The sequence below is a fragment of the Hippoglossus hippoglossus genome, chromosome 20, assembly GCF_009819705.1.
Source record: "Hippoglossus hippoglossus isolate fHipHip1 chromosome 20, fHipHip1.pri, whole genome shotgun sequence".
Classification (NCBI taxonomy): domain Eukaryota; kingdom Metazoa; phylum Chordata; class Actinopteri; order Pleuronectiformes; family Pleuronectidae; genus Hippoglossus; species Hippoglossus hippoglossus.
This window is the reverse complement of record NC_047170.1, coordinates 16,789,427-17,057,644: the sequence shown is the minus strand read 5'-3', so window position 1 is coordinate 17,057,644 and position 268,218 is coordinate 16,789,427. Positions and strand designations below refer to the sequence as shown.

At 43.7% G+C, this 268,218-nt stretch overlaps 14 protein-coding genes and 2 long non-coding RNA genes across 31 annotated transcripts in view; 9 read left to right on the top strand and 7 right to left on the bottom strand.

Moving 5' to 3' along the window:
• Nucleotides 1-7,496, top strand: part of tfr1b (transferrin receptor 1b) — an 11,148-nt gene extending 3,652 nt beyond the window's left edge. The window contains exons 4-19 of the mRNA XM_034572963.1: nt 391-580; nt 1,119-1,256; nt 2,364-2,448; nt 2,812-2,934; nt 3,058-3,153; nt 3,254-3,393; nt 3,760-3,929; nt 4,021-4,140; nt 4,274-4,359; nt 4,436-4,499; nt 4,582-4,649; nt 4,737-4,804; nt 4,985-5,075; nt 5,192-5,419; nt 5,533-5,682; nt 5,867-7,496. Coding sequence (XP_034428854.1) covers nt 391-580; nt 1,119-1,256; nt 2,364-2,448; nt 2,812-2,934; nt 3,058-3,153; nt 3,254-3,393; nt 3,760-3,929; nt 4,021-4,140; nt 4,274-4,359; nt 4,436-4,499; nt 4,582-4,649; nt 4,737-4,804; nt 4,985-5,075; nt 5,192-5,419; nt 5,533-5,682; nt 5,867-6,079 — 2,030 coding nt within the window. The 3' untranslated portion in view covers nt 6,080-7,496. The remainder of the gene's footprint in view (nt 1-390; nt 581-1,118; nt 1,257-2,363; nt 2,449-2,811; nt 2,935-3,057; nt 3,154-3,253; nt 3,394-3,759; nt 3,930-4,020; nt 4,141-4,273; nt 4,360-4,435; nt 4,500-4,581; nt 4,650-4,736; nt 4,805-4,984; nt 5,076-5,191; nt 5,420-5,532; nt 5,683-5,866) is intronic.
• Nucleotides 7,497-9,440: 1,944 nt separating this feature from the next.
• On the top strand, nt 9,441-23,293 carry tnk2a (tyrosine kinase, non-receptor, 2a). 3 transcript variants are annotated; one of them, XM_034572937.1, is made up of 21 exons: nt 9,441-9,640; nt 11,307-11,403; nt 13,551-13,713; nt 14,015-14,085; nt 14,349-14,555; nt 14,704-14,853; nt 14,970-15,065; nt 15,423-15,604; nt 15,704-15,830; nt 15,945-16,091; nt 16,509-16,603; nt 16,995-17,189; nt 17,892-17,983; nt 18,095-18,139; nt 18,256-18,491; nt 19,262-19,459; nt 19,547-20,202; nt 20,600-20,747; nt 21,455-21,550; nt 21,663-21,790; nt 22,147-23,293. In XM_034572937.1, the coding sequence occupies exons 3-21, from the start codon at nt 13,551-13,553 to the stop codon at nt 22,151-22,153; spliced, it is 3,039 nt and encodes a 1,012-aa protein (XP_034428828.1). In that variant the 5' UTR covers nt 9,441-9,640; nt 11,307-11,403; the 3' UTR covers nt 22,154-23,293. The 3 variants fall into 3 exon arrangements, with proteins under 3 accessions (XP_034428828.1, XP_034428827.1, XP_034428829.1); XM_034572936.1 differs by lacking the exons at nt 9,441-9,640; nt 11,307-11,403 and adding an exon at nt 11,984-12,779; XM_034572938.1 differs by lacking the exons at nt 9,441-9,640; nt 11,307-11,403 and adding an exon at nt 12,667-12,787.
• A 14,366-nt stretch (nt 23,294-37,659) lies between these two features.
• tmtopsb (teleost multiple tissue opsin b) lies at nt 37,660-53,119 on the top strand. The gene is made up of 4 exons (XM_034572999.1): nt 37,660-38,051; nt 42,828-43,156; nt 48,659-48,886; nt 52,427-53,119. Exons 1-4 carry the CDS (start codon nt 37,670-37,672, stop codon nt 52,709-52,711), a joined length of 1,224 nt encoding a protein of 407 aa, XP_034428890.1. The 5' UTR covers nt 37,660-37,669; the 3' UTR covers nt 52,712-53,119.
• A 227-nt stretch (nt 53,120-53,346) lies between these two features.
• and1 (actinodin1) lies at nt 53,347-73,851 on the bottom strand. 4 transcript variants are annotated; one of them, XM_034572974.1, is made up of 9 exons: nt 73,081-73,851; nt 72,564-72,659; nt 70,988-71,032; nt 70,457-70,602; nt 69,662-70,060; nt 69,185-69,439; nt 68,196-69,107; nt 67,640-68,165; nt 53,347-53,360 (listed from the first exon to the last, which is right to left on the bottom strand). In XM_034572974.1, exons 2-8 carry the CDS (start codon nt 72,634-72,636, stop codon nt 68,013-68,015), a joined length of 1,983 nt encoding a protein of 660 aa, XP_034428865.1. In that variant the 5' UTR covers nt 72,637-72,659; nt 73,081-73,851; the 3' UTR covers nt 53,347-53,360; nt 67,640-68,012. The 4 variants fall into 4 exon arrangements, with proteins under 4 accessions (XP_034428865.1, XP_034428862.1, XP_034428864.1 ...); XM_034572971.1 differs by having other exon boundaries at nt 67,640-69,107; XM_034572973.1 differs by having other exon boundaries at nt 67,640-69,107; nt 72,564-73,851.
• A 682-nt stretch (nt 73,852-74,533) lies between these two features.
• cops9 (COP9 signalosome subunit 9) lies at nt 74,534-77,725 on the bottom strand. Its single transcript, XM_034573017.1, has 3 exons — nt 77,526-77,725; nt 76,925-76,997; nt 74,534-75,013 (listed from the first exon to the last, which is right to left on the bottom strand). The coding sequence occupies exons 1-3, from the start codon at nt 77,586-77,588 to the stop codon at nt 74,976-74,978; spliced, it is 174 nt and encodes a 57-aa protein (XP_034428908.1). The 5' UTR covers nt 77,589-77,725; the 3' UTR covers nt 74,534-74,975.
• Nucleotides 77,726-78,098: 373 nt separating this feature from the next.
• On the bottom strand, nt 78,099-80,821 carry otos (otospiralin). The gene is made up of 4 exons (XM_034573016.1): nt 80,576-80,821; nt 80,357-80,419; nt 79,921-79,944; nt 78,099-78,553 (listed from the first exon to the last, which is right to left on the bottom strand). Exons 2-4 carry the CDS (start codon nt 80,409-80,411, stop codon nt 78,366-78,368), a joined length of 267 nt encoding a protein of 88 aa, XP_034428907.1. The 5' UTR covers nt 80,412-80,419; nt 80,576-80,821; the 3' UTR covers nt 78,099-78,365.
• Nucleotides 80,822-81,207: 386 nt separating this feature from the next.
• On the bottom strand, nt 81,208-84,309 carry apodb (apolipoprotein Db). Of its 3 annotated transcripts, none has more exons than XM_034573007.1 (6): nt 84,152-84,305; nt 82,723-82,838; nt 82,493-82,614; nt 82,238-82,323; nt 81,517-81,753; nt 81,208-81,434 (listed from the first exon to the last, which is right to left on the bottom strand). In XM_034573007.1, the coding sequence occupies exons 2-5, from the start codon at nt 82,831-82,833 to the stop codon at nt 81,521-81,523; spliced, it is 552 nt and encodes a 183-aa protein (XP_034428898.1). In that variant the 5' UTR covers nt 82,834-82,838; nt 84,152-84,305; the 3' UTR covers nt 81,208-81,434; nt 81,517-81,520. The 3 variants fall into 3 exon arrangements, with proteins under 3 accessions (XP_034428898.1, XP_034428899.1, XP_034428900.1); XM_034573008.1 differs by having other exon boundaries at nt 81,208-81,437; nt 81,520-81,753; XM_034573009.1 differs by lacking the exons at nt 81,208-81,434; nt 81,517-81,753 and adding an exon at nt 81,929-82,038 and having other exon boundaries at nt 82,160-82,323; nt 84,152-84,309.
• Nucleotides 84,310-84,964: 655 nt separating this feature from the next.
• On the bottom strand, nt 84,965-154,783 carry LOC117754168 (rho GTPase-activating protein 21-like). 7 transcript variants are annotated; one of them, XM_034572916.1, is made up of 26 exons: nt 154,367-154,783; nt 152,922-153,148; nt 117,983-118,171; nt 114,886-114,907; nt 105,438-105,530; nt 104,250-104,328; nt 103,653-103,707; nt 102,017-102,040; nt 98,583-100,539; nt 96,203-96,352; nt 95,992-96,094; nt 95,870-95,906; nt 95,416-95,535; nt 94,888-95,187; nt 93,777-93,841; nt 93,521-93,669; nt 93,170-93,312; nt 92,908-93,066; nt 92,306-92,384; nt 92,110-92,183; nt 91,940-92,029; nt 91,721-91,846; nt 91,593-91,634; nt 91,332-91,437; nt 88,604-88,635; nt 86,095-87,771 (listed from the first exon to the last, which is right to left on the bottom strand). In XM_034572916.1, the coding sequence occupies exons 2-26, from the start codon at nt 153,000-153,002 to the stop codon at nt 86,095-86,097; spliced, it is 5,952 nt and encodes a 1,983-aa protein (XP_034428807.1). In that variant the 5' UTR covers nt 153,003-153,148; nt 154,367-154,783. The 7 variants fall into 7 exon arrangements, with proteins under 7 accessions (XP_034428805.1, XP_034428803.1, XP_034428807.1 ...); XM_034572914.1 differs by lacking the exons at nt 152,922-153,148; nt 154,367-154,783 and adding an exon at nt 121,853-122,448 and having other exon boundaries at nt 84,965-87,771; nt 95,992-96,064; XM_034572912.1 differs by lacking the exons at nt 152,922-153,148; nt 154,367-154,783 and adding an exon at nt 121,853-122,155 and having other exon boundaries at nt 84,965-87,771.
• A 4,700-nt stretch (nt 154,784-159,483) lies between these two features.
• On the bottom strand, nt 159,484-167,738 carry prtfdc1a (phosphoribosyl transferase domain containing 1a). Its single transcript, XM_034573004.1, has 10 exons — nt 167,617-167,738; nt 167,297-167,443; nt 166,694-166,800; nt 166,438-166,618; nt 164,816-164,881; nt 162,488-162,505; nt 161,785-161,867; nt 161,350-161,396; nt 160,787-160,863; nt 159,484-159,589 (listed from the first exon to the last, which is right to left on the bottom strand). The coding sequence occupies exons 2-10, from the start codon at nt 167,312-167,314 to the stop codon at nt 159,542-159,544; spliced, it is 645 nt and encodes a 214-aa protein (XP_034428895.1). The 5' UTR covers nt 167,315-167,443; nt 167,617-167,738; the 3' UTR covers nt 159,484-159,541.
• A 1,934-nt stretch (nt 167,739-169,672) lies between these two features.
• Nucleotides 169,673-171,207, top strand: LOC117754265 (enkurin-like). The gene is made up of 5 exons (XM_034573092.1): nt 169,673-169,834; nt 170,143-170,285; nt 170,374-170,579; nt 170,753-170,899; nt 171,025-171,207. The coding sequence occupies exons 1-5, from the start codon at nt 169,707-169,709 to the stop codon at nt 171,205-171,207; spliced, it is 807 nt and encodes a 268-aa protein (XP_034428983.1). The 5' UTR covers nt 169,673-169,706.
• A 388-nt stretch (nt 171,208-171,595) lies between these two features.
• LOC117754183 (threonine synthase-like 1) lies at nt 171,596-175,658 on the top strand. Of its 2 annotated transcripts, XM_034572957.1 has the most exons (3): nt 171,596-173,489; nt 173,839-174,679; nt 174,753-174,773. In XM_034572957.1, exons 1-2 carry the CDS (start codon nt 171,894-171,896, stop codon nt 174,640-174,642), a joined length of 2,400 nt encoding a protein of 799 aa, XP_034428848.1. In that variant the 5' UTR covers nt 171,596-171,893; the 3' UTR covers nt 174,643-174,679; nt 174,753-174,773. The 2 variants fall into 2 exon arrangements, with proteins under 2 accessions (XP_034428848.1, XP_034428847.1); XM_034572956.1 differs by having other exon boundaries at nt 171,597-173,489; nt 173,839-175,658.
• Nucleotides 175,654-191,209, bottom strand: LOC117754217. Its single transcript, XR_004612364.1, has 3 exons — nt 191,198-191,209; nt 184,165-184,168; nt 175,654-176,044 (listed from the first exon to the last, which is right to left on the bottom strand). It is a non-coding gene; the product is annotated as an uncharacterized LOC117754217 (long non-coding RNA).
• gpr158a (G protein-coupled receptor 158a) lies at nt 183,044-231,814 on the top strand. Its single transcript, XM_034572928.1, is given in 14 exon segments — nt 183,044-183,838; nt 183,841-183,900; nt 183,902-183,930; nt 191,856-191,961; nt 206,192-206,294; nt 209,010-209,236; nt 210,081-210,149; nt 222,247-222,356; nt 223,346-223,584; nt 224,720-224,858; nt 227,400-227,505; nt 227,814-227,960; nt 228,068-228,151; nt 228,607-231,814. Coding segments are annotated over 14 exon segments (4,083 nt in total). The 3' UTR covers nt 230,476-231,814.
• A 719-nt stretch (nt 231,815-232,533) lies between these two features.
• LOC117754216 lies at nt 232,534-236,725 on the top strand. Its single transcript, XR_004612363.1, has 3 exons — nt 232,534-234,336; nt 234,532-234,535; nt 236,714-236,725. It is a non-coding gene; the product is annotated as an uncharacterized LOC117754216 (long non-coding RNA).
• Nucleotides 236,726-245,898: 9,173 nt separating this feature from the next.
• On the top strand, nt 245,899-252,190 carry anxa13 (annexin A13). 2 transcript variants are annotated; one of them, XM_034573003.1, is made up of 11 exons: nt 245,899-246,058; nt 247,389-247,464; nt 247,552-247,646; nt 247,789-247,956; nt 248,074-248,107; nt 249,217-249,296; nt 249,497-249,565; nt 249,649-249,750; nt 249,994-250,069; nt 250,233-250,345; nt 250,474-252,190. In XM_034573003.1, exons 1-11 carry the CDS (start codon nt 246,044-246,046, stop codon nt 250,591-250,593), a joined length of 948 nt encoding a protein of 315 aa, XP_034428894.1. In that variant the 5' UTR covers nt 245,899-246,043; the 3' UTR covers nt 250,594-252,190. The 2 variants fall into 2 exon arrangements, with proteins under 2 accessions (XP_034428894.1, XP_034428893.1); XM_034573002.1 differs by having other exon boundaries at nt 245,901-246,058; nt 247,786-247,956.
• A 1,228-nt stretch (nt 252,191-253,418) lies between these two features.
• On the top strand, nt 253,419-257,784 carry LOC117754202 (coiled-coil domain-containing protein 106-like). The gene is made up of 5 exons (XM_034573000.1): nt 253,419-253,560; nt 255,807-256,024; nt 256,136-256,348; nt 256,435-256,641; nt 256,800-257,784. Exons 2-5 carry the CDS (start codon nt 255,817-255,819, stop codon nt 257,177-257,179), a joined length of 1,008 nt encoding a protein of 335 aa, XP_034428891.1. The 5' UTR covers nt 253,419-253,560; nt 255,807-255,816; the 3' UTR covers nt 257,180-257,784.
• Nucleotides 257,785-268,218: the final 10,434 nt, after the last annotated feature.

The window sequence follows — 268,218 nt, the reverse complement described above, 5'->3', positions numbered from 1 at the left end:
AAGGCAATGAGCAAATTAAATGATGATAAATGATTTACAACGTAATAAAGTGGGATCGTTAAAGTAGCTGTGCAGAGTTCAACTTTTTCTATATACGTTTTATGGCTTTTAATCCTTTTATTTGGATTTGTTATCTTTTTCTTCTCATAATTTGTTCCTATTCTTTTTGATTGTATTTACAGATTTAATTTCTTGCATATTTTAAATGTTGTTTTTCTATAGTGTGAATGATTTTTTGAGATTGACCCAAAGTGTCTGCTTCAACTGTCATATGGAGTTAAGTTAATAAACAGCAGCGACGTAATCATTTTATCTGTAATGAGTTCAAACCAGCCGATGTGTTGATCGGGTCCCATTTTAAATCAGTTTCTGTCACTGGTCCTCTTTCAGGTTACTTGATTGGTTACATCAGCCACCGTAAAGCGGAGCCCCTGAACACGGAGCCGGAGACCGCAGGGGGTCCAGTACCACCGACACCGCCCCGTTTTGTACCAGCTCCTGATTTGCCGCTGCAGTGGACGGACATCAACCGACTTCTGACGCAGAAACTCACCAGCCAGGCCTTTGACAAGACTCTGAGGTAGAGAATACATGTGTTTGCTCTCAAACCACGTGTCATGATGAAGGTGAAGCCAGAAACGAGGAAACCTCACCATGCACACAGTCAACCATCAAACAAATCAATTTACAAGAAATTTACAAAAACAGGAAATTATCCCAAGTTACAAAAACCAAAGACTTCTGTTCTTCTGAGGCTTGGCCATTAAAAAACATCTTTATAAACTCACAAGATTGTGTTAAAATCTGCTTTGACACCAGAATGTCTGCAACTCGGACGTCTTCCGTCTTCCGACAACAATCTGGTCATCAGAGTTGAATAGCACCATTGTTTCCTAAAGCCTTGTAATCAGCTTGGCCTCTTCACTTTCATTCCAAAACCACCTCCTTTTCATTTTGAAACATTTTCCATTATTTACTGGAAACAAAGCACGTTATGTCTACCAAGAACTCACCAGTCATCGGCCTTTTCTCAGAAGAGATTAAACTGTACCCGAGACATTTCAGAAAACTGAAGTGAGACGAAGTTGAGGAGGAAATGTGATTATGTCCTTTCACAGGGACTTTGATTTGCCCAGTCGTTCGGCAGGAAGTGTGGAGGATGCAAATCTGGCAATCCGCATCTTTGATGAATTCAAGCAGCTGAAAATGGACCCGTGGACGGACACCCACTACGTCCAGCTGCAGACACCAGACAGGTTGGTACCACACGGATCCGATGAATGAGTTGATTCGGATTATTTTATTAAAGAACATTTCTTTATACGGTCTCGGTTTTGCCTCAGGGTGGTGGCAAAACTCAAGTCGAGAGTTTTGACAGCCGCATTCTTATTGGCCTGTTGGGGGCGCTGTAATTCAAGATCAAGAGGGCTGCTTTATGGAACCTAATTGAGTTTCTTTATTTCTGGAAGTTAGTCATCTTTTTTTCTCAGAGTCTCTGACCTCATCGCTGACTTATCTAATATCAAGATTTAATTTGATTTAATATGAGACCTAACCCTATTTTACTGTCCTGTCATTCCTTCATAATTTACTTATAATCAGCTTAAATAATTTAGGATATGTATTATATTACATAAATAATAATATTAATATATTATAGATATAAAAATGTTGAAATAAACAGGTTGGGTTTAGTAGTGAGTCAAGTCCAGAGGAATGGCAGAGGTTGGGGGTGGATCATCTTGTCCACATTTGTCCAAGTTTAGCTCTGGCTTCTCGTCCACAGTGAGCTCAGGCTGGGGAGCTGAGACTGATGCTGCACCCTCGGTCTCAGGAACTCTGCCACAAGTCAGTCTCAGACATGTTCTCCTTTTGGGGTTTGTTGTCCTCTTCAACATCTTCTCATCCTATGCAATAACATGCATTTGTTCATAGTATGAGTTCATGACCCGCTTGGCAGAGACCATCTCCAGATTCGTGCCGATAATCTGAAGGAGCTCTCACAGGCACTCAAGAGACTGCATCTTGGTTCTTTAGGAGACTCCTGATGCAGCTGTGCATAACAGCCTTGCTAAGCATGTGAGCGAGAAAGAGCTCCCCGATAAACTTGATGGTACCAATGGAGCGTCATCCAGCTCTTTCTTCATTTGCTCGATGAATCTTTTGTCCCCGACCGTCTCCAATCTTCTCTCGCTCTTCTCAACAGTGTTATCTCTGCCACTGTAGATATTAAAACCAAGTCTAGGGACCAGTCCCAATTCCTCTCCCTTGCCCCTCCCCCTACATATGAAGTGCCCTTCGCTGGTGTGTCCCGTCCACACGGAGAATGATGTAGTAACAAGCTGTTATCTTCTTATCGACAGCACACGTCCAAACCGTGTCCTTTTTGGGTCGGATGTCTTTGAACCTGCGGGGTATCTGGCCTACAGCAAGACTGGGAAAGTTCAGGTGGGTCAATCAGACAGTGTAAAATTTGTGTAAAATATATATTTTTTTATTTGGATTAGAGTTCAAATTACACACCATCCTTGTGTCACCTGATTTAAAGCCTCTCCAATCACTGGTTCTGTTTTAATTAGATATACAGGTCCTTTTGTGCGGGAGATTTTAACGTAGTATCCTGAACTTAAATACTTGTCATAAACAATCTTGTCCTTGCCCCTCTTTAGTCTTGCCTTTTAAATTACTTTTTAAAATGTCATTAATGCGTTAGCTTTTGTACCTATAAAATGTAAATTATTAACTGTAAGTTTGTATAAAAATACAATTGGATGCTGAATGTAATGGTCTGTTTGACTTGTTTGTACAAAGGGTAAACTGGTTTATGGAAACTACGGTCGTCAGGAAGACCTGGATGTTCTGCAGAAGAAGAGCATTGAGCTGAAAGACAGCGTTCTGCTGCTCCGCAGAGGAAAGATCACGTTTGCAGAGCAGGTACGTGATTATTTCAGGTTCTCGTGTGTCTCATATCAGTTGCACTGACTTCCAGGTTTCTGGGAAACTTGAGCTTGGCTTGTTTTTTTAATGTTTCTATTGTTTTTGATTATGTTCCATCAGGTGGATAATGCTGCAAGAAAAGGAGCCTCTGCTGTTCTAATCTACCCCGACACTCAAGGTTACAATTATCAAGGGGACACGGATCTATATGGACACGTACGTTTGTACACACACATTTAATTAAATTTTACACACCATTCAAGCCTAATTATCAAACTACTTTGTGTCTTGATTTTTGTTTTCGTGTCCCCTTCAGGTCCATCTAGGTTCAGGCGACCCGTACACGCCGGGATTCCCCTCCTTCAACCACACCCAGTTCTCCCCGACTCAGTCGTCTGGCCTCCCCAAGATCCCAGCCCAGACCATCACCGCCAAAATGTCCACTACGCTTCTACAGTAAGGACACACAGACTCCAATGAATTTAGTTTGGTGAACAGTTAAGAAACCCTGTATCAGTGTTAGGCTCAAATTTGCTCTTGACAAAAATATTCATCTCTACTTTAGTAGTTTAGTATTTCTTAATGTATTTATTAGTATAAACAAAGACTGTAAATTAAAACACCTGCTAAACCCTGTGTTGTTTATACATGATCTATCTTAAGTAGTTAAATAGTTTCTGAAAGACTTGACAAATTCCTCAAATACTGAAAATTAGCTGAACTGGCTGAGTGCATATGGAAACTGTAAACGTGGCTACAGCTGTGGACCCTCTGGCACATTTCACCGGTCCCTCACTCGCCTGTCTTTGTCCTCCTCTCTAGGAATATCGGCGGCCCTGAGTCGGATGCGAGCAGCGGTTTTAAAGGCGCCTTCGACTCTGTGTCTTACAGACTGGGAGGCGTCGAGAACGTCACTGTAGAAGTGAACAACGTGCTGGTCAACACGAAGATCCGCAACGTGTTCGGAGTCATCAAAGGATTCATCGATCCTGGTAGAGTAGAACGAAACATGTTCCACTCCGATCATCTGCCGTAGGGATTAGATTTTTTTTTTCAATGCGTGTGTTGTTTTGCTGTCGACAGATCGCTACGTGGTCCTGGGAGCTCAGAGAGACGCCTGGGGTAAAGGCTACGCCAGAGCCGCTGTCGGCACGTCTGTACTGATGGAGCTGGCCAAGGCTGTGAAAGATATGGTGGAAAACGGTAACAAATATAACTCTCTCCATAGTAATGTGATAAAGAGTTTCTCCTGACAGCCCGCTGGTGATGAGATCTTGGTGATATGGGCCGACGATTATCACTCTGCATGATATTAACGTTATAATTCATTCTCTAGAAAGATTCAGGCCGAGGAGAAGCATCGTGTTTGCAAGTTGGAGCGCTGGAGAGTATGGAAATGTTGGTGCCACCGAGTGGTTGGAGGTAAGAACTAAGTCTTTTAAAGAAAATATCTACTGTTTAAAAAAAATTGTTTACACATCTTTGTTTTGTTTTTTAGGGTTATATGTCCTCGATTGACAAAAGTGTTTTCACCTACATTAGCCTGGATGGAATAGTTATGGGTATGTCCACCACACACTGTAATGTGATGACTTTATATCTCAGTATGATATGAGTGAACAGCGTATTTTTCCTTTCCACAAGGTCGAGGCAGCTTCACGGCCTCAGCTAGTCCGCTGCTCCACACCCTCATTGAGAACACGATGAAAAGGGTAACGACACGTCACAGCAGGGTCATTCAGCTCCTTCATTAAAACAGGTGGAGTTTATACTGAGTGTAATGTGCCTCGTTCACACAGGTGAAGAGTCCAATCAGCTCTGGAACCGTGTACGACATGATGGGACAAAGCAACTGGGAGAAAAATACGTAAGGAGGAAACCAGTTTTGGAATTTTTTTAGCTTGACAAAAGTTACTTGATGTTTGTGCTTCCATTTCCTTTTTGTGAAGTTAGTTTTTATTGGTTTTTAGTCTCAAAGGAATATTAAAGCCATGTTGAAAAGAAAAGTTATTGTTTGGACGATAACTTCACATCCTCATGTGAACAGACTAAAGCCGCTGTCAGTGGACGACCCCGCCTATACCTTCGTGGCTTTCTCTGGAATTCCTGCCGTGTCTTTCCACTTCATCTCTCCCAATGTGAGTCTTGAAGTTAATACAACTGCACATCCACTGAAAATGGATGAAAATTTTCTCACATCGAGTTGGTTCCTCTAGTTACTTGTGTGTGTCTCTGTCTATGTTTGTGTCCAAAGACTGAGTCCTACTCTTACTACGGCACCAACCTGGACAACATGGATCACCTCAACTACCAAACCAACCACCACACCAGTGAGATGACAGCGGCGGCGGCCCAGTTCGCCGGCCTCATGGCCTTGCGACTGGTCCATGACCACCTGCTCAGTCTGGACGTGACCCGATACACCAACGTGGTCAATACGGCTTCGATTCGGGTCTACAAACGCATCAACCAGCTCCTACAGGTCCGTGTAGGATTTATACGAAGCACGTGTTTATCTGCGAGGGGCTTATTCAGTGTCTCGGTGATCTGACTCATAAAAGTGTGTGTTGTTGATTTGCATTTTTTTCTTTGTAGTCCGGTCAGCTGAAGGGCGTGAGCCCCGCCTGGCTGAGCGGCGCACGAGGCTCCTTTAACAGGGCCACAGAGAGCATCGGCAGGACCATTGTCAACAGTGACCTAGAAAACCAGAAGAGCTGTCGGACCATCAACGACAGGATCATGAGGGTCAGACGTCTCCGCTGTGTTTTCACCTGCATGTTTACAAGTTACAAGCTAATCAAACATAATTCTTAAAAGCAAATGTCGTTACCAACACTACACAAAGCTTCTCAGTGTCTGGGGACGTAATCCTGTCGTTGTATTTCACAGCATCTCACTCGTGCATTCTGATCTTTTTGTGTCATTCTAGGTTGAGCGAAACCTCCTCTCTCCGTACGTGTCGCCTACTGAGACTCCCTTCCGTCACCTCCTGCTGGGCCGCGGCCCCCACACGCTGGCGTCCATCAGTGAGACCACGGACATGGAGCAGCTCCGCATCCAGCTGGCCCTCGCCACCTGGAACCTGCAGGGGTGTGCTCACGCCATGGTGAATGACATCTGGAGCATCCATGACGAGATCTGAAGAGGAGGGTGCGGAGATGCAAGTGTGGGTGCGTGTGTGTGTGTGATTGAAATTAACTTTCAGGTAGAGCGGAGGAAGGAGCTCCAGTATCAGCACATCGAGCACAGGCTGTCAATCAGAGGTCCTGCTCTTTAAATACATGCTTATATTTAACGAGGGAACAGATTATCTGTCCCATGAAGATCCAGGAGGAGACAGAAGTTTTTAAAAGTATTTTAAAAAAACAGTGGTGAACCAAATACCTTTAGAAATCAAAAGCTTCTGATAAGCCTCCCCCCCTCCCAATCACATCGCACTTGTACAAGCATTTTGCTGTGACCTGAAAACACTGAGAAACCTTATTTATACTTAAGTTTTATTTATCAGTGGCAGTGCCCACTATAAAGTTATCGTTTGTCTTTTTATACGACGTTATCGGAAGCAGTGCCTTCCATAATTATGACGGTTATACTGTCGGATTCTACGGCAGCATCTGCTACACCAACGACTCCTCAGCTGTTGCTGACAAAGTGGAGCCCCGGGTAAAGTTTGGCTTTTCTTTTTTGGCCTTTGTTTCTTTTGTCCAAGAGAGTATGCACCATTAATATAGTAGTTTTATAAAATTACATCTATGGCACTTTGCTCTGTCATCAAAAGAACTTTACAAAGAGAGAAATTAAGGCCAGAAAAGAAACTATCTCGATATAAGGACATATTTATTTATATGCCACAAGCCCGTAGACGATATACGCTTTTCTCTTGAGTCTCGTTTAACTGAACTTTTTGCGAGAGAGCCATTTATGTTGCACAGTCGACTTTAGAGCACTTAATGATATCGTGACGTTATCGGGAGCAGTGCCTTCCATAATTTATTCCCATTATCGGAAGCAGGGTCTTCCATAATGACAAGCAGTGATGGTAGTTTTTGTCTACCAGTGTGTGTGTGTGTGTGTGTGTTTAACAGTACATGTGTATTTATCGGGAGCAGCGTCTCTCATATTTCACTTCAAGGGTGGAACAACTTGTCGGGGACAGTGTTTCCCAGAGTTTAATTTTTTACATATTTATTTGTTTTTATTTGGGGATTTTGTGTGTGTGTGTGTGTGTGTACGTGCGAAGACGCAGTCCCCCTGACCTCCAGAGTGCACATGCTTCTGATTTCTTTATTTGCTTGTGCTTTCATTTCTGATGCATACTATGATCTTAACACAACAGAACCTGATGTGCCCCATTCTGACAGGATTCAAATTACAGAGGGAGCTGGAATTATTTACTGCTCTGTAAAGTAACTGATTGAAATGACACATATATATGCTAGTCAGGACAAAGCCACAAGCCTCCACATGGGGGTGCTGACGAGCTGAGACAGGAGGAAAAGATACTTGGGTATGAATTTAAGTGAAACATTTAACTTCTCTTAGCCATAACTCAATCCAGTCTTCACACACTGACATGAAACACATATGAATGTCAGTCAATGTGACCTACACCTCAGGAGGTTATCTTTTCTCCAATATCCATTGTGAATAAATGTCAAAAAATCCACTTGGAAATCTTTGAAGACTGAGAACTTGCCTCAAAATAATCCAGTGAGTAGACATGTGCATATTTATCAGTACATTTCCAACAGGAACTGCTAAATGTTAATTTGGCTTACTTCAAATGGCACCAGACATGAAATAAAACAAATAAAAGCTCAAGTTAAGGCCCAGAAGAGAAGAATACCAGTGTCTTGCTCCACTGATAGAAGGAGGAAGCATCACACCACCTCCCTGTTAAAGAAATGAATGCACCATGAATGGGGCTTCAGACTTTTGTTAAGTTTTGCAATCAAGCAGCTCAGTACACACACAGTAGAATATTATAGCGTATAATATAATATATCATGGTACTATAGCACAGTATAGTCTGCAACATACCTGCTCTGTCAGTCTAGTTCTCTCGCTTTGTGTTTGTGACTTTAAAATCACCACAGATAAACCATAACTGTCTCTGCATGTGTTTTTAAATCCATGCTTCCACTTAACCTGCATGTTACTGTGTTTCTTTACTGAGGTGAAGCTCAACAGACCTGAACCAAATTACAAACCTGACAAAACCTTCCTTCAGATTACGGTTCGACCAACTCGTTCTGTTTCTACTGATACACACAGAGCGTGGCTGTTGTTACTCTATTTAACACTTTATCCCTATAAAGGTTGGACACTCAGTGTTTTCCCTAGAATGAAAAGAAATACAACATATTCTATAACTGATATTAAAAAAAGTTAAATGTTACGTATTAGCTTCAAAATGAAAACCTGCGAAAGTGGATGGAGCTTTTAGAAGTAAAGAAGTGTATAACCCCCTAATATGAACTACATTTAAAATCTGCTTTATTTAGTTACACTTACCCAACAACATCTCGTGCTTCATTATTCAGATTATTTGAGCAGACTGTTGTTTTCTCACGTCAGTTCTGTTCAGCTTGTCACTGTTTTCCTTTGTGACTTTGGTTACAAGAATCAGAAAGAAAACTGGATTTCACTGTGTCGCTAAAAGTTGAACTGTATCTGAACGTGTTCAGTTCCTGCACTTGAATTATTTTTGCAATGATGTTTCTGTGATTCCCACGTTCTGCAGAGAATAGAAATAAATCCTCTTGCTTAGCATCATGTGTTTGTGTCTCAGTTCAGTGTTCTGCTTCCTGTGGCCTGCCTTTCAGATTAAATGCACCATTTTCACGGAGTTGTGCCATTTTACATTCACAGTCAATGATACAACAGAAATGTGTGGTACTAAGTCTCATGCTGAATGAATGCTAATATCAGACATGTATGTATACTTAAAACTGATACACATATTACTACGTATGCTTATACAAAATACAAAAAATGAATATATTTCTCACAATCAGATATTTCTAATATGTACATACATATTACAATATCATATTTCTCAATATGATTCATAAAAATATATAATATATACTGATATATATTGGAAACCTATGTATTAAACTTATGTATACTTTTCCCTACCTGCTTCTTAAATACATATAAAATATGAAAGGAATATTTAAGAAAATATATAACCACCATAAAATGTATCTGTACTTCAAAATAAAAGCGTCGGTTTGAGGTGTTTAAAGTCTTACCAGAATAGAATTACATTGTTATGAATCCTTTTATATATTTTAACAGATTGATTTGATTAAAGACGTTATAATAATGTCATTTTAAAATAATAATGATAATTTTGTGTTGGTTCGACTTTAAACGGCTTAAATCAGTGCTTTTATTTTCGAAGTCAGCTCCTCCTGAAACCGGAAGTGGCTTTATTTTGGTAATTCCGGTGCACGGTGAACGGGGGCGCTGTTTGTTATTCACGTACGGAGGTTACGCACCGTTACGCTCATTAATCTGCGGCAGCCTCACGAATTAACGGAAGAGACGGAGATAACGGATCCGGTGGAATTCATCGTTTCCACCGATAAACAGCGGGACCGTCCTCCGGGCTGCAGCTGCTGAGAACCGGGACACGGAGCGAGGAGCGACCGGAGGAAAGGACCGAGTCCTCCCGCTGCAGAGCCCGGCTTCAGAGGTCTGTATCCCGGGTTCGTTCTCTCCGGAGCCTCGAGTCGACAAAAAAAAAAAAGATAAAATGAATAGATATAAATAAAATAACGTTTTAAACTGTTTGAATATTAAAAATCAGATTTAAGATGTTCACAGTGACGCGTGTCGACCTGAAGATTAGAAGCTTTGCACTGAAGCAGCAGCTCCATCAATTAAAGTCTCTTCTCATTCATCACATCTCTGTTTCTCTCTGTCTGGACAACTTCCTCTTCTTTTTATCTCTCCCTCTGTTTTTGTCTTTATTCAAAAACATGCAAGATGTTCAAACATGTGAAAAACCCCTGCAGATGCACACGTGCACCGATATTTAGTATTTAGCTCATTGGTATAGACATATAGTCGTAAGTTTTACTATTTTAAACAACAAAAACAAATATATGAGTATTTTAGTTTCTCTGAATTTCATTTAACAATATTAAAACTCATGTCAAAGATTCTAACATTGCCAGGATAATAACTCTAAATATTTCCTTGTGTTTGCTCGCAAAAAAACAGGATGTAAAGTAATATCTTCTCTGATGTTAAATGTGCTTATATTTGTTCTTTTAAAGCATTTTTTCTTACGTGTACTTTGACTTTTTAGTTTGGTCCACAGCTGTGTCTCCATTAAGCGGCTGCATCCTTTGGAGGACGCAGTCGACATGGACTACAGAGACCTCCTCCTTCATGGGCTGCGTCGACGAGCAAAGGCCGAACTTAAATGAGACGGGGTCTGGTCTTCAGAGGATTTCTGGATTACATCCCCCCTCCTTGTTGCAGTCGCCAGTTAAGCCTGTCGCTGCCACTTTGTGAGACAGTTTGTCACTTTAGCACAATGAATCCTGGGATAGGTCGGACCAGGAAGGATCCACCCGCTGGAGCCTTCGTTTCTCAGGGATGGAAGGATGCATTTGTTGGCCTCATCTGGAGGAGCTTTCGAAAATGGGACAGTCTAGTCGCGTTGCTGTGACACAATTGGTCTTTAAATGCAGACTCCGAAGGATGCAGCCCCTTAATTGAGATACAGCTCCTGTCCCAACCGATAACATGGAGGAGGCAGGGTTTATGACCTATATTGCAGCAGCCACCAGGGGGCAATTAAGGCGATTTGGCTTCACTTTTAGGAGCTGTCGTGTCGTCCATCTTTATTTACAGCCTATCATAGACGCTCACTTCAAATACCTTTATTAGGTCGGAAGCCTTGATCTCATGAAAATTTGATCTCAGCTCAAACATGAAGACAACATAAAGAGAATAAAATCTATTTCTAAATTCAATATTCAGACTTGCACTAACTTGGATTCACCCTGAAAGGCTTGAGAATTTCAGTCTGAGCCTCCTCACAGTGAAAAGAGGGACATATGGACGCTTGTCTTGCTGGGTTGCCAGGTCTGCTCCTGTCTGTCTCTGTGACTCTGTGTTCTGTGTCACTGTTTTCTCAGTGTGTTTGTGTTGTTCTCTCGGTCCGTCTCGGCTGTGACTTATCCTGCTGCTCTCTTTATAGTAACACATGAACTCCAGTTTTCCTTGTGGCTTTCTTCTCAAGAGTAAATTTAGCTTCCTCAGCCTCCCTGTCATTTCCTGCCTCTCATACATGTTGTGTGTGTTTCTGGAATCAAATGCTGACTCTCTTTGTCACTGTGTGTGTTTAGATGTGGGTTCCCTCGGTCCATGGCCGTGTCCAGGTGACCTCCAGTGACCTCAGTCACTCCTGATGCAGCTTTAATCCCTGATCCTCCAGACGTCAGGGTGAGAGGTCCGAGCTCTACTGTTCATTCCTTCTAATTCGCTAAACGATCCTGGCTTCATCGCACAGAGGAATCATCAGTGTGTCTGTTAATTGAGTCTCAGGCATCTGGTGCAGAGAAGAGAAGTGAAGCAGCTCCTCTCCTCTCACCACCTCACTTCTCCTGCCAGCGAGCGAACGTGAGCTAAATTCACTTTTTCTATTTTTGGCGCATTGGCCTGGATTCAACACGCAGAGATGAAAACTCACATTTTGTGCTCATTTAGGCCACACATGCACACACACATGCACACACACGTACCGCACACACACACACACACACCGACACAGCCGCTGCAGTTCATGCACCAGTTAGCTTAGTCTTGGTTTGCGAATGTTGCCAACGATGGAAGCTCAGTATTTCTCCCTTGTCCTTATTTCTATAGTATCTATACGTATCTATATGACTAATTGACAAATTTTTCTTATTGACCCTGGTTTTCTCAATCATCTCTGCTTCGTTCCTCAATATATATTATATAACGATATTATTTAATGCACCTACTCATTTAAAAGTGATCCTGACGTCAGGGGAAATCAGCCTCCAGAGCTGATTTTACATTTTTCAATTCACCAAACCATCATCATCCTTCCTTCACAAATGTTAAGCTTGATGTCAAGCTCAACGACCATCTGCATCTATCAAATGCATGCTGGGAATTTATTATTTCTGGCTTAACCATCCATTCATTTCTTCATCCATCTGGCCACGCACTGTATCTCCATCTACATGTTCTCCCTCCTCCCTCCCTCCCTCCTCCGACGTCTCCCCCTCTCTCCCTCTCATCCTCTTGTTTAGCGCCGCTGAATTATTTAACGTCAGACACTGGGCTCGGCTGCAGAGCCGGAGGGAGATGGAGATCGAGAGGAAAAGATGGACAGAAGAGGGGATGTACGGAGGTGTCTGACGCTGCAGGTCGTGAGTCAGCAGGGAGGGAAAGGGGAAACGGTGGGAGGGAAGACGGGCTTTAGATGGTTTTAGGTGATACGACCAGAGAGAGAGAGCGGCGTCAGATGCCTCCCGGGCGTGTTGGTGTGTGTGCATGCGCGTATTGATTGAGCAGAGAAGGTCATGGAGCTGAGAGGAGATTAGCTAAACCAGACTCGGTGGTGTTGAGCGCGGTGCTACAGCTAACGCCTCCTCTGAATAGCAGCTAGACGGAAAAGAGGAGAGCCAGAAAAAAGAGAAAGAGAATAAGGAGACAAGGACGAGAGGAGCTGTTACAGTATGGGGGAGAGCTACGTGTACCAGCGACTCCCCTTCGCCAGAGGAGAGGAGGAGGGGGAGGATGAGGACGAAGAGGAGAGGAGGATCCGGGAAAGTGTCGGGGGGCAAATGGTAAAGTGGTGGGTGGATGTGCAGTGATTTTTCTTTTTTATTGTCCCATTGTGATCACAGTACTTGTGTTTGTGTGTGTGTGTGTGTGTGTGTAGATGCTGAGATTGTGTGTTTGTGTGCAGGAGGGTGTCTCGGGGCTTCATGTTTCTGGTGATATCATAGATGGGGTGTGTGTTTACGTGTGTGTGTGTGGGGGGGCGGGAAGAACACATTCAATTTTGGTGAGGATCAGATCAAGGGGGCGGCTCCATTCATTTCTTTTTCCGCTTTCTTTAACATTCATAATAATCGATTTTAAATATAAGGCATATTTAGGGAACTGATATCTATGAGTGTGTGCAATTTGGTTGAGCTTGATTTGATTGAAGGGGCCTGTTGGGCCTTGGTGGACGTATGAACTCTACTCAGTGACTGTATAGTTCCTCATTTGGAATTTAAATGGTTTTATAGATGAAGGGATTGAGCAGTTAATCAAGAAAATAATTAATAGATTAATTGATAATGAAATTAATCCGTAGGTGAAATGATGCACAGATGTGTCAATCAGGCAGTTTTATATCTAAAAGCTGAAAAACTTGTGAGCAAAGATGTTTTTCCAGTGATTTTATTATTGTCCTGATGATCTTTGCCTGATTGAAGCTGAGAGCAGCTCCTCCTTTTCCCCTGCACATTACAGTGTGTCCATTAACATGACTTACTACGGGCTGAACGCCGTCCTGACGTGCACGATAACACAGGTGTGTGTGTGTGTGTGTGTGTGTGTGTGTGCAGATGCAGAGCGACGAGGGAACCGAGTGGCTGCTGGAGCTGCTGACAGACGTGCAGCTGCAGCAGTACTTCCTGCGGATCCGCGATGAGCTCAACGTCACTCGACTTTCCCACTTCGACTACGTCAAGAGCGAAGACTTGGAGAAGATCGGCATGGGGCGCCCCGGTGGGTTATTGATATTTCACAGTTTAACCATGAACCTTATTATAAAAATACTATGAATACAAAAGAAAACCCAAATATAACCAAATATGTAGAACTTAAATTAGGATAAAACAGAATAAACTACTATTTATTATAGACGCAGATACTGAGATGTCTGAAAGGCTCATATCGGCCAATTTTTATGATGTTATATATAGTAGAAAATGAAGTGTCGCAGTATTAAGTAAGTAGACAAGTAAGTCTGCTGTGTAAAAAGCTAAAGTATGAATCTAAACTGTTGTCTGTGTTTGTGTTGGCTCAGGTCAGAGGAGGCTGTGGGAGGCCGTCAAGAGGAGGCGAGCTCTTTATAAACGAAAGTCCTGGATGAGCAAGGTGCACAAACAACACACACATATTTAGTTCTACAGTGGAACAGGCAGTTTTTCCACCAGAGCTGATTCTGAGGTCTGAGGGAAAATATCCTCATGAGATATCTCCTCCTTTCATATTTCTGCTATTAGATATAATAGAAACACATTGGTGCTTTTTCAGCTACTGATGTTCTCCAGTCCAAATTCACATAAACATAATATTGTATATATAGAGTAATGTGGCAGGGCATTAATGAAATCCTGTTGCTCTTCCTGCATCATCAGGTATTTCCAGTGAAACGCTCTGACGCCGACCCCCAGCAGCCCGTCCCCCAGGGGGCGTCGTCCAGCCAGGCGCCTGCCGCCAGCGAGCCGACCGCCTCCCTCACCTGCCTGATCAGGGAGACGGAGCTGCAGCTGTTCGAGAGGCTCGGAGACGGCACGTTCGGAGTGGTGCGGAGAGGAGAGTGGACCGGTCCCAACGGCAGAGTGGTGAGAGGAGGGAGGAGTCTGGAAAACAAACATCTGCTTAAAATCTCAGGGATTCAACCCATCACTGTGCATCACCACCCAAAGGCTGTTGGTTCATTATTAGTTGTTTGTTGCTGATGTTGCTGCGTCTCTCCCTCCTCGTCTCCAGTTGTCGGTGGCGGTGAAGTGTCTGAAAGCAGGCGTGTTAGACTCAGACGGGCTGGACGACTTCATCAGGGAGGTGAACGCCATGCACTCACTGAGCCACCAGAACCTCATCCGGCTGTACGGCATCGTCCTCACACAGCCCATGAAGATGGTAAACACACACAGACTGGCTTCAGTACTGTACCTTCTGTCCTTGACCCACAAACGTGTACAGGTGTTGTTGCTGATCTGAGCTTTGTGTGTATGTTGGTGTGTGTCTGTGTGTAGGTGGCTGAGCTGGCTCCTCTGGGCTCCCTGTTGGATCGTCTCAGGAAGCGTCAGGGTCACATCCTCATCTTGTCCCTCTGTAACTACGCTGTACAGGTCCGTGCACAAACCTGAAGAGAAACCTCCTTCTTTCATTTCATCACATCTGTGGTGCAGTGTCCAGATGTTTGTGGAGCAGTTTGAGTCAAATTCCACTTGAGCTTGTTTTCATTGTATGTTGATGACAATAATATTATTAATTCAACCCACCTAATAGAACAATGACTGTAAAACTGTCTGTAACTCTGGATTTTAATGTGTAAACTATTTCTGCTCGTTTGTTTGACGATCCTTTTGTCCGTGTGTGTGTGTGTGTGTGTGTGTGTGTGTGTGTGTGTGTGTGTGTGTGTGTGTGTGTGTGTGTGTGTGTGTGTGTGTGTGTGTGTGTGTGTGTGTGTGTGTGTGTGTGTGTAGGTGGCGTGTGGCATGGCCTACCTGGAGCAGAGGCGTTTCCTCCACAGGGACCTCGCCGCCCGCAACGTTCTGCTCTCCACCAACGACACGGTGAAGATCGGAGACTTTGGCCTGATGAGGGCGCTGCCGACACACACCGACCATTATATCATGGAGGAGGGTCACAAAGTCCCCTTCCCTTGGTGAGGAGAGCGTTCAGCCTGGTTCTGGTTCAACTAAATCTGTCTGTTACTTTCTGTCTTTTTCACTGCATGTCCATCTTTGTCCTTGGTTCTCCTCAGGTGCGCTCCGGAATCTCTGAAGTCTCGTTCTTTCTCTCATGCGTCTGACACTTGGATGTTTGCAGTCACTCTGTGGGAGATGTTCACCCACGGACAGGAGCCGTGGGTGGGCCTTAACGGGAGTCAGGTACATGCACACATCAGCACTTCAACACTAATTAAACTTCAGCCTCTCTTGTTTTTAAACCAGTTAATAATGGCTTTTCAGAGAGTTACAATTTCTGCATGTGTGTGTTTGCAGATCCTGCACAAGGTGGACGTGGAGGCCGAGAGGTTAAATAAACCAGAGGACTGTCCTCTGGACGTTTACAACGTCATGCTGCAGTGCTGGAGCCCCAAACCTGAGGACAGACCAACCTTCATCGCCCTCAGAGACTTTCTGCTCGAGGTAGCTTGGCAGGTTCAGACTAAACTCAAACAGCAAATGTGTCCATGAGAAATATGAATCAGACTTTTGTTACTTCAGATACAGTACATTTCATGGAGGACGGCACAAATGTTGAGTGTGGAAATTCATTTTTTACTTAAAAATAGTTTGATAGAAAACTTTCTCATTTTCCCCCTAAAGGAACCAAATTTGCACATTTTATAAGAATAGTTTTTATGACCATTTTTTTGCCTTTATTAGTGACGTGACAGTTGAAAAATGTCAGGAAAGGAAGATTTGTTTACTTATAATCAAATCAAACACTCAGAAAGTAAACAGTGATGCACCAGGCAGATAAAGGACAATACAGGGAAAGAAACTAGAACAGTTTGTGCCAGTTGTGTGAGACACCTCTGTAAGACTGCATGTGCTCTGCAGACGATGCCCACGGACATGAGAGCCCTGCAGGACTTTGAGGACGAAGACAAGCTCCAGATCCAGATGAACGACGTGATCACCATCATAGAGGGAAGGTCAGTGTGTGACGCAGGCAGAACCTCACTGTGTTGGATCAGCAGGATCGCTGCTTCTATACAAAATCACTGCTTTACAAGACAACACATGGGTCTATTGTTGACGCAGGATTCTTTGCATTGTGGAGAATTACTGTAATTACTGTCTCGTTACCGACTCGTGACAGAGATATTGTGGCTCCTGCTGAGGGAGCTCGAATTTAAAACCACAACTTAATAAGATAGCACTTCATTTCCTCTGTCATTTATGTAAGTCTCATCATGTGTCCTCAGGAAAACCTCCATTATCTCCTCTGTTATCTGCCATGTTAGAGGAATCACGGCAGTAAAGCAGCAGTAGAAAGATGTTAAATTAGTATTTGTGTGTTTCCATGTGTGTGTGTGTTTTCAGGGCGGAGCATTACTGGTGGCGAGGTCAGAATAGGCGGACGCTGCGTTTCGGTCAGTTCCCTCGCCACGTGGTGACGGCGGTCGCCGGTCTGTCGGCCCACGACATCAGCCGACCGCTCAAACACTCCTTCATCCACACGGGGCACGGAGACACGGACCCCCACAGGAGCTGGGGACATGCAGACCGCATAGACAGGTTAATAATGCACAGTTATCAACATCACATGAACTGCAGGTCAGTTAAAGAAGTATCTCCAGTAATCAGCACGAAACTTTAAAGAGAGGACAGAACAGAGTTTGGTGGATTTGTTACAGCAGCAGCTCTTCTTGGGATCATGAGAAATATAGTTTTCTCTCTACATAGAAACCACTAAATTGCTCGGACAGAATGAGTCACCACGTGTGGCTGCAGGGGGCGCTGTTGCTCAGTAACAGTTTCAGTATTACTGAAGTGTTGCTTTAAATCGTCCTGTGAACCTGTCACATTTATCACAAACCAGTGATTAACCATTGAACTGATTTAAATCTACATTTCCATTGGATAAAATGGCACCTTATCATTTAAATGCTTCATCATAAGCAACAAACTCTAACATATCATCACATGCTGTGTAGTTAAGCCTGAACCGTGAGTGTGTGTTGAATTGCTTGTGTTCAAACTCTCCACTGGAGAGCAGCAGTGCACCACCTGACGTACTGATGTGTAGTTCACACTCACATCCACAACTTCCTGCTTCCTGCAAAACAAGCATCAAATCCCAGAGCAACAATCCAACAAGCTTCTGTTACAGGAGCAAAGTGTTAATGAACAAATAATATTTATTGGCTGGTTGAGAAATGAAGTCACTGCAACATGAATCCATTAAATCTGCTTTATAACGGTTCTTCTTTCTCCCAGTCTGTATTTGGGGAACCCCATGGACCCCCCTGATGTCCTGGGAATGGAGGCCGGCATCGCCAGACCGACCAAACTCCCCAACCGGGCCAAGAGTACGTTCATCCAAACACTCAACTGCACATAATCAGCACAAACAATGTTTAGTTTAGATTTTAACAATATCGAAAACAGATCATTTTCAGTAATTAAATTCTCTCTTCCAGAGCAACCTCCCCCTCGTCCACCTCAGCCTGCTGTTCTGCTGAAGAGTACGTTTTCACTCTTTGTGGCCGAATATCTGAGCTTTAAAAACCTGCTGTTGTTATTATCTGACTTTGTGTGTTCGTGTGTCTGTGTGTGCGTGTGTGTCTGTGCGTGCGTGTAGAGCCGTTCTACGACTCGGTCATGGACGATTACGACGATGACGACGACACCAGCACCTCGTCGGGCCTGAAGAGGCTCGGAGTGTCTCTGGGTCTGAAGCTGCGCCCGTGGGAGGGGTCCCTGGTGCGCTCGGCCAAGAGCGAGGTGTCGCTCATCGACTTCGACGACGACAGCTTCAGCTCGACCACGCCGTCGCCGCTCACCGAGACACAGCAGCCGGACGAGGACACACTGAAGGTAAATATTGTGCTATTAAAGTAGATTTTATTTATTGTCCCTAAATAATATTACTTAAGTACGATTTTCAACTCAGGACTGTTTCCTGTTTCCTACGATATTATTACTTTTACTTAAGTTAATGATCTGAGTTCTTCCTCCTGAATTTAAAACTATAATTCAAATGTACTCATTGGATTTAATAAATTAGAAATTAAGAGTCACAGCAATGATATGATTTTGACGAGTTAGGGATCGTCGTGTTCTGAATCTCTTTGACCATTTATTTACGTAATGTTAAGAAGGATAATTTCTCTCTTGCAGACCATAATATATTAAATGTTTCCCTGTTCATTAATTTCCTCCTGTCTGACTGTGAGGCTTTTTACCTCCAACATCTTCCAAACAAACCGACTGTGCAGCATTTTAAACGTCCTCTGACTCTTCGATCAACTTTCTTTCTTTTAAAGTCAACAGTAGAAAGTGTGAAATGTGTGACACCACTCAGCAATGATAGGTTCACAGTTTTCTAGCCTTTGGCCCAGAAATGTCATAAATAATCAATTTCTTCTTGGATGCATTCAAGATTGATCCTGGTTCAGTGGTTTCACAGTGATTCCACCTCATAGCTTCAGCCTCATTTCCATCTTCTCCACGGAGCTGTGGCTGAACGCTACTTGGTGGAGTTGTTTCTACGTATTTACGACAGCAGCAGAGTTCTTTTGTTTCCGTTCAACCTGAGGACGGCACTTTCTCCTCCTCCTCAGATAACTCGTCATTGTCGTCCTCAGGACACTCCCTCCATCCTGGACTGGCCTCTCCCTCAGCCGGCTTACGACGAGGTCTCCACGGAGCTGGAGGACCAATCGGAGGACCAGGAGGTGAAGTCTATCAACAAGGGGCTGGGTGAGGAGGCCACGGCCGGCCTCACCGTAGTGGGCCGGAGCGAGTCGCAGTCAGCTGACCTCTTCCAGGAACTACAGAGAGAGGTAGAGGAAGTAAAGACGTAGTTTCACACACAGACTCAGGTTATCAAACATTTAATTCTAAACTAACGTTTGTCTCTGATGATGCAGGTGATGGTGAAACTGCAGGTTCCCATGGCAACAGGCCGCTCCCTCCCCTCCTCCCCTCTCCCGATGCCCCTGGCTCCGTTGGGCCCCCACCGACAGATCCTCCTCCCTCCTCCCTCCCCCTCCACCTTTGCCTCCTGCTTCGAGGACCGGCCGGTGCTCCCTCCTCGCAGCCCCGTCCCCCCGCTGCGTCCCTCCAAACACAACCTCTCCGCCCGCCCCACCCAGCCGCAGGTCCGCTCCAGCTCCATATCTCTGGGGGACGAGGAGGACACGCCGCCCCAGATCCCACCAAGAGACCACGCCTTTTCTCAGCCGGGCTCCCGCTCCTCCTCTCCCCTCCCACCAGCACCGCCGCCCTCCGCCTCGCCCATGGCTCTTCCCCCTCCCCCCCTCTTCGTCTCTCCACGCCGGACATCAGGACTCCTGGGTCCCCTTCTGTCCTCAAATTCCTCATCCTCCTCCTCCTCCTCTGCACCGTCTCAAGCCACATCCCATCCCTCACGCCTCGCAGCTCCCAGCGCCTCCTCCTCTTACTCCTCCAGTCCTCTGCTGGATCCTCTCTCCTTCCGTGAGGGACGCGGCCTGTCCTCGTTGATTGACAGCTCCCCGAGCTCTGCTCCCGCCCCGCTGCCGGAGAGACCAGCTTTTCTGGAAAGGTGTGTTTGTGATATAAAACCTCGATTAGTCTCCACGTCAGGATAGAGACAGTTTCTGAAGCAAGTTTAAAATGAAAATGAGCAGTTGTTCCCAACACAACATCCCAACACAACCTATCACATAACAACACAATCTTTAGAGGAAAAACAAACCACAACTAGTCAACCAGTCTTATGATGACTCGAGCTGTGACCAAAGATGAGTTTATTTCTCCAATTGAATTTTTAAATTTGAATATATCAGTTCATCTGAGTCTTATCTTGACTTTAATCTTGATTAGGTTATTGTCTTTGCCAGTTAATAAATATATAAATATAGATTCTTCAATTTAAAAAATAACAATTAAAATAAAAAATCATCCGTCATCATTTCTGATCTGTGACTTTCTCTGATCAGATACGGAGCAGCCAACATGGTGGCAGTCAAACCCATGATGCAGAAGCAGCAGCAGCAGCCGGGCGGAGCCAAACCTAATTCCTCTTATAACAACAACAACGGGCGGACCGCAGCTCCCAGCATGCAACAGGAGCAGAGCATCACACAGGTAAGGTGGAATCAGAGGAAATCCGCAGGGCATTCCTCCTCTTTTTCTACTTCTTTTATTATCATCACATTGTTTTCCTTCACTTTTTCGTTGACTATAACACATGTTAAATACAAACAGGAGGAATAGACACAACAAACAGACCTGAAATGCGACAAGCAGAAAAATCTGATTTAAAAAAAAAGTGAATCTCCTGTGTCCTGAGGGATATTTACTGAAGATTAAAGATAAAGCAAACTTTAAATTAACTTAAAAACTCCTGTCATCACAGTGTGAATATAACTGTCGGGGCAAAAACTTCAAAGTCGACTCCTCTTGTGGTTAAAAAGAAACCAATTTCTATTTAGACGAAGATTATTTGTAATAGGGTGAAATTTATTTTAATTTGAGCAAATGATGATTTACATATATGTTTGAAATATGATACTCTGATGACATGGAGTCTGTCTGTGCAGAATACTGATGTGTCAAAGATCAAAAGCAGATGTTGGCTGCACACCCACAGGCTTGCATCGCTCTAATCCCTTCTATTAAGAAATAACTTTACATTTGATCTTATCTGCAGTCATGAGTCCTGCTGTCATCAGCTCCCATGGAACATCTTGAGCCCCACAGTATTGTTTGTTAGTTATTTATTTGTTTAAATAAAATCCACTCATTTCTCTGTAGATTCTTCATTCGTTATAAATACACGGTGTGATTGACAGGTGCAGGCAGCGGTGCATGGTGTCACACTGGAGGAGTGTCAGTCCGCTCTGCAGGCTCACAACTGGAGGATCCCCCAGGCCATCAGCCACTTGAAGGTAAACCGACAAAACAAACAATCCACTTGTGATCTGCTGTCAGCGGCCTGATGTTAAAGTACAATAATATTGGTTTAAACGAGGAATGCTCCTGTCACCGTGTGAACTGTAGGTGGAGCAGTTGTTTCGCTTGGGGCTGCGGTCGAGAGCCGAGTGCGAGGAGCTTCTGCAGCTCCGCCAGTGGAACCTGGAACAGGCCAGCACGGTGTTGTTAGAGACATTCGGACCCCATCTAAACAGGTAGAACTAAGTAAAAATATATAATATAATAAACAAAATTTCTCATTTTTCAATCTTAATCAAATACGATGTACCTCAGGGTTCAATTTTCGGACCTTTTTGGTTTGTTAGTTTCTCATAGTCAGATTTTACTTGAAATTGATGAAAACCGAATCACAAGAAAAAGCTAAGACCTTTAAAAAGGCTATGTTTCTATTCCCTCTATTTTATAAGTACAACTTTAAAAGTTTCCTCTTTGCACGATCCTAAATTTGCAGGGGAAAAAAATGATTTCTCACTTTTCCTTAAACATCTCACCCGAGGATTTGCTAATAACCACACACATGTGACACCACCTCTCTCTGTCGTCGTCTCAGGAAGTGACAGCGGACCCACCGAGGTGCACACCGATGACCGACGAGCCCCTCGACATCACTTGGATCATTGGATGACTCATCGCTCCGAGGACTCGACACGTAGCAATGCTTCTTAACGAGCGGAGGAATATAGGGAAGTATTACGTGCCTCACTCTATGTACTGTGAATACCTGCTACTACCTGCGTCATACACATGCATGCTCATTATTAGCTAACGGAGCAGCTTGTTGAATGAGTCACAGACGACGTACTTGAAATGTTGCTATTTATGTTTTTGCTACATGCGTAATGAGAGTTTTTCTTTCCCGCTGAGCGCTACTGCAAACTTTTGTGCGGGTGTGAGATTTGCGTGCATGTGTGTTTGCGTGTGTGCAAGTGTGAGCTTACACTGAGGTAACAACACTGTACACGTCCATGCCTTTTTCGCTGTTCATGAAATCAGGGAAGTGTGAGCTAACGGCAGAGTTGTACTCGTATGTTTCTGTGAAAATGTACCGATAAGATGCTGTATTGTATTTAGCACTTTACCCGGTGTGGATATTTTTGCGGACATGTTAACTGCTGGTCAGGAGAAGATAAACAATTTGTCTCGTTATCGCAACCAACACGGTTACTGATATTAGCATACGGAGCTTTGTAGGCTTCGTACGGACGTGACTCGTGAGCGATCGGTCAAATGAAAGATGTTATCGTAGGCAGTTAGATGCAAAAATGTCAAAGTGATGACGTCTACCATCTGCTCATGAATACAGGGTCGTAGTCGCTGAGTTAAACCTCCACAAATTATACATTTAACGTGATTTTAAAAGTGATGTTTAGCTTTTCCTCCTGTGAGAACTACTGCTGTGTGATAATCATCAACACATCCTGAATGAGTAGTGTGTGTGTGAGTGGGTGCACGTGTGCTTAGCGCTGTGGATATAGTACTTCCACACAGATCCTGAGTGTGATCACACCTGGATTCATCAGCAGCTAAACAGAAAAGGAAACGATGAGAGAATCGTACGTTGTTGCAGCTACTCTGGTTTTTATCAGGCCATCGATCACTCAAACTGTTTTATTAGAGCAGCTTATAAATGTAATATATGCAATTATGTCCTTGTGGTTTATAATAAACTGAAATTTGAGTCTCTCTTTTCAGTACTGCAGGTGTTTGTGGTTATTTGTGTCGTAAGTGTCTCGAAGAAAGAACATTAAAGTCGTCTCTGGTGCTCATTTGATCTGTTTCACTATTTCAATATGTTTTGAATCCAGGGAGAGTTGATTGGCCAACGAGTCTCAGCCACTCCCCTCCCCTGGTTCGTGTGGAGCTGCTCTCTGAGCCTCCTCCACAAACACGTAGAGCTTCGACTTTAAATAAGAGTAATGTTGGAATATGAAAATACTTTATCAGGTTGTGATTCAAAGTAAACACAAGTAAGTACATTTAGCTCCCACCATTGAAAAACAAGATGCCGCACCAATTCAACAATGAAGTCAAAAAACATGTTCAATTTAAAATAAAAAAAATAAATCTTAATAAATAGACAGAAAAACATGTAAATGAAATTAAACTTACATATAAAAATGTGATTTACTTTTCAGATTTAATAAAAAATAAGTTTTTTATACTAATTCATTTCATATAACTAAATACATTTCATGTATTTGTACTTGATTTTCAAATTAGATTTGCAGTCGTCATTAGATCATTTTGTCACGTTCGGTCTTCCATACCTCCAACCTGTAAAATAACACTAACATGAAACAAACATTAAACCCAGATATTCAGTTTTTTTGCTTTGATGAGTTTGACAAATATAAAGCTTCACTTTCCTTTGAATATCAGTGTAAAAGAAAGAAAACGTGTGATGCCAGCTGCCGGCACATCCTCACAGGGATTCACTATTTTCCAGTAAACTGACCCGAGCATGTTTGACTCAAACTTGCTGTTAGTCACTAAAGATCCTCCGAGCAGAGCCTCTGCAGGAGCTCTGTCTCTAATGGAAGTCTTGTCTCTGCTTCCTCTGGGATCAAACCTTTCCATTATGGGACCATCGGGCCACCGCTCCTGCCCCCAACCCCCCCGAACTATCACCCCTTGTCTTCCTCACTCACTCGCCCAGTCACTCACTTCTACATTGATCGCAGCTGCAGTGCATTGTGGTGCGATTGCTCGGTGAGATCCCTGGACAGTGGGTGGTTCAGCAGCCGGGGGGACGCTCGCTCTGCACTTCACTGCTACAGCAGTAAGCACTCTGTCACTTTCACTGGGGATGCATGGGACACACACACAAACACACACAGACACACACAGAAAACACACACCAAACAAATGCACCATTTTCTGTCCCACACGCACAAATTGGTACTTGGGCTCTGGAAACCACGAGGTGTCACCATGCTCCTGTTTGATATTGTGTTTGCACACGTGTTTATGCACCGTTTGTTTTAGTAATATGGACACGAGCGAGGATTTTCATGGATGTGAAGGTGCCATTAGTCGTACGTTGTTGGGAATTCGTCTTGATGCTGCTGTGTTTGTTCATTATGCAACTTATCTTTCTTTTTTAGACTCTTTGACTCAGAATAAAAATTTGAACCTTTAATTGGCGATAAATGACTTTTACTGGAAGTTTCTTTGATTGTCGCAGTTGCCCCATAAGACTACATTGTAGCCACTTTCACTGTGTCTCAATTTGGAGGCTGCATCCTTGGGGGGGGGCGGCTGCATTTTTTAAACATAAGTACTCAATAGAAAAACATGTTATAAAAACATCTTTTCAAACGTTCCACTTCCTGTTTTCTTTCATTTTTCCACAGCCTCATGTGCAGGATTGTTCAGCCTTGACACAGAGGCTCTCCACTGAGAGTCGGTCTTTTCATTATTGTTCTGTGCTTTTCATGTAGTGTAGCATTGTCGTGTTCCTGCCGCCGACTCTTTGACCCTCAGTGGATGTGCTCCTGACCTCCTGCTCGCTCAGAGTGAACGTGCTGATGTACGGTGGCGTTATAAGAATGCAGAGGAGGAGGTTTCTTATCCATTTTCTTGCTCCTCTGGCTTTGAAATGCAGAACAAACAACACCATTGACCACTCTTGTCTTTTTCACATCCATTTCATCATCACTCTTCTTAGTGATGGTGCTCGCAGACGTGAACCCACTGGAATACAAAGCACATCGCGCTGGAAACAGAGAATCCAAGGGGAACAAATGAGGACAACTTTAGCTCCTATGATTCACACTTTGTTCCATGTTTTGATTGTTTCCGTCTCTTCTCGACTTATTTGCTTCACAGCAAGTTGAGCTTTTGGATTTTTTCCCCCGAATACACACACGATACTCTTTCCGTTGCCCTTGACCTTCACTTAAGGAGAAGTCAAAAGACGAGGGCAGATTCTCGCAGGGGGATCAGTAAAGTTTAACTTAACTCGGTTGACATTTTGAGTGAAAGCCTCTTTATTCCTGCTCATCTGTTCCCTTGTGAAAGTCTGAGCTGACATCCTCCTCCCTCTGGCGTGTGTTATCTGCTCTTGGGTCCAATCCAGTCAATCGTACAAAGGTAAGAGTCTGGGAGACAAACAAACCGAGGCCCAGAGCTCATTATGCCGGAATTACGAGCTTCGGTGACGCAGACCAGGACCTGAAACCTTGTAATTATGTTTTTTTGGATGATGTTTGTTGTTGTTGCTGTTGTTGTTGGTGAACTGTGACTTAGAGGCCAGACAACTTGGAGACAAACAAGGCAGCCGCTCTTTTTGTGCTCCTGCCAAAGCTGACCGAACAGCCAGGCAGCCATGCCTGACTAATGAGTGTACTTGAAAGGGTCGACATCTTAGAAAGAACGAGCGAGGCAGACGCAAAAAACCACACACACACAAGTTCAATTAGAAACCGAACACGTTTTTTAGGATGAAAAGACTCGTGCTCCAGAAAGTGATGGAATCACTGAGGATGAGACGACCTCTGTAAACCTGAACGTTTGCTTGTTTCTTTCTTTGTTCTTCCACGAGGAGGAAAACAAATCTCTCAAACAAATGAACGTAGAGTATTTCCATATATTCATCTGATATACTGCTTCTTTCTTAGAGGAGAGAATGATAGTTTTGCATTGACAATCTTCGTTAAAAGAAAACATAATTTGTATTCAAAATCTGTTTCACATAAAACAACCACGTTGATGTATGTGAATGACACTTGAGATCCAGTCTTTGGTCCTCGAGCGTCTGAAACCAGAGGACGTTTGTAATGTCCTTTCCTAACCACCGTTCCTTTGGGGTCAAGGAAACATGTGAAGGAGAAGCTGTAAGGAGTTAGGAAAGGAGATCCAGGGTGTAGAAGATGTGGAAATGTCATAACGTTGAATTAATATAATAATAACGTGAGCGACATACGAAGAGAAAACCTTATATAAGTGGAGAAAAAATAATTGTGATGATGTTGTTAACACTAAAATTCATTGTGCTTGTTCACTGGACAGATGTGACAGGAGAAGGATTCAGTTCTGCATCATGAGAATAAAACAGCTGTTCAGCTTTTTTATTACGTGGGTGCGTCCAGGTGCAACTACGAGGTGGCGTCGCTTAAAATGTGAATCTGCACGTTGCATTGTTTCACACGCAGCAGGTCCATGCACTGGTTTGCAGGCGCACGTGTTTGTGGCGCCTGCCGTGAGAAGCGTCCATCGGGCCTTTGACCAGCACGGCGTCTTACGAATGTTTGTAACACGCCCAGCAGGGATTCATGGTTTGAGAAGAACGTGAATTCAAACTTCAAACAACTTCAAACAACTGATTATAACTGATACTTGCTGAAACCTCTTTGACTCCTAACAGTCAAATTTCGATTTTCGGGCTGTAAATAAAACAGACTTAACAAACACAGCGAAAGATTTCAAAACAGAAGCTGCAGCTACGTTAGACGGATCAAAACATGCGGAGAAGAAGAGCTTGTAAATGAGATGTGATGAGTTCATGTCAGATTCTGCCTCCTGCTTCGTTTCCGTCGATCTTACGAGCGACAGAACGTCAACAGCTTCTAACCCTCTTCTTTTAATTTGCCTCCTGTTGGTGTTTCCTTTGCTCCAGTGCCAACACTAACTGTGCCAGTGCGCCGAGATTTGATATAACTCGATGTGACTGGATTCATTAAAGAAGCGCAAGTACAATGGATGGATAATTATACGAATATTTAAAGAGAGGGAGAAGGGAGGGGAAAGAGAGAGAAAAGGAGAAGAGAGAGAGAGAGTGAAAATGACTCATCCTTGAACTGGGCTGAAATCGATTGTGTCAAACCGAGAGGAAAATGTGTTCTCCCTGCGGAGAGGTAAATGGAGTAAAGGACAGGCAGGAGGCCCGAGGTGCCAGAAGAAGAAAGTAAAAGGATCTTCTGTTAAAAGAAAATCACTCAAGCTTGTGTTTGTGCTTTGGACCTCGTCTTCTTCGAGATTTCCTCTCACTCCGTGATTTCTGAGAAGTATTTGAATTTTTCTCTAAAGGTTGAGGCGCAGACTCGACCTGCAGCAAACCAGCTCATCCAAAAGTCAATCCCCACACATACAGCTGTACGCTGACATGCAATCCCAGTAGGAGCGCCGCGTCGCTGTGAAACCACCAAGTGCTTGAGTGCTCTGGGACAGGTTTTGTTTTCCTGATCCCTCACCACAGCGTTTCCGTTGGATTACAGTTACCAGAGTTTGTCTGAGGGAAGATAAGAAAGCCTGAAATCAGGTTTACACGCACAGCAGCGAGCGCAGTGAGCCAAGTGTCTGATCCTCTGCAACAACCGTCACTTGTTCTCATCTGATTTTGTCAAACAACCTTCCAGGTAACACAGTATGTTTTATTTAGGAAGTGAACATTAAAAGTTCAGTTTTATTCATCTCTTCATGAATCATGAGACAAACACCGAACTCTGAAACGTCAAAAAAACCAGAAAATATTCTTGTATATCATGATGGGAGCAGGAGAACAGGAACGTATGATGTCCTGGTTTCACCTACACTTTGTTTTTCCATTTCACGGAGGCGCAGTCTTTGTTTTACTTTAACTCTCTTCTGTTTCCCTCCTTTGTTTCTGGACTTGCAGATGGAGGTAACCTCAGATACAAGGACAGATAAACCCTCGGAAGTCAAACCTTTTCATTTATGGACACTTGTCTCCCAGCTCCCTGCTGCATTAACCTCCGAGTTTCAAAGAGAAACAACTTAGAGACCTGCTCTTATTGATTGTCCGAGCGAGCGTCTGGCTGATGCTGTTTGCCAGGTGCTGATCTGTTCTGTGCAGGTGGAAGCAGGGAGGGAACTCGTCTTCCTCCTCTTCGTCCTCCAGGAGTTCTCTGAGCTTTATTTATCTCCTGTCGTTTATCTGATGCTCACGTGTCTTTGTCTTTCACAGGAAGAAGTTCATGAGCAGAGGAGCTGATGTTATCGACCCACGGCTCAGAGACAGGAGGCACGGCCTTAATGAACCTCTGATAGTAATATGGAAGTCAGGTCAGGTGGGAAATCTCAGTTAATCTGAAGCCTCTTCTTTAATGTCACTGCTGTGTGCCTCATATATTGACTGAAAATGATTTGACTAGTTTATAAGGCACCAAACTACTCATCAGAAAAGCTTGAACCAAAACATTTGGTGATGCTGCTGGTGTTGATATAAGCGCACATTAAAAAACCCACCTACCAAGTCTGACTTTGACGTAGCGTCTTATAATTTTATCTTTTTATCTTTCATTTCTTAATCATAAATTATCTAATTCAATTTGTTTACTAAAATGTTTGTGTTTCTTTTTAATGGTGTCTTCTCATTGGTTGCTTTGGGCTGCACTAGTTTCTAAATCTGAACTGTCATTTTTATCATTTACGTTTTGTTGATCAAATTAAGTTAGATTGATTGAAAACAATACGAATTAATAGATTATGACTATGACAATAATCTGGATATCATGTAAATACAACTAGTTACAGTAGGTAAGTTTAAAACATCGTCTTCGCTTTGACTCTCAAATGTCTTTTTATAAATTAATAGAACATGAAGAAAAGGAAGCGGCTGAAGATGACGGAGGTGTTTGACAGTAACGTCCAGACATAACTGCTTCACATTTTCTGTTAATGTGGCTCACGTCGTACCGACATTTGATTTTTTGATCAAACATACTTTCATTTCTCTCTCCCAGGATGAAGAAGAGTCATGAACTCCCCCTCGGATCAGGTTTGATGTTCAGCGGGAATCCCATTCATGCGTGAATATGTGACAAGTCCTCAAAATCAAAAAAAGAAGAAGACTGGTCTCTAAAGTATTATCAGAGCTTATTATTAATTTCAGGGTGTGAGCCTTAGTTTTTTTTTTTGTCGGCCCGGGGCCCTTATTAATTTCTGACCCTTATATTAACCCCTACTAATATTTTATTGGCTGTGAGACGAAGAGCCGACAGATTCTGTTCGGAAAAGTTGAAGTGCTTTAAATTTTTTAGCGTCTCCACATCTCAACTTCAGCAAAAACGTAAAAATTGTGGACACCTGCAGTTTAAAGTGTTTCGGACTTCGCTTGTCGGCGCCATTATCTCTTTGAAAAGTGTCTCGTCTCAGAAGCACAATGGATCCTGGGAGAGGTCGGCTGAGATCTGCTTGGGGATGGAGCTGTGACTCTGAAGGATGCAGCCGCTGAGCTGAGACTCAGCTTGTGTTGCAATTGCTTTTAAATGATCTTTTAGGGAAATAACTCCGGCTGTGGATTTATTATACAGTTTCAAGGTTACAGTGAAATATCCATAACTGTTTGTCTTTTTCTAAAAGCTACGGGCTATAATACAACCTCCAGCAACAACAGGTTTGAGAGTGTGTGTCGTCTGTAATCACAGTGTCAGAGGTCAGAGGGTCTGCAGATTGGAGACTGACTCGTTTGTGTGTGTCTGTGTGTGTGTCTGTGTGTCTGTGTGTGTGTGGGTAATGGTGTGGATAAATGGATACTGATGCTTTCCCCAACTCAGCCGATCACTCACGGCACAAACGAGTCCCCTGGCAGAGTGAGGGAAACAACCTGAGAAGGACAAAAAGAAAGAGCAGCAATAAACTCGAGCCGCTTCATCTCCCTCTGTCAATTCCCACCCATCTTCTTCAATAAGAATCAATCAAAAAAACTTTGATTGGATGATATTTATCTCCCCCCCTCCCCCCCTCTGCTACCTTTCCTTTGCTCTGCTGTTCAATCATCAGTTTACTGGTCTGACGGCGAGAGAATCATCCACATGGAAAAACCACCAACAGCCTTTCTGTTTGATCTCTCTGATGAAAAATGTCTTTGGTCTTTGTTGAATTTTATGCTGCGCTGGTTTGATCAAGGGTGATGTACGGGATCCATACCCCGAGGACGCGCCTTGCACAAATATTTTGATTGTGATTCCATCTGTGTGAAGTAAATAGATCTTTTAAAACACACAAAATAACTCCCTGCTCCTCTGGAAGCCTGAGATTTAAAGGATTTGTTGTTTTTTTTTCACAAAGCATTTGCAGCCAAATAAACATTATATGATTGTCAGCTGTTGCAAAGTCTCATTTGAGTTGGTGCAGCAGATGTGTTCACATGCACGACAATAACCCGATTCCTCTAAAAACATCTATTCACACGCAGGTGGTCTGTAATCGGATTTATCCTTTATGTGAGGCTCAGTGAATGGTGACTGCAGGAAGCTGAGAATAAACAATGCATATGAGAGCATGTAAATGCATCGTGGTATTGATCTGACCCCGCACATCTGGCGTGGGGCATCGGGAAACCAGTAGAGCGGGGTTGAATTCACAGAGCTGACTGACAGGCGGAGGCTGATGGATTTTACAGGTTGAAACACACGTAATTTATTTTTACCAATTCTAATTTAATTGTTGATTTGAGCTCAACATGTTATGTTTGTGTCTGTAAAAGAAAAACATCAATGTGCAATAAGATTACATCCTCATGTCAATATAATAATAATTTCTTGTAAAGTATTTATTGACCTTTGTTTCGTTCTGTCTTGTGAATATTGTAATTAACTTTTAACTGCAAATTAAAAGAATGTTACTGTAAAACAACACATATACAAATAAAGGGGTTTGTGGCTCACACGTGTCAGCTTGAAAACATCTGCTTTGTAACAACAGGATAGTCAATCAGAGTAAAGATTTAAACATCAAGTGATGATTGAATTCTTTCTGACAACAACTTACTGGAACGACAACAACCTTATTCAGAATTATAATGATTGTGAGTCAGGTGATATTTGACTGAAATCTCCTTTAGGTGCAAAAAAAGAGACAAGAAAAGAGGAACTATAGGACAGAGTCAACTGTATTTTCCATCCTCGTCCTCTAATTGATCAAAGCAGCCTTTTCTCCTTGAGGCAGGACGTATCGTTAATCCCGCCTTCCTGCCCCGACACTTGTTACACGTCTTGATATGCTGAAGATGACATGTTGCCTGAGGTTATCCGCAGCCGCGAATGCTCTGCAGGCGGCGGCAGAATCAGGGGGAGCAGATGGTAACGAAATTACAACTTCTGCAGTGCAACGTTGAACACTGATTTTTAATTGGGTGTTTTTTACACATTTAGTTTGCAGCTTGCTGTTCCACCTGCTGTCGGGCGTTAAATTCCACTACACACTCTCCTCTGTGAACACATATACACCACTGTGAGGCAGGTATCTTAGAAATGTGGATTTATATGTCCACATGCAGTCTGATTCTTACTTATATATTATTAAAGAGGGAAAAAGCTGCATATTATCCCTTTGACATAGGAATAATGAATGCTCCATTACATCTATATAATTATTTTCTCACTCTGGCTCTTTTGGAGAGCTGCTGCTTCATTCTGCACCTGAACTATATTCCAGGGGTTCAACGATGAAAACAAAGCCCAGCTCCTGCTCTTCTGTCTGTCTCCTCTGTTCTGAAAACACAACAGCTCCCTCCTCCTGTAGCTGTCGACACTGACGAGCCACAAACAGCTTTAAATAGCCAGATTACTGTCATTACTGTGACTTGAACCTCAGATAGTCTTTTCTCACAAATTCTATAATCTCAGAGAACATAGAAGAGTTTTGTTGCAAATTGTGTTTCTCTCCTAAATGTCGTCCTTTAATCTCACCAGGACTCTTCCCAATAAGAAATAATTTGGTGGATAAATAGATGCAATGCTCATTATTATTGATTTTCTATGGGAGACATTTGCAAATATCAAATATAAAAACATCCAAGTACATTTTTAAACAGTGTTTTTGACTGTAACCACGATGCAGAAGGTTCCGGTTGGACGACTTCTTGTTTTTTCTTGTCACTCTCAGTTTGTGTCTCCTTCAGCTTCGGTCAATAAACCTTAATTAAACTGTTAATGAACGTTATTGGCAAAATGTCCATTAAAAGACCGGATAAATATATATATCAATAAATAGCCAAACAAAAACTTTACACTCTCCTTCCCATTGTTCCCACTTATGAACCGCCTATGATACAGTATTTACAGTACGATGCTCGGAGCTGCTGGGATCCGAGCAAACAAAGAACAGCACATTTGTCAGAAAGTTTTTCAAAATTCATCTCATGACCTTCAGCGATCAAACCCCCTTTGATGTGCTGCTCTCCGTGTCGAGGTAATGTTTGATAAGTGATGCAGGAGATCAGGATTAATGAATCCACGCCACTTCATACCCCCCACTCGACCTAGAAATGCCAGGAGTGTGCCTCCTGTTGGCTGCCGGCGTGTTTTACCCTCCATTTCCATCTGCTTGACTCGCCTGCATATTTGCTTTAATGCACTTTCTGAGAGCTTCATGATTCATGATCACAGTGTAAATGTGACCAGACCCATTTTGTGGCTTTAACCATCCACTTCTAATGTAAAGTGAATTGATTTCTGTTTTGCAATGCCTGTGCTTTGGCACAGTGGTGGAGCACAAGATCCTTTATTTAATATTCTTTCAGGAGAGAAAATGTAATGTGACACAGACCCTACAATAGAAGACGAAATAATAAAATACATGTCTATGTAGTGTCGTGAAACATCTGCCTAATGAGGTGGAAAAGAGGAACGAATATCATGTGATGGTGACGCTTTGATGCACATCAGCAAACATATTAATCATGATTAATTGCACGTGTTGATGTGATTTACGAGCCATTCAATCTGTCAATTTATCAGTCGGTGAACGTCTCAGTCAACAAATGACTCAGTCAACTAGTACGAGAGTAAATTAATCAGCCAGTCAAGTCAGAAAACCACTGAATCCATCAATTGATCACACATTTATTCAGTCAACCAACGTCTCAGTCCAACCGGTCAGTGGATAATAAATCAACAGTTTAATCAGTCGACAAGTCAGATAGTTAATGAATTAATCAGTCAACCAATATATCTATCAGTCAGTGACTCAACCATTTATTCAGTTAGAGAGTCAGACGAGTAATCGATCAACCAAGCAGTTGATCGACTAAGAACTGAGTTAATCAATAAACCAGTGAACCCGTCAGTCAATTAGTGACCTAACCAACCAACCAGTCAGTAACCTTGTCGTTCAGTCAGTCACTATGAGTCAGTAAATCAGGTAGTTAGTCAGACAACGACTGAGTCAATCGATAAGTTCGTCATTTAATCAGACGATCAATCAAGAACAGGTCGAGTCTGTCAATCAGTCGATCACTGAGTGAACCAATTACATTTTAGTCACACAGTCAATCAGCCTCAATACGTGGGCGAACCAATCAACTAACCCTTCAGTCACCTCTCCTCCCAGACAATTTATCACCAAGTGGAACAGAGTGTGTGTGTGTGTGTGTGTGTGTGTGTGTGTGTGTGTGTGTGTGTGTGTGTGTGTGTGTGTGTGTGTGTGTGTGTGTGTGTGTGTGTCCATAAATTCACATTCCAGATTGAAATGGAAGAGCGAGAGCGATTCAATTTATTTGTGAATGGCTGCGTTTAGCTCGGTGAAAGCAGCTGAAGAGTCGGGCTGCCAGGAGGTGAAATGAGGTCGAAGGTCACCGTGGTTCCTCTGACGTACAACATGAAGCTTTAATGGATTTTTCTTTGAATATCAAAAAATATCACTTTGTTTTGTAAAGTCTCTACTTTGACTTTGTCAAGTGCCTTGAGACAATGTATGTTGTGGTTTGAATCTAACTTTATTTCTGTGGTGCTTAAAAACAATGTCTCCTGTGATGACTTCACCAACAGCCTGTCGTTTATAGTGGAATCATTTTAACAAAGATTTTAGTTTTTTGAGTTTTATGCCTCAAGTTGTGAAAATAAAACACCTTTTTTGTGGAAGAACATGGAACGTTTGCCGAGTTACTGGTGACATTTGAGGGCTGATAAAGGTCTGAAACTCCAGAGTGTGAGATATCTCAGATGTTTATGCTCTTTTATCAATGTTTTTGTCCCATTCATTCGACCCCACAGCTTTTTGCAGACATAAAGAAAATGTCATATTCTCCACGACCGGGTGTTTCCATCCCTCAAGAGACAAAAGTGCAGCGAACGTTGTCCTGCGCTTAAGTTTTTATGAACACTGCTCCATTTTTCATGAGGCAAAATTTCATTAAAATAACAAATTTTGTTTAATCAATTATTCATTTCTCACTGGAGGTGCAGGAGCACACGGTTATGTTTGAAATGAAAGGAAGAGCAAAGGAAACACAGACACGAGAGAGAGAGAGAGAGAGAGAGAGAGAGAGAGAGAGAGAGAGAGAGAGAGAGAGAGAGACACGTGTGCGTTTACCTGCCGAATAACAATCAAAGCAAAGCTGCTCGTTTCATCTGACTGCTCCCGTCAGTAAAAGTGACATAATTGCCGTATCGTTTAAAAAGCCTTAAAAAAACCCACCTGTATGTTAATGCAGCAAATAGCCGCTATAATCCGTGATGGGCGATTTCACACATCGTGCTCGGCGCCAAGCCAGGGCCTGGTGTGCCTTCATGTAGCGAGGCGGAGAGACGAGCCTGGCAGACGCTTTGCAATCGTATCAATCATGTGTGAGTAAACTGGCCCTGCTCGTTTTAATGAGACTGTGCCAGCCACATAATCAATGCAGCTTAGTTGACGGGAAAATTATCATTAGCTACAACCACATAGTCAACTTTTATTGTTTAGCTACAAGCTCATCTAAGTTACAAACTGCCCCGTAGACAAACAAAAACTTTAAATGCAGTTTACATTGTGCCCCTGAGCTCTAACTAACAGGTCAGATGCGTTTCCCTCCTCGGAGGCAGCCTTTGGAAAACCGGCTCATAGATCAAAAGTCCGACCTTGGGATTGAATTGAGGGCCGTTCGGCCTCGGGGACCAGAACTCACTGTTCCCACTGAGCCCAGCTGACGTGCCGTGTCACTCCCAGGACAGAATTCACATTTTCAAACGCTGAAAACCACAATTTAGAAATGCTTACATTTTGTTTTTTTATCACAGGGAACTTTTCCTGCTGCAAATTCACTCATGTATAGAGAAGTGTTGATTTACAAGAGTTGACAGAGAGACGGTTTACCCATTCAACCCTATTTCCTGAAGATTATTAGTATTTAGCAGATCATTTGCAAGTTTAGGGTGTAAGCATGAAGCGTTCTGGATTAGGTTCACTAAGACCTGGAAACAGTATCGTTGTTTGTGGCAGTCGGACTGGAAACAGTGTACGACAGAGGAAGAAGTCTTGGCGCAGGTATCCACCCCAAATATCTATAGTTGCCCTCAGGTGAATTGGTTTTTCTGGGCTTTGAGATTGGGCCTAAACTTAATAAACCTTAACAACAACAAAAAGCTAGTTAATACCTCCACCAGGGAGTCGTTTTATTTGTGTTCTCATCAGGATTACGCAAAATCTACTTCAACGAAACTCGGTGGAAGGATGTGACATGGGTGAAGAAAGACCCCATTCAACTCTGATACGGATCCCATCAAAGGATTCGATCCAGGATTTAGTTTTATCACTTGAGAGATATCGGGTGTGTTTAGTTTTCTTGACATTTTCACATATTTCACAGGGAATAATTCATGGGTCTTGGTGTAAAGGGAACTTTAAAGGTCGAGGCAGATGGAGGTTTCTTCTCTTTTCTCTCCACGGTCACCAAAGTGCTGCTCATTGTGGGAACTGTTGGGTTTCTCTAAAATGTTTATGGTCTTGACCTTTTATGTAGAGCGCCTTAAGACAATTTATATTATAACTTGGCGCAATTCAAATAAAATGTAATTGAATTGATATCTTCGAGTGTGTGCAATTTGGTGCAGCCTGATTGAATTTAAGGCAACTGTTGGGCCTTGGGGAGGTGTGTGTGTATAATGGAAGGCAAATGACCTCTATTCACGTTTCTGTCATTTGTGCAACAGGCAGGAGGAAGCAGCAGGAGCAACACGAGAACTCGCACGGGGACAAAACACCATTGATTCCTGTGCTTGCGACAGTTAATTGCACTTCCTCCCCCCTGACATCAAGCTGTGACCCGATCCGCCAAGAGATCACAGAGGAACTGGCAAACAAGCCACTGTACATATCTGTCTTTTTACCTGAAATAATGATTGGCCGAGACAGAGTGAGCTCAGGAGAAATCGCTCGCGTCCTTCAGGCTGTAAACTACTGATCTCTTGTCAGGCAGCATGGATTCGCTCTCCTCCAGCTGCTGACATGAGCAATCGCTTATTTCTTTTAATTAAATGTGTGAACGGTGGTCAAGCGGCGGTGAGATCGATGGTTAGGGGGTTTCACAGAATACTGGGAAGCGAGTGGAGTCTCGCTCCGTGTCCGTCACACAGATCTCAAATCTGTCTCTGTTCATCTGCTGCCTGTTGTATCCAGACAATGATGTTATGTAATGCTTTCAGTCACAGTGTGGTGGTGGCTTGGGAGAGTGCATGCTCACACACACACACACACACACACACACACACACACACACACACACACACACACACCCATAGACTGTATATATATAGATACCCTAAAACTTAAATGATGTATGTTATGGTGACTTTCTTTTTGTCCCCATATTGTCACTGTAAACAGATTTAGGTCCCCACAACATGAGTAATACCGGGTCCACACGCACACACACACACACACACACACACACACACACACACACACACACACACACACACACACACACACACACACACAGAGTTGTGTCTCCATAACTTCAGCAGACATTACATTGACTTACTTGGATTTCCTGGAGACTTATTCGAACCTTAACTCTAGTTACTACTTGTCTCACCCTAACCCTTATCTTAACCTAACCCTACCTAAACTTAACTTTAAACATGTATTACCCTTAAAATCTAATGATTCACAGAGGTGATTACCCATAGACTGTGTATATATATATATATAGATACCCTCTTAAATGACGTATGTTATGGTGACTTTCTTTTTGTCCCCATATTGTGACTGTAAACAGATTTAGGTCACCACGACATGACATACCGGGTCCCCACACACACGCGCGCAAAGGCGCAGGAGGTGATAAGAGCTCGGGCGCATTGGAGAGGGAGCGCACCTTTTGGAGTGAGGAGCGCACGGCGGAGAGGAGTATGTTCGTTTCCAACCTGAGCCTGAGCTGTGAGCACTGTCCCGGGGGAGGAGCCGGCGGCACAGCAGCGGCGGACGCGTACGGAGAGGTGCCCGGCACCCTCCCTCCTCCGTCCCTGAGCCCGACGGGGCACCTGGTGGTGGCCGTGTGCCTCGGCTTCATCGGCAGCGTGGGCTTCCTCAGTAACTTCCTGGTGCTCACGCTGTTCTGCCGCTACCGGGCGCTGCGCACCCCCATGAACCTGCTGCTGGTGAGCATCTCCACCAGCGACCTGCTGGTCTGCGTGCTGGGAACCCCCTTCAGCTTCGCGGCCAGCACCCAGGGGCGCTGGCTGATCGGACGCACGGGCTGCGTCTGGTACGGGTTCATCAACGCATTTTTGGGTGAGCAGGTGTTTTTTTTCCCCTTTGTCTTGATCTCCGGAGACCGAAGCAGCAGCAGGACAGTTAATCTGGAATAAAATCTGCTGAATCTTATCTGTCTCTGCCTTGTTGGGACTTATCTGCTTCTAACAAGAGAGAAAGAGATGAAATATCGATTTGTGTCCTCACGTATATTCACCGCCCATCAGATAAGATAGTGTCTGTGAGGAATGATGTCGCTGTGCCTGGATTCTTTAATGACTTCTGACGTTTTACTCTTTGCACTTAAGGGGTTCTGTGATTGAGAGCAATTGTATGTGATTAATCAGTGTGTTAAGGAGCTTTGCCCTCCCTGAAGAGGTGACTCTTAAAGATATTAGTTTTCTCTTTGGAGTCTCGCCCTGTAGCAAGGTTTAGGAAGGTGTTATCGTTGGCGCTCTTAAATAAGTTGTTCCCCCCCATGTGGAATCTGCAGCTGGAGTAAAAGTGAACTATGTAGATGCAGTCAGGTGCTGTTGCTCTTTTCTCACCTGTTGCAGTGAAGCTCTGGAAGATGTTGCTGCTCTTACATCTTTCGTTTTCTCAATGGAATTTGCACTTTAAGTGAAGCACACTTATTTGTTGTTGTTGCTCTGAAACCAGTGGTTTTCTCTATGGAATCTGGACCTGGAGTAAAGTGCACCAAGATGCTGCTGCTTGATTTGCTGTCGGATGCAATAAAGTGATGTTTCTCTTAAAGCTATTGATTTCTCTTCTAAGTCTGGAGTAACAGTCAGCGAGGGGGAAAGTGTTGTTGCTATTAAATCAGCTGTTTTCTCTGTGGAATCTGGACTTGGAGTAAAGCGCAGTGAGATGTAAATCTACTTAGTTGTTTTCTCAATGATGTTTGTTGCTGCAGTACGACACTGTAAGAAGTTGTTGCTCTTAAATCACTTTCTCTTTCGGGACTGGACTTCCTGGCAGATTTAAGGTACAAGAAAATGTTGTTTCCCCTAAAGCTATTGGTCTTCTATTTGGAGTCTGATCTTGCATTAAGGTGTTATTGTTTCTTTTGAATACCTTCTGTAAGAGTTTAGATTTGCAAGTTTCTATTAAACCAGCTCTTTCTTCTTGGGAGACCAGTATAAGGTGAATTAAGCTGTTTTTGCACCTCCATTTTTCAATCTCATCCATTTTTCAAACTGAAGGTTTCTCACTAAACTTCCCGCACAACTCCGCTTGTCATCCTCTCTGTAAATGAAACATGCAGCATTCATATCTAATCTGCAGTTCATGCATGGCCCGAGAACCCGTACGATTAATTTTGCACACTGTTCCTGGGCGTTGGATGTCCGCGGGCACCTGCAGAATAAGTAAGTAACAACCAATAGCATCAAAATTGTACGTGACAAGATCAAAAGGCTTCTCTCAGCGCTGCCGAGACGCTTTACAGATTCAGGTCGGAGCTGGGCTGGTCATCGTCTCCGTCAGGCCTCTGGAGCGGAGAGATGAGCTCATCAAAGATTTATGTGAGTGTGGAGTGATTGATGACTGTTTGGTGAGAATTGATCCAATAGTGGGGGAAAGAAAACACGAAGAAGTGCAGCGCTGTTTGAAAATGGCCAAAGATAACCTGCAGGGTCCAGTTGTTTCACATTATACTCCGGCTGATGGAAAAGACCTTGTTGGTGGAAGTCGTAGTTCCATAAATAAAAGTACCCGTCAGTTTGTTTCTTTATCAGGCATATTTAAGGGAGTGACATCTATGAGTGAGCGGAATTTGGAGCAGATCCAAGTAAAGATATGGATCTAGTAGATTTAACTGGGATTTCATACGATGGTTGGCTTTTTTTCAGCTGCTGTGTTGTAACAAACATGACCGGAGGACGATATTAAGCCTGAATGCATCTACTCTTTAAAACGTGCTTTTTCGTGTGATAGCTGAGCAATTTGGAGCAATTTTATTTCTGTGTGCAAGTGGCCTCCCCATGTGTCACTTTGTTGATATGCAAATGCACAATGTAAAACCAGAATTGCTCTGTTCAGCGAATGGTGCTCAAATTGGCTCAAATTATAAAATCTAGACAAAGGCAGAGACCACTTCTGTCCAGATTTACTCGTGCAAAAGCTGCAATCGGAACTACACCCTCCAAAACTACAAGTGCACAAACACACGTTACTGTTAGTCAGTCTAATGAAACCCGTTGGATGAACTTCACACCCACAGAAAAACAACAGAAAAAGGGTTCAAGACATCTTGTTTCACCCCCTGGCTGTAGGAGCTGAGGTGGAACCCGTGTGTTGAGTGACTAACAAGATGTTTTCTGTTCTGCTGCAATTACCCAGAAAACATCGGAGCTGGTGCACCGCGTGGTCAGTGACTGTAATCGAGCCACATCGGGTCACTCTCGCTGGAATAAGATCTCATTTGTGAAGTCAGGGGTCTTTTTTTCCTCCTCCTCCCTTCCTCTCTCTCTTCTTTGGTTTCACTGCAGGTCTTTCTCTCTGTGTGTTCTCTCCGTCAAGATTTATAAATCAGATGCCAACAGGTGCAAGATTTGGGAAACTGTTGCAAACAGGTGGTGACATTTTATGCATCAACAATTAACGGAGTAATCATAAAAAATAATTGTTACCTGCAGCAGTATTGTCTTTTATCACCTCCCCTCCATCGATACTTTCCCTGCATGAAGTTTTCATCATGCACTCAGTGTAAAAACACAACCAGGAGCCTGGTTATGCTTAGACACGGTCAAGATATAATCTTTCCTCTGAAGAAATCAAGATACAGAAAATCAGGTTTCACTAATCCCCATAAACTGATTAGGAAAACCAGATTTCATTCATCTGACTTTGAAGAAATCAGGTTACTCCAGAAAGCCACCAGTAACAGGATTATGCAGAGTAAATGCATGTAAACACAGTGGAAGTTGTGCTGAGTGGTCCGATTTGGCACAAGTGCTTTTGCTTTGCCAACAATTGGATCTGAAACCAGAAAGAAAGAAAGAGCAGAGTAAGAAAGACAAAGAGAAAGAGGAGACAAAGAAAAAGACGAGATGAAGCGAGGGGGGGGAGAAAGATGATTAGCTCCCGTGCTGACTCAGGCCCAGGACACTGGGTCATTCTTTCTAAAATCTATTCCTCACCTCTGGGTGAAGAAGAATCAGGCCTCAGGTGAATAAAACCCATTTAAATGCACAGTGGAGAATGTGATGGGCCCCGTTTGAATCAAAGTCACAGGTTGGGAAATGATTTGCGCCCTGAAACCCCGCGAGGCTCCGAGCAGAGACTGCACAATCGAGACGTGCAGTTAGCAGACAATTCAAACTCAAAGAATAGACTGCATTAGACAGGTGAGGGCTTGTTCACCCGTGATCACTTTATAATTATGAAATAATCCAAAACACAAATGTAGTTTTCTCAGTAGAGTGCATCTCGCCCCACAGTCCCCTTATGAAACCACATTTAAATCAGCTGAACGTGGATTTGCAGCATATGTCTCACACTCGTAGATATCAGTCCGATAAAAAGGACACGTGACAGCAGGTCAACGATACCGTCGCCCCATCGGTGCTGGTTGAATAAAACTGTTTACCAGCTCAATCCATCTCATAATATGTCAAATGTTGGATATTGTGCTTGTTCCCATGACAACAAGTAGCCAGAGAAGTTGAGAGAAGGGTTAGCAAAGCAGTGACGTTCCCTTCGTAGAGTAACATCATTTTACAGGCACATGTAGAGTTCAGTGCAGATATTACAGTTTCATAATAATATGAATACATTTTATTACTTTATATATTTATATAGAACCTTTCATACATGAAATGCAGCTTCAAAAGGCTTCACAACAATGAGTTAACATAAAAGACATGAAGACACAGTGAACTGAACAGAGTCTGGAGAACATGTTCTTTTTTCTAAATCCCCTCGAGTGTCAGTTTGAAGTATTAACAGACCTCATCATATATTGTTATCTTTTGTTATTTCAACACAATGCGTTAATTATGTTTGACCCATGAGCGTAGACCTGTGGCGTCCACGTGCTTTATGTAACCAGAGGGCATCAGTAATGGACAGAGGGAGCCCTCTCTACACACACACACACACACACACACACACACACACACACACACACACACACACACACACACACACACACACACACACACACACACACACACACACACACACACACACAGTAATTTCCATTAATCTCAAGACCTGCTCTTTGCCGTTGCTCTCAACACACTGTGCGCCCACGACCTCGCCACGCAGTCCAAACCAAACACGAAGCCTTCAGTGCTGTGATTGTCCGTAATCAAAGTCTCAGTCCCCGGCAGACTCAGTGTAATGAAGGCAAAGTGCCCCTGGACCGCCGCTTAAGCTTGTATGTGCTGATTAGCTCTGATTTAAGAATTTCCTCCAGTTGCATATGTTCATCAATTAGCAATTAACATGCACGAGGAGATGGTGCACAGCTGTGCGGCTGTCGGCCTCTGCTTTGATGCAGAGGAGAGCGCGTGTGTGTGTGTGTGTGTGTGTTGCGTGTGAGAAGCAGGTGTGAGCAGCGTCATGATGATTTACGTGACCACTCGGGATAATGATTAGCTCATGATTTAGGTTGAGTCACAACACGGAGCTCATGTTTCGTTCCAGGGTTACGATGCAAAGTTTGACTGTAAGTAAACTAGAAGTCCTTATTTATTGCTCTGTATTAAAAATCAAGTTTCCACATAACAGCCAAATCAGAAGAATCATAATTGTTGATATTTGTGACTCTCACAGCCCTTGACCACCACCTCTCTGCACCCCGCTCAGGCATCGTCTCCCTCATATCCCTCGCCGTTCTGTCCTACGAGCGCTACTGCACCATGATGGAGCCCACCATGGCTGACGCCAGAGACTACCACGCCGTGCTGGGAGGGATCGCCTTCTCCTGGCTCTACTCGGTGGCCTGGACCGTCCCCCCGCTGCTGGGCTGGAGCAGATACGGGCCTGAGGGGCCCGGCACCACCTGCTCGGTTGACTGGCAGACCCAGACGCCGAACAATATCTCCTACATCATCTGCCTGTTCATCTTCTGCCTGGTGGTGCCGTTCATCGTCATGCTGTACTCCTACAGCAAGCTGCTGCTCGCCATCAGACAGGTGGGATTGCAATTTGTGAGATACTTTTTCTTTGAGTTGCAAATCACAAAGCATGTTCTTGTTGTGCAGTGGTTAGCACTGTCGCCTCACAGCGTTTAGATCTCGGTTTAGCGGGGGTCTTTCGGTGTGGAGTTTGCATGTTCTCTCCATGCAGATTGGAGTTAGGTTGTCTGTAGGTTTGAATGTGAGTGTGACGGGTTGTTTGTCTCCTTGTACATTGGTTCTGCGATGGACTGGCAACCTCTGGAAGTAAATCTCTCATTAATTTTCTCCATTGACATTTCAGAGAGTCATTTTATTAAGAGTTTAAAGCCTGGAACCAGGCCGACCAGCGACCAGATGAATTGTGACCATGAAACATTTGATTTGGAACAAAAAACAATATTGGAAAACAGAAAGAAAGAGAAGCTGCTGACTGTGTATGTAATTATTTCAAGAGTGGAGGAACTACACATCCCATAAATCCTGGCAAATGTTCCCTTTCCAATGACTTCCAGCGCCTCGTATCTAAACAACTGCAGCATGTTAGGGCTCCTCCAATCAGACACATCTCTATTACACCTGAGGACTGTGGGTAGTAGTAGTACGTCTCTTTGACATTGTGAATAAATCAACTTGTTGATATCATTTGGACTTGTGGCTTCTACAGGACCATATAACATTGTTTCACAATCTTAAAGTGTGTGGAAAGTCTACCTCGGATGGTTAAAATATTATGGCTGATAATCAAAATCACTCTTGAGAAAATGAATTACTTCAGGACGCTGTGGAGCTCCTTAGATCATGGATGGACGTGTTGTATTAGAAACCATGCAGCTGTCTGGATATGACAGCGGAGCACTCGACTGCAGATCTGAGACATGACACCACAAACAAAGAGTGTTCTTAAGTGATTCTTGATTGTGATGGACACCCAGTGAACCGCTCTAATTTGTGATCTCGACTGATCCTCGACGGTATCGAACGCCTCGGGGCCGTCTGAGTGTTCGGTCTGAGGCTGACGAGAGGAAGGACGGAATGTGAGTTCATACATTTCAAAGAGTCGAGCATGAAAGTGGAGAATCGAAGCCGAGTGTCGGCGGATCTCAGCGGCCTTCTATCAGGTCGGACATCTCCACAACGTCTTCTATTAAAGCTGCCGACACCAATTCACTTTGCTTCTGCTTTGTTCTGTCGCCGGCTGCTGAGGCCAAACAGACACAGTGGGATTGTCTATGTGTCGACATAATTTACAGCGTGATGCAGGATCAGGAGGTTCTGACGAGATAATTTGATTCCATTTATTGCTGCTGGGAAGGTAAAGCATTGTGTTTGCCCCTGAGGCATTTTCCTAAAAGTACAAATCAAAGTTTTGAGAGCGATCTAAAGGCGTTGTTGAAACTTTGACAGAGGCATCAGGACGATACAAACGAGGAGGAGGAAAGTTTGAGGCTTGGAGGATGTTGCATCACATTAAGATGCAGTTTGTAATGTATGATGGCTCAGGTGTGATATTTCTATTGTCCAGCTCATAAGTGAAGTAAGTGCTTCTTTTATAAGTTAGCTAAGAAAAGAATCAGAGAAATAAACATAACAAAACTGGATGGATATAAAATCCAGCTACTATTTTTTGCTCAGTGGATTTAAAGACCAGATTATGTTAGTAGTTACTCCCATGTCAATATGTCTAATAACCGAGTGGATTCCCATCAATCTGTCCTCATCATAATCGAATTGTGAGAAGATTTATCAGAACATCAGTCGCCTTTATGAAAAGAAGATGCTATTAAGTAATAATAAAATAAAATTACAATTTTCCACATCAAAAGAGGTGAAAACTGTCTTTGCAGCATGTAAACCTTAAAATTAAATTTGTTATTATTATATTGCTGCTGTTTTCTATTTTCTACTGTGTTTGGATCTGTTCTTGTGGTTCAGGTTGAGCTGGTCTAATCTGTTCTGCTCTTTATTTGCTCTAAATGATGACGTCTTTTAATTAAATATTGTTTAAGGGTTAAACCCCTGACCCTATAACCCTAAGAGTAGGTTAGAAAATATTTTTTTTTAAAAGAGCGAGAGAGAAGGGCAGAGGTCATGTCTGCAGGCCGGTGTTAATGAAAGGTCCATAGACGAGTCTGCTGAAGCGCTTCATTAAACCTGAAGGCTACAGACCTTCGCACCCACGGTCAGATAATCACAGGAGACAAAAACTCTGTATTTTGTGTGTGTGAAAAAAACACTAATACACACTAATACACACACACACACACACACGTGGTAGAGCTGCAGATTTTCATGAGATCCAGGCTGCGTATCTTTGTGTTTAGTGTGTATGTGTGTGACCTGTTGTGATTTAACGTGACTGCATTTGCATCATTCTGTTGATATATCACCTCTGTTCGGCAGCTAAATGCATCCGTTGAGCGTATCTGAGAACTCGGCTTGCCTCACTCTTGGGTTGTGCGTCACACGTCTTCCTTTAACTTCGCAGATCACGGTTAAATGTGTTTGCTCGCGGCCGTGAACCGCACTCTGGTGTTGATGCGTCGATGCTGTTTGCACAAGAATTTAATTTGCCACGTCATTTGCTGGTTCATGTTCCATGGCTCTGCGGGGGCAAGCTCTCTGAACGTTTTTTCTTTTTCTTTTTGCTGAATGTTTGTAGTGTATCTTTTATGAAATTATAAAAACAGAAAGTTGGTAAAATTGGTTCAAATGTCCTTAATATTGCGCCCAAACCAATTTAGCTTCCTGGAAGCCCGATAGCCTTAAAGAGCTTTGATTGGTTCTGCAGTGCCGCCATTAGGTTAACAGCTGTCATCTGTAGTGTGACGTCTCAACAGCTGTCGGATGTTAGGTCGGTGCAGAAATCCACTTTATCTCATGTCATCCCATGTTTGCACTCAACTCATTTATTCAGCTAATTCCTCCATTAAGAAAAAGCCTGTCAGAGCTGCTAGCGTCTGTGTAGACTTGTCTAATTGTATAAACTCTTCCTGTAAAGTCTGTTTTACCTCATCAGTCATTTCGTAGCTGGATAATCTAATTTCTGCAGAGTTTAGGTCCAGAAGCTGATTAATTTTCATCTTTGTTTTGCGTTCATGGTGCTTGAAGCTGTGAATCATCACAGGATTCGTAGCTGCTGGTGATTCAAATCAGGTTAATGAACTATATCATCCTAATTTATCAAACTGGTAAGTGACTGAGCTCATTAAACCCAGTGTGTTGACAGAATCTGAAAACACAAATCGCAGATAAACGTCTCCGGTAATGAACTGGCAGTCGTCCTTATCGTCCTCACTGTTGTGATGATGTTAATCTATAATCTAATAGTGTGTGTGTGAATATCTTTGGATAATTTGTTGATGAACCACAAAAGAAACACAATGTTATGTTGAGACAGAGGAGAGCAAATGCTCAAAGTGTTTGAGATCTGCATCAGACAGAGAGAGAGTTAAATCTTTCTCTGCTGTCTGCCTAATGTAGATCTCACTTGCAGGGCAACACACACACACACACACAGATATCTAGACACACACACATTCCCACAGTTGAGTATGATTAAATCTTTGGCTCCTTCTACTGTGTGTTGAAATATAAACGCTGCACAAGACAAAAGAAACTGAGGGTGAAAGGCAAAGTTTTCTTCCCTCTGTATTTGAGCTGTATATGTTTAAATGTAGTATTTATAATATCACAGCACTTCACTTTAAGTATTTTTAGCAGAACTTTACTTCATAATGTATTTGTGCATCTTCATATGTCTCTGCAGCTTTTCTATAGTGTTTGATTTAAAGAGTAAATAAACCACAGTATATATGAATGTTATAAGTGGAAGAAACCCCCTTATCTGTTTAATATGGTTTAGTGATACAGTGATAACTGACAGATTTACCAGTTAAAACTTCTAAAACATTTAGTCTTTTACTTAACTACATTTCAGAGGGATTCAGATTTACTTCACTACATTTTCTGTGCTGCTGTGAACGTGTCTGAGCGCAGAATCTCCCGCTGAGTCGTGCATGTGTGAAAGGAAACCACCTCTGGACATTCTCTGCAACAGAATGTTCTGTCCGAAAACGGAAAAAAAGTTTAGTGATAAAAAAAACTTGAGCCAGGATACATACAAGAACGTAAGGAAATTGCAGGTTGTAATAAAAAAACCTTATCATCCTTTTATCTTTTATTATTCACCGTGTTCTCGGAGCCCTGTTGGTCTCGTGTGTGCGGCGGCGTTGACGTCTGAGAGAACAGGAGGATGATGGAGCTCGTCCTTGATGGTGTGACAGCGTCTGGTCCACCGCTGACGTGATTGTCACATGTCGTAACGTATTATAGTTTTGGCCTCTCGCCCTGTTCTCTGGCAGCGAGAATGACCCCAGACTGTGGGTGATGAAGTATTCTTAAAACATCCTCCACGCGTTCCTCCTCCACGTCCAGCTGACGCAGCAGCTGTCGCCAGCGCCGCGGGGCCGCAGTTTGCTCAGAGTCACACGGACAGGATGATTTAACTCTGGAAGTCAAAGGCTGGCAGCTCCAATATTAAGACCTTATGGAAAAGATGACGGCTCCTCTGCACCGTCAGGACCCGTTTCTGGCCAAGCATTTTCATGAATTAGTGTTTTTTTTAAAATCAAAGTTAATCTATTTCCTTCTAAATAAAGAATTAAACCACCTCGGTGCAGGTTTAAGCTGCACAAATAAGGCTGAACATTTTCCAAAGCCTCCTATAATTGGGCTGATTTCCAGGCGTCTTTTGGCTTAAATTCATTTCAGGGTGACGTGAGGCGCGGAACTTTATTCAGACAGATAATCCATCACAACAAAGATTTCAGTCGCTGTTTTGTGTTAGTAAAGTTGATATCAGGTTCTCTTTGGAAAACGTTTTATTGAAAGGATGCTCTGAGACTCTGCTGCCAACGACGAACCTCAAATGACCTTTTTATATTCATGTTTTGTTGCATTGAATCAATATCACGGAAGTTTTAATATAAGAATATAAATGGTAATATAAAATATTATAGTAAAACAATTATAAAATACACTAATTAAAAGTTTATTTCATTATTATAAAAAAACAAATCTCAATTATGATTCAAATTCAATCTAATTCTCTCTTGTTGTGGAGATTAATGGTCAATGATTTTTTACTCAAAGACCTTAAAGCCTTCAATGAATAATTATGTATATTATTGATTAATCTACATTTGCTCTGTTAAACAACTGATCTATAAAATGACCGAATAGTGTAAAAGGCTCGTTATAATCTACATTAACTGCCTCAGGAGACGTATTCAGAAGTCGATCAAAATTCAAAAACCCAAAAAGCATTAAATGAGTTTTCTGTCGATCGACTAATTGATTCAATTGATTGCTCTTTGCAGTTCTGCTCTGATGTGTGTAGCTGCACAGTATTGAATATAAACTGGCCCTGGATATGAAACTAAAGTGACAGTTCGGGTTTTATTAATCATTATGCATCTGTTGTTTATTTACCGATGTATCAACGGACTTTTCCCTCAGGTCCGGAGTTCGGTGGTGGCTAGTCGCCGAGAGCAGCGCGTGCTGGTGATGGTCATCACCATGGTGGTGGGCTACCTGGTCTGCTGGCTGCCGTACGGGGTGGCGGCTCTGACCGCGACCTTCGGGTCCCGTGACCTTTTGACCCCAGAGGCGACCATAATGCCGTCGTTGCTGGCCAAGTTCTCCACCGTCATCAACCCCTTCATCTACATCTTTATGAACAAACAGGTGAGACGTCCACTGTCCCCGGGGGTTCTTCCCTGACCATAACACATCCTTTTACCAAGTTCCATGGAAATCCATTAAGTATTTCTTGGGTAAACTTGTTCACAATACTGTACATGTTATATTAAGCACTTAAAATATCATATATTATGCCTTTAACTACATCATAATGTGTTTTAAACCCTTAATTTAATGTTTAGTGTTGCTAAATAGGAAGTGTTAAAACAATGAAAACACTAAACTTACCTGAACTGACGTGGTGTAGATGGAGTCAGCTGCTCTGTGTCTTATAATAGATCAGTCTCATTATATTCTCCCCCTTATTAAGTCACATAATCACAACCAGGGACAGTCATTGAAGTTATATAAGATTCAGACTCAGGGGGAGTCTGTGTAGGGACAAGCTGACCCCCCCACTCCTCCATCTGCTGGCTCCTCATTTACACCTTCAGACATCCTGCTGCATACACACACACACACACACACACACACACACACACACACACACACACACACACACACACACACACACACACACACACACACACACACACACACACAGGAGACAGACACACAACATTATTATCGTGGTGTCGCAGCCAACGCACAACAGAAAGAACAGACGATATAAGGTGAGAGAGGCAGGAAGGAAGACAGGAGGAGGTAAAAGGTGAAGTGGAAGAAAGTTAAAAGAAACAGATTCTTAGAGAGTTTGCATGAGGAGGAAACGTTTAAGGAAAGAAAAGCAGAGAAGAACGTTTTAATCAATTTAATCAGCAAGAGAAACCTCAGAACAGGAGAAGAAAGTTATTTAACTGAGAAGAATCGTGAAAAACTATCAGATATGAAAGATTTAAAATCACAGACGGGGAACGTACGACTGATTAAAGCTCATTTTACTTTTAAAAAGTACCTGAAACCTGAACCTTCTGCCAACATTAGACTGATGTAGTTAGTGGATCAGTGCAGTGACTTTGGAAGGAAAAAGAGAAACCTGCTCAAAGTGGTGATGAATGAAAAAAGGATGATGAAGGACACAGCAGACGAAAGACAGGAAGGGAAACAGAAAGTTGTTTTTTAATCTCCTAAATGAAACGTAGCTTTGATTTTTGATTATGTCCCTATCAGGGAACGACACGGTGCCGCTGACCTTTCCTTCCTCCCTCTCTCACTCCGCCACTCTTTTATCTGCCTCCCTCCCTTTTTATCTGCTGCCACCTCACTCCATCTCTCTGCTTTCCCGCCTGCTTGGGAGACATTTAAGTCTCTTTGATGACTGACTTGTGTTACCGCCGCGCTCTGTGTGTGGAAGTCTTTTCGGGCTCGTGTGATGATGATGAAGCTGATGATGAGCTTTCAGGGCCGTGGATAAACGCTCTGCCGAGGCCACGCTGTGTGGCGCTTTCAGTCTTCAGTTCCTCCCAGCCCATAACTATGGCAGCCGTGTGTTGAGGCGAGTTGAAGACTTCAAGCGCTGCGCAGATTCATGCCCTGGACCAGCACTTGAACAAACAACCGTGTGATAAGAACTACCTTAAATGACAGAAACCATCTATAGGAGAAAAAAAAAGCTTGTTAACATGGAGGAGACAAGGTTTATGAACTGTACTGCAGCCATCCACCTATATCTAAAAGCACGTCTGTCTCTCGATTAGAATAAATCAGTTTCCAAACTTCTTTGGCTTGTGACAGCTTCAAAAAAACTGTTCGACCATTCAGCTCCTAATGTTCTTCCTTGACTTCATCTCTAGAGGCCCCCCCCGAGAGGTAAAATTGTCCAATTATTTGACAAAATCTAAAAAAAGGAACAACATTCCCTCTCTCTCTGATTCCTCTCTTGTAAATCATTTCACGATGATTGGGAACCACTGACCCGAAAGCTGTTTTCTAAGAGGATAATTTAAATCCTGGTCGGGGGGGAAATCATTTATTTATTTACTTGAAGTGAGAGTTTTTTTTCTTGTTTTTCTTCTTCCTTTGGGCTTGATGACGCTCTCTGTGGTGTTTTTATCAGCCACTCTGCTGAGAGAGAAGGTGTGAAAATGCCTTTTCTCGACTTGAACGGGGGAAACGTCGCACCCCCCCGGTACCTCCGCTTCTTTTATCCTTTATTATTGTTTTGTGCTTCTCGGTGGAGTCGAGTCATGAAACACTGAGATGCTGCATGAAATGAAAACTGCATCTTCTGTAGTAAAGATATGTTTCCTGCAGCCTTCGTTATATATCTCCTCTTTTCTAACGTGCAAACTTTTCTCCTTGAAGCCTTTTTTTGCACAAAAGAGAATTTCTAATGTTATATTGAAAAATGCATTATATATGCACATATTATTGTCAGAGTTCTATCACACATCTGTTTGCCTTATACACACACACACACATTGGGAGTTGCACGTGAGGATTTTGTCTCCCCTCAGTCTTAAGATCCAATCTGTACCTGACTTTAGATCTAATCCTTCATGACGTCAGGTCCTCTATGTTCTTTATCCCGCCCTCCGTTCACCTCAGACATCCCTTTTCTCCTTCACACCTCCGTCCCCCACTTTGCACATCCAGCCGTTTCCTCTCCCCCTGGGGTTTTTGCTTTTTCTTTAAAACCAACAGCTTTGTTTTCCCCCAGCGCGGCTCTCCAGTAGATTAACACACTGGGATTTGAGACAGTGGAAGAAGATTTGAAAACGGGGGGAAGCTCATTTTTAAAAGCCGCCCAATTTCCTCGGGGGAGCAGAAATTAATTGGCTCATATATGTTGAATTGTCAGTCGGCTGCTTGTAAGTATCTCAAAAAGCAGCTCCCAGAAACATGCTTTGAGGAAAGAACTCGCTATGGTGATGTCATGAAACGTACCGAGGGGATCATGCTTCACGCAGCACGCCTCGTTTGATCTGCGGCGCCCTGGGGAAATGTAGTAGACTTTAAGTATACGTGTGGAACCGGAGAGTATACTAAGTACACTACGTTTATCCAGGGGAGCGCGCTGCCTGCTGGACGAGGGGAAGACCTGCACGCATGAACTGGATCAACGTGATAATGTGTTGTCGTTGCACTATTGACTGTATTTGTGTCGTTTCTCAAAGATTCTTTGTTCATTTTTCCTCTAAACTGAACCCAGGGAACTACGGACAATGCAAAAGAGCGAAGGGAACTGAATTTGAATAATCTCCTGATTTTACTCTGTGAACTGTGTCATCCTGGGCAAGAGAGGCCTACAAATAGGACAAAAGAATAAAACTACAAAACAAAATAGATCTTAATAGTAAAGAGATCTATCATAAAAAGCATGTAAACTAATAAGCTTGACTTTGCCTTTCATTCACGAACCCCTACTTCAGTTTATAGTGATTTCTATCAAGAGGAATTCATAGTGAGCTGATCAGAAAAATAAAAGCCATGGTCTTTTGTTATTGTTTTGATTCATAGACCCCTAGTGGCCAAAGTTGTATGATGTACCTTTAATTTACTACATTCATGTTCACTTATTGTGTCTGAAGTCATGACAAGCTTGTATGTGTGTGTGTGTGTGTGTGTGTGTGTGTGTGAGTGCAGTTCTACAGGTGTTTCAAGGCATTCCTCAACTGCTCTGTCCCCGAGCGAGGCTCCAGCCTAAAGACATTTTCCCGGGCGACCAAGACGCTCCGCACTGGCCGCCAGGACAAGGAGCACCACATGTCCGCTAAGGGCCCCTCCGCCACCGCGCCCAACTCCATCCCCGGGTTGTCGCAGGGGGCCAATCACTCGGCTCCATCGAATCGAGACTCGGCTGTTTCCCGCCCCCCTGCTGCTGACAACCCCAAACCCAAACTTATCCTGGTGGCTCACTACAGGGAATAAGAGCAGGACAAAACAACAGCGACGGGGGCCCAACGTTTAGAGGCGGGAGCGGCGAGCGGGGGCACAGGTCTCCAATTAGGAAACAAATCCTCTTAATAGTAGAAAAGAGCGAGCTCAAAGTGAGCTCAGTGGGAGGCGTGAAATACAAGCCGGGGAGTTTTGATCCCAGAACAGGTTGTTGTTGTTGCAGTCGACAAACAGGGACACACATCTCATCCTGCTTCCCCAGCGGCAGAGAGATATGAAGACGAGGGCTCAACACGCTGTAATGCTGCATTTCGACTCCTGCCGATAGAAAGTACTCGCTGTTTTCACATCCATCGTCCACTGACGCTGCATTAAAGCTCACTTAACCTCTGCCTAACGTTTTGCAAAGAAAAAGGGGGGCCTCCGTGGATCCGAGATTAAAATTCAGATGCTCAAACAGGGAGAGCGTGAGTTCGAGGACCCGCTAGCATGTTAGCGATGGACACACGGAAATAAGCACGATTGCACTTTATTGATTCAGAAGGAGCAGACGGAGGGGAAGATGTGAAATTGCATTCGCTCTGCCCCAGTAATTCAATTCAATATCAAAGTGGGTCAAGCTGTTTAGTTTATTTTTTATTATATTCATGAGGTGTCTTTTGTTAGACGACAAAATAATGTGCTACCTTAATCGCAGAAATTATTCAGGAACGTTTTGGAGTCTTCGGAGGAGCTTTTTCTGTTCGGGTTTTTTTTTTTCTTCTTCTTCTTGTAAACAGGGCAATGAGATATTTTGTCGGCTCATGTGTGCAGCTACTATAAGACGGATTATTCTCTCTATTTTCCAGCGATAATTCGGTAGAGGAAGTGGGAATAAGCACGTTTTGCTGACCCTGTTTCCATGCCTGATATCTGAGGATTTGAGGAGAAGAGCGTTAAAAGATTTGTTGAACAATTTTATGCAATTAAGAATTAAGGAGGATTTTTATTATATGCCTTTATTTACACTTTGCCATTAAAGGGATGTTTCACCGTGTCGTGAGGGTCGCGTTGAGATATTTCACTGTTTTGATTTGTCGTTAAAATGTTTCTGTAGCTTTGTTCAATAGAAAGGTGACGTTCTGTTGTCTCCTACTGTGTTTTTTTCCTTCGCTTATGTAACATAAATTAAATCATGTCTCAAACAGATCTGGATGTCTCTGTATTTTTCTATTCACTTCACCCAGAGTGTGTGTGTGTGTGTGTTTGTGTGTGTGTGTGTGTGTGTGTGTGTGTTCAGAAACTGGAGCTTGGTGTCTCTCTCTCTCTCTCTCTCTCTCTCTCTCTCTCTCTCTCTCTCTCTCTCTCTCTCTCTCGGTCTCTTCCCTCCCAATCAAATTCACATGTGTTGATTAATCCATGAATTATTGACAGCGGCGTTATTTACAGGGAGGGAAGCCGATTAACAGTCCAAATTACAGCGTTCGTCTCGGTGCGAAAAAAAGACGCCATTTGGAGTATTAGGAGCGACAGAATGAATAACGAGGTGATGTCTGCAAACACACGCACATGTTTGGATGCACATCTGGGCTGCGGCTCAGAGTAAACTTTGGGAGTTAGCGCGCAGCATTATCTTTTGGGTATTAACGTCCTGCAGGATTGGACGCAAACGTCTTTCAAAGCTGTTTGTGCAGCAAAATAAAGTTGAGAAAGAACTCCTGCTGAGTAATGCTTTCCTCGGCCCGTCTTTATGCTCCTTGGCATTTGAAATATAAATAGTTTTCTCCTCCAACATCATGAAAGTTTCTCTCGAACTCGCAAACATGTTCAGCTTCATTGAAATTTCTCTTTGATTCATGTCCGGCGATGATGAGTAACTCTTCGGTCATTCCGAGGGCGTTTTTTGGCAGATTTTTTTACTGATTTTTAGATTTTGTTCTCCGCCACAGCAGAATATCCTGTTCCCATTATGCTCTATTCTTCCAGGACTTTGTGCCTACATGCATGTGATTGTCCAATATGGTCAGTTCCCTTGACGCAGCACGAATTAACAGGAGAAGTTGAGGCGTCGCCAATGTGCCTAATGCTTAATTGTCATGAATGAAGATGCAGTGTTGGTTCAGATAAGAACAAATCCAACGCTGAAAAGATTTTACTCAGTGTATCTGAGTATCCAACCTATCAGGACTCCATAGACCTCCACTGTCTAATAAACACATGATCACACTGGATGACACAACACTTCATTACTACGAACACACAGTCTCCTCCAAAAATCCATATTTCCTCCTGTTTGAGTCATGTTTGCTCAAAACAACAGAGCCCAGATGTTTTAATTCAATATTCACTTCAACACCTTTGTTATTGCACAGTGTAAAAAGATTTGAAGTGTCCAGAGAGAAACAGACAGACGAGTAGACACGTTACACTCTGATGAATAAATATAAAAGCACAAGCAGTGAGTAGTGCAAACCTCCGCCAGCTCCATTTAGACGTTCTAGTCTTCAACCAAACCATCAACTCTGCTTTGTGCACATGTGTGTGTATCTTTTTGTGTGTGTGTGTGTGTGTCTGTGTGTGTGTATTAACACCACACCCGTATCACTTGCAGAGAAACAGATAACAGATCAAACTGGTTGAATATCAGGTCCAGACATCTGAGACTAACTGCACTGGCCTTTATTTCATATTGTATAATAAATCTTTACTGTTGTGATGGAGCGTCAGGACGCAGCGTTCACATTTTAATTGAATTATCCTGAGCGGTTGCAGACAGTTAAAGTAATAAACTGGAGGAGCAGGTATAACACGGCTCAACTGGTTATGTAATGTTTTGTATTTCAAGTGTGTGATTAACTTGTGCTTTTTGCAGTGAAATATAGCAGCACTGGAAGTTAAGAGATTCTTACGTTACATTACATTAATTAGCCTTTATCATAAATCTGATCTAACAACATGACACAAAGTTAATTCCTGTAATGAGGTTGCTGAGCGTCATGTACAGAGTTGGCTGGTTGTGTTCATATTTCAGGGTTAATGTGTGTTTGTTCCTTTAATGTGTATTTGTGCCTTTTGTTTCAAATATGTTTTATTGAGCCAAGGACAAATATTTATATAATATACTGCAGTGTAATTGCTCATTTGCATTATATAAAAAAATTAAATTAACGATTTATAATACATACAATATAGATAAGATAGTCCCTTATCTAATCTTTCTTGTAGGTATTATAGTTAATGTCAGTTTTCTATCCATGTGTGTTTGTGTGTTTTTATTTCAAATACACGTGTCAATGCAAAAGAACCACAATTTAAATCAAGGAATAATGTACAAACAGGGATATAAAGCAGCTGATGTGTGTTTACCTGAAAAGTTTGTACTTATACATCAAAAATAAACACATTGAAGAGAAAAATAACACAAAACAGAAAATAAACTAAATAATGTTCATTATGAGGGAAACAAGCATACAAAGAGAGAAAAGAGTTAATTTTAGAGAAGATTTATCCTTAACCCATCCTCGGGCCCTTTATCTCCAGAGATGAAGTAACACAGGAAGTTTAATGCAGCGTAATTATCAACATGACAGTGGATGTTTTCAGGATGGCCTCTGTTTCCACTTTGCTAAAGAAAAGATTCACAGCGGGAGGCTTTTATTCTGATAATAATAATATCAGGCTGTGATATTTAATGCGAGCATGTCCTCGTTTCACCTCAGCCTGCGTTCCTCCGGCAAAACAAGCAGGATCTGCATCTTTGTCAAAGCCGTCACCACCGTTACAGGAGACGCCGCTGGCTTCTCGTAGGTGAATCACAAACCTGCGTTGTTTGATATGTTGCCAAGACAATGAAATAGAATCCAAGGAGTCCGGTTTAATCAGGCGTGCGTGTACGGTGAGTCGAGACGTTCACTCTGCACCCAGGGACAGGGCAGTTGGGGTTTTTGGTAATATGAGGAATCGCACATTTTCTTGGGGAAATTCACAACATTTTTTAACCTTTATGGAGACGGTGGCAACCAGCAAATCTTCATTCCACTTTATAATAATGAAGTGACACCAGTTTCCCAAATGTCACCACCATTTATCCATTTTCACAGATCTTATCTCGGTTTTATTGATAATTAAGTGTTGGAGGTAGTTTATTCCTACAGACAGGAAACATAATGAGCAGTCTGAGGCACTAACTTTATGAAGAAGCACAGATAAATCTGATTTAATCGTTCTCCATAAACGATTTGAAGTAAGATGGATTGCTCTTTAACTCTTAAAACAATCTGGACTTTTAATTTCACCACAGAGATTCCAACAAGTAGATAAACACTGGTCTGCACAGACACTGGAGATGAGTCCGGAGAGATAAACGATTCACCTCGCAAAGCAGAAAGTAAAGTAAAACACCTCCATTACTTTCAATTAATTGTTTGACATGTCCTTAGCGTGTCCCTCCTCTGGCTCCGTCCTAATTGGATTGAGTGGAAACGTCCTCTCGTCACGTTGCTATCTCAGTAACTGGTTCAAATCCAATCCCGACCGGAGTCGTATTGGAAAAGTGAGCGTGTATCTCGGCTGAATCGCTTCATGCATCCTCATTAGCAGCTTGATAAAGAGAGGGGAGGGTGGGGGGGTCACATTGGTTTTATAATCACTACAGTTTCAGGATAAATGTCCACGAATGTCCACGAAAATGTCCTCGTTTATATCAACAAATTAGTGTTTTGTAACCAGAAGACAGAAGAGAGAGAGAAACAACATTTACTTTGATTTTTCTCGTGTTGAGACTTGTTTTCTCGTCGCTCCTGATGCTTTTGGGATATTTCCTGTTGGCTCCTCAGATGTCAGACGTGTCGGTGAATTCACTCATCGCTGGTTGTTTCCCAGCTGCTGCTCATCGGAGAGAGTGGAGTCTGATAAGTGGGTTGGATTGTGAGGGGAGTCTGATGAGCTCGCCGTCGTCTTTTGAGTTTTCAATCACCTCCAAATGAAGATACATCAGATCAATTCTCACAATATATTTAGGGAGAAATGATCTTTGGGTGTGACTGGCATATACATTTAAAATCAGTTGTTTATTGAGCGAATCGTCCCCTAACACTTTGAGTTTAGTGTGTAGTGTGTAGTGTGTAGTGTGTTGTGTGTTGTGTGTTGTGTGTTGTGTTGTATTGTATGAAACCACTGTTGCAGGTACAGACATGAATTTCAGTACAATCTGAAAGTAGTGTGATGTTGCTGCATCTGTTGGGCCTGTGCATTAATAACTGAAGTCCAGATGGGGGCTTTGTGAATAGAGTTGGGTATTGTTTTGTTTTTTTATGATATGGGTGCTAAATCTAAACTTTTAAAACTGTACAGGTGCCAGAACCGATCGATTAAAGAAACGGCCTGTGTTTCGATTTGGTCCTGAATACTCTGGCCGTGTCAGAACCGGTGAATCATTGGAAATGGATTTTGTTACGCAACCCTGTTTATGAATGACTGATATTGAGGATTTAACCTTTTTAAAACTGTGAATCCATTCGCCTGCCACCTCTTACACGAGGATGGAGACCTTACAATGACCCTCACAGCTCTGTAGTGCCCCGGTGTTCAAGTGTTTTTCCCCTGGTGTCGAGTACCTTCACACGTACTTAGAATTTTCCAGACCTTGCAAACCACACGAGCGCATTTGAGGGTAAATAAAGCAACATGAAGCTGCATTCTGCGTATAGCTGATAGCCAGTGAAATCAATGAGGTGTTTTAGTTAATTTTGTGTGATAATTGTGTTGTGTAAATAAACACAACTCTACCAGAATACTGATCGAATATTCTGTCAATAGCTGCTGATGAGGAATCCGTCACAAAGCCACTGCTCGCTCAGGGAGACATGCAGTTATAATGTGTTTTTAAATTGTCAGGGTAGAAGTTTGATTTCTCTACCGGGGGTTTGCCCTGATAGGAGGTAGGTGCTGAAGATGTGTGATAAATAGGAGTATTAATGGTAAACAAATCATTTTAAAAATACAACAAATTACGAAATTAATAAATCTCAAGTGGTGCTTGCAGTTTTTCAAAAGCAAACTTGACCATACAAGATGGATTTATCAGCATCAAATTGTCTTGTTGAGTTTAAAGAAAAATACATTTTTGTATGTAATTAACAAGGGCCCAGTATTGAGCCTTGGGGGACACCTTTTATTAAACGTTTGCCACAAAAGCTTGAACTATGAAGCAAATATGACAAACTGCCCATCTCCATCTGTGTGGTATTATTTAAAAATAATTTGATCAGCTTGTCCGTGTCACAATGTCAATGTTTGCTTATGACGTCAATGGTGTCTTCTTTCATCCCTCGTCTCCTTGTTGTGCTTCTCGTCTGTAGCCACAGCTGTGAGCTCGTACAGTTTTTCTGTAAACGCACACATGCTCATACATATTCATGCTCATACGTTCACTTTGTGTTGTCTCTCCCTCTTTGGATCTCTGCATCGAGCTCCCAAAGGAAAATGTCAATGTGCACGTTGAATAATGCGAATATTCAGCTTATTTAGATTACTCTCGAACATCTGCACAACACAAGCTCTGATCTACACATGCAACATGAGTACAGAGCCGTGTGACACTCGTTTATTGTCCTGCCAATCACTTCCATCCATCATCTGTCACCTTTGGTCCTTCTCTCCATCCCACGACCGATCACAACAATCAAGACGGATGCTGCCGCCGCTCGTTCTCACTTTTTCATAAAAACATATTGATCCTTGGCCTCTCAGGGTCCGGCCTGAACGCAGTCATTCCCTCCGTCTTTGTCCTTCTCCTCCCTCCCTCCCTCCCTCTCTCTCTTTTGTTTCACGTGTGTTAACCTTGTGTGAGAGTCGAAACACACTGAGTGGTCTTGATTCACAGAAATAATTAGGTGACAAATGAGGCGATGCAGCTCGAGAGCCAAGATAAAGAGGGAATAACGAGTGAGGATTAAAGCAATAACGGAAGGTTGGGTGCAGCTGAAGAGGTGAATCATGAATCATGACCAGTGTCTTCTTCCTTTGTGCCTCCACATGTTTCTCAGGTGACGGTGGTATTCACGGTCGTTTCTCCTCTAAATGGTGAACACTTGAGAATGAGTTGGCCGCTGGTTAGATTCTCACCATCTGTGTACATCTTGGCAAACACAATCAATGAACAAGATGAGGGAGGCCAGGCTCCGCTGGACTAATGGTTCGTGAGGGGGAAATTGTCAGAGACTAATTGTGCCTCCTCTCGAGGAGGTTGTCGAAGATCATTTCTCTCTTCCCAAGGTGGGATGTGATCTTCAGGCTGCTGAGCAACGTTCTCTGCTCTAAATCAGCTGGTGTTTTGTTTCTTGCATGGAATATATGGATGTAATATAATGTATTACGATCACGTGTTCTTGGTTTCTACAGATTTGAACATGGCGATGTGGAGACTGCGCCAAATCCGACTCCCTGAGTTAGACTGAAACTCACGTACTTAAATCTGAGGAGCGTGTGGAATGGAGGCGAGCGTGCATGACCAAACGTCCTCATATATTCAGGCTGATGTTCCCCCTGGTTTTGGTCTCGTGCTTCAGGTCGTTCTCATGCTGTGATGTAAATCTTAGCACCTCTGAAGAGCAGCAGAATGATCTGTGGGATCAGGTCACAGCTGTCGATATAGTCGTCCCGCTTGTGCCTGTCCATTAATGTGGTCGTGACTCAGGCTGAGCACAGCGGTGGAATTGATGCAGAAAGTGAGTCTGAATGGGGGTTAACTGAATTTAAGACTGCAGAAACGGCCGCGGACAGAAGTGACGGCTCTTGAGATTATCCTGGATAATCTTTGTAGTAACGTTTGACGATGTTGTTGCTTTTCTGCATCAGGGACTGAGAAGGAAACTCACTGCAGCGTTTCGGAGGAGTCTTTTAGATTTGAATTTCAAAATGAACGACTCGAAGCACAGAGACCAAAACCAGGTGCAGCTCCCCCTGAATATATGAGCTCCATTTGTCAAGCACTCTCCCCGCCATGCAACACACTCCTCAGATTTAAGTGTGTGTGTTTCAATCAAACTCAGGTCAAACAAAGTCATGCTGTAAAATTAGATTGTGTTGGTTATATGTGAAAGGAACAGGTGAACTTTAAAAACACACAACAAATTGGATATATATTTTTTTTAACACCAAGAACCTAACGAAGTTACAATTGAGTAATAGAAACTTTGCAATATTTCAGTTTGTTTTATTTGGTGCATTCTATTTTATGCATGATTTGAAAATGCACGTGACACATTAAGAGGAAACTCTCCATTTCACTTTGCACTTTTCACTTTTACTTCATCTTTCCTTTCGAAACCTCTAAAACTTTTCCAGGGAAACGAATTGGGTGCAAACTGTAAAATATTAATATATTTTTCTACAATAATCAGAGAGAATCTTATTATCAGTGCATCAAACCAAACTGAAATCTGAAGGCCTCCCTTCATTTGATTTGAAAAGGGATTCTCTTACTTGACCTCACTAACAAGCGTTTTATTAAACTGACGGTGTTTTCTGCTTCTCCACGTTCTCCATCCAGGGTTAAATATAAAGGACCGGAGGAGGAGGAGGAGGAGGAGGAGGAGGAGGAGGAGGAGGAGGAACCATCTGTTGCTGTTTTAAACAGCTGCTCTTCTCTGCTCTGCTCCCTGTTTACACACGCACACACACGCACACACGCACACAAACCCCAGGCACAGTGGCTCCAGATGGCAAAGCTTCATGACCAAACATGGAAAGTTTGGCAAACGTACACAGAGAAAGACACAGCGACATATTTCAGCGACATACTCGGCTTTCAGAACACATTCACTCAAGTTTTATTAGAATGGACTTTGTCACATGGAGCAAACGGCTGCTCCACTTTTCACGGCCCTTCAGATGTAATTTGCATCGCGCTGCGTTACTTGGCTGTAATTAAATGTGGAAGCAGAGCAAACTTCACCCCGGCTCTGTCAGACGGACGTTTTTAGAAGAGTCATTATCACCACACTGGCCCGCGAAGGTGGCAAAAAACAAACACACGTGTTCCCTCGTACATGAACACACACCTGAAGTGTGTTAGAAAGTGATTAATATTTAATCAGACGCGCTGTTAGGGAGGGATGTGCCTACTTTGAGCGGCAGCGTGATGAATGAGTGCTCACGGCGAAGGATAGCAAGATAAACACCTGAGCATCGCCAAGACGACAGCGAGCGGCGCGGGACATCTATCACACCAAGGTTGCCACGACAACCTGTCGCCGGTTTGTCGCCAGGCGACCGCGCCGCTCGCCTCCAAGAGCCGACACACGGCGCAGGATCCCAATAATCACCAAGTTATACAACGACAGGAGAATGAAGCAAAAGGGAGGGGGGGCTTGTAGTGAAATTGTGGAATAAGTAGAACACACACAGAAGAGGTGTGTGTGTGTGTGTGTGTGTGTGTGTGTGTGTCACATATGGCCCTGGAAAAACTCACACAAACTTTCTTTTCTTTCACAGGTTTGTTTTGTCAAGCTCCCAACAAGCGTATGAATGAAGCATGTGCGCCTCACACGGGGCACAGACACAAAATTGCAATCACATAATAATGTGTGCATGTGGATTGTATAATTGTCTCCAACACGGCTAATGTCTCTGAGTAATTAATCGTAATTTTCATGTAAATTTGGTATGAAATTGGTCCATGGCTTTTTGTCTGTGAGCGACCCTGCTGAAGAACGATAAGACCACATCCCACCTCTCGTTTTGTATCTCTCTTCGTGTCTGTCTCTCCCCCCCCCACCCCCCCGGTTCTCTCTGCGTCGTCCTTGTTAGAACAGTTTCTCTTTCCTTGGGGAACAAGAGGAACCTTTTCATTGCGACTGAACTAGAAAGAGAAAAGAAAAGCTCACATTGCAGAAGACAAATCCTCTTCTATACATGTAGTGAACTTAAAGAATTACATTTGTTTTTGGTCAAACGTTTATTTTTGTATTTTTCCAAATGACCCAATAAGTGTTTTCAACCTCAGCCTCTATATCTGCTTTCTGATGGATGCCCTCAAACAGAAGTCAGTAAAACGGCTGATAAATAGAAAATCACATTTAGGATTTAAGACCTGAAGGATTTACTTTGGGTGTAAACCAGAAGCTCACACACTTCTCAGGGTCAACATCAAACGAGAGTTTGAAAAAAAATGCACATGTCAAAGGTTGAGCGTTAAGAAGAATTATGCATCCTCATTGATTCTGAAAGTCTGAGACGACTTTGAGCAAAGAAAAAGTTGAGCTGCTACGAATAAGAAATGGAATAAAAATAGAGAATTAAATAGACTTTAAAAATGTAAAATAGAGCCTTCGTAAATCTGCCTCTGGAAATCGCTGACTCTGTTTTCCTCTGACCTCGTCAGAGAGAATATCAATGTGCGAACAGTGGAGTAAACCACAGGCTCACACTCTGATCCACCGCCTACATATATTCATTCTTTGTTGAACAAGGCGTAATTATTATAATTTGTGTTAATACTTTTTCAGAAAGCTCAACCTACTCAGTGCTTCTTGTCCAAATAAGAAAATGAGTGAACCGAATTTAAGGTTAGATTTAAGGACTTTAAGTTTGAGAGTGTTTACAAAATATATACATGTAATTATACATTTTTAAAAACCTTTACGACACTTTGGCTTCACTTTTGGGGCGCCATCTTTATTTACAGTCTATGAATTTATTACTATGAAAAAAGACTTTTCTTATAGCGCCATCAGCAGGTCAACATTTCCACTTTCACACTGGCACAAAGTTTGGTACAGAAATCACTGGTTCAAACACTGAGACTAACTTTCTCTTTCTGTCGCTTGTTTATTGCAGCTGCAACTTAAAGAAATCATTTTAATGAACATTTTACAACTGAAAACTCGAGGAAGGTTAAACCGATGAAGTTTTACAGGACTAATGAGGAACTTTAAATCTAATCAGGCTTTTAATGAGACACTTTTTTTTTTTTAAAGGTTGTTTGGGACCTTTTCTTTTTTTTTAACGACATCCACAAAAACACTTTCACTTCACGGCACAGCCTTATTTATTTATTTTATTTTATTTCCTTGGATCTTTGTATCACCTTTAAACTGATTTGACAGACAAAGCGACACCGGAGACTCGAGGAATTCACACTAATAAAACCATTAAGAAATGAGGGCGATAAGAGCAGTAAAATAGGAGAAATAAAGGAGAAAGATGTTATTATGCATATGACGTAAAAGGAAATAAAATCGGTAAAACATAAACCGAGTCTAAGAAACACAGATTATACAGCACAGTGTGTTTTTGATGAATTGGTACATTATATCAATGCCAAATGGAAAATGTCAGCAGAGACATTGAGTTTCAGGCGGTTTGTCGTCACTTCGCTTTTCATTTCTCTCCTTCCACTTTCATTTCTCACCCCCAGTGTCTCCTCTGCCCTTCCCCTGTTTCCTCCACCTGTTTTCTTTGGACTCCTTCACTTCCTGAGGATCAGTAATTGGAAATGAGAGCAGAGGTCGACCCCCCGCCGAGTCATTTCACTCGGTATTAGTTCTCAGCTTTGAAGAGAAGGTGGCAGAAGAACCTGCTCTTCTTTTATTTGAAGAAACTCCACCTGTGAGTCATCTCTACGTGAGTCCATCAATCCGAGGTGTTGACCCACAAAGAATACTTGTCTTTGCTTCTGGGGATTTGCAGTGATGCATAAAATCTCCTTAGCCACAATCCTTGTTCTATTAAAAATCAAAAGCTTCCACCTCTTTTATACACATTTTGATTTAAATAGTTTAAACTCACCTGACGGAGTTTGCGATCCAAGTGTTTTGGCTAAACTTCAGGGAAGTGTCATGTCCTACATCTGTATAATCTGTGGTTCAGTTTCATCCGTGTATCAGTCAAACTAAATTCTCCCCTCGTCAGCCTCTGGATTTGACTTTTGTCTGCTGCCTGTGGAAAGTTAGAGGAACTCACCACTGCAGGTTGATCACACGGCTTTGTGCCTAGTTCTGTAAATCACTGTCGTGCATTTTGATTTGTTTTGATTTCTCCATCCTGCAGCTCTGGTTGATGTGGACGTCGCCTCTGTCACAATCTAATATTAAGACCTTTAAATTCACATCGAGCTCATTATCGAAAACTGCTCCCATCCAAGTGATTTACACACAGAAAACAGAGGAACAATTTCTAAATCCATTAAAAAGAGGAATATAAAGCTGCAGGCAATAGTTTTCTCATTAGTTTCAGTTGACTGTTAAATGCTCAGAAAATACATTAAAGAAAATTACTATTGCCAATTATCTTTCTGTTACCTGATCTCACAGAAACAGAATAAACGAGGGTGGTTCAAATGAAAATGTTAAAGATATTTAACTGTCAAAACAGCGACAACTTTCTTCTCAATTTCCCTCCAGGCAGCGTGATATTAATAAAAGTGAAGTTGTGATTGGTTGGTTGATAATTAACGTCCCAGTAGCTGATGACAGGTCGGAGGTGTAAATATTTACAGTGGAATTCATGTGACAGTTTGATCTATTGTTGGTCTCGGTGAAATAAATCAGCTCTGACTCCTGTTGACAGCATCAAACCTCCACCTCGTCCTCCCCTGCTCATCAGCGACCACAAGAGGGAGTCCCAGCTGTGTGTGTGTGTGTGGGGGGGGGGGGGTGGGGATAGGACTATCAGCAGCTGGAGGCAGATATAATTGGTAGTGAGCATCTCTTATCTTTCTGTCTCACACACACACGCTCTCGTTTGTGTTTATCTTTCGACCTGATCTCTCGTTCTCTCTCTGTCATCACGGCACCAAGGTTTATTTCATCTTCTGCCTCCGAAAGGAAACAAAACCACAGTCACAGAATTTATCATTACATCCCATTTCATTTTAATCAGAGCGGCCTGGTCTAATTGCTGAAACATTCATTAGGTTCTCAGGGATTTTCTCCAGATAAATGTAGTCTCAGAAAGTTTAGGGTCATTTGAACCAAACCAATCATCTTTGCTATTTTTGATTTTCAATATTGTCTGTTGATTTTTCTTGTTTTTAATTGTGTATTAAAAGTTTGTTTGAATCTGTGTTGAATTTGTTGTTTTGCAGAAGCCACATTGCCTAAATATCTTTGTCTTTGGAAGCTTGGAAGTTCCTGAACATTTTAATCGCAAGTACAAATAAATAGATTAACTTTTCAACTTGAGGAAAAGTAAGAACTTGGTTTGTGAGTATATTCAATATACTTAAAGTATTAAGAGTGTAGCATTCGTGTAAATGTAGTGGAGAAAAGTACTTGACAATAAATCTACTTAGTTGAAGTACAGATAAATGGAAAATGTACTTTAAAAGTTCAGTAGCAAAGTAAATGTACATCCCACCACCGAACATAACATCAAGACTTCAGTATTAATATTTAGTATTCAGTATTAATGTGAATTCAAGAAATGTAATATTCACTTTCTTACAAAGGTTTAGAGACATAACTCAACGTCTGCAGTTGAGAAAGTAATAAAACTCCCTGAACTCTTTTTTTTTTTCTGTGTCGTCACTTTTACATTTTCAAGATAAACTGCATTTCCAGATATTATCAGGAAGCTAATTTCATAGAGACACAATATCCTGCAGGGACGAAAAAACATCAGATAATAGAAAAGTAAGAACACGGACAATAAACAGTCGTGTGAACAGAAAGGAGACAAATCGATAACCTGCAGCCACAATGAAATCTTTTGTCAGAACAACTTTTACGGTGTTTTCTGGAAGTGGAGACTCGTCGTCCATTTTTATTTTCAGTCTATTTGTCTCAGTGTTTGACAGCTGTTCTATGATTAAGTGAATCCAGTTTCCTTTTTTATTCATGTTAACAACTCTGCTCGTTTAATGGAGTCTCGTCCTTTTTCTCATTTCTCCCTGTGCATGAATTTACTGCCCACTTTTATTTTTCATAGTTTCTCATTTGCCTCCAGTGAAAACTTCAAAGTTCGACTCCTCGTCGTCAGCTGTTTTACAGAGAAACATGTGGAGCTCGCTGTGCAACGACACATCGAGAGAAGAAGAGCGATGAAGACGTCTGTAGAAGACAGAACTTTTACTCTGACATGTGCTCAGTCAATCTCCATAAATCTTTGTTCCTCTTAGGTGAAATAAACACTGTTATTACTGAAGCTTCCACAGTAATTATTCTTCAGTCGTCTCCTCAAATAGGTTTGTGAACATTTGTTGTTGTGTTAATCATGTCGATCCATCTCCATGGAGATATGCAATCCTGTCTCTTCACGCTGTTACGACAAACACCTCAATATCAGCCAATACTGGATCAACTGTGAGCTGTGGCTCAGGAGGTAGAGAGTGTTGTCCATGAACCAGAAGGCCGGTGGTTTGATGCCCAGCTGTGTCCTTGGGCAAGATACTGAAGTGCTATAATAATAATAATTTATTTCATGGCACCTTTTTAGAAACTCAGGGACGTATGACAACAAATGAATAATTATAGTGAAACATTCAAATCAGATTAGGAGACACCCACAAAATAAATAAATACAGTCCTTTTTATTTAAAAAACCCTCCAGCTGGTTCGTCATCAGCTGTTCGAGAACCACGACGTCTCCTCACATCAGAACAAGTCGTCTTGAAGAACTCAAACTTTATTCTAATCTTTACTCATTTAAAAGGTCGTTTGCTGTCAGATTTGACTCTTTTGAAAGTCTGTATCTCAGCCAGTCTCCCTCCGTCAGATAATTCAGCTCCGATGAAATTAGATTTGAGCTTTGGGAATTTAAATAAAAAAAATAAAAATGAGGCCTTATAAAAATATGAACTACTTTTCGGACGTTTCATTCAAGAAAGTGATTAAACACCAAAAATGAGACAAAATGTCAGTGCTGTTGAGTCAAATGTCAAGATTCAATAAATCAAATGCAAAAAAACAGCATTCTAGAGCTTTTTATTTTTTATTAGAACATTCAAAATGAAAAAAAAACTTTACATAATCCATCACTGACAAAAACACAATTTTAAAAAAGTGAGATGCATAGAAAGAGAAGCGAAGCTGAGAGTTATCACACATTCGAGTGAACTGAGGAGGTTTGAGGTGGAAGCTGGAAAAAAAGCAAAGCAACAGATGTGAAGCAGCTACAGAGATGAAAACTTTGCTGGAACTCCCTCAGCTTTCTGAGCGCGCTCCCAACAGCTGGAAGCTTTGTGTGGATGCACGTGCATGTGCTTGCTCACTGGGTCCATAGACTTCTCATGTGTCCCTTATCTGGTCCAGTCTGGACTGGCTGTGCACTGTGTGAGGCGGTCATGGGCTAAGCTACAAGAACGCACGGGACTGTGTATTCATGTCCATCTGCATGCATGACTGTGTTTGTGTGTTTATTTCTTGCGGTAGTCGCCTGCGTAAGCTCTGCGATCATCCTGCTCGGGGCTCTGGTCTCCGTAGAGCCTCAGGATGTCCTGCAGGCTCGGGATACCCTTTGACATCTGAGGGTTTGACATCTGAGGGTAGGACATCTGAGGGTAGGACATCTGAGGGTAGGACATCGGAGAGTAGGACATGTGAGGCTCCTCCTGGCCACTCTGGTAGGGCTCCGCCTCGTACTGCTCCTGCTCCGGCTGCTCTGGCTGATACTCCCTCTCTGCTGCCCCCTGGCTGTGGTCCTCCTCGGCGTGATGCTCGGGCTGGGCCTCGACATGGGGCTGCTCGGGCTCGTAGCGACGCAGGCGGCAGTCCCTGTCGTACTCGGGGTCACAGTCGGGGTTGGACGGCTCCATGACGCCGTTTCGTGTGCCATCGGCATTCAGGTGGGGCTCGTAGGCCTCGGCAGGGTAGGGCATGTGGCGGTGAACTCCAGAGCGAGGCTCGGTGGGCTTCACGGGGAAGCAATCCTGGTCGTAGCCGATGAAGCATTCATAGCCCTCCTTGGTCTTACCTGGGGGGCCCAGAGGGTGGCGCTCCTCGTGGGCAGGCTCCTCATAACTGGGGTTGGAGAACGGGATCTGCTGCCTGGGGTTGGAAGGACCACGGCGATGCATGGCAGCCGCCGCCTCACGGATTGCAGAGAAAGGATCGTTGGGGTTGGACTCTGGAGCCGCCTCCATGCGTGGAGAATGGGGGTCATTTTGTTGAGCTTGGGCCATGTAGCGGCGCAGAAGAGCATATGGGTCGTTAGCCTGAGGAGAAGCTGCAGGAGAAGCTGGAGGAGCAGCTGGAGCCTGGTGGTACATCGCATAAGGATCAGAACCTCTGTTAGCCTGAGCATAAGCATCCCTGAACATGGCATAGGGGTCGTTCTGCTCAGCTACTGGAGGGGCGGCACGGATGGCGGCGGCTTCATCTGCCTCGTCGTTTTTGTACGAGTGTGGGGGGTTGGCGAATCTGGTGGCGCTAAGGGGGTTGCAGCCCTCTTCGTAAAGAGGGTTGCAGGATCCAGGGCCGGCAGGGGTAGGTTGTTTAGGAGCACGGGGGGCCTGGAGGAGAGAGAGAGACCCACTTACATCATGATAGTCACAGCTTAGATGTAAATAAAAAACAAAAGCAAACATACCACGAGGGAGGCTGCGTAGGCACAGGCGGGATCCCTGACGGGGTCACAGTTGGGGTACTGCAGGTAGACGCCAGAGGGGGCTTTCTGCACCAGCTTGGGTTTGCAGGAGGGGTCTTTCTTGGGATCACAGCCGAGGTGGGCGTAGGATGGCAGGGGCCCGGCGGAGGGTGCGTACCCGTAGGCAGCTCTCAGGTGGTACTGCAGACACTCCACGTCTTCAGATGCGCAGATCCGCAGCAGCTCAGCCTTCTGCTCCTGAAGCATGAAAAACAGACCGATGTGGTCCCATGGTTTCGTTAAAGGCTGGAGGCAGAAGCTTTTTATATCTTTCAAATAATTCTGATGGAATATGTAGGAATTTATAGGATAACTAAGACAATCTAGGTGAATATCTGTGCAGCAGATCTTCTATTTTTAATTCACTAAAATCAGTAGTTTGCAGTAATGCATAATGAAAAAAAACATCTAATATCTTACCTTGGAGAGGAAAGGTGTTGAGGATGGAGCGTAGTACTGATACCCAGACTGTGGGTCCTTTGCCGGAGCAGAGCGGACGTACATAGGCGCTGGGGCCTTGGCAGGTGCTGCAGCTGGGAGCACCAGGGGCTGGTAGGGGCTCTTGCCCTGGATCAGAGCAGCATACAGGCAGTAGGTATCCTTGGTGGGGTCACAGGTTTTTACCGGTGCAGGCTTGGGGGCCTCTGGTTTTGGCTTGGGCCTGCTGGTGTAGGCGGACACGCAGTTGGGGTCGTCGGAATCTGCGCAGGACTTGTAGATATCCCCCAGGTGGTGCAGGTAGGCCTTGTAGGAGCGACGGCCCTCGGCGCGGTTCTTGTTCTGGAGGTAGGCCAGGTAGATGCGGTCCATCTCGTGAACCTGAGAGCAGGAAGCGGAGGGGGGGGGGGAGGGTTTTACTGCGGAGCTGACACATTGTGGGCAATAACAACAGAGCACAAGCTGTGAAGTGATGCTCCACCCTGATTCATTTTAGCACCAACTTACTTTTATAGGCTTAAAATCCGACTTTTAAATGTCTCTGGCATCATGGGGATTTTGTTGTTTACCACTGACACTAATTGTAAAAGGTTTTCATGGTGGAAAGGTTTGAAAACATCAGTGTAAACGTGTCAAAACACTCAAAACACTGACGGGATACAACACATCTCTTGCACAAGGCATGAACGTTATTACCTTTACCACCTTTTTTTTAAATGAGTTGTTAATGTCCAGATAACAAACAGGGGTTCTTTGTGTATGAGTGTGTTTACTCACTGCCTCCTGGTTGCCGTTGTCAGTGAAGAACTTGTACCAGTTCCAGAAGTCGGAGTGCTGTTTGTACCAGCTGATGTTCCTGCGGTTGCGGACCAGACTCCGCTGTGACGCTGCAGCAGTCGCCCTCTCCTGGATACTTTCCCCCGCTGAGGTCAGGAGAGAATTAAAAAACAAAAATGAAGGCACTGCTGAGCCCAGAGATTCCAAACTCACTCGGTCATCAAATTCAAGGACTTGTTCCTGTGACTTCTAAAGTTTATAACAAGATATTCAAGGGCTCAAACTTGTTATATATCATTAAGACTCTTTATGTGATATGACATATCAATCATGAGGTGAAGAGTTGATGCTACAGCAAAGTGAGGTGATGGATCTGATCTGGGAACATTTTATAACAACTTTTATGTCTTTCACCTCTGGCAGACTGACACTGTGCACTTTTAGAAACAAGCACCACTGTGTACGTTCATCCCTCCATCCTCTATGATGCTTTTCCATGTTTGTGCTTCGGTAAAAAAAATACATATCTACCATCTCCTTTGGCCTTTAGCCCGATTGGTCCAGCAGACAGGAACGCTACAGAGAAAAACAAAAACAGAAGTTGCTGAAGCTGAAATTGAGACGTGCTTACTCCTCATTGTGCGACTTTTGAAACGTGTCTCGAATACATAAGTGATAATATGACATTAAACCTGGAGCCCTCACAGATTCATTAAATAGGGCAGAGGTAATTGGCTCTGCCTGCGGCGCTGGCGACAGCAGCTCTTTGTAGATTTTATAGGTGAGCCTGTAACATCAAACCCCCTGCTGGGCTCTCAAAGAGCTGTGTGTGCACTCTGTGTGTACGTATGTGTTTGCTGCCGTTTGACCACATGCTGCTGTGGGGAGCAGCGGAGCGAGCTCTTTTCATCTCCGCAGGGAGAAGGTGTTAATGCCTTACAGAGGAAGAGGAGGAGAGGGAGGAAGAAGGAAAGGGGGGGGGGGGGGAACAGATGACCGGAGATCCATGGAGGGATAATTCAGGGTTACGGGGAAAAACATCATAAAGGGTTTTGATGATCTCTGATGGAGGAGTCAGGGAGATGTGATGTGCACAGGGGCAAAAGTAGGAATCTGCAAAGAATGAATGTGAAGGTGACCCGGGGGGTGCAGGAGGGGGGGGGGGGGGGGGGGGGCTGCTAAATGATGCTGCCTCAGTGTATCCGCTGTATTGTTTTTTACGAGCCTGTAAAAGAGAGGCTGGCACATCTGGAAACAGCAGCGCTTTAAGAGGGCAGAGGAGGAGGTGATGCTGACAGGTAATAATTTTTTTACGGGAGCAGGAACGATGAAAGGAGAAAGAAGTCCCCCCCCCCCTGACTACCGCTAATGTTTTCCCCAGTTCACTATCGGACAGTGCAATTTTAAAAACGATTTTAAAAGGGGAGATGAGATGTGAATACGTTGAGTCATGTCATGAGAGGAAGGTGGAAACAGGTGTTGGAGGATTAACCTGTCATGTCGTGATAGATGAACATCACAGTGATGATACACGTGAAGCTGAGTTGAGTTACAACCACTTTTAACATAGAGTGAGTCCATGGCCATGAACTGGTGAAGGGCAGAACACCTTTAACGCTCCAGTTAACCCTGAGCTCAGAGAAACGAGACCTTGAGATGAACATGACGCTGGTGAGGAGCTGGAAGGAACAGGCAGGAAACAGAGGAGATGAATACAGACCATAATACTAAAATAAACAGGGAGTAAAGAGAGATTCTGAGGATGAGAAGAAAAGAGAAGCAAAGGAGGACGAAGGTACTTTTTAATCCTCTCGTTTTATTTGAGAGCTCAAGGTTTTACATTTAAAAGAATAGGATCCACTTGCTTTATTTGGCCCAGCTGCTACAAATGCTGCACCAGCTCTGACTTTCACCCATATCTTTCTAGTTTTATTGAAATAAGATTTTGGTGGTTTTTCCTGAATTCTTCTTTCACTTCTGATTACGTAATCAAACCAGCCATTTACATACAGGACGTAATGTATAACGTGATGGTATCCGTCCATAGTGACAGACGTGTGGCATTCTGACCTGACTGTTTATTTAATGATGTGTGTCGTGAACTCACCGGGCAGCAGCACCACAGCCAGCGCAGCGGTGATGAACACGCCCAAGAAACTGGATCTCCTCCGTCCAGCCATGACTTCTCACACCTCCTCCTCTCCTGCAAACACCACAGTCACAAAAGGATGATTTCACCTCCAAAAACAATCCACTCAGTTGCTCTTGAGCCTAAAAATCTTGATTACAAAGGGAAATCGTGGATTATTGATCTAAAAACATCCTGCATGAATACAGAGAAGGCTACAAAACTGCTGAATCCCTGTTGGAAGGTGTTAAATGTCCTCTGCTGAGACCTCAGACCTGAGCTAGTTTTCCCCTGCAGAGCCGATGAAGTGACCCCTGCAGCTCTGAGCTGAACTCTGTAACTGTGGAGGCTTTAAACAAACATGCTGCCTCACGGCCCCTGGCTGCTGTGTCATTGTAAAACCTGAACCAGGTGTTTTCCTGCAGCCAAACTTCAACCTGAACTTGAATCAGGTAAATAAACACAGAGGTAGCAGAGGTTAGTTTAGTGTTCTTACCTGTGGTTATCTTCTCAGCGTGGATGTCTGCAGATCCAGATGTGGACTCCAGAGAGACAACAGGTCCACCTGGGCTCAAACACTAAGTGTGTGTGTGTGTGTTGTAGAGGTTCCTGGTGCACCCCGTCCCTGTGGCCCTTCTGTCAGACTGCCCTGACAACGGGATCCCGGATGGTTTTAAACCGAGCCCGTCATCCCCTGACGTACACACACACACACATTCATTAACACTCGGGCAGGAAAACACACACACACACACATGCACCACCTGAGGGGGTCAAGGGCCACCTCAACATGGCACCTGATTGGCTGCAACTTTCTGTGATTGTGGACCAATCGCAGGCACCGTAATTAAGCACAGGAAAAGAGAGGGGGTGGGGGGGGCTTGAAGTAGAGATGGAGACGTGGAGAAATGGTAGAAGAAGTTGTCTTAAGTGATGTTTCATTAATTTATTATTTAATTTGACAAACATGGTTTTAAACATGAGTCTCATTGGAAGTTAGAAGTTGGTTTGAGGAAGCATCAGAGACTCGAGAGGCAGAAAAACATCGAGAGACAGAAGAGACGGGAGAAAGAAAACATGAGGAACTAATGAAGGGGCGCGGCGGTGCCACATACGCACTTTTCAGAGACGTGAGAGAGGCCAAACCACAGCTTCTGTCCAAACCTGAACACACACACACAGGGACAGCTGGTCTACACATGAGGAATTTGATAATCTACAGTTTCCTCCTCACTTTTAACTGTGTTGGGACATGCCAGCCTTGTAACACACACATGTACGCAGGGATTCGGTCACTATTTTATTATTGTGCACCGTTGGGACCTTTCAGCGTTTTGTTTGTGATCAGTTCTAATCCTTAAAGCTCCTGAAAACTCGACAATTAAACGTTCATGACACAATAAGTTTCAATACATTTACTTAATTTCATATATTTTTTTATTTGTCAATAATTTAAAATATAATTATTTGCCAGTTAAAGAAAAAAACACCAGAGACTTACAGACGTTTTTCAAAAACCTGATTAGTCGAAAGCTAACGAGCCACCAACCATTTCCCACATGAAAGAGGTACCAGTGTCCAGGCCCCCCCCCCCCCCCATCTTTGGAGCAGATCTCTCTTAATGTTTTAACACGAAGTCGCCTGCATAAAGAAATGTGTTTTCACAGTTTGAGTGTGTGACCTGCACAGAGCTCTGACCTCGTCCTCGTCCAGCACCTCTGGGACGAACAGGGACACTGATGCTCCTGCAGCTGTTTGCAGCAGATCCCTGGAACCAGCAGGAGCTGATTCTAGCAGCACGGTCGAGTCCGTGTGGAATACGATCAATCAAAAAACGATTTGGGTGTCATTTCCACATTGGACTCACTTTTTAAACTAAGTCAAATCTGAGCATTTCCATTTCCCCCTATTAATGATATCTGACTTCAATAGGGCTCCTTCATTTCCTCTCTTCTTTTGAAGCATTTCCACATTTTTTCGCAGCCCCCCCCCCCCCCGTCCTGTCCCATCGTGCCCCGGCTCCACATTTAGTGGTCATGTTAACACTGTATCTCGTATGTAATTACGTTTGCAAACAGGTGTTCTGCGGAGCCAGCAAACCTACAATCCAGGTCCCGAGCAGATTCGAACACGACGACGCCAAAACCATACTCATAATTGTCTCTGGAGCCGGAATGCGTGGGATTCTTAGAATTCAGCGTAGACACCTGGTTCTCCATGACAGCTTGTCCTCTTTGCTTTTTTTTTTTGTAAAACCAAAAAGACTTTATTTCTGTAAGGTGGTACCTGACATGTAGGAGGAGGGGGGGGGCTGTACAAATAAGAGAAAGCTCCTATTTGGAATTCTACACAAATCTTTTTTTCTTTATATACAGGATCACGGGGGTGTCGTCACTGCAGGTCATCGTCATCGAAAAGATCCTCGAAATCTGCAGATGGAGAACAGAGGAGGAGAAGATGGAAAGAAAAGAGAGTAAGAGAACAGGGTTGGAATCAGTCCAGCTGTTTCCCAGAACTCCCACATTCTTATTACACCTTTTCTCACTTGAGCTGCTGAGTTAGGATCAAATTAAACTTCTCTACAACTACATTCACTGCATGGTGAAAAGTTAGTTTACTTTTACTTTTGTGAATTTATACTTTAACTTTTACTGCAGACATGACGTGGACACATTTCAAAGTACTGAGGACTCGAACTGAGACAATTCTACTCATCACGGGACAAACTAATGATGGTCACACAAATAAAAGAACAATTGAAAACAGGAAATAGCCGAGGTTGTTCTCTCCTTTGATATTTTCGTATTTAATATCTTTGGGTGTCATATTAAGTCAGTTGGTGTTCGGACCAAACCAAAACTTTTAAAATAAAGTTTGCTTCAGGTGCAGAGGAGAAGCTTCCATCCTGATTATACTGGTTGGTCACAACTCCTAAAGGTTGAGAACCACTGATTCAAGCCACGTCCTCCTCGTATCGATTAGAGAGTGAGAGACGTAAAACGTGACATTTTGAGATCGGAACATAACGAAGATCTGTTAAAGTTTGGATGAATCAGCATCAAAGTTTATGTCTCTTCTGATTTGATCACTTGATTAGATGAAATGTTGTTGAACCCTAAACTTGGTGTAAACCAGTACGTGTTCTCATTTGATGGTTTGTTTGTGAACTACATGAGTTTATTTGTGAATGAAACACGGTGCTACAACACTTCAGGTCCCAGTTAGTGTCGCGGGCTGAAAATCTTGTTAACGTTGCTAAAAGGGACATTCAGAGGACTTTCAGCCCGCGACACTAACTGGGACCTGAAGTGTTGTACACACACACAGTCTGCGTGTGTGTTTTAAAGCAGCTGACTGGCGAGGTGTCCTGCTGAGTCTCAGTCTTACAGCAGCTATAAACTCACTTTACCGTCTTCTTCTCAACTCTTTTCCTCCCTCCCTGTTTTTCCCCTCTTCTTTCATTCCCCCTCTTTTTAACAATCAGCTCTTTTCTTTCTAGGTCATGTGCTGCTGAGCCAGAATTGTTTTGCCCGCAGCCAACGCTGCAAGACAGAAAACAGATTAGCTCTGTGTTTTTTTGTGTGTTCCAGCACATTCACTGGTGTTTACTGGGGAACGAGTGGATTTTTTTTAAGGGTTAATTTGAGGAGACGATGCGGTTAAAGCAAGAAAACTGCATAATGTGCTTACACCGAAGCTCCAGTTTCCATGCAGCTCTTCAGTAATCTGGTTTCACCCTTTTACCTTTTTTACATTACCGAAACAATATTGAAATACTCTGAATATCTGTTCCGTAAGAACATAAGTCTAATTAGTGGTACGCTGCTGCTTTAAGGGATTATTCTAATAGTCTGAGGTTTAATTTAAATGTGTTTTGAATTGTTCAGCTTCGACTTGGTTGTGTTTTAATTTAAGTTTGACCAAATAATCAGGGTTCTCTGTGTGTTAGCCAGCTTTTAATTAAAGGGAATCTAATTGAAGGGAACGTAGTTTTTAATTTAGATGAGTTCATGTTGCTGCAAAAAAAAACTGAAACGTTCAGACATAAACACAAACATTCAAAGTCCTGAGTGTCTAGTTACAAACTTCAGCTTGTTGACCACACTTTGCTGACACGTCTTTATCAGATTCGATCATTAAAGAGGCAAATGAGTCATTTCTTGTATCTTTGACTTACTTGTTTGTCATAATACGAATCAAGGAATTTATTCTCATTCGTGAGTTTCAGTTTCACACTGTTTAAAAGTGCCAGATCAAGAAGGATTTCTGTTTTCTGTGCACGTACAGAAACATGTCAGAGGGATTGTGTGTGTGTGCGTGTGTGTGTCTGTGTGTGTTACCATTAAAGAAATCAGAGTGAACCGCTTTTTCATTGGCTGCCAGGTCCATTAGCAGACCGCTGCTGCCCCCTGCCTGTGAACATGCACCAGTACACAACAGGTTATGTGACGCAAAGCAACGCGCACAAACACAAACAAACAACAAAGGCTGACATTTTTTTGATCTTTTCCATTAATTAATTAATGAAACTATCTTTCAGCTGCAGCAGTAAACACAATGAATCAGGGTGTAAAAATAATAGAAGATGGAAATAAAATGGCAGCTTAATCCCCATTTAAACTGTCTCTGGGATTTATTTCAGATGGAATGGAAACTTTTAAGTTTAGCTCCTGTGTATCTGTGACTAAATGAGACCATGTTGTCTTTATTCCTCTTTAATTTGACAGTGATGAAGGTGGTTTGTGTTTTTACAGTAAAATAAAACTTAAAACATTAAACGACACCGATGTAAAGTGGCTTTGATCTTCTGCCTCAGCTGCACAAAGGCTGAACATCCGGAAATATTGGCGGATTTTTACATAAACGGAAAATCGTTTCCTTCCTGAGTGGATTAAGACATTAGGGAGCTAGGTAGCATTAGCCGGGAGCTAATCCACAAACCTCGTCCAGATCCACGTACGGACCCGCTCCCTCGGGAAACATCTCGTCCACCGCTGGTTTCATTTTGTTTTTAATCGCAACGAATCAGCCGCTGGGTTTAAAGACACACTGTGGCTGTAAGTTTGTGGCTAAGCTAAGTTAGCTTCCCGGCATCCGTAAACAAAACAAATGTGGTGCAACGCTAAACTGTGTCCGGCTGTAGCCACAGGCGTGTTGCGAGGGTTCCGCTTTCTCTCATTAGCACACGGTGGTTGTGTTACAGTAAAAATATATGAACTCAGCATATTTATACTTTATCTTATTATTTAAACAGTAAATTTTAACAGTAATAATTCACATTGAGATAAATATTATATTATCTATAATAATAATCTGCAGATTAATGAATACTGAACATTATTTCTTTTGTTGCCGGCCTAGTATTGTATATATCAAACAACAACATTGATAATAAATTAATACAAATAAAATCATTATATTCCTATCATTGGCAGATGAAGTGACACTTTAAAAGTGAGTTACATTCAAAGAAAGGAAGAAAAAGTTATGAAATGAAACTCATAGCACTCCTTGGATACTTCAATACTGTTTATTTGTGGCATAATACATACTACAATATATTATACAGTACAATTCTACAAGTCTCCCTTCTTTACTACATCTGAATTCTACTTGTTGGCTATAATAACACACACAGTGTTATAATTTGGGAAAGTATGTTACATGCTTCCATTTTCTTTCTGTTTTTCATATCTTCTCTTGCTCATTTCCTTTCTGTGAAGCTAAGAGATGCATTCCTTCATAACTACTTTGAGCTGCCACATCCGTCCCTCCCCCTCCTCAGTGCTCATGTCCTGCGTTGGTCTCGTATCCCAGGGTGTCTCCGAGGTGCTGGTGGGCGAAGAAGGCCCGGGCCATCTCGTTGATGTGGTTGTAGGCACCGATGGATTTGAAGTACTCGATGTAGTTCCAGAAGTCGGAGGTGGAGTAGGGCCAGTAGGGAACAGCTGGTGGCTCGTCGTACGGCACTGTACGACAAACACAATCACTGTTATATAATCTATAATCACATTCCTCCGGTTATTTAATGATGACATGTTGATATTTAGTTTAACCTATAACCTATTTTGGTTTTTACACAACCTTCACACAAAGAGAAGATAATTCTTTGTCTGAAGATAAAGAAATGAAGAACAAGTTTTTCCTCTCAGGGGAACGTGAACCACACCTTCAAAACAAAATGTACAAGATCCTATAGCACCACTGACTGTGTCCTGGTCTCACGTGGCTTCTGTTGTTGAATATTTCTTTTTGAGCAGTTTTACAACGTTGTTTGTAAAAAATGTTCGGACACAATACTTGAAATATTATCAGAAACACAATAAAAAGAAAGCATCAGTAAAATACTGTTTTTAAAACATTTGATAATGTAATAACCTTTTTTTTAAATCAGTTTAGTATTTTGTACTTTTATACCATGGTTTTAAAAAGGGGGCACATTAATCCTGAATTTGTAGAAAGCATTTGACACTTTTATTCGAAACAACTTATACAACTGAGAGAAAACCCTCAAACCTTCAGTGCAATAGGACACCAAGGAGTGTGTGCTTGGCCTTAATGTGTTTAATGAGACAAAGTGCAAAGAAGTGAACAGCACATGTGTGTCAGGGTGAGAGCAGAGAGAGGACGTCCACTCAGAAGTCATGAGTTTTCAGTGAGTTATTAAAGATTAGGACAGGAATCTTCTCTGATAGCATTTGGTGGCTCGTTCCAACATCAGGATCCTCACATGAGCAGAGTCTGGACTGTGATGCCGTGAGTGCAGGGGTGGAGATGCCAGACGGTGCAAGAACACAGTAGGAAGCATCAGATACGGATTCAAACCAAACACGCATGGAACCAGATATGGTGGTTCACTGTGTCAAAGGCCTCTGATAGGACCTGCGAGATAAGAACTGACGACTGAGCTTCTGCCTCAGATAACTGTCCCTTCTGTTGAGTGAGGAATCCTCCGACCAGGTAGAAGCAACACGAGAGACGGAGCAACACGAGGGTGAGGAATGTTGCATCGAGCGGAGGTTCGACTGACAGTGATAGATTTCGTGTTTACCAGAGACAGAAGTGGAGTGAAAGCACAGAGGGACAGTGTCCAGTACAGACATACTTCCAACTTTTTATTTTATTATTAGTTTACTGTTTTTATCCAGTTTAAGTTACTCAGAAAGTTTTTTTACTGATATATATTTTGCAGAAAGTTTGGATTTTGTCTGTTTGGCTTTGACTGAGGAAATGTCTGAAAATAAACAACATAAATAACTTTATATGAAATCTTTTTGGTTTTGTGGTGAAATTCGATGCGTCTAAAAAGAAAAAGATGTTATTCGTGTACAGTTACCTCCTTCAGGGATGACTCTGGCCTCTGTGGAGAGGAGGAAAGAGAGAGAGAGGAAAATTAACATTCCCGAGCATTCCAGGGATTTTCAGTCACAAAGACAGGATTCAGGTCTGCAGAACGGAAAACTGAGCTTTCTCCCAGAGGAGCACAGCATCCCTCCTCAAATATTATCACACACACACACACACACACACACACACACACACAGACTCCTCTTTGTACACATGCAGTCACTCAAAACAAATGCAGCACTGTCACATCTGGGAGAATCATCCACGATTTAAAGCCGTTTACAAAACATCTGTACGAACATAAATCCAACTCGGTCTAATGTCTTAACCTCAACATGATATTTCCGTGTAAATGAAATAAACTGTAGTTAGATTCAGATCTTGACAGAATTAGAACTAGAGTTTGACACAAAGACGGAACTCACCTGTGAAATAACAGATACAGAGGCAGAGGAGACTGATCCAGACCAACAGCTTCATCTTTACTCCTATAAGGCAACAAAAAAAGTGCATCATGCTCTATTGTTTAGTTTAAAATTCAAATTCAAATACTCAAATGGTGAAAAAATTACAGCGCCAGCATCATATAGACTTTAAGACATAAGTGTTTATCTGTTAAAAATCAAATTGTGCAGATGTTTTACCTGTAACTGGTTTGTGAAGCTGTGCAGAGAAGTGCTGCTGATCCTCCACTGGTCCACTGTGGTCTGTGGTGTGTGTGTGTGTGTGTGTGTTGGGGGGTTCAGCAGAGGAGGACACACACACACACACACATTTTAGTGTCACATTACAAGACTTGATTTGTCGGGACCAACATCTTTAACTTAACACCACTTAGTATGATATACACGCATGGGAAGTGTTTTTATGTCCCTATGTTAAATACTGTAGGAGCCCTATAAACTTATTTTTGTGTATTTCATGTATTTACAGTATTTATGGTTTATTCAGCAGGAATCGTACAAAGTATTGTAGAGTGGCGTACATGTATATGCATGTATTGTATATTTTTCCTATTTGCTATACTAGTGCTATACAAATAAATATTATTGTTTTTATTTAGTAAAGGGGTCTGAATCATCTCATTTAACAGATTATTAATATATCACAATAAACTGAATCTCTCTGGATTTGATCAGATAAAATATCTGCAGAGGTCGTCTTGAGACGAAGGAAATTGTGGATGTTATTAAACTTTTGTCCAAGGTTTTATAACTCATGTCTTTTCATCTTTGCTTGTGAGGACAATAGTCTTTGTAAAATCAGACCGCGAGAGTCAAGAACAGTTGAATGAATAAATCTTTATTATACAGAGAACCTTCCCAAAGCTTATTTCATTGTTTGATTCAATAAAGAAAACATTCTTGTAAATGATGTAAGATTCACTTCTGCAGTAAGAAAAACAATATATTCCTATTTGAGTGTGTTAACATCACTACGTAGAATAAACCATGAGAAACAGGCAGAGGAGTTAATGTGAGTTTATCAGTTTCATCTCTAAAGTCCCGAGCAGCTAATACAGAATTAAAATATAAAAAATATATTTAAAACATATACACACTGCAGATCACTTTCATTCGATGTCTCCATCACTCGTCTTTGCAGCCAGTCTGATCTGTGGCCTTCATCCTGGTCAGGTCGATTCCCTCGCTGGTCATCAGGTCTTTGGCGCGCTGCACCGTCTCCCGAGGCGGGAAGCGCGACCGGCTGAGGATCCAGGCGAAGTCCACGTGGAACAGGCGGAAGAAGTCGTTGCACGAGTACACGATGGTGAAACTGGTGTAGTCAGTGGACAGAACCCAGTACGGGCTGTAGGGAGTGACTGGGAGCAAAGGTCACAGAGGGAAAGAAGATGATGGTGAGAATCTTTCATTATTCATCAGATTCATAAAACAAAACACCAAATACGATGAAGAAAGGTCGTCTGCAGAGTCTGATGAAAGATGGAGGAGTTAGTTTTGTGCTATTTGGGCCTCGTTAGGTTTCTTTTGTCATAGTTTAAATCTTAAAATCTACATCCACAGGGAGATTTGAATCTCGTCAAGTCGAAGGACAGAAGCATGAAGTGAGAACTGATGTGAAGCTTCCACAGACTCAGACAGACGAGCTCATTGTCTCTGACAAATAAAGTGATGCTGATGTGTCACGTATCAGCCATAAAGTCGTCATTCATGAGGTATGTGTGTCTTTAACCAGCCTGAACTCAGATGATCTCAACCACGAAGAACCTGAATCGTCTGATTTTATTCTTAAAACACTCGACTCCTCCGGGAGTAAAAACAAAGAGGAGGAAGAAAAGTTCTCACAGTACGAGAAGCTGACTCCCAGTTTGGCTGCTTCTGTCAGGTCTCGAACCACCGCCGTCCCTTCGCCCGTCCTCCTCTTGCCCTGACTGAGACACACCGAGACAGATGGAGACTCTTTGTTAAACAAATGTTAGTTTAATTAGCTTTAAATCTCTCAGCTGACTCTTAAAAATGTTAAGATGTAGCTTTGGGTCAAACTCAATACAAGGATCAAGTTCTGTGTGTATTTATACACAGTCTGTGGTGTGTACTCACTCGAACTGAGAGTTGAGCACCCGGATGGTTCCGTCTTTCCTCAGAGAATAGTTCGCTTCGATGCACTTTCCTCTTTCAAATGAAGCAGGAAGTTTCTCGATCTCGTACCATCTCCCCAGATACTGTTAATAAAGACATTAGGTATTATTACTGTGTTTGTATATACGTAGAGTATATAAACCATGTGTTTATATATATATACAGAGTATATGTGTTAATGTCTGTGTCACCTGCTGGAGGTTGAAACTGGGCTGAACTTTGGGTGTGTTGCAGGGACCCCAGTGAAACGTCTGAGCTGCCACCAGGGGGAGCAGCAGCAGGAGGAGGTAGAGGGAAGACATGTTTCCTTCAGGAGCGAAGAAGAAATGTGTTGACGTCATGTTTATGAAACTAACCTGGAGCAGTGCCCCCTACTGTATGAACAGTGCCACTGCACAATATGTAATCAGAAAATGAACAAACGTGACAATTAAAATCTTCTTTGTGACTGAAACTGATGATTTATTTATTTAATTATCTCTCCTTATAATATTTTATATTATATAATTAGGGATGAAAATATTTACAGAGAATTGTTATTATTAAAGATAATAAATGGAAATCAAAAGGAGTCCGGTTGATGTGTCAAGGACAAATGGATTTTATAACAATCTGCTTTCAAATCGAGCCAGAACGATACGGATCTTTGTGGCTGAAGCCAAGAATAATATTATCATAGTGTATACAGATATGAAACCTGTCAGTGATTCGTCATATTATTTCCATGAAACTTTGATGCAGATCCAGGAATTTGTATTAACTTTACTCTCTGACAAATTAACTAAAATGTCCTCGATGGAGTCGTGTCCTCCACTGAGTGTTATTCAAGTTTGTCGTGTCACAGTTTAGTTTCTTCCGAGTTGAAACTTTTGAAGCTTCTGAGTGTAAAAAACCTCAGAATCTAGTTTATAGAATCTTTAAAGAATATAAAGGAATCTAAGTGTCGATAAATCCCTAAAGATCTGTAAGGGAAAGTGAGAATTGGCTCAAGTACATATATTTATAGTTACATAATTCAATATTTAAAATATTCCAATTAAAGATCACCACTAAACTATCAAAGAATAATAATCATTTATATTCCTTCAGTTTAAAGTGTAGTTGTGTGTAAACCGGAATATACAAAGTGTTTTTGTTTTAACTTCATTTTAAAGGTTTTAAGGATGGTGTCTGAACAAAGTTCCTCTCTGGAGCCTCGAGGACGTCGAGCTGCAACGTTTACATTCTTGAAATTATTTAAATTACAGCTTCTATTGTCCGTGTAGAGAAGAGAAGTAGTTGTACAGAGTTCATTGCAAAGTAAAAAGATAATTTTTCATGCTTTGTCTCCCCGCAGGTCTCATGTCGCCACACCTGTTCTCCTGGTTTCACATAACAGCTGCATTCAGGTCAGTCTGCTTATCCTCACCAGTGTCTCACCACAACGACTCAACCTCAGACTTTTACTCTTTCATTTGAAAGAAACATCTTTAGTTACTGATGCAGATTGATAAAATATGAATTTACAACAACAGAGGATGAGACCAGGTGGAAAACAAGTGAAGTCATGAAACAGAGATCAATTAGTTTTTAAAGACAAGCTGCAGTTTAGAATAATCCCCATAAATAAATCTTTCTTACCTCCGGTGAGTGTGTGTGTGTCCGTGTGTGTGTCCGTGTGTGTGTCTGTGTTGAAGACGTCCAGTTGTCAGGTGTGGCTCCGAAGCTGCGTCTCACTGAGGCTGAGCTGGAAACTCTCAGACGCTCAGTTATATCAGCAGTTCACACACACGCACACACACACACAATGGGAGTGACATCATGCTGTGTCACTCCGATAGCACGCTTCTGCTCATTAGATAATTGTCATCATGTGCACATTCTCCCCCCCCCCACACACACACATTATAGTGAACTTGCAGACGCTGTGTAAAGGGTTAAGTACATTTCATCCGTTCAAGTTACAGAACTCTAATATTTGTAGTTCTAGTGCTTCCTTGTTGTCATGGTGATGACTCGTGCAATCTTTAGAATTTGTTTTTAGTTTTGAATAATTGTGCGTGATTTGTTTTAACAGCAGCAGCCACTTGTCTATTGTTTATTTATTTCATGAATGAACTGGAAGCAAAGTTTTAATGTTTTTCTGTAAACAACCAAATATAATGTGCTCAAAATAAACAGGCTCACATTAAAGGGCCTCAGCATCTGTCTTAAAAATACAAATATAAAAGATATACAAATGTAAAATATAGTTTAATTTGCATTCCTGCAAATACTAGAAAGCTTCACATTCACTTAAACTTTATTTTTTATTTATGTGCATGTTTACTTTCCTATTACTTCATGCATCTGCAAAATAAAAGCTTCTGTGTATTTTGTCAGAACAATATATTTCCCTCTTATTCTTCCCAGATGTTGCGAGTGTGTGAAACAATGAGAGCAAACAGACAGTGAGACTCTAATAAAGATTATTTATTTCCAGTGTTTGTTGAGAGGGGGCATCGCACCATGTTCTGCTGTACACAGGCCAGATGTTCTGCTGTACACAGGCCAGATGTTCACCAAACATTGTCTCATGCAGTTCCTTTCTTTTTTTTTTTTTTTTTTTGTCCTTTTCCTCCCGGGTTTTGAAAAAACGCATTTGAACTGCACGTGAAAAAACAAGTGAAGGTGTTGAAGTCGAAGAAAAACAAACACTGACATGAACTAGAAATGAGTTTGAACGGGAAGAAACAGAAAACCTGTGGAATGCCTGTGAAATATTTTCCTCCTAAACTTTTTGTTGGTAAAAACTGTTAAAAAAGAAAACAAAGAGAGGCACTTTTTTCTTTTTGAGATAAAAACACATGTAAAAAGTTTTCTTTTGGACTATAACTTGACAAAGTTTGGAAAATAAAAACTACTGCACCGAGCATTACATACTATAGTAACAGTATTTTTTCGTTAATGTTTTTCAGTCTTTATTTGATAAAACTATAATAACCCTCCGAGCTAATATCTGTCTGTTGTGACCGTGCTGTGAAAAAAACCCACAAACTTCCCACAGCACCCGGCTCAGAAAGCAGCCGTCAACTAAACCCACAGACTTCAAGTACAGGCAAAAACAAAAAAATACATACACGTCGTTTTTTAAAAATGACAATATTGTCACAAGCAACTAGTGTTAGTCCAAAAAAAAAAAAGGAGCGAGTAATACATTCTTCATACCGTTTATAAGAGGAAGAACTGAACCGAGATTCCTTATTTCTAAAGGTTTCCTCCTGCGTTCTTCAGTAACCGTTTTTCATTAGTGCTGCGAAACAAGCGTCAAGAGTCCGATTCCGTCACATCACGTCGACGGCAAAGTCACATTCTGTCACGAGTCCGTGTTTCTCCTCTTTCCGTGTCTTGTTTTCCAGTATGGCCGACGAGTCAGTGGAAATACACATAAACATCTCTTCAGCATTAATCCAGTAACAATCATGTAGGCCTATACACAGTATGTACAGTAGATACATAAAGTTTACTTTGTAGAAAAAATATTGTGCAGTAACCTTCGCTCAAATAACCACATTCGCACATTTACTCATTCATTCTGTTTGTCCTCACAGATACTGGTAGAACCGCGAGCGGACGACTTGTGCTCCAGAGAGTTTGTGTGGGTGAGCGTCCGCCCCGATGGACGCTTTGCTCTTCCCCTGCAGCCCGCTCCCGTTCACCTGCTCCCCTGCCGGCGGCTGAGCGTCCGGGGTGGCAGGAGGAGGAGGCGGCGGCGGCGGTGATGTTTCAGGAGCGACGCCCTGAGCTTCTGCGGGATCGTCCTCAGGCACGGCTTTGGGTGCGAGCTCCACGCTCGGTTCAGAGCCTCGGCAGCGCTCTCTGGAGATCCAGTCCCGGACGGAGAAGTCCTCTGAGGAGCATCTGGGTTTGAGGTGGTCCAGCAGCGAGAGGTCAGCCACCTTATCCACGCCGCCCTGCTCCCGCCAGTCGTTGATGACCGCCAGCTCTGCAAAGTCTCTCTGCCCGCCCATGGTGTGCCTCCGCCGGATGTTCTTCTTCTTGGCCCGAGCATCCTGAGCTCGGTTCTTCTGAGCGAACATGTCGTCAGCAGATGTTCGTATCCGCAACTTGAGCCGCTCTGTGATTTTAAGGTGCCACGCTGGTTCGGCGCGCTCCGACTCGCTGCGTGAAGACGAGCTGAGGCTGCTGGTGGATCGGCCTTTCTTCATCACCTCCAGGACCCGAGACAACCGCGTGGAGGACTCCGACCTCCCGCTGCTGCGCTCCCCGCTCCCAGCTACGCCCTCCATGGAGGACTCGCTGTCTGTTTTCTGCCTCAGTGACCATCTTCTGGAGAGGGTATCGCACTCAATCATCCTGTGCGACGGGAAAAGGCGGCGTGCTTCCAGTTTTGGCACGACGCCTCCGTCAGCTGCATCTCTCGCCTCGGCCTTCTCCTGACTCTGCTCCTGGCGCGGCGTGGACTGGCTGCTGCCACCGCCCGGGGCAAACACGGGGAAGTCGCTCTCGCTGTCCGTCTCCATGGGTCGTCCCTCGCTGATGAGCTCACTGCGCTCGTCGTCTGCCTCCTCGCCGCCCTGCAGCTCCGGACTGAGTGCACTGGACTCGGCGCCGGTCAAGAACGTGATGGAAGAAGTGGTGGAGTAGTCCGAGGTGATGGAGCTCACCTCTGCACCAGCGGACGCGCCGGCACCTCCTCCCTGTCCCATACACACTCCTGGGGGCAGGTCGGGGGGGGCTCCTCCAGACCACTTTTTGGGTCTGGACCGCGGCACCGATGCTCCCGAGCTCATGGTCCCGAGGTCCGAGGTGTTTTCATCCAGCTGAGACGGAGGATCCGACAGGGACGACTTCCCCCGAGGAGCTGTCTGGTGGCTGATGATCGGCGAGCCGCAGATGATTGGGGACGGGGAAGAAGACGAGTGGCGGGGCGGAGTCTTCTCCTTCAGGAACAAGGAGTTTCTATGCTCTCTCTTGGCCTTGGGCATCAGCTCCACAGTTCTCCCGTTCTCCTTCCTCTCCTCGGCCGGGGCTTGCTGCTTGGCGTTGGGGCGAGTCTCGCTCTGGGCCTCAGCCTGGAGATGGTGGTTGGGCTTCTGGCCAGGGATTTCCTTCTTGGGGAACACGGAGTCCAGGTCGTCATCTGAGCTGCTCGGCTGCAGCTTCTCCTTTGACTTCTTTCTTTTGCGGCTGGCTGCAGCAAAGATGGAGGAGACCAGGAGCTCTCGGCTGCACTGGTCCTTCCCTGAACCCCAGGAACCCTGAGAGACGGAAGAGAGAGGAACACAAAAATGAGAATGTGCAATGCAATCAGGTCGAAAAGAAGAAAAACCCTTCGCCCCTGCCTGGAAACTGAAATCAGTACTCCACCTGCTCCCATGAAGCACCACAAACCAGAGAAGTGGACAGAGAGAGGAACATTAGCGAGTGTCGTTAACAGGAAGCACATTATTGTTTCCATGCCAGCGGTGAAGCAGCAGCAGCAGCAGCAGCAGCCTGAGCTCTGTCATGATGTGGCCATGAAGCTGAAGAGAAGCAGCCACGGAGCAGCGGTGCAATGATGGAGGCAGCTGCTTATTCTCACGACACATTCCGGAGGATTTTTCTGTCTTTTCTCAGATTTTGCAGCCTGGAGCATTAGGTCTGTTGTTACGAAGCAGGAATATTTATAGACTTTAAAAGGCATGAAGTGCTGCGGCTCACTGGTTGCGCTGAAGCCTGTTGGACTAACTAACACTTAAAGTTTTGTTTCAACCAAGTTACAGCAAACTTCCTTTTGCCTTAGTGGTGTTTTGCCATGCAGATTATTTAGAGCCTGATACCAAGGCAGATATTAGGGACTCAAAACTTTCTGATACTGCAAAAACATTGAATAATGATTCCTATGATGTCGTTGTCGAACCCTTATGGCAAATAAATGTAATTGAGGTTTGATATTTTACAGTTTAACCATAAATAAGAAAATGAAAACACAAATACGACCAAAATATGTTAAGAAAATCGAATTTGGATCGGAGGTGAAGGCACCTACCTCCCTTCATCCTACTCTACCAGAGGCCTGAGAGCGTTTTCACCAGACACACACACACTCACCTTTGATTTAGCCGAGTCACTGTTCGGTGAATCTGCAGGAGAAACAGAAGAGAGGGAACAAGTCAGATACGACACAGACACACACGCATGTGGAGCAACACGTGAATGTGATGAGGGAGGAGAAAGGAAAAAGTTGATGAGGAGAAGCAGGATGTTTGGTGGGAAACAAAACACACAACAGACAAGATGGAGGACGACACGAGCAGACAACGGGCCATGCTGCACACGGGGACAGATGAGCTCTACGTTACACTCAGGGCCACGTCTACAAGGCATGTGATGTTCTTTCCCGACTCCAACAGCACACGTGTGTTTCCCGTGTCTCTGTGATACTGAGTGCAACTTCAGCCGTGACCACAACAAATACACTGGACAGCGGAGCAGGTCACGTGCCATGCAACACGAGGACACGCAGCAAAACCCTGTCGTACAGACGAGAACGTCTGAAACCACGGAGAGAAAAGTTACTTTAAATGCGTCAAATACCTGATTTTCTTAAATACTATGTTTGCTGATGAATAAACATGTTTTCCTTTTTGATTTCTCAAATGTTTAACGTAGTGTTGACCGGAGCTTCCTGACGTTTTTGTCATCAAGAAACACATCTCTCCAAAATGGAAACTTTTCACGGCCTGCATATTTTCTTTCCCCAGCTTTGTGAATTTTTCAGATCTCGAAATTGTTTATAAGGTTTATTTTGATTATAACATAAGTGAATTTTATAAAATAAGAGTTTGTGGTTTTCGTTGGACGACGACGAGCGATATTCCCTCAGATTGTTTTACTTGAATGTTTCTTAGAGGACCCGGGAGATGAAAAAATTCACAAGGACAAAAAGCTAAATTGAAAAAATAATAATCTCGTGATCTTTGAGATTTATCTTCTGACTCCGACGGGTTTAAACACCAGTAAGAAAAGACCATACGATAAAACAGCCCACGTACATTTATTTTTATATTTACATTTGTATACATTTTTATAGTTTTGCTTTCTTTTAGTTCTGATCTTACAGAATATTGAAATCGTTTTATTCTATCTTGTTTTACTCATCCGTAACATTTTTGTATTTGCTATGTGATCTTCAAATTGCTTTGAATTGTTTCCTATTGTTTGCCTTCAAATTTTCATGAACTCATAAAGCTTCTTGTAAAAGGTGCTTTGTAAATAAAGTTTATTATTAATGTTAAAGATTGTTATCTATAAGTTATTTATAATAAAGTTAATGGTCCAAATGTATAATATTGAGCCTCAATTACATTAATTTGTCATAAGAGTTTAAAAATCTCATCTTTTTTTTATATATCCAATCAGCCGATAAATCTGTATTCAATTTTTTTTCCTCCTTAATATCAGCATCAGTATATGGTATCTTGGCGTTCGATGCCCAACCCCACAGACGCTCTTCAGCTGAATTGATGGAGCAGTGCGCGGTGGTGGTGGTGGTGACATGAGTGTTACCGTGACAACAATGACATGGTGACGACAGAGACGGCTATGGAGGAAACCAAAAGGTTAAAGCGAAGTGACAGGGGGGTCACAGAGGGGCTACTACATGAGACACTACATGAGAGCGAGAGTGTCAGCGAGGAGGAAACCTGCGATCAGTCCTCACCTGCTCTGTAATCGTCCTGATAGCGTCCTCAGGTTCGGACTCAAATTTGTTTTCTGATTGTGTGACATAGCCAAGCCCCCCTATACACCCCTTGCAATACACAAGATGGCACAATATGCAGGTGCACACGGACGTTGTGACGTAGGAAACCATACCATGCTATCTCTCCTTTTGGCAAGCTTGCAGGACAGTGAGGAGAGACAGCGGAGAGCCTTTCAGACAGTAGCACCGGCCCGTGTTAGGTAAACTCTGACAGACAACACCGGACACTGTACCGTACCGTGCAGCCGCTTCCTTTCCCCTCGCTCGTCACGGCGTCTTTGCTTTTACCACTTTTCCTTTTTTCTTTTCTTTCTCTTTGGCATTTCCTGTGCTTTAAAAGAACTGCGGGTTCCTGCAGACTAGGCAGCTACACTGGGGGCAACAATCCTCCTTCTTCCTACAGTTCCAGCTGTCCATCACGGACATTATAGAGTCCATCAGTGACATCATGGTGTGATAGACTCCTCCCACTTGGCCTGTGTCAAGATCAGTATGTGTGAATGCTGGGAAAGCCTTTAGGACACCCGACAGAGCCTCACTAGAGACAGAGGAATCAGAGGTCGCCTTTCACTGTAAAAACATCTACTTTGTGACGTGGGAAAGAACATGCCGTATTAGTGCAACAGTGGGCGGGATAAGGGGGGGGGGGAGGGGGCGAAGCCGAGTAGTGGAGTCTGATCCAAACGAGTTATTAACGGGCAGAGAGATGATTGAATAAGGAAAAGAACGTCTAAGTCTTGTACTTCTTTATAAAACACTGCGGAATGCTGCCTAAAGCAAATGAAAAACGGGACAATTTATCGCGTCCTTTGAGTGACGCGAATAAATTGTCCGCTCGGACCCACACAGGCGTTTGGACTCATGGTTAGCCATAGACATTTCTATCTAGTGGCAACAGCCAAAGAAGCAAAAGAGGGGGAAGCTTGGACTTAAGGAAGAAGCAGCGTTATCACAAACATCCGTAAGTCGTTGTTAAAACACCAGCGGTCTCCTGGGACCACAGCGAGCAGCAATGAAAGGACAGAGAAAGGTTAACCCACCACAGAGTCGGTTCTGCCAGAGGCAGAGCGTTACCTGATACTTCACCCTGCGACGCGGCGGTGCGGCCGATGTTGGTGAGGAGGTGGTCGATGTTGGGGATGGGCTGGGACTGCACGGCGCTCATCTCGTGGGACACAGTCTGCAGGAAGCAAAGGGAACGCATCAGGTTTGCTCACGTGCTTAAAGCGACCTCTCGCTAGATAAACAAATCATTTTGAATTGATTTGGTGATAACAAAGTTAAATCTAAGAGCAGAAGGAAGAGTTTTATTATGGCAGTGACGCCTGTACCCACCACTGGATCTCCATTTCCATCTTCAGTGAAAAACCAGTTGTACTAGAAGCAAAATAAAACATGAGACGTTAGGTTTTTGTGTTTTATAAGCGAGGAGATCAGTGAAGAGGCCACGGTGTGATTCTCACATTCTGAATGAGGGTCTCTACGATCTTGTACTGGTCGGGCATGTGTGTGACCATGTGAGTCATGTTGTCCTCGGTGGTGCGCACCAGAGTCGGACCGAACACGATGGCCAGGTTCCTCGGCTCCATCTAAAACGCAAGAAATGAAGTTTAAAGCAAATTTTTGATCCTCTATTAAGACTAATGTTGGTTTTAAAAGATACAAAAAATGAAGTTCCGTACCTTATTCTTGTCTGAGTTATCAGCCACACATTTCAGATGAGCTGAGAGGAACTTCAGGGTCTCGTAGTGATGATCTGGTAACTCATGAAGCTGTCAGGAAACAGGAGAATAACAAATGACAGGATGCATCTACAGATGGAAACAAACAAAGGATGAAATAAACTACTCACCAGCCTCTTGATCACTTTGAGTCTCTCCACTGGGCCCTCTACCCTGTTGGCCTCTATGAAGTCTGAGTATCTATCTGTGGGGGGGGGACAACATTTTTCATTTTAAAACATTTTCAAAGCTTTCATGTAAAAAACAGGGTGTAGTTAACACTTTTGGCCACTAGATGGCATACATGATCCTGTGAAAACAACTCACCATTAGTGAACAAGGGCTCCGGAAGTTTGCGGAAGAAGGACTTGAGTAAACTGCTGATCACATTGAGGTCCCTCCATTTCTATGAAACAGAAACACAACTTAAGTATTATAAGAGAAACCCTGAAACTTATTACCTCCAGTAATGAGGTGATTTCGCCGCTGTCCGTTTGTTTGTCAGCAGGTTTACGCAAAAACTACTGAACTGATTTCCATGAAACTCGGGGGAAGGATGGAACACAGGCCAATAAACCTTGGCAGAGGTATGAACTCTACTAAGTGACATTCTGGTTCAACCTGTATTATAGTTTTAGGCTCAGAAGAACCTTTCACAACATCCACTGTCAGAAAGATGTAGTTTTAGCTACTGAACTCCACAGCTTCTAACGGTGCTGATGTAGTTACAGTACTTATTATGCTTTTGTATTTACTGAATCTTGCCAATAAATTACAGTAAACTTTATTGTTGCTCTGTGCACAAAGGTCGAGATGCAGCTTTAAAAACGTCAGTCTTGCATCCGGCTCTAAACAAATCGAGGTTCAGCACTTACACAACTTCAAGGAGAGTATAATTAAAGCAGCAGAGGATCGATGGAGTGACTCACATCATCCTGGACATCGATATCATTCATGCCCTTGTTGTTGAGCTCCTCCTGCATGTTGGAGATCGCTGCGTTGTTCCCCGGGACTCTGTAGATGCCTGTGTACTCCAGCCCCCTCTCCTCCACCAGATTACAGCAGACCTCCACAATCAGAGGCACAAACTGGACGATATATATGTAAAGGGGGAAAAGGATAAGGTTATTGGACATGCAAAGAACGCAGATAAGGTAAATAACATCTTTATGAATGTAAATGAGCACAGACCTTGTTTGACAGTGCAGGAGGACAGTCGTCCAGCCTCACTCCGAACGTGACGCCAGGAGACGGCTTCTTCTCGAAAGGTTTCCTCATCAGCCCCGGGATGCCTTTCCTCCATGTCCCTTTATCCTTAGGAGGGCTGGTGTCGTCTGCGAGCACAGAGCGAAATAATGAGAATACAGATGTTTTAATGTAGAGGTAACACTTTACTTCTACCCTGTCACAACCAGCACCAAGGAGGTTTGGTTGGTTTGTTTGGAAGCAAGATTATAATGCAGGATTTATGTTTTTAACCTTCTTTAACATTGAGACATTAACACTGTAGTGCACGTAATGTTTCTCTTCCTCTTTTCCTACCTTTGTGCATGTTCTTCCTCTCCTGCTCAGGTTTGGGGGAGTGCGGACTTGTTGCTTTGGTCTCTCCTTTGCCTCCCAGCAGCGTCTGTCTGATGCTCATCGACTGGCGAGAAGGTTTGGGCGACTGCTCCGTCTTGCTGCCTGTGGGACTGAACGAGACAAGGACATGAACGCTGAGTGAGCTTCTCTGCACAGGACGGCGTGAAGTTCTCCACAGTGTCAGGACTCCCCCTCCTCTCCTCTCCTCCGCCCTTACCTCATCAAGGTGTTGTACTCCTTGATCTTCCTGCTGATGAGGTCATGGCTGGTGAAGACGCCGTTCTAAAAAAATAAAGAAAAGAGGAGGGAAGGAAGGAAAAGGGGGAGCGGAACAGAATGGACATGGGAAACAAAAAATGATGGTTAGTGCATCAGGTGCAACATCTTCCTTCGACCCCCCCCCCCCACCTAGATACAGTGGAGTGAGCGAAAAGAAAGGAAATATCCTGTCTGGGATTTTAATATATGCTGGATGCTAATGATGTTTGATTTAGGGCAGATCTGATTGTCACTGTCAGATAGTCAGTGTGTTACTCTAAATGATTCCCCTTTTTGCTAGGGACCCCCTGGAACCACCTCAAGGGCCCTTGGGGGTCCCCGGACACCACTTTGAGAACCGAAGTATTAATTGAAAAGATTTGTTATAAATTTAGCTGCTAAAATATTTCTTTCTTAAGCAAAACAGGCTACGGGGTCAAGAGGACACGAGCGCCATTGAAATGAACAATGGAATATTCTACAGTATTAGAGGTAATGTTACACTGACAAGTGATATAACAGAGGATGTTCCCTGGCACAGTGACCTGCACAGAGACCCCGAGGCAGCTGCCTTGCTGAGAACTGATGAACTGTACAAGCTGCCAAAGTCTGCAAATAAAATCATAATAAAAGTAGAATTACGGCCGAGCAGTTGTTCGCCTCCGCCAACCTGTCGGGTCGCGGGGGGGAGTTACAATCTCCCCTTCTGCTCCCGAGTGATTCTGCAGAACAGTATTATGTCACAGTGAAGTCGAACTTTAGCCTTTTAGATATTAAATGTCATCAAACAATCATTTTTATCGAATAAAACACTTTTCTGACGTGTGTTCTGTGACGTCATTGTGACCAAAAATCGAATCAGTTCATCTTTGAGTCCAGGTGAAGATTTGTGTAAAGATGTTCCCTCAGGGCGTCTCCTGAGATATCACTGTCACGGTAAGAGGACTCACATGCAACCTGAAAACTTAACGCCTCCAGGTTTGTTTGACGAGCAAGATTACACAAAAACAACTAAACTGATTTCCACAAAATTTGGTGTGGGCTTGGTTCTCGTGATCCCTGGTTATCACCTCCTCATCCAGGTTGCTGTTCTCCTGGATGACTCTGATCCAGGCCAGCATGTCCTCCCGGTCCTCGGCCTGGAACAGGTACTCGCAGTCCGACGTGGTCAGCCGCAGCACGTTCTTACGCTTGGTGTCGCTGTAGGAGATGTCAATCAGACAGGCCTTGATGCTGATTGGCAGGGCCTCGTCCACCGCTTGGCAGTTGGCATGAGCCTGCCCTTCCTTTTTGTCTTTATACAAGCAGAGGTAGTTGCCCCTCAACACGGCGTACATCTGCTTCCACGGGCGCATCCCCCCACCGACACGCTGCGGAGAAACAGAGTTTAACAAAGCAAAATAGAAGTTAAACAAAAAAATATGCTGCTATTGATGACATCGTAAATACAAGACCTCAGGCAACAAGGTCAAAGGCAGATTCAAGTTCAAACAGATGATATCGTCAAACCAGGTCAGACTCACTACTGTTCATAAACTAAGTTATGGGTCATGTAATGCTTATATACGATAGGAAAGCTGAACAGAGACGGTGCACACCTTTCCCTTATCTGTGTTCAGCTGCTTGAAATGCAGCAAACCCTCCTTGGTGGCGTCGCAGAAGACATCAGATGAAGAATCTCTCCTGGAGCCTGAATCTTCTGACGACCTGTCGACTGCCTGCGATGGATAAGAAGGTGAGAGGAAACGTTAAAGACAGAAACTTCTCACCAGTCAAACCATTAGCATAAATCAAGAGTTATACTGGTGCGTCTCAATGTCACATTTTAAAGGATCTACCATATTAAGGTTGATTACGAAAAAATACACGTCCACACCCTCTGAATCAATAATCTACCAAAAACCAGCCTGACGTTGCTTTTACAGACGTCACTATTTCCTGTAAAGTTTAATCTTCTGGGTGTGACCTAACGAGCTGATAAACCCGGCAGGTAGCTGCTGCACAGAGCTGACGAACAAATGTATTGTTGATAAAAATCCAGACTGGACTCACCCTCCGAAGACCTTTCAGACCAGGTATTAAAGACCTCCTACATGAAAGAGACATGAAAACATAATTATACTGAAAGAGCTGGAACAATATGGAGTAATAATCTTTTGTGTGAAGCCACTCACCCTCTGCTCTCTTCCCGGTAGTTGTCCAGACCTTCATCGTACGACTTGGAACGCTCGTTTTTTGTTCCAGAATCTGACTCAATAATTGTGAGACGGAGAGAATCTATTAAGAGAGGGTCAAACAATCATTTAAAAAGTGGCCGTAAGCTGTGATATCGAGTTCAAACTGTTGCCGAATTTCATATTCTGCGATAAAATAGAACAACAGTACCTTGGTCATGTGACAGCTGTCGACGAAAGACGGGGGATGGCGAGGTGGGGCTGGGTGGGATGGTGGTGATGATGGGTGCTGCAGATATGACGGCAGAGGCAGGGATGTGGATGGTGCTGTCCAGGTCCAGACTGGGACTGGATGGTTCGTCTACGGACAGAACAGGAGGAATTTAGCTTCAGGGCGAGAAACAAAAATCCATCTACTGAATGATGAAAAACATTTGTATTTACTATTTGAAACCAGGGACCAATCGTGTCAAAAACAACAAAGAACGTCTAGTGTTAAATCATCATCACTGTGAACTGCTAATACACCAAACAATAGAATATATTGCTTTAAATGGAAGGATGGGCAGGATTCTACTATGCTGACCTCATATACACCTTTGTAATAGAACATCATATTGCAAATTAAATAATAATAGATACACAACGTCTCATTCATCACCGCTATCTCAACTCGACTAATCTTTTCAGCAGACGGCTGTAAAGTGCTTGCGATAACAAGCTGAAAAGAAAAGAGCGATGCAGTCAGAAAGTAAACACGCGTTCCTTCTCGGATAAGCTGGAACACCTTTCCTGCTAAATACACACGTGCAACGTGGTCGGCGAACATTACACCCTCCCAGACAGCGGTGTGTCATAACATCTGATATGCAGTATCAGCACGATAGCGAGCCCTAAAAACAAATTGAGAGACGCGCACGATGAACAAACACTGACAGAAATGAATCATATCTGCGGCTGTGGTGATGCAGGCAGCCACATATTATGTTCCTGAACACTGTCTAGAATTAAATAGAGCAAAAAGCTGAATACTTCTTCGTATTTATTGTCTTGTGACGACAGGAGGAGATTTCTTTTTTGGTAAACTGGTTTCAAATCATTATTTTTTATGAATTCATTTAAGGAAATACAACTGTCAAAGGATTAAATTCCCATAGATGCCAGTGCACATCTGCTTTGAAATCTCTTTCCCCTCGAACCTGGAGAGATCATCTCCCATGACACAACAAACCTCTTTTCTGAAACGTCAGACCGATGACTATTGCATGTAATCACTTGTTTGTATAGCTTTTATTCTGTTTCTGGGAAGACGGTGACACCCACTGATGTCTGACACGTATGATGTCGACATCAAGACTTTTGGGGATGTGGAGTGTCCAAAGGAAAAAATCCAACCTATTTTATTTTGCTGTTGAACTGAGATCGACTGGACAAGAAATATTCAGCCTATATCAGATACATAACTAATACTAAACTCATAAATTATTGTTACTACACAGCAGTTTTGTATTAATTAGACAAACACATAATATTAGTTTTTTGAGATCAGGCTCCTGTTTACACGTTTTTATGCCGAGCTAAGCTAACCAGCTTTTGGCTCTAGCTAATAAACGTGAAATCAATTTGATGTTAGGCGATCGCTGCTTTAACTTTTTACCTCACATTCTGGAAAAGAAACATCTCTGGTGTTAAATAAAAACACTGGGAGGTGCAATGATAAAATCAAATCTAGATCTAGATGCACAGTAAGTGTTTGTGTACACAGGAGGGAAATGGTGCTAGAAGACGATAGGATTAACCGCTGCAGGCTCTCGGGACAACAGGCGAATACGAGAGCTGCTCTCATTGGCTGGTTATGAGTCACCAATGGCGACGCGGCCGTGGATGCGAAGTTGAGTTCTAGCTTGTTGGGTTTCTGTCTGCCAGATGTGAGATGACACAACAGAAGCCACTTCAGACAATACTTCAGTTTGAACAACACAACAAGTGAAATCATGCTCTGCTGGACTCTGACGCTCAATGGATGACACAGAAAACAAGGCGATGTTACAAGTTGCACGTACTTCAGCAGCACAGAGATGTTCCCAGGAAAAAATGTGTGTCAGACTATAAAGTGTAATTGAAGCGGATTGCTGCAGGAATGACCTTATTTCTCTGTTATGTCACAGTCCATTAGGGCGACATTCTTAGGTTTCTCTTGCTGTGCAACACTGGGGGGGAATATGAGACATTTCAGAGAGTGGGAGGGCAGGTCTATTGAGTGTGTGTCTGTGTGTGTGTCTGTGCTGCACGACTCAGATGCCAGAGAGGTTTGAATACGTCATGGTTACCTGTAGAACAGTGTGACACTTACACAAAACAACCACACACCTGACACAGTGTCATCCTGAGTTCAATGTGCCACAACTAATTAGTTTAAATTCCTACAGGACACTTTCTGCTGTGACTGGAAATTCTGCTTTTTGTTTTTAATTCAACACAAGCACTTTCAACAAAATGTCTTGCTGTTCAAGAATAAACACACTAACTCTGTCTGCTATGGAGACACAGTTTAAAGAGAAGGTGGTTCTATGGATAAGGTGCAGTCTTACCTATAAAAGGGATTGAATCCAGGGAGTCATCAAGGTTATTGGATCCAGACGTGTGTCGTGTGTCGCCCAGCCTCCTTAGATGCATCTCCCTACAGCCGTCGTTGGACATCCAGCACATTGCATCGGCAGAGCCGGCCTTCACCAATGGTGGTGACCTATGAGTGACTCCTCCACCGCAGTCATTAACGGCTAGTACATAGGACGGAGGGCGAATGTGAGGAGGTTCGGTTTTCTTGTCTCTTCTTAGGACCACTACTGTTGCATCAGGTCCTTCTACTCCCTCTGCAAGACCGCCATTAGTTCGTACAGGTGAGCTGGTGGATGTGCAGGTTTCTCTGACCTTTGGCTTTGGGGTCACAGCTCCGTTGCTAGTGGAGGTACCAGAGGAAGCTCCAAGTTGTCTCTGCATGGGCAGTTTAGAGGACGGACCAGAGCAAGAGGAGGACCTGGCTGCCAACCCGGCCTCCAACCTATTCTCCATTTTCAGACTGTCAGCCCTGCCCCTGAGCTGGAGGTGCAGAGGGGAAGGGTACCCCAGATGGTTGCCACTGATGGCAGCTCTTTGGTCTTTAAGAGGGTCTGTGGTTTTGATAATGGGTAAGGCAGGTAAAGAGTCTGAGATGGCACTTTTCACAGGCAGACGTGAGGGTCTCATTATGACCCCGTCTGTCCTTGGTGGTATTACAGAGTCTGTTGTACCTTTAGTAAACACAGGAGCAGCTAAAGGTGAGATAGATAATCCACTTCCTCGCCCTTCGTTCTCCTGTCCAGGGAGACTCCTGTTTAGATGAGGTAAAACTTTCAGGCCTGCTCCCTGCCTGCCGGCTCTGGATTCCTCTGCCTTGTCAACCCCACCTGGCTCAGCAGGCTGCTGGCCCAGGTAGTCGCAAGACCGTGCCCGAGGTTTGGTAACTCCTGTCGGGGAGGAGAAGGGCAGAGCGTCCTGGGAAGAGCTCCGAGGCCAGTTCCTGTTTGGTATCGTCTTCTCTGTTCCACCTCCAAGCCTCTCTTGGGAGGCGCTACGTAATGGAGTTGTCACTGTAGTACCCGGACTCTTTGCATCCATCCCACGGTCACTGGATATGCTCCTCTGTCTGACCTGGGAGGCTGATGCCGCTCTCTGGCTGGCGCTAGAAGGGGGAGGCGTACGTTGCTGGGCGTACGCAGAATTAGAATTAGCAGCTGCACGCAAGCTGTCCAAGCGCTCCTGGATGGTGCGGCAGCCATACGTGTGCAGCCTCTTGGCGTCAATGTAATCCTTATAGGTTGTGTAATTTCTCCAGTCAATGTTCTGGTGTGGGGAGGTGGATGAGGCTGTGGGAGAGGGTGAGTAGTGGTTGGTGTTGGGTGAGACAGCAGTGGAGAACGTGTCCGGCGATGCAGCAGCGACAGGTGCCCGTGCAGGCGGGGTTAAGGGGTCCGCATAGATCGCACCAGGTCTAGAACTTGAGGACGGGGAGTAGACCGGACTTTCTACGGGACGGGAAGAGGGACACTGCAACTGTGCACCCCCAGGTACTGAGGGAATAAGGGGTCTGGGTCTAGCTGATCCAGAATCTGGTGGAGAACTGTACCGGTTTTCCTCTGTCCTGTGACTGGGGCCCGCCCGAGCAACCCAGGGCCCCCTGTCAACTGGATCAGGAGGCATGGCTACTGTCCTCACATTGTCATTACAGACACACACCACAGTCTGAGACTTTGATGTCTGCTGGGGTGGGGGTGACGGCGGAACAGGGACTTCCACGCGGTGACTCTGTTCAGTGGTTGCCCCTCTTCTTCCTGGTCCCTGAGCTGGCCCTCCAGGGGTCTCATCGACCGGGGCAGGCTCTGATGCCTGGGCCATGCCCGTAGCCTTCACTTCTATCCGAGGGTAGCATATGGGAGGGGGCTCGGGGATGTTCTGCGCATTTCCGCTGTACGCCTCGTTTCCTTTGAGGTATGCATCCTGGGAGTACGCCTGCAAGAGATTAAAGGACATTGTGTCACTTAGGTTGCAGAGAGGTTTGAGAGCAGAAATAGATACACATTAAACTGCCAGAGAACATCGCGCCCAACCCGGAACAGGATACATTAGACCCCTCTCAACAACGTTTAAAAAAAAACAGGGAGTGCTGCAGAGCTATTTGTGAAGCTATCAGACTTCTGCCATGAAAAATATGCTGCAAACGCACATCCAAAAATAGCAGACAATACAAAGACTGTTCTATTTAGGCCCTCGTTTGATTTTCCTGCTCAGAAACCACAGCTGTAGGGCAACCGATTTTTTAAATCACTCGATATACTGACACATCTATAACCTGACACTTCATCTCCCTCAGTATCAATCTGTTTGTTTGTAAAATACCTCAACTGCAACACCGCAATGTGGCTGCTTGCATTTTCAGAGTAGAGAGAGAAAGGTAATCTGAGAGTGTCACTTATTGACAGGAGGCTCAGCTTAATGTGATGAGATTATCAGCAAGACAAACAATGTGACTGCAGTCCCTCAAAGAAGTGTAAGTGACGGACCCACAACTGGATTCTGCCTTTCCATATAAACAGCATGGTTAAGAGACACGGCGTTCCAGAAATTCTTTTCCAAACAAACACAACAATTGTTCTCGAAAGTTTCTCAATCTCTCTCCTAGGAGAAGGCAAACAAATATTACAGTATGCCATTTTACAAATTATCATAAAAAGCACCAGATGTGGGGGAAAAAAGAACAGCAAATAGAAAAAGAAGGCTGGAAAGTCCAGAATAAACCCTCGGAGCCAGAAGTCAGGATTAAAGCGGCAGGGGTTTACCCACCTTTGGTGCCCGGAGGCATGAGGAGAGGGAGAATGGGGGACGTCTCTGCCTGCGGTTGCCAGCTAACGCTACTTCTGTCAGCATGGCTCTACAACTCTACTGTCCCTGTAGAGACTAAGGTACTTTCCTTGAGTAGAACTCGGAGAAAACCCCTTAAACTTCGCTAGAGCTCGCTCTCCAGTTAAGTATCGTCACGGACAGCCTCAGAAAAATCTCCTGGTTGCACGCTGACCTCGTTATATTTCCTCATCCTCCCAGCTCAAGAGCCCTTGAGAAAATGAAAAGGGAGAGCGCTACGGTGCTGGACTTTAATCGATGGCCCTCTACCTGAGGTGTCAAGTTACAGCAGCGGTAGGTCTGCAGCCTGGTGCCTCCCTCTGCATTTGCATAAACCATGCAGGGAAATATAAACTAATTTCTTGAATGAGGAAAGTACAGAACAAAATGTTTGAGGTCTGCTGACAGATGATATCTCTTTTTCCAGTGAACTCATACACTCATCCCAGTAAAGGAGGGGAATTACAAATGGGCTTTTTTGGGAGTTTGCCACCGACTACATGTGAAATTACAAAGTCAGAAACCTGCGAATCATCCGGACAGAGAACTTAAAAGGAAAGTCATTGTTTAGTACAGATTCCCTTCTTACCAGAGCTGTGATATCCCTGGAAAACTGCAGTCCACAGGTTAGAGAAGCAGAGAGGAGAATAAAGAGAAGTAAACAGGTGAACACATAGAAAAACGAGCGATACACAGACAGCGATGGAGATGACACGTGGAGAAAGACAGTGACTTCTAGCACAGGCTAAAAATACATCGTGCAAAAGGGTCGCAGAGCCGAGAAATCACAGTCTGAGAGTGGAAGAATAAGAAAGAATGAGAATAGAGGTGAAGTTCAGCAGTGTTGGTGTCCGTCCTTCACGGACCTGAATATCCTCTGAGTCGCTGTGTGCTCATCCCCGTTATTTCCTTTTCTTACCCCCCCCCCCCCCACACACACACACTGCTGTTACAATACGCAGGTTTTCTCTCCTCTCAACACACTCAGCATTTTTTCCCTGTGCTGTCACTCTCACCTGCTCACAGCGGCACCTCTCCTCCCCCTCTCTGGCTTCTGAGGCATTTCAGTCGCACTCACTCAAACACACACACTCTCTCCACTCGCCTCCTTCCACTCATCTGATCGACGCTGCCCTATCGTACGTTCACTTTTGGGCGAGCATAAACACACGCGCTTGCCCGAGCGACACTGGCTTCCTCCCTCCCTCGCTCACTTGCTCGCTCCTGTAAACAGTGTACCGAGAGGAGAGTCAGCTGACTGCAGCTGCACTCCCTCCGGTAGTGTGTGGGCTCCATGCCTCCGAAAACAGGAAAACATAAACACATTTAAAAGCAGACACAGACACCTTTATGCATATAACGCTGCACGGCTTGATTAATTATAACTCTGCTGTGATAATAGTAATTTCTTAGACACTAGTATGTGTAGAAAAACTTAATTTTTATTGATGAGGATTAACTGAGAGTGAAATCTGCAGTTAAATGTATATTGTTCTTTAAAACTGACTTTGTCTCTTGGAACATTTAGAGCAGTTTGACTCCTCGGATTGTAAACAACTGTAAAATAAAATTTCCCTAAAAATCCCCGGCTGGCAAATGAAGCTTTAATTTTAACTCATGCGTTTCTCAATGGCTCATTTGAAATCCTGAGCCTTGTGAGTCCTCACTCATTCCAAAGTGCCAAAAGCAAGTTATTGTGGCATCTGGTAAGCTGCGGCCAAGCTAACAAGCTATGTGAGGAATTTAGCAACACAGTGGGATCTGACTCAGTTCTCCGCTCCAACAAAGAGGATTTCTCAAACTGGGGTGAAAGGCGTCGTGTGGCGACTGGTTTGACGTGGTCTGGTGCTGCGTTATCGTCTGTTGGGGCTGACTGATGGCGTGGGCTGGCTGTGTGTGTGTGTGTGTGTGTGTGTGTGTGTGTGTGTGTGTGTGTGTGTGTGTGTGTGTGTGTGTGTGTGTGTGTGTGTGTGTGTGTGTGTGTGTGGAGTCTGGACACTGGGTCAGTTCCTCTGTTATTAGTTTTTAAATCACTCAACACTGAGGTTGACAGTTTTAGAAACGCAGCCACCTGACATGAGACGATCGACACCAGGCTTCATGGTCCAAGATCAGAAAAAGACTGGAGGCATGGCAGTGCTCAGAAAAACTAACCGTTTCCACACAATAAAAAACAAAAACATATTTAAAAAATAAAAATCATCAACTGATGAATGAATGCTTACCAGCTGCAAGATGTCCTCATCCTTTGGCATCACACAGAGCTCCAGTGAGGCATCGCTGATTGATGCAAACGTGAGGGGGAGATGGGAGAAGGAGAGAAACTGTTAGAACAGAGGGTTCAATCAGAGGAGAGCCATGACAAACGTTTTACACGTACAATCCGACCCTCTACAGCTGCGGGTTAATGGTGTGTGAAAGTTACACGTGCATTTGTCAGCGATAAGGAAACAATCTTTGCAAAGCTGAGAGTGTTTTCTCAATAGAAAGTTTCACAACGGTTCTGTATTATTTTCTGTGTCATTAGTTCACAAACACGCAGCGAAGCGATGGCGGTGAAGAGATTAGCTCTTGGGCACCAGAGTCTGAGTCAGTCAGTCTTAAGGTCAGGGTCTGATTCATCGCATTGGGCCCCTGTTGATTCCGATGATGTATGATTATCAATATAAACTAAAAAATGTTTTTCAAGCTGGATTTGGAAGCAGAACAGGGTCACAAGTGGAAGGAGGCGATAATGCAAATGTTCAATTACTGGGCATTTTCCTGCTTTGCCTATTCTTCCTTAAAATTAACCATAAAATTAAACGTTGGCAAAATCGTACCTGTTCTGGATCAAGGCTATGACTTGTGAGTACGTCTTTCCAATGATGCTCTCTCCATTCACCTTCACAATACGATCCCCTGCACAGAATCACAGAATAAGTAAGTTACGTTTATTTAATATGACATCCTGCAAGTGCTTGACAAGAGTATAGTTCAAATTCATCAGTTAAAGAATCAAACAAAAAGCATAACCACATAAAACAGTAGGAAAACAAGGCACAGGCCAGTTTGAATAAATGAATCTTTAGCTTCTTTTTGAAGGCGTCCACACAGACTGTGAGATCTTATGTCAATAGGAGGAGAATCCCACGGCTTCAATTCACCGACAACCCGACGAACTCAATGACCGACCGGGTCTGAGAACTCGACTGTTCAGGACAATTATCTGGAGTCCAGTCAATACGGTTATTGACCAAGTGAACTCCTCCGCGGCTTCTTCTTCCAGCACAAACACACATCTGCTTTTAGATCAAAGCAGAAACACCAATACTGGTTTATTTGAAAGACCCCATGTTAGGATCCATCCTGTGTTAGGATCCACATCCATTAACATTTCCTGAAGACGAGAGGTGAGTTCAGGAGAGGAACTAGATAATTGTGGGAAAACAGTACACTCCTCCGTCCCGGGAGAGGAAAGGAGAGTGATCAGATAAAGGCAAAGGGCTTTACAGGATTTGTCCAGGGCCACTTGACATTTCCAGTATTACAGAGCGCGAACCTGGCAATAACGTTTACTGCACGGAGCTTCAGCTGTCACCAACATTCCCGGGAAATGAAAATGGAAAAAAGAGCTGATTAGTTCTTTTCACCAGAGGGGGAGTCTGTTCGAGTATTTTCTATCCTTCATAATAAGAAATGATTTGTGGATTAATAAGAGAAACAAAGTGGGAGATGCAGTTGATATAACAGTGTGCATATTACACTTTGTTCAACCTCCCACAAAGGAGCCATCTGTTATTTTGTAACCCATCTCTGTTTTGCCTGGCAGGTTACAAGGAAGTGGAATTACCTAGAGAACAGATGTGAAGAAATCTTGGCATCAAGCGGCGATTTGGGGTCAAATGTGAGACGGTCGGAGTTAATCTCAAGACCTGCCAGTTAACAGGAGGAGTGCAGCGATCTCCATGGAGACTGTGTGTTGCACTGTATGCCCATGTATGTGTGTGTGTGTGTGTGTGTGTGCGTACCTGTACAGAGTCCAGCTCCGTGGGCGGGGCCTCCCTCCTTCACTTGCTTGACGAAAATGGTGTCCATTGGCTCCAGACGGTTTCGCTGTCTCCCTGGTAACGAGAGAAAGAGAGAGAGAGAGAGCACATGCACTCAGTGAGGACGAGCAGCAGTAGTGGAGAGAGAAGTAGGCCATGTTACACTGGAGCTGGAAATTCAACTGCACCAACATCAGTTCACACGTTTCCTCTGGTTTCATCTTTATCTTCTGCTTGTGCTATTTACTGAGTAAGTCTAATGAAGCTCATGCAGAATGTTTACGATAGAGAAGTTCATTACAATTTCAACGCTACTGAAAAGAAGCACATCTGAGTTTTGTTGTACATACTTTATATATTTCAGCGACTTCTTGCTGATGCTTCGATTGCACCTTGCTTTTCTGTTGCTTTACAGAAAAGCGAAAAATATTAATGTCCCAAACGCTGTACATCTGTCTTTCCCTCAAACAACACATCCACTGTCCCTTGACGCATCCTCTCACTGCCTCTACTCCGCTGTCAGATGTGTCCTGAGGTGCAGACAGTGACGGGGGGGTCAGAGTTTGCCGACAAGGCTGCATGCAAGCGAGACACAAGGGACTTTGGTTTCATGTGGCTCACAAAACACGACGGCACAACATGTCGTGTGAAGTGCACAAGTGTATATATTAATAAAAAAAGAAAAGGGCACAGAAGCAGAGTGACTGTGTTTGTGTGAGTCTGATTTTAAAAAATATAAATTTGTCTTTTCCCTGAGCCATAAGCTTCAGTCTCATTTGGCCTCAGCTGCCTTTCATGGCCCGCAGACTTAAAGGAAGTGCAACATCTGAGCATCCCACTGTTCTGTCCTCAGGGGGACGCCAGGCACGCATGCTCCCTTCATGAATGCCCCGCTTCTTGTTCGCACAGCAGCAGATACATGCATTTATGACCCAGAGGCGCCCGGTGAAATCAGTGGTGCGTGTGTGTGTGTGGGCCCGATCGACTGGGGTGGAGCAGATGTGGTGTGAAGAGCGACGTCAATGGCGACGGGGGGCAATGAGTCTTTTGAGAACCAGTAACATCAGTCTCAAGCCCCAGACTGGTCGCCAGCGTGTCGCACAGCCTTGTCACCTCAGATGTCCTTGTATCTCATGATTGTGTGTCGTTATGTCAGTGCGTTCTGCTGCCCCCCCCTCCGTGTGGCTGAAAATGTTACTGCATGCTGAGGATTAACATTGACGACATGCAATGTTTTGATCTTCCATATGATAATCATCTCTGGGCAATAGAAACAACAGAGGAGAGATTAGAAGGATAACTGGCTGATGGAGATTTAATCCTGACCCTTTTTTAAAATCAAATTAAATTGTATTTGTACAGATCATATTCACAAATCAGTATTTGCCTCATAAAGCTTCACAATCTACACAAGGTGCGACATCCTCCGTCCTTAACCCTTGACTAGTGTGAGGGCAAATAAAACGTCTTTAAGGGCCTCAGGAGGACTTACAAGAGAGGGACTCGTCTCATGGACAAACAGGTATAACAATAACAATATTCATAAGCTTCATACGAAAAGACAGTGTTGAATATAAATGGAGAGATATAAATGTTCACTGTTACTGGGGAAATGTTGACAACAGCTGTAAACTTCTTTTTGATCCAGCAGAAGGCAGTAGAGGACATAAAATATCTCTATGAGGGACAAACTGTATTTATATTCCAGGTAAGGCGACCGAGGGGTCCCAGGGGTCGTGAGATATTTCCTGAGGGATGGTTTAGAGAAAAATATGATTGCATATATTCAAAATAAAATTACATATTTTAGACTGGTGATTGTTTTTACATAAAATTGTGTATACAAGTGATAAGATCGTATTTAGAGTGGATGTTATTAAGTGTGTTTGTGAGAATCAAAGTCAGTGTGCACATGCTTGCAAAAAACTCATTATTGAAACGGCAGAGAACCAGGGATCTTACTGAATCACCTGGTCGCTGACGACATGACTTCAAACTTCAACCTTATGGACGCGTTGTTGGATATGACTGACCCGTGTTGGGTGTAGAGATGTCGACTAACGCTCCCTCTACCTCCCCTCCGCCTCTCTGCTAGTGTGCGTGCACGAGGCAGATTCCCAATCCAGAGCCAATCTCACCGAGCACCGACGCTGCAGCACAAATTGGATTCTGGAAGTTTCCATGCCCCGCAGCTGGATGAGCAGGATTAAATGTGGAAATCTAAAGCTTTGGACATTTTTAATGCTCCCAACTGTCTTATCAAAGCATAAACTACTGTGTGGATTAATGAAGCACATCAGCCTCAAAATGACTTCGGTTTGCTGTTCCAAAGCTCAGAATGAGTTGAATAACCGCAGCTATTCTTGGGTGGTACTTACAGGGAAACAATGACGCAACGATTTTTTTAATTTTTCAGAATTTAAAATATGTGTCTCTCATGGTCAAGGTCTCAGTGGAGCACATACCTCCACTAAGGCCCAATAGTCCCCTTACATTCAATTAAGCCACACTTCATTTTACACACTTATATATATATATATATATAATGCATCATTCCCTGGGAAATTGGTGAAAAACAGCCTATCTCACAATGTTAAAGAAAGTGAAAAACAAAATCCTGGATCTGTATCTGGACTCATTCCCTTTCTTGGCTCACGTCCTCAAGTTTCATGGAAATCCATTCAGTAGTTTTTGCATAATCCTTGTGATAAACAAAGAAACAAACAGATGGGCAGGAGCGTAAACATAACCTCCACGGTAAAGACGTGAAGAAGCTCCCAAGTGGACCCAATACAAAGCACTGGTTTGTTGTTTTCAACGCGTGGACCACAACTCGCATTTCAACCATATATGAAGCAAGAAACCATTAAAAATGTGTTTCCTTGCTGTACATTTCCAGTCTAGCAGTTAAAGGCCTTATACTGGCACGGTTGTGTCTCCGCGCTGCTCTTTGGCCTCGACAAGCTCTGGCTTGGCTGCCGTCCCCGGCTGCACAGCTGGGCCTGGTTGTGTGGGCCAGCTCCCCGCTCCCCTGTTGTTTTGGGTTAGATAATGTTATTCTACAGAGGGCTGGGCCCGCTGCCCGCTCTCTGCATTAACCTCTAATACCTCTCCGTCCAACTCGCTCACAACCCGTTTGTGTCACTCACACGTTCACAAACACCGCACCCACATGCAAACGTACTGCCTTCCTAAAGTATACAAACACCTAAGTACATGTGTTACTCGTTGTTTGCTCCGATACTGAAGAGGAAGATGGGTTTCTCCACAACTTTCCCAACACTTCAAACACAAAGAAGGAGGAGGACTGTGTGTGTGTGTTTAGATGCTTATCTGTGTCAGCTCTCTTCCAGCAGAGGAATATGAAAATGTGAGGCACATGATCCTGGCACACGGAGGTCCCCCCATAGTGTGGGAAGGTCAAAGCACAAGTACACTTCACATAAATCCATAAACTGCGACTTCCTTCAAAAGCACAGCGTGTTTTATCATCAAACTCCCGCTTTAAAGACGGAGGACGAAGCCACCGTGAAAACAAATACTGTAACTCTGCCTTTTTGCCTCTTCCATTCCCATGAATTCTGTACAGTTCTCACACAAACTAGTCCAAACACAACTCTCCTTTGAAAGCTTAAACTCTGCTGAAACACCTGCACGGCCGATTGCTGACATCCTCCGAATACTCAAACAAACACACACATCCTTCTAAACTGTGTCAATACACTTTGTCACACGGTGAGACGACTTTCAGGTGCCGGCGTTGAGATGGACAGGTCTCATCTCGCTAATCGCCGCGCTCTGTAAACAGCCGCAGCTTTACGTCAGCACACACTGGAGGAGGGTAGGTCAATACGCCTTAAAGCCAGTGTCAAGTCAGTGGCTGCACATCGGTAAATAAGTGAGTAAACTTTTTTAATATGGCAGGTTTCGAAATATAAAAGGTCAATAAGTCTAACTAACAAGCTGTTATCTCAATCCAGGTGTGTCTTATCAGATTTGCAAACGTATGAAAGAAAAATGGTAGATTTGTCAACACAAACTCAAAATCTCATTACACATGTGCAGTTAAAAAAAAACATATTTTAGCGTTACTGTTTTAGCAGACACAGAATTCACATTTGCAAATTCCTCTACACATTTGCAGATTCTTTTACACATTTACACGCGAATTGAGATGCAGTTACACAACTCTCCATGACACAACTCTTTTTCTCGAGCTTTCCACCACGTGTTCTCCTGGATGGAACGTTGGTCACAGGTCGCTTTACGTCGAGGGGCAACTGTTTGTGTTCAAAACATGATCTGCAGCTCCACGTAAGAGGAGGAAACTCCATTACATGATGACAACGGAAAACAAACCCCATCTGCTGAGGAAGAGATGTGGTTGACAGCGCAGGAAAAAGGTTGTAAATGGTAAAATGTTCTGCCTCTAAACTCTAAAAAAAGCTGCACTACAACTTCTTATGGAACATTTAACAATTGACTGACAGAAACTGAACATTAAAACCTTAATATAGGAGGATTTATGCACTGAACTACAACTAATACTAGAAACTGTGGATGTTTACTTGAATGTAACACCTGCATGGCTAAATTTCTGGAAGCCTGATAACATTTCAAAATATTTCACTTCACTGACTGTAGCATTCCTGACGTAGAAACACCTGACACCACTGTTGCAACTGTCCACTGATGTGCTCAACAACAACAACACACACAGACACACACTCACATGAACACAGACACACACACCTGGTGTTTTTCCACCACAGACAGGAAGGTGGTGGAGTACTTTCCATCACTTTCTAGGAATTGCGAATACCAAAACCCTCCCAGGGGACAGAGGATTATGTTCTGACATTACTCTGACCGCACTGTACTGAAAAAAAAGAAGAAGAAGTACTAGTTGATTCAGTTGTTTTGTTTTCTCTCGTTAAAAAAGGCAGTTTAAGTTCAACTGGTGGAACAAGTGACAAACATCTGGAGACAGATGGGGCCATTTTTAAATACCTTCTCATGCTTCAAGACATTTTTTTAAATGAGCCAACTGGCCACGATTCCTGTAAGAGAGAGTTGAGGGTGGCCTCTGTTTTTCTGATCTTTACACAACCAAAAAAACACAAGAGCAAATGTGTGAGGAGTAGATAAGAAGGTCCATCAACTACATGTGGTTAACTAGATGCAACCAAGCGCATTTATGAACTCATGGAGTAAAACTTAGCTGAATTAGCAAATAAAATAAAGTAGTTACACTTGTTTCAGTAAAGATCTACAGGTGGTGGCATGAAAAGAAAAACCTACTTTTGTCTACTTCTGTCTGAAACCAGTCCTGAGTGGTAAATCCACCATCACAACCACTGGCGACTGCTTATTATCCATATGAGAACAGTGGAGCTTGATAGGCGTTGCAACAGTCCAGTAACAGAGAGGGTGAACGGCCGGTTGTGTTTGGATATTTGCCTAAGAAAGTTTTTATGACTTGAGTCTTAATGTTACAGCTTCTACGTGGGTGGGTGTATATCATAACAAAAACAGAACGAGCTGTCAGAGTCATAATTACTCACTCAACTTAAAAAAAAAACAGTTTGAACTCTAGATTGAAATAAAAGAAAAATAGTTCACCCTCGTGAGTAAAGGATTGAGGCCTGTTGCCAAGAAAAGCAGAAGTTTTTTGGGGGGAAATATTTGTTCTCTTGCCAAGTCTTAGATTAGACTATCAATATTAAATATCACCCTAATATCTTGTTTGTTCAATCTGCACAACCTCGGACGTTCTGGGTAAATACCTGCAGTCCTGTTGCATACCTCTGCTCGGAGCCAGGCTAGCTGTCTCCCTGTTTCCAGTCTTAGTGCTACGCTAAGCTGACCGTGGAAAAACGGAAAAAAGAAGACAAAAAACTTTAGTTTTGTTAAAGAAGGTGGGGCATTAAAAAAGGCTCACTGGAGAATACTGGGGAATTCAGTTTGCTTGTGCTGCGCTGCGTTCCCTCTGCAGACTTCATGGGAACGAACCAAAACCTGACACACACACACACAAAAAAAAAAAGAAAAGAAAACGAGGGAAATAAAAGTGATATCTGCGGAGAGAAGTGTTTCACGTTGAACGCAAAAACAAATATTTGAACAGATGGTGAAATTTTTTATGTTGCTTCTCTCGCCGCTGAGGTTCCACGGGCTTCGTAAGCACAGCACAGAACGCCTCATTCGGATTTCAGCCCCCTTTGATAACTTGCTAAAATACACAGCTGAGGAGAAAGAGATACAGGAAAGGCAGAGACAGACGGAGGGAGGGAGGGAGGGAGGGAGGGAAGAGGAGAGGAAGTGAGATAGAGAGGAAGATTTGGGATAACAGCCGTTTGGTATGTACACAACCGCTGTGAAAGGAAATAAACACGTCCATACTTTGGGACACACACACACCAAGTAAAAGCACATCATTCCCGTTTCCACACTTCCACTCCGCATCTACACACTGTATGTCGGTGTTTACGTTTGTTTATCTGTGTATCTACATCACTGTGTGTGTTTTCTGGACGTTTTAACGGTTTCCAGCGGCAACACCCAGCTAGTCAACACGCGGTCAGCAGACCGACCCCCCCACCCCTCCCTCCCTCCCTTACCCTCTCCAAACACCAACAGCCTCATCACACACTGGCTCAGAGTCAAGCAAATAAACTGCAGTGCAGCGCGCCGGGGAGGCTGCAGCGGACATCACAGAGCCCGAGTCGGGACGGAGCGCAACTTCTTTTTTTTTCATAAACATTAAAATAACCCAGCACATGGGACGCATTATCTGTCTGGACCCGTGTGTGTGTTCACGTGGTTGTCGGATGATGTCAAGGGTGTTTGTTTGGGGGGACGTACGCCGTGTAGCTGCTGTGACACCGACGCCAAACGTCTGGAAGCTACAAAAAAAACTTTAAAAAAGCAAAGTTTGTCTGCCCACGTGTTGTTTCGTGACAAATAATGAAGTTGAGAGTTGAGAAAAAAACTTCAGGAAATAACTTTCAAGTTTAAATGTTAAGCCAATATGGACGAGACGTCTTTCAAGTGCTTGGGAACATGAAGTCGATTTCTTGAAGTCTATATTGAATTAAAGCAATAAGACTCGATCGGATGGACTCTGTGAGAAAACTTTACTTCCTCCACTCGGGAGGTTTTGTTTTTCGCCCCTGTCCATTTATTTGTCAGCAGGATTACGTAAAAAATTACTGAACGGATTTCCACGAAACAGGATGAGAGACATGGGCCAAGATAGAAGCTTATTACATTTTGGCGTCGAAAGGAAATGTTTTCACTTTCTTTCATGTCGAGAGATGGGTTGTTTTTCTACAGATTCACCAGGAAATAATACATGGATCTCGATGAAAAAAAAAACAGGCATATTTAGGGGCCTGATATCTATGAGTAAGTGTATTTTTTTCTGCAGCTTGATTGGATTTAAGAGGGACTTGGTGGAGGTCTGCGCTGTAACTGCCTTTCTAGTTTTTAATTCAATAATTCAATCTGACTCAAAAATCCTTCAGAACTCTGTTTTCAGTCTATTTTGGATTTAATTTCTACAAACTTCAGTAAATGAGGTTATGAAGGGGCAGACGGACGGTTGCAGGGTGTCATACTTTACTTGAAGAAACTTAATTTTGAATTAATAATGCTAAAGGCCATTATGTGTGGAGTTTGCACGTCCTCCCTGTGCCTGCATGAGTTTTCTCCGGGTGCTCCAGCTTCACAATAAGTGAAATATAGTAAATAAGATTCCTCTTCATCGCACCACGACTCGTTTCTGGCTGTTTTATTCAGCGAACACGATATAAAAGGCAACGCAGGCTGCTGCATCTGCACATGAGCTGCAATCACATGCTCTGAGTTTCATGATCTAGTCTGTTTTGGCTTATTTTTCAGATAATTCAATTAGTTTCAAATTGTTTATTTATTTTAAGATTTCGAAGAAGTTTCTTAAACACAATGAAACTCCAAATTTAGAGATAAACAGTCTTCAGCTTGACAAGTGACAATGTTAACTTATAACCGATGTATTTTGTGGTTATTTTTCTTAATAAATACTTATTATCGATTCATTTGCTGCCATATTAGCTGCAGCTTTGCAAAGAAGGATTTATGAGACTGGAGGGAGGCCAAGTGACTTCCTGAGGCAGCAGCAGGAGGCGGTTATTATTCACTATGTATTGAGCCTTTCAATGAATGCCTCTCATGCACTTACTACATAAGATTTAATGGCAGAGGACACACACACACACACACACACACACACACACACACACACACACACACACACACACACACACACACACACACACACACACACACACACACACACACAGTCACAAGAGGTTTACACGACTTCTTTCAGGTAAAGTCACAAAAGGCAATCCCAGTTCATAACAATGTGGAGCCACACTTACTCCCTGAAGGGTTTCCTTCCCGTGTGTGTGCTGTTTAATGTTTTGAGGCCTGTGTTGAATGAAGCGGGTGGACATGGAGGAGCTGAAGTGGGTGGGGGGGGAGGAGGGAGGGTATAGTGTGAGGAATGTGACACCAAGAGCCAAGAGGGACGATGAGGGACACTTACTGGAATCCCTTAATATCCTGTTGGGATGTGTTTTGAGTCAGATTTATCACTAAAGGGAGTCCGCTCACCTTCCATCAACCCAGACTTCATTCATATCAATTCCCTGAGTCACACCTGGCGGGGGGGGGGGGGGGAGTCTGGATGTTTCACAAGCTAAACCAACAGCTAATGATGATGAGCGTCTCACTTTCTCGTTCATTTATGTCAAACACAAAGAAATACTGTGAAAAACAGTGTCATGTTTTATTTAAAAACACAATTTTCTATTTGTTTATGTATGTGTACAAGGGCCTCGATGGTCTGTTAAGATGTGTTACAGGGCTGTTTAAGAAGGCAGCAGAGCGATCCGCCTGCGTTCACGCTGGGCTGCGGATGTGAGCAGAATACTGAGGGACTGGAACGACGAGCCGGATGCTCTGAGGAATGCCGAGGCCTTGCCAAGCCAACGCCACGGCTCTGAAGAGCAAAGACTAAAGATTCAACGCGGCCTGTCTGGCTGACAGACCCCAGAGAACACAACTGCACCTGCAACATGTTGTTTATTGCTTTGTCTGCTTTATTCCCTGTGTTATAAAGCCATTATAAAGAGACTGAGTTCCCAATACAAATAATGAGATGTTAAGACACAAAGACTCATCAAAATGCATCTATTTCAATCTGTAAAGAGAGAAAACGTTTGGAGTAATGAGGTGTCAATCTTAATCTGATCCCCATTCAGCAGGAATAACAGAGTAAATGGTTTCTGTGCGTCTCTTATTGCAACAGCTGAGGTCCCAGCTCACAGTGCACATCCCGATTTCATGCAGCAGTTTAAATTAAAAAACTGATTTACAAACTTACCTCGGCTGCCGTTGTCCTCATCCTGAAAGAAAAGAAGAGTGGTTTAATTTTCATAACACTTAGAGGGAATATAAACTGAAAGACTGTGTGACATGATGATATAAATACAAAAATAGATCATTTTTCTTACCCCATCCCCCAAAACTAAAGACTCACTCATTTACCCGAAGCAGTAAAACAAAGCCACACTGATCATTTCAGCCAAAGTGCTGGCTCATGCTTTTCTATTTTGTTTAACTGGAATTGGAAATATATTTTGCCAGTTTATAGTTTTCAGGCCAAGTCACTGTCAAGACGAGAGATTCAGTAACAATCACAAAACTAAATTGAAGTAATTATAACAAAGACTGACAAAGAATAATGTCTGTAGCCATAAAAAGAGTAAAAGTCATCATAAAAAAACAATAATCATGGAAAATACTGGTGTGTTATTCTTGTATTAATACTCATAACACTGTTTTGAAATATTATATGATATTTAAAGGCCTACATAATTTATCACCTCCACCAAGAAGGTTAGGTTTTAATTTGTTTGTCTGTTTGTTGGCAGGATTACCCACAAAATACAAAATGGGAAATCATGAAATGCCTTAGAGGGCTGGAGCCCGATCTTTAACATACTGAGACTGGATGTGAGCCTTGGCAGAGGTATGCCGTCTCAATTTGATGTAATGAAACAATAATTAACAGATTAATTGATAAAATAATTAGTTGAAGCCCTACAGGGGATGGATGAGAGAAGAAAGTGTTAATTAATCATTAAACACGGCTCCATAATTGGAAAGGTTTTTTGATAAAGGACCCATGACGGTCCAGAGCAACTCCTGTGGCAGTTCATCCAGAAAAGCCACTTCATGTTTGTGGTGTGTATTTTTTCTCCATTTCCTCAACACATAAATCTTTAACTTCCCTCAGATCCACACACTCCTGCTTTAATCCACCTCCCCCAGTGACACATGTGTTGGCCATGGATGCTTTAAGATTCGCCGCTCTCCCAAGGCTTTCCTTAAGACGGTCAGAACCTCTGCAAGCTAACGCTAATATCCTCAAACTGTGATTAGGACAGAGCTCCGATCCAAGAGCCTAAAAGTAATTACAGTGATGCATAAACATGGATGAGGATTTTGTTTTTTCATCCTTACCATGAGGCTTGAGGTTACATAATGGGAGAAACGGTTAGAGTTCACAATGAGCGATCGACTGACCTGATGGATTGAGATTTAAGGTTTTAGTGCAAATATTTCCCGGAATCAAATCTTAAAAGAATACAAAAAAAGACTCTTGGCATAAAATCTGGTGGAATCTGCAAAGAAAACGCTTGTTTAAGTTAAGGAATTCATATGTGAATGATGTTTTATGAATCAAATTAATGATTTATGCTACATTCTGCTTCTTGCCGGACTTTCACAGATGAGTTAACTCCCTTATTTTATTTATTCTATGAATCTTAGACCATATGTAATGTCAGCTCAATGCAAATCCGGTTTTAGTGAGAAAATAGAAGCAAACACTGCACCAGACTGGACTTAAAAATGGCAAAAACAAAACTGTGACACCCATGAACGCCTGTGGGAGAAACTCACCGTCTCTGTGGTTACACAAACGTCTCAAAGTCCTAAACTTTTGTGCCGCAGTTTCTCTTTCAACATGTAGAAGCGACGCCAAAGGCTATAAACTTAACGTACTATGCTAACTTTGTAGGAAATCCCTTTGTGCAAACATGAGAGGTTGTCAAAATACACTTCAGAGAAAAGTAAACCCAACTTATCCTGAATTATCACTTAGGAAAACTAATACGAGGGAGGCCGTGATAAGCTTCCAGAGAGCGGACTTGAAACACCGGCGCATTTTCCCATTAAAGAAGCCCTGTCGTATTTACCCAAAGCCCTTTAGTCTGTATTAAGTCTATGCCCTTTAGGAGCCGGAAGTGCTGTAACATCAGGATTAATACCAAAGGGCAGATTGGTACTGATGTTATCCAGAGGACAGTTGGCCGAGTTCCCAGGTGGGATGATACAAATCAGAAATAGGCTCTGCTAAAAAACTGGCACGACACGAGCGTATTGACATGACAGTTAAATAAAAACACTGTAGTCCTATTACGTCTGGTGTCAGTGATGGTCAGACACAACAACAGCAGCAAACTGGAAATAGATTGAAATTGAAATGTTTTTTTATTCGAAAGAGATTTGAAGAGATTAAATATTCAAGAGATTAAATACTGATGTTATAAGTGTGTTATAATAAACATCTTTATGATATTTGTATCTACAGTTAAAGTGACAAAATAATGGCTGCAAATGAGGTGAGCTCAAACGCACCAGACGCCTGTAGCAGCGAAACGAGCGTAAAGTGTGTGATGAAATGTTTGTTTCATTTGACTAACTCTAGTAAAAAACGTACGCAAAGCAACTGAATCTATTTCACATCTGAAGCTGCTCACAGCTTGAGAAAATTACCCGACTGGTGGATTGGAGTGAAACAGCTTCAAGAATCTCAGAAAAACAAAAACAGACACTAAAAAGCCACTTGAAGCCAAATATTGCATCTTTACTTTTTACTACACAACAGAACATGCATTGATTTATTTCTTCCTGGCAAACAACTCGCACACAAGAAAAGCACTGAATAGGATGTTGTTGGTCTGGGGCCGTGTTCAAACAGCAGCTGAGAGTCATCACTTTGACGGTTTCTCCTCTTTATGTGACACAAATCTGCTGTTTTTCTAAATCACTACAGACACTACAAGAGTCTCGGTTTAATGAGTACGATCTGGAACAGAGACCAGTAGATATAATGTTCAGGCCCTCGCCAGCGACGCCGGAGTTAGAACAGAGGACAAAAAGCAGTAATGAAAGCAAATTAACCCGAGTGACAGGTATTTGGAGAGAAGCCTTGGTTCAGTCAAAGCACAAATTAAAATTTTGAAATAGGTAAGGAACTGAACAGCTTTTTCCCACAGTTCGTCTACCTAAGTGTTGAAATGCGTTACATCCTTGAATATATTTGCAGAGATTTTTTGATGATATGACGGATTTGTTTGTTTCGTTTTGAGGTCTTGGTGTCGTCAGATGAGTGAGAGTCAGTGTGCTGTCACCTTCAGGGAGTTGTGGACGGCAGACTCCGGTGGGTAGACGATGAAGTGCCGCAGCGTGAAGCCGAATCCCTGGGAGGTTCGACGCAGGTTGAGCGTCTTCGGGCCCGGCCAGGAGAAAGGCTCCTCCTCCGGCCCGGGAGAAGTGGTGGCCGACACCTCACTCGGGTCGTGCCCATCCTTCTGCTTGGCCTGAATGGAGGAAAAAACAAACATAGTGTTAATACAAAGTGTCCAGAACCTACACTGTGATTTAAAACTGGAAAGACAGCAATTTTTAAAAGTCCCACATTTTCAACATTATTCGCTTTCTTCTTGAGAGCCAAACGATGCCATTCTTTTGTTTGTTGTTTAAATACATGAGCTGTCAGCGAAGGCTTTTCTCTTAAATCATCATCACCCCCCCTAAAATTGTATCTGTGGATCCCTTGAGGGTGTGACCTCCGGGCTGGGAAACTCTGCTTTAGATGTCTCACTGCTCTGCAACAAAGAAATCAAACGTGGCTATAAAAATAATGACCCACTGATCGTAAATCTGCTATTTCCACTTGTTCACCGTTGAGAAGAAACTCTCAGCTACATGACAGCACAATCCCTCCATTGACTTCACCCCTGGTGATTGTCAAGCCGAGTGGTTAACGAAAACAAAGAAAAGTGTGTTTTCACAGATGTAACAGGCCGTGACTAAGCCTATATCTTATAAATCATCTTGATTTAAACATACCAGAAATCCCCTGTCGGTGATTCTTCACAGTCGCCAGATAAAAGACAACAACAGCAGGATGGTTGTGAATGGTGAATAACAGGGAGACATTTAGTGGTCAAGGTTTGTGCTTTCGGGAAACAGATGAGCAAGTGTTCAAAGATAGGTTGTAGGGTGTTGTGGAATATAATGGATAAGACATTGTTGTCTATAATCTGCAAAACAGTGTTTTTGTGTAGGTAGTACATTTTTGACCTGCAGTCCATTTGCTGTCTATCATAACCAACACTTTAGCTGTGTCCCAATTAAGGGACTGCATCTTTCTGGGGACTTTGAAACCTCAATAGCCCTTCATACACCTTCATATACACTCCATAGTCCTTCATATACCAACTATCCCTTTCTTTCGTAGACGTTCGGAAACCTTCTATCCCATCGTAGAAGTTCGTAAACCTTAATGCCATATAAGTGTTTCAAATACCAAATAACTCCTCTGCAGCTTTGATTTGTCCAAACATTAAATTAATCAACAGCTTCAGGCGAATACGATTTGTCATCAACTGAGGCTCAGCCCACGATGAGTCTGAATGTACTTGTGAATTTTGTCGGTAAACACAGAAGAGGAAACACATCACTCATCACAACTGGTGCTACTACGTGACAACTGTTATAACGTTGGTGACAGAGGCCACGAATGAAGTCAAATATTTAGCTCCTGCTTTGTGGCTCTCAATGCAGGGATTAAATCTGTAGCGATACAAGTCACATGTGTGCTGCCCTGGGCGCCACACCACCGTCCATATGGCTTTAGTTATTGTACATTCGGAGCTTTACGGGGCTATTTGGTGCGTTTGCATGATGACAGACTTATCTTCTACATTCCTACATTCCTATTGTCACGAACACAGGATAAAAACAACACGTAAATGCTGGCGGCTCTCGGCTTGCGTGACATTGCATTAACGCCTACATAACCCAGCTCGTGCCCCACGTCAGCTGTAAAACAGGGATTTCAAATGTTCTACAACAGAAAGCTGAAAAAATGTTTACACTGGCTAAAGTGGAAACTGGTGCGAAGCTGAAGATGATGAAGTGAGAATATGAAGTTAGACAAACACATATATACAACAGAGTTTCTGCTTTAGCCGTGTGCAGTCCTGTTGCATCACTCCAGTAATTTACAACAATAAGCTAACTGCAGCTAATTTGCCACTTCCTGCACGTGCTTCACAATAAATGCATTTTTTAAGGTGAGTGCAGTGATACGCTTTTAGTATGAAACCTGAAAATATTTGCAGCGGCTTTCAGAGTTTGCCAACGTTAGCTAGGATTTCTTTCCGCACAGCTGTCGGACAGTAGTCTCTGCTTGTAGTGTTTGATGCCTTTCTAACGGTTGTAAACCTCAGATTTATCACACCTTTGAACACATAACAGGAAGTATTAGGTAATTCTTTATCAGATAACTGAGAAAGCCTCCCCGATGTCTACTGCTGAGAGCGTCCGGAGCAGTGAGACGTCACATCCATCATCAAAGTAATGACAGAGCTGAACCACTGCACCGCAGGGCGTGCGTTAGCGGTTATTGCTCACACTACTATCGTGACTCTTGGCTGTGTGCGGGCCTGCCAAGAGCTCCAGCCTCAACCCAGATCTCTCCGCGGGCTCTTCTCCTACCAAAATACATCTCAGCTTATGGATCCAAAACAAAGACATTCTCCCCTCCGCCGCCCCTCCGGCTTCTCCTTCCACACCTCTCCTCTGCCTGTCTGGGAGCAGCAGATGTAGAGAGGCCTCCGGAGAGAGGGATGGGTGTGGGCTTAATGGTATGACTGGTGAAATCACCACCAATACCCAAGTGGTGCAGAGCTGGAAGTAAACCTGAGTCCATAATGTAACAGAGAGAGGAAGAGGAGGGAAAGAAAGGAAAGGAGCTGACACGGGCCAACTCAGCTGTTTGTTTTGATTTCATGCTTAAAATTTAATGTTGTATTACGCAATAGCTAAGCCATCTGACTGGAATGCCCCGTGACTGAGGCACGCGCACACACACACACACACACACACACACACACACACACACACACACACACACACACACACACACACACACTTTCCATCTCTCTCTATATATAACATATTAAATTATACAGCAAGAAAAGCAACAGCGCAGCAAAATGCGAAGGGAAACTACAGCTTCACAGTGCTGCCATAAGTTCCCACAATTCCTCAGTAAAAGAGTCATATTCAGGGAACAATACTGTAAATCTGATCCAAACAAGCTCACACGATTACCTGATTAATACCATTTAATTATGCATGCAATCTGTTCATCAAAACAGTCACCAGCGAGGGGTTTTTGATCTGTGCGCTGCCATATGGTGCCTCAGCCTGCAGGATGGTGCATTTGCATGGCCTCTTCTGTTTCTTTATGTATATGAGTGAATTTGAATGTCATTACTTTTTCCAAATGTTTATTTTTTTATTTTTTTAATCTGTGAGTCACCCCCTGGTCGTCTGACCTCATGGATCTGCCACTTTCACTCCCTCCCTTTCTCGCCTTTTCTTTCCAAACATCTCTCCCTCTTTGACCACATTAGTCACCCTCCTTGTTCAATATATAATAAGGAAAATGTGCCTCTACTTCCCCCACTTTGCTCCTCCACTGAACAATGACTTCATTCCAGCAAGCCTCAGTGTGTATTAAAAAGAAGTTGGGGCTGTTGGGGATATTTTAGAAGAAACTGTGAAAACGAAGCTGCTGCATACACACAGCTGTAAAATAAACACGATCCTCCTCTGACAACACACAGCAAAGAGGCACTGTGAATACACCATAGGGACCAATAACAATAAACGAAACCTAAAACCCTCACGCACACTCATATTACGAAAGATATTGGTCAGTGAAACAGGACTGCTCTGCTGCTGTAGCACAGGATGACGCACGCTAAATTCCTCAGATGGCACAACAAAGTGTAGCTGCCCCTCACCTCTCAAACGCTTCCTATGTAAACCTATATGCCTCTGCCATACACTTATAGCCCTTAAACCCATATTTCATATGAGTTACAGTATTCTTGAATGCTTCGAAACCGTAACACGACTTGCCTCTGACGTTCCCTAAAATTAAAGGATGCTCATCCACCACTCATCACGTAAACTGTCCTTACCCGGGATCGGACACAGTTCTTCCTGGAGGCTTCTCGCAGCCGAGCCCAGGACACGCTGCGGTTGGGACTGGTGAGACCCAGCTCCACCTCACCCCAGTAGGCTCTGGCCAAAAGCTGGAACCAAAGACAGTATGGCTCCGATAGGCAGCCGTCCACCCCGGCCAGCCGAGCCCACGGACAACCCCCTGATGAAGGGGAGGAAGAGAGAGAGCAGCACCCTACAGCATTCACGTCCACATCCCGCAGGTCAGAGTTATCCTTCAGCGGAACTGGCTTACAGCCTGGAGGTAGCCCGTTCCTCTGGGCCAGCATGGCATAGCCAAGTCCGAGGTGGTTGAGACCAGATGGCAGAATGGATGAAAGCTATCCTCAAAAATGCTCTTTAACTTCCTCTTTCCCTCTGTACCGTCTACTCCAAGTTTTTGGCTGAGTTCATTTTGTTTCCTCTCTCATCCTCAGCCCGTCCCTGACTGCCTGTGCTGGTCTCAGTTCGGAGAAACAGGGCTGTTCCTCTGGGCGTCCCACAGACACATGATGTTTCCACTCAGCCGAGAGGAGAGCAGCTGAATGCAGTGCGGAGAGCAGCAGTCCGACTGACTGACGCACCCACCCACTCTCCACACAAACCTCTCTGTGAAGTATGCACACACACACACACACACACACACACACCAGGCGGCTTGAAGTGAATTCTCTTCCTTTCCTGTCTCCTTCATCGCTCTCTCTTAACTCACCTCTTCCACTGCCAACCTCTAACAGAGACTCAAACGTCGAGGCTGATCAATAAATCATGAGAATGCATGAGAGGAGAAGACAAGACGCACACAACAAGTCAGAGAGTTACGTTTTTAGAGTCGGAATAAAGCGGCACCACAGAGCTGCTGTCTGCAGGGAGACAGGAATAACACAGGATTGTTTTCACAATGAGTGGAAGAAGTCAAGTGGGGCTACGGCAGATAAGGAGGCATGTGTGTTCTGTGAAATTTATAAGGAACAAAAATGTACAGCCACCAAACCCACCCACCTCTGCATGCCTGCAGCTCATCTGGCAACTACAAAGAACTAATAAGTGTGTGGTGCACATGGCGGCGAGAGACAAGCAGAGGGTGCAAAAACCCACAGTAGCTCCAGTATATTATATATTTATTTATAGAGACGATGCATATAAACATTGTTACATAAGGATGAGCAAAACAACAGATCCACTGTGTACAGGACGTCTAGTTAAACTCCTCATACTATCTTCAGCTAAACTTTGAAACAAACCTTTACACAGAACTTTGACTGTGGAATCTGTCCCCCAGTGTTTAAATGGAGAGCACAGATCACTAAAGGAAAAGGATCAATTAAAATGACCCAACACCGCTTCCAGTTTACATGTGGTCATGTGAGTATTGACGCACTTTAAAAATAAACTGTGAGCCAGTTGTTGAACATATCTAGTTGGGCCATTGTGGGTGAAGCTGAAAATGGTTAACAGACAGTGCTTGATTCTGTTAAGGTCAGTCAATTTAACACCTAAACGTTAATAAACCGTTATTAAACTTCAACCTGACATGAAATGATTGAAAACACTATTTGCCAAAACTAATCCCCGACTGCATCCAGAGTTCAACTGGATGCAGCCACCTAGTCTCCCTCCCCACTTGTTGTATTACATAAGAGGCTAAAGCCGAGTCCACAAGGGAACACCTCCTCAATGCTACAAGGTAAACAAACTCCACAGAGGCTTGGCAACCGCCTTTATTTTAAGGAGCAGTGAGATGTTTGGGAGCGGGATGGACTCGGCCCTGATGATACCTTTTAGTAAATCTCTCGGGGAGAGCGCACGGCCAAAACATCAATTTAATATTTAATCACATTTTCATCTCAGGGCTCTCTGGAGCATTTGTGCCGCTCCAATGGTAACATCAGGACTCTGTGCTGGCGGATGGCCTGATACTAAATCTCAAATAATAATCTAAACATGTTCATTTTGAAATGCAGCACCTCTATGACCCTGTTTGGACCTGGCATTAAAATGTGTCTCGAATGGTTCTCCGATGACTACTTGTGATCGGATCTCACTTTCCTGCTCTATATGCAAATCAACACAAACGTCATCCGTGTTCGCAAAGACCAAATTGTGTTGTTTTTACCCAGTCTCAGTTTCTAGATGTCTCCAATGACAATGTTTGCGTGTGTGTCGGTGCAACTGAGAGAGATGAAGAGAGAAAGCCGAGTGAGGAGGGGCTGAATGACTGAATGTGTGCAGCTATGAATTTGACCGATATAAGAAAAGTATCAGGCATTATGTTGTGATCAGTGCATAAAAAAAACTTTAAACTGTAACTGCTGACTTGTCTATGTGGCCCAGGACACATTTGCATTCACACAGCAAGAAGAATGTGGCCACATGCATCGCAGACCACCTCCAAATGTGCTCCGAGTTTGTCCCATAATCTTAAATTGACTGGTCCACTTCCAGTAACAGCTAATGCAAATCCGCCAGGAGCAGGTGTGGTTTGCAAAATCGTGAAAATGTACACACGGGTCTATTTTGAATCTGAGGAATATTTGCCTTCCGACACAGCAGCGACCATGAAAACAACATCAGGAATCCAGTCGTGGAATGTTCCCTCTCAGCCGGTTGCTTATGAGCATCTTGTTACCACATTCACTCCACTCCAATATAGCATGTGGTGTTCTGTATGGAAAAGACGGCAGAAATAGATGTCGACAAACACGTCCAGTGGAGACATGTGACCTGTAGAAGCCAAAACAAGGATTCGAGTCTGACAAGAATCGTCATATTTGAGAACTAGTCGAACTGCAACGATCAGGGAATCAGAAACAATGTCATACGTGTCACATGTTTCCATTTTCACAAAGGCGTTACAGTCGAACAAGACTTCATACCTGTACTAATGCACATCTGACTCTCACAGGGTTTCACACCACATCATATAAGTGTCCCTACACTCCTCTAAATCTAAAACACATGATAAGAAAAAAAGATCCCTGAAAGGAATTCCTGTTGGCTAAGACGTGGATTTGGTGCCATGCAGACACAAAAAACGAGACATGCCGCCCCGAGAAATATTATGCCGTTGCCGTGGAAACGAACCAGACCACAACAATGTCGGCCACCGGACTCGGGTGTTGTTCTCCGTGGGCGCCCATGTGATTTAAATGTTTCTGTCGATGTGTTTATGTGTAGATCAGTGTGTCATGAAGCAAAGCAAACAGTATCTAGGTGATTTGGGGCTTCCAGCTCACATCCTCCGACTTCCTCTGACGCGGACGAACACCAGAGTCGACAGAGATCCCGTGGACGTGCAGATGGATGTGCATAGTTTGATGTTTATGCACAGAGCAAAACTGAAAGGAAAGACTTGTATGTGTGTGTTCTGGGTTTGGCTGTGTGCAAACTAAATATCCTCCTGCATGATGGTTGAAATGTTCAGTTTCTGTTGATTCAGCTGTATTTTAAACTGGGGCGACATAGTGGTAGAGTGGTTGGTACTGTGACTTCACAGCCTAACGGTTTTGGGTTTTGAACCTGCCTGCCTTGTCTCTCGTCAGCTGAGATAAAATGTTGGCTGAACAATAATATGATTGAGAAACACAAACTTGCAGGGTCTGTCCCCGTGATAACAGCAGCAGAAAGTTACACTGAAATAATCTGTTGCTGCAGCAGCTTCCAGGAGTTTAAACACCGACGCTGATACAGAAGCGTTTATCTGATTCCATGACAACTGATTGATACGGTATGTGTAAGTAAGAGGGCAGTGATTTGAATGGGTAAGATAACAACTTGTGCAACGCTCGTAGACCATGCAACCGATCCAGCGGTGTGTGGTTTGTATTTGTTGAAAAAAGTTAAACAAAGTCACTTAGAAGTTGCGAAATGTAAATAAAGCTCATAAAACTACTGGATTTTTCTAGAAATGACTAATCTGGTGATGATTTTTTAGACAAACTGATTTGTTTGGCATTAAAATGAAGATAAACCTGCACAAACTGTTAACTGTGGTGATCCAGGAAAAATAATTTAACTGTACTTTGATGCAACACAGATAAAAAGCAGCGGCAACAGGTTAATTGGGACGATGTCCGTGTTCAAACATACAATAAACTGTCAACAGCTCTTTAACACCCGCCGAGGAAAAAGCTTTGAAGAACTTTATGAGATTACACAGAGGTGCAAATTGTGAGCTTTGCCGTCGGTCCAAGCAAAGCCGCAAAAACTAATAATACCCGTGTGGTCCAGTTGATAAAATCAATTTAAGCGTGGCCACAGACGCTTGTGAAATTCTATTAGCGGGTGTAGAAGGTGGCGCTGTGAACAACCGATGGATGTGTTGTAACATTGAGGAGGTCTTTGTCGCTGCCCCTTGTTGTTGTTGCACCGTTACCACTCGCTGCTGGACCCAACGCAGTGCAATATGGTCTCGGAGTCCCCCTGCTGATAATTCCACAAATGGCTTTGTGGCTTCAAGCAGCATCACAGGCCAGGGCCAAAGACAACATCCAGACTGCGGCTGTGGTGAAATAAAAGACAGGGATGGAGAAACTGACAAGCTATTTAGGGGCTTGTGTGGGGCCTTTAAGACCACTTGTGAGTCTTTTTTACTGGTATCACATTACTGGTGTGCTGATACACCAAAAAAACACAAGTCCGGTTTGTAGATTGGGAAAGACTAAAGAAGCAAAAACTGGTCGGAGGAAAAGTTCTGTTTCTTGACATTAAACAAGCAAAACCTGTGTTTCCCCCAAACTTGTTTCAGATGTTTACATTTGTTGAGAACACGGCACAATGAAAACCAGGTTGTTTCATGAGATGCCTTTATTTTTTTTAATCCACTCAAATCTGGGAGTGTAGGATTTATTAGATGATAATCTGCCGCTCTGATTTGTGTAACAAAGGAGAAAAAAAAAAGAAAAAGGGGCGTGCGGTCGGCAAGCAGCTGACAGGATCTCTGGACGAGGATTAAAGACACAGGGCACCGGGCAGGACTCTGAAAACTACAAGAAGTAAGTTTTAAGTCTCCAAATGGTCCCAAGTTTGTGTTTCTGCAGCCGTGAATGTGTGCGCTTGTGTGCGGCGGAGAGAGACAGAAGAAAGGAGAAAGTATTGCAGGCGGATTAGGCTCGATTCAGGGGTGGCTTTTCAGGACTCCCGGTGGGTGTGAGATCTAATCTGGACATGCTGCATCTGGGCTCCGCGAGGTATGGCTTACTGTAACAAAGGAGCGGCTAATGAGGGCCAGGGAACAGACTGCTCCGACTCTGCGCCCACACCACTGCACATCCATAAAGCCCTTCTTCATAACGCCCCTCGGGGGGGGGGTTTGAGGGGTATAAACCCTACAACCGACTACTCTGTAGAGGTAGCACACTGCAAAAGAGCTGATCAGGCAGATATTCAAGCAGAGAGATCTTGTTGCGGGCCGATAATCGGGGTGTAGACGGTAATAGTGGAGTCAGGTAGGAGCCATAATATAATTTTACAGCACTCTGCCAATATGCTGGGAGGAGGGAGGGAGGGAAGGAGGGAAGGAGGGAAGGAGGGAGGGGAGGAGGGAGGGTGTTTGTGAGGCAAAGACAGACTTTCTTTCCTGGAGGGACGAGCAGAAACTGAGGCAGAATAAAAAAAAGAACAACGAAGTGAGTGAGAGAAGCTCATTTGGGAATAAAACAGTTTGTTTAAATTTATTTAAAAAAACAACAGGCTGCATGGGAAGCTTCTGATTTTGGGCAGGTTAAAGGGAAAATAAAATTGCAGCTGCTTGGAGGAGTCACATCCCGATGAAGAGGGTTTGTTTTTATGTAGCACTGAAATGAACGAAAACACCCAAAATGGTATAAAATAGCACTTTAAACTATTTCCAGTTCCTCTTACAGCCAATGTTCACCATCCATCGAAGATATAGGACTTTTATGATGAGACACATTATTCCTGTAGAATGTTCCTTATTAAATAAAAGTCATGTTACAATAAACGCCTAAGCTGCCATTTAAATGTCCTCAAGGTTAAAATCCCAAAACAATAAAATCCCTGCCTGCTCTCGCACATGCTTTGGTTGTGAGAAAGACGCTGGCACCAGCTTTCTTTTCATTTATAAGACGAGTCCAAATCACACACAGTCATGATGCAACTCCATAAGCTACCACTTTAACTCCCCGTGAGTCATGCCCACGACATATTTATGAGCCAGTGCATCACTTCTGTTCCACTGGCAAAAACAACCGCCAAAATTCACAGTTTGCTATGGAGACGCAGTAGAGAGAAGCACACAACTGCCTCAAATGTCCAGGAGAGAAGAAATAAAAAAAACACAGGGGCTTTCCTGCAGGGAGAGTTTACAGGCTGGACACTCTCCCAAAATCACAGAGGAAGACAAAGCCCTGAGCCCAGAGGGTGGAGGGGTGGGTGGTTTGCATGAGCCGGGTGTATTAGCAAACTCCCCCAGTGAAGGAGCTCGGGCTTGATTTGGACAATTGTCTCCAGAAGTCCCTGGACACCTACAGACAAATGCCTCTGCCAATCAAGCATTCAGCCGGAGACTCATTCACTCCTCGGCAGCTGCTCGCGGAAAACGCAGAAAAAGAAACAAATGTGTTTCTGATGACAGCCCGACCCCACCCTGTCAAATAAAACAAAATTAAAAAAAACATGCATTTTCTGTGGATGTTTGATTATTGCATCGCTCGGACAGTTTCCCCCTCAGGGAGAATCCACACAGTGAAGGCGAGGTGAGACGAGAACGAGCTAATGAAGACACAGTCCCGTCAGACAGGTCAACATGTCACATCTGACCAGGCTCTGCTTCCAACAACCAATGATTTGATTCCTCATCTTTTTATGTAAATGAGGCTTGATATTTTACATATTAACCATTAAATGTATAATAAATAAAAAGAAAACACAAATATAACAGAATCTATAGAACCTGAATTAACTTTTCCACACAGTTATCTATCAGAGCCTATTGGCAACATAAACGCCGATACTGATATGACTATGAAAGGCTCTTAATCGCCCATATTGTCGGACAAGAGATAAATCGGTCATTTTCAGTTCTGATTTAAGACGTCAAACATGGGATCTGAGCTTCGATGGCTCCATAGGGTCTGTTCAGTGACGCAGGATTCACCCTATATGAAACACCGCTATTCTATCCACATCTCACCCAACACCCTACACCAACACCACGTCTGGAAACTCCACATGGGCAGCATTAATCAGACACATGGACAAACAGCCGATTCACTCGGCGAGGCTGCTACGGCTTGAGAATGGGACATAGACCATCCTATCCACCCCGAATGTAAACTAAGTCACTCGGCCTTTTCCAGCCGTCTGAAAGGTTCCTTTAACGGACTATGACACTGCCGTTAGTGCACTGCCCCCGAGCTTCATAAAGGGCCCATATAGCTGCAGTGTAAACTGATCTTGGAATTCCCTTGGCTGAGGTTTGAGGTCGGAAGGCTGCAGACTCAAGAGGAAAGGCCGAGGGTGGAGGCTCCCCTCATTCCAGACACACGCCTGACGGATGCATATTTACAGTGTAATGGGTGACAACACACATGGAGAGAGAGCAGGGCCCAGTCAGGTGAACACACACGCAGCTCTGTGGTGCTCGGCATAATGAAACCTCATTCATCATGATGTCAATCCGGTGAAATGAGGAAAAAACAAACCAGGTCGTGAGTAACTGCTGGAGCAAGAGTTAGGAAAATTAATGAAAACATGTATAACAAAAATCTAGGTTTGAAAATTGAATAAATCTGGGTCTTGGACAGATAAAACCACAAATTTGGAACTGATACGATTCTCATAAAAAAGGACATTCTTTAACTATTATAACATTTTATTTGGCTAAATCATTAAAGCCACGAGTCCTTCACACGTGCAAAAGATAAAGCAAAGAGTACACAATAACCTCCTACCGCATCCAGCCAGGAAATACCACACATCTCATGCATCCAACCCGGCTATTCTGGTCGACTGGTGAAATATTCAGAACTGCCATTTAAAATTCATAAGCGGCTGCAGGAGATGCTCCAAACCTCTAAAAATAGTCTTTATCGCGTAATGGAATATGAAATATTCAAGTTGATATGAACTCTGTTGCCACGTGTGTTAATCTCGTGTTTACCTCTGTCATGTGCAGTGGCGGTGACCATGTGTTTTAGCTGCAGTATAAGCTCCTGACGGCTGCAGCCAAAACAGCAGCTGCACTTCTCTTTATTGTATTTATTATAGTCGTCTCCCAGGTGAAGAAGTTTTGACCCACAGCTCTGCAGAGGACGGACGGGTCTGCGTTCAGGACCTTCTCACTGTGTTTGGACCCCCTTGAAAAAATCAATCTCAAGGGGTTTATCCTCATGAATAAACTTGTACTTATGTTTTAGACCTTTGGTTCTTTATTTATTTTGTTGACTTGTGTCCTTACATTATCCGTAATGTTTTCAACAATGTTCAAACCCAGAGAAATCCCCACTTTTATTCAAGGTAACGTGACATATCCACTTTACTCGTGTCTCTGCCCGTCTCTGCCATAACTTCCAGGGCAAACCACGTATGGAATCAGTTTCTCACATTTGTTTCTTTTCTCTCTTTTAAAACATGAATGTACAATAACATTTTAAAGAAAATACACAAAGCATTCAAATATTCATCTGGATGTTGATTGCCATGACAACAGCTGCAGTTTCAAAACATTTGAAGATCCTTTTTTTTAATTTATTCTCGTACATATTGATGTTCGAGTTATAATAAAATTTTATGGAAAGGTAAACATTCATTCTAGAAGACATTTTAATATACAATACCACTGCCATTGCGTTATTGTGAAGGCATTCAGTGGACTGTAACAGATTTGGTATGGGACAGATCTGGTATTGGTTATGAATAGAGGCGCTCTGCACTGGAGCCAACACTGATGAGGGCTGTGGGACACGCCCTTTAAACAACACACACACGCACGCACGCAAAGCCCCGGGCTGACCAAGAGCTGTAAATTACACCGCTATTATGATCCAGCAGGGGAGTGAGAGTGAGGGAGAACGGCGAGAGAGAAAATGAGAGAAACAGAGGGAGGAAGAGTTGAAGAAAATGTTCTCCCTGGCTCGCTGTGGATGCCTGTAGTGATTGACAGATGCATGATGGTCCATGGAAAACACCATGGTGCTTTCCCCAATGCGTAAACATGGCCTGAGTTGGAGCACATACAGTACTGTAGATCTGCCTCCATCCATTTCCTTTCATCCCTCGCTTTTCTGCTTAAGGATGCGTCTTCTGAACTCCCCCCTTCTTTTCTTCCACGGCGCCCCTGGCAGCATTTCATCAGACCTTTCGAGTTTAACCTCTGCGGCTTCATCAATTAAGACGCTGACAAGCACAGACAAGTCCAGAGTCAGTGACATCATGTTGCATCTCATTAAAACGACCACGCTGGTGTTTGGATGCAATGACTCAAAAACCTCTGCGTAGCCACAGACATGGAGATAAGTGACCAAAACTGTCTGTGATGTGATGATTACAACATTCAAGAAAATGCAACAAGATTCCCCACATCACACAGCTTAACTGGAGAGAAAGGCGTTCCTCCTGAGTGTAATTGGCTTCGTCTCGGAGAGGATGCAGGTCTGATTTACGGCCACGAGTAAATTCTGCAGCTCAGCTCGGGCTGTAAGAGAGAGAGTTCTTTCAACATCTCGTCTGAGCTGCTGTCTGATGTCAGCTGGTGCTTCTCACCCGAGCCACCGCAGGGCTGGAGCTTGAGGTCACAGGCTCGAGTCAACTGGGATAAGAAGGTGATGTGAGCAGCTCGGAACACAGGCGAGAAATTGTTCGATAGGCGTCATGAGGGAGAAGTGAGACCCATGAATTAAGGGTAAAATAAGGGAATGCACATGCCCCAGGAGATGCTGGACTGAAAAACGGTTTGGACAGTACGTAGTTGTCGCTAACGTCAGTCGGTGCTGCTGTTCAGGGCGGGGGTTCAAGAGAGTTCACGTGACCTGCTGCAGACATACAGACAGACATGGGATTTATGCAGGGCGGGGCAGGTGTGACCGAACAGTAAAGTCCTGTATTAGCAGAGGAGAGAAGAATGTTTTCTTTGAGCGGAGCACTAACGTCACTTGGTGGGAAATAGTTCTGAAACTGATGCTGTTTGATGTACGTATGTGTGTCAGCAAGTCGCCAGGTTCACGTGATGTATTGAGTCCCAACACACTATTATCAAGTTGGATTAAAGCATTCTTCCAGACTGTTTACCGAGGCTGCATCACTTTTAATGGCTGACATCAGAGGCTCTTTAAAGCTGCAACAGTCCCTGCTTTTCTTAGGCCTGTTCCATTCTGTCCAACAAAACCAGGTTATATAAAGAGGACCTTGGCCAGATGAGCTGAATAAAAGACTATTTAGCTCTCCATGTCTCGCAGCGTGGAGCAGCTCAGCCATTCTAAACTGGAATGTTTTCCTCCCATGTTTGTCCAGGGGGGGATGAGACCCCGAGGCCGCAGGGCTGACGACTCACTGCTCTGTGTGTGTGTGTCTGTCCGTCTGTACTTTATAAGTCTGGAGGAAATTAGTTGACTCAAGTTGACTTTATGAGTAACCATTTAGAGGAAACATTTAAAACAATGTGCGTTGTAAATTTTCCTGTCACACACCACCTTCAATGATCTCCACGAGGGTCAAAGCAAACATCAAGGGAACATACTCCCTTGTTTGTCTGGAGGAGGCAGCCAGATGTTTACCAAAAAACACGCTGACAAAAAAACTCTATCAGAACAGACAAGAGCGTTATTATCACTGTAGTGTTTTAGAAGAAAACCCCTTATGAAAAGATAATGAATATTTTCAATCACTCCCGGCCCGAATTAGGAATTCTCAATGGTTATTAACTATTCCACTTGATTTGCTCGTACCCTGAAGGGAAACTTGCCTCACAGCATCCATTAAAAATACAACAGTACAAATGTAGTACATAGACAAATAAATGTGTACAAATAGACAAATAGACATAAACTACGTCCCCTAAAGAATCAGCTGCTATCAAACAAAAACAAGCTGACGTAGAATGAGAAAATTCACTTGACACAACAAGACAATGAAATAAGTATTATATCTAACTATAGCACTCAACAGTCACCTTAGATTAAATCAAGCTGCACCAAATGGTACATACTCATAGTCGATATGAATTATTAACTGGGAAATTGGTGAAAATGTCAAAAACAATCTATCTTGCAATCTTAAAGAAAGAAAAAAATACCAATCCTGGATCCGCATCCAAATTGTAATGGGTTCTTCCCTGACCAGTACTACATCCTTCCACCAAGTTTCATGATAATCCGCTCAGTTGTTTTCGTGTAATGCTGTTAAATATCAGACAAACAAACAAACAAACAAACAAACACAGATGAAAACATAAACTCCTTGGTCGGAGGTAACAGAAAATACAGACTGGATTATATGTACAGGTTGAACTTCAACAGCTGCGTCTCAGCGCCCGTTGTTAGTGCTTGGATGTGGCACATGTGGGATCCGATGTGTACAGAACGGAAAGAAAAAGGCTGCTGGTGGTGCAGCTTGCCCAGATTGAGGACCAGATGGCTTCACCAGCAAACGCCACAGACTGTCACTTGCTCATGTGGGTGGGAGGAGGGGCAGGAGTGTGTGTGTGTGTGTGTGTGTGTGTGTGTGTGTGTGTGTGTGTGTGTGTGTGTGTGTGTGTGTGTGTGTGTGTGTGTGTGTGTGTGTGTGTGTGTGTGTGTGTGTGTGTGTGTGTGTGTGATGTAGGGCTGAGCTAGAGCAACCGATTGAGCATTAAATCGGTTCCTAATCTGTTGGCGAAAGATTTGGATGATTTCTACTGGGGAAAGTGAGGACTCTGGTAGGACAACCACATAATAATGCTAAACAGAAAACAGTGGTGGTAAACACACACACTCTGAGCTTTCACTGGCAAGTAAAATGAAATTAGGGTTACAGGGTGAAGGCTAAAGGTCGAGGGTTAGCACCAGACAAGACACTTGGCCTTAACGGAGACTTGGACAGATGAACCCACTGCCTCTACGTGTAATGTTGCACTGACTCACACCAGGTTTCCGTGTGTGCGAACACAAAAAAAACCTGCTTCAACTCGGGAAAAAAAATAACTGCGTCTCATAAATCTACAACAGATTCAAACCGCAAAATGTGTTTTTGATATTTTCCCTCACTTTCTGCAACTGTCAAGACTCATCAGGTCTCTCCTGAACATCACACAGACATTGTTTTTATTCGCTGCAGCTATAAATGTATCCTCCCATAAAAAGCAGTGTTAAGTCAAAGTAAAGAGCTTCCTGCCTTTAACCTGCCTGACTCTTGAGTTGAGGAAAAAAGGCAGCGGCAGCAGAGAGGATACATCAAACACGTTGTTCATGTCTTATCAACGGTATGTGGACCAGCAGCTTGCCAAGTGGCACCGGTCAGAGGACTGGGGATTGGTGACAGGGCCACAGGTCACGATTAACTGGCAGGCAAAGAGAAAGTGTAAGGAGACAGTAAACGCAGTAGGGGGTTAGCTAAATCCAGAGCTAATTTGTTTGGCTTGCTAGTCTAAATTTGCAGGTACAAATCGAGTATGCGGACAGTAAGGGTGCAGATGATGCAGCACAGCTTGGCAGATGTACCAAAACAGCTAGCAATCGTCAATGGATGCCTACTGTCCACCCTATAGGTTCAACCACTCTAATCCTTTTAGGAGAGCTGAGATCAGCTGCTAAACTGAGCAAACCTCACTCAGTCAATCCCATTGACAGAAATGTTCCACCACGGCCACACTGTAACCCTGCTCTGCCGCCCGAGGCCTTCACTGCAGTTAACTGGCTGCTGAATCTCATGTCAGTAATAAGCATGCAAAAAGGAAAACGCAAAATACCCTCTGGTCACAACACTGTGATTACAGTTTGGTTTGGGCACAAAAAGTACTTGGTTAGGTTTGGAGGAAGCAGATGATCATGTTACTTTGAGGAAACGTAAAGGAAGGATTGTGCTCATGGTTTAAAAAGTGTTGACTCGTGGTTGGAAAGTCTGATTTAGAGTTTTGTTGAGCAATCCATGCAAAAACCTCCTCACACGATAATAACATTACCTGATTTCCTCCTTGGCTCCTGTCATAATGAATTAATCTGTTAAAGGGTTTTGTTACTTCAACGTAAACAAATCTTGTTTTGGAACATTTGTTGAGTTGAGTGAATGAAAGAAATCTACAAAAATCTTACTCAATATTTGCTTCTTGCATGTTAAACTTGTTCCCTTGTTCTTGCATGCACTTCTTTCACATTTACGTGAACCTCAAGTGGGCATTGTGATGCAGCTGCTGGGCTCTAGGTTTTTGCCAAATTCTGGAAATCTAAACCCCATTCCTGGTGTGAGGACGGGAACCACTCTGCTGCGGATGAGCTTTGAGGAACAACCAACGACTACAATAGATCCCATTCTGTCCAAAACATGTGAGACTATCCCAGACGTTTCCTATAGCACGGATGTGTTGTGACCTTCACCCTCCAGCATGCACCGTGCAAGTATAAACCCAACTGGACTGTGCCGAGAATGAGGCGACGTCAGCCCCTGTAATGCGAGACCTCGGCAGTGAGGAGAGGAGAGGTGACCAGGGCGGGGAGGAAAGGGGAGATTAGTAGTACGGTATCCAGGTAACGGCCGTAAACACTGTCAAAGCAAGTCTGAACAAGGAGCGAATCAAAGCAGAAAATGGTATAATGACACGCTGACATATACCAGCCATCGAGGTAGTTTAACAAGTGGAGGGATGAAATTACTCTACGTGTTCATGAGCACACTGCGCGCTGTTTTGGCTGCTCAGCAAGAAAGAACGTCAATATTACACCTGCCAAAATAATCCTTGCCATCTTGGTGTAGCTTTGGACTGTTGCTCCTCTGAACTGGTTGCACTTTCACAGCCAAGACTCCTTGAAAATATCTCCCTCTTCTTCCTCTTTCACACTGTTTTATACTAGACAGGACATGTGGGATGCTCCTCAAAATGATGCTGGTACATCCATGAGATCTCATTCCTATCCTGCTTTGACACATAATGAGCTAAGAGATTCCATGCACATTCTGTACATACTTTTCTGTTATATACCCTGCATGTCTAGATCATGACATTCTGTACTCTGTGAACTTGGGGGAAAAAAAATGCTAAACTGCAATGTACACCTACATCTCTCCTCACACTGTAAAAACATATCCTGCAACAACGCTCTCCAAAAGCACACAGTGCTCTTTTCATGACACTCCGAGTATGCAGGCTGATGACGGAAAATGTTAGCTAGTAAAATGCTGGAAAAGTGGGAGCCTCAGAAATGCATGCGTCCAGCACGGATCTCTGAGGAGGGTGACGCAATACAGGACGGGAGGGGATGCAGAGGAGAGGGGGCACAAATATGTTGACTATTACAAGCTCAAGCCCCCTCCTCCTCAACCACGTCCGCGGCAGTCCCACCCAACACTGAGGCCCATCTGGAGCGCCTCGTGACCCAGCTGATTAAAAGCAGTTGTAGCCTTCGGTGAGATGTGGCCAATGGAATGTTGGGACTGTGGAAAGGCCCGGAATAAGTGTGTCTAAGAGGGTTGTGAATTTATGCAATGTGTATGTGATACCACGCATGCTGATGTGTGCTCTATTTGTGTTGTATCACATGTGTGCATGCAGCCACACGTCCATTAGTGGCAGTCATCAGCGATCCATCAAATGGGATGGGAAAAAAACCCAGAGCTGAGTTGATGGATGGCCCCACTGGGACTGATGGGATGGCTCGATGGAAGCATCTCTGCACCTGAGTCACAGCTTTGGATCCTCCTGTTTCATGACCCCATATTAGCCTCAACGCAAACAAATACAAACTAATACAGCTCTCATGCTAAGGATTACAGCCATCAGCTTTAACCGTAACCACAACCAGTAAAAGAAACAAATGTCTCCTCCACTTAGGGTAGAATTTCTCATCCTTGCTCTGTTTCCTTTTCTACCCATTTGCACCTCATCCACCCCAGACCTGGCAACCTGGACCTCCGCAGTAACACCATCCAAACAAAAAGTAATTTACTAGGCGCACCCGTCGAGTGGCATCACTCTCATCCACCAAAGGTCTAAGTGGCAACCAGCCAACTGAGAATCTCATCTCTCCAGGCGGATGACACAATTCATGATACAAGAGCCTCAGGTTCATCTTTACTGCTCTTGCCCCGGTAGGGGATCCTCCAATGCGGTTAACGTTGAGCTCAACATGTGTTTTACTACTTAATTGAATAATGAAGCGATGAGAGAGGAGGAAAAACCACATGACCGAGGACTGCACCAAAAGGCTGCCAGAGGAGGATTGTGCGGCGAGGGCTGCATACTTGGGTTTTAAAGCTGCATTTTTAGAAACGCTGTGGCTACATGCATGTCAAGGACGTTTTCATCATCTTTAAAAAAAAAAAAGACCGCCCCGCCTCCTTTTGTCAGACGTCAAGCAAGTGTTTTAAGTGTTGCATCATGTTATGTAATTGAACCCATGCTTTCTAATTTAGTTTGGCTAAGCCTATTCCAGCCGCATGTTAACTTGCATTTTCACTAATGGAGCCTATTCGCAGTCCATGTGGCTTCCTGCTTTCGTCCCGCAACTGTTTGGATGTTTGGCTGCTTCTGACATATTTGTTCTTTCTCCATCTGATTTGTTCACTATGTGGAATTATTCTTAAAAATCGTAAAATTTTATATTTTCATTTAAGGAAGACTTTTATATGAAAGTGACAGATTAGTCTTAATAGAGTACAGACATGCACCAAACTCTGGATAATTTCAGATTATCTGGTTGAATGTGAGTCTGCAGACATTCTCCTGCCATCCCCCTAGTAAAAACTCTGGATAATGTTCGAATGAGCCCGTGTGGGAAGTTCATGTCTGAAAACAGCTATAGAAAGAGACAAGCCTGCTGGCAATGTGGATGGATTTATGGTCGCCTGGATAGAAAGTGCTGACAAAGTTATTACCCCGTGGCTCTACCTCAGCTGAACTTCAACCGACAATAAAACATGTCAAAAACTGCTGGTAGTCACAGCAAACAATAAAAAAATAAATAAATAAATAAAACAGAGGAAGTGTCCGATTCGATTTACAGCCTGGAAACACATATTCCACTTTCTGGATTTTCTAGTATTTCAATAGATCATCCTGTAGTGGAAATGGCCCCGGTTTGATTTCCGCAGCAGCAGCAGATGCATATCCTACAGCCAGACGCCGCAGCCACACTACCTGCTCACAGCAACCGAGTCCCGAAAGATAAATATTTCATCATGAAATAGTAATGTCAAAAAACAACTCAATTAAATCCCCATTAAGGCAGACACGTGCAGAAACATATGCGGAAACCAAAACAACATACACTTAGCCATTTGGCAGACAGGTCAGAGGCTGTGAGGGTGGACTCAGAGCAGAACTGAACACAGCGGGTCTCCAGGCCATGATGACCACGCCCCGGCCCAGCTGGAAACAATAAAAAACCTCATACTCCTCATCTCTTCCTCTTCCCCTCCATCTCCTGTCCCTTTCTGTTGCCTCCTCTCACTGCACCTCACAGCCTCTCCAACTCCGACAGGGTCCGTCTCTTTTGGTCTCACTATCTCTTCTTCAGTTATTCCTTTCACGCACCGTCCTCCCTTTTTCTGCCTCCGTCAAGACTGTTTTCTAATCATCCCTGGGCCCCATATAACTTAGAGGGAGTGTCCACTGCATTCTCCATCACCACAGTAAACAGTCAGTCGACTGGTGAGCCACTCTCTCTGGCATGCATGCACGGGCCCTTTTAAAAACTAAACGCCAAAAGGAAAAACAGCGAGGGAGAAACAGATGGATGTTGTTTGTGTTTTACGGACAGACGATGGTAGTGAATTAGATTTGCAGGGGCGGGTGGAGAGGTATACAGTTTTTGTAAAAATAGCAAAAGGGCGCCCTGACCTCTCCTGTGACACTGTCGCGTTGGTTTTTCTTGCAATTCATCACTGTTGATTAGTAAACGAGGGCTAAGCCTATCTCCTGTCACACTGTGGGAGGACCACTGGTGCTCTGAATGCTAATGTCATTTCATCAGCATCAGAGCAAAGCTGCACACACACACACACGCACAAACACACACAGAGACTCATACGGGACAGAGAGAATCGTTATCAATGTCTGTATCACCACACACCCTGTATCGCCTAACCAATCACATGCTCTGGCACTGAACAGGCAGCCAATTAACGCTCCCTTTGCTGTGTTGCCTGGTGGATGAGGGGAAAACAGGAAAACGTGACTGGTCGACCAATGTTATGAAAGAGCTGGAAGGGCAGGAGAAGGACATGATGGTGATTCAAGATTTTTTAAAACATCACTACGAGCAAATATTCTCCCACACACACTGATCCATACATCAGGTACAGTAAATGAGAAATGACACGGTGAAGGAAAGAAGTGTTTTATTGTGATGGGTAAGACTATAATGGGGGGGGGGGGGGGTGACCGACACACTCCAGTGATCTATGGATTCTCTGTCATGGCTCTGCAGAGGGATTCTCCCTCCCCCCGCTCCACCCTCTGACCGTCTTGCATGATGTAACTGCTCTCAGTAGAGTGATCGAGTTTAGATGTAGCGCCGCACGCCACAGTGGCGGTCCTGCCATTCACATGATGAGAAAGCAAATGCATGATCAAAAAATCACCCTTTTCTCCTTCGCTGTACAAGCAATATATACAACCTCACCTCGAGAGACCCAGCGTGTGAACACTACACAACAACACCTAACGCACACATGCACGCACGCACGCACAACTCCACCCACAGGCGAGGCTCCGCCCAGCCCTGTCTGCATTGCACCAAAGAGAGCTGCATCTTTTCCGAGCCGCTTTTTCAACAACCTGCATCGAGGAGACTCGGCAGCATCCTGCTCCTTCTTACTCACATCTTCCTCTGCCCTCTCTCCCTTTTCCTTTTCTACAGCTCACAAGAACAGCGTACTTTAAGAAACCATAGATGAAAGGAGGCATCTTTATGTGCTTTTCTTTTCTGTGTTACCAAGGTGACAGTCCAAGGACAAGGTGTTTCCCTCTGGGTTTGTTGAGCCAAGCCTCCGGGGACACAGCCTCCATAAGTTGTTTTCTGCAGTTCTGCAACACACACACCGAGTGACATCGCTGCATGTTTACCGCAGCGCTGTGCACACACGTCGCAGGGATTAAGTCTCTGTGTGGATGGCTGGGGAGGGGTGGTGAGGAGGGGGTGGGGGGGTTACTGTGGCAGTGTGAGGTGAATCAGCATTCTGTTCACGCCGCTTTCCACTACAAGAATCAGCTGAACTGCTGAGGACAACAGTACGGCTCAAATTTACGGCCACAGGCAAACGTGTGCCGAGTCTGCAATGAGGGAAAAAAGCCCACAGTCTGCAGCTGCATGCAGCGACAGTGACACAGCAAATAGTCGCCACAGGAGGGATATGCTTAATATTTCTCTGTTTTCTTGAGCGAGACAAAACTACGAGCAGGTCCTGTGTGAAATCTTTGGCTTCCTGACAACGTTTTTTTGCTGTTTTTCTACAAGAAAAATTCAACATTCATTTAGTTTTCTTTCCAGATCAACATGTTTTCATAAACCCCCTCGGTGCTTGGTTGTCACACATTCACAGTTTTAACAGTCGTCCGAGCTCAGCGCCTATAAATCATTAAACAGTATAAATTAACTGGACCGAAACGTATGCTTCTAATAAGTGCTGAGTGCTGCTTGTAACAAGATCCTGTCAAAATGCTTCTAGGTGCAAGTTAGAGGTTCATGTATCTCAGGTCACGGAGCTTAAAACCGCCCTCTGAGTATAAACATTAACCTGTCTCAGTGGGAGGCTTCGCGTCAGGGTCTACTGCCTCAGCACATCTTAGATCACCGAGACTACATGTGCTTCACACTTTGTCCAAGATGAAATCATTTCAAAACCCCATCTTTCACTCTTTTCTTAGGTCTCAGGATCAAATAACTAACTTTGGAAAAGGACAAATGCATCTCAATCATGACTTTCCGGTTGTGTATTCTGCTCCAGTGATGAACAATGCAGAGAAGGAGGACAGTCCGGAGGTTTAAACTGCTGATAACCAGGTCAATCCCACCCATATAAGCCGTTTTCAGTCAGGACCACATTAAGTTCTCAACACAGTGAAGCAAATCCTTTAGATTGATCGATTTTCCACCTGAGAGAGAGAGCAATAACACCAACTGAAATCTTGACTTGAAGACAACCCGTGAATGACATGATAAGCTTGTCAATTTCCACCCACATGCTTAAATTGTCAGGCCCAACAGCTCAGCTCATTACAGAGACCATGAATAAAACCAGAGGGATGAAACGGAGAGAAAGGAGCAGACTAACTCTGTTCCTCCCTGAGGGAATTGTGTGCCACATGGGCACATGTGCTCGCATGAGGCTGATTAAAGTTCTGATCTCTGCTTGGGACTGATTTGGAAGTTTTATGACTCTCTCCTTCCCTCCCTTTTCCCGCCTCAGTTGCTGCCCCTCGGCTGCTTTCATATGCTAATAGCGGGGCAATTGTGCGGGCCAACAGCCTGGAATTCCTCCCCACAAAGGAGAAATGGAGAGGGAAAGACAGAGGAGTGAAAGGGGACAGAGAGACAGAGAGAGAGAGACCAGACGAGGGTGTGCTGATCAGAGGATGTTTGCAATGAAAGCACAGAAAGCCCAAGCGTGGTTATGGTGTGTGCTAGATGCTAGTGTGGCTTTGTACAGCCAATCAGGAGTCCACAATATCTTGAAGATTACTTTTTTTTGTATTTGTTAGTATATCTGAACCAGTTAGTCTTTAACATTTTTGCTTAAACTTGCTTAAATGATGAGCAGATTCTCACAATCGTTGCAGATCCATTTTCAGCTTTGACTGGGGGAGGAACTGCCTGATCATTTAAAAACCTACTTTTGGAATTTGAAATCAAGCAACATCAGCTGGTATTAAGTGTTCAATCCCCATGTCCAATAATTCTTAGAAGGGGACATGTGAAGCTCTTTCTGCTGTGTTGGGTGTGGTCCGTCACTACAGGGACGTCAGTGGAGGTGTCTACCAGTGCACGAGCGAGGAAGCCACCCCCCACATTAAATTCCCAGATCCAGAGGCCTAAAGACAAAGAGAGAGGACACACACACCACTTTTCTGTCCATCCAGCCACCTAAACTAACCCCTCCCTTCAGAGACAGAGAGCAGGTGGGCCAATTAGAGTCCCCAGGGTCCCCCCCCCCATCCCAGATGCGAGCAAGACCCTCGCTATAATTGGTTTCCTCATGTATGAATTATTAATCCCGGTTGCTCTTTGAGGTTTTTGACAGAGGAGGGTTGAGACAGTGCGCCCTCTGACACTCAGACTCTCCAGTTTAACCCCCCTCCCAAGTGTCATGTTAAAACAACTCTTCAGAGCAAGGTAGAGAGAGTTGTATCTGAGACGAACACAAACAAGGGGTGGTGCCATCTATGATTGTTTTAGTTTAAAAGAACAATCTCTGTATCAGGTTCTTTGAAATGATGTAGCTTGAAAATGCTACTCCTTAAAAGCTCGGCAGCTTGTAAAATTGACAGAGGCCGGATGATGCAAGGATGTGTAATTTGAAAGCATAATCCAGTGGTTTATCAAGTAAGATATGCAGAAATAGAATTCCATTTGCTGGAATTGGCAGCAAGGGATGAACTGGTCAAATATCTGGATGAGATATTCATTTTTTTTTTTTTAAAGAAAGATAAAAGCTTTTTTTCCTGGTAATCGTAACTTTAAGGCTGCGGCAGTAAAGCTGCCTTCAGACATGCGCTGAACTTCAGTGCATGTCAGGGGCTGTATGTGAGAACGCGAATGTCCGAGTCAGTTACTCCAAACAATCACCAGACAATTATTTTTGCATCACTCGACGAATCCATTATTTAACTTGTGAGACTTGAATGATCACAGTTGCTCATGACAACGCTAACGATCCAACAATGAACACATTAGTAGAGGTGCGGCCTTGTAGTTATTGGTGGCAGTCATGTTGACTCCCTGGCTCGTCTCCCTGTGTCTCATACCAGGTGTTGGGCTGTAAATATTTCATGAAGCCTCAGTGCTGTGCCACTGGTGCACAAAGGCCGTTTTGAGCGTCCAGGACAGCAGAGGCTCTCTGGAAACAGAGGCCTATCAGTTCGGCTTGGGACACAAACAATTTTCGGCACTGCTAAAATTAAATTAGGGGAAGGGGCAGGCCAGAGAGCAGCGCTGCCACATTGCTCAACACGGCAAGACTTCTTTACTCCTCACATCAGACATTCCATGCCAAAATGAAAAAAAAGGGAAGGGGTACTGGTGGTGCACGAAACAATGATGTGTCTGTGCGAGCATCCAGTGAAAAAGCCGAAAAGGCATGTCGGAGATATGAAGTGTTAGTGAGGGTGCCAAGTTGACTTCTGTGCCTATAGAGACAATGGATACATACAAGATGGCCCCACAAAGAGGACTGTATGATAGAGGGAACAAATTCATATGCTCGGATGCAAGTGCACATACGTCAACATGGAAAGGCCTTGACCTTTGCACCCTTGAACTTAACATGTCATCCCATTACAAGTGCACATTTTCCACTGTATTTAACCAAGCAGCCTTTGATTTAAGTCTGAAACCGATATGAATATGATGTGGATAAATATTTTTTCAATTGGTTCAGATACAGTTATATTTACAGACAATATCTCAGTAACTTCAAGAGAGTTTACTTGTACTGGAGCCAAGAGAAAGAGTTTTCAGTCCAAGAATCACTCGTTAAATCACTTGATAAGTCTTGTTTCCTACAAGTTTAGAGTCGAGCCACCTACAGCTGCAGGAGGAACTCGGTGTGCAAAAGCAGGGACACTCGGAGGTCAGCATGCCGAGCACTCCACGGTCTCCATTTCCACGCTGCACAACTGAATGAATTCTGGCTATTAATACTCGGCATGTCAGGGATGCATGGAGAACGCCGGGGAGCAACAGGGGACAGAGACTGAAGGCTAACCCATAAAATGAGCAAGGTGAGGAGATGAAGAGGTGGAGAAGATTATGCTGCACATCCAGCCTGGAAGAAGGACTCTTGGTGTTAGGAGAATCAGGGGCCTTTGTTGCATGCCCCCCATTAATCTCTCTGCCAAGGCTTCCTGTCAAGTCTTGCTATTACCATCAATAAATGCTAAATCCCCCAAAAATAATACCAAAAATCACAAGTTAAAAATAGAGGAAAAACTGACCTGATCATTCCAAGCGCAGTACAGATTGCAGATCAGGCTCCAGTTGTTGTTAATCATACAGTCGAGAACTTTAAGATGAGCCATCTTACATTTGACTTAAGAAATCCAAGCCACCTGCCCCTCAGCTGTGTGTGCTAAACCCGGCTGTGCCCGGCGGCACCCTGCTGGCACCGATGCCACCTTGACAGAGAGGAGGGCACAGGGAGGCAAGATGGATCAGCAGAAGGCTAAGGGTGCCTCTCTGCGTCCATCTGTGAGCCCAGCGGGTATCCTGTCAGCCATGGCCATCACCCCCAGTCACGCTTCATTAACAGTATGTTAATGATCTATGCTGCACACAAAAACATGGGAATTATCCCATACATAGCATTTAAAAATACTGTCCCTGGAGAAGAGAGAGAGCAGCAGAAAAGAGTCTGGTGCAAATAAGTCCACCTAGGTATCGACGTGCAGCAGAGGTGTCTCCATGGTTATGCAGCAAAATGCAGACCGGCCGGTGGAAGAGAATCTTAAAAGACGACGAAACAGACTTTTTCTTGTCATCTGCCTCTGCAGTTTGGGACAGATCCCTATTTTTGTCTCTTCTCGTGATGGCGTCTCGTCCCGACTGTCTGTGCCTCCCTGTGCTTGTCTCTGCAGCAGTACCAGGCAGAGGCAGCCTGAACACCAGAACCACACATACTCACACTAAATCAACTTGCATCTGGCCGCAATGCAGGAGATAGCCAGGGAGAGAGTGATGTCCTTCTTCTTTCTGTTAACTATTCAGGACACAGCCGAGAGCAGCCGAAGGTGTCCCGTCACTGACTCAATGCGCACCTTCATCCGCCGTCTCACATTAAAGTTAAAGCTCACTTACAGCTTGTAACACCTCAAGAGGCTTCGAGTTGTCAATGGTGTCCTGCGCAGAGCTACAGAGAAGAGGACTGTGCAAGGTCCAAACAAGACCAATCGCGCAATTTAAGACAGGATCCTGTGCAGTGCAACTTATTTCATTACTCTGCAAAAAAATCTTCAGTCTGCTTTGCAGGTGGAAGACTCGCTGACTAAAGGCAGGAAGAGTGCCGCAGCCCCCACCACCACGGAGCAAAATCCCATATCGGAAGTCAGCTCTCTTTAAGTAAATGAACGTGCGCTTAAAGACTTCCTCTCGCTACGGGATGTCAAAGAAATCAAACTTTTGAGGGAGGAAAATATGCCGGAAATGCACGAGGAGATAATTAGGAAACTACTGGATGCCAGTAAATTGTTGTCTGGGATTGTTTATGTTCCTTCCACCCTTTGATGCTGCATGACGTCCAGATGGTTGTGATTGTGACATTAGCTGTAAGGCGGCTTCATCAGTGAGATGCTCATACAAGAAACGCCATAACCAATTAGCAGCGAGGATAAGCCTGAGGTGGGGTTTAAAATGTTCATAAATATTTAATAATAACCCCTAAGTACTACATGACACTCCCGTCTTACAGGGATCCACAGGATGTAACCACAAAGACAAAGTAGCTGTGTTAATCGATGGTGGTAGCGGAAGTTCCTGAGAAAGAGACGTTCTCAAGTGAGAGAGAGCTGCATGCCACTTGTGGGTACACACACAGCTGAGGTCTGACTGCCTGCGTGGCTAGTAAAAACTTTATGGATGGTAGCGTGAATATGTAGATGCCGTGGCACAAGTAGAGCGGCACAGCTACAGAAGGCAGCAACAGAGCTAAACACCAAGTTAGAGATCTCTCGTGAAATTATGAGGAGTGCAAAACAATATTTTGGCTCAGGACAAATTAGAATTTGGTGGGCCGCCACAGTTTAGATAATTAGTGGGATACACTGCGTCTATCTTACATTTAAACAGTTTGGAAGGAGACATGGGAGTTACACATATCACAAAGAGAAGGGTAAAGACAACTTGAGTGATCATTCAGACACAAGACTCTGCATTAGGTCAGGAGGCTACACTCACAGTCTGGTCAGAAAGGTCAGCCAAGTCCCACAGGCCACTGTCAGTGATCAGACATGACGACCCCGGGCCCCATGACACACTATCAAAAGACCAGCCGGGGAGGTGATCTCAGTGCTTTCCTCTGCTTGCCCCTCATAACTCTTAAAACCACCTAGTGTTGACCATTATCAACACACAGCCTCTGTGCTTTCCGTAACCTCGAGGCCAGAACTCCAGTGGCTAAGGTTTACTGGAGAATGTGGTTCCTCTCAAACTACAGGGTTTCTGCGAGACAACCAGAAACCAGAAAACTTTGGTCGCACATAAAAGAAATAATGACATGTAAGATATAACAAGAGCTAATCTTGTACCAAGATCAGTTACACTTATATCTAGGCCAGGAAAATGTAATATATCAGAAAATACACGGTGACTGTCCTACGCACCTAAAGGGTTTTTTCCCTGATCCATACCACATCCTTCCACCAAGTCTCGTGGTAATCCGTCCAGTAGTTTTTGCGTAATCTTGCTTACAAACAATACTTCTGGAGCTATTTGGACAATTACAAGCATCATGCAGGTCCAAATTGCCTCACGTTGGAATAACTTAAGAATAAAATCTTGAATTAATAAGATAACAAATGTCTAAATAAACAGTGAACCACTGTGGCATCACGTGTACAAACACTCCCTCCACCACAGGCCAGGAACAGACCAGTAAAGAGTAAAACCAGCGCCCCACCCCCACGCTGAAGCTAAAACAATCAAATCAATTCTGAGTTATGGATCTAATGGTGCTCTCTGGACACACACACACACACACACAGTCAGTCAGTCAGTGACACACACCATCTTAAAGTATTCAGTACAGGGTGTAACAGAGTGCACAGGCGTGTTTTAATGGATGTTAAGGTTACATCATATCACTCATTGAAAATGCATGAGGAAGTCAGGCAGAGAAATATAACACACTGTGGAAGTCATGTGAAGTTTACTGAGAGGAGTTAATGGTTATTAAATTCAGGGAAGAAGTTATTACACATTGTAGTCGACAACCATTAGAGTTTGATAAGTAGCCCTCAGTTGTTGTTGGGAATCTGATTTGAGAATGAATTAACAAAACAGTAAGTAACCAGCAAGTACATTTTAGGAGTGAAACATTTTTGCTGTTGTTTCTGTGATAACTTTTTTTACACTCTAATGTCTCAATGCTCTTTTTAGCTCTGAAAATCAGTTAAACACCTACAATCTGAAATCCATGTTAAACCATGTTTTAGAGCGCTTTGATCCCAATAAGCCTGAATTCACCCAGTTGACAGCACGTTGGCGTTTTCAATAAATGACATACACCCTGCGGTTCTAGCGACAACTGCAAGATCGTAATTAAGTGGTTGCGGTCAATTTAGGGAGATTATATTTACTGTCAGAGACGACTTGCTTTGAGCTCGGGCTAAAGTTTGAGTTCCACGGTGTGCCAGAGACGACAGGAGCTGTCACAACAGCGTGGACGTCGTTCGGTGGCATCTCTGCCATCCATTCATGAAACCGCTCCTTCATCAGCAGGCCCTCTTTCATTCAGTCAGTGTTCCCTTGTTCATTTCCACGACTGACACCGAGAGGAAATAATGTGGTTTCCTGCCAAGACCTCGAACGCCCACGCTAACACGGCGGGTTAAGATATGTCCTGATAACACCCTGTTACACAAAGAACGCCTAAAAACAAATAATGCTCTTGCACATGTGGTTTAATACAGCTTTACATACAGTCATATGACAAACTTTGCCCTGTGTCTTCTTCAGCGCACACACACACACACACACACACACACACACACACACACACACACACACACACACACACACACACACACACACACACACACACACACACACACACACACACACACACACACACACACACACACAACACGCCCCAGACTGATTCGTGTATGTCATGTCTAGGAGCCAAAGATAGAGCAGTGATGGGGGGCAAGTGTTGACAGAGATGCCTTGGGCATGTGTAATAGATAGCGTCTCAGCCTCACTGAGCATTAGACTGGTTCTGTTCTGCCTGTCTGCCTGCCTGCATCTGCAACCCCCCCCTCAAACTCCTACTGCTCACCATCTTCTTTCTGCCCCCCCCCCCCCTCTATTGTACAAGAGGGAGGGGGCATCCAGGCAGAAGAGGCTGTGACATTGAGGCGATTGGTAGAACAGCAAACAAACAAAAAGGTGGAGAAGAAACAGAAAAGGTGTGGCATATTGCCCCAAAATGTTAAACTCTCACCCCCTGTCCTCTTCTTGCTTTCTCCCTTCCTCCCTTCCTCCCCTCCCTCGGCGCATCCATCCATCCATCACCCATCCATGCTTGTGGCCAGTGGAATAATGTAGTAACCCGACTGCGGCCGGCCTGGACTTTAAGCCGACTGACGGATAACATGCAGGAGCCATGCCGAGCATGAACGTCAGCCCTCCAGAAGAGGAAAAGATAAAGGGGGCCGCCCGACACATGTAATACGCACACATACATTTTGGGTGACCTTGAGTCAGACGCAGCACGTGTACCGGTTTCCCTTTTTGTCTTTTCCAGGAGAAAATAGCTACAGCCACCGGGAAGTTTGATTCCGATAAGAGATGCCAAAACACACAGTACACTTTCAGATTGACGATAAACTGTGAGGCAGATCTGGTGTTTCCAAACTTGGGGAAACCCAAGAGAGAGAAAGAGAGAGACCACTTCTGTATATTCTCTCTCTCTCTCTCTCTCTCTCTCTCTCTCTCTCTCTCTCTCTCTCTCTCTCTCTCTCTCTCTCTCTCTCTCTCTCTCTCTCTCTCTCTCTCTCTCTCTCTCTCTCTCTCTCTCTCTCTCTCTCTCTCTCTCTCTCTCTCTCTCTCTCTGAGTGTTTGTTCTAAAACAGCCGTCAGTTCACGTCCAGGTCAATGTTTTGTTTGCTGAATATGAAAGAACCACGACATGCTGCACGAGACGCATTAGATTTGCAAATGTATGCAAATCAAACTCGTTTTTGTCTCTGCTGTGAACGATTCTAAACACTGATAAATGACTTTGAGATTTGGTTCTGCAGACGCTGTTATGTGTTTTTGTTGAGATTTTTTTCCTTGCAAGGACTAAAATACACCGACAGAAGAAGTGACATCATAAGTTTAATTAGAGCTCTGTGGCAACACTGGAAATTTCACTTTTTCTTTTGACGCTAAATGTGTGCAGCTGCACACGTATGTGGAAAGATTTAATCTTCCTTTTTTTTTTTAAACTCTTGCATGGCTCAAACTGGCCACTGTCGCATTCCCAGCCTGGCATAATGATACTGTCCTGACCAACATTCACACATCCGGGGATTTCTGGAGAGAGCGAACAGCAATTCCAGGACAGTGATCATTTTTTCCCTCTCTCTCTCTCTCCACACACACACAGAGCATTCATCTTTCCATGGGATAAATATAGCCCTGCTAAAAACACGCGGGAATAGAGGACGGGTGAAAGACAAGCATGTTGCTTAGTGTGTGTGTGGGGGGGTGTTATGGTGCTGGGAGGGGCTATATTTAGAGCAAAGCTGAGAGCATCACCAGCAGCCAGAGCACCGCCATTGATGTCGTGCTCCACTACATGAATGATGGTAGTGATCAATACCTTCTGGAGAGAGAGATCCACAACTGGGTTCAGTCTTTACCGCTTCCCCTTTCTTTCATCTTTCAGATTTGTTCTCTCAGGTTGTGCCAACTATCGATTTGAAAGTAAAGATTTAAAAATGAAACGAGGAAGAGACCCAGAAAAAGACAAGTGCGATTTTGATTTAATTGTTTACTATTCAAGTATTTCACAGGATGGTAGAAAAAGATAAAATCCCATTCTCATATGTTTCATTCTCATAGGAAACCACTATGTTGATTAAAATTTAAATGATAAGTCAATGTATTTGGCAATTATTTAGATATTCCATTCATAATTTCAGTAAGTCTTTCAATCAAAAATGCCCAAAATTCTACAATTTCAGTTTATCAGTTGTGCAGATTTGCAGATATCATGCATTTGATATGTAAGATAATAAAATATCTAATAATTTACAGTTTAATAAACACTGAAAATAACCGTTAGTCGCTGCCTTTATTCTAACAAGAAAGTCACTTTGTCCGTCAATCTTTTGTCAATAGTGTTTCCCTAATATGGGCAGAACTGAAGGCCTCAGCTGCTCCATAACTGCCCTGCTAGTGTCAGTGTGACAGTATGAATGAGGCCAGGAGAGAGGGAGGCAGACGTTATACACGTGGGGTGTTTTTCTCTTTAACGACTGGGGCAGCTGTGCCTAAATTACCCCCGCGTTGCTAACGTCGCTTTGACAGTAGTAGCATGTGTGTCTGGGGGGGGGGGGGGGTAATATTTGAGAGCTCACTGCTTGCAGTATCCCTCATTAGCAAGCCAGAATGATGCAGGGGGAGTGGGAGGAGGAGAGGGGAGCCCCATCCCGCCTGTGGTCTCAGCTCCCATCAGCAGTTCATGTGCAGCGAAGCTTGAAAGTTGGCAAAGTTCGTGTTTGTGTTGTAGGAGGCATCAGGTAGATAAAAACACCTGCTTCCCTCCTCTGTCGAGCCTCAGGCTGCAAAAATCTCAGGATAAATATTGGCACACTGACTCACAGGTGACTCGTGTATTCTGCAGAGATATACAGATGTGGTACTCTGATTTATCAAGAGACAAGCAAATTCAAATCTCTCATCGGGGCATTAAGCTGCAAAAAGCATCCTTAGAGTGACGGGGACTATTTAAAACCAGTAAAACGTAATCTGTGGGTTTAGCTCTGAAGCTGGAGAGTGTCGGGGTCAGAGAAGTTAGTGGAGACGGAGCTGATGTATGTTTGATGCTTCCGCTCAACATCTGGGAGTTCTTCAGTCTGTGGTGTTTGTAGTTTTAATCAGTGATGGAAAGTCAGGTGATGTTATGGGAAACATTGATTGGGAAAGAAACAGATGCGAGGAAAACCGCACCGCGCCGACACTTACTGCTGCCAGAGTGAGGAGAAGAAAAAAAACGTCTTATCGATTCATGATAACTCCTTTATCTCATTGATTCTCTCTAATCTGCTCAATCAGGAGTCAGGACAGAAACAACCGAATGATCTTCTCACTAGCTCTGACAAACAAGAACTTCTACTTGTGATGTATTTCTAACACACAACCTCTGCAGACACCTCCGGTCTGAGCTCCTCCTCGCACCCATCAACCTTTCATAAACTCTGGCACCGTTCGCACACCGCCTCACCCTATTCCCAAAGATTTATGTCGTCCATCCGCGGCTAGTTCTGACATAGTAAGAGGATTACAGCGCACAGACAGCCCTGTTGCCATTTTCTGATGATGGATTAATCCAAAACACGCCAACCGCTGCAGTGCTGTTATGACATGTACCTAGCCAAGCCGGAATCTCTGATGATGATGATGATGATGATGATGATGATGATGATGATGTAACAGCTGAAGCCACCGTGCGTAAGAGGCAAAGGATGAGCTCTACAATGTGCCATTTATCAGTGTTTGGCATGCAGACCTGCAAAAGACCCAGTAAGATTAACACTGCTAGCACAAAACTCTCTTTGTGCACTTAACCAGTTTGTCAGAGTGGGGAAAAAATGAACCCTATCACCCCGAACACTGGCAGCTCGCTGCAACACTTAGCTCACACTCGCTCTGGTCCTCTCGCTCTCCGAGTGCATGTCAAGGATTTCCTTAAAAGTGAGAACACCTTTGAACTAGCGCTCATGAAGTTACAGTCGATAAGTAGGATTCGTGGATCCTTCTCATCTGTACAGGTGACAGTTATTACCAGTAAATCCACATGCGAGCATCAGGCACAGCAGGGAAGTAGCACAAAGCTCACACTGTGTCAAAAATAGATGTTCTAATCTGGTAAAAAGAAATGCACATAATGTGTCAACAAGATACAACTGTTGATTGGAAGGTTCATGGACCTAAAGTACAAGGAGTCAAAAGTAGAAAATCTAGCATTTATACACTTAAGGCTCATTTATGCTGAACATTAGATTGAGAAAGGGATTGAGCCTTCTGAAATCATAGGGATAGGCACGTAGCAGATGGATACAGGATATCGTGGGGGGGTAGTGTAGCCAAAAGTTTGTGCGAGACAACGAGACAAGAAACTCCAAACATCTATTGTTGCTGTTGTCAGAGAGTCTGGACTCTGCACTGCCCTCTAGTGGATGTATAAACAACCATGCCAACGTAAAAGGACGTGTTGACAGTGACCGTTACATCAGATCGTATCTCTTTGTGTGCGTCGGAAAGAAAAAACATTAATGAGCCTTTGGTCCAGCGACTGTGGAGCATACCAATCCCTGATGAGCAGAAGTCTGATCTAGTCAATGACAGTGATCGACCTTCGGGGACGAGGGTCATGTTCCAGCCTCTCACGGCCATATTTGAATCCAGCAGCTTACTTCTACACTATAAAAGAACATCCTCCCCTTATGTCGCCACCATGAGTGATAAGCCCTTGAGACAGAGGATTGTGGACGACTGCACAAAGGCCAACGTTGTCCATTTTCTCAGATTATGCTGAAGTTCAACTTTCAATTACCCAAAGGAGAAGTACCAGAAAAGTTATCAACTTCTCACTTTCTGCACGGACATGCGACGAGAGCTGTGTATTTATTCCTCAAGGAACAAACTTATCAAACATCCCTCGTTCCTCAAAATGAAGCAAATTAGCTAAAGAATCAGTAAACCACACTGGAGCCTGCTTTGACATCCAGGGGTCGAGACACATCTGCATCCAAAGTCTTACCTCGCAAATCGGAGTTACGGCTTTGTGTTGTTTACTCTCCTCATTGGCCGGTAGTGAATCACTCCAACGTGCTGCCATCATTTCATTTCAAACCGCAGAGGAGGAAGAAGTCCTTTAGAGCCCACATTGAGGTGAGGAGGATGAATCCAGAAAAAAAACAAAAGAAAAAAGATGAAAAATCCTAATCCACACCGTCCTCTTTCTTCATGTCCGTCAGCCGTTGAAATCTGGACATAAAATGGACAAGTTGGTCAAATAAAGAAACGTTTGTACAAAAGATAGATACACAATCATGCACTCAGACCCAAACTCAAGCAAGGACATTACGCCCTGAAATGAACTTTTGAAAATGACTGAAACTACAGCAACAATAAATGTCACATCAAAGCTGCAGGTTTATAAATTTATGATGAACCTGGTCACTCAAGGACACGAGAACATCTTAACTACTTCTGAATGAAGATTATACTGAAAATCTACATGTCTGAATAAAAGTCCTTTTACATTTTGAAATTTAGTGGAAGGGGCAATAAAAATCAATCAAACTGAGGTCAATATTGAGAGAACATTGACATATTTGAGTCACTAATGCAATAACAAGTGTACTACTAAACGATAGAGTTACAAATAAGAGCAGGCAGAAGAAAAATATTTTATGTTACATATTTCATCTTAATAACATGCACACATAGATCCTTTCTGATTTCATTTCTTTTCACAGATCCCATAACAAAAATTGATCAACAATAGATTTTGAATCGATTCCACAGTTTCACTCCATATACATAAAAACACATAATGTACTTTAATGGACTTTCTACGTTTCGGGGTCATTTAATATCCATTAACAGCTTCTGTATGTTTCCAGGTATCTTTACACATAACCAAATATATTTATAATAAAAAGTTCCAACACATAGGACTTGATAGCCAGACTGTTGGGTTTGTTCTCTTGCATTGACCTTGTGTATGAGTCTTATTGCTCGTTTCTGTAACACACACACACACACACACACACACACACACACACACACAAGGGTCTATTATAACTTTTATATATTACATATTGTAGTTCTTTTCCAATGCAGCACGAGTTTCAGCTTCCTGTATATATCCCAGAGCAGTTGCTGGTGTGTGTGGATGAGAGGGAGCTGGCCCAGCAGGTGGATAGCTGCTAGTTGAGGCTGTCCTCCTGCACAGAGGCACCTTTTATACTGGTATTTGCACACATGCATGTAAACACCGGCTGTTACTCGTGTGTATGTGAGGAGGGAGAAAGGACTGCGGTGCACACACCCGCCGTCATGAGGTTTATTCCTCCAGCGGCTTTAAGAGGGAAAATCCCCTCGAGTCCGTTACTACGGAGCCTCGGCTGCTGTTGACAGATCCACGACAGGTTGCTGCTGCGAGAGGAAACAGAAGAAGAAGAAGAAGAAGAAACCTACCTGTTAGAAACCCGGACAAAGCCAACACGTCGTCCATGTTCTGAGGTGAAGAGCTGGTGTGTGTGTGTGTGGGTTCGAATCCTCCCGGAGCTGGGTGGGGAACACGCAGGCTGTCAAGGGAGCTTAGAAAGCGGGACGCTCGGGCTCCTCGCTCCCGGGGCTGCGGAGCTCGCTACCTGTTAGTAGGACGAAGAACACCCAGGGAAAAAAAAAAAAAAAAACCCTGGTAACCGCCCTCCAGCGCGCGTTCCTCCGCCGGGGAGCGCCGACGATGGTCCAGCCTCCCGCCTTCATTCATTCCCCTTCATCCCGGAGCCGCGGCTCGACGCCAAAACCAGTGCGAAGTGCGAGCGGACGCGCAGAAAGTAACGTGCAGTCGTGCGTGTTCTCCTGTTGGCGGCGCGACGGTCTGGGGACAATCTCCCCGACTCCCGGCCCCGGCCACGCCCACAGACTCCACCCACTTCGCAGGGCGGCGTCCAATCGGGCGGTGGGTTTAAATTTGGAATTTCGAAGCGGGCCAATCGGAGGTGTTGTTACATAACAATTCCAATAGAGTGGAAGCTGGTCGATAGATAGAGACAGAGAGATAGAGACAGAGAGATAGAGACAGAGAGAGAGAGTGATAGAGAGAGAGATAGATAGATATATATATATAGAGAGAGAGAGAGTGATAGAGAGAGAGATAGATAGATAGATAGATAGATAGATACAGAGAGAGAGTGATAGAGAAAGAGAGAGAGAGATATATATATATATAGAGAGAGAGAGTGATAGAGAGAGAGATAGATAGATAGATAGATAGATAGATACAGAGAGAGAGTGATAGAGAAAGAGAGAGAGAGATATATATATATAGAGAGAGAGAGAGAGTGATAGAGATAGAGACAGAGAGAGAGAGAGAGTGAGAGAGAGAGATAGAGACAGAGAGAGAAGATACATATATAGAGAGAGAGATAAGATAAGATATCTATCTATCTAGATATAAATGCGTACAAGTAACCATTCTGTACAATTTGTACTGTTGATACTATAAAAGTTCTGATACGTCTCCACATAAGTTATATTTTTTCCGATTATCTAACTTGTTTACTGGAGTGAAACGTGCCCTCTCTCTCAACACATTTGAATAAACAGCCATCGGCTCATAAACACTTTGCTCTCCCACTCTGTCATTAAGCCTTTCAGTCCTTTTTAAAGTGAGCAACTGAAATCCCAGGAACATCATTAACTGACGGGGCAGAAGCCCGAGGCCCACACACATATGCTGAGCTCTCCAGTTTCCTAACGCTCAACCGGTGGAACATATTTGCCCAGCCATTATCAACTGTCCTTAACTTTATTACGTGGGACATGTAGGGCATGGCGGCCACATGGGACTCGCATGAAAAAAAAAAGGGCCACACAGCTGATGTGCAGAAAGACAAAGGCTGACAGTTTTCTGTTTGCAGGCTCCTCCAGCGGCACAATAGAAGATAGGACAATGGGACTCCTCTGACCCACACTGTGGCGAGGTTTCCCTGGTTTCAGAGAGGCGCTATTGTCTAAAGAACTGGTGCACCCTCACCCAGACAAAGGCCAACTTAAACTGATGTAAGTGGGACTCTGCGCTATGTGACGGTAAACACCAGGTTCTTATTCATCGGATGAAATGTGTTTATTAAACTCATACTACATTAATAATGCAGCAAGAGGAATGTATTGATTTGACAGCGAGTGCTTCAGAGACTAAACTCCGCAGAGGAATGAAGTTTCTGCTTGTTTCCTCCCACCTACAGCCCATTATCTGTATATGTGTATAAAAACCCACAAGGGAACTATTAAAAAGTTTTCCCAAGAAGCACTTTGTTGTTTTTATGAATGGCAAAGTGAGGACAGAGGGGTTTAGATGAATGAATGGTGAGTAATAACAGCACACTTTTATCTTTAATTTCACTTTTTCCGACCTTATTTCAGTCGCCTCTGCAGAACGCTCTGCTAAAGCCTTTGTATGAACTTCGACTGCTGATTCCTTTACACCAAATATGTGACTGCAGAATCAGATCGACTCAAACATTCAGGAGAGAGATTACAAACCGTCTCGTGGCAGCAAAATGTTTGGCTGGATTAGGACGTCACATGAAGCCCAAGTTCAAAGCCCGGCAGCGTCAGGATTAGGACAGGTGGAAATGACTCTGCAGCAAAGAATGCAAAGTGAGTGAAACTGGTTCCTTCATCCACACAGACAAGACGACATCCATCAAACACCACCTACATACAGCTTTATTCATCAGGTTCTTCTTTAAGCCGTAGTTGAGCTTGAGAGTTTAAGAGGATGAGGATCACGACCCGCTCCAGGTTGTGTAAGTGGACCTGGCACAGAGTTTGATGACTGGATGAAACCCAGCAGCAGTCAATCCATCAAACCCTCTGGCCAGCCGGTCTATAACTGGAACACAATGAACGCCAGAGAGGATGTTCTTTCTATTTGTGACCGAAGATGCGTCAGTGAAGCAGTTTTCATCCAGTTCCAAACTGGGAATGAAGTTTAATCTTTTCGGGTCCTGTAGCTAAATTCAGATTAAAATTCAGCAGAAGCACAAACACAAATAGTTTAACATTTTGGGAAAATGACATATTTGCTTTATTGCTCATGGCTGGCTGTTAAATACAAAACTCCACCAATTACAACCTACATCTTTAACACTAAACCCATAAGAAATGTTTGAATCTACAGGTGAAACAAGAAAACAGCTGGTTTGGAGAAACACGCTCTCTTTCTGTTGAGCTGGTGATGTGACATCTAATCCTATCGCCCCCGTCTCCAGCCACTGGCTTCATGTGTCAAACGCATGGATGTGTGGCCATTCAAATGTACAATTCCCGTTTTGTTCCTTTTGTGCTGGGCGCAGTTTACCTGTAGCCTACTTTCCTGGACTGGCCCCTTCCTCTGTTCCCTTGACGGAACACTACAAAGCCGCAGCATGTGAAAACCGCAAGGCTTTTTGTCCCATCTTGCTTTCAACAAACCCTGCCTCAAGGTGAAAGACAATGGCCCCCGGGTTCCCAGGGCCATGCGGGTGGCATTAGCGCTGGGATAAGTTAACCACTACCGCCAAGTGCTGATGTTTTATGATAAGGACACATGGGGCTGCAGCCGCAGGAACAACGGGGGTCTTTGTGGCTCCAGATGAACAGATAGCACACAACTAAAACGCTGCGTAATTTGTTGAGCGTCTTTTTCGTCTTCCTTATCTCATTGCTCTGCACCTTAAGGGTCAAGGACAAGCGATACAACCCGACTGAGCGCAGGGTTCCTCTGAACGTGTTAGCGGAGGTGTTGTTTACCGCCACAGATGTGAAACCTGAGAGCGTTTTGAAAGCACAACATGGTAACGGAACGCTCCAAACCTCCCAGATCTCTCTTTTGTTTCCAGCCACTTGTATTGTCCACATAGCAACTCATTTACCAGGTCATTTCACTTGGAGAGGCCTTGTCGCCGGTGCTGGACCATTACCTTTGGAAACATGCTTGTAAAAAGTCAGGTGGGAAAAAACATGCGGTAGCTATAGTCTCAGTTTTGGAAATAGAAATGTCTGGAACAACCAAAATGATAATATATGATCCTACGGTTTAGACTTTTGAATCTGTAGACGTTTGTTTACATGGAGCGGTGCCGAGTGCACAGGTTAAGTGCTCAACCCAGATTAAACCCTAATTACTTCACCATCTTTCCGTCGAGATGTTATATCCCCTGATGATGACAAATCAGAATAATCATAATAACTCCTCCATGTGCTCACGGTTGCCCGTCATGTTATGTGTTTGGAGTTTCAGGTGGTTTAGAATAAAGAGCGCGTAGCCACATGATAACACTCCCCGAGTGCACGCTGGGTGAAGTGGAGCTTGTTCGGCTCTGTTTGTCGACATGCACAATTGACTCTCTCAGTCACACGGATGATGGCAACAGAACACAGAAAATACCTCAGAGTGTGTTTGAGTGAGTGTGTGTGTGTGTGTGTGTGTGTGTGTCAAATGTGTATGTTTGTGCAGGTATTTTGATTTCTAGCCTTCACACTGCAGCACTCTCCCCCAGAGATCAAGCACTAAGAGCTTAATTGTCGCAGTAAAAACCTTATGAAAACACAACAGGCCTTAATGTTTGTTTATTTACGAACCAGTGGAATAAAGAGATTGTTTTCCTCAACAGTAATTGAGGAATTTATGATGAAAGAACAATTAATTAATATGACATTTCAAAGGTTTTGCTGCCATTAAAGCTTCCCCCCCAAGATTTCTTAAACATCTCTTAAAAGACCGTTCTCAGTGTTTGTGCACTGGAGGCTCCATGTTTCCACATCAGACATGTGTAATTGCATTGTGGACCATTACTGTTTCCAAACCAGTTGATCACAGAGAAGCTTTCCGCCATCAGTATGAATTTAAAAAACAGCTTCCTAGAGTCAAACTCTGCACATTCATCAACTCTGGTTATTTTCCTGAAATTTTCCAGAGGGCCTGTATGTGAGAACAAGTTTGAGTCAGGGTCAGTTGCTCCTGACATTTTCCAGAATTTTGTGTCTGAAAAAAGTTGAAGTCACTTGGGGCAGCTCAGTAAATGTGGGGGGGGGAAATCTACTCAACATGTGGTATAAAATACATAAAGAGAGTTTTACTGACAAACTATGAGAGTGGAATTCGGTACACAAGTACTTACACATCACCAATTTTGGTTTTGCCTGGTGAATTGTTATGTTTTTGTTTCCCATCTGCAGCAGAGCCCGGTTAAAGTTGGAAACAAATGTCAGTGTGGAGACGCCGGTCGGCCTGTCTGCTGCGCCCACTGTGTGTTTTCCATGAGTCAGAGGTGGGCGTCGTCCGGGCACAGCGATGCCAGCGTCCATAAGCTCGCTCCATCTGTCACCAACGTCCTCTCCTGGTGGGCGGCGCTTCTTTCTCTCATTTATCCAAAAGGGTGGACGAGGCAACACAACATCACGTGGAACATATCGTTTTTAATTTAAAGCTATGTCATGAAGTCATTCCACAAATTTGGATGAGCAACTTAAAAAAAAAATACAAGTTACATACAAATACACATTTAAATGCAAAAAGCTTCCAGCTGCAAAAAGCCCTAACACATAGTTTTGTGCCGCTGTGTAAAAACTGGGCATATTTCGTGGTTTTAATTCCTCTCAAATCTTGTACTTCATCTTTCCAGTCTTGCTGATAACACAGATGTGCTGAAAAAGAAAGAAGTGGGAGAAAGAGGAATTAGCTTAAATTAACAGTTTTAATCTTGTCCATGAATATTGAATCTGATGATGGCACAATGTGTGTTTAAGATCACCGCCCCATATGGGACATTCCAGCATAATGTGCCATGCAGAGAAGTTTGCAGTGATTTGAAGGTAATCTACAAAGATATGACACGTTCATAAATCTAACTTTGGGCGTCCCGGGGGTTCAACTCATATTTCTCCTGCAGGATAAGGACAGATAAGAGGGGGAAGCTTCAACTCTGCCTGATAATGAGATCCTAACCTCTGCATTCCACACGTCACCCTGTTTCAAACCTTCGTAATGAATACCACCCCCCTCAAACATGCACAGGACACACACACACAAAATAATACAGTACATACAGTACGTGCAGCACCACACACACACACACACACTCACCCAAAGCTAGGGGAGTCAGTGTGGGGTTAGTGTTTCACATGAGTCAGAGGTAAATTTGAGGCCACGTCTTAGCAGAAATAAAAATGACGAAGCTCACATGGATTTGCTCTCACTAATTTCGGGGAATGAGAAATCGGGCGTGAAATAAACTGTCAGGGGGGTGGGGGGGGGCGACAAGGATAACAGGAATGATTGCACTCCTGACCCCAGGAGTGTAGAAAGAGTAAAAGGGTTTACGAGCCTAGTGAAGTAGAACAAAATAAAATAGTTCAGATGAAAAAGGATGGTTTCTTTGCACGAGGGTAAAAATGTAGAAATGACCAAGAAAAAGAAAAGAAATGAGAGACGTGATCAGGAAAACGCAATATTGGACAAATTCAAGTTTTAAAATTTGAATTCACCCAAATGTGTGGACGAGACTTCACAATCCAACAACTTGTTTAATAAAAAAATGAGTATATGAAGTTTTAGTTGTTTGTGAACTGCCATTTTGAAGCCTCGAGTTTAGCTTTTTGTCCAGCGCCATCTACCAAAAGTTACCATATTTGGAAGAGCGGGGGGTGGAGTCGTGCATACACTCAGGTATAAGTGACTTCTAAAGTCTTCTCAGACAGGGAGGGTTCTCTGGGTGAGTCTAGATTTCAAGGGCAGCGGACGTCTCTTTGATTTGCAGCAGTTTACTCTCCCATCCCGCCTCTTTCATCCCTTTCTCTCAGCCTCTCTAAAGGTCGTGTGCGGCGTGCGGCCCACTCACTTACATTCAGGTCACGGAAGTATTCATTGTAGTCCAGCGCATAACCGACAACAAAGCGGTTGGGGATTTCAAATCCAACATCTATCAGAGAAAATGCAGACAGGAATGTTAATAAGTAAGCAGGATTATGCAAAAACTACAGGACACATTACAAAAAAACTTGGTGGATGGATGCTGTATGGGTCAGGGAAGAAGCCCATAACGTTTTGGTGCAGATCCGGATCACGGGGCAGATGAAGGAATTGTTTTTCTCACTCCTATCTTTCGAGATAGGGCGTTTTTACTCTCTTTGTTGATTTATCAGAGAACAATTCATGGATCTTGATTAAACAAATCCGGCATCTTTTGGGGACTGATAACTCTGTGAAATTTGGTGCAGATCCAAATGACCATTCCAAGATCTGCCCCCTTAATCGAATCCGCTCCAGTTGAGTAGTTTTTGCATAATCCTGCTGGCAGTCGGACCAGTATACAGACTATGAGTCAGACAAACAGACCGAAATGAAAATATATCTTTCTTAGCAGACGAAACAAACCAACAATCATGTAGAAACCACGAGTACTTACAGTCGGTCAGATGTTCAGCCATGTTGGGGACCCTCTTCACCAGCAAACTAAAACACACGTTACATGAAAAGTTACAGCACAACAAAGTATTATGATGAATAACTACTTATATCGAGTACTGTTTTTAATTATCATCACTTTAACAAATACACGCCCCATTCCAAAGAGGAAACTTACATAGATGTAACATGCCAACACTCAAACAGCTTTACGCAGAGTTTTAAAAAAAAGGAAATAACTTTCAACACAAGCCATCAGGGAGGAAAGATGTTTATCTTGTGTGTGTGATCTTCGGAACACAAAGGGAACTGCCCATGCACACCAGATAGCGAATGTGGACGAGTGATATCTTCTTCTCGTGCTCGTCACACGCTTGGCATTTCCACTGGTGTGGGGGGGGGGGGGGAAACACAGACGATCGAATGACGGGCTCACCCTGCGACCTTGACCATCTTGGGTTCAAAGGTCTCCACATGCTTCAGAAGGGCCTTCATGGTCTTTCCTGTGTCAACTATGGCCTGAGGGAAGGGAAGAGCAAAGGAAGGGAGGAGAGATGAGGAGGGACCTTTGAGGGCCGGATGCTTTCAGAGAGGGGAAAAGTGATACAGAGATGTTTTGATCTTTTTCTCGAGTATTATTCTTATTTACTTTACTTTTATTTCATATATGTTGATTTTCTATAAACAAAACAATTTTCTCTCACTTACAGAGATGAGTTTTAATTAAAGTGTAAATGAAACACTTTTTGACCTCTTGTAAACTGAAAGCAAAAGAGACGTAAGCACTTTGTCTTCCTAATCAATAAAACACTGAAAAAAGTGAAAACTAAATTGTCAAAGGCATCAAACAAGGTGGATTTTTAAAATTTTAAACTTAGACTGTATATAAAGATGAATGACGCGTCCCCACTTCCTCCAGTTGTGGAAATATTAATTCATATAGTCCATATTTGGACTTTTTAGTTTTATCCATATCCCATCTGCTAACATGGAGGACACATGGTTTATGACCATAGACTGCAACCAGCCATCAGGGGACCATTCAGATGATTTGACTTCACTTTTTGGGAAACTGTTGTGTCGTCCATCTTTATTTAAAGTCTCTGAGAAGTTGTAAGACAAAAGTATCGGACACTCACCTCAACAATCAGCACACACTTGGTAACATGCGAAAAGAAAAACAGGCAGACATTAGTACATCGGGGCCTTTGAGTTTTAACACGGTTCCAGCAAAGTCAAAATAAAGGCTGGTTGTTTCGGTGAATTTTACATTTGTTAGAGACGGTATCTATGGTGACAATGTTAGCAGTATCTCAAACGCCTTTACAAAAACACAGACTCATTCTGTCCTCCGCTGTAATGGACATCTGTGCCTGAAGTGAGTATAAAGTCACTTTGAGTGTCCGGGTGTTGCACACTTTCCCTCCAGGTTTCAAGTGACTCCTTGTTCCTTTTGGCCGAGTGCGAGCGGCTCTTTGTTCGACCAGTGGAGAGTATCTATGGTTTGGGGGGAGCGATTGGAGAGAATGCAGGCGGCCGGCCAGTGTTCCCGAGCTACACCTGAACCCTGTTACATAACACTCGGAGAAACTAGACGGGGACGTGTAAGACAAGATGGAAACTCAAACGTAACTAACCTGTCATGGTGCGTGCTTCAAAGTGTAAACACAATCTGAAGCCAGCTGGACCACAACTGTACCTTGGCAGATATTTGATTCTGCTCTGCATCGTTGTTTTTAGCTCTCATGGGATTATTAGATTATGACTTTTGTGTCTTTCCTGTACCTCATCGCCAGAAAGTGTTTGTATTTCTGCCAAGGCCCAACAGTTACGAAACCACATTTAAATTCACAAATTCAAATTCCTATCTATCTATCTATCTATCTATCTATCTATCTATCTATCTATCTATCTATCTATCTATCTATCTATTAGCTAGATAAATAGATAAGACAAAAATACATTAAAAATATCCTAGCATGCTAACATTTGCTTATTAGCGCTATCTTTTACATCTTAGATAAATCACTCAAAAGCAAAAATGTTAACCTCATGGTGGCGCTACATTTAAAAGATGGGAGACATCCTCTGGGTACCATGAATGCCTCTACAACATTTCACAGCTATATGTCGACGAGCTGTTGGACCCTAAGACGTTTAGAGTGAAATGATAAGACAAATGGTTTAGGAACCAGTATTTTATCCACGTGCCAAAAGCCTCTGATTGTGTCTTCAGGTCACTCACACCATGTTTGAGCGAGATTTTAAACCAAACTTCTCAGATTAGAACAACAAACCTCGGGCTTAAGCCACTGGAGCTGTTTGATTCAACTCGTGGAAACTACAGGAGCTCATGTCAGCTTCAAGTTAACATTTACTGTTTCTTTGCCGTCGCTGCTTCTCCATTGTTGTTCTGCGCTCGTATGACTCAACCTCATAGGGCCCCACAAAGCTCAGGTGACTAATAAAGAGTTCTGTGATATTATAAGAGACTAAGTGGGAGGTTCGTGTTCAATATTTCCATCAGAGTGAGGGATTGTGACAAGAGCGTTGACCTGACTGACGCAGACAAACTGCAGTGATTCATGTTTTCTGTTCCAGCCTCAGCTTTTTCCCCTCCAACCTTTTCACTTAAGAGAATTCCACATTAGCCTGTTTTTAAAGCGAGTGCGTGTGGGCATTAAATCAGCCGAGTAAAGTGAAGTTCTTTTACTATCTCAGAGGAGGATGTCGGGAGGAGGGATGATTCCTCACGATGCCTGTGTCCTCCCCTCCAGAGCGGAACAGGGATGAACAGTCAGTAAATCTGCCTCGTGGGAACATTTGTTTGCCTGATGTGTCTGATTCATGGCGACGCTGGCGAAGGGCAAACCACTTTAACAAAGTCACACTCCTGTGAGATGCACACAGAGACGAGGATGGAGCAAAGACTGCTCTAAATGATGAAATATGGGAATGTGTGTGTTGCTTTAAGGGCAAGTGTTGGGCTGTAAAAACGTATTAAAGAGAGTTATACGAACAGATAAAAGTAATTTCCTGTCCTTGTTTTAGTTGTAAATTCAATATTCTCAGAGGAAAACTCAGATAAGGTATATTCTGCTGTGGTCCTGAGGGGTCAACAGTCAAATACAATCAATACTCACAATCAAAGACTCACAACACAATCAAATAATCAATACTCACCGAATACTCCTGTTGTGAGTATTTGGTTGCAAGTATTTGATTGTTTTGTGGTATTTGGTTGACAGTATTTGGTTGTGAGTATTGGTTTTGTTGTGAATATTTGATTGCGTTGAGAGTAGTAGGATGTGTTGTGAGTATTTGATTGTGAGTATTTGGTTGTGTTGTGTAAGTTGTGTATATTCACATGGGTTTTCTTAAGTTGTCGAGCGTCGAGCTCTCAGGATCACTGTAACATTCTCTATTGTCCGCCTGTGTTGACGTGTTTAACTCTAATTTACACACACCTTTCCACGCAGGAACGACAGATCTCTGCTTCCTATGATGTGCAGGTCCTCTGTGGATTGGTCATTCTGGGAAGAAGAAGAAGAAGAAGAAGAAGAAGAATGTCGTCTTAAGCAACAACAACATCATATAGAGATGTTGTAACTCTTTACTGCACGGTTGTTTTTCAGCCACTGTAATCGACAATAACAGCGTCTGCCAGGTTGCTGGTTGGGAAACGGAGGAACATATGTTTTCTTAAGGACAAACTGTATCCGACTGTAGTGTTTCTCAATAACTTGGCTTTACTCTGCATTAATGCAAAACAAATGCACAAAGGGACACTGGTTTTGCAACGACTGTGAATGTATAATGTGATGGAATTGTTGCGCAAGCGTAATATATAATAATAAAAACAATATTGAAATTATAATAATGTTCAAAGTTTGTCGAAAGCAGCAATCCCACCACACTTTCTTCAGAAAATACACAACAACAGACACAAGACAAACTGTGACATGGACAAGATCCCCGTCCTGGGGGCAGGTCACATGACTCCATCGTGACCCATGAGACTGACTGCGTCATCACTAATTCTAGGTTTTATTATTTTTATGGGTGGTCATTCGTACATTTCTCAAATTACATGTTTAGTGTTTTTATTCTTTGCGACTGTATTTTTTTAATAAATTGTTATGTAATTAAAAAAAAAAACTCTCTTGCAGCTACTTAAACTCAATTATAAAAAAAATAGAAATGGTGACTGTTCCCCTGAGCTGCATGAGCAGAGCAGGAATGTGACCACATGCAGAGAAATATAAATCAGATCCTGTTGGACGTGTCTGAGCCAAAACACACCGTCTAACAAGTGACGGTGTGGAAGAGTGATGCAGAATTATATGATGGTAAACACCATCCCTGCAGTCAACTCCTCAGTTCACACATTCCAGGTGTTAGACGGTGTCAGAAGCTGTTTTCTTGACCTGAGCTTGAAGTGTCCTGCCTGAGTGTGACGTTTCCTCAATAAACATGAACAACAGGGACCTCTGGTGGCCGGGCCTAACGTAACATACATCCCTGAGATACATAAGGGATCGTCAAATTTACTTTGGTGCACAAATGTAGGACTGTAACTACAGGAGTGTTTTGATTATTGATTAAGCTGTAATTCATATATTTTTACATTATTTGTATATGTGAATGTATTCCAGCTCAAAAAGCAACAAATCCATTTTAAAAGTTGTTGTTAAAGTGATATCGACTTGTCATTACAACACTACACGATTTTCTCATAGACAGAAAACAGCTAAATAAATATTGAAATGTTTTTGGGGTTTATTATTCGTAGATTTATTAGACAGCAGAATAAAATAAATCTGTCATTTTTCTTTGCTGGTTTATTTATATCTCTTTTACAAGCAAGACCATATCCTTAACACTCTGTTATATATTGTTGTCTTGGAGCAAGCTGGCACAGGAATTAGTTTAAGGGATTATTAAAGTCTTATCTTATTGTATCTTATCTTTAAGGGTTTGTGGATATGAGGCAGTTGTTTGCAGTTGTTTGCAGAGATTCTGAAGCCACTTGAGTAAAATATGTGACTTCTGCTGTGACTTGTTTTCATGCATCATGCACTTCTCCTACCAGGTAGCTCTTCAGACGAATAAACTCCACCCGGGTCTCCAGGTACTTGTTCGAGTTGCGGCCAAGAATTTTGAGGAACTCCACCAGATCGACACAGAACTTGTATCCTCCCTTCAGGACGCACAGCACCATTATGTCGTCCCCGAAGTCGTCCTTGATGTAGTGGGCCAGACGCTCGACCCTGCGGGAGGGGGGTCGCATCAATGACTGGGAAAATGGTGAACAACTCTCCCTTTTCTTGAATGTGTGTTTTTACCTGTTCATGATGACCCCGTGTGGGATATAAATGCTCTCTATGTCCTCGTGGTAGTGCTGTGGGTAGGTGAACAGGTCCAGACTGTGCCCGGACCAGTCGTCTTTTATCTACATGTGAGGTAGGAGATGTTAAACATTTCACAGGGAACAGACAAATACAATAAAGTTGTTTTTTCCGACTTTAGAGAAAAAATACTTCAGCTAGTAACAAAAAAAGTTTTTTCATAATAAAGTAAGCAATTGTGTTAATATAACGTGTTATCTTTCAGTTGAACACACTTTAGTGTGTTACCAAGTAGAGTAATTCTCTTTTGCAAGTGCAAGCTTTACTTTTGGAGAATTTTGTTTTAATACTTATAGATGAACCCTAATTTCCTCAAACCTTAAAAACATGCAAACTAAATCGGCAACTTGTTGCTCTAGTTTGACTTAAATTGAATTAAGTCATTAACAGAATATTACAACACTTTCATTGTTTGTAGAAATAAGGATATGGACAACAGCTAGTACGTTATCCTCTTATAACAGCTACTTGTATAATGGCTGAAGAATATTTGTAGATAAACAACATTTTTGATGAATTTGGGCTTTGTGTTGAACGTACCACAATTCCTCTTTCCATTCCTGCAGCTGCGTTGACACAGGGAAAGCAATGGAAGTGACCTGGGTTTGGGATTATTCAGGTTGTGGTGATCTTCAGTAGAATACACAACATAAACTGGACCTAAAGTTGAGGCTTCTCCATTTTCTCCTGTGAAGAAAAAGGGCAGAACAAGAAGTAAGACGACATTGGGTCAAAGCATCATATTCCCTAAGGGAGGAGCATGTCCTGGAGCTCAGAAACACAAATGATTCACTAGAAATCTCTAGACACAACAACCTGGTGCCCGACATTTCTACTGCTACAGCCAAAGCCTTTCTTACCGTTTTGTTTTCCTCCTTTTCAGCGACCATCCACAACAGAGGGGGAGAAAAAGAAGCTGGAAAGTTCAGAGGAGAAGTCCAGGGCAGCCACATGGGCCCTGATCACACTGGAGTGGTGAAAAGGACAGCTCTGCTTGAGCGGTGCAGAATTACAAGGATAATCAGATTCATGTGATGCTGGCATGTGGCTGCATCACAAGCCAGCGGGGGAGGACGAAACAAATCGATGACAAGTACTTGGCTCCTTGAAAAGTTGGTGGCAGCAAACAAATTTGGTTTAGTTTGATTTTCATCCAGACAATATTCAATTTATTAAAACAGTTTGGACAACATGTCTTATTTGAACATTTCTATTTTCTAGCTTTTCGTCACACTTTGGACTGTGGGAGGCAACTGGAGATTCAAACTCCGCACAGAACGACAGACCTAAGACCGAGCGGTCGGGGATGTAGATGGTTTGAGTTTCTCACAGAGGTCCATGTCTTCCTCCGGTGGTGTCGTCGCTGCTTTCAATCGTTAACCGAGGATTTTCTTTTGATTGTCGATGTTGTGTTGGTGACGAACAAGCAGACCTGGTGCTCATGTTGCAGCATTTTCCTCTTCTTCAGACCCTCGATAGTGAACGCAAAATAAACTCAGCTTAATAATGTGTATGTCAGGATTCAAGGTTTTTATATTCATTCACATCTGTGCAGTGCATATTCTCCATTACTCTTTAAATACATGCACAAACAACAGTCAGCCATGAGAGAAAGACAAGGAACATTTTATTCTCAACTACTGGGATTCAAGAAGTATTTTCCAAAAACTTTCACAGATATATAATTATCTGATTCAATTCCTGTGCTCCTTTTGTTACATTTTGATGTTAATAAACAACATGGCAGCAAAGCAGCCGTCCCCATTACTGTTTTGTATTTGTATCCGTTGATCTGGGTGGTGAGCTGCTGCATGCAATTTCTCTTACTCAGATTAATAAAGTTATTTGAATGACTCTCGTGGAGCTCTGTCGACGTCCTTTGGGTATGTTTTGGTCATTTCAACAACAACAAACAAAAAAAGAAAATCTCTATAATTAAATTCATGCTGTTCTTGTAGCTACACGTGAAAGCTAATTCTAAAAAGACGAAGTGGTGAATCCCGAGCTGCCAGAGGAGAACAGGAATGTGACCACATACAGAGAAATATAAATCAGATCCTTTTGGATGTTTCTGTGCCAAAATACATCGTCTAACAAGTCACTGTTATTAAAGAGTCATGCAAAAAACCTGAAGTCAATTCCTCACTTTATTCATTCCAGGTGTTAGACAGTGCCATAGCTGCTTTTATATTTTAAATTAGGAGCCTGGTGTTTTCATGACCTGAGCTCTGCAGTCAATCAACCTTGAGGTGTCCTGCCCGATGTTTCCTCACTAAACCATCGACTGTATATCTAAAAAAAGTGATGACACGTCTCCACTTGTCCTCAACATCCAGAAACGAAGCCAAAATATCCCAGATTCGAACGCTGCCATTTTGTGCATTTGAAACCGGAGTCTGTTCTTCAGCAATCACCGAGTGGTGCTGGGATATCGAGTGCCTGCCAACACACATGCTTGACCAATCGTGAGTCAGTCTTGGGTCAAATGTAAAGCCACGTTACAGGCAGTGATCACGTTACCTGGCAACAAGTAACTTTCATGTAGCCTTCATATTGGCTACTTGTCATCGTAATAAAATCCTAAAAATCCATTGACTGCCTATGATCTTCTTCTTCTTTGTTCGGTTTAAATGCGGCGTCCAAGGTACCATCCAATTGCCTTTGATGTGAGGCTAAAATCCTCATACATAACATAGGAGGATTTGCCCATATTCCCTTTGATTGCATGTCTTTACATAAAAATAAATTCTACTCTGTTCCTGAATTTCTTACAAAGCCAACAGCTGGAAAATTTCAATTTCAAAAAGTTGGTCAATTCATTCACCGCTTCTAAAGCCACCACGTCCTAAAGTCAACATGTCTACAGACAACAAGCCGGAAGCCGCCGTGCCTAAAAAAAAAGTTTCCACCTGTGTATAAACGCAAGCAGTGTACAGGCAATAACTATGTTATGGACTTGCCTCTACACCACAGTAATATCATCAAAATGACTGAAGCCAAGTTACCCACTGCGCATCCAGAGTCTATGTACAACCATTTACCAAAGCCAGTGGTTGATATTACAGAAAAACCGCAGAGGTATGTCTACAGCTGTAAAGAAGAAAAAAAAAACTTTAATATAACTCAAATATATGTATATAAGTTCATCTTGTCAGTTTAGTTAATTAGGAAGCAGAAGCTAGTTAGTTAGTTAGACCATAACTAGTGAAATGTACATTAATCCAACTTATGGTGGAAGATGTTGCAACTTGCGTATGTGGCTAAGACAGGAACATTTGAAGAGATTAATCAAAATTTCTGTTTTATTCCATTCATTAAAATCGGAAATGATATTTACAAATGATATCTTTTTAATAAAATGATCATCCTCCTCGGCTCCCTTTAAGGTATGTCTCCAAGTTTCGACAAACAGTTATTGAGGAGAGCAAAGCAAACAAGATGGCAATGCGAACGATGGGACCAGCAAAAGTGGAGGTGGGACATGTCAAATTCCTCAGGAAGCCAACAAATAATCCCCAAACACTTGAGAGTGAGTTTTTCTGCCGATGACACGGGTGCATATTTGAGCAACGATTGTGTATTGTAGTCATCTGAATTTCTTCTTCATATCCTCTCAGAGGTTCCTCAGGTCTACTTGGTGAAGAAACCAGCCGTTCCCCTGCAAGCAGAGCGCACGCCGATAGAAACGAGACCAAAGAGGGACTTCTTAAAAACGATGGACAGTCTGAAAACGGTGAAGCCTGAGCCAGCCTTTGTGGACATCAAGGGGCACAGGGAGATACTTAGAACATCTGGGTTTGTCCCCGTCTACACCGAGAAAAAGGTATTTCCCCACACAAAAGAAAAGTTTGTCTAGCCTTTAATTCCAACTAATATTATACGTAGTTACATACAAAAAACAAAGGTAAATTCCTCTCCGATTGAGGACATTTGATGATTGATATTTCAATTGCCCCACGGTGTATTTTAATGAAGTTTGCTGTTTTCTATCTGCAGGATTATGGACAAATTCCTGAGTACTTACTCAAGCGCTACGAGGAAAACCTGCTGAGGGCTGAGGAGGAGTATTCCAAGTTGAAAGAAATGATCGATAAGGAGGCCAAGAAAAAGATGTCAGACGCAGAGAGACAATCCATCCTGCAGGTATGTGAACACATTGCTGCACTTGAGATTTCTTCCCTAAATCAGTAGACAATACTGTATATGCATTATCAAGCATATTAATTGTCACACTGACTGGTGTCCCTCTCTGGTTGCACTCTCTCTAGGGCCTGAGGAAGAACTGGAATCAGGCGAACACTGATTACCAGTTGTTACCGCTCGTCATGGTCACTCATTCAATGCTTGCCAGGAAAGAGCGACTGGAGGAAGAGATGACCCATATGGAGTCGGCCATTGCCATCTTTGAGGATCAATCCAATCCAATCTTCCTCCCACGTGATGATGAATGACATTGACAAGTTCCCTTACTTGATCTGGGGCAGCATGGTGGAGTTTGCATGGCCGTCCTGTGTCTGCCTGTGCTTTGGTCCCCCCCCCCCACAGTCCATGCTGCTGTAGTTAATTGGAGACTTTGTTGGCCACTTTATTTATTTCATTTTTCCCTCTTTGGTTCTGTTCTGTTTCTTCCTCCGACCTCCGTCTCACTCATGGCAGATTTCACATGGACTTGAAAAAAACAAGTTTATGAATAAACTCTATAATCTTTTTTTTTGCTATGAATTAATTGATCTAATTTGTGAAAATATATTAGCCATGAATGTATCAATGAATGTCATATTGTGATCTTTCTTGACAGCGTAGCCCCACAGTTGGTTTCACATTTCTCCACAATGAAGATGGTATTCACCCATCACAAGAAATATATTAATCATGTCGGAAATCGATGAACTTAAATTGTCCACAAGGTAAAATATATGAGAGAAACAGATTTTGCTCGTCATCAATTTCAAATCACATCCAGCTTTTTACAGCCATCCAAAATTAGTTGAAGAATGAATGAAGTATGAAACACTGATTTACGAGGTTCTGATGCGCACTTGAATGCACCATAGCATCAGCCGTACTTGTAGGTTTCGCGAAAGAAAAAGTATTTATACGTTTTATTATTTCAATATTAAAAATTCAAATGTAGCAAATGATCCACGGAGGGTTAATAAATACGTTAGAAAACGTGTATATGACGTTTTTACAGCGAAAACCAGCGCTCACAATACGTTTATTGGGAGGAATATACGTGTTGTCCCATCTGGCTGACCGTAGTTGTTTTGGATGTGACGTTGCAGTGAAACACGTGTTGTCGGAAGTTCAAGTTTCCAGTCGGGTTTGTTGTTTTCTTCTTCTCTGGGGGGGGGGAACAGCTGCGACATGTGACTCCACGATGGCTTCACTGAGGGCACGTGGGCTGTTGCTAAGAGCCGCCAGCCTCCACCGGAGCCCCGTCCACAGATGGCTCTCCTCCAGGGTCAGTCCTCCGGGGCGCAGGAACCTCCTCCTCATGGGTCCCCCCGGGGCAGGGAAGACCTCGGTGGGGAGGACCGTGGCCCGCACGCTGGGACTCCCTGTCATCGACGTGGATGACGACGTCTTGGAGACCACGTGGAAGATGCCCGTGGCTGCAAAGCTAGCGTCGGTGGGGGGGCAGCGGTTCCTCGAGGAGGAAGGTCAGGCCCTGTGCAGCCTCTCCGCCTCCGGGTGTGTGGTGTCCCTCTCGGGCTCGAACCCACTCCACGCTGAGGCAATGCAGCACGTGAGGCGGGGCGGTGTGGTCGTCTACCTGGACGTGGACCTCGAGGACATCATGCGGAGACTCACCAGGATGAAGGTGGACAGGATAGTGGGTCAGGAGGCGGGGGCGTCCATGAGGGACATCCTGCTCTACAGGAAGCAGTTCTATGAGAAGTGGTTGGACGTGCGTGTGCTGTGCGGGACAGGAGACACGGTGGAGGACGTGGCCGGGAAGGTGCTGAAGGCTGTGGAGAGATATGAAGGTCACGCTGCAGACACCTACGTGTCCACCAGGGGTGACAGCGAGGGGTCGACCCACTTCAGTGATGTGGTTGTGGAGGGTCTGGCCACAGATGGAGGTCTCTACGTCCCCAAAGGTGGAATGCCAAAGCTCGATGCTGGAGAGTGGCTGAGACTGGTGGACATGTCCTACCCAGAGAGAGCGCTGGTTTTACTTGAAAAGTGCATCCACCCATTGGATGTCAGCGCTTTGGACCTCAGGACGATGGTGTTCGAGGCCTATGGGTCGAACTTCTCCAGTGAGGCGGTTGCACCCGTCAAACATCTCCACCACAACCAGTACGTCCAGGAGCTTTTCCACGGCCCCACGGCCTCATTCAAAGACCTCGCCTTGCAACTGATGCCCCAGCTCTTCGCCTACTGCCTCCCTCCCATGTGCAACTACCTCATCCTGGTGGCCACGTCTGGAGACACCGGGAGCGCGGTGCTCAGCGGTTTCAGGAGCCTCGCCGGGGCTGACCGACAAAAGACCGGCGTGCTGGTGTTTTTCCCGGAGGAAGGAGTGAGTGAGATCCAGAAGCTGCAGATGATGAGCTACAGGGAGGGCAACGCCAGGGCCGTCAGCGTCCTGTCCGACTTTGACTTCTGTCAGAGGAGCATCAAGAGGATGTTTGGAGAGAGCGGGCTGACGGGGCACCTCGCCGTGGAGTACGGGACCGTCCTCAGCACCGCCAACTCCATCAACTGGGCCCGGCTGCTGCCACAGGTCGGGGGACGGGTCTCTTTGTCTCAGCAGACAGTTTCGTTCGATGGCTGAAAAAGTGTCAGCAGTTAATGTCAGAAAGAAGGAAAAAGCACATTATGGTTTCCAATAGTCAAAAAACACAAACATAATTAATTTACAATGATAAACAAACAGGTAAATACATTTATTCTTATGTCCTGGACAGTTTCCTTTGTTTAAGGGAAGATGTCGTATTTCTTTTTTTAGTTTAAGCAAATTATAATGAGGCAATCATGTACCTGCAGTAGCATCAAGTAAAGAAATGAAGACAATGAAAAGGAAATATGTTTCTACACTGTTTTCATATTGACCAACTTTGCTCCTCTTGCAGCTGGTGTACCATTCCTCGGCCTATCTGGATCTGTGCAGAGACGGTGTTATCACGTTCGGGGAGCCCGTTGATGTTTGCATCCCGACCGGCAACTTTGGCAACGCCATGTCGGCTCTGTACGCCAAGTGCATGGGCGTCCCGATAAGGAAAGTCATCTGTGCGTCCAACCACAACCGCATCGTCACGGACTTTATCACCACGGGCCAGTATGACCTCCGGGGACGGCCACTGATGCTCTCCCACTCCCCGGCTATAGATATCCTGAAATCCTCCAACCTGGAGAGGTTTATCTACCACGTCTCAGACGGAGACAGTCGTCTCGTCAAGGACCTGTTCACACGCTTGGACAGGCAGCAGCACTTTCAGGTTCCTGAGCCTCTTCTTGGCAGGGTACAGCAGGAGGTGCTGGCTGGCTGGTGCTCTGAAGACGACTGCCTGGCCGCCATCCAGAGGGTTCACACACAAACGGGCTACGTCCTGGACACACACACCGCCGTGGCTAAAGTCGTGGCAGATAGGCTGCAGGACGGTTCGTGCCCCGTGGTGCTTTCTTCCACCGCGCACTACGGGAAATTTGCCCCCGCTGTGTTCAAAGCTTTACGAATCCCAAATATTCCAGAGGATCCCGTCGAGCAGCTGAAGAAGCTCGGGTCGACTGCGTCCAGACCTGAAATGCACAGAGAGATGATGAAATGCCTGAAGGAACGCAGCAGGGGGGGGCACGCTGTTTGTCAGGCGGAGTACGGTGTGCTGGTGGAGGAGGTGGAGAACATGATACACGACTCCTTCCTCAAAGTTATGTAGGTTTATTTGACCTCCTCCAAGGAAATCACGTTTTCACCCCTGTTTGCTGGTTGGTTGGTTTGTTTGTCGGCAGGATTACGATAAATTTACTGAACAGAATTACCCGAAACGTCCGGAAAGATCTCGTAAAATAAATAAAAACAATTCGGTATGTTTAGGGGACTGATATCTATGAGTGTGTGTAATTTGGTGCAGCTTGATTGAATGTGAGGGGAATGTTGGGCCTTAGCTTAGCGGAGGTATGAATTCTAGTCTTTTCAATTTACAACTTTAATTAATATTAATTAAATCAGAATGAATAAGATTCTAAATTATTTATTGTTGTCATGTGCAGTAACAACATGTGTCAGTCGTTCAATGGCACAGACATTGAACACAAAAGATAAAAGTCAGACATAAGAATAAAATCAAGCTTACTAATAAAATAAAAAATATATACATTTCATATATAAATGTATAATAAAACAGAAAGAATAAATAAATACCAGATATAAACAGGTATGATGATAATTTGTTTTTACAAACATCATCAAAAGGCCACCTTCTGCTCGAGCCTGCAGCATCTTTTCATTCTACTGTCAGATCTCTAATGTGTTTTCGGGCTGAATTGAAAGCCTATTGATTACACAACATCTCTAAACATCATTATCTAGGATCCTGGCCCACTAGAGGGGGGTGTCTGCTTAGCCACTGCAGGGTGGGAACACTGGTGCCTGCTGCAGGATCCATATACCTAAATATTACTTAAAGAGGAATTCCTGGCTAAGTCAGAGACCATTAGACACATTTTAAATCAAAATCTACTGAGATAATCATTTTCTTTAAGTTAAATCTTAAGGATTGATCGTGTCGTTGTGTAGTTTAATTGTATCTAACTCCTGTCGCATATTTTACAGTTATAGGTACTGATTGGAAAAATACATAAAACCATATCATGTTTTTATTTATCAAAATGTGCCAATTTTTTATTTTTTATTATTAAAAATGAAAAACTGAAGGTAAACCATAGCAAACTGTTAAAAAACCCACTTATAAAATGTGAATTTTAAAAGACATTTATTTAATAAACCTCTCAGAGTAGAGGGGGTGAAAACCCTTTGGTATGACTCTTTCAAAATAAGACATAATTCCTGTCTCTTTTTATTCTTTGGATAATTACAGAATAAAATCGGTAGTTTGACATTTCAGTAAAAACACTTGAGTTTCTCACTGTGAGTGAGACGAGAGAATTGATTCCACCACAAGTCTTTATGTTCAACATGTAGCTCGACAGAAACCTGCTGTCCTGCCACAAATATCCAACCAGTGTAAATGTCAGTGTGAATGACAGTGTTAGGATTTTGTCTTTTCATCGATTCCTCTGATTCTTGTCATTTTAATGTCACTGTATTCTGGACTGAAGCTCAATGTGATTTAAATGCATGTTGGTGGGGAACACTCTGCAGAGGAAGTGGCTGAAATTTCAGCCTGTGTTTCCTCCTGACCTTATCAACCAGGAAGGGCACCGTGACCCCAGAAACACCCGAGACTGGAAACTGATAGATTTCAGACGACACACACGAGGAACCCTGCGTCTGCTGTTACATCTGCAAGGACATGAACCTTCATATTGTCACAGAAACAGATTCGATATTTTTTCATTGCTTTATACTACAAATATATATTTTACTGATGTGATGAGCGTCTCTGTGGTGTAATTTTCTTCATGTTTACAGACTGAAAATGAAAATCGTAGTATACACATCCTTTATTTGACGTATAGCAAACCCCTAAATCAATCGTTGTTTAAAGGAGACATATCCTGGTCATATTCAGGTTGTTAATCTTGATTAGTGTTATTATTTGAAAAGGTTTACCTGCTCTAATGTTCAGAAAACATCACTTTCCTCAGACTGTCCATTGCTGCAGCTCCTCTTTTCAGCCTCTGTCTGAAACACTTCTTCTTTGTACATCTCACACAGTAATATAGAGTGGGGGGGGGGGGGGGGGGGCAATTTGTCACCCTGCACACAACAGGAGGGTCCAGAAATGAATCCTGTCTCTGTCAGTGGAGTCATTTAAATCCAGGTGCTGCCTCAGCAGCCGCGATGAGACGAGGGCGGGAAGATAAGTTTCATAGATCTCCAGGATTGCTTATGACTGCAGTTGTGAAAACGGATGGAAAGTCAGGGCAGATTTGACAAAGCACTTTGCCAGCATGCCCTCTGATCGGGATCTCCGTCTCTCTCCGAGCCTCTGACAAAACCCAAGAGGAAAGTGTCTTTATCTTTTACGTTCTACACTCATGGGCTTTAATATGCAGCAATAAGGCTCGTCTGGGATTGACAGCTGAGATTTAGTCGCTGTTGGTCGAGCATGTGTATATTTACCTTTTTACAACATCCATCTTTCTACACAGTCCATGTTTCGGAAGGGTTGCAAGGTTATTTACAAAATTTAAAATGGTATTTTTAAAATATCAACCATTAATATCTGGACCAAATACACACAGCAGACGATCAAAGTGCCAAACGAAGGAACATCTTTAGATGTATTTGTGAGACTGGTTGACTTGACCTGCTGGTGTTTGTGTGGAAACGAGGGAGAAACAGTCTCCACGGTTTGCAGCGATCCATCGTCTCCTGACAGAATCAAAGACCTGAGCTCTGGGCCTGTGGCAAACAGATAGAGAGAAAGAGAAAGGTGCTGTGGGACATCAAGATAAATTGTGACTTTTACAATCACCCGTCTCACCGTGCTTTAAATCGTTTGTGCACTTTTTCTTACACGCCGGCGGGATGACCGATCACTTTTTTGCTATGCATGAATATATTACATAGTACATGGTCACATGTCGTAGGTTTCTACGAAGCAACTCTGTGCTTGTTCTCTCCTTCTCTGCCCCCCCCTGCGTGTGGGGTTTGCTTCTCTGTGAGCGTCGGCCTTATTAATCAAGCTGCTTGGCAGGTGAATGTGAGGAACGGGTGGGTAAGTGTCTGAAGATGGAAGAGGTGCATGTGTGTGTGTGAGGAAGAGAGAGAGAGATCCAGCTGTTGCGTGGCACCACGGCTGGGTGAGCAAGGATAATTGCAGGTACCAGGCTGTTCCCACCTCTTTAATGTGAACCTGTGGCATAATGGAAACTGCTCTATAACACAGGAGGGAAATGGAGAAGTGAGAGGAGGAGATTAACGCATCAGAGGAGTTTGGAGAGAAGATCCAGTGAACTGGGTTGATTCGAGCTTCTGCTCACAAGAACGCAGACTCTGGATTTCGGTTGGAAAACCTAAAGGAAGAAGAAAGCCCACTTCCTCCAAGTAAGAGACACCCAATGGAGGACCCATAGTTTGGCCCTTATCTCATTCTTTCAGGCACAACCCAGAAGTCATGACCACAGATGATGGATGGAACATAAATCAATAAATCAAAAGCTTTGCCTTTTGGCTCAACTCCCACTCTGGAAGCATTTAGAAGTTTCACTGGTGTGGTGAAGTGGAACTGTGAATTGTTTGAAAATAGATAGAATAGATAGAAAGGACAAGATCTCAGTGCTGTTACATTAGATTTAATATATCTCTGATTATGTTTAAAGACACATTATACCATCCTGTGCTGATATGACTGATCTGTCCTTTATTGAAGTTACATTGAACAGAGTATAAAACCTGCAGTAACATTTATTGCATTTGTAAACTGTAATTCACTGGTTTCAGTATAATTTTCCTTTTCCTTGATGGTTCAAGCAAATGCTAATTCAGAGGCTTGTCCACCGTGCCAGGAGTAAACCCACAATGGGAACACACAATCCTTGTCCATCCTGCTACAAAGAAACAGTCACATTTAGAAATGTTAAAAACGCTGGCATGAAAATCTGGCGCTGAGCGCTGGTTCTGAAGTGGAGGTAAAACACCCTCCATCACAGCAAAGACCCAAGTTTAAAGTGTTGGCAGCAGCACCTCTGTCTTGGCTTGGTGCTTCGACAAAGACAGCTTGCCAGTGTTCGGGGGGGAAGCCAGTGAGGGATTAGCTCATGCGACTGCACCCCCACAAGGTCACTGAGGGGTTAGACGTGGCAGGGACTGTGGCCCACTGGGGACCTGGCATTAACGTATGCAGGAAGAGCTTGAACGTGTTGAACATAAACATCCTGATGTCAAGCAGATATAAAGATTAGAAGAATCAGAGGAGAGTTTTGTTTAATTTAAAAGCCTTTTACTAATAAACACACCAAAAAATGGATAATATATTGATTGCATGATACAGGTCAAGGTAGAAATACAATTTAACGCAAAAGTAAAACATAAACTGAACTGTAGTGAAAATCCAACGAGGTTTAGCTCGAATTTCACATTTTTACATTTCACTTTTCTATTCAAATAAACTTTATATACTCATTTGAAATTAGATTAGTTTTATCACCACAGATGTACAGATTTAATATTTATAATCATAAACTTCATAAATGTCTTACTTCATACTAGAAGGAAGATTTCCCTGAGACAACTTTTTAATGATTTTATATAATAATCTAATAATCCATTCTAATCTATTCTAATCTCTGTCAGATTAATGTAGCCGACACTAATGCTACCTTGTGTAGGATCAGGAGTCTGATCACTGGGTTATGACCTGCTGCATTTTAATGAAGAAATGAGGGTGACTGGAGGAAGCTGGCTCTTCTCCACCAAAACAAGTAATCTGATCTGACACCTCAGTGAAAACAGTGTGTGCATGTCTTTATTGTCTATGCAGGTTTCTGTGTAGTAAAACCGTTGTCTTAACACGAGTATTATTGCAAAGTGAAGTCTCTTTTCTCCATGATCAATGGTTTCTTTCTGGAAGCAAACGCACCAACACATCTCAACATCGTGTTCACCGGAGGCTTCCCAGCTAATTACCTGAGACATTGATTTGCACCCCAACATACCTGAGGAAGAGGAGGGGAGAAGAGCTGATGAAGTTGCCAACAGGAGCTCGCCACCACAACACGATTGTTACCGGAGCACAGATTGAGCTCATTTACATTTTGATGCAGAGCAAAAATGCATCTGTACCTTTCTGCCGTTCAGAGTCTTTGAACAGCTCACAGACAAAAGGCGATGGTTCGATCTAAGGGGAACAAAATAAGTGATGGGCCGTGGAACAGATTACATTTAACTGATGCCCTCATCAGGCTTGTGGCGACCGTCTGCCGGGATCTTCTCCCGTCTGTGATGAAGGAAAGAGAATCCATTTCTCTCTCGGCGAATGAAAAATCAATGACCCTGAGATGGATATGCGTGAAATGAGATATGAGCTTTGTCTCCGAGGACTCGGCGGGGCTCAGATTGACAGCTGACTGACAGGGGTTAAGTGCCAGGGAAGGCCGACGGGCTCAGACGGGTAAATTTGACCATCTCGGACCCTCACACCAAATGTGTTGTGGAACTAAAGGTCAAAATGCTACATGTTCTGGGAAGAGATAGCCATTATTGCTAAATTCCCAAGATATAAATGACAATTTGCTGAGGCTGTCACAGACTGTCACAAACTGTCACACAGGTTTCATTGTGGTCACGATGTCCAGTTTTCCGACTTCACGCCGGCCTGTACTCTACGGTGGGCATCGTACTACACCTCAGAATCCAAGCACCAAGAGATTGACAGTCACATCGCAGATGGCTTCGCTTTAGTCCTCGTCACTTGTGCCCGTGCGATCACCTTCTCGCTGGTATTCCGCCTGAGGTAAGAAGTGATCAGTGACTGTCACACACTGAGTGATTCTCCTCCGCCGAGCCTGGGACACAGGGAGCTGCTGTTTATCAATGTGATGGATACAGGGGAAGTCGCATGCGTGTTACATGTTGTGATAATGACAACGTCAGCATTGGCGTGTCCAAAGCACGGTAAGCTCTTAAAAATGCTTACTGTTGCATTTATTATGTGCATGTGTTTGCTCGTGTTTATGAACATGCCTGCACCTCCCTGACAGAACGGACGACTACTTGGACTTGTTGCCGTTTTAGATTTGGAAACTCTTCTTTCCTAATACTTGATAAGAAAAGCTGGTCCTTTTTGTTTCATACTGTAGATCGTAATTTTGAGCACATCACCCATCAAGTAACTTACATAAAAAAGACTCACATAGAAGCCCAGTAGCTCAAAAGTTAGTCTTACATTACCAACATGTTTTTTCCAGGAGCCAACATGAGAGATTGCTCACAACAAGCAAGAAGGAAGCTATAATGTCTGTCAGCATCACAGCTCTGACCAATGTCCTCATGTTCTTTAGAGGCTTCATGTCTGACTTCCCATCAGGACCATTGTTCTGCCGTCACACCAGCACTTCCATCACATTTTATTACATTCACACAGTCACCTGCTTTGAAACCCTCCAGAGGCACGAGGCCAGAGACAGACGTTGGTGTGTGAGATACTTCAAAAAGATGAAGCTATGTCCACCTTCATCGCCATCATCATCATCATCATCATCATCCTGACAGATTTAGGATTTCCCACAGGTTTAATTTGAGTTGACACTGTTAACAGTTATAGGCACAAGACTAATACGATATAAGGAATACAAGAATGCAGTGGTATTGCAGAAAAATAGCAGCAAAAACAGCTAAATTCAAACAAGCATATGTGGTTATTAATAAGCTCAGATTTCAAATGACTACAAAGAGACACATTTGAGTTGCATGCCTTTGAAATCTGCTGACAAGGAGCTCTGTGCTTGTTTTTAAAAGCAAACCAAAATTAAAAGCAGCCAGTTTTTCCCAACAGAGGGAAAATGCAGCCCACTCTGAGCCCCATGAGTAATCTGACTTCTGAATGCCACCAGCCAGACAGTGACAGGAGGGCGATGTCGATGTCACGGTGGTGCAAGTATAGCAACTGTTTGGTTCCCTGTCTCTGGCTGTGTGCCTGCAGATATTTAGAAAGAAAGCAGCCTCAGATGCAGCTGCATGTGTGTAGGTTGGTCAAGAAATCCAGGACGTCTTCAAGTCTCAACTTCCAGCATCCCCCGATGGCCCGTGCACTGCGCAGGCCGACTCCCAGCTCTGTCACCCCTCGTCACGCCTGTCTTCATTCACCCTGCTTCCAGGACGAGATGCCTGCAGCCCACACAGCGAGACGTGACATGGAGAGAGAGGGAGAGAGAGTGAGATAGGGAGATATATATATATATATAGAGAGAGATAGAGAGAGCAACCTGACGCCTGATAGCTTGGTGACAAATAAGAAATATATCAGCTCACCATCAGGCCATGTAGGTTATACAGTATATATATGTGTGTTTGTGTGTGTGTGTGTTTTTATGTTTATGTATATTTATATATGTAACAGGTAGCAGGACAACAATTAATTATATCTCATTCTGACCTGCCTGCTGGTGTAACGACTTAATTTCACTGGTGTGTGGATCAAAACAGTTTTATCTTATCTTATCTTACATCTGCTTCAGCCAAAAACTTCAGCTGTAACCACAAAAGAAAATATTTGTATTAATTCCCACCAATTGATCACCTGACTCTCAAATGACTCTTCGACACATTGATCTAAATCAAGTGCTTCATTCGGATCAATCAGTGGAAGGCTGGCGTCTTCAGTTTTCAGCACCTGACAGCTCCTTCGTGTGTTTCAGCACCGGACAGCTCCACCAAACACAGCTCCTGATTGACAGCTGATTTGTCCAAACGCGGATCTGTGTGTGTGTGTGTGTGTGTGTGTGTGTGTGTGTGTGTGTGTGTGTGTGTGTGTGTGTGTGTGTGTGTGTGTGTGTGTGTGTGTGTGTGTGTGTGTGTGTGTGTGTGTGTGTGTGTGTGGATGTTACAGGCTCCTTCATGCTGCCTGTGGTCGGAAGAGGGCGGAGTGCGTCTGTCGGCCAAGTGAGAAGCTCCATGAGAAATAACAATACATATAAAAACATCATAACACAATTACCTACTACCTGCTTCCTGGTGTGATTCAGGCTGTGCAACCAATACCTGCTGCATAGGATCGAATCTGCAGCAAAGAAACCGAGACAGTCTTATACACAGAGAGAGAGAGAGAGAGAGAGAGAGAGAGAGAGAGAGAGAGAGAGAGAGAGAGAGAGAGAGAGAGAGGTGGGGGGGAAACAGCTGCAAGCGGATACTCAACATCAACAAGCTGTATGAGGCATCAGTAAAGAAGAAGGGATTTGACGAGGAGAGGAGAGGAAGGGAGTTCCTGTCGTTTTTTTCCTCCTCCTTGGCTTCTTCATCCCCACAACACACAACGTGCAGCCTCGCATGAATATCCTACAAGTGGCGGAGCGATGCTTTAGCTGAGCCATTTGGTGATTTTTATATATTTTATTTTCTATCCTACTCTCCAGCTCAGCTCTGCAGCCAGACGACTCTGTAATTCCGAGCAGCAGCAATCTCCCAAACATCTGCGGGCGCTTTCTGGAAGGGAGATGGCTGTTTTCCGGCTGTCGCTGCTGCTGCAAGTGGGATTTGTGATCGGATCAAACCATAAATACGCGGAATGGTCCGCGCACGGGGAAGATACCGGAGCACGGGCGGAGGTTTACGGCGCTCAGACGCACCGTCGGCAGCTGGCGCATCTCCGCGCGCCTCATCCTCCTCCTGCTGCCGGGGAGACGGCGGAGCTGGCGCAGCAAATCGAGGAGAGTCTCCCCCGGGTGGTCACGGCTTTCCTGCACACGGGGGACTCGACCACCTTGAAACACGCCAACTGCTCGCGGAGGTACGAGCTCGCCTCCCTGCGGGGAAGGTCACACGCCGCCCCGCATCACTCCATGGGCAGCGTGCTGGACACGGTGCTGCACGCCACGAACTTCCTCAACGTGGTCCTGCAAACCAACAGGTCCAGGGAGCAGAGTCTCCGGCGAGACATTGAGTGGTACCATGCCCTGGTGAGGAGTATACTGGAGGGAGACGCCAAGATCCACCGGGCTGTGGTCACTTTCAGCGCGGATTCAGCCGTGGCCGGGCCCTCGATGCTCCTCCAAGCCACCAGGGCCGGTGGAGAGATCGTCCTGCAGGACCTCTCCAGCGTGGCCCACCACCATCTGCACAACCGCACAGCGGACACAGAGTGGTACCACGAGGTCAAAGACAGGAAGAAGCCCACTTTCCATAAGAGGGTGCTGAGCCAAGACTTTAAATCAGTTGACAGTTCTTTGAACAGAGGAGAGAGTTTCATCCCCGACAAGACGCACGTGAAATGGTCTGCTCCCTACCTGGAGTAGGTGAGAATGGGAATTTTGCTCCTCGGTGGCTTTTGACCCTATCGGCTGCTTTCTACGGCCCTCAGGAACAACCTGGCTCCTGAGTTCAGGTAGGCACATGATGGGTGTTTGAATGTGAGCAGTGATTTATAGGCTGATATGAAGCAAAACTCAAGAAATCATAACTTCTCATCATCCAGCAGGGACACACACACACACATGATAATATAGAAACTACAGATGCATGTGAGAAAGGGTCATGTCAGTCTAAAGGTGAGTCCAGGTGGCTTCAACCACCACTTCACCCCAATCCTCACCCATCACAGTCAGTGCGGTGATCAGACCTTCCTCCCTCTACCCCCCAAACACACTACACCCTCCCACCGGCCTCCTCTTCTCAAACGAGGGGGGTTTTCTTCTCTCCTCCAGTCTGAGAGGCGGCGAGATGCTAAAAATAACCCTTGGATTTACTGATGTAGCAGTGGTGGAAAACCTCTGGCTACAGGCCCTAATTCATTTTTCAAACTCGCTCGGTTTCTTGATTTACCGCTCGGGGAAATGCAGTGCAGACCTTTCTCTTTTCCTTTTCCCCTCTTTCAAAAAGGGAGGCTGCAAAATCAGCAATGAGTCAGAAGCTCGCCGAAGCAAGGCAGCCGGCGTCAGCGGATGAAGAAATGCCGGAATATGCGTCTGATGTTCTGGTGCCTTGTAGAAGCCGTGTCCTAAAGCCACCCCTGCTGCAGCCCGCTGGTGTAATGTGCCATGTTTATGCCAGCGGCCCTGATATGCACCGGAATAGTCGAGTGTTAAGGCTCCATAGGATCCTGACCAACATCTTCCCAATGAATATTTAATCCAGATCGGTAGTTGTGTGTGTACTGGCTTCGATGAATCTTTAATTGATACACTCAAGTCGCTCACAGGCAAGCAGGGATTGCAAATGAGTCCAAACCTGCAGTGATAATACTGTAACAGGCGATCAGCTACGTGGTGTTATCCCCGACTGAAGCCTCTCAGAGCAGCTACACACACACTCTGTGAAGCAATCTGATGGGAAATTAGCCCACAGACTCCCAAACTGATGTCGTTGTAGAGTTTATTCATGAAGCCAGATTCACGATTTGGGTGAAGAATTGCGACAGAGAAACCTTTCTTTGCCAAAAGGAGCAGCTTCACCGTCCATTTATATTCCCCCCTTTCAACCGGGGCCTCCTCCAAAGATCGAACGTGTGACACGCGTGGGTGTTTTGTGTTGTTTAGTGTCCCCGGAGAGTGGCCTGTTCAGCGGCCATAAAAGAACCACAACTCTGTGCTTAAAGGAGCAGGAGGGCCACATGTATTCACATTATCATATCGGCCATTTCAATAAACTTACTGTTAATTACACAGTATCTCTAATGCGCTGATGTATTATGGGGAAATGAAGAATCAGTACACTGACACAAGTTTAATGCTCAGAGAACTTTAATGAAGGAAATGTGCTCATTTGCTTTCATGCAGAGTCACATGACGATTAATCTCATGTAAATGTGAAGTTACCCTCAGCTTTAGCATAGTTAGCATTGTGTAGCACAAAGACTGGAAACAAAATTAAGGCGTTAATATAGTTAAAGAGGTTTAGAGGTGCTGGTATTGGCAAATGTTATTATTTAGACAGAGCGAGGCTCGCTGCTTTCCCTGTTTTTGATGTTATGCTAAGCTAAGCTAAGCAAACATGAATGTGGAATCTTCCCAGGTAATTATCAGCAACAAATTAAATATGTCAGTATGAGCACATCTCACAAATCGTCAAAACTCTACTGATAAAACTTTTAGTCAGTATTGATGCTGCAAGAGCATATGGATGAATTAATACAGGAGCAAACCAGGAAATCCTCAAAGTCGTTGGATAAACCATGAAGTTGAGAACCTACTATTCTCAAACATGTTAGTAAACTCAATCCGTAGCATGGCGGTGAAATAAAAGTGGGTTTTCCTGTTTGCATGTTCTTCCCTGTCTCATAAGAGTCGGAGGAGTCGACTGTTTGCCGACGACTCTCGTGTCCTCGTGGTTGAATATGAAGCAGTTATCAGCTTAGCACACACACCGTTTAGCAGGGAAACAGCCGGGCTACACGTCGACTCTTCAGACTTAAACCAACCTAAGCGTTAGAGGAGGCGTGAGGCCGATGTTGACCTCGACTGACTTTTTGGACAGAGCCAGCCTCTTGACTGGTTTCTCATATAACTCAGAGGAAGACAGGGGAAAAACTGAAATGTGACACCATCCTTTTAAAAATGAAAGAAACCCCTTTCAAACCTGACTCTGCTATTTCTCTCTGTCGTATTGATCTCTGCACATTTTGCAGAGTTAGCATTGTCAAATTGATTAATGCACATACAGGGGGTTGATTTGAAATACACCTGTTGTCGTGCCTCTCTCGCTGTTTGCCGTGTTTCAGACGCTCAGAACAACGCCCCCTGCAGCCTCCCTGTGCCCCAGCAGCCAGATAAAGAAACAGGAGAAGAGGGGAAACGCTGCCTCAGACATCAGCTCTCCTCCGCTTCCCTTCCTGATGAATACACAATCAATACAACGATGAATTAATAATGAATGATGTAGAACAACAACCCTGCATGGGCCATTTTGATTCCAGTCCTTCACTGCTTCAGCCACTTCCTGTTTGGCGTGATGCTGCAGGAAGACGCTGGGGGGACTGGTGTTGATTTTCCATGCATCATGCATATGGAAATTATGAGTCTTGTTTCGCTCCTTTTTTCTTTTTTTTCGTCGAACACGCAGGTGCTAAACAACGAGTGAGTCTTGTTAGAGCAGGAGTGTGGGGACGTGTGTTTGTGATAGATCGACCTGTTGTTTGTGTGAAGGTGTAAGAAATCGCACCTCTCACACTTCATCTCTTCTCTTCCCGTCTGTCTCTTCAGCTGCACTCCAGGCACAGGGGAGGCAGCTTAGACCACACACAGAGGACTGGCTGTTTCCAAGCGTGCAGTGTGTGTGTGTGTGTGTGTGTGTGTGTGTGTGTGTGTGTGTGTGTGTGTGTGTGTGTGTGTGTGTGTGTGGGTGTTGTGTGTGTGTGTGTGTGTGTGTGTGTGTGTGTGTGTGTGTGTGGTGTGTGTTGTGTGTGCGTGTGTGTGTGTGTATGCTATTGTTGGAGGCTGAGACATTCTTCAGGATGATACTGTACCGTCCTAATTGGCAGATCACTCTAACTTCAGACACAAACTCGAGACTCGTACACACACAGCAAAAAAAATACACAGAAGAAGGAGATGAATGCGAGAGTGGAGGTGCTGTTTTTGTGAGGTGAACACACACTGCACTTCAAATTCACCTCTCACAACACACATCTTAATTGCTTCCAGGCTGAAACTCAAGCAGCGGCGGCAGAATAACAAGGCAAACTCATTTTAAAAAAGGGCAAGCAAACTGTAAAGGAATACAGGTATTTTTCAGCGTATTTCTCCAAAGGCCACACAGGTTTCTAATTAGATACCTGCACCTTCTTTCCTTTTTACGATTGGCTCTGGTTTCCCCCCCCGTTCCTGCTGTGGGACGCACCGGCCGTCTCACGGAGTGGGAGGCCTGGAGCTCCACGAGGAACCAGCAGCATCTGCTCAGATGCACACCATCCAGAAAATAAACAGGGAGGAAACCCCACAACTCCTGAGGCTGGGAGCGATAATACGTGATGCTAAACTGAGATGAAAGGGAGCAAGGGGGGGGGGATTCAGAGCTGAAATGGCGAGCGTGTTGATTTCAGTCGAGGAAAAGAAGTGTGGAAGTTTGGAAGCAATTGGTTTTCCAGTGAGTGTAACCTGAAGCAAGCAAAGGTTAAAGATCCCCGAGGTGCTTCTTCTTCTCAGCTGACGTCACTGGGACTCCACTGCTCAGAATCCAACAACCCAGGCTAAGTTATATGTATTCATGATAATGCAGCTAATGATGGAAATAATCTCGGTGATTTTAGCAGTATTATACACGAGTAACCTCTTAAAGGATTAGAACATCTGTAATATCATTACTGGAGGTTCATCCTACTCTAATCTGATGTGAGAATAGAGCTGCAGTACAATAGAGGCGGCCGCAGAATGGGGAATATAGAGCTGCTAAATGATTTGTAAAAGGAATTAAGCTATTGTAAATTTTTCAGATTAAGGGACATTACAGACCAAGTAAAATATATATCAATCAGTTAATGTTCTCCACAAAACTGTCAGGTTTCCTTTGTCAGCAGCTCCATCAATGAGTTTCCTGCAGCTCCGTGCTCGGTCGTCAGAGCGAGCTTTTATTGAAAAGAGTCTCAGGAGTCCAGAACTATGACAGGATGTTCCCACTCTCTAAAAAAAAGTCTTTATTCGTTTTCTGTGACAGACGCTTCTGATGACCGGCGACAGAACTCAATACAATGACCCAGGTTGCACTGAGACACTGGGAGACAAGCAGCATCCTGCCCGGCGGCGAGACTCACATTAGCTTCTGCTCGTCCTGTCAGCTTAATGCATTTCCATCACATAAGAGACATTTTCCTCGGGAGGGCTGCACGGTTCTTGCATTGTGATTGTTCCGTGACATAATGCACGAACTGTGCCCTTCAGAAAGGACAGCAGAGTGTTCCTGTCGGGACACCGGGACAGCAGAGACGTGCATCCTGAGCGTGCAAGTCTTCTGGCTACATGGATGAGCTCAAGGATAATGTCTAAGCTTGTGCCAGTCTCTCATGTTCACCTCTGTCTTTACATTATCCTCGGTTTATGTGCACGGTGGAAATGTCAGAGCTAATTCCTTTTGCTCCAGAAGAAACTGCCAGATGCTCTTTGTTGTCGTGCAAATATGCACATTAACACATGCAAAAGTGTCCAGCACACATGAGATCTGAGCGAAGCTTTGCAGACGAGTCTCTTTGGTGCCGCTGCTGGTTGAGGTTGAGACTTGAGCGCGGCTCCCTGCGCTGTGCACAGAGGCTAAATGGGCTAATCAATCTCAGAGTCCATTTTCTAGGCCTGAATAGAGACGTACGGCTCAAAGCTTATAGACCTGACATTCACTTTTCATTCATGTATACATCCAAGACTGACTTGCAACAAAGAGGCCTTCGCTGCCAGCATGTTTTCATGAATATGCTTTTGTAGCCTGCGAACAATTAGCCAGATTCAGTCAGCTTCTTAAGGCTGCGGCCAGCGGTAGCACAGTTTATGTCACAGAGAGCAGAGCCGGTGCTGGTGGGACGCTCCTCTCTTTGCCGCCCTGGCCTTTAGACCCATAGAGAATGGAGGATGAAAGGAGAGAGCACTCGTTTCCCGGGGCACCACTATCTCCTGCTCTCTGTGATAATCCCGTCTTTGTGGCCTTGATGGCCACCACGATGCCTCTGCCCATGCTCCTTGTTGCCTGCTCTCACATTACGGTCCAGTCTTTGTGCGCCGCCCGTATTCAGACGCCACCCCCGTTTGAGACCCGGCGCACTTGCTCTCTTTTCTCTCCCTTTTTTTCCCCACAAGCGATTTTTCATGCCATATGTCCACTCTGGCTGCGATGCTGATCGCCTGCAGAGTTGGAAGCGGACGTTAAAAGAGGAGGCGATTGTGGGAAAGAGAGGAAAGTAGACGGGCTATTTTCTCTTTGTGCAGGCTTTTGCAAGCAAAACCCGAAGCAAAGGTAAAAGCCTGAGCCGCTTTTGTAACAGACATTTTGATGAATCCTCAGAGCAAATGGCCATATTCCTGTGCCGTGTGTTTCAATGCCCTTATTACATAACGGAGAAATGAAACGGAGGTAATTTCTCAGCAGCGAGGTGGAGAACAGCGGGGTCAGTCTGCCCCGAGGCGGGACCCGAGCAGCAGTTATTAATAACAGACGTACGGGCAGAGCGAGCGCTGCACTCGCCTGATATCCGGAGGGAGCAGGTACAGTGAAGCAGCTCCTGCTCACCTGGACACACACCAGCAGCGTTTGTCGGAGCACGTGGTGACGAAAGGGCTGCTGTCGTGTATAAAAGATGAAAACCATAAAAGTGAAGCATCTTGATCGCCCCCCAGAGGCTGGCTGCAGTATAGGTCCTGCTCCATGATGGTGGATGGGACATGGACCATCCAGAAAAATATCTTATTTTGACTTTCTGTTGTTTTTATCACCAAGTGTGAGATATTGTTCTGGTTAGAAATATCTGATCTGAACTTGAATGCTGCAGGAAACTGACTTGAACACTTTAACCTACTGGCTGCTCGTGAGATTTGACATTACCTCATTACATGTGCTACACTGGCTGCATGGTACATTTATCCGGAGTGTAAAATCATCAAAACTGCAGGAGGAGTAGAATGAGGTGTGAAGAGCGCCGTTCATTCATTTCCCAGGTAATAATCTTCTCCATTAATATTTTGCAGAGACCACCAGGGGCTTTTTAACAAAGCAGCGCTGAGGCTAAATGCATTAATAATATAATAATACAAATCACTAAACTGTAATTGAAGCCTCCGGTAGAAACTAGTGGAGCTGAAGGAGGGGGGGGGAGTCATCCTGATTAGACTTCAGAGTCCAGGTCTAAACAAGTCTCTCCCGCTGCTTCTGTCCAGGACCCAAATCCTGGAAATTGGACGACCACAGATATCAGTGACTCCGCTCTGCTTCGCTCTTCGCTGTTAATCCCGAAAGCAAAATTAAAAGCCAGGTGAGCCAGGTGATTAAAATGTCAATGTTCCAACAAGAGTCACAAGGTCGTTACAAAGTCAGCCAGCCATTTATTTTCAGGGAAGAATCTGCAGGTTTTTGCAGGATTTTAAAAACTACATTAAAACATAGCAAAACTTGTACATGTTAAATGCTGGATCAGACACGTGTCTTTCTTCCGCTGTCACGTCTCTCGTCCTGCCGAGCTATAACTCTGGAGAGTCGTTCATCACGTCTCCTCTAAGTTTAGCGTTGTTAGAGAACTTAGCGAGTATAGATTTTCCAACTTGCTGCCTCGAGCCGTCCTCCACTTTTCAGTCTTCCTGCCTGAACGTGGGCTGAGGTCACGGGAGAGGAGACGGTGCACGGAGCCTCGCTGAACTGAAGAGCATTGTCCAACCAGGCAGAATAAATATAGATTTTATACTTAACAAAAAAAAATATATATATATATACTTGTATTTAGCTGTTGTGCTGCAGCAACATGTCAGAGAAGAACCCATTAAACTTTGGTTAGGATCCAGATCAGGGGGCAGATGCACAAATTTGTTTTCCACTTTCTGTATCTCAGTTTCCTGCCGAAGCTGTGTCACGTCCACTTCACTTGTACATTGGTAAAGGAGAATCACCACAATAACCTCACATTGTTTTTCAAACACCAGCCTCTTTGCCTCATATCCTCCCTCATCAGAAGACACCATATACCGCACAATGCAGCTGATTAAATAATAAGTACGCAAATAGAAACATGAGGTTTCTATTTTTGTCGGTACTCAAACGAAACGAGACACTGAGCCATTCATCGTATCTGACCTCATTTCACTGTTTCCTCACTCCAGCTATTAGTTAACTGAAAATATGGATTCTGACCCCGTGTGAATGGTCCATGCTTCAATCTGCCTCATTTAACTGATTCCAATGTGCTATTGAACCCAACATATATTTCATATTTTCAAATACATTCTAAATTGCTGAAATATAATAAGTACAATCAACTTAAATAATAATTAAGATTCATTTATGTTGTGCAAACTGATTTAATACATTCTGCATGTCTGCTGCTGTTAGAGATTGCAAAATGGGGATGTTATTGTTGATTTGGTGTTTTTATGCAGTTCTTTTAATCTGCAAAAATCTCCCACATGTCTGGGGGTGTCACTGGTAATTCATTTTATTGTTCTTGAGCAAATACCAATATTGTTTTCAGACGTCGTCCTCGTCTTTCTACCAAAATATTGATCTCAAATCATGTAAATATCAGATTTGTAAAAAAAGAGTACAACCTGTAAAAGTCCATCATCCCTCACTTTGCACTAACATCCTTAATTCCCCAGCAGCCGTCTTAATGCCGTCCTCCTGTCTTTGCAGGGGCGTGGTGCGAGTGGACATTAATCTGCAGGATGTTGATATCGACCAGTGCTCCACTGACGGCTGGTTTGCTGGAACCCATCGATGCAACCTGACCACCATGGAGGTGAGTGTCAAACCTGCTGAACGTGCCGATTCGGCAGAGGATTGATTCTGTGTGGGAAACTCAACTGTAACGTTCACGCTCTCGGCCACATTTCAACAAGGGGCTGAATGGAAAAGCACTAAATCTGTAGGTTTCAAGATCGGATTCTTCTTTTATGAGACTGTTTTATCAGCTGAAAATTACCGTTTAAATATCTTGAAAATCGAAATACATAAAACAATATCTTTCCTTTTTGTGTTTACATCAAAAAATAAATCCGACATGACAGTAACTGTGTAAATAACTTGATATCTATCCTCATAAATGGATCCTTCAGTGTGTCAAGGACAGTGTGATCCTCTGGAAAAATATGAAGCTTCGTCTCCGCCACCGTCTCAGTTATTACCTCCATCAAGGTCATGTTGTCATGAAATATGATGGAAGTTGATGGTCTGCGTCGTGTGGAACTAAGTGGACAGATGGGTCCAACTGGGCCAATTCATTTATAGTTTTTGTACAAGTTATTATTATGGTCACAAATACAGAGGGTCAAATCTTAAGGGTTTGTTTACAGGGTCAAGAAATTAATTTAAAACATTTGTTCAGCACCTGCAGGAGAAAATAATCCTGATCATTTTCATATGGAATGGGGGAACTTAAAGGTGAAATGAAACCAAACCATTAGCTAACAGATGTTAATCGACCCATGTTTCACTCTTAAAGACTCTTTATTATCATGGAGACTTTTCTCTGAAGGACGTATCTGTGCACAGACTGATGACATCACACGTCTCCCTCGAGGAACGTACACTCCTTCCATGTCAACAACAATGGATCAGGGCGGAATAATAAACAAAACATGTAACGTACAGTGAAATTGTGTTTCGATAGTTGATTCTTTCTGTGGCACCTGCATGTGCAGCAGAGCCCGAGTGACCGGGACTCAAACTGAATGTGTGACCGAGGAGGCGTATAACATGTTTACTTCCTGTCCTGTGGTGCAGCAAATCCGCCGTGTGGCTTCACGTGGAGTTTTGCATTCCTGTGTGTATGACCGTGCCTTAAAGACTGAAATGTGGGAAGGGTGCATGTGGGAGAACAACTGTCTGCATGGATGGTAAAAACTACGATTTAATAGCCTCAGAGCTGCTTTTACAGATGTATCCCTTCAAAACAATTTGGAGAGTAAAGCTAATCCATTCTGCTTATGTGCTATATGTGAGTTGGCAGTAAACTTTTTCTCCTTCTATTAAAAACAAAAATAGCCGCTCTAATCCTGAGACGTCGTCGTGCTGTCCAGCGACGGCAGCAGCTGCAGGTCGCAGCCGGCTCGTTCCCCCCCGACGCCTCTTACCTGCTGCTCCGGTGCCGTCGTTAGAACTGATAGATTTTGAAGATGTGCTGTAGATCAGACTGATTCATAATGCATGTGATGTAATGGATTGCAGTGAACCTCCCTGAATAATTAATAACTCTCTTTGTCTGAGTACTTCCACCTCTCCACGGACAGTCGATGTCAGGGACATTTGACATAGTGTGTGGGTGTGTGTGTGTGTGTGTGTGTGTGTGTGTGTGTGTGTGTGAGAGACATAGACAGAGTGTGTGTGGCTGCAAGGAGACAAATACATTGTTACTGGTATAGATTTTTAGCTTGGTTTGCAAAATAATGATCTCCATGCGCTTACAGTGCAGGAGTGTGTTGGGGGTGCGCTTGCTTACAGCTGAATGATGAAAGCTGCCGTGGTCGAGGCTTGTTACAGGATCCGTCTCGTGTTGCATGACAGCTTTATCATGCAGGAGGGCTCGTTATCGTCATATCTGCTGGATCAACAACACAGATGGGGAGAGGAGTCGAGGAGGGAGTGTGTATACGTGTGTGTGTTGTTGTGTGTGTGTGTGTGTGTGTGTGTGTGTGTGTGTGTGTGTGTGTGTGTGTGTGTGTGTGTGTGTGTGTGTGGAGGTACGTCGAACAAGAGCCGCGCTGATTCCACCCAAGTTGTTTTCTCTTGTGAATATTCATAATTCATAAATTACACACGATCCCTCTCACATAAATTGGAATTACAGCATTGTTGTGTCAGTTACAGCCAACAACCTACTTTCCTGGGCCTTAATTAAAGTGCACGACGAGGTAAATCACAGGTGACGAGGGGGGGGCTGATGTTTCTCCGGCTATGAATAGAAAGCCCCAACAGCAGTGTAATCAAGTCTTGTCGAGCTGTGTGTATGTGTGTGTGTGTGTGTGTGTGTGCGTGTGTGTGTGTGTGTGCGTGTGCGTGTGTGTGTGTGGGGTAATGTGATAAAAACAGCACAGGGAGGGCTGCCCTGCCTTTGCAGCCGGGGATTCATTCTGTGTTATTGCTGTATTTTTTTTCCCGGGCAGGTATTCCCCTCTGCATGTGCAGCAATTTGTAGTTTAATGGGTTTCTTTGGGTCCATTTAGATGAAGCAGACGATAATTTCAAGCTGCTGCAGATGCGAGTTATAGCGACTATTTTCTTCGTGTTACTAAAGCATTTGTGTTTTCATAAGGGGTCGGAGCAGTTTATTTACTGGAGTGTATCTATGACGTATTCACATTTCCATTCCCCCCCTCAAACGAGGCACAACATTCTCCACGTTGTGTTTTACATGCACGGGATGAATTCCTTTCATTGCACATCCACTGTTGTTGTTCTTCTTCCTTTTTTCTTCGTCTTAGCTGCAGGTTTGTTTTTTTTAAGTGCCACCATTCCACCAATTGAATTTGACAAAACGCAGTGGCTCCAGCCAGCAGGGCCCTGCAGAGCCGGCTGCCTGGCCTGGCCTTGCATCCTGCCTCTCAAGCTGCTGTTTGCCCAGCCAAGCATGCCGGCGAGCCCAAACTCAGATGGAGGCAGATGCTATGGATGACTGACTCACCAGGCGAGAGGAGGAAGGCAAAACAAAATGAGTCTCGGACTGTTGAGAAGAGAAATACAATAACCCAACAGCTCCAGCCACCGGGTTGTTTGACGAGTGGCAGAGCGATTTTTAAAATCCAACGATTTCTTATCATTCTTTCCCAATTATTGGTTTTTATTTTCATTTCTTTTTTCTGTTATGGTGCCACAGGTGATCTACAGAGAGATTCCACTGAGACCCAGGTGGATTTGGCCTCTTTACTTCATTGCATGACAATACATACCAGTTCCCTAGATATGTATTTTAAATACAGACAGACGGATAGTTTGCAGAATTAATAACGTATAACTTCAGGTGACCTAAGATACAAAAGTCTGATCGAAACCCTGTAGAATTCCAGATCTGTAGCAGAAAACTTATTTTCTGCATACAATACAATGATTTTTGGGAATTGAGGTAAATTTAATTCCGTAATTTTTATGCAGTGCATATATATTATAGTAAATCAGTTGTTTTTGCAAGTAGGCACCGTGTGTAATGCCATGAAATTACAGGAACATTCAAACAATGGAGAGAATGAACCAACCCACGCTGCTGTCAGGGATAATATATGTGTTTATATCAACTCTGACTCCGGACCAGAGGCAAACACTGCATTTCATTGACTAAGTAGCTCTGACTTCGATCCCACTGAAACCAGATTAATCTTTACATAACCAAGCATGTAGCCGAAAGATTATCAACCACAATCTCCACTTCATTTCCTGCTGAAACGCTGTATACATGGCGTCTGAGGTTGACGGTTCCCCGTCTTTTTCCTCTCATCTCTCACTAATGGCACTTCAATTAGTGTGTTTCACCGTTCTTCAAAAGTCTAGGACTTCGCCGCCCCGGGGGCACCTTTCACAGGAGAATGTGGCTGTGGATGATGATGAATGTTTCAATCAATTAGCTTATTGCTCAGAACAAGTGGTGGGGCCCTGGGGGACTGTAGCCCGTGAAAGGCGATGACACAGAACCTGAATGATTACTCCAGCCCGCACCACGAGGACTCCGGACGCTGCCGAGTGAGAAGAGAGAGGCTCCACTGGATGGACATGACCATTTAGAATCTGAAAATGAAAACATCCGATTTGAAAATGTGTCCAGGTGGCGTCGCACCACCTGGATTTAATCTCTAAACCCGACAACGTCTGGTTCCACACCAGTGTTCAGGCTCCAGGGACGGATCTCCGTCCACCTCTTTGGTCCCGACTGAAATATCTAAACTACTGTTTGATGGAGTGATGTTAAATTTGCTGCGAGGATGAACCCTGATGTCTTTTCCAACCCCCCCCCGGAGCGATTTACACACTCAGCCAATCACGAGTCAGTTTTCTAAGCTGTCAATCATGACGTTTCACCCTGTTTTTATAGAATCAAATCAAGGAATTAAAAAGAAACTTACTGGAGAAACTTGGACTTTTACTGTGGTCCATGTCCCATCCACTAACATGGAGGAGGATCAGATAGATATTGAATTAACATTGTGGCTGAAGAACCAGACGGTGGCTCTGTCGTCATCTATCTTCTTTATTTTTTGTTTTCCCTTCTCCATCTATTTCTATTCACAAATTCACTCCAGAGACAATGAGGCACAAAGCATTTGTGGAAGAATCAATTTAGAAAAAGCTTATCTGGAATCAAACTCCTGCCTCAGTTGAAGTAGGATAATTGAAAATGCATCTTTTGAGTTAAAAGACAAATATGGACACGCAGATGCCAGACGGCTGCATGTCAGGGCGACGATTGATGTTTGCTTCACTGTGTCGCTCTCTCTCCTGCTGCTGAAAATCTGAAGTGGATATTCCAGCTCTGTGGGTTGAACCACTGTCACATCCTGACCTTGGTTCACGAGGTGGCCCCGGCCCCGTCCCGCCACCATCTCAATCACACGCTGTTTTCTCCGCCCGTGTACCTGCTGAATTAATAACGCCGCCGGTGTTAAACAACCGGCGCTGCCTCCTCCGTCTGCTCTCACCCTCGGCCTCGCTCTGGTTTCCACTCTCTCGCCCTCTGTGTGCACTGAACACACTCGCCGTGCTCCACACGTCATTTTGACTTACTCTCCTTCCCTGGAGGCTTCGTTCTCACCACTATCCCCAACACTCCTCCCGGTCCTGGTCCTGCGATAAATAATTAACCTGGAGGAGACCGGATCTTTGATTGTTTTTATTCTCATGAGACTGTGGGAACAGTTTTGTCCTCCCGGATGTCGACAATCAGATTCTTGAAAAACTCTCTATCTTGTGGGGACCAGCTTTTGTCCTCAGGTTATATTTGTCCTTAGAGTTTTATAGATTCTTGTCTCCATCATGTCACAGTTATTAGATTCTTTTCTCCAGTTTTTTTTTCTGCATGATCACATTTTGTTCCTCTTGAGGCTAATGTGTTCACAGATCTAGATTTCCGTCCTCACAGTATCTGAATGCAGTGATTTGCTTTTGCAAGTCTGAATAAAAACCTTGTCCTCAGATTGTATTTGTAATTGATCTGGTAGTTATTAAATATTTGTCCCCAACACGTGACTCTGCGAACATTTGTGTCCCATTTATGTCTGAACAGATTTCTGTCCCCACAGTGAATAGTGTCCCGTCTATATGGACTGCAGCTGTGTCTCAATCCATCGGAGGCTGCGTTTGATCCGACGGCGATTTCCACCCCTCGATTTGACCCAATTATCGGCCATGCACTGCTGTGGTTCATCCGAGGACGTAGAGGAAGACATGTCGAAGTCTGTCCTCAGGCTGAAGGCACACTGCTCCACCCACACTGACACAGGCCGATTGTGTAACAGCGGCACGACTAGACTGTCACACACACTCAACATCTTAAAAAACAACCTCACCATCCGTTTAAAGATGAACTAATTATTCACACTGAGTCAGTTGTTGTATCAAATAAGACAGAAAGACAAACAGCTGATTGGCCTTGACCCCCTGTGGTGACTTAGAACCTGAGCCGTTCCCATCATGCATTGTTTCTGTGATTTACACGTCATTGTCTTTTATCCGGCAATCTTTACCTGCAGCTGCCTTTAATTTAGAAACATCACACGAAGGCCATGTACGCTATTGGCAGCCATGATAACAAATCCTTTATCTACACGACAGCGGCTGTGCAGGAGCATGCGTTTCATGGATGCTGTCACACGAGTGTTCTCCGCTACACCTGCCAGCGCCGTCTCTTCTTAAACGAGCCGATGTCCTTATTCAGGTTCATTCGTTTAACCTGAGAAAGACGTACGTGACGTTCTGAATTGATGGGATTCATTTTGAAAAACTGATTGCCGGCTGAAATTCATTAATCAGTGTGTCACCAAAAAGTGATTGATCTCAGAATCAGGGATGTTGCTTGATTTGCATGCGAAGGTTCGAGGCCTCGTTCTGCTCCATAATGAGTCTTCTGTCATGCTCGCGATCGGCTCCGTGATAGGCCAGTGATCTGCCCCGCCCCTCGCCCCAATGTCAGCTGGGATTGGCTCCAGCTCCCCCCTGCGAACCTCAAACGATCAGTGCTTTGGGTTTGTTTAATGCTCCGTTTTAAGTTAAATGTTGCTCCTCGGTGTCATGCACAAATTTTTCCCAGTTTTATGTCACATCCAAATATGTCATCCTTCAGTAGGACTCCATTTCTCACTCGACGTGCCGCTCGCTCAGAAAACTCCCCGGGCCCCTCTTCGAACGTGAAGCATTAGCTGAGCAACGGTGAGTAACGTTTATCTTCTCGTTTCTCTGACAGCTCCCCCCCCCGCCCCCCCGTCCAAGCGTTCCCTCTACACTCCTTCGACAAAAAAAACGCTCACCCCTTCTTCTGCAGGCTGATAAAAATAGCAGGTCGTTTTAGGATCTTGGGAAATTCCCCCTGCCGTTTGAAACATGGCATCATAGTGAGGCAGGGATTCCCACACCCATGTCAGCAGTGGTTTCACACCAGGACCGTGACCCTTTCAACCTGCTGATCTCGTTTCGGCAAGAGAAAGAGCTCGAAGCGTCCTAATTAACTACGTCCCCCGGCTATGTTGCCTATTAGAGTGTGTTCAGGAGCCTATAAATAGGGTAATTGCTAATTATCTAGAGTCATCGCAGAAAGCTGTGATTATGCTTCAGAGCTGATAAGGGTGCTTGATAAGAAGGAAGCAGAATACTGCTGTGCACCAGCAGATTTAAATTCACCCCTCAATTTCAGCAAATCCTTTTGTGCCAGGAGAATTACGCAGCATTGTGGAGGAAGCCCCATACTCAAGAGCAGGAAGCAGAGAAAACTGCAGTAAACGTGGATTCAGAAAGAAGGATTGAGTTTGAAACAGCAGAAAGTTGAACTCCTCTACTGGGAAACGAGTGAATTTTTGTCTTTAGTTTACCCGTGTTAAGAGGCGAAGTGACTCACTATTATTAAATGCTTGTCCTGTTGTCCACCTCGCTCTACACATCAACACTACACCTAAACCTAAAAATAAATAGAGAAAACTCCTAATGGATCCTCACACCAGGGTTTTAAAACCTGAGTTTACCCTCTAATCTTGGTGTTAAAGAGATATAAGAGTTTCATACCGTCAACAAAGGATACTTCATTTTACACCAGGTAAATAAAACCACTAATTCCCTCATAGTGGACGCAGCTAAGTTGTCCCGTCTCCTCAGGATGGAGACATCAAGGCTGAGGGCCGTCGGCTATAAGCAGAGGGACGACACATCACAGGACACCTCTGGTCTTCACTGTGGCCCCCGGCCCTTCACCACTGTCTGGCTAATTGGCTCTGTGGATAAAAGGTGGAACTCTTGAGTTTACGTGGAAACACTTTGAAGACATGAATACACTCGCCCCCGGGGCCGAGTCTTACATCTGCTTCGCCTCAGCCTTTCGCAGCGCACCGTTAAAAACCGAGGCAGAAAGCAAACACTGGGTGCAGCGAGGACGGGATAAGAGTGAAATGTAGAGGTAACATTTGTCTTGGGACCCATGAGAGTGGATGTGAAACGAGTGCAGCAGCGTGCTCAACAAAAGGAAGCAGTGAAGGAGTGAGACAGAAAGACAGAGTAGTGGCAGCAGTGTTCACTTCCACAGAAGCTGTTTACGTGCACCTCAAAAAGTGAGTCTCTATTATCAACTCAAAAACAAACAGAAATCTCGCTTTTTGAATAAGTTTCAAGGCAGATGATGGACGACATGACAGCTCCCACAAAAGTGAAGCCAAAGCATTTAGATCGCCCCCTGGTGGCTTGCTGCAAATACAGTAGAGAGGATTTAAAGTAAGAAAATAAGAGTTTAACAGTCACTGTGTATGAGCGGAGTTGAAGTGAAGGGCCATTGGACGACGGTGGCAGTGTTCCCTGTCCTTCATGACATTTGGTTCCCCTGCAGGCTTCTCCGAGGAGGTCACGAAACGCTGTCCTCACTCCGACCCTCTTTTCCAGAGCGCTCACAGTTCTCGCTCGTGCATGATGGGGGTGTGTTGTGTATCTACCGCTGCAAGTTGCAAGTGTCAGCTCCACTGTGCATTTTAGTGTGCGAGCAGGGAATAGATATGTGCTTGTCCAGTTTACTTTGACGCTGACATAAGCTGTGAAAGTGATTAGGAGAGCAGTATCCCAGCCGTGTGTGTTGTGTGCGCGCTAAGGAGCTGCCTGTGTTTACTTGTGTCCCAGCTCGATGGCAGCGCTAAGCTCCCACTAGGCCCGAGTGTTTATCTCACTGGTGTTTAGGCTTTGCTCTTTGGACGGCAGCCCAAAGCGAGGCCCGACTGTCCGGGCAGCTCCGCTCGGGCTAACTCCTGCTGGTTGACCTCGTTTAAAGGCCTGGCTGTCGAGCTGTCGCTGTGAGCGCAGGCCCACAGCCGTCCAGCTCCCTGCACCGTCCCCGTCCCTGCTCTGTCTCTGTGCCTCCCTGTTCGTCTGTATGACGGAGTTAGAGCAATGCACAGGGCTGCAGCACCGCTCGAAAACAGAGTCAGGACCAATTTATTGAGCCCAGTCACTGCCCGACAGCTAAAAGAAGAACTCTGACGTCAAGACACACGCACGCACACGAACTCGGCCTTTAGTTTTATATCTCAACAACTCACCTGTGAAGTTTCATGCACGGGCATGATGCTGAGATTAGATGAAAAGACAAAATGAACTTGAGGAGCCTAGACATGACAGGAACAGTCTTTCTGATTGAAGGTTTATTAATATTCAGGATTATTAACTTGTGGGATAGTGCACAACATTTGGAGCGATTTCATCTCAATGACGTGTTTGTTTACGCAATAATATCGTGGTTTTTATCAGGTTTTTAAAATATTCTGGTTTATGTTTAAACTTGTAAATATCCTGGATAAGCTATTTATTTTATTTTTCAAATTTCACTGGGAGGACGGCACAACTCCTGTATTTTCTTTCTTTCTGTTTCAAACAACAGTGCATTGTGTAATTTCCCTGGTGCCTTCATACACACATGTCGAGCTGGAACAGACACAACTGCACAACATGTGCCGAGTGATTTGCCCTCCAGCAGCCAAGTCCTCTCCTTCTAACCTGCTTTCTGCAAATTCTATAGTTCAATCTGTAATTACTGGAAGATAAGCTTTCCTCAGGGTCTGTGTTGCACTCTGTAGGATCATTACAAATACCTACAGAGGCCTATTAGTGGTTGATGAGGCACCGTGCTGGACCGGAAGCGCGTGGGCTCCTTTCAGAGAGAGGCAGAGCCCTCGGCAGGCCCTAATTAGCCCGAAGAATCCGGCTAGTTCCCGGTTTCCCGGTCAAGTGGAAGACGCCTGGCCTCCGCATCAATTAGTGCGACTTTTAGAGTTGTGTTTTTTAATTCCCCTGCTTCATGTCACGGAAAGGTGACGGAGGAGAACTGCTGTTTGATGTCAGGAAGATGTGGAGCTCGTGCACACTTGTATTCAGAGGTTCAAGCTGTAGAATAAACCAATGGTGCATGTGAAGTGAATTTATAGTTTAGAGTTATTCAGGTCTACACTGGCTTGTTAATACTGGTATTTACACAGTGGTGTAGTTGAAAGATATATTTGCAGGATTTTCTCCTTTTGTAGTATTCAGTTTTATTTTTTACATCATTACGTAATACTGTGCACAAGCCTCACTTTAAATATAGCTCGGTTTGACCCATGTGCACAGTTTATTATCATAATATAGATGGTTTCAGGCTGTAGAGATGTTCAAGGCCTGTTGAAGTCTGTAGTGGTCTTTCACATATTTCCATTCACGGTCAATGTGAAGGTCAGAGGTCAACCACAGTGTCAGGTGTTCTTCCAGTCTAGGGTCAGGGTCAACAGAATGGCTCCCACACTAGTTCATATACTTTGAATATAGCTGCAATAATAACTGTTCATTTGGTGGCTTTCACTTTTCCACTGTCAGAGTCAAACTACTGCATTCTAGGAAATAAATTAGACCCATAAAAATGGATATGACGAAAGAAAAATAATTTATGGAAGAAATTTAGATTTCACTGGATTCACATTCACTTTATGGTCAGTAGTATGTGGACACCATGGCACTTATAATAATACTAATGATGCTGTGTCGCATGTTAAAGCCCAGGGTCTGTTTCACCAAATCTGTAACATGCCAGCTGCAACTTAAAACACGTGACACTTTTCTCTCCTGCTAATTATGACACTTGTGACCCCCCCCATGACAAAGTGAGACGACCACATATATTCTTATATGATATAGTATCAGTATTCGGGCTGAATCGAAGTGCTTTAATTAAAGTGTTATTCAAAAACAGTGATGATTAAAATCTTAAAAACAGAGCTGGTGTAAGAAATTGCACACAAGCCAGAGAGAGAGGGAGAGAGTGTGTGTGTGTGTGTGTGTGTGTGTGTCTGTGTGTGCGTGTGTGCGTGTGTGCGTTGTGTCTATTTCGGAGTCCTGCGGCCTCTTATAAGTGCTCTGTTGCAGGCAGACCATGCTGCTCTGACAGCGTGACGCACTCCGATAAAAAGGCTCTCGCTTGCGGTCACACACGTCACCATGGCAATTAGCATGTCAGTGTGTGCATGTGTGTGTGCGTGTGTGTTAGCGTGTGTGTGTGTGTGTGATTGACAGCTGCCACAGCTGGGACGTAAACAACAACGAGCGGCTGCTGGTGGGGGGAGCCTGTGGTGCTGCAGAAACACACAGTTGCAGCTCTGGGTGTCTCTCCAACATGTGACTGAGCCATAAAGAATAAATGAGCTGCATCATATTTACTCACATGATGCAGGTGACAGTTTATTTTTTATGACACAGATGGATTGTAACCGTCAACAGTCCCAGGGAGAGGTTCTGTGCAGCCACACACACACACACACACACACACACACACACACACACACACACACACACACACACACACACACGTTGCTCTCCATCATATAGAATTAATGAGCAGTTAATGTGATGTGATTTCTCTCTCAGCACAGTCGAGGCCTTCAGCTCATTATGGAAAGATAAAAAAACAACATGGCTGCCTGAGCCGCTATCAACAGAACATCATCAAACATAATTAATAGCATATGTCAGGCAGATAGAAGTAGGTCAGTGACGGTAGCAGCTGTGTTCAGAACACTTTGTTGTTTTATAATCACAACACATGTATTTGACCATAATATAATATAATATAATAAAACATAATATAACATAACATGATATAATATATAGACCTACATATATACATTGGAAGTACAATGATCAATTGATTAGTTGAGATGACTAATTAGATTATTGGCTTATTGTTTAATTTCAAATCATTTTCATGCAAATATACCGAATTCAATCAGCTGCTTTCCCTTGTTTCACATGAAATATTATATATTTAGTCAAACAATGTATTTAATGAGCTCCAGGAAACTAGGATGGACATTTTTCAACACGTTAAAACCTGCAATTATACCTGCAAACTGCTAGTTTTCACTTGTTGATCTGTGGACCCCATTGGCAGGAATGTGAATTGCAGTATGAATGTGTTGTGTGTGTATGTAAATTCCACTGGGTACCTTTAAGTTAACTACTTTTACTTGATAAAAATATATTTCCCTTGCCGTTGAGATCACAAGCGACTGACGACAGGAAGCTGGAGCCAGGCTGCGTCGTCCTGTCCCCGTTCAACAAACTCCACGTCCGAGTCCCTGCATCAATCACTGCAGCAGGCGGGAGCGGGACACACTGCCATGGTTATTCTTGGCTCATCGTGTCACACACATACGACAAATAGTCACACGCACACATGCACACACACACAGACACGCACCTATCTGTGCCTGTTTGCATATTAACAGTGGCAGCCAGTGGCTGCAGCGTGCTCCACCTGTCCTGAGGACACAGCTGTTGGGGGTTCGAACATGAAACCACTCACCTGACTCACCTGACTCACGTTGCACCGCAGCCTTGATTTAAAGCCTCAGCAGGACGATTTTAATGAGGTGATATAAACATCTCAGGAACTTAAATCAAACCGTCTATTCTGCGGATCCAAGTTTTATTTGAACAAATAAAACGTACACTCAGGATGTGCTGCATTAAAGCTAAGTGTTGTAAACGACTTCCTAAGACATCGGAGTGACACTCATTCACGGGGAATAGATTCTGCTGTTCTGTTTCTTACGTGTCTCTGCGTGTGTTTTCCATTGCCCCATTTTTGGGATGAAATTATTGATAAGAGCAGCTTTAAAGCTTCACGTCAGTTCAAGTGTTACCGCTCTTGTTGTCTCGATGCACATGAGAGAACAATTCTTACAAGAAGCAAAGTAAGAAACAAAGAATATTTTGTTGTTCAGGTCTGCAACTGTTTCTGTCCATAATCTGTCAGGATAACCTCAGGTGTTGTACAGGAAAAGAAAATCACAGGCTGGTGACATGTCACATCATTTTATTGTGAATCTAACAACATCTGCAAGAATTATGGCTAAAACATGCTATTTATAATTGTATTGAAATAGTTTTAAAGGAATCATCCTGTGACCTTCACAATGTGTCTCGTCATCACGGATCAGAAGTGGTGGATCATCCTACTATTGATCATTTCAATTTTATCCTATACCTTTTTATTTAGCTTTTATTTCAGATGGATTTTGACTAATGATTCTGGGAATGCTCATCATTATTTTCCTTGCATACATTTTGATTATATCATCCAAGTTCTTGTCTTTCTTTTAATCAATACTCGTTTTAAATTTAAATTGATTCTAAAGCACTTTGGCTACAACTCGTGTGCTGCATCAATAAATCTAACTTGACTTGAGTTGATATGATGGCGACACATTGAAAACTTCTCTCTAAGTCGTGTGGGTGTGACTGATGTGTATTCTGTGATAAAGTCAGAGTATGTGGTGAGTGACAGGTTCGAGGTTTTTAAAATCCAACTTGTCGAGGGCGTCACTCATCGAGACGAGGAGCCGTCTCCTACAGATTCCTGTAGCGTCTCTCCTAATGCTCCGGCCTCTTCTGTGGAATTAGTTTGAGGAACTTGTCCGTTGAATAGTAATGTGGTAATTACCTCGTGCTTCCACCGAGGGGCCTCTCGGATTGAACGAATAAAAAAAACCTGCGTTCAGACCTTGAGAGACGGTGAGAAATAGCTGCCTCTCAAGACGTGCACGGTCCATTCTGCTGTGAAGAGCACGGCGGCGACCGGTGCTTCATTTAGACGCTGCCACCGGCCGTGCCTCCAGATCTCCGTCAGGTCACAAACACTTCACAGCGTGTCAAGAGTCATTTGAAGCACCGCTGCTATTCTGGGCCCCTTTCTCCGGACTCATAAACCATTATCATCTTCGGCTTAGGTAAACATGTAGACTCATGTAGATTTAAAGAGAGAAGATTTGAGGCCGAGTGTGTTCACGCAGGAGAGAAGATGTAATCTCATTCCCTCAAGATAGAGAATTAATGCTTCTCCTTTAATCATGCAAATAAAGTCTGTTCTTAATTTAGACATTAATTATATCTTGTAATTTGGCAAACAGCACACAAAGTCTGCCAAGGATGCCCCCTGACAACCCTCCTGTTTTTCTCCGCAGCCCTCAGTCTGTTTCCTATCAGACTTCCAATCAAATGGAAGAGGTTTTCGCTAATTTAATATCGAGTGGCGAGGAGGCGCAGGAAGGAGGCGGAGAGGGGGAATCGCACGACTTAAATAATTAGACCCTCGTCGCTCTCGCAGGACATTTCACTCACAGGCCGAACTTTGGGTTCAGTATTGACGTATTTTAATTGCTTTTGTATTGGTTTGTTATCAGTCTGAATTTCAGGGTATTTAAAATTCTTTTAGCGGATTTAATCAAGGAAATACATTCGTCATCGACGTATAAAACATTTTTTGATGTTTCTCTCCACAGTGTTTGCCGATTCGTGGGCAAGGATTCGTCTTGGACAAATACAAGTGTCACTGCAAGAAAGGATTCTATCATCCCAACAGAGTCGCTGTCAATGGCTTCACACGTAAGAGACTAATACATAATAAATCATATTTTATTACTGTCATAAGGAGAATCATTAGTTTCTGTGTGTAGATTACAACAGATTACAACATGCTAACTGTATATTCTGTTTTTTCAGAAGGAAAATGTTCGGTCTTTTCACGTGTGTCGTCCCTTTTACTGCTTCCGACTCAAAGTTGATTCGAAGTTGCACCGTTACGATTCATTTAATCATCCATGACCACGATCTCTTGTATCACATTATATAACATCCTCATTTTATAACCACGCTGATGAGAGTGACACGTGTTACTGCTGCTTCCTGGAAGCTGAAGTAGCCTCCGTTACCTGGGGGAGGCTAATCAGGGTCGGGATGGGAAATCTGTTTTTAATGGTGGTTACTTCTGCCAGTTGACTCTGTGTGTGAGTTAATTAAAAAAGTGCTTCTGCAGACACAGAGTCCCGGTGGTTTTCACCTGGCCGGCATCACTTCTGTCTGCCGCACTTTCATTTAAATCCACTTTACCTCCCGTCTCCCAATGTTCCCTCGTGCACCCCCCTCCCCTCCCTCACTTTTTGCATCATTTAATATTGCGCCCATTTTTTCACCCTCAGATATTCCCCTTCATGTGCAGAGAGGCTGCAGTTTATTTTGAAACGAGTTGATGTCTGTGCTGTTTCTACACCAGCTCTCGTGTTTCGTGTGTGTGTGTGTGTGTGTGTGTGTGTGTGTGTGTGTGTGTGTGTGTGTGTGCGTGCAAGAGAACACAATAATAGAGAGGAGAGGCAAGCCCGTTAACGAGGCGTACTGCTGCAGTCTGGCCCACCATGGGGCCAATAACAAGCCTGTTAATCCACAAGGGGACATCCTTGACACTCCTTTGCAGAGAAAAGCCAGTACAACTCACTTCCCTTTGTCTCCCAGTGATCTTCCACTGTGGATCTCGCACATAAATGTGGGACAAAGAAGTTAGTGTGGCTGAGCTCGCTCCGTCTGCCACTCAGCTGTTGGTGCAACAAACCGACGAGAAGGAGCTGAAGGATGTGACTCACAGCGACGGAGATAAGTAGTCCCTTTGAAGGGATCAATGATGTGCGGAGTCATAGCTTTGAAAAATAGGCAAGTTCCTTTTTAAAGGAAAAATCCCTGCAAATCTCTGAGACAATGGCTGTTTCCAATAAAGCCTCCATAAAAGCTCTATATAGCTTCGCCCATTCTTTATCTGTCCAACCATATGGCCATCTCTCAGGGGATTTCTGCACAAACCAATAACAACAGCACCAGCTTCCCGCTGTCCCCTGGGTCTGTTTGGTTTTTACCTTAGTTTACGGAGGCAGGGCTTTTCTTTTTAATGGCCCAGGAGGCTTGTCCTTAATAACCAGCAGCATATTTTCACGAGAAGTTTAACTGTAACTTTGCAATAAGTACTTTAGGGTTCGGTTTAGCACTTTTCAGGTTTATGTCCTTTCCTTGTCCGTCTTTCCTTCAGAGCCTGAAACGCTTTGTTTGAACTGCCGATCTTTTTTTTACGTGAAGTGTCTGCAACACTAAACACCATGTCACATTCCCACTTGCGAGCCATAGACCGCTTATAAAGATGGACAGCGTGTCTTCGCTTCTCTCAAATTTGTAGCCACAGTCTGCGCGTTAGCAAACGTTAGATGCTAGTTTGGCTTGAATTGGTAAGACAGGTCTGGCGCCATCGTTACCATGGCTACAGCAGTGGTTACATCTGATCAGGAGTCATGTGACCCATGCTCTAATCAGCTGACCAATGAGAGAAGCCTCGGAGACGAATAATGGACATTTTGAAAATAACAGCGTGAATAATCCCCCAAATTGAAATGAAATTCATGAAATTGCAGATGGACCAATATTTCCCCACCCAGAACATAACCCTATTTTTAATGATTTTCACATTCAATCAGCTCGTTACACAAATGTCTCCGTCCTTGTCAGCGCAAAATAACCAAGTGCCGGCAGGACTCTGTGGACTTTATCCCCGGGAAGCCGCAGTCATCAGCCCTGTATGTTATGCCAGTGAGTGAACAAGGTGCAGCAGTGTTGACTTTTCATGTTCACACATATAGATCCATCTCCCTCGTGTTGACACAAAGTCGATGAATCCTTGTAAGGTCAGCGAGGTACAAGACTATATTCTGGAAGCTTCAGTCGGCCAGAGAAGAACTTCCATCTCCTCCTTTATCTTTTAATACTGGTCTCAGCAGGGCCACAGTCAAAGTCAACATCGAGGGGCCCTTAGCGTGACACTTGTTGCTGCTCAAGCTGCTTCGTAACTCTGAAAACATGAGGAATACTGTAAAGAAAGATGGACGACGCACCTGCAACTAGTTCCGTCAGAAATGAAACCAAAATATCAAGCATGCGGCCACTGCCATCTTGTTATTTTGAGGTAATTTAGAGTCTGAGTTTATAGCAAATGACTAAATAAAACCAAACATACAAGAGAAATTAGTTCTCTATTAGAACTATAGCAAAAATAACAGAAACCATCTTGTGTCCCATATGCTAACATGGAGGAGGTGGTGTCACGTCGTCCATCTTTCTATACAAACTATGGTTTAAACTCAAGGTTTTTATGTCCCTGTTACCCTGGCAACTGCAAAAAATACGAGAAATCTCAATCTAAATGAACTTGTTTGATCAATACCCCTGAAAGAAATGAATATTTGAAATCAAACACCTCGTTGACTCCATTCATCTTGACTTTGACAGGGACGGGGAAGAAGGGGAAAGCAGCAGACAGCGGTCCCAACGCGGACGAGGCGTCCTCCAGCGACTGTCTGCCGTGCCAGCAGGGCTGCGCCTTCTGCAAGGACGACACCCCCTGCGTGGCCCGGGAGGACGGCGCCCTGCGCATGGCCGTGGTCTCCTTCCAGTGCCTCTGCATGCTGATCGTCTTCATTAGCATGGTGCTCGTCTACTACTTCCGCAGGAATAAGGTAACACGCTCACGACAAAACCAAAACTGAGTTTGGTCTATAGAGAGGTGCTCTCACCTTAAACTCCCTGATCATCTGATCAGTTTAAAAGCTCTTTCACAGACTCTCTGATCAATTTTAAAACATTTTTCAAGACAAATTTTCAATAAATTCTTCTTGTAGATTTACATATTTTGAAATATTTTAAACGAGATAGACATCTGGTCTCCGTGGCTATAACTGCTGGTTTGAGTGTATTTTTAAATGGGTTGCACAGCTGTCTGCTGCTCTCTGAAAACCGCCCCTCAAGCATCTTGTCAATTAGACGATGATACGTTAAATATCTCAGCGAACAGAAATGTTCAACACTTCTATAAAAAGTCCTCGAGACACGAGCTTCCATTGCACTTTGTTCTCTTTCAACCAACAGAGAAGAAGAACGGCAGATATCCACAATGACATCCTCTTGTTTCAGATGTGTTTAAACCTGCTGCAATATAAAGGGCATGTTAGGAGATATATTCAATATACACATTTATATCCATTGAGCAGAAATCAAACATTATTCTTTTATAATATAAAGCCTTTGGGAATTTATTTTTGGTGCAAGGAAAGACCATGAAACTCTTTTATACTTTTTTCCACTGGGGATTTTGGAACGATATCTTATACATAACTGAAGATGAAAATTAAAGCTGCTTTAAACAACATTTTGAATTCGCTTACTTACGATTTTGTAAACAGCAACTTTTTAAGTCGATTTTATGTTAGCGTTGTGTTTGCAGCCTCAACAATTGTCGATAAAAACCCATTAATTGATAAATTAGAGGTTTAATACTTGTTGCCTCTTTGTTTTTTCTGTCAGAGTATCAGAGCGTCTGGTCTCGTCCTGCTGGAGGCCATCCTGTGTGGAGCCCTGCTTCTCTACTTCCCGGTGAGTGAGTGTGTGTGTGTGTGTGTGTGTGTGACCGTGTGCATTCTTTCATGTGCTTGTTTTTGACGTATGTGCTGATAATGCTCATGACGTGCTCGTATATTGAGCCGAACACAGAAATCTTCTCCCTGACTGAAGGTTGGCATTCAGCCTGACCTTCAGTTCACTCTGTGTCTCATTCATCCGAAACTGTATCAGAGCTCAGAACAAAGTTTCGTGTCTTTGAGAAATCCGCCGCCGCGGAGCAGGATTGTTGGACGTGTCAGATCGTGAAACCCCTCGGTTCATAAATCATCCTGTTTGGATCTTGTTGTTCTGTGTGACAGCTGCATGTAGCGTGGATAAGCAGGGTCTCACAGCCGAGGTGTGTGAGATAAAACGGGACTGGCAGAGACAAACATCCCAGGGCTCGTTGGTGACCCCCTGCTAACTGTACACAGCGTCGGCCAATGAACCCAGCAGCCCGTCAGCTCCACCATCTGTTGACCAGCCACTCGAGCTGCCTCACACACACTGCACTCGTTCAGACCTGCACGGAGAATACATTCGTCTGACCTTCACCTTTCAGTATTAAGTGTTTTCAACAAAAACTCAAACCTCAAGTGACTTTCACTTTAATGAAATTAGGTTTATTTGTAGATAAATGATGTTGTAACTTTCACCATGTCGACCACGTCCTTTGAATGAAGGACCCCTTTATATCAAAGATATGTGGGACTGTCCTGCAAACACTCAAGGATCAATATTCAGTGCAACTCCAACAATATCCACAAAGAAATATATTAAAATTAAGTTTGATTGTAAATAAAAACACTATATAGAAATAGATTTTAATTGAACCACCCTATAAATGGTGATGGTTGATCTAGTAAAACTTTAAATTTGTATTCAGAGCTGAAACAAATCATTGATTAATTGATGACAAATCAATTTAAACTATTACACTAAACTATAATTTATTTGTTATCAAAAAATAATCTATTACTGCACATACTCATTTGTATATATTGTAAAAGTTTTACATTGTATTGTCCTGGAGGAATAACAGTGGATTTAAGTGCTTCATTCTTCACTTCTGGTGTTGTTCTTTTTTATAATTTCCATATGACTTTTAAATTCTGCCAATAAGGAATAAAATAGTATTTAAGTCCAACAACAAGTGAACATGGCTCCTGGTCATGAACCAGAAATGGATGATAACTGAGTGTGATAGAGTTCAACCATGTGGAAACCATAACTAATTGTTGTGACCTCATGTAACCTGCAACTGTGATCAATACAAATCATTCAGAGTGATTCCCGAGCATCAGTTAAAAAAGATACCGACATTGATTTACATGAATCCACCATTACCTCTCCCTCCCGGGCGCCCGGGGCACGGACTAATTGCGATTTAGCTGCAATCATGTGGAGCTATATGCTTAGCAAAGCAATGCAGGGTGAATGTAATTAAAGCCAATTGATTTAGAGCCGGCTGATCAATGCAATTTGCTGCGACAAGGTCCTGAAAAGTAATAATGTTTTGAAATCTGCGGAGTGAAAGTAAACCGGCGCGGCAGGTTATCGGTGAGTGAGTGAATGAATTGCAGATGATGTTCCTGTATCTTGCTGAATGCTAAAAATAGGCCGCTTGTTAACAGGCTGTACAAAGGGAACTTCACTTTGTAGGTTGCTCTGTAAATCCAGCCTTGTTTGGAGAAGACAAATCAACGGACTGTTCTGTACCGTCATGCAGAAACGGTCAGAGTGAAACCACGACTCGTCTTGTTTTGATAAAACATCTCGGCTCGATCATGTGAAAACGGCGGCACGCTAGATTGATCCCCGCCCTGATGCATTTCCATGTCTCCCCTGCGAGTCCCACACGAGCCGAGGCTGCGAGGGTGAGACGCATCACTCCCAATCTAAATATAGATTCAGAAATATTCCACCGCCGCTGCTGCTTCTATTTTAAATAATTCCACTGTTATTAGGGCTGGAGGAGATGCATCTCCTCCTGCATCTCCCCCTGCTCTGTGGAGGAAAACCATGTTCTCCCCCCCCCTGTGCTTTTCTCTGCCGAGCGTGTCACATGCAATAACTTCAGCTCCCTCCCTCCCCAGCTCTGAAATTAAAGGCGGAGGGAAGAAGGAACAAGCAGTGCAGGAGGAGAAGAGGCAAAATTATGGCAGTGCCAAAGCCGGCTATTTCCGTCTGGCTGTGGAGATGAGAGAGGGAGAGCGGACACGCATTTGTGATTCACAATGTGATCCCGGGATTAGCTTGCCAGCCTCGCGTTTGTCTCTTTGCAGCTTCTTATTGACGCTGCTGGGGAGGCTTAGATGGGAGTACAGTGACAGAGTTTGGATTGCCATCGCTACTTGTTTTTATTTCTCAGATGCCACCAGCTCCCACAGTGGAGCCGGGGGAACATTCAGTAATGAATCGGAGGCGTCGCCTCGTGCTGCCACCTGGTATCAACCTGTCAAACGACGACTCTGATAGGTGCTCGGGAAAATGCAAAGAAAAGGGGGGGGGGATGGAGTACACATTATTTCACTTGTCATAACAATATTCTTAGCGGTGCATTGTCCACACTGCAGCTCATGTGTCACACGACAGCTTGCAGAGGAGACAACGCCACTTAGAGAACAATGAAATCTTCCTCTTTTCCACATTCACTTCTTTTCATCACAGTTTCTCTCTTTCCACAGCTCAGTCACTCTGTGCTTTTTGTCACTCGGCGTTCTGGCGACAATTTTTCACTCCTAACCCCTCCTCCCTTTATTTTGAGCTAGGATTTAAGGGAGTGATTATCCGTAGGAAACACAAAGCTGCGACAACGATCTTCTTTATTACCTCGTGTTGGGTCTTTTAAATCTCATATTCCTGAACTTACTTGTGCTGCCACACTATTTTGGTCTTTTATCTCTATTATTATTGTTATTACAAAAAAAAGTTCTCGATAAATAAAGTAATTCTTATCATTATTAAGGTTAGAGGTTAGCTATTCTCTATGAACAGAATCGAGGAACAAGATTTTGGGGCCGGAAGCCGCCAGGTTTCAGTTTCTAGTTCAAGAAAAAGATAAAAAAAACTACAGGAAAGAATAAACATGACCAAGAAAGCTCGTCTGATGAGCTGTTCTCTGTCGCTCTCTCCCCCTCGTCAAGGAAACCATCTCTGTCATCTACCTGACGTTTGAAAACTCCAGGCGCTGCAGTGAGCCAGTAACAACCAGGCTGCTTAAATGCATGTAAACACACCATATGAGACTGATCTTCCCCTCCCAGTGTCCCAGCCCATCTGTGCCGTGCACCAGCGCAGTCCGCCCCAGAGACTGGGGTTGTTCTTCTCTCCCCTGCGAGACGTGTCACGCCTCCTGCTCTGCCTCGAATGCATTCATAGATGTTAACGTGTATCTGCGAGTTTTGTGTTTTTAGATTTTAGTTGCCACCGTTTGTGCAGCATCTTTTCAGCCCACTTGGGGCGTCTGTCGCTTCCTGTTCGAGAAAAACCTTTGCAGTTTTCAAACCAGTGGTCTGGAGCGTTAATCCTCCTCCGTCCCTGATTCAGTGTCTTTCCACCTGTCCACTTTCACTTTTAAGCCAAGGTGCCACTTCACCCCGGCTTGTGCATCGCTGTGCATGGCAGGCGGGCCGGGCCTCCCAGCGCATCAGGGGGCTAATGAGAAGCCGTGTGGCCGGGGGATGATGTCTCCTGACCTGACAGGCCTTGACACACAGTCTGCCAGCGCTCTCTCTCCCCTGCTCAGCTCTACCTCCCATCCAAGCTGTTCTGACACTTTCAATCTGACTTAAGTGGATCTGGAGGGTTTCTGTGCATCCCCAGCCCTCCCTTCATACCCGCGCTTCCTTTTCCTCCATCTGCACGGCGCTGAAGATGCACCGCTGCACCTGGAGTGTTCCTTCTATCCATACGAGCAGAGAGATGGAGGGTGTGAGAGACCGGAAAAAGAAAGATAGCACGGTTGCATGTAGGCGTGTTATTCCCTCTCTGATACGTCCCTTTGAGACCCGGCGAGGTGGGAATATCTCTGAGGATGTAACTGGTGTTGAGGAGGGAAGGCGAGCGCCAGCCAGCCCCGGCCTTGACTGTGCAGAGGCCGAGCTGGATGCAATTTACACTCGGCCCACCTCAGGGAGCAGCGGCAGGAGAAGAAACCATTACCTCCCTCCAGAAAGCTGCCCTTCCCACGTGGCAGTGAGTGTCAGCTTTCATATAAAAATGGATCCATTGCTATTACAACACTCCACCTCTCCCTTGCTCCCACCAGTGCCCCCCCTCCCACTCTCTCATACCGAAGGTGTTTCGTGGATTTATATATAAAAAAGAAAATAAGACAAAGAGACGAGGAACGAGCCGGAGACGATGACCAGAAAAAGCGGGGCATGGGCGGACCGGAAGGCTGCCGCGATTTCCTGTCAAAACATTCAAAGTAGCGCGAGAGCTTTGTTGTGACAGATCGATTCCCGAGGCGGCGCCATCTCGTTCTCCACTCAGACGGAGACGGACACACTAAATGGCTGAAAGTCATTTTTCTCCTCTTTAGCTGAATCTTTGGAAACTGTGAAAACAAAAACCTGAAATTCAGCTCCGTCTGTTCCTTTGACTAATGCTGGCCAACGGTTTCCAGCTCTGGGTTTTAGTTGCTTTCAAATCAAAGAACTGACGTGTTTTGCACTGGATCACGTACAGATGACTAATATATGATATTTTCTTTTGCCATTTTCATTTCCCTAAGTGCTCTATTAGCATGAGGCTGCTCCTCTACCCGTCATAGCTGTGAACCCCGGTAATAACTCAGCATTCAAACCATCACTTTGAATTTTTGCAGGTCTAACAGAGGCACAGTTTCCAGGCATTTAAACCATTTGGTCAGTGTATTAACTTTTCTGAATCCTGACCACATTCATTTATATATTTAAACACAAACACAGGCCATTTTTGCACAATTTGCACGATCCGCACGATCTACGCACGTAGTTCTAAAACATCTACGTAAGTCTGAACGCTCAAATCTTTCAGGGTGTCTCCAATATGTTTTTATACCAACGGTGGATAAACAGATGGACAAACACACACAACTCTGGTGTTTTATTGACATTTTTGTTGCCTCCAGCTCAGTGTTTTTGTTTTACGGCCACAGCTACTTGTTATTTCTAATCTTAGCGCTCATGACTGGCACCAAACATCCCGTCCTCAGTCTGCCAGAAATTATATTTACACACAACCAAGTTGCAGCCTATTGTTTGTAGACAGGGTCAATGACTGCAGACTGAAATACTATATATACATAACAGATGTTAAATTATACTCGTGAAGAACGCCTTGCATCAAGCTCAGTTGTTGATCGCTGCCGAACATCAAACTTCGGAAAGTGACGGAGTAACAAATAGAATATACAGTAAACATTTTTCCCGTCTGCTGAATCGACTAAACTCATTTCATGCCACCGAGAGACGAGTCCGACGCTCTGATCGATAACTTGTGCGTCTCTGACCTTCACAGGGACGAGGATCAATCCCCAAAAGCTTTCACCCTCTTCATCGACCACATTTACATTTTTATTGTCTGCACATTACAAGTTAATTACACACTGCTGATTTTCGGTGCACTTCTGCTAACTGCATTATTCTAATAAAAGAATCCACCCACTTTCTTTTTTTTTTATTTTTTAAGTGTTATTGGTTGAATATCTCCTGTTTGCCCCAGAGCGAGAGCTAATTATCCAAAGCAGTCTAGCACAAAATGATTTGTGTATGCTCTATGGTGCATCCATTTGGGAGTCGTAATTTGGTTGTGGGCGTATTTTCATCCTCACATGGAGCCTTTGGGGACTTTAAAGTGCCAGAGTTTGTGTTTTTATCACATTAAAGTTCGGCACCGACACCGGCTGTGTTTACATTTAGTCGTACTCCAGTTAAGGTCACATTTAAAGTCTCAGTTTCCTTTAATCAACTCAGGTCGGACAGTGTTTTGTCTACATGGCCAAAGGCAAAAGTCGTCACACCTGGTGATGAATGGACACAACACAAGTCAGGAACCAGCTTTCAGACATGCACTGAACTTCTATTCCCGGAGGATCCGAATGTGAGAAGTGCGTCCAAGCTCCTTCAACATTTTGTTATGCTGCGATGAATAAATCTGGAAACTGAATTTACAGAAAGCTACCATCCTCTTCTCCGAGCAGCAGTTTCACCTTCACAGTGCCTTTGTCAAAAAATAAACACTGAAATAGAGAATACGGTGAATTACGAGGCAGCTGACAGACACACTAAGACTCATGAAGCCGAAACAGTTGGTCGACCGTTGTGTGGAAAAGACGTGTGTTTGATTCGATGTTGCTTTTCTCAGATGGGAATTCTTCTTCTCCGAGAAACTTTAGAGGTTCCCTCGAGAGTCTTTCTGTAAACAAACAAAAGTTATGTTTACGTTCAGTGTTACTCTACCAAAGGCGTTTGGTGTGTTGTGAGTACACAGAAGTGCGGTTAGTGTATTTACTTAATCATCAAACATTTTATTTATTTTCCGACTTGCATCCGGCTGCTTCCAGGCTCATTTGTTTGACCACATGTTTCCATGTCTGCTGAGAGTTGCATCACATGTGCATACCCACGGTTCTGTTAATACTAAAACAAGGGTCCACGTTGGTCTGGCGTTCCTGTTCCTTAGTACATTACAGCGTTGGAGTCCCATCCACTAACAGGAGTCCCATCCACTAACATGGAGGAGGCAAGGTTAATGACTTAAGCTGCAGCCAGCCACCAGGGGGCGATCCAGATGCTTTGGCTTCACTTGTGGGGAGCCTGTTCTGGTGCAACCACCTGGATCATCTGTCGTAAAACCAGGACACAGAACAAACTGCTCAGTTCAGTGTGAAATGAACTAGTTTTGATATAATCACTGATTTCCCACTCAGTCCTCAGTTCAGCTGGTGCAACAGGCTGCTGCTCTTCTCCGTCTCCTCCGTGGAAACTCACCAACAAAACCAGGACACTGTCCGCGCTCTTTTTCAAAATGGACTCACCTCAAAAGCAAAATTAACAACCCAGCGTTGGTGAGCGCAAGGTTAGCCAACATCAGATCAGCTCCCTGGAAAGCCGCCGCCGCCGCCGCTCGCACCACAGCTGGCTGGCTGTCGTCAGCGGCGCATCAAAAGGGACACTCTCGAGTGGGTAACCAACCAGCCCACTGAGTCTCTGTGTGTGGAGCCAGCTGGTGGGTGCTGAGATGGGGAGCGATCGGGAATGAAAGATAACTGCAAATTAAGTGAGCGAGCGTTGATTGAATGAGTGAGTGGGTGAGCGTGTGAATCTCGCTGCTCTCTGTGCTTTTCGCCTCCCGTCACTCTCGTTGTTGAATATTCCAACGGATACGTGAAGAGAGATGAATCTATTTATCATGAATGTTAATCATGTAAACCTACTGAAAACCCTGTTCTCAGTCCTACAGTCATTTGTGTGTTAAATGTTACACCATTTATGTGTCGACTGAAGAAAGATTCAAATATATATATTTCCCATTTCTTTTATCTGTTTCTCTCATATCCCCCTTGTTCATTTTGTGTCTTGTTTCTTTATATTTGTTTTCACCAGGCTTCTTTTTATCTAGATTTTTGTTTAAAACTAGCAGTGCCCTTTGTAAACCGGTTTAATTGAATGGGCCGTTGTTCGTACTGTGGTGATGCTGGTTGCAGCTTTTCTTTTCCGAAACTGTAAAAGTGACCTGCAGTGATTGAGCCGCAGCAAATAAAGAACCTGCTGCTGAACCCTGGAGCTGCACCATCCCTGCTGCTGCAGAGCGCTGGTTGCCTGTGTATTCAAAGCTTGTTAATATTGAACTTATCACGTGTCCCAATTGCACAGAAAAGGCGACCCTGCATTTTGTAAAGCTGATAAGTTGAAGGGTTCTCGAGATTTCTGGAAATATTAGATACATATATACCACAAAAGAAATCAGGCTTATTTGAGGCTTCGACTTAAATAATGTAAAAGTTTCACAAAATTAGATTATACAAAATGAACATACAGAAAATCAGTATTAACAGGTCATTATAATGACTTTATTATCAATAGCAATAAATATGTAAATATTAGAGCAAAGAAACAACATCTCAGTGGAAAATGCAGTTTGTTGCAAAGACTTTCTTTCTCTCGTCTTGAATATGTTATGTTTAGTTGATGGTTGGAGGCTGAGCTTCATCTACACAGTCACATGTTTAAACCAACAACAACTGCTGATGTTTCCCATCAGCAGACGACACGTCCCGTCATTGTCCGAGAACAAAACCCTTGTTAGTCACCGTCCCACGAGTCGCTCTTCATTAGAGCACGTGCGAAGACCTGTTATGTGTTATAACATCTGCTGTCAGGTTAATATGTGCACAACAGGCCATGTGCACCGCTAACAAAACAACAACAACACAAATAACTGATGCATAATTAGAGACACGAGTGGTAGGAGAGATGCTGACTCAACTGCCTCGTCCATAATGCATCACAAATGATGGATTAGATTACATTAGTTTTAGCTTTAGAGCTGCTGACAGTTTCCTCAGGGCAGAACCACGCTAGCTGTTTCCACCTAAGCTAACCAGGCTGTGACATGTTAATGCACCGATGCAAGATGTGAAGATGTGATTGCGATCAATCAAAGTATATTTCTGCAAAAATATGATATTTCTTTAAAAGGTTGAACGTCTTCAATACTTAGCAAAGATGTATTTCCTTCAAACATCTGGATTAGAGATCAGCTTCTCGGTGAGAGGTGTGAACGTCCATGAGGAACAATTCATTCAAATCAATTCAACCAAAAACTGATGCCGGGCTGCGAAAGGAAAAACAAGATATGGTGTTTCTGTCAGTAAGTTAGACATCCAGTACTTCAAAAAGTGTCTTCCTCTCAGATCTCTGGAGCACTTTGTTCTGTTTGGCAGTTTCCAACATGACAGCATTTGCTTCGGAGGGTTGATGCAGAAGCAGGTTGTGTTAAATCAGGTGTCTGGGGAGTCTGGAGACGGAGAGGTCGGCAGATGGGAGACATTCAGCAGGGACAGCTGCCGGAAACCAGGAGAAAATATTACCTGATATTTCCTATAAATGGCCATGAAATCTGTCCTCTTTGGAGGGAGAGATACTTTAAAGGATGTTCGGGCTCATAATTTTAATTTCTGTTATTATTTGAAAATGTTTACATGCTTGAATGTTCAGAAAACACATCACTATCCTCAGACTGTCCACTGCTGCAGCTCCTCTATTCAGCCTCTGTCTGAAAAGCAAGGATTTAGCTCCTGTCTCTTTAAGACCCCCCTCTAGTCTGCTCTGATTGGCCAGCTGGTCCGCTCTGTTGTGATTGGTCAACTGCTTCAAGCGTGTATCAGAACCGTCGACCTTTGCAGAACTTTTACATCCAACATTTTTTTATTATAACACAACAGAGGAGGGAGAAACAAAAAAAAACATCATATGTTTGTTAAATTTCTCCTTCTACATATATTCTTAGAGTTTAGAATAATCACGATATATAACTGGCGTGTGCAAGATGTTTGGCAGCACTCAGCACTTCCAGATACTCAGGCTGTAAGCGAGAGGCGAGCTGAGGAGCAGAAAGAGTGTTGATAATTGTCTCCTTCATATTGACGTCCATTAGACAGGTATACACCCCCTGATCCTCTCAATCCCTTCACACGCACTTATGCTGCACGTGAACACACACACGCTGCAGAACATCACCCGATCCCTCTCCTTTCTCACAGCGCTGAATCCAGCATTCCCAGCACTCAGCATCGATTATTAATGGAAAGTTTGAAAAGAGAAGAGGACGGAGGGAGGAGGAGGAGGAGGCTAGAAACCGATCTTGCTCTTTATGCTCGCTGACGTGAAGAGAAAACTGCCCGAGGGTCACAGCCAGACTCTTCCCAGAAACCCTCCTGATGGGAAGTGCAGCGGCGGAGCGAGCTGCTTACGTAATGAATATCGCTCCTGCAGCATGTGGTCATGAGGGGTCACGGAAATGTTTGAGGACGATGACTGAGGTTATTTTCAGAGTAAAATTAGAGTATTGGCGATGAGGAGATTGGAGAATTGACCGTATTGTATCAGATGAACTGGGGGAGAGATGAGAGTCCACTGGGAACACGTGGTTGGTTTTTATTACGCTGGAGCTAAAGTTTCACATTCAGCATATTCTTTAATAGTTTAAAAGTCCACTCTTGTGAATTATGAGCAAAGCTGCTTGAACTCAATAAACTTTTGCTTGATGAAAATTTAAAAAAAGACTTCTCTGACTTCGTCTCGGTCTTGTGTTGTTGTTGACAACTGTGAATCTTGAGCGACTAAATATAAAACTTTTCCATTGTGGTTTTCAACGGGTGAAAATGATGTGATCTCACCTTTTAAACACAAACTAAATGTGATAAAGACTTTTTCCTGAGACCCGCTCACATCATTTAAAGCCGAGCCTCCGGGGAACAGCTGCGAGTTTCTGTCTCACCACAAACAACACCAGGCCTGAAGTGGCACGTGACCGAGATCCAGCTGCTATTTTGCAGTTTATCGAAAACGGAGTCGGAAGCCGTGTTTTCCCCCAGTGTGTGTGTTTTTTTTTGTTTTTTTTTAACTGCTCGTCCTGTGCCCTCCTTCTGTCCCTGCGGAGCCAAACGTGCGTCAGCAAGTTGCTGAGAGGCTGCTCGGCCTGATATCTCTTTATCGGCTCCTGTGCCTCCGCTCTGCGTTTCGTCAGGAATCCACTGAGGACTTAGTTTTTGTAATATTACTTTCTTTAACCTCTTCATGTGAGTTTCAGAGGCTGCTCCATGCTGCAAATGTAAGACAGCTGAGTCATGTCAGAAGTTTTTCTGGTCGACCATGTGTCTCCGTGCACAGGACGGCGTGGCCCACCCTCTCTCCTGTGGGGTCCTCCGTGTCCCTTAACTGACTCAGACCAATAGTGAGCGAAGAAATCCACATGCCTGCGTCTTCTCCGCTGCCTGAGGGAACGTATTAATGGCTCGGCTAATCCGATTACCATTAACAATCCCACAGGGGAAATCGCTGCACATCTGCAACGGACAGATACTTGTGTTGCCTCAGATGTTTGTGTCTTTCTCTAGTTTTGTGTGTTTTGGATTGATGCTTTTTGGAAGATCATCAGTGTGTGAGTGTGGTTTAGTTTTTTGTATGGGCGCCATGTCTGTGCGATTCTCGGTCTTTGCAGCAAACGCGGGTGGATCCTCGTTCTCTGTCTCAAGGGCAGTTCCTCTGTGATGTTAGCAGCGTCAGATGCAGCCGTGTTATGAGTAATGCCAGGGAGGGATGTAAAATGTCACTGCGCTTCTGTCACATCGTGTTTTAACTATTAAAGTCGATGTGATTCATGACATTTCCTCTTTGATTTTTCATTTACAGTTTCTTGAGAAATAGAGGTGAACCTTATCAGCTGTAGAGTCAGAGTCGTGCTGGTAATGCCCATACCCATATGTTTTAAATTATAGTAAATAGAAGCAGTGTGGGAAGAATTATGTAAATGTGGAAATCATTATCTTTTGCTTCATTATAATTCTTATAATTATAATTAGTTTCTGATGCTTAAACGTTGTTTCATGTAATGATTGAGGTCTGAGGTTGTGGGGTTCAGGTGAATTTCAACTCCACTGCATTTTTAAACATGACTTTATCCGACTATATTTGGAATAATATTCATATATATATTTAACAGCAGTTTAAACACCACACGCTGCCATCTTAAATACGACTGGGTTGGTTTTGCTGTTGATTTTACTCAGACTGGAAACTATCCAAACTCAAGGTCAACTTACCAGCTCTCTCTGGAGCTTTCAGACACATCACACAGTCTTCATCGACAGAGTGAATCTGCTCAGTGATGGATCTGTGAAGCTTCAACATTTTATCCTCAGCACTTTTTTTCTCAAACGCGTCCAAGTTCATTTCCAGGCCTGGAAACTCAATGACCATTCGCCCACAACCTGTCCTGAGCTTTCAAACAGATTGAATGGTTTTCATTAGTGAGTTAATGTGCTGGGATTAGTCGTCTCAATGGCTCAGTCCTTGTTATTCAGACTCTTTCTGTGTTGCAGGTCGGGATTCTTTACTTCCAGCCGAGTGTTTTCCGATGCATCCTGCTGCGATGGGTCCGACTGCTTGGTTTTGCCACCGTCTACGGGACTCTGACTCTGAAGTTGTACAGGTAACACACACACACACACACACACACACACACACACACACACACACACACAGGCCCTCGCCTCATGTCGGCAGGGATTAACTCCAGCTCCTCCTGCGGCCCTCGAAGTCGAAGCGGTACAGATGATGGATGGATGAGCTACTTTAGTGCTTATGTGTCTTTACTTATCAGGTGATTAGCGAAGTGTGTGAGCGGTGTTTTTTTAATAACGTCAGGCATAAACTTCAGGTTTAGGACCGCACAGTGTGCTCTGGTCCCAAAGGATCTCCATATATATCGTTTGGAAAAAGACAGACCAAGAGACAAATGTGTGAGGGAGCAGAGGAAGGGAAAGAAGTGCCAGAGGGCTGAGAGAACAGGGGAGGATATCCAGCACTGAATAACCCATAATGAGACAGCAGCTCCGCCGTATTTAAAGCAACGCACTTGAAATTGTTCTTCTGTGGGTCTTTCTGTCAGGTGGATGTGTCAAAAAGGCCCGGTGAAGACGGTGATTAAGAGGATGTGGCTAATGCGAGCCGAGTAAACCCTCAGAGCTGCGAGTCAACATATTGCACAGATCAATTTTTGATGGGGGGCTCATTAGTGGCGAGCGCAGTGGACACTTCATCAATGTGCGTGAAGGGCAGAGCCTAAGAATAGCGACGGCTGGTCACGTGTTCCAGCTGAATTTAATTCCTGTTGCGCCGTCTTTGTGTTTCGGTGTATTTACGGCTTCATGTATTAAACATGGAAGAGGAAAGATTCACTGCTGGAAACCGTGATGCATCTTAAAGCTCAAATGTTCTTCTGCTTTAGTCCACGGTCGTACTAAGCTGCATGCACATGGACAGTAGGTACGATAAAAAGTGAAATCCTTAAAACTCTTATGGGCCTTAATCTACAACAATCCATCCCATCGTAGATGCTCAGTTTGACATATATTAATCTACAGTGTATTTACATGTTGTTCTGAGGGTCTCTCCTCCTCCTCTTCCTCCTCCTCAAAGGGTGCTGAAGGTGTTCCTCTCCCGGACAGCCCAGAGGATCCCCTACATGACCAGCTGGCGAGTGCTGCGTCTGCTGGGCATCATCCTCCTCATCGTCTGCTGGTTCCTGGTGGCGTGGACATCTGCCGTCTGTCAGAACCCGGACAGGAAGTCCACCCTCATCGACGTGGGCTACACGCCCGACGGGCTGCAGTTCAGCATGTGTCTGCTGGACCGCTGGGACTACATGATGGCTGTCGGTGAGCTGCCCCTCCGCGTCCATAGGGGGTTTACATAGATGAATACACGCTTCATTCTGTTTTTGGGCACCACAGAGAGAAAACATGGGTTACTTGAGGTATTCATGGCAGGGAAATCCAGAAGTAATTTGTCTGGCACGATACATTAGGAGTTCAAAGAGTGTACGAGAGATGAGGGAAGAGTGAGTGATGAGGAGAAGTGGGATGAGGGAGACAGTTTGCCTCCATCTACATTTGGCAGCGCTCTCCTGTTTCCTAAAAGAAAGACATTAATCCTCCCCACTGGTGATGCACTTTTGGGTGTTTTCCTGTGTTTTTTCGCTCGGAGGAGAGGGAACAACCAGCAGCAGATAAAGACAGATGAGGCATCGACGGCGCTCGGCGGGGGGGGGGGGGGGGGGGGGGGGGGGGCCTGCATCTCGCACTGAGGAAATCTGCATCCTGTTTTTTTCACGAGGGAGCAAAAAAACGCGGTCCTATTTGACTTCTGGGTAAAACGAATGGACCCCCAGCAGGGACGACACGCTGCGATACTGTAGACCGAGGACAGATTTCCTTTCTGTTCATCGGGGGGGGGGGGGTAAAAACAGGAATGTGCAGGTCAGCTCTGACGTCAAAAAACAACATGCAAACACACAACAAAGTGCAGTTTCAGCAATGCAATTACGTGTTGGATAATTAATCTTGTATATTACATCAGATTTAAGCATATTTCTCTTGTGTTGTTGCGGAAACCAGCAGCATTTGTTTTAGTGTTTGTTCACCACAAACCAGGATTTTATGTCTTCTACAGTGGAGAATTTATAAAGAGCGTAGATTATTACTCTATTAATGGTTAATCAAATTGTTTTCTGATGCATTTCTCATGTAAAAAACAGCATGTTAATTGTGGAGCTCCCTGTATATGAAACATTACATGCGGCGGCCATGTTGGTGCACAAGGATCCATTTATTCTCCAGAGAAAACAACCACAGCTGTTATAACTGAGTTTCACAGCTGTTGTGAGCAGGATATTTTTATGTAAACCTGTGTTGTACAACAGTTGAACAGTTATTTTTTGGTCCTGTGCTCTGCATATAAATGATTTCTTTGCCCCGTGTCTTCATTGCGTTCCTCTTTTCTCGTTCTTCACAGCCGAGTTCCTCTTCCTGCTGTGGGCAGTGTACCTGTGCTACGCCGTGAGGACGGTGCCGTCGGCGTTCCACGAGCCTCGCTACATGGCCATCGCCGTTCACAACGAGCTCGTCCTCTCGGCGATATTCCATGTGATCAGGTAACGCCTCCCAAACTAACTTTTACATTCACATTTGGATGCTAATCTTACATTACAACTAATCTTCAAGGGGTCCCATAGCAAAAATGCACATGTAAATGTACTGACATATGAAATAAGTCAAATAAAATAAGATGCACAGCAGCATAATTATAACAATAATGTCCATATCTAGCCAGTATCAAAAAATAAATAGAGAACAATGCATTTCCATTAAAGTCATATTAATGACTCATTATAAACAGTCTTATTCAGTCCTATTCTCCAATAAACCGCTGTTCAACAGAAGCACCAGTAGGAAAAGAGACATTAAGTCAGCAAGCAGCCTCATTAATGTCAGTCACAAAGAAATATCGAGCAAAGAAAGGCTCCTTTCAGCAACTTGATCTGTTGAGATAATAGTATAATGTTTTGTTTGAAAGTAATTTTGCATTGTAAAAGTTGGTAAGTGTATAATTGGGTTATTAGCAAAAGAAAAAGCATCATCACATCAGTGTGTCTTAAAAAACAGAGTCAGAAAATCCACCGCATACATACAACATATCGTCATTTCACAAAAAACTCCATACTTACATGTTTTGTATTGGTGAGGAGGCACAAATATAATATTAGATAGAAGGTTTAAATGATCTGCTTGTCTCTAGAAGCCTTTATCGGGAAGTTGTATTGATGTATATTTGTGTTATTTGTGAGAATTCAGCGATCACAGGAAGATCTGTAATAAATCTCCGCTCCTGGTGCAGTCACGTCCGTGCATCTGCTCCGGGGACAATAAAACATAATTACCAACAAACGCATCATCCTCAACATGTACAGATGCTGTCACGTCCATTTACAACATGTTTCCACATTTACCGGCTCCATATTTAATATCATGGCGTTTGCTGGCTGGTGTCATTTTGACGTTTATGTCCTCCACTAGATTGTCTCATTTGCATCACATATAGGCTGAATGAGGCTCAACCCTTCTGTTCATGTGGGAGCTGTTTCTGTTTTTAATCTCCATTGTAGTGAAATCACTCCTCTCCCTCCTGTGTACATGTCAAAGAGCTGCAGCGTGCAGTTTGTAAATGAGACCTTTCAGCTGACATTGCCGTTCAGAGCTGGTGTCCCCCCCCCCCCAAACGAGAGCTCAGCTCCATCACATTATTAAACAATGAACCATATCAGAGCATAAACACAAACAACTAGAATTATTGGCACCTGTAAAATAACATCAATGTATCATCGACTTATCGCCTGATAGCTTCTTGGAGAAATCTGAGTTTTGGACATATTTGAACGTCTGGTTCTGCGTGACTCCGCCTTATCGTGAGTCTGTTCTGTGCAGAAAATGACCAGACGAGACCCCCTGATAAATTGGACAGTTGCCTGGTGTGGCGGGTTTGATTCTGACTGACGGGCTGCCACCAGAGACCACGGCGTGCACTGGAGCTTGTTACGGGCGTCCATTTGTGTTACTCGCAGAACCGGCTATTTGATCCCACGGTGGCCAGTTACAGCTCCTTCCTTTGCCGTGGTGGTCGTGATGTTTTGGTAAAAGGTCCAGGTGCGAATGGGATGTGGAGAGAAAATGACGGCAACGTCACTGCAGGGAGTGTAGAGGGATGGCGGGGGGGGGGGGGACCGCATGCCAAGGTTATTAAATCCTCATCTGCACAGAAACTCGCCATAAAACAGGAAGGAGGGAAGACTTCAGTGCTTTGGGGCATTTCATGTGCTGGACCTTTGCCGTCATTCATGCCTCTGAGCCATTACGACAGTAACTGTTCGTTAATTAGCCATTTGCCAACTTCAACAATGTAATGGGGCTGCTAGATGACATTCGCTTGGATAGAGGCTCTCCGGTGGTTGAATTAGCATCTGACAGGACATGCCTTCATATCCTCGGCGTGCTCAAGGTCTCACTGTGCTGAAAAGCCTGTTAGTTCACTTTAAATGAAAGACTTGAGCTACTCCTCGCACGCACTATTGTTTCTGCCGGTAATTATCTCATATTCCACCAACTGCTGTGCCACAGCGGGCCCAGTGTTTTGCTGTCTGGTGCATTAATAGGCTGCATCTTGTGAGCAGATCAAGGTCACTCCCCCTTTTTGTTGTGAATCCAATTGAAAGAATGAGGAGAAATATGGTGTCCTTGCTGGAAGCAGGGATCAAGTGGAGCATTATCCGAGGCGGTGGACTTGACGCCTGGACAGACAGTGGGTAAATCTACTTTGGCTGAAAACTCATTAAGTCTGCAGGCGTCTGTCTCCCCCGGCTCCATCTGTATCTCAGAGGTTTACTGCAGACGGAGCAAAGTGTGTGGACGTCACAACATAATTTAGTCGTGCTTCACTGCAGCTACCGTGTGAGCATTTTCAATTTGACAATCAGCTATCATAAGGCTTTTTAACACGCGTAATGAACAGCACTTTCATTGTGAGAGCATCTGGAGGCATCTGTACTATGTAGATTCAATTTCTTGTATTTTATTCTCTCTCTTTTCTCTCCATCTACTCTTTTTACTTTTATACTTTTCTTCTTTTTGCATCCTGACAGGTTCACTCTTGCCCCTGAGCTCCATCCAGACTGGATGCTGCTGCTCTTCTTCACCCACACCCACCTGACTGTCACAGTGACACTGGGTCTGCTTCTCATTCCTAAGGTAAAGTTTACAACTTGTGATCGAGTTTACTCCACATGCCCAAGAAAAGGAGAATATTGCTGTTATTTTTGAGACTTTGCATTTGTTCCGATACCACTTTTCTACTATCCTGATACTGACTCTGATGACAGACAATACAGAGCATCGATCCAATACCAGTGCATTTAAATTAATCTACTATCAGCAGTACTTGAGGCATTACAGATGTTGACATTGGTATAAGAACATCTTGTTTATTTTGAAATTTGAATCACGCTATAATATATGTATGATCTGGTGTATGAGACTTTTTTATGCCAATCCACTAGTTCCTGTTTGCTGGCGCCCACATGAGAGATGATATAGCCTCTGAGGCCTACGAGGACGAGCTGGACATGGGTCGATCTGGGTCGTACCTAAACAGCAGCATAACCTCTGCATGGAGCGAACACAGTTTGGACCCTGAGGACATTCGGGTAAGACCTGGCTTCCGTTTACCTTTCCACCTCCGATGTATTACCTGGTTATAACTTTTTTTTAAATCCTACCAAAAATACTGAGCCATGGCAGTTCTTTATTGCAGACACCAGACGAAATGGGCCCTCTCAGTTCTATTAATGGCTGTGGCGTAAGGCCTTGTGACAGTCATTGGGAAAAACGTACCAACGTGAGCAGAGATTTCTGTTTGTCTGTTAGCGCTGAAGAAGTCTCTCTACCAAAAGATCTGGGCACCTCAATCCAATTATCAGAGAGGGTGTTACCATGATGACAAAAGCATTCATTATACGGGATGGTGACAGATATATGATTAATTCAAGACCTGAGCTTAGAGGCTGTTTCAGACCTAACATCAATTCACACTCCGTTTCCTTATTTAAAGCTGTTCAGGACTGTCCTGTCTTTGCTTTTTCTTTCAGCTCGCATGTGATATTCCGTAGTGCATCACTTAACAACTGTTTGTTAGTCACGTGTCATGGATTTGTACGGCATGTTCTCTGTGCAATAGTGTGTCTGCTTTTTCGTAACAGTGTTTTGATCGTAAGAACACCGATATATTTGCTTGTAGCAGGAGACTGACCACTTCTCTTTTGTCTTTCCAATCATTCCGGCATCCATGTTTAGGAGGAGTTGAAGAAGCTCTACTCCCAGTTGGAGATTTACAAGAGGAAGAAGATGCTGGCGAACAATCCTCATCTCCAGAAGAAACGCAGCTCCAAGAAAGGGCTGGGTCGCTCGCTGATGAGGCGCATCACCGAAATCCCTGAATCTGTGCACCGTCAATGCAGCCGGGACGACAAGGAGTCGGGGGAGCATGGGAGCAATCGTAACAGCATTTGCATGTTGAAAAAGAACCCTTTCGATCCGCCTCACCCAGGAAAACCAGCCAAGGAGGAGACGCTAAAGAACAAGGTTTTCTCCCTGAAGAAGTCCCACAGTAGCTACGACCACGTCCGCGACCAGAACGAAGACTCCAACAGCTCGACAACAGACAAGATGGAGGTGACCCCGGCTGAAGGATCCCTCCTGGATACCCTTATGGGCAAGAAACTGGTCAAGAAGAAATCTAGTGAGAATGTATGTGTCCCCAGCGAATCTACAGAATGTGTCCCTTTGGTCTGCAAGTCTGCCAGCGCCCATAACCTCACTGCAGACAAGAAACCAATTCATCCGAAGGCTTCAATGCTGCAGAAGTCACTCAGTGTCATCGCCAGTGCCAAAGAGAAGACTTTGGGTTTGACAGGAAAGGCCCAGATTGCAGAGGACAGCAATAAGAAGAGTCAGTCAAAGAGCAAAGAGACAAGGGCAAGTGCAGAGCCAGAAAACGAAGGCCCGTCTAAGATGATTATCAGCCAGTCGGTTGAGTACAAACAGACTGTGGCAAAAGGTACGATCATGAAACAGCCGGTTAGCGGTAGCGAGCCAACAATCTGTTCCGATCCAGTCAAGGGAAAGGACCTCTACGATCTCTCAGAGGTTTGCCCCTGGGAAGTGGAAGATGTCCCAACTCCATCTGAAAACAAAGTCATAAAGCACGTATCTATCGCACCAAAGGAAACCACGACAGTTCACGGAGGGAGCACCAAGGGAGGCAAATCTCAGCAGCAGAAGCAGAAAGCGTCTGATCACTCGAGTGGCAGGAATTCAAAGGAGATTCAGAAGACGACTGCTGTTCGGGCAGAGGTTTGTCCATGGGAGGACGGAGGTGAGAGTAACGTTAGTCAAGGGGAAGGGTCAAAGCAACAATTATCTAGTCAGACTAGTCAATTTGCTAAAACCCAGCAGCCTCATTCTGCAGTGGAAAGCTCCAAAACAGCTCGGGTAGACATTTGTCCTTGGGACTTTGAGGAGCCTCAAACGACAACAGAAGTGTCTCGCTCATCAGATACGACAAAGCAGAAAAAGAGCACATCTCCAGTGGACTGTAGAGGGAAAAGTATCCTTTCAGATCCATCCAAAGTAGGAGGCTCACTCCAGCCACCAACTAAAGTTGATGTGTGTCCCTGGGACTATGACAGTACCGCAGTATCTCCAAATTCTGAGACGACGCCTAGTCCCTCTCAAGTTGCCAAAACCAAGGAAGACCTTTCAAAAAAGAAGGCTACCCCTTCCACAAGAACACTTGACAAAGAGAAATCAAAAGACATTGATGAGAAAAGTAGAACAAAATCTAAGGACAAGAGTAAATCGTCAGAGAGACACGCAAGCCCGCAAAAACTGGCCGAGGTTTGTCCCTGGGATGTAGAGAGTCAGCAGGAGGTACCGCTGGTGGAAAAAAGGAAAAGCGCAAATGTTGGAGCAGCCAAACCAAAACCGGCTGAAGTCTGTCCATGGGAGTTTGAGGATACGTCAGCTAATAAAGGTACAGACAAAAGTGCTTCTGTGGTCAAACAGAGCAATCCAAACCCTAAAGGCGGCGTCGAAACTGCTGCTAAAAAGGCAGATGTTTGTCCCTGGGACTTTGAGGAAAGCGCATCAAGCAAGCAGGCATGACACTAAAACCTTAACGGACTTCTGAAATTATAGTTATTGATGTACACTTTTTTTCACTTTGAAAATCGTTAAATATTACCTTTTACTATTAGTCTGGTGACTTGGAAGAAAAGTAGATCAAACTCCACAAGTTGCCTTCCTTTCCGAGGTTTTGTTCCTGTTTTACCTATTTTGAAAATAAGTAAAATGTACAAAAAAACAACGTCGTGACGAGCATTCCAGATTATTACAGGAACATCCTGAAGTTAAATTGTAGACAAATTATGCAACTTTTGATTCAGCCTTTTCACTTCATGAGCAATGTTGAAAATCTGCATTTATCATGTTCTGTACTCAAGTTTTGTTTTTAGTGCATTGACTTCATTACTTCTTGGGCAAGGACATGAAATAATGGTTTTGGAGAAAGAATATTGAACGTGAATTAAGGTTTGAAGTATGATAAGAAACTGCAGAAGTGAACGCCAAAGAAAATGGGAACATTTTGCAAGGAGGGACGTCGGTCTTTAGGCGGTCAAGTTAATTTATTAGTTTGTGTCCAAAACCTTGGCAGAGAGGGAAGGACTCAGTGAGAAAATCAATCTATAGCACTTTAGCCAACCCCATTAATTAAGAACTGAGGTCGGACTCTTGTTCTTCTTGTACACTTTGTATTTTCAAGCTCATGGCATGATACACACAACGACCAAAATTAGACATGTTTATTTTGTTTAGACCTATTTAATTGTAGTTCTCGGCAGATTAAAATGCTTCCAGGTCTGCTGGGATGTACTGTATGTGCCTAACCAACTAGCATTGTCTTGTATTAGTCTGAAGTAAAGCGAATGGGTTCATCTTGTGACGTTGACTTTATAGAAACAGCATGCACAGCCAGGTATCGAGGGTAGTCGGATGCTACCAGTTTGTCGACCAAGGCAATTAATGTCTTGACAAGTGTATAATGTTGTTGTTTTATTTTCCAAAAGCTCGTTCAGGTCGGTGAAGATTATATGAGAGCAGCACTAAACATGAATGTGTGTTAACATGACATGCTATGACATGATATGTATGCTGTAAAAAGTAGGGCCAGAGAAATTATGAGTGTGAAACTGGAGAAAAATTATTCGCACCAGCTTTGTTTATAAATCCAGCATGGGTTGTCTTTAGGTCGGCTTGTAACAAGTGTGTGTGTGTGTGTGTGTGTGTTTGAGTTTGTATGAGAGTTAATAAAGTTAAACCACTTTCCTTAACGAGTAACCTGCGGAGCGTAGACTGTAGCTGGGTCCTAAATCACTCTCTAATCACTACATAGTCCACTATATAGTGAGTTCGCCATTTTCTAGTGCTGTCCGATTGTTTAGGGATTTTTTAATATCCTATATTGTGCACTCATTGTTTCCCACAATGCATTGTGAAAAAAAGTGTGATGGTCACTGACTGAGCAATATATACCATCATGCATTGCGCTCGCGGGGCAGAGACGAGCGTGAGCAGCAGGAACAGCCCGACCTGTCGTACAAATGTAAAATACGAGCAGAGCATCACAGCACAAACTGAGAAAAAGTTTATTTCTACATTAAATGATGGTCATTCAACATGTTTTTTACTTACATATTAATACTTAATGTAAAATTACGTTGTTTTACGTCGTAATCCTGCAACAATGACGTAATTACCGGCGACAGGTAGTGTTCAAGAAAGTTTTTTTGGATGAGCTCACTATATAGACCCTTAATAACAAAGTAGGGGTTCGTGAATGAGTGGGTGATTTCGGACACAGCCTGTACATAAAGATGGACGACATTCCAACTCCCCAAAATTTAAGCCTAATCGTTTGGATTGCCCCCTGGTGGCTGGCTGCAGTATATGTCATAAACCCAGCCTCCTCCATGTTAGTGGATGGGACATGGACCAAATTAAAAAGTAATTTTTCTCAGGTAGTAAGGTAGTGGTTATCACACGGATGTACTGTATGTTCAAGTTTTTATTTAAGGTTTTAATTAGTTATTTGATGCTATAAAAACAGAGATTGATTTGCGATAGGCCGACCTCGGTACTGCACGGACTCTGGCTCCAAGTGATCTTGCAAGTTCAAGATGGCCGTGTGCATATCCGGAATAATTTAGCTTCAGGTTTGTACGAGGGGAAGTTGAGTCCATCTTTATTTACAGTCTGTTCTCTGGAGTCTGATTCATGATCAAGTCCTAACAGCTCCTGTTTTTTCCTCAAAGGTTGAACTTGCCACAACTCAGTTTACAAACAGCTGTTAGGAATCACTGCTTTAAAAGTAATTCTGTTTTTTTATAACTTTTATTTTTAGCTCTTGGCCATGTTTTCTGTCAGTATCAGTAACATTCTACTAACAAATTCAGGTTATGAGTCATGTTTAATGAGTCGTTAATTGATTTACAGCCGCGTCGATCTCATCCCTGTTTTCCCCCATTTCTGTGGCCATTGTTCTGTTGCCACTTTCTGTGGATGAAGCTATTTATACGGCTCTGGCACCAGAAGACAATGGCCCTGCTCGTAATCCCACCTCGGGAGACGGGAAACCACAGCACCACAACTATTTACTCTAAATTACCTCTGAATAAAATGGTTTATATGAGCTATTATTACTGTCGCTTTGTTTCCAGACCCGAGTAAATCCTTTGGTTAGTATAATATTACGATTGACTGATAGAAACAATGGCCATTTACACAAATAAAACATGTCTTTTGTTTGACCAATGATACTGAAGGATAATTATGATTGTTCAGTGTTGAAAGTTCACAAGTAGCATATTTGCATGTTCCTCCCTGTTTAATGCAAAGTAGGCTAAAACCCAACCGATTAATTACGCTAATAACTTTAGATTAGACTTAGCAATGTGGTTTTCAATTATTCATTTGACTAAACCTTTTGAAGGTTTTGATTTGTTTCCTCGTTTTGCATCAAAATGTCTAAATATTCATCACTCTCCATCCTGGGATCACAGTGGAAAAAAAATATAGAAATTTCCCACTTATATTCAAAATAAACACCTGAGAAAATATTTGCAGTAATGTGAGTATCAATATAGCATCTACAGTACTTTATGGTATCTTGTGAGAATTACATGGTATCACTGAATGTCGTCACTGAGTGTAATTATCTGTAATTGCTGTCAAAATTCCTCTCGACATGATATACGACCTCTGTAAGAGTCCTTACTAACTGTGAGATAGGAAAAAAAAATCTGTGCTTGTCAGTGAGAATTTTACTTTGAAGTCCTCATTCGATTAAACACGGTTCGTAAACTGCTAAATTTCTGTAGCTCATCCCAACGGAAAACAGTCCAGTGACAAATATTTGTAGCCGTTCTCATCCGACGCGACTCCACAGCTCGACCCCATGAACATGATTTAGACGTCGGGTCTTATATCTGCCTCCGCCGACTGAGAAATTACCTCTGTCATTGACCCGCGGGGGGGGGGGGGGGGGGCTTGTCTGAGATATTTAAAATGTGGAGTGTTTGCCTTTCAGCGCAGGGTTTGTCATCACCTCTGCTTTATGAGCTACTTTAGGAACAAGGTCTGAGAGGAGCTGTCACCACGTCGGGATTGATTGTGATGCTCTGATGGATCTATATGATATTTATGAACCAGATGTTCCGTGTCGTCCATCATGTGCCCTGTGGTCGCGGCTGCAGGATCCTATTACGTGAGATTACCTGACCTCCTGTGTGACAGCAGCAACATTTCAAAAGCCCCTCTCTGTTTTTTAAAACCGACTCTTCAGTCTTTGCAATCACTGCCGCATTAGATTTTACTGCCCTGGGTGATGAATAATATGCCGTATATATTTTCTGTCCTCGTAGGAAAGCTATTTTAAAAGAGGGGATGTGTTTATTTCTTGATAGTCACGTCGTGTTCCTCACGCTGAGCTCTGAAGCGGTTGTGATTTGGGTAAAATTCAATATATTTTATTTTGGGAGAAAAAGCGCAAGTACAAGCAATATTTTATAACATTTTCAAGCAAAGAAGTCGTCGAAAAAAACATTTTTATCGGTTTGTGTTGATTGTTTTAGCTTTTGCAGGTTTTGCCCGTGAGATTTACAGATCAGTGATACATGGAGCACAGAGGAAGGAACACTAAAGGCTCATTTATGCTGCTGTTACGTATGAAAAGTGATGACGTCACTGCCCACATACTTTCATGCGTCCTTTGCGTTGGCATTGTTGTTGAGCGAAACATCCACTAGAGGGCAGCACACAAGCAGCTGTTTGTGACTGTGCCCAGGCGAAGTAACATCTTATCGATTCTTTTTTAAGTTCCGACATCGTTGAAATGTCTTTATCGAGTTCTATGTTCGTCTCACTCACCACTGGCTACACTGCCCCCCCCACAATTTCCAGTGGTACTGCACCATTTCATCTGTTTCGTCCGTAAGCTTTCAGAAGATGTGCACGAATACAGACGATACGAGTGCAGGGTACCGCCTTGTTTCAACACCGCTCTGTCTCCGTGTGCAAGTGGAAGGTTATTCATTTCTTTGGCTTTGAGCCACCGGAAGTTAGCATCAAAATGAATTAGCTAAGAAGCTATTTCGTTCAATTTAGTTATTCAACGTTGTTGATAGTCAGGGAGTGCAAGTGCATAATTAGAGGGCGGAGTCCATATATGAAACGGACAAAAAACTCTGGCTCTGTTGTAATTTCCGTAGCTAACGTTGAGCATAAATGAGCCTTTACGGTGCAATATCCCACCATTATACTAGGAATAATGTCACAGTTTTGCATAGCATTCGATCTGCTCTGTTGTGTAGGTAGCATGCTAGCCGTAGCATCCCTCAGTTGAGTCAGTCCATAGCGTCTGTGTAAACATAACCAGCGTCCTACTGTCCGTCTCTCTGGAGAGTATCATTGTACTTTAGCCGTACTCATCAATGAATCAGTAAAAGTTTGAATCTCCGCCATTTCACGTCCACAAATCCAGACAGTTTGTCCTTGTAACACGTCGACGTAGACGACACCCGTGTCCCGTAGCTCTTCGTCCAGCGATCGGATCGTTGCCATGGTGCGTTCTGTCGGCTGTCGCTGCTTTCATCTCAAACCCCGACTTCAGTCTCCTCTTGTGACCAAACCGAGTCCGTCCGTCACCCGATGGCAAACACAACTACTACTCTTGCTACTACTACTATTCAATGCTGTAACGTTGTAAATCTTGCTCTTGTGGCTTCTGCATGAATTCAAGAAATTAGTAGGACCGATGTTTCACTGCCCTTGATAGAACAAAAAAGAAGAAAAAAAAGGATCTTTTATGGACTGTTACAAGTTGTATAGTGAGTGGTACTGTCCCTAACCCACTGTATTATGTGCTTGTTATAAATATTGCTCTATGACAAGCCTATAGCATCACTATATGGGAATATTTGGTAGATTTATATTGTGTTATATTGTGATAGCATGTACATAAAAGATACCTCCTCTGCAATAAATATTTATACGAAAATGAACCGCGTGTTTCACTATTTTGGATCCCAGTGAATTTTCGCTCTCGTCTTTGCTCTTCGAAACATTTCCAATCCCACGGGAGGTTGAGACGAGACGCTCCCATGATGCATTTCTGCTTAGTAATCATCCCTGTCTCAGGTTTGTTTGCTTATTCTTCTTGTAGACACGCAGTTGGTGAAACCCATGGTCTCTAAAAGCCTCGTGCATCATAACCACTTTAGGATATGCACGACTTGGCAACTGTCCTGAAATGCTTTTATGGCGTGTTGTGGTCTTTTGAACAGGGATCAGTGGAGGCTCTGCAGGAAGCAGCAGACAGGAGATGGTATCAAATGCTGACTCCAGACCCCTGCAGAAAAACCCAGCATCCTCATTTTCCAATTCCAAAATAATTACTGGCCAAGGTGATATTTTTTATTCCTCGAGCCGAAAGGAAAATCGCTTCCTGCTCTATTAATCCACCAGTTTTCTTCAGCCCCATTAATTCTGCCTAATGAGCATTACATGAAACAAAGTGAGTACAAGTACTTATATCTGCGACTATACAGGCAGTGATGCAGCAGAAATAACATTGCAGAGGGCTATTGTGCAAAGCAAACATGTTAGCATTGATTACAGTTTACTGGAGCACTTTCAGATACACAGAGGATCAATACGTGGCTGCAGCAGGGAACTAACAGAAAGTTCAGGGAAGGAGATGAGGAGACACACTCACATTTCATTTAGCATTCAAATACATTAGTTTGCAATTAGATACCAATCATGCATAAAGAAATAACATTTAAAGTTCTCAACATGAATTGCGCAGACTGAGTTTTTAATGTTTATTCATATTTTTACTCAAGAACATTCACTGCTTGTCAATAAATTTAAAGCTGCAATGATCATCATTTAAATGAAAACAGGTCTTTAATGTCTTTAAGCACATTGTTTTGGTTCAGCCTCACTGCTTTTCATCAACCCAGACCCCAGCATCGGCAGCCAGCTGTTTTCTGGAGAAAACATCTGGTCAACCCCCTGTACCACGATACTCGAGGGTCACCAGACACCGTCGGCAACTTGAAAATTATAAAACTGGCAGTGGAAAACTGGTGCCGACAGTTTCCCACGCTGCTCGAGCATCATGAAAAAGCCGTTGGCAGCTAGTGGGGCACTGGGAGAGCACATGCACGTTATCTGGCCATAAAGACAAGTGAAAAAAAGAAATCCTGGATCAACTAATTTATCTGAATTCACTCCAAACTTTATTGGTTCTTTCTTAGGTTATCGGTTCCGTAGTTTTAAAGTAACTCTGCAGACAGAACGGAAATGAAAACACAACCTCCTATCTGCTCGGGGGCCTGAAATTGTGTCTGAACTTGGTTGAGGCCCGATCAGATAGACAGAGAGTGAATATTGGACTTATATGCATTTATTTATATTTTAAACATTCAGTGTAAATGTACATTTCCATCCAAAATAAGTATATCTAGACTGAAATCATCCAAAGTAGAATTTTTTGGGATTAAACAACAGGCTCAGTGTTCCCCTGATGCTTTTTATTGATTTGACATTAGCTTGAGTGCCAAATTCTATTTGATCAAACAAGCAAAGGTCTTTAAATCCCATGTAAACAGCAGACTCACTTATTACTGCCAGCCTGAAGCCAATCCCTCCTAAAGGCTGAATAAAGATCCTGAGTAAACATTATATCTATAAAAAATAAATCAGATTAACGTCTGTAAGAACCAAACCAAGCAGAAATGAGTAATGACAGAAGAGCAGCGGCAGAGGACACATCCATCACTTGCTGCAAACTCTCTGGATCTCCCGTGGAGCATGCGAGAGTCACAGTTGGACGTTCCTGTGTCTCTTTGTTGTCTTTGCGGGACAGCGGGACACATCCACCAGCGCGGCAGGACTCACTCTCAAACCTCAGACGTGAACCTTTTTGTGGATGAGGCCCTGTGGGTGGAGATGGACGGGCGGCGGCGGCGGCGGGACAGAACATGAGGGGATGCTGATCACTTGGCACAAGGCAGCGTGCTCCGGCGCTGACTCATCCGTCTCTCGGATGCAGGGACGACCAGGAGCGAGGAGGGGGGGGGGTGGGGGAGGAGGGGGGGGGGTGTTCTCGTGTGTGGACTCATGAGCAATAACTGTAACGCTCATGACTCACATAGAGGGGTTACGTGTTGTGTGTGTGGAGGGATGCACCTAGTGGGAGATACGTGGGCGAGAGACTCACACCGGTGGACGTACACACACATGCTGCACAATGTGATCTTGTTTTCTTGTATTTATTGAGAAAGGACTTAATTCTCCAGAATTTGTGTTCTTCTCATTTCCTAAATACTTTTACACTGCTCTCATTCTGTCGTTTTAAAGTGGGCTGCTGTCATTTGTAAGATTTAAAAGGTCAGTGCAACCAAATTCTCAATTATTCCCATAAGCATCTAAGGATGTGCAGGTTTTGATTAATTTTACCAAGTTTCTCTTTTTGTTGAAGGCCACACAACCAGTGAGGCCAAAACCAGTCCCAGCATCAACTGGGAGATGGTAAAAGGCTGAATAAAGATCAAGGAGGACAACACAAGAGAGCATCTTTGCTTTGGACCGTCGTAATCCTTTAATCAGCCTTTGAATTTCAATTTCGATTTCTGTTGACCCTTCAACTCATTGCTCCTCGACAAGCAGAACGGTTTTTACTTCTCATTTCCTCCAGTGATTCATGAGCAGGTCCTGTGATCCAGTGGGTGTGTTTGATTTGTTCGACACCACAGCCGTGTGGGCAGACCCGCCACCCACCAGATCCTGTTCCCTCCGTCCTCTGAAGCCACGCTCCGGTCTGGACTCCCACACAGCTTTTCTCAATGGGGCCCCCCCCCCCCCCCCGGTGATGTGAGCACCCATGACTCACAAAGCGCCTCTGTTACGCTCCACCAGCACCAACCACCTCCACAAGAGAATCCACAATACACACATTAATACATTTACACACTCGCAGTCAGGTACACGCTCACAGCTCAATACTCATTCCTGCGTGCGTAAGATAATGAATAGGTCATCCGATGAGTAATTTCACGATGCAGGAATGAACAACTGGAAACCGCTCATTATAACCTTGAAGCTGGCGTCACTCATCAGCCGTCGTGTGCAGGTGGATGAGCTCTGAGCAAATACTGACGCACCCACGGACGAGTTAATGTCATCGGAGAATATCCAGAAACATGCATCTGCAACTGACTTCATCCTACTCACAGCTTTTCATTCTCACCTTGTAGATCATTCATGAAGAGGATCAATGTCTTCCTGTTAATCAATGTTTAATTATTATAGCTGCTTTCAGACCTGCACTGAAGACATTGTCCTGATATTATCCACAGGGGCTGTAGGTGAGAATTCAAACATCCAGGTCAGTTGCTCTAGACATTTTCCAGAACTTTAAAACTCTTGATACTTGAAAGTCCAGTGGGCGTGTTGATGAAGTTTCTAACAGATGTGAAACTGGAAGAAAACAACTATCTCAGGATGTAAAGAGAGGAGCCCTACACGAAGAAGACGAAGACATCAAGACAACTCGAGAGGTTTTGGTGAAAAGGGCCAATGCCGGAGTCGACATCAACGAGTGATTTCTGCAGTTGTATTTATACGTCATGTCCTGCTTCCTGCTGCTCTACTTCGACGCCTCGTCTGGAGGTTCACGGACATTTTCTTGTTGTTGTGAACAGCACCTTTCAAAAGTTATTTTCAAAGAGGACAAACGAAAACAAGACAACAAAACATCAAAGACAAGACAGAAATTTATACAAAAACCAGTCTATTAAAAATATGTAATTAGAAAAAAAAGGAAATGCAGACTCTTATTAATAGAACCTTCCATTATTCTAAAATTAGACGAGCCTCCATTTGATTTGGCACCTGTTCTTACGATATGATTGATTGCACTAAATTATCATGAACCCGAAAGGCTGATGGAGAATTTATATCCGCCGCTGACAGGATGAGGCCAGTTTCTCCGCTCTGTGATATCGAATGACAAAGTCTGGATAATGGCTTCAGCCCACAATGCTACACGGTATTTTTGGAGATGAACTCCTCAAATATTGGTAATCAATGTTGTTATTAGTGTTTCTGAAACCCAAGATGCCATTACTCCCCGGGCTCCTCCTCCACAGCCCGGGAGCCATTATATATTTATGAGCCAAATTATATCCAAACTGCTTATCCAAGACAAACAGTGCATGTTACAGAGGCTGTGTAGTGCACGCGTTTACAATTATCTCTGCTGACGACAGTGTGCGTGCACTGATTACATTTATTCAGACTCAGTGTCGGTTACAGTCCCTGCAGACGTGACAGCAGGTTGTGAATTTCCAGCGCCCTGGCGTGCAAACACCTTGTAGGCAAAGGAGGAGAGCGTTTTCCGAAATGATGAGTCCTCTCCCCGGCTGCAATTCTCTCCTCACATTGTTGTGATTAACTGCCGGGGCCCGATGACACCTCTCCCAATTAGGGAGGCCCTTCAGCCCTGCACAGTGAGAGGAGCCCATTTGTCTGAGAATTTCCTCTTCTTGCTCCTGTCAGACGATATCCTCCACCATTTGGAAGACAGAACACCTCCACCCATGCACACACACACACATGGATGCACTCCACCTGTGTTTCCAGGTATGACAATATACTGTAGGCTTGTGTTTACGTCTGTGCCGTGTGCATCTGTGTTTGTTAATCGTGCATATTTTCATCTGTGAGTGCAAAATGATTCATCTTTCATTTTTTATCTTATTGGAAATATTACAAATAGAAGAAAAGCATAGTGGCACCAGACCAAAGCAGGTTGCTAGTGGTAAAACCTATCAGTGTGATAAATAGTAGATAATAGAGTAAAGCTGTGTGGTATTTCTTATGACTTATGAAAAACTGTGATTTCTTCTTATTTACTTTTTTGCAGCCAAGAGAAACATATAGTTCATACAAACATGTTTATAAAACACATAAAACATAGTATAAATATGTTGAACATGTTCAAATCCAACACATAACTTATATCAGATGATGGCATAAAAAAAATCTATTACTGTTACTTTTATTTCTATGTGTTTTTATCCTATTGTTGTTCTTGGTGTTGTTGTATTTCCATGGCATTTACCACCGTTCACACTGGAGAGTGGACGCCTGGTTGCGCACCGCCCCCTGGTGGTGGTGCAACCCCACGTCATGACGTCCTAAGGTGACGTTGACTCTTCATCAGCTTCCTCCTCCTCCTCCTCTTCCTCATCTAAGAGAAAAACAAAGCACCCACTGTAATAGAACATTTCAGATAGACACCATTATGTGGAGTTTCCTAGTTGTCATGGTACATGTCTATGTAATATTATAATGAAAAGATCCGCTCTGTCCATTCTAAGATGTCAATTCTTGTTTTATTTTTGTTTTTTTTGACAAATAATGTGTGAAAATGTGTCTTGAAAGTGTCGGATTTGAGATATTTCTGTTCTGTTGCAGCCTGATAGTCGTAATTTCAAAATAAGGGGAAATAAAATCAAAATAGTAAATTTTTCTCTCCACAAATATGAACCGTAATCACATTGTTCCTGATATTAAAGTGTGTGTTTGTAAGAGAATCCATCACTGACTTACACAGGAAACATGTGGAGGAGAAAACAGGCAAACTCAATATGTGAATTAAGCTTTTTAATGACAACTAATCCTTCAAGTAAGTGTCAATGAGTCATTAGAACCAAAGATCTACTTGAAATCCAGCTCAGCACATGAATTTCATTATTTCATGGCTCATAATTACACTGAGGGAGAATCTGGGCCCAGCAGTGTTTACACAAACCTGGAGGCATCACAACCGAGCAGCGCCACTCATTTAATAATCCACTGTATTGTGATTTTTACCCCAGGTTCTTCTCCTCCTCTTCGTCATCACTGTGCTTTTCACCAACGCAGCTGCCACAAACAGAGCCCAAGGCCAGGACGCTGGTGAGTCACAGTCATACAGACGTGTGTGAATGAAGGTAAAGTCAACGTACGTTCGGTAAATAAATATAAAAAGGCTTTTCTTTGACGTCAGCGGTCTTAATCACTCAATTGTAGCAATTTCCAGAAGGCGGTGGTGCTTTATCTCCAGCGTCCCTGCCTCCAGGTAGCAGGCAGGCGGCTGATTGATGGGAGCGAGGTGGCCTCTCTCAGGGACCGGTGTGCCATCGCTCACTCACCGTTAGTCACCGGCTCTCGAGCCGTCTGAGCTGGAAATGTCTGAATCACTCTGTGAAACACCAGGAACACACACACAAAGATGAGAGGAGGGAAAAGAGGGTCAGAAATAAAACTTTACTGCGATAAGTTGGAAGAGACAGAGGAAACGTAACGCTTTGAAACATGAAGTGAGGTAAAAGTAAAAAGTACCTGAAAGGAAATATCAAGTAGGCTCTTTATTCAGTAGATGACACTTAAAAAGTTGACAAACATCAACCCTCAAGGTCGTCTAGTTCATTTTCTGGTGCTTTCCATCAAATCACATGATCTTCATCCGCTGTTGTCATGGAAATGAACTCTGGATGTTTTTTTCATGTAACATGATCGTTAGCTCAGGAGCAGCCACTTGTCAGGAGATCTTTTTCTCCGCTGCTGTTTTCAAGGTCAGAAATGCGCTTTAGATCAACATGTGGGAGAATAGAAATTGGATCAGATGCTGAAAAACTACTTGACTTGAATGAAAATAGAAGAATGAAGATTAAATATCAGGGGGAAAAATGTAATAAGGATGTGTTTTCACCGAAACAGAGAAGTCAGGTGTTTATAGATTATAAGAAGAATAGAGATGGAATTAAATCCACATTACACGTGAAGTTAAATATCTAATTCTCTTCAGACTGAGACTCTTTAATGATAAAACAACCAGTCACACTCCACTGGTGATGGAGGTGGAGAGCGTGTGTCTGCATCACAGCCTGAAAAGCAACATGAGTCAGTTTCATAGTAAAACTCACAGCGAGTGGGTTTCACTGGAGGAGACTAGTGTCTGGATTACAAAAGAGATTTATTGATCTGTACTTTTTTTTTTTAAATCAAGCCTCCAGTAACTCTGGTGAAAAAATTAGGTTTCAACAAAGAGGATTTTAGATTAAAATGTGTATTTGAGGCCTTTTTATGGTCAGAACAACAGAAAAGAAAGAATTAAATAGAGTTATAATAAGATGAAAGTATAATATTATATAATGTAATGGTGGCAATTGCAGCTAAATTGCTTTAGCTTTTTCATTACGCATGATTACCTATTGATTATTATTTATTACGATAAATACGTTTTCATATAATTGTTTGACAGTATTTAGTTTAGTAATTTCGTTTTAGAGGAATTCATCATTTACAGCAGCTGTAGTTAGATGCAATGACCACTAGATGGAGACATTTATCCTCTTGTGCCAGCGAACATAAAATTGGCTCCTTTTGTTTTTCATGGGAAACTTCAGCATCAGCCTGTGTGACGCTGCTGTCACATTTATAACGTGTCCAGAGTGAGAAATGACTTTATACTGTTTATCTACTATTGTTATCTTACTATTACAATCCTCTGCAGCACAGTTGAGGCCATGCTTGACTCCATCTGGGGGCTGTAGTGCCCTGAACCTCCACCAGGGCCCAGTGAGAGGAACCAACACCCTGGACTGTACATCATCAGGATTTTACTCCAGCAGCAGGTGAACAAAGCATCGATTATGAGCCGAGCTTTGTTTTCTTGGAACAAAAGACCATAGTGAATTTAGAAAGTCTCATGATCTCCCTGGCTCTGACGGGGAGGAAATGAGAGACTGAGCAGCTTTGTCTGATGCAAATCTTCTCGGAGAGAAATTCTTCTTTTGCTTTTCAGAAGTTTCTCACTGAGATATAAGTTTCCTGCAGAGCTCAAATGTTTTTGCAGCTAAATCTCCAGCCTGGCCTCTTTTCCACACATCACATTCGACTTGTAGTGACTGAAACTCAAACCTCTGAGCTGCTCAGACTCACAACAGGTTTTGTTTGAGGTGAAAACATGAGTCTGGGTCCTGGGCCAGCATGACATTGCACTGGAGCCCATTTCTTCTGAATGGTGTCTTTGTTTCCGTCACAGAGCCACGATAAAGGCTTCGGTGGGATCCCCTTCCACCGCCTGTGGGACAAAGACCATAACATCCCCAAATCTGAGACGACCAGGCGCTGCTGCACGGTCTGACACATGGTGGCTGACTTCTGACTCTCATGTTGGTTTTTGTAGCCGTCGAGAAATTCAGGCCCTTTCACTAGCAAACTCCGAGAGAACAGAGTAAACTCACTGTGCAAACAAAGCCATGAAGATTATGAACTGATTGAAGATTGCAAAACTAGTAGAGCTTTCTGTTTTCAGCTGCATGAACAGGTGTGTGCAGCAGCTTCTGACTTCACGTACTTTAGGAATCTGCTAAATTCATGTGCATGCATATTAAACTGCACTTTTTTCTAAGTGCTGTAATGACAATATCACAATCCCCCTCGCAGTGATGTAAGATTCAATACATTTGAGTTTTTGACGAACTTCCACCAAGTGAGCTGAAACACAACTGGAGGGGGGGAATTATTACCCATGATCCCCGGCTTCCTGCACCAGAAGAGCTGCCGCAGCTTTTAAAAGCAGCTACACTTATTTGTCCCGAGAGTTTCCCTCATTGATCTTCCAGGTGAACCTCCGATTACAGTGAAGAGGGGATGAGTCACCTCCTCTAATTGCATGTGTTCGTTAGTGTGACGTCAGCAGGATGTTAATTGGAGCGGCTTATGCAGAGTGGGTGTGTCGAGTTGTCGGAGGCCGGAGGCAGCAGCAGCTCTCCTGCTCGGTGGGGGAGTAATTAAGACGCAGGGACGGTGATAAGGGAGCGTGGGCTGCTTCAGCTGGTAATTATACTGTGGAACGCTGGTTTATTATTGTCCTGTGTACTCATGAACTTCTCCTACATTCATCCTCTATATAATAAACTGTCCTTTTCTCCTCGTGAACACATCTCAGACTCAAAGTATGAAAGTTGGGCACAGACACATTTGTTTTACGTCTTTTAAAAGATTCAAATATCAACACCTGGATTTGCTTTGACTTCCAGGAAACTATCTGAGCTACAGCAGCATTAATATGTGACAACTTACTCCAGGAAGGTCAAAGGTCGTATAACACGGCCCCTGCAACAAGAGGGGATTCAGCATTTTGCTTAAAAAAGTAAAGAAGTGTAAAAGATCCTCTGGTTGAATAAGGACTTTGACCATGAATCATCATGTTGTTTATTAAACTGAGTGATAAATTAACCACCAAGTCATTTATCACTTTTTTTTCATAGTTACAGCTATGGTGACGTCTAACACAACAGTTCTCCAATTTAAAAAAAAGAGATTTAACCCCCCACCTCTCGACCCCAGACATGTCTGTAAAGTGTAAAACCTCTCAACAGCAAAACAAAATAGAGTATTTAAGAATTAAAAATGATAAAATGCTCAAAATACTTAATACAAATCATGATGTAAGATTCAAAAGGACTAATAAGGAGACATTTACAGGATTGGAAATAAACCGTATCCAGAGTTTTTTCTATTAAGAAAGTCAAACACATTCGCTGAAAATAAAAAAGAGAAATTAGTAAATTTATACATGAGACCAATGAGAATAAAACACATATGCTAGAAAAGTACCAGAAAAATGAGGCTACAAGACACAAATGTCAAGTTGTCTGAGTCACCGCTTGAATTTAAAGTTTGTTTAAACAAAAAGGAGAATTTTGTTGCAGTTTTATGATTTTTTTTTACAAAATTCAATGATAACTTAAATAAATATAAACATAAATAATAAAACTTTATTTCCACAGCTTGTATCTACACGATATTACAAAGTAAAGAATGAAATCCTCAGATTAACACACACACACACACACACACACACACACTGACTGTGCTGATTTCTCTCTTGGATGTAAACGGTTAACCCCCGGCGGTGGTGACGTCACGCTCTGGTTCCTGCAGGCTCGGGCCGCAGTTCGGTGAGAAGAGGTCTGAGCAACTAACCAACGAAACTAACTAGTCCTCCAGTCTCCACTGATCTCCAGCCGCTGGATCCAGACCGATCAACGACATGGGAAACTGTCAGGTGAGGAAACACGTCGTCGGATTAAAAGACGTTTTACGCGTCAGACGCACCGAGGAGAAATAACGATGATGATTCAATCTGAGCCATCGGCTGATCGGAGAGGGATCCACACTTTAGATCTGGATCCAGTGGATCTCCAGGATTCACGTGAGACTCTGTGGATTCACGTGCTGAGAAATATCAGGCACTGTCATGAGTTGCGCACTTTGCGTAAAGGACCGAAAAACTGCAGTGGCTCTGTTCGGATCCTCGGTTACTGCGCAAAGAGAGAAAATCCAGATTAATCCGTTTTATTGTGGCTGGATTTAAATCTTAAGGTTTCACTTTCACTGTGTTTGGTGTTTTAATGTTATTATTTTAACACTAAACGACCGTGTGAGAGAAAACCGTGTGTGGTTTTTTACGCAGGGGAGAGGAGCCACTCCCCTGCGGAATTCATCACTGCTCCGTTACACGAGAGCTGATATGAATGAGTGTGTGCGTGTTATGCAAGGGTAAGAGTGCAAGAGGTGGGGGGGGGGGGGGATTTAAATCATATTCTTTATTCTTTTTTTGGTACCTCTCCACTTTATGTCCATGTCCTTTATAGTTGCACTTAGTATGCAAAGGCAAAATAACCTATTCACACATGTTTCTCTTGTTCTAACAATTAATTTCTCATAAAACATGGTTAAAGAAAATGAAACCAAATCCAGCATCTGCCCCTGAATCTACATCTGCACCACAATATTCTCTAAAAATCAATTCTCGGGCTCCGGCCCCATCTCAAAACAAAATCTGTTGGAAATGGGTTCAGTAGTTTTTTGCTTAATCCTGCGATTTAAAAAATAAACAAACAAACAAACAAACCTCAGAGCTCATATAATCTCGCCGTGTTAAAGAAAGTGAAAAGACGATTCCTGGATCTGCCTGTTTATCCGGATCCACTCCAAAGTTTACATTATTGTATCATAATAGCATAAACTGTACATTAAGGTGGTTTTTCATGCCAACACAGAGATCTTGTTGTTGTTCAGACCCGAACAAGCATCAAGCACATACTTTACATCGATCTGATTAAAGTGTGGGGACCCTCTGAATCTCCTCTCAGACCCCCGTTGGCCCCTGAGCCGGACTTTGATTACTGCTGGCATTTGTTCAGCCCCCACCAAGTTTGTTTAAAGACCTCTAGCCCCGGATTCCTCAACTGAAGCATTGTGTGCCAGTCCTCCCCTCCCCCCACCAGCCAGCTGCTCCTGCATCGCTGTCATGGCACGAATCCCTGTGAACTTTATTTAGACGCCGATTATATTGATTCCGTAGTAGTAACAGCCGTGTTTTGTTTCCTCAGCCAACTATCGTGCCTTACGAGGACTTTGATGTCTTAATGGACATCAAGGCCATCCGCAAAGCCTGCAAAGGGTTCGGTGAGTTGGGAATAAGTTTGAGTTCTACCTTTTAAATTAAACTGTTTATTCTTCTACTGCATCTGTTTGTGTTTTTTCTTTTTTCAGGAACTGATGAACAGGCCATTATTGACATCCTGGCAAACCGCTGCGCTTTTCAGCGGCAGGAAATCAAACAGGCTTATGTTGACAAGTATGACGATGTAAGTGTGATTTTTATAATCAAGATCCATTAATTATTCTCTGAGAAATCAACAAAAATGTTGAGAAACCCTCTTGTGATACCAACTAACAGACAAATGGACATGAGTGAAAACATAACGTCCTGTGTCTCTGCGTCAGGAGCTGGTGGACGTGTTGAAGAGCGAGTTGACTGGAAGCTTCGAGAAGGCCATCCTCGCCATGCTGGACCCGCCCGTCATCTACGCCGTGAAGGAGCTGAGGAAGGCGATGAAGGGGGCGGGAACCGACGAAGACGTCCTGGTGGAAATCCTCTGCACGGCCACGAACGCTGCAAGTTGCAAATTAACTAAATAAGATTGAATCAGTGACATACAAGTTAAGAAATATACTGAATTAGTTATTTTAAATGTCAAATATCTAACTTGATACTTGTTGTGTTTGCACCAGGACATCGCCTTGTTCAAGGAGTGCTACTTTCAGGGTAAGACGAAATCCCACTAGTTGGATGAGGTGTTGCATTCATGAACATGTGGATAAATGTCATATTTTCCATCCCTGTGTCATGAACTTTGGAAACTGTGGAGGTTGACACATCAGGGGCCGACGTGGGAGACATTCAGACACTATTCTTGTCCCTGAAGAACAGTCACACTGTGTTTACTCAAGGCCCATCCTGCTGTAACTTCCTGTTTCCCTGTGAGATCGGTGCTTATCGCTGCATTAAAGTAGGATTTCCTACAGTCTTGATTTCTCCTCCCCTCCTTAAATCTTCCAACGGCATCAGCACAATCCTTGAATAAATCCCCAACACACCAGTTTCTCTCTGCCACGTTGCACTGAGTCATTCTGCACAAGAAGCTGAAGTGACTCTGGTAATCATAGCTCGGATGAGGTCGGCTGTGAGGGTTTGTTTGATAACTAGGCTGCGTCCCGCTGGGGCCTGAATCACGTCGGTTTGAGAACGGGGCCGCGAGTCACAGTGCAAAGTACAGAAATGACGCCACAACCCACAACAGTAGTTATAGCAGTAGTTATTATTTACACTAGCTTCCATGATGTGCAGACGCAGGTTATCGTCCGGATGGGTGCACTCTGTTATTAGCAGCTCATTGTGCAGATTTTAATAACCTCTCTCCTTGTGCCTGCTGTTTGTAGCTTTGCAGTCTTTGTCCAAGTGCATCTGGTTCCAGTCGCCTACTTGCTCAGTTATATTTCTTTAGCTTAATTTTGAAAGGCTCGTGTAGCATCAGGGGTCAAAGTCGGATTCGAACCCCAGTCTGCTGTTACAAAGGCAGCTGCGCCACCAGAAATCATGAATCCTTCAATGTAGATCCTGGTCTCATTAAACTAAAAGGCAGTGGAGTCACAGGACGTGTGATTTCAGAAAGAAAACAGGTCCGACTTGGAAAGTGGGACAATTATTAACTTAAGCAAACAGGACAGGTTGCAGAGAGTTACACATTAAGAGCAGGATGCACTGAATGAGTATCTAAGTGTCTAGCCCTCATCTTTAAATACTCACAAGTCAACAGAATGATTTGTATTTATTTTTGTCTTTATGTTTGTTTCTCTTGTTTTTTTTATTCTCAGTGCATGAACGGGATCTGGAAGCAGATATCGAGGGCGACACGAGCGGAGACGTGAGAAACCTCCTCACTGCTCTGATGCAGGTGAGCGGCTGCACCCGTGTAACTGAACTCCTCCCATCTGTCCCGGCACTGAAATGGAGCTCACTCTCTCTTTGCCCAGTTATGCCCTATGAACCCCCCCGCCCCCCGACACACACACACACACACACAGCAGATTCAGTTGCATGAGTCATACACTAAGTTTTCACTACGCAGCAAAAAACCTCTGCTTCTAAATCCAGGGCGACAGAGACGAGAGCTACGAGGTGGACGAAGAACTCGCCGAACAAGATGCTACTGCCCTGTTTGAGGTAACGTCTTCCTCTGCAACGCGTCGTCACCAATGTGCCGATCGGTGAGTGGTGTAAAATGAAAGAGATATAATCTGTTTCAGGCTGGGGAGGGCGGCTTTGGGACAGATGAGTCGACCTTCAGCCACATTCTGGCCTCCAGGAACTACCTGCAGCTCCAGGTCACGTTCAAGATATATGAGCAGGTCGGTTTGTGTGTCGCTGCGTCTGCAGTGAAACCCAGTATCAGTTGTTATGTGACATGTGTGAATTAAACAGGGATCATTTGAACTGTACTTTCCCTGCGGCTCTCAATGTCCTGAACATTTTTTTTAATGACCTTGTCTTGACACATTTTGATAAATTACTAATCCGATGTGAAACTGAAGGAACTTGTGCAGCTGGAAAATGAAACGTCACCGCTTCAACTTCACCTGTTGTCTCCACAGCTCTCAGGAACTGAAATCCTGGACGCCATCCAGAACGAGACTTCTGGGACACTGATGAAATGCTACGTTGCTCTCGGTGAGTGCGAAACACAAAGTGTGGCATGTTGAAAATACTCAAAACTCACTTAAACTTACATAAAAATGGAGCCATTGAATGCATCGTCCGTATGCAGCTCTTTTATTTTTACTGAAGAGGAGCTGAGGAGTTTTTAATGAAACCTTTTCCTCCGTCCTCACAGTGAGAGTCGCTAAGAATCCTCAGCTCTACTTCGCCCGGCGTCTGAACAAGGCCATGAAAGGAGCAGGAACTGATGAGGACACGCTCATCCGCATCATCGTGTGTCGCTCTGAGGTAACGGGACATTTTATTTCACAAGTATGGCTGAAGGTCAATACCACTGGTTTAGCCAAAATCTCATAGCTCTCACATTTTTTGTTTTCTGCCCCTCGTCCTCTAATGGTTTTTCCCTCCGTCCACAGTTTGACCTGGAGACCATCAAAGACTTGTACCTGGAGAAGTACGACGTGTCCCTGAAGGACGCCCTGAGGGACGAGTGCGGCGGCGACTTCAAGCGCCTCCTCCTGGCCATCTGCCACTGAGAGACGCAGGCAGAGCGTCGGAGGTGAAAGACGGAGACGGCAGACGACGTTTGTCGCTGCTGTTCTCTGTCGAAACACACTAACAAACACTACTCGGCCTCCATGTGACGTGGCGTGGGGAGCAGGAGGGTGGAGGTGAAGGAGGAAGTAACCCGGCTCATGTCTCGTCCAAACTGAGTGCATGTGGGTGACTCTGTGTTTTTACTTTCACAGATATCGAAGTGTATTTCCTTTTCTATAACCGTGTCCGTCAATCGCTGCCAGTTTCCTATAGTCTGTTTTTAACCTTTCACTTCTTAACACCTTTTCCAGCATTTTACACAGTGACGAGTTATTTTCAGTCGCCGTAAACAAGCACCAAGTTTTATTACCGGAGTGAGCTGCAGTCACGCTGATGCAATTGTACGGATGTGATCAGGTGATTCAAGACTTGATAGAATGAATCTAATCTAAAGCTAAAGCCAGAGTGAGACCTGCTGCTGCAAATATACCAACCACACAGGAGTATTAGAGAAATGAGAAGAAGACAGTTTTTCATTTTGTAATCTGAGAATAAAGTTAAAATGTGGAGAATTAAGTTGAGGAGGAGAAACAGAAGAAATGTACTTTTTCAAATTTTGCATTTCGTGAATAAAGTAAAAATGTCGACAAATAAGTCTAAATCTCAAGAATTAAGTCAATCATGATGTTTCACCTGTTTTTATCAAATCAAATTACTAATTAAAACCAAAATAACAGAACATATCTTTGAGAAAAAACATATTTAACATGCACTTGGTCCATTTCCCTTCTTCTAACATGGGGGAGGTTTAGGACCTATACTGCAGCCAACCACCAGGGGGCCAGTCATGTCGTCCATCTTTAGGTACAGTCCATGTCCTGGCCCTGATAGTCTCCCATTACTTACAATTCATACTATAGTGTTATATAATTACCATTGTATAAGTATTATACCGTCTTTTACTAAATAATTCTTTGTTAATGCTTAATTATTTCCCCCGGGGCCGTTTCCTTTCACCCTCTAACTTAGTGACTGTTAAACTTTGTCTGGTGTTAAAACGATTGCGAGGCTTGAAGCTTTGAAATGAAGAACTGTGAACGTGTGTTTGGAGGAATATCAGCTGGGATCATGAAGGATAAGCGATGTTATGTGAATGGATGAGCGGAGAGAAAACAGATGATATATTTTATTAGTTGCTTATTGAGAGAAACTATATATTGATTTACGATATGTTGCATTTTTATCCAGTACAACTATTAAAAACTTGACAAATCCAAATACACCTCATCTTGTAATATGATTTTCTTTTTAAAATTTACGACTAACACAGTAGACGTTTTAATATATAACTTTATTTAGCGGACTGTTTCAAGTAGGCCAGAGGTTGTATACAAGAGGAGAAACCTGATTCAACGTCTGTTTCTTTTGTGTCTATATAAAGGCAGCTGAGATTTGTTGAAATGACCACTATTGTAAACAGTTTGCAAAAGTAGATACACAAGTTAAAGACGTCAGTGTGGTCGTGGGATTATTGTTTCACTCTCTGTAGCCAAAGACTTTTAGTTTAACTGCAAATAAAAAAGGCCTGTAACTTCATCGTGTCTCTGTCGATTTATTTGAATGTGGTTTTGTTTGATTGTCGGTTTGTTTTTATGCAGGATTCAAGGATCTTAGCTGCTTTTAAATGAGTGTGATGGTTCAGTGAGTGGGAATAATATCCTCTTTCATTCCCACTCACTGAACGTCTGTTCTTGCTCTATATGCAGCTTTGGTGAGCAGGTATGAGGCTACTTCCTGTGAGAAGTGTGGAAGGTCAGTAGAATCCAAACATCCACAGCAGGTGAGAATAAAGATGATGCTAATATAACAATATTATACAACACCCCTTCCAATCTGTCTTCTGATGCCTTTAGCTCTGTAGGAAATATGATATACTTTATCCACACTTTCCAAAATGTCTGCCTGACACATAAGAATCAGAATCAGAAGTATTTATTGCCAAGTAGGTTTACACCTACCTGGAATTTGCCTTGGTATAGGTGCATACAAGGAACATAAAACATAAAAACACATTAAGTACTACTTTTTTACACATGAAAAAAAACAAATAGAAAATAAAAAGATATATATAGAAAAAAAATATATAAAATAAAGTAAATGCAAAATGCAAAACAGGAGTGCAATGAGTGCAAGTATAATGAATCTCCACTAGAGTTTAGCCCAGTGAACTGTGGGTTAGAAAATGTAGTACAAATGAAAATTTAATAGAATAAAATACAATTCTGTAGACAAGAAAAGTAGAAACGTGAAATACATACGTGCCTGTTTTTCTAAATGTGCAATATGAAGTTGGCATAAAGGATAGAATGAGTTTTTAAGGATTTGCCATTCCTTGAATTGTAAAAGTTATTTTTTCAATGAAATCTGAAATATTATCTGTGTTACATGTGGACTTTTTAGAAATTAAAAAGAAAACAGTGTCTTTATATTTAGAGGGATTATCATCATCATCATCAATAATATTCTTAATAATAATAATAATAAATGCCTAGTAAAATAACATAAAAAAGTAAATACATGTATAATGTCAAAACTTGTAACTATATTAACGGTAACAGTCTTTGTTTTAAGTTATTATACTTTGATGAATTGGTATAAACAATAAACAACAAGTAAGTATTTTGTGAGACTTGTCCTGTGGCACAGTAGTGAGAATTACGAGCTTCCATGCAGCACCTGAAGGCACCGTAATCCTCCTCTCCCTCCTCCCTCCTCCTCCTCCCCCTCCTCCCCCTCTCCCTCCTCCCTCCTCCTCCTCCTCCCCCCCTCCCTCCTCCCTCCCTCTCGTTTTTCCTCCACTCGTCTGTTTATTTTGTTGATAAACGGTGAATTTAGAGTCGGGCTCCATCATCCAGAGGCGCAGGAGCGTTCCAGGTGTTAGTCTGATCCCCTGGACTCTGCTGAAGGTACGTGCTCCTCTCTGGTCCTCTGCCTTTGTTGCTCCTTTTCTCTGGTAATTACAGTCATTAGCATCCATCTTGGTGGGAGATAATTAAAACCACTGCAAGGAGAAGTGCTTCGCTCTCTTTGCAGCCCATGAGCAGGACTCCTCTACATGCATCATGTAAGGTTTATAACTTATGCCTTCATTTAAATTCCCCACTAAGAAAACACTGACAAATCCAGAGTGACAGGTGATCAACCTGCAGACCAACCTGCTGTGTGAGGGTTTGAATCCACAGATATTTCAACAGGAAGATGTAAAGTTGATTCTCACATTGCAGCATCTTATTCCCATGGGAGTAGATCCCATGTGAACCCGTTGTCAGGTGCAGACTGATCACTGCAGCACTCACTCCTTCATTGTGTTTGGATCCTGCAGCAACATGCACATGTCACCAGTCCCATGCAGCATCGTCTCCATGGAAACGTCCAGAGAAGCGTGATGGACACTTCCTGCAACAATAGCAACAGGATCAACTGCTATACTTCTATACTACTACTAAGAAAACTACAATACTACTTCTAAAACTTCTATACTACTACTATACTACTATTGAACCCACTTGTATCAAGCACCTGGTGGAAATTCCTTCATTCCTTCTGTCAACCTGCAGATATTAATCCACCTCTTATATCTTGTGAATTCTCTTCTTGATGAAACTGTTGTTCTCACCTGGCTCCTCTTGATCTTGCATCTTATAAATCAGTAACTGAGAGTTAACATTCATTAACCGTTAAGCATTAAACTCACAGTGGCCTTGAACATTGCCTTTATGCTCCTTGGCTCCAGCATTACTTTTTCATTATTTACAAAACTGCTTCTTCTGCAGCTTTAATACCACGTCTCTGTGTCTCAGACCCTGAGAGCTGGACTCGGTGAAGCCAGGTGCAGAATTTACAAGTCGTGGAAATTACAGGGTTCATGTCTCCACTCGCTGCGACCTCTTGATATTTGATTCCACTGAAGTTCTGAATCAGACACTGTCATTAGATGGAGAAACAGCAAATACGAATAATCCTCAGTGGAACAACATGGAGCCTCTTAGTGATATTTACATTTTAAATCTGGAGAGACACTTTTCTGTTTGTGTGAAATAACTTTTTATCTTTTCCAAAAACTGGTCCGGACCTTTTTGTATTTGTTGCTGATGCCCATTCATGTGTGTTTGAAATGTAACTTGTCATATATATTATTATACAATGTAAAGTTTGAGTCCTGGATCTAAACTAAAACCAGGGTTTAAACGCAGCCCTCTGCTCATTCTTAGTGAATGTTTAACTAATGCAGGATTTATCACGTTGTAATGAATTTATTAATGTGTCATATATCATGAACTCACGTGGCTCTGGATTAATAAGTCATCAGCTCGATATTATTTTGTGTCCATCATTAAGTTATTTAGTACAAAGGTACAAGCATCAGACTCTGTGGTAATAAAATCTCAGCTGTTAATGTCAATTATCAATCAATCGATCATTAAGTGAAGAGCCACAAACCTGATGATGTCATGGTAACTAGTTATTGAAGATTACAGTGAATTCACTCTATTATTATGAATTTCAACACATGTGACTTGATTCATGTGCTTTTCTAATAACTCATCAAGTATCATATGCATCAATTCATGTTTTTCTCTTCATGCATAAATGAAAACGTGGATTTAGCCGATTTAAAGCTTTAATTAGAGACTGTATTTAATTTAGAATCATACAAACATATTAGAATCTTTTACTGTAAATTCCACATAACTACTGCTGTTTATATTATATACATTATATTTTATGACATGAGCTTACTTCTTACAGTGTAGCCATGAAACTGATGAACACCATTGATTTGTTAAGTATAGAAACATAGAGGCAATTTTGGCGTCGCATATTTATAATTACAAGAGCTATATTTCGTAAATCTCTTAATTGCTGGATACAGAGCTCATAATTACAATATCGAAACCTCGTCGTCATGGTAACAGCTTTAGTCAGAGTTCAAGTGCTGCCAGATGTTGAGTTGATGCTTCTTTTTAAAACAGAAAGAAATGATCTGAGGCGTTTGTTGTGATATAGTTACTCAGAATACTTCATTGGGAGGATTCAAAATACATGTATAGGTCTTGGGAGGATCAGTCCTGATTTTTTAAAATGAAATACTTACAGTAAACTATCTAAAATATGGAAAACCTCTCATCACAACACATGTTTTCTTCCCCAGGTTGGAGGAGATGTCGTCCGTGTGGCAGCAGGAGCCGTCGGGTTACTCCCCCTGCCTAGAGATCGACTCCAGCTCCGTGCGGACCAAGGACCGGCTCGGCTCTCCGGCCTGGCTGAAGCAGGAGCAGGATGACCTCCGCATCATCAAGTGGGAGAACTTCCAGTCGGGAGCCTCGGCCGATTCTGTGCAGGACAACACACCCAGCAGCGCCATGTCAGGTAACCAGCAGCTGAGGGGAAATAAAACCAATCAGACCACGTTCCTGACTATTTATAGGATTTATAGTCTACACTAAAAACTACACAACCTGTGTGTGTGTGTCTCTCCAGCTGCCTCACATGCAGAGAGCCTGCCCCCCCGGGTGCTGCTGACCATCACCAAGCTGCAGTGCATGCTGGAGAGCAAACAGGAGCGCATCGCCGCCCTGGAGAGGCAGGTGGAGGACCTGGTGCAGGACCGCCGCTTCCTGAGGAGCCAGATCGAAAACCTCACTAGCAACCGCTCCATGCCCACGTTCGCTTGCCCCAGTCCAGTCACAGAGGGTCAGTGTCTGAAGCAGCGTAGACTCATTGGTCTGTTTTGATTTATTCTCATCCATCACTTCTCTTGTTTGGGTTTTTCCACGCAGCGCCCAAACCCAGCAAAGTGCAGCACTCGGAGAGCAAGTCTCGGAAGAGAGAAAGGGCTTCGTCCAGCTCCTCTGACGGCAGCGACAGCGGCTCCGAGGCGTCCGACTTGTCGGAAGTTTCAGCGGCGTCGAGCGAACACAGACGGAGGAAACATCACAAGGACAAGAAAAGGTCGAGGAAAGGGAAGGACTACAGCAGGAAGAGAGGTAATCTCCAATATATCTAAAGTTTAGAGCTGAAGTAAAAACATCTATTTCACATCGGAAATAACGTACAGTATATTAATTGTTTATACTTGGCTACTTATATAATTGACTTATATATCCGTAACAACGATAGTGACCCTGTCCCTTGTTTCCACCAGCTACAGGTGTCCAGTACGTCATCCACCGCTACAAACAGGTCCTGTCCTCCTTCATCAAGAAGAAGAACATGAGCGAAGCCTTCCGCCATCTCGGCATCGACCGCAACACCATCGCAAACACGGCGTCAATCGCCGAGCTCCACCTGGCCGGCAAAGACATGGTCCCCCTGGTGGGCATGTTCCGCCAGGGAGAGGAGACTCTGGTCAGCTACGCCCAAAGGTGCACCTTGGTCATTGACAGTGACACGGACCTGTCCAGGAGGATAGACCAGATGAAAGCCAACGGCGAGCTTCTGCCCATCTCAGGGAAACGGCCGAGGGTGTCGCATTCTCACATGCAGCAGCTGGGGGGCGCTGCAGACAGTATTTTAATAGGTTGATCGAACATTAGAAGCCTTCTTCAAAATCTTGAATTAGTTGTTCTCTCAACCTGAACTGCTGGATTTCAATGTGCTTATGTAGTTTTGCTTTTTTCCTGGGGACCAGAAGTTTTAAATATATATATAAATATATACAAGTAGCATTCTAACCTGACAAGATGTGGACGTATGTTTTTTTTACTGTCATGCACATTTATGTACAGTTGATTTTAATATTGGATTTTTTAAAAACTATGTAAGAGCTTGTGTGTAGTGTTAGAAACACCCACAAGATGGCAGTGCTCACACATAAGACAAGTCATCACAAATCTCCTTTGATCCAAAATGGTGGATGGACAATTTTACATTTCCTGCACTGGCTGTGTTACTTTATGTTTATATGAAGTTATATTCATGCACTGTAATTTAAAACTGCATTCATGTGTTTACTTAATGTTTCCAAACCTGCCAACAATTGAAAATAGGACGTTAGTTGAGTGTCCTGTATCAGATACATGTATATATGGCCTTTAATGGAGGTATTGGTTATGTATCCTCTACACTAGAAGATGTAAACACCTCATCCCAGGTGCAATGATGCTAAAAAACCCAAATCTTACACAAAAATTCTGTGACATTAAATGTGATGCAGCTGGAGGGTGATATATGTTCAGTCTCTGGACCAGAGGAGTGGACAGCAGCAGATGAGCAGATGGATGGCAGAGCTTGGCAAAATATCCTCCGGCGATGGCGAGTGTCAGTGCAAAGTGTCGCCGCTGATTTCCTGTGGTGTTTGCTTTTCAGGCCGAGTGACAAACGACTCGTGCAGAGCCATTACAGGGGCTGCACCCGGGCTGTTTGTCGTTGCACGGGACTCTGTCACTGTCAGTCCTGTTCAGTCCTGTGCCAGATATCTGCTTATCTTTCACTCACACATCCCAATCCCCCCCCCCTCCACCCTCTCCTGCTATGAACTCATTCACTCATTTCTCATGACTTCTCTGTCTCACTTCTCATCCCTTCATTCATCCCCAAAAGTCCCCAGGACAGAGGCAGGTGGTTGAAGGTTGTGGACGGTGTAGGAACATTTAACGCCACCAGAGGCAACCGTCAACCACCTCGCAGCTGGTTTACAGTCTGAGGGACCAACTCCTGAGTTATACAAATGTCAGTACTGCTCTCGTCACCAGGACACAATGCAATTCTGCAAATCCTGACGTGAAAAAGGACCTTATGGACTATTTGGTTTTTGCACACCACCCCTTTTCGGTCAGCGTGTCCCGAAATAAAGCAGCAAAACACACCCCCAACCTGCGTTTGAGTGGCAGCTGTGAATTTGGTGCTAATGACTCAGGGTGATGAATATCAGAGCTGAAGACGGAGACAGGACGTGGGCCTAATCGAGCCTGAAGCGTCCTCTTCTCCTCCCCCGGCCTTTTGACTCCCACTGATGTGGGGCCAGCTGGGACTCCATTTTGTGTCTTTTCTGATTGCAGGTGCCGCGTCACTGCAAAGCCTCCAAGTGCCTGATGGCTACAAAAATTCCAACCCCTCCTCCTCCTCCTCCTCTGATTCTGACCTTGACAAAAAAAAAGAGCATCTGGTCGTTCTCACAGTGAAGAGTTGTAATAACCACCAATCACCCTCCTAATGGTTCAAGTAAAATGAGTTTGAACTGGTGGGTTCAGACGAAATGAGGTAATGTTTTGTTTTACTGCTGCATGATAAAAGCCTCAGACATATTTATGTGAGATTATAAGACTTGTAACGGAGCGAAAGAGCTCAGACTTGAGCAGCTGATTGAAAAGCTCCGTGGGGAACACACTGTAATTCTTGAGAAACAGTGGGTGACCGTTTTTCACAACTACTGAGGTTATTATTCTCACATGTTGAGTTTCAGTGCTCATCTTGTGTTTGGCTGAGACATGTTTAAAATCACGTTTGTCTTACAACAGGTCATCATGTTGTTTTTCTGTCTCATTAAACTGCTGCCATATTAAGTGGGAACCTACCCACTGTATTTTCTGTGTCAGTCTCTTTGCATTCTCAAATAACCGAGAATATTCAGCAAGATTATTAAATTGTACTTTATGCTTTTAGTGCGGATGAGTTACAGTCTGGTTTTTAAAGTTGATCACTGTACTCTGCTAAATTAATGAGTCGTCCAAGTCCTCCCTGCTGTTTAAACCAGTTTACCTCTTCAGTTTGTCTGCAGGGGGAAGAACAGCAGCTGAGACAGGATCGAGCTTTAAACTCGATGATACATCCTCACGAGAAGAGGACTTGACTTGGCTGCGTACCAGTGATCATCAGAGTTACTCATGTTTCTGCGGCACACGTTTACATGCAGGTTGTGTTTTTCCACCAGGCAGGATGTGCACACGCAGGACTAACAGGTGCTCGGGCAGATTTTAAATTCATCAAATGTTATCTGACAGTCGGTGGGGGCGTGCATATGAGACTCGTCACCCTTTTGTTGCCCTTGGTCTTCCGGCTAATGGAATCTCAAAATAACCTGCGCACTGTTGGAAAAAAGTGGGTCACCGCACCAATGCGATGCCAATAAAATACAAAAGCATCAAGAAGTGCATTATGGGTATTTCCCCCTGTGGTGGAATTGAGGTGGGGGCCGGAGACTGCTGCATTTTTCTCAATCCTTTTTTCTGCAGTGACATTAAAAAGGCTGGCGGAGCAGTCGACAAGGTGCAATCAGAGATTCGTCTTCAGCCTTTTATTGGGAGTGAAAACATGATTTTTTTTTTACTGCATTAGACGACTGGATAGCAGCAGAGCGGCCTCAGTGTAGCACGGAGCTGCTGCGGCACTAGAGGACAGTGTTGTATCCAGAACGCTCACAGTCACATTCTTCTGTTTGTGGCCAGAGAAAATCACAAAAAACACCCCTGAATGCACAGTTTGCTGATTAGATTCAGTCCGACAGTCACAAGCTTCTACTACAACGCAGCACGCGTTTTATTATAACCTTTAAAAATACTCAATAAACCAAAGATGCAGACACGTGCTTAAAAAAATCCCTTGTCGGACAAAACGGTGACAATCAAACAGGGAATCGCATAACGGCGATTCATGAGATTTCTCTTGGCAAATATAAAATAGGGGAAAAAACGCAGAGATGTTTATCTGAAACCAAAGAACCTCTTCACAATGACAGCTGCTCTGCCGGCACTGCCAGATCAACAAGTCTTGCTGGTGTGTTCTCCATCTGGCTGCCACTGATAACAACTTACTGGGGGCTGCTGGATAATAGTCTTGCGAGCTTAAAAGCATGCGAGGCGAGGGGGTGGGGGTGCAGAATGTTTTCTGGGGGCAATCCAGCAAAACAGGACCCCGTAAACCAAATGGCACGCTGAGCCGAGCACGTTCAGGAGGTCTGTTGGATGCTGCTGCTGGGGTGGGGGGAGGAGGAGGAGGAGGAGGAGGCGCGGGGCTGCCATAGTTATGATTCGTCTCAAGATGGCTGATGTATCTGTGTTCAGCACCTCTGTGGTTTTGTAAAGGCCGTGAAAGGACGTATGTAAAACTGGGACGACCTCTATTTTCAGGGTCACTGAGAGGCACTGACTGTATTTTGCCCCCCCCCCCCCCCCCCCCACCCCCCCCAGGTGTCCTCAGACTGACAGGGGGGGGCCGCGTGAGAGATGAAAAAGCACAGGATGATAAATGGATGTTTGCTGTCGGCCCTAAAAGGTTGTTTTTAATGTATGTACCATGTTTTGTCGTAGTGCAAACATCAGGGGTCATGTTGTAAAAGAACAGAGAGAAAAGGTACAGAAATGAAATACAAGAAATAAAGAACTGCACAGGAGTCTGTCTGTTCGGTTTCTCTCCCTGGGGACAGCTACGTCCACTTGGACACAGAAGACGATGGTATGTGACGCAGAAGAATACGCAAGTTGACAGCATGAAGGAACCCCGACCCCCCCCCCTCAAATCCTATTGGTTCTTCGTGCAGTGACGCAGGACCAACCAGACATGAAATAAAATAATAATTTGAAAGGGCTTGGATCAAGTCAGGCGTAGAACCTCAGAATAGAAACGTATCACAGTGGGTTTCTGGATAGTTGCTGATAACCAGAAAAAGATTTGGATCTTGTCAAGTCGTGTTTCAGTGTCGCCCGAAGTCGTTAGGATCACGATGTCTGTTTCCTGATGTGATTCAGCTGAGTCACCGTCCTCTGGGGTCCTACGTTCAGGTTAATGACAAACAGATGAAAGTGTGAAAGTCAGAGGGTGATCTCACGCCACACACACACACACACACACGCACACACATGCACACACATGCACACACACACACACACACACACACACACTGGCTCTGAAAGCTCTTGTCCTTATTTCAATTCCTCTCAGATTAGACATTGTGCTTTTCTGTGTATTCTCTCTGACCTCTATTATACTAACAGCTGTTAATTACACAGTACTGGGTTTCCCAATTAATCTGGCTGTTTCACACATTGTCCCATTTTTTACACAAAAGCACGACATGCATTCGGATCCTGTCGACATAAGAAGAGCATGTGAGGTGGCTGAATTTCTGTGAATCTCATCTAAAACCTGCTGAACATGTAAAACCATGTATGTGACCATATGGAGCAAAATCAGATTCAGCCAAATACCAAAATTCAATTTGCTTCCTCCATCTGGGAATAAATGCACAAGAAACCCCAAGAAAATCAAACCTGTCAGTTTCAAACCCTGAAAACAAATCTAGTTTCAATCGGAGACTGAGGCCGTTTACTTTTGCTGAAACTTCCGGGGATTCTAAACACACAAACACACAAACACACAGACAGACATAAAGTCAGAGGAGAGGAACTGAATACTGATGAACAACAGGGGGCATTAGCATCAGTGAGGTTACACAACTCCTCACTGGGGAAGAGGACGCACTGTGTTTTGAAGATGAGTCACCGCTGGGACTCAGCATCGTGAACTCGTGGGATTGAAGAGGAGTGGGCAGAAGTGGCTCTGAAGCTGTTTGTTGAACTTCATGCGTCTAAACTTTACACTTTCTGAAAAACCAGCATCAGAAGAATTTCCGCTTCATTAGCGATGTGGCTCTGGGATCAGCTGGAGACAGAAATACATCAAAAATCATGGTTTCAATTTGCTGCAGATATTCACTGTATGTTGCCAACAGAATTAATTATTTATATATAGCAACATCAAGTGGAAATGATAAGGTGCCTAATACTTTAAATATACTTTCTGCAAACCTAAATCCATCCTTAGCCTTTGTTGAAGATGGTGAACATTAAAAACATTCTACCTGAACCAACTGAATTAAAATTGGATTTTAAATTTCCACATGTTATTGTGCTTTATACATTTATTCAACAGCTAATAGAACATTAATGGTAAACTACAAAGTGAATCATTTACCATGAGCGGGTCAAATTAACATTTGCACAGTTGAGGCTGTACACGTGTCAAAGACGCTTTTAATTGCATCGAGATCTAACTGAGAATTACATTTTCTTGGATCAAAGGCCGCTATAAATACTTCGTCAAACGGCTCACATCACACGACCGCGACAAATTCATTAACATAAGATGCGAAGCTCCTACGCAGGCCCTTGTTTCCACTGTTAGATTAGCAGCCTTGTGCCTGACGAACATTTACGTTTCTAGATTTAACCTCGAGGCATTTCTGACACGGTTGAAATAAACAACAAACTGCAATTTGTCCTCTGCACAAATAAGAAAAACGAAACGCTACGATCTTATGTTGTTCTAACAAAGCCTGACCACAAACACGTCAGCTTGAGCCAAAGTGGAGCTTCATGCATGTATATGATGCCATTAACATCCCAATGATCTTTCTATCAACTGCACAATCCCACTACTCATTTAAGTGGCTCATGATATGCTCTGCACCACAGCTGGGGAAGTCACGGCCCGGTGGTTTGCGACAATGGCAGCCGGTCATTCGCGGCAGCCGTGGGCCTGTCAGGCATTCACACCACGTTCCTATGGCCACAATGGCCTCATCAGAAGCCTTATTCAATCAGGCTTCACAGACGGAGTCGACCGCAGACCCCCGTCAGCTGTCCAGCGATCTGCATCGCGGTGACACCAACAATCAGAGTGTCCCTCCTTGAATCTCCTTGAAGTGATCTCTGATTTCTCCTGATTGCCTCCATTATTCCCCTCAGCGACGTCCAGTATCACCACGTGATTAGTGCACGGGAGGAGGAGGATAATAGGATATTGTGGTAATTATTGTAAATTAATTGTTTTAGCAGTGTTGTATAAGATACGGGGATATGGGAAAAAGGCGTTTGAATCAAGTTTGGAGTCTGAATACACTGGTTTATTCACGTGATCTCAAAGGTGAAGGTTTCAAGGTGCAACAAGGAAAATAAAACATAAATTCCAATAACCATGTAATGGTCAGGCAGGAAACAGTAGGGTGGTGCAGCGCTGGTGGTGTCAGAGGTGAGATATCGATTCCCACATGTGCACAAACACACAAAGAGTGAGAGACTGTGATAGTCAATAATCCCATCAATCAATCAACCTTCATGAACTGTTGCTCGTCCTTCAGGCCAGCGAGTCACCGAATGATCAGGAAGTCATGCAAATATTTATGCTCCTTCTAAAACGGCTCGTTTGCAGGAGGAGCTGTAATTCAACTAGAAAAAGGGCGTTTATTGATAATTTATTTATATTTTTTCCGTGCAAAATAGATTTTTGTATTTATTTAGCATTTTGTGCAGGTTTAGACCAAGATGTGATGCCTCTACCCTCTGGCAAGAAGTGGTTTAAACCAAGTTTAATGTAGATTATTTCTCTGTAAAAATCAAGATAATTCACTTGTGACACAACGCAGACATATTGGCGGTAAAATGCAGACGGAGTTTAATTGTCAGGGTGCGCAAAATGGCAGACGTGAACCCAGAAGCATGACATCTTGAGCAGTTATGGGAATAGACAAGAGTTCTGGTTTATTGGACGAGCAGAGGTCACAAACCAGGCAGACAGTCAGTGATATCAAACTAATCTGATAGGGAGCAGGCAATCGGGAATCCAGGGTCCAAAAGGCAGGTCAGAGCAGAGATATCAAACAGATCTGATAAGGAGCAGGCAAAAGGGAATCCAGGGTCCAAAAGGCAGGTCAGAGCAGAGATCAGGCAGAAGAGTGAAACACAGGATAACACTGGAAAGCTAGGAGAAAACACACTGGATCTTCTGGCAGGGAACAGAGGAAATGAGCCGGTATATATACTGGGTGACTAATGACTGATGGAAAGCAGGTGAGTCTGGGGGTGGGGCAGGTACTGGGATCCGTGGGAACGAGGGGGAGTGGCTGAATTCTGAAATGAAACGAGAATTAGTACATGAAAAAATAAGATAACAGACAGTGAAAATGTTACGAGCTGACTGAAGTTGTGACATTAATGAGTGGGCTGCAGGAGACAAAGCTAAAGGACTTGCTTGTCATTCTAGTGCCACTTCATTTTCAACAACATAATTGCTCTCAAGCCTTTATACTGTTCTGAGTCCCAGCGTTTCCCAAACGATCTGTCGGCGGAGTCAGTGTGAAAACATGTCTGAAAACAGCTTCTTTAATTTCAGGTAAGACATTTTATCAAACCTTACTAAATCTGATTTCATATTTCATTGTGTCAAGTAGCTTTGGACGTACAACAAAATAACTATTTGGATTATTTGGGTGCAATGGCAGCTTGTTTAAGAGGAACTGAAACAGGCACATGAGCCAAAAATGAAACTGGGAAAGCTGAGCAGTTGCGTTCAGTGTGTGTGAAGGATTATTCGACCAGGCAGCCGTCTTCATAAGATGAGATATCCCGTCAGTACAGTGTCAGTCACAGAGTTGAGACCGGCGGCTGATCCGCGGCGGAGCAGAATGTAGGCTACCTGTCACAAAATTAAGCCCATTAGCTGCTTATGTGAGACGTCACACATTTGACTGTGTGCCGCACGTGTGCTTTCATCCAATCTCTCAAACAGAAGCAGAGTTTTGTTCATTTGGAAGTTCTTTCAAAACCATGATATGTACAATCAAAATATGATATATAACATAATTAAAATGTCTAAAAACAACTAGACAGATGTTATATGATTTCAAATTTTATATGATTTCAAATTTCCAAATCTTTTATTCAAGGCAACAGGATGTTTCATTTTAGTCGCCTTTTTAATTGTGTTGTATCCACTTTTCCCGTTGTTTTGCTCGTCTCTGCTGTAACTTTCAGGGCTAATGACGTACGACAAAGAAAAAAAACACACAACTGCTAGCCAGTTAGCCAGTTGTGTGTCTGACAACAACTTTCACACTGCTTCACGACATCATCAAACTATCTTTGTTATTGATTTGATTGAGAGACCCCTAGTGGCCAAAGATCAGTCGAACAAACGGCAGGAAAAATGAGACAAAGGTTTTAGGTACAGTGGCATGCTAATGGTAGCTAACAGCATCATGCTAACATGCTGAGTTTAGCACGTAACATTTACCATGTTTATTTATATTTGATAAACAGTTACCACAAAGTTCAGCAGTGGATGATTTCATTGTCCAAAGGCAACATGGATGAAATTTAAAGAATAAAGCAGGAACACAATTCCCTTGATTTACTACATAGATCCAACATCATTCATTATTGCTTATTTATTCTCCATCACCGTCTTTCCACTGGTCTGAAGGCCTGGAAGTGTGTCTGGTCTGCAGCCTGAGCTGGAGCGTGGCCACTCTAATCATACGGCTATTATGGCCATCGGTGCATCTCCCGCCCCGGTTTTGGTTCAGCCTGCAGGAGTCATTTGTAAAGCAATGGAGCAGGAAATGAGGTTGGTTTGCTGCAGTCGTCCAAGCCTGGAGGACCACGAGGGGGCCACACGGTTGATCACACCCACGGTCGAGGGGACCCTCCCAGACGGGGGGGCGTGGAGGTCACCATCGCGGGGGGGATGACGTATAGCGAGGACTCACCGTATCACAGAGACATCACCGGGCCCCAAGATTTATTACTGACAAAAACACTGGATCTGCAGTTCCCCTTCTGAAACAAGAAATCCTTCAACTACATCGATTCTAATACTACAAACTGTTTCTTTTGTTTAATTGAATTCGGAGCAATAATAATTAGTTGAATACACCGATGCTGATCTCGTGTTGGGTGAGAGTTTCTCTCTCTCTCTCTCTGATTGATTGATACACGCCTCTGAGTGTTGGGAGGAAAACAATCACGCTGCCATCTGCTCATCTGTGTGATCAGTTAATAGCTTCACCGCAGCAGCAATTAGTTTCTGACGGTTTGAGCGGAATCAATAATTTACAGTGTAAGTCACAGCCGCGTGAAATCTCACTCCTCCGTCACACGAGGAGTTTGCTAAAGGACGTAATCGTGCAACGTTTCAAAAGCGCGGAGAGCATCGTCAAATCAAAGGGTGTTATTGTGATGTAAACACATGACATGTCAATTATCAGCAATTCATTAACGTAGCGGCAGAATCTCTCGAAATGAATCTGTAAACAGAAGCAAAGTTTTCCTTCCATTTGCTTTTCACCTGCTTGGTCTTTGTTAAAGTACGACAGGTTTAAAAATGGGTCAAGAGATTCTGACTTTCTAAGAAGAGCTCAAATCTTCAGCTTTACGTGTTAAGAGGTCATTAGCGTAATGGACCTAACTTCTTAAGAAGATGGATATTTTCCAACTGCGAATGTTGCTCTAATAATGTTTCCTCACCATTAAAACCAATGTCAAAGCCTAAATTAGCCTGAATTACCTAAAATAATTCATTTTAATAAGTCACTGATTGAATTTTGTATTTCACTTGATAAGAATGACAGACGGTGGTATTATACTGCTTTAAAAAAATGCAATGTTCTCTTCATTCGTTTTGTACCATAAACCATTAAAATTGATTCTGATGAAACTCATCAGTTACTCCTGACGTTTTCAGCCATTTTCTCAAACAGAGGCAGGTTTTCAGACACCATCAGTCGGTGCAGTGAACTCTCAGTCCGGCTCTGGCTCGGTCCCACGGCGCCTCTCTCCCCAGCAGCGTCTGTGTAATGGGACACTGCTAAACGATGCTGAGAGCACCCGGGTGCAGTCATGGCCGGTTACACCCGACTCGCTCCTCGCCGTCGACCACGCACTGGCCCCCGTTGTTAGCTCGTCTTCTCCCAGGCTAATTTATGACACTATCAGTCTCATCGGCTGTTGGCGACTGGACGACCTGGTGTTAAAGCTAATTACTTAAACTGATTACATGAACCTAATAACTTTAGTATGCTCCGCACTATTGTGTTCCCCATTCCTGATGTATAATACATAGCCGAGGAGGCCGGGCCACACAGGAGCAGCATCCTTAGAGTCTTTCCTTCTCATGCAATCATCCACATGTGATATCATGTAAATGCACTGAAGAAAGAGTAAGTATGATGATGACTCTTGGCTTGTTTGTGTCACTAAATAAGCTGCTAACGCTAACAACTCGTAACACGCGGGACTGTTTGGATGTGTTCATCTTTTATTTGCTTCCTCAGACAAAATGTAAACACGGCTTCTTCATTTGGGTTCTCATTTGCAAACTTGGGGAGTGGCTCTGTGCATCAGGGCCACGTGTGAGTGTGTGTGTGTTTACCTGTGCATGCAGGATGTGTGTGTGTGTGTGTGCATGTGTGTAAATCTATGCTGTTTCCTTACCATAGACTACATGCGTCTCTTTGCTGCTTCGTTCCCTCTCATCATCATGAAAGGTCAGTAGAAATATTGAAATAGTTTCAGTTGTTAAGTTTGTTTCCAGATGTAGTTTCCTTTTAAGGACTTTATCGTGAACAGATTTTGGTCAAAGGATTTTTAGTCACGTTTTATGAAATCCTAAATCCTGACTTATGCTTTTCTGATTTATGTTATTAATATTAAGATGTAGTGATATTTATAGCTTTTTCGTATGTTGGTAAAAACTTTAAGGATCAATTCTGGTTTTGCTCTCAGTATTCTTTAACAAAACTAATCTGCTCTTAGTGAATATACAATCTGAAGTATAAGGAAGTTTTGGGGCGA

Excerpts from the sequence above, each read along its gene's own strand:
- tnk2a (XM_034572936.1), top strand. The coding sequence starts at position 12,669 with ATGGGGGAGAGCTACGTGTACCAGCGACTCCCCTTCGCCAGAGGAGAG. Across the intron at positions 14,086-14,348 it reads GAAAGTCCTGGATGAGCAAG|GTATTTCCAGTGAAACGCTC; the intron begins GTGCACAAACAA and ends CTGCATCATCAG. Across the intron at positions 14,556-14,703 it reads CCGGTCCCAACGGCAGAGTG|TTGTCGGTGGCGGTGAAGTG; the intron begins GTGAGAGGAGGG and ends CCTCGTCTCCAG.
- tmtopsb (XM_034572999.1), top strand. The coding sequence starts at position 37,670 with ATGTTCGTTTCCAACCTGAGCCTGAGCTGTGAGCACTGTCCCGGGGGA. Across the intron at positions 38,052-42,827 it reads GTTCATCAACGCATTTTTGG|GCATCGTCTCCCTCATATCC; the intron begins GTGAGCAGGTGT and ends CACCCCGCTCAG. Across the intron at positions 48,887-52,426 it reads ACATCTTTATGAACAAACAG|TTCTACAGGTGTTTCAAGGC; the intron begins GTGAGACGTCCA and ends GTGTGAGTGCAG.
- and1 (XM_034572973.1), bottom strand. The coding sequence starts at position 72,636 with ATGGCTGGACGGAGGAGATCCAGTTTCTTGGGCGTGTTCATCACCGCT. Across the intron at positions 70,061-70,456 it reads ACAACGGCAACCAGGAGGCA|GTTCACGAGATGGACCGCAT; the intron begins GTGAGTAAACAC and ends TCCTGCTCTCAG. Across the intron at positions 69,440-69,661 it reads CAACACCTTTCCTCTCCAAG|GAGCAGAAGGCTGAGCTGCT; the intron begins GTAAGATATTAG and ends TTCATGCTTCAG.
- cops9 (XM_034573017.1), bottom strand. The coding sequence starts at position 77,588 with ATGAAACCAGCGGTGGACGAGATGTTTCCCGAGGGAGCGGGTCCGTAC. Across the intron at positions 76,998-77,525 it reads CGTACGTGGATCTGGACGAG|GCAGGGGGCAGCAGCGGTCT; the intron begins GTTTGTGGATTA and ends GCATGTTCACAG. Across the intron at positions 75,014-76,924 it reads TCACTCTGATTTCTTTAATG|ATTTCGAGGATCTTTTCGAT; the intron begins GTAACACACACA and ends CTCCATCTGCAG.
- otos (XM_034573016.1), bottom strand. The coding sequence starts at position 80,411 with ATGAAGCTGTTGGTCTGGATCAGTCTCCTCTGCCTCTGTATCTGTTAT. Across the intron at positions 79,945-80,356 it reads CTGTATCTGTTATTTCACAG|AGGCCAGAGTCATCCCTGAA; the intron begins GTGAGTTCCGTC and ends TCCTCTCCACAG. Across the intron at positions 78,554-79,920 it reads CAGAGTCATCCCTGAAGGAG|TGCCGTACGACGAGCCACCA; the intron begins GTAACTGTACAC and ends TTTGTCGTACAG.
- apodb (XM_034573007.1), bottom strand. The coding sequence starts at position 82,833 with ATGTCTTCCCTCTACCTCCTCCTGCTGCTGCTCCCCCTGGTGGCAGCT. Across the intron at positions 82,615-82,722 it reads CCAGTTTCAACCTCCAGCAG|TATCTGGGGAGATGGTACGA; the intron begins GTGACACAGACA and ends CTTTATTAACAG. Across the intron at positions 81,754-82,237 it reads GGGAGTCAGCTTCTCGTACT|TCACTCCCTACAGCCCGTAC; the intron begins GTGAGAACTTTT and ends CTTTGCTCCCAG.
- LOC117754168 (XM_034572913.1), bottom strand. The coding sequence starts at position 122,164 with ATGCTGGCCCAGAGGAACGGGCTACCTCCAGGCTGTAAGCCAGTTCCG. Across the intron at positions 96,095-96,202 it reads ACAGCTGTCACATGACCAAG|ATTCTCTCCGTCTCACAATT; the intron begins GTACTGTTGTTC and ends CTCTCTTAATAG. Across the intron at positions 93,313-93,520 it reads GAGGAAGAACATGCACAAAG|ACGACACCAGCCCTCCTAAG; the intron begins GTAGGAAAAGAG and ends CTGTGCTCGCAG.
- prtfdc1a (XM_034573004.1), bottom strand. Across the intron at positions 166,619-166,693 it reads CACGGGGTCATCATGAACAG|GGTCGAGCGTCTGGCCCACT; the intron begins GTAAAAACACAC and ends CCCCTCCCGCAG. Across the intron at positions 159,590-160,786 it reads AATACTTCCGTGACCTGAAT|CACATCTGTGTTATCAGCAA; the intron begins GTAAGTGAGTGG and ends TTTCTTTTTCAG.
- LOC117754265 (XM_034573092.1), top strand. The coding sequence starts at position 169,707 with ATGGACTTGCCTCTACACCACAGTAATATCATCAAAATGACTGAAGCC. Across the intron at positions 169,835-170,142 it reads ATTACAGAAAAACCGCAGAG|GTATGTCTCCAAGTTTCGAC; the intron begins GTATGTCTACAG and ends GCTCCCTTTAAG. Across the intron at positions 170,580-170,752 it reads CCGTCTACACCGAGAAAAAG|GATTATGGACAAATTCCTGA; the intron begins GTATTTCCCCAC and ends TTCTATCTGCAG.
- LOC117754183 (XM_034572956.1), top strand. The coding sequence starts at position 171,894 with ATGATCCACGGAGGGTTAATAAATACGTTAGAAAACGTGTATATGACG. Across the intron at positions 173,490-173,838 it reads GGGCCCGGCTGCTGCCACAG|CTGGTGTACCATTCCTCGGC; the intron begins GTCGGGGGACGG and ends CTCCTCTTGCAG.
- anxa13 (XM_034573002.1), top strand. Across the intron at positions 249,566-249,648 it reads ATGCTACTGCCCTGTTTGAG|GCTGGGGAGGGCGGCTTTGG; the intron begins GTAACGTCTTCC and ends AATCTGTTTCAG. Across the intron at positions 249,751-249,993 it reads CGTTCAAGATATATGAGCAG|CTCTCAGGAACTGAAATCCT; the intron begins GTCGGTTTGTGT and ends TTGTCTCCACAG.
- LOC117754202 (XM_034573000.1), top strand. The coding sequence starts at position 255,817 with ATGTCGTCCGTGTGGCAGCAGGAGCCGTCGGGTTACTCCCCCTGCCTA. Across the intron at positions 256,025-256,135 it reads ACCCAGCAGCGCCATGTCAG|CTGCCTCACATGCAGAGAGC; the intron begins GTAACCAGCAGC and ends GTGTCTCTCCAG. Across the intron at positions 256,349-256,434 it reads CCCCAGTCCAGTCACAGAGG|CGCCCAAACCCAGCAAAGTG; the intron begins GTCAGTGTCTGA and ends TTTTCCACGCAG.